The sequence below is a fragment of the Strix uralensis genome, chromosome 3 (genome assembly GCF_047716275.1).
Source record: "Strix uralensis isolate ZFMK-TIS-50842 chromosome 3, bStrUra1, whole genome shotgun sequence".
Lineage (NCBI taxonomy): Eukaryota > Metazoa > Chordata > Aves > Strigiformes > Strigidae > Strix > Strix uralensis.
This window is the reverse complement of record NC_133974.1, coordinates 104,341,243-104,574,903: the sequence shown is the minus strand read 5'-3', so window position 1 is coordinate 104,574,903 and position 233,661 is coordinate 104,341,243. Positions and strand designations below refer to the sequence as shown.

General features: G+C 40.8%; 2 protein-coding genes across 8 annotated transcripts; one reads left to right on the top strand and one right to left on the bottom strand.

Moving 5' to 3' along the window:
• Positions 1 to 10,390: 10,390 nt before the first annotated feature.
• PTPN14 (protein tyrosine phosphatase non-receptor type 14) lies at positions 10,391 to 132,561 on the top strand. Of its 5 annotated transcripts, XM_074863701.1 has the most exons (20): positions 11,610 to 11,634; positions 15,677 to 15,730; positions 54,422 to 54,747; positions 62,531 to 62,700; positions 89,184 to 89,281; positions 91,422 to 91,489; positions 94,349 to 94,419; positions 96,161 to 96,248; positions 97,973 to 98,061; positions 99,672 to 99,759; positions 100,510 to 100,592; positions 102,897 to 102,954; positions 106,272 to 106,350; positions 107,957 to 109,446; positions 112,186 to 112,329; positions 113,351 to 113,569; positions 117,191 to 117,319; positions 118,253 to 118,487; positions 120,634 to 120,797; positions 125,649 to 132,561. In XM_074863701.1, exons 3-20 carry the CDS (start codon positions 54,574 to 54,576, stop codon positions 125,775 to 125,777), a joined length of 3,576 nt encoding a protein of 1,191 aa, XP_074719802.1. In that variant the 5' UTR covers positions 11,610 to 11,634; positions 15,677 to 15,730; positions 54,422 to 54,573; the 3' UTR covers positions 125,778 to 132,561. The 5 variants fall into 5 exon arrangements, with proteins under 5 accessions (XP_074719804.1, XP_074719803.1, XP_074719802.1 ...); XM_074863703.1 differs by lacking the exons at positions 11,610 to 11,634; positions 15,677 to 15,730 and adding an exon at positions 10,391 to 10,519; XM_074863702.1 differs by lacking the exon at positions 15,677 to 15,730 and having other exon boundaries at positions 11,534 to 11,634.
• A 1,237-nt stretch (positions 132,562 to 133,798) lies between these two features.
• Positions 133,799 to 164,172, bottom strand: SMYD2 (SET and MYND domain containing 2). Of its 3 annotated transcripts, none has more exons than XM_074863707.1 (12): positions 163,680 to 164,172; positions 160,498 to 160,561; positions 152,915 to 153,025; positions 151,214 to 151,274; positions 148,548 to 148,672; positions 144,930 to 144,997; positions 143,073 to 143,175; positions 140,629 to 140,739; positions 138,742 to 138,862; positions 137,770 to 137,944; positions 136,261 to 136,369; positions 133,799 to 134,213 (listed from the first exon to the last, which is right to left on the bottom strand). In XM_074863707.1, the coding sequence occupies exons 1-12, from the start codon at positions 163,859 to 163,861 to the stop codon at positions 134,133 to 134,135; spliced, it is 1,311 nt and encodes a 436-aa protein (XP_074719808.1). In that variant the 5' UTR covers positions 163,862 to 164,172; the 3' UTR covers positions 133,799 to 134,132. The 3 variants fall into 3 exon arrangements, with proteins under 3 accessions (XP_074719808.1, XP_074719809.1, XP_074719810.1); XM_074863708.1 differs by having other exon boundaries at positions 163,821 to 164,170; XM_074863709.1 differs by having other exon boundaries at positions 152,915 to 153,041; positions 163,680 to 163,816.
• Positions 164,173 to 233,661: the final 69,489 nt, after the last annotated feature.

Below are 233,661 nucleotides of genomic sequence, written 5' to 3'. Positions count from 1 at the left end.
GCCGCCCCGAGCCCCCACCCGCTCACTCTTAAACGCCGACCAGGGTCCAGCGGCAGCCAGTCAGTCAGTCTCAGCTCCAGCAGCCCCTCACAGCCGGTAACGACCAGCGGCGCACGACCGGACGCCCCGCCGCAATTCAAAGCCACCAGTGCCCCGGCGGCCGTTTGTGCACGCCCAGGCGGCGGCGGCGCGCCCGAGCGCCCTGATTGGCCCCGTCACGACGCCGCTCGCCACGCGGACCTCGCCTCAGTAGCAATGAGGGCGCCGCGCCGGGTCGCCGGCCCTTCTGATTGGCTGGTTCGGAAGCATTCAAACTCCATTGGAGGCGGCCGCGCAGGGCAGGGCGGAGGCGGCTCTTGATTGGCCCCGGAGGCCGTTGCCCACAGCCGGGCGGGGCCACCGGCCCTGAGGGAGCCCCGGGCACCGCCCTGGGCACCGCGGCGGGGGGCGAGGATGGGCGGTGGGCGCCCTCCCGCAGAGCCAGCCCACCGGGAGAGACCCGAGGCCCGGCCCAGCTCGGCGGGGCGGGACGAGAAGGAGAGGGCTGTGAGGAAGGCGCAGCCGGAGAGGCAGCAGGTGTCGGGGAGGGGCGTAACGGCAGCGTCCGACCTTTTATCCAAAATCACTGCCCCGATCCCCCAGAGAACCTGTTTTGAAAGCCCTGTCCCGATGCTGCCCTGCTGATAGCGCATTCACTTGAAAAGATCTGCAGAAGAATCACGAAGTAGTTCAGTAGTTAGTTGTACCCAAACTGCTCCTGGGGGTCGAGGCTTTTTTGAGGCTAGGAAGGCAATTCAACCCAACATTGCACATTTTCCACCCTAAAATAGAAACACAAAGTAAAAAAAGAGCATTTCCAAGCATTTGCTAACAGGGATCATAGAATGCAAATGACAACAGCGAGGGTTGAAGGACTCTAAAGCTTCTGTGAACTTCCCTGGGTGCCCATAACTGTTTTCCAAACACTTCCTCCAGTGTTCCCTCTCTCCCTGTCCCCCTCGACCACCACTCTGAGGCGGGGGTCGGGTTTGAAACACAATGATGTTTTCTATCAGAATCTGGGAATTACTGATCTGATTATCATTCCACCTAATTAAATGCCTCTCGTAATCATTCTGAGAATATTTACTCCAGCACTGTTCTTTTAATCATATTTCGGAAATTGAGTTAAACAATTCTTCCTTGGTAAGTTAAACAGCTCACCAATCAGCTCACAAGAGGCCTGAGTACAAATAAATATGGTACAACAAACTCAGTAGCACATTGTTATAAAATCTCTAAACTAGCTCCAGAACAAAACAAGCCTTCGAACTGATGGAACCGATCCATCACAAATACCTCTTCACAAATGACGATTAAATAAAAAAACAAGCTAGAAAATTCCGTGGTGAACTTCATGCACCCTTAGAGATGACTGTGCGGGTGTTACCGAGGGACAGCACAGAACAGAGGAGCAGGAACTAGCAGAAGAGTGGGAAACCCCTAACTTTGTGAAAGCTGAGGACCAGTCTGAACTGAAGGGGATCCCCCACTTGGTGGACAAGGGGCAAATGTTCTGTAAGGAGTAAATACTCATTATATGTTATATTCAGTAAGACTTTTTCATTTGACAGTAACAAATGTTACTTAATCAATTGTAACTTAATCAGTTGTAGAAGTTGAAGAGTTTTCAGTTACTGCAAATGCTATTTTGGTGGGACCACTGCTGGATAGAGAGTGCTAGCATTTAAATTACTGCATCATGATGAATCCCTCAGGGAAGGTTTCAGCGAAATAGCTTTAACTTCCAAGACTGGTGGCATATTTTTCAGAAGGGGAAAAAGTGAGCAGAGACAGCCTTCAGGGTTCTTATAACAAAAATCATCTGGTGTGTGCAGAGCTTTTAGGATGCAGTCTGATGAATATCTGGATAGCTACGGCTAAAAAAAGGAAACTGACCACTGTTGTAAACTTAAACATGAGAGAACACTTGTTCTGAAACCTATTTCTAAGAATGTGGTCAGATTTGTACTGGGTTTCTGTTGATAATGAATGATAATGACCAATGAATTCTTTCATATTTGGCATCCTTTAGTTGACCATTGCAGCTATTAACTCATTTTCATGAAAAATAAAAGGACTCATGAAGAGTACAGAAACTTGTTTTTTCTTTTGCCATATCAACCCTATTTTGCACAGTAGCTTCATAACTATCAGTTATTGGAAGTAAATATACAAAAATGCTAGTAAATGTAAGATTGAAGTCTTAAGATTCAAGAATAAGGTCAAATACTCTGAATAAATAATAGCAAGTTATAAAGGGTGTTAATAGCAACCATCAGTTTGCCTAACACTTGTAATTATTTTTATTATTCTCTGCTGGCTAGAATTCTTGGGGTCTTTCTAAGAGGGTCTCAAAATTCCCTGATTTGGAGCACCCAATGATTTTGAGCACAGAAAACTACCTCAGCCTTGTGAAGTGGCTTTTCTCTGTCCTTGAAATGCCATTCAGTTCTTACCAAATGATAAAAATCAATGGTTACATTTTCTCACCTGCATTCCTTACTATAATTTTTGGTAAAGGGCCAGAACAGTAAGTAGAATACAAAAACCACTAAAGGTTGAACTCGTATTACTGCAGCTTGTATCAGAGCACACGATGGAACAAAACAGGAAGGGAAAGAAAGGGAAAGAGCTTCTGATGAGAAAATCCCACCTTACTTGGACACTACAAGGAACAGAAACCAGTTAAGAGCTTTTCCGCCATATTCTTCCTTGCCAGACTCAGAATCTGTCAGGTGAAGCCTATTTCATATATATATACATGTATACGTATACACACACATGCACACACATCAAAGAGCACCTGAGGAGCTGGAGCAACCCCATTCACCCAGAGAAAGAGAGAAATGGGCCAGGCGCTCTGCGCCTGACGTGCTTTTAGCTTCCCACCTTCCCCGTTGAGGCACTAGAGGCAGACGCTCTGCCAGGTTGGGGGTGAAAGAGAAGAAAGCCGGATCATTTCCCTTAGCCTCACCCAAACCCCACCCTGTACTAAGTGATGCCTCTCGCCTCTGGAAAACAAAATTCTCCATCTCTGCCAACGCGGGTAGGTAACTGAGAAGATGGCAGTTTAGGTGTTAGTACTGGAATTGCAAGGTTTAGTCTGTGTTAATAAAGCCCAGTGAGCTACTGTTGTAAAATACAATGTTTGATTGCTTATATACCCTTAGATTTCCTATCCTTCATACAATTGCATTTCTCCAGGGAACCCATCCCTTGTTTGGTGAACAGAATGAATGTAAAGGAGGGTGCCATTAGGAGGCATAGAGAACCTTACACCTTAGATTTCTTAACTGTCTAGTCTTACGCACTTAAACAAGGTTGAAGTGACCTGCACAATCTTTTTAACAGTTCATTAACAAAATCAGAGACCACAGCATATCACCGATTATAAACTATAACTTTGTTCCCAAAGGAAACGGGATGTTTCATTAGTGAGTATTATAGTATTTCTTACCTACTGATGGAAACTGCTACTGAAGTGCTCATGCTGACACCAGTGCTAGAGTCAACTGGATGAATGTATTAGTGGATAAAATACCTACAGCTGCTCTGTTGTTTGGTGATCACATTGTGTAGTATAGCCTACTAAACACCAGTGGGTAGGTTTCCTGGTACTGAGAAGGTGACTGAGGTTACCTGGCTTGTCTAAGGTGACACAGTGAATCACATGCAGGTGCTGGACAGGAACCCACGGGTGCGGCTCCTGGCAGTTTAAAACACCTCAAGGCAACGTTGCCACATTCCCAGCCTCCCTCCTGTCCCCTGCCTGCATGCTGCCTTATGACAACTTCAGTGCTGATCTGAACTGCCAAGTGAGGTGGTTAAACTTGTAAGGGGTATTATATTAGGCAAAAGACCCTTCTGGTAACATCAGCTTGTATACAGCTTGGGTCTCTCAAACTGCTGCACTGTGGGGTCAGATAAATGCCTGACCCAGCTCAGCAGATGGAACACGGATATACAGGAGACAGTGGACAGGACTGTGGCGACACCAGCTTAGATTGGTTGAAACATTATGTAACAAGACCCTAAATCCCCATGCTATAATCCCTAACACCTATCTGTCATAAATGATAGTAAAAAACCTTTGCACAGTAAATGCAATCTTGTCTTTTATAACTTGTGTGTTTTACAAGGATAAAACTGTCTTACAACTTCTGCTTTCATTTAAGTGTCTCTTACATATTAAGTGCAATAGTCTGAATAATTTTCATCACAGGAAAATATTCTCAGACCTTTGCAAGCAGTGTAGCATTATTGTGATTTTTAATAATCTACAAACTTCTGCAGAAGTGTTAACCTCTGAATTTAATGCTGCTGAGCAGTTACACAGATAGACTCATTACCGCAAACAATAGTAAAATTATTTAACAATATAAAGGATTAAAAACAAGGGGAGGTTGTTAGTTAACACTTGTTAGTATATTGGAAGGGTGGAGGAAGAAAGCAAACATATAAAAAATGTTTGTTATTTAAGTGCACACTTACTGTCTTGACCTGAAGAACTATGAAAGGTTTACAGCTATAGCAATGGTTACAATAGTGAAAAGGTATTTATGTTTTTCCTTCCTGTTCTAAAACCAGTATTTTTAAACCCTGTGAATACAGCCATTAGCATAACACTTAAGCAACTAATGTGCAGTGAAGAAAATGATAAATAATTACAGCAATTACATTATGATATGACACATCAAGTCGATATTGTCTAGGGCTTCAAATTACCAGTTACTGCACTGTAAACAAAACTGGAACTCTTTTTTCTTAATGGTAAATTCCCTCTCTTTATAGTTCTGCTGCCAGCTAAAAACGGCAATACCAAGCAAATCTTTCACACTACAGATATTAACACCAAAAAATACGTTCATGATACTATCTAATACTGCTATATCTTATGGGCAAGGAGTTACCAGGTTTCAGGGAGCATTTGGTAAAATGGGAACCTATTTCCTTTATGGCCCACTCCTCTCCGATTTTCACGGGTCCATTGCATCTCCTTTGGCCTCCATTTTTGTTAGGATTCTACTCTTAACCATACACAGGTACATCTACTCTGAGTATCATTCTGTTCAAGTGAGAGAGAAGAGTGGTTAAGACATAAGTGCATTACATAAAAAGTGAAAAGCATAAACCTTCCATAGCCATCTCTGCCTCTTTCCATCTTTACCAACAACTTTTTTTCAAATGGGGCATGTAAAAAATGCCTGCTGGTAAGTCGTTACATCCTTTTCTTGTTAGGGCTCTCTCGATCTGTTTTTTCTTTGCTTTACATTCAGTCATTTCCTCCCTCTATCACCTTTAGCTCTTTTATTAACTTTTTTTAAAGTACTTTTAAATTTCTCTTTTCCTCAAAGGCCAACTCTCACAGTGGTATGTGGCCATCATCTGCATGATTGCCTTCAAAAGTCAGAGTTTTGCTTCTCTGTTGACGTCTCTATTCTAAACTCTTGATCATTTACAATGGCTGCCCTTGCTGTGCCTAATCTCCATTTAACATCCCATTGCTATGAACTACTTAAATTAAAGCCTTGAGTTCATACTTTGTTTCATTTTTGTTATGGCCTACATATATATTTATTTATTATACACATATATTTTATATATATATTTATATATATAAAGTTATGTATATCACTTTTAGGTAGCTATTATCTGTGAATCTATACTTGCTTCTTATTGTGTTCACCTATGTCAAATCTTTTATCAGTCGGTGAAATAATTAAGAACATCACCTACACCATTCATAACAAACTAATCAAATGACTTATTAGCCTCTACCTATCTTAATGCTGTCTTTAAAATCTTCCTGTGTTTCTCTGTTAAAAGGTCGAATAGATAAGACAAAAGTATGCCTCCTTATCTTACACACATTGTAACCACCTCAACATTACTTCTGTCGTTTTTACAGGCAAGTTCAAGAGTGAGTTTTCAGTCACCCAAGTAATTGCAGTGGGAACCCATCTCAGGCAGCCATAGTTTATGAACCACTAACTGAAATGATCCAATTGAATACATAAATATGCAAGGATAAAACAACTGCATTCTACATCTTAATGACTTTGGTTATCACTTGATCTCCTCACCTCTTCCAAGTCTAAATTCCAACAGTTTTATTGGTATTTCTTATGCCATTTTTGCATTAATGTTTTCCAGGAAAATGTTTGTGTGTGTTTTAAATCTTTCCAGGGTATCTAGTGTATCATGCAAATGATAGTCAGCATAGAAAATAATATTTATATATACCTCTCAGTATTCACAAATTGCTCTAACTCGGAGCAAGTTTCCTGTTCATTTTGACCAAAAGTGAGAGTGAGAATCAGGGCTCTTTTAGAAACAATGTACAGACTTCGAAAAGCTAAGGCACACCTAGCTGAGGGTTTATTTTTTTACAGTGCACTTCACTGTTAACTTCAGACAGTCTTCAAATTCGGAGTTTCACAGTGCTCTCATATCCAGGTATGGACTTACACCCATTTCAGAGAGATATGCAAACATTAATGGCTCAATTGAAGTTACACAAGTTTGTGACGGTCCCCAAACCACATTTTAAATTAGAACATTAGCTCTTTGCTTTCTCAAGAAACCATTTATCTCTAAGTGGCAACAAAATATTTTCAACTGGGTGCCCACAGTCAGACACTTAAATGCACGCTGAGACACATAAAGATTATGATTATCAGAAATGAGCAGCCACTAAAATACCTACAAACCAGTGGTGTATGCTGACTTCTAGGCATGCTGCTAATTTAATACTTCTGTTAAAAGCTAGTGATTTTTTTTTTTTTGCTCAGGAGACCCCTATTTTCAGGAATCTGAAGACCTAATGACCATGCTAAATGATACATTTAAAAGTACCCAAATTGATAATCCATGAAAACTGGAAAAATGTTTTTCATTCTGCCATTAGACTATTCTAGCTTGGACAGTAGTAACACTTGCATAGAAAGGTATATTCCTCGTCTAAATCCCATTCGGAGTACTTACAGCCGTGGAATCAAAAGTTCATTACTTTACTCACAAATGCTAAAAAGTTTTTCATTTTACAACTCTTGCTGAAGAGCTGAAAAGAGGCACAGGTATTAAGTAAGTCCTCAGGCAGAATACAACCCTAAGCAAACTAGAATATTCAACACAGCATAGTTTATTTGCGCGGATAATCAACCAAGAGTTTTTCTGGTCTACAAAACTGGGTGCTGCCTTTCTTGTGATAAGCCGTAGAGTACTATAACATGTTAGTTCATGCTTGGTGGCAACAGGTTTGTTTTCCAAGATTGTGTAATCCAAATTCCTTTTCTAAGAGATGATTTTGAGAAGCACTATTAAATGGAATAATTAATGAGAGCACAGGATACTAGAGAAGTAAACCTTTTTTTTTTTTTTTTTGTGGTAAGCTTCAAACATTAAAAGTATCAATTTATGAAGACCGAGTATGATTTCAGGAATGGGAATTTCTGCTAGTGCGCTAAGTTTCTGCTTATGTTACAATCAGGTCAGTGTACCCAGCTGTAGCACATGACAGAGATTTTAGGAACACAGTTAGGGTCACATTTACAATACAAATTGGGAATGTGTTGCAACTGCATTCTTTGATTTGATTGTAATGTAGATGACTGTAAGGCTAATTAAACATCATCTACTGTTCACAGGAGAAACCACCAGCTGTTGCTTAAGCACAGTTTAAAGACAGTTTTATATGAAACAGGTTATGACATGGTTTCACCAACCAACAAGGACTGAGATTTTTCCATGTTATAACAAGACTCTGGAATTACTTTAACCTCGGTTTAAACACATTCAAAATATGTTTAATACAGGTCTTGCTAGCAAGGTGCTAAGACACTTCAAAATTCATTGCACATAGCTTCAGCTAACACTGACACAATAATGTCTCCTGTATTTTGACCCAGATAAAATCAATTTTCCTCTGCTGATAGTTAACCATTTGGTCAAGTGTAATGGTGTTGGTCTTTAATTTCACAAGGGTTTTGACACAACATTCAGGCCTGTCAAATTCACAATTTGGGGAAAAAAAAAAAAAGTTTCTCTCCTATACAGTGCTTTCATCTGCAAATCAAAAAGCACCTACTTAAGATCACTATCATTATGTCAATTTTCAGAGAAGAAAATTAAGACACAGGGATGTGCTGCTACATGTCCAAGATCAGTCCGAAGACTGGTAGCTAAGGTAACTGAGGTACAATCCTATGTCACTAAGTTATTTTGCATCTACTCTACTGTTTTGTACAGCATCTTAATATAATAATCCTGATGAAACTGAAGAAGGAACTGATATAAAAATTAATTTATACCAGAGCAGAGGGAATATTTTGGAGGTAAATTCCATAAATCATTACAAGTCAATAAAGTCTCTAAATATAATTTAGAATTGTCACCTTTTCAGAAAAAAAAAATGCTGTAACATGATTCCCTAGCAGTATAGAAAGATAATACATAATCCAGCCTATATATAATTGATAGGAGATTAACCATCACAGTTTTCTGGACAAACTCGAACCAGCACAGGGGTTTGGAACCGAATCTATGATTTGTATCATTTTAACATCCCATTTTTGAAACAGCATGAGGAACATCTAATCTAGTTTTAGTATTTTATGAAACCACTCCCAAGTAGCAGGTAGGAACTATTGGTTTTAATCCCAGGGTCATATACTCGTGACAGCTTTTGGGAATCAAAGGTGTTTGTAAAGATTCCAGGTTTCAGTGGTCCTAGAAAGCGGTAGTAGCACCAAACACAACAGATTTCCATATCGAGGACTCTTTGCAGTAACTGGCTATAATCTCTGGGAAGCTTGGTTTTTCTAAAGCACCTACTGCTGCAATCTCTGAGAGTCTAATACACACATTAAGCACCTCATTGAGTGATTTCATGAAAAAGTAATGATCTTCACCCTTCCTAGTTTCAAGAGCTTCTCTTGGTTGGATAAGTTTGAAGCACATTTCATTTTGCAGAGTTTGTTGAGCTGACCTTTTAGTAAAAGCTCTTGCTGACAAGTAGCCTGATTTTATTTCTTTTAGCTGGTTTTATTTCTTCTAGGGGACCCTGTCCTGCAGGTAACCAATACATAAAATGTCCCCTCCAAATCTTCCCATCTGTCAGCATGTTTATGCTTCTTGCAACATTATTTCATTAGCGGTTCAGGTCATTAAATAAGTTTGCTTCAAATGCAGAGAGACCTATGAAAGTGAAAGTGACCAGCTGTAAACCAGGAATTCGACTAAAAGACTTAAGGTAGCCAGCACACCACCTTGAGGCACAGATGCAAAAGTCAGTATTTGTTAAGAACAACATTCTTACACCTGCCCCAGTGTGGGGAGAACCTGACAGAGAGCACACAGGTTAAAGCCTAGTTTTGATGCACGCTACCGTCTCATGCAACTTTCCACTCAACAGGGGAAAGCCGTTTTCTGGCCTAAAGCTGAACTGTATAAATTCAGAGCACCGCGGCCCTATAATACATCTTATCATCTCATTCTGACACCTGATGTTTCTTCCAGATTGTTACTCGAAGCTCTGTATCTACACGTGGTCAAGCATAACTCAAGTTAAAATCTTAAATGGTGTCGCTTCTTAGTGCCTTGGCATAGCCATATGTAAAATGGGGGTAATTACTTACTTTATTAAGGTGTGGTGTTTATAAAATGTTTGAGACTCTCAGATGAAAAGGACTTTCCTTGCAAAACGTAATTATATTATTATGCCAGAGGTAAGGCATAGGCCCTGTGATTCCACATACAGTATTTAAATACAATTACTTATCTATCAAAATCAAGAATCTGCTATTTCTCCCTCTCTCAGCTCCTGATCCTCTTACCATTAATAATCTGAGTAATCCTGACTCCAACGAATCTGCTGACATACTCCTTCTGTAAGGTGTACAAGTAGCACAAAAAGCACAGCGACTCAAAACCAGTATCAATTCTCATTTATGACCATTTTCCATAATTTCCACTATTTGTAAGAGTCCTTAAGTTCTGGTGTCACAGTTTTAGAGAGGTATCTCCCTTCGACATTTCTGCAGGTGCCCATCGGTATCAAAAGTATTTGTATACACTTTTCGGAAGGTAGATAACTTCAGATAAATGTAGGCTAAGGCCAAAACAATTTTGCAAGCTGTCCATCAGCTGTGACACGCGAGAGCACCTGGGCGTTTCTTATACTCCCACCGTTCTTAAGCCTCCCGGGTCGGGGGCCATCCATCCAACACCGACCCCTGAGGGTGCTCCTGGCTTCCCGCAGCATCGGGAGGGCTTTCCCGCACCTCCCCCGCGCCAGCCGCCGCCTCTCACACCAACTCCCGGTTTTCTCCGGCCGGTTTTCCCGCGAGGCGCGTGCGTGGCGGCGGCACCCGGGTGGGGGGGTTCCCGCTATCCGATCACCGCCCATTCTGGCGGCGGAGGTCACGCCGCCAGCGGCAGAGCCAAAGGGCTCGAGTGGGAACAAGCAGGAGGAGCGAAGGTAGGGAGGGCGGGAGAAGAAACGGTGCCGTAAGGCGAGACGGAGGGAGATGAATGGCGGGTCACGGGGGGGCAGAAGAGGGGCGGCAGGGGGGCACCCTGCCTACCTACTGGGGGGGGGGGGGGGGGGGCTGGAAGGGGGAAGGAACGCAGGGGCTCCAACCCCACGCGTGCCAAGGCTGCCCCAGCGCCGCTCCGCACCCCGAGTCCTTCTGGGGGTGCCCCCCCACCCCGCCCCAGGCCGGGCCACCGCAGCGCGCCCACCCCCCCCCGCTCCCTCCCCGACACGTGCGCGCAGCCCCACGGCGGGTCGCGACCGGCCCGGGCCCCGCGCCGACACGCGCGGCGGGAGGGGCGGGGAAGGGGCCGGTTCGCCCCGGCGGGGGGTGGGAGGAGGCGGAGGGGAGGGGGGTGGAGGGGAGGGCGCCCCGCGCCTGGCAGCTCTGCTCTCCTCGGGAGCGCGGCGGCCGGCACCCGCCCGGATTGGCAGGAGCCTGTGCCCTCCTCTTCCTCCCTCCTTTTCCCTCCTCCGCGGGGTGGGTTTCAGCCCTCCTCCTTCCTTGGGGAGGGGGGGAAGAATAGTTTAAAAAAAAAAAAAAAAGAAAAAAAGAAAAAACAGAGAGAGAAAAGAAATCCCAAGTCGCGTCCCCGACGTCTCCGGGCCCCGCGGCCGCAGCGGCCGCCCCACATTCCTGGCATTCCTGGGCCGTGACTCCCCGCGCCGCCCCGGCCCCAGCCCGGCCCCGGCCCCGCCGCCTCCGGCTCGCCCGCCCGCCGGCCCCGCTCGCCCCCGCGGGACACCAGTCCCCTCCCTCCCGCCCTGCCTCCCTCCTTCCCTGCCTCCCTCCTTCCCGCACCCCACGGGCGGCAGCAGGAGTTCAGGGCGCCCCGGCCCCCCGCGCCGCCGCCGCCGGGCGGCCCCAGCTGCCGGCCGCCCCGCCGAAGTTCCCCGCGGTGGCCGGGCCGGGGCGGCGGGAGCGGGTCTCCCTTCCCCAGCGCCCCCGGGGAGCGGCCCGCCGCCCTCCCCGCCCGCTGCGGGTCCCGCGGGAGCCGCCGCCGCCCGGGCCGGGGCAGCCGCCTCCCGCGGGAGCGCACAAAGCCGGAGCCCAGCAGCAGGTAAGGAGCCGCCGCCGAGTTCGCTCGAGTTGGGGCTGGGGCGCGTCCCCGCGCCCCTCGGCCCCCACCCGCGCTGACTTTGGGACAGCCCGAGTCCGTGGGCGCCACGGGCAGCATTTGCGTCAGGCTCGCTGTGCCCCGCAACGGGCAGTTCCAGTATGCGCTGCGGTTTGGACGTTACGAAAATAGCTAAGCTTGGGTTACAAACGCCAGTCGGTGACCTGCGATAAACAAGCCTCGGACGGTCGGTCCAGCCTGGGAATTTAATCTGCTAGGCACCCAGATAACGTGGCGTTTGGATAATCGAGAGGTATTTGTAAAGAGCCGGGCGCGGGCAGGGCGCTCGGCTGGGCTGCTCGTATTTACACCGCGGCATGCCTGTGTTTGTCTCCCCCCGCCCAGGGGTTTACCTCCTCCTTTGTTAGGTACAGTCAAGCCTAAACCGGCCGGTCGTCTTCAGCAGATATGTTAACGCCGAGCTGTGCAGAAGAGATCGCAGCGAAGCAGGGGAGAATGACATCTGCTCTCATTTCTGATGTGGCAAAGTCAATGAATTCTTAAGATCCCAAACTAACTCTCTTTATTGGAGTGTATTTGGGACGAGCGTTACATAATGCATGTGTGGTATGGGGATATAATGTGCACTGGAACTTTCCTATCGAGAACGTTTTATCTCTAGATTTGCATAAAATAATCATATGTTTCCATTATAAGCAACTCTTTGGCAGTTTGTAACTTTAACAAGGTGGGAACAGACAGTGACCGGTAGAGGCTCAGATTCACTATGTTGTTGCCCAGAATGTTTTCTGGGATTTTTGGCATGTGGCCTGAAACCATAGCTGAAGGACATACTTTTACCAGAAGCCAGTTCTTTTTTGTTAAAACTCTATGAAGATAATCACTACTGGGTTTGGTTATTCTGAAAACCCTGTTATATGCTCAAGCTCTTTAGCGTCTGGAAAAATATGCATGTAAAATGGCTCCCCCCAAATCACAAGTCGCCACCTGCCAACCTCCATATCATGCGAGAAGGTAGTCAGGTCTTTTTGGGGAGAGCTGCGAGGGGAAGCAGTCCCAGCAGGGACTGCTCTCTGGTTATCCACCTGAGAAAGTCCCATCAAATATGAGTGAGAAAATACAGATTATACAGCTTTTGCTCTTGCCCTCTGGGGGGCCTGTAGCTGACATCTAGTACTTGTTACGTGGTGTAAAATAAAGCGTGTGTTGATATTATAGTAATGCAAATAAGCTCTAGGCCCTGTTCTGTTATTGGCAGTACTTTCTTGAACTTTTTTTTGGTTTCTGTAGGAGGCTGTGCCAGAGTTGCTTACAGGCAGAGGGCACTTGTGTGTATCTAATGGTCGTGATACGAAGGTTGGGAGCTTTGCAAACTTACCGTTTGAAGCACAGCCCATCGGCTAACAGGTAGTCCCCAAAATCTGTGGCAGAGCTTGTGGTCATCAGTTCCACACTGCATTTGTATGCGAGAAGCTTGAAAGCACAACTGTCTCTGCAACCTCAGAGGGTCTGGTGGTGCAGATTAAGGCCAGAGCAAGGGCTGTAGGACTGATGTCTGTACTGAGCAAATTGAGCTTTTTATATACATTATACTTACAGTTTTAAATGTGTCTTTTAAATGTTTCTGTAATAGTAGCAGAAGTGGCTTTGGTGCAGTGTTGTTCATGAGGGTTAATTAGCAACCAATGTTAATACTAATGACTGACTTTTCTCCTGGTCTTTCTTGTCCAGCAGAAGCTTGTGAGTCAGTTATCGTAACTTAGGTATAGAATGGCTTTCTGTGAAATACATCTGCTTTTGTACACTTAGCAAATTGCCTTGGCCGCCAGTGGCTCCTTCAATCTTGGAGAAAGTATTTAATATAAAAAAAAGAATTGTCTGCATACTTCTGGTCACTCTATGGTTTCCTTTTTTTTGTGTGTCTTTTGTACCACTACAGCCAGAGGGGCTGCTCTTCATTCTGTTTCTCTTCATAACCAGTGAGGCTGCATTTGGTTAAATGTTACTTCAGTAGCTCATTTGAATCTGGATTTAAGTTTAGTAGAGATATATGCAGTGTGAAAAGTGTACTTGAACTCCAGCTCCTCAGCTGGAAGCAAGTCCTCTGTTGCAAGGGTTAGTCAGCTGAGGGGGTTTTATAAACTGTTGGTAGTATACAAAGGTAAGAAGTTTTTAGCAGGCAGTGCTGCTTGGTAGCGTATGTGTCCTAGTCCTGCAAAGACCCACCCATGTGCTTAAATTCACATTCATGAATAGTGCTTTTGAAATCACGGAATTTCTTTTATATACATAATAATAAACAAGTATACAAGTCTTTGCAGGAGCCAGGCTATAATACTTAGTATGCAATATAGTTGTGCGTGTGCATCCAGCTCAATTACAAGAAGATTTCAATAAAGGCTTAACTTTTATGCTGAGCAGATGCCATAAAATTCTTTTTATGTCTAAGTCCCTTGTGAAGTGCAGTGTGTCTTGGCCTATTAAGCTTTGTGGAGTTCCACTGGAACAGCTCCTGGTCTGTGAAAACAAACCATTACCCTGTAGATGTTCCTCCTGTGAGGAGTATGCCTCTGCATAAGATTCTCTGAAATTTTATGTGAAAAGGTCTGGTTCCATTTTTTTAAATCTACAGGTTCTCTATACTCTGTGGAAGCTGCTGACTCTACCTCTTAGATGGTTTTAAAAAATATATTCAAAAATAAAAAATAAAGACTAGATCCTAAAGGAACTGAGGTAGACCTGAGCTGAAGCCCAAGGTCATGATAAAAGTATGGTTTGGGTTCCACTGCACACCTAGTGCAGGAGACCACAGATCTCAGTGGGCACTCGTAGCTTCCTCTGGTTGTGCTGGATCTGGTCCGTGTCCAGAGCAAGTATAGCCTGTCCTGTGTAGGTGTCCATCTTCTGCCGAAGGCCTTTGGCTTGCCGTGCACTTGGAGCTGAGGAGGTGATCTATAAGGAGACATCTCACACGCTCTGAAGGAATAGGGCTCCTCACAAATGTGGAAATACCCCCGGGAGCAGGAAATGCAGTCCGTGACTCTTCCCTCTTTCCTCTGGCCTGTAGGAGGGAGCGAGGAGAACTCTGGAATGTGAAAAGATCAATGAGTTGAATGTCCAAGTGTCCAAAAGCTGACAGTTAGGTGCTTTATCAATTTCTGGAGGTTTTGCAGACTTGTTCTTCATCTCTTTTGTGAAATAGTGTGATTTTGAGGCAGTAACACTATATCTTTATTTTTGGGTTGAGTGCGTTATTGGGATGGCTATTTTCTTTTTTTCTGTCTCTTGGTAGTATTTGGCTTGACTATCCAGTTTCGGGGGATAGTATTTTGTTTTGGTTTGTTTTTGTGGCTGTAAAGCCACCTGACACAATGGATCTTATGATTGAAATGTCTGGTTTTGTAATGATAAGCAACCAGAACACAAAATTGGAGCATGCTGAAAATTTTTAAACTGAAAGATAGAACAAGGTACAGCTTATCTTAAATATGTGGGGAATCAAAATTGTTATTGATGTTATTTTTTTAGATGAAAATCAGATTTGGATTTCCTTGTTAAATGCATACATACTATCTTTTTCTTCTGCTTGCACCTCTTCTGTTCAAATAAACCTTTAGGTAATTTTAATCTGTTTATTCACAGCTGGTCCTTTGTTAGTCAAGAAAGCTTAGTATGGGTTTTACTGATTTCTTTAAGATAGCACAGTTGAGCTATTTTTCTTTTGAATTAATGAGAATGATTTTCACTAGCTAAATCTGTTGTTTTTTACTTGTTACCATATAATGAAATACATTGTTAAAGCAAACTTATGGAATTCAAGGATGATTTTGTGTGAAGGTTTGAAGCATTAAGAGCATTTTAATTTCACTGTCTTCAGCTTTCAGTGTCCATGCATAATATAATGAAATTTGGCCTAGTTTTAGTGAATTTGCAAGATTAGATTGTGGTCAAATAAAGGTAATGTAACAATGCAAATGCAATGCCTTGCCATCTGAATGATGTTGATTGGTATTTTTGCCTTTAGATGCAGAGGAAAGTAAAGAAGGCTTTAAGATTGCTCTTTAAAGTGCTTCTCAAGGTCAGTAAATCAGTGCTAAAAGTGCCATCTGGAATTAAGGACGTGAGACTATGATGCAGCACAAAGCATGTAAAAGGAATGTGTGTATTTGTTTTAAAATATATTTCCCCCCCATCATTGCTGCCCTAATAAGCAGTTGTGCATATTATAGTCAACTATATATGAGCCACTTCTGAAAATACCTAAGGCACTATAGACTTAGCACTAATTAACCATAAATTTAGGTAACATTACGAAGGATTTCTAACCAAAGGATTTTTCTGGAGGGAGTCAGGTATGTTGCATGTTGGATGGGTGATGTCCTGGGAAGAAGAAAACAAGGACCTACAGCCCACCTCTGGTGTCCTGTAGACATGGTGGCTTCTTGCATTCTGCTCATGTGAAGAGTTTAGATACTGAGCTTTGCTTAAAACCAAGTAAGTCTTTTGGAAACTGCAGCTCTGCTTTCTAGTTCTCAAAGAGTGTACTTTTTCTTATGACTAAGACTACTTTATTTTTTTGTCAGTAACAATGTAAACCTTAAATTACCATGTGATGTAGAAACAACTCTGAAAAGAGGGTGGTGAACGTGTATGTTGGTGATCTAATAAACTAGATGAATGATGGTGTGCCAAAACTTGCTAATAATGCAAAAGTATTTGGATTAGGCAAGACTGAAGAAGACTGAGAAATTGTAAAGGGTATCCAAGAAAGCTGGGTAAAAGGGAAGCATAGCAGATGATGTTGATAAATTCAAGAATATGCACGGGTAAAAGGAAAGCATAGCAGATGATGTTGATAAATTCAAGAATATGCACGTTAGAGGGAATAATCAAATTACTCGTTCATGTTACTGGATTGTAAATTACCTATATTTATTAAGGTGGGGAGGAAGATTTCAAAAATTTTTTATTTGAACTTGTGCACCCTCCTTATGCTTAGCATTGGGCAGAAAAAAATGCCACAGTCATTGTTCAATGCTGTGTTAATAACACAGAGGATATTATTAAACTAGTGCTCAGATTCACCTGGAATAATCAATTTGCGATCTCCTATCAAAGAGGAGAGATTGGAAGATATTCATATGAAGTTGAACTGAAAAGATTAGTGTAGCTTTGTTTCAAAGAGGTCAGTTAGAGGAGGTAGGATACATATGTGCAAAGTAATGTTTGGCCATTAATTAGTAATAATTTCATTACTTTTTGATACAATGACTAGTTATAGGAAGTAGTTTGAAAGAAAATGTATATACTAGCCCTAAATCACCATTTTAAAAAAAACAAACAAGTAATTGCCATACTTCCAGCTGAAGGAAAGCATACAGACCAAGAGCCTGGTAGGATGAAAAAGAAAAGTGAACTGTTCCTAGGGATGGGAGGAACTGTCACAACTACAGCCAAAGTGTATGTTAAATGTGATGCTCTAGGGATAAATCAACAGTATCTGACGGGGATTAAGAAGTTTACCTTAGGACAGATCATGCTGTTAGTGTCTGCTGTGATATTTCACATGTTTTCTTCTGGAGGACATAGGGTAAGCTGCTGTTAGAAACAGGTTATCAGGCTGATGATTTGACCCAAAATAGCAATTTAATTTCTGTGTTGTACCGTGAATGATGGTGGCTTTAATTAAATACTAATGCAGGTGGAATTGAAAGATTTTTTTTTTTAATATATGTTCAGGCTTCATAGAAAGTATGTATTGGACTTCAACACAATAAAGTAAGATGGTTTAATTTACTGAGGCATGGTCTGCTGCGGCCTGGGCTGGTGTAGAGAACAGAATTGATGGTTAGGCTTCATTTAAAAGGCAGTTAGCATTGGTATCTATTATTAATAAATTGGTTATGATGATCAAGGATTTCTAGTAAGTCTTTCAATGGACAAGGAATATTTTGTAATTTGTGTAGTTAATCCAAATATTTTTTTAACTCTTTAACAGAATGATAGTTGTATGTCTGACTGTGACAAATAGGTGGACCAGTTTCTGGAGGTAACTAGATCTTCTGTGACTTAGAGGGTGTTTCAAAGAAAATATTGTCAAAGCAATAGTGTACCAACACCATGGAATTTTTGCACATCTATAGACTGCAAATGTTAATCTGTTGCAGAAGAGAAAGTGGGGAAAAAAATTGATTTAGTAGCAGGCACTGTGACTGATCTAATAATCAACACCTCATGTTAACAGATTAGTGTATGTAGGGTATAACACAGTCAAGCTTTGTCTGTAGAAGTTTCAGAAAGCTATACTATAACCCAAAGTATAAAAAGCAAAGTCTTTTGTAACTTTTAGGTGGTCTGACCAACCAGAATGAGCTGTCTAACAGGCTGCCTGGCAGCTCTCTACAAAGTAAAATGTGTACTGATTTTCAGATGTCCCTGTTGAAAAGGCTGAAGCTGTTTTGAAGGTAGCCTTGCACTGCTTTTGTGAACTCGGAAAATCAGGTTAATGGGAAGGCCCACATTTGTGAAGATGCATAAAAGTAATGCCCTTTTTGGGACTTCATCGTCTGAACATTGGGCTTGTTCAAAGCATAGCTACCCGAAGGACACTGGGTAGGGCCTTAGCCCAGAATTTGGTGGTGTAGGAGAAGCGCAAGGTTACCGGTAGTTGTTTTAACTTGTGTTTGTGCAATTCTTTCTTGTTTTTACAACTGAGAAAATAGTTTGCATTCCTTAGGTTTTTTAGATTAGCTCTTATCATGGAACTCCCTCTTTTGAGAAGAGGCATTCACTACCTTGTAGATAAAATGCCTTTAGCTTTTTATTGATGATGATAATTAAGCTAGGTTTTTTGACAAGCCTGGGCAAAATCAGGGGTCTTTGCCAATCAGAGATTCACCTAATAGAAGCCAGATCCCATTTTTGATGTCTACAGCTACGTGCCATTTTTATTTCGACCCCTTCCCTCAACACTTTCGTTCTTTCAGTGCAAAACTGAATCCCGTTGATAGTGGAAACCCTCCATTTTCCGCATATGTGATATGCAGTGCTTATCTGAGGTGCTTTAAAAGTGAGACAATGTATAAAGGGATTTCTACACAAAACTTTGTGCCTGTTGTTTACCAGGACAGAGGGAGAGGAGAGGGAAAAGCAATATATCCAGTGGCCTGTTTTATCTTGTGCTGAGGTAGAGTAAAACTTCTGATGCCTTCAGTGTGAGCAGGCCTTGAAAGTCCTACCCCAAATACAGAAAAGAGAGATTTCTGAGAAAATATGACTTCTCCCTTAAGAGTTTTCTGACACGCTCAATGTGAAGAGACCTGCCTCAGGAGGAAGAACCCTGATGAGCTTTGGGGGTAATGGGAATTTATTTCAAAGGTCTTGGAAAACAGGCATCTGAAATGATCGTTTGTTGATGTGTTTTTTTTCCTTTGGTTGGCATACTTTAAGAGCTACTCAGTAGGATTGGTGTCTATTTACATTCTTCATAGTGTTGTGAAGATTCAGTCTGTTTAGGAAAATGCTTTGGTCAGCTTACCAGATAAAGAACTTGGCTGCTATCTTAAGGGGATGGCTGATGCAGTCTTTTGCTGGTAGACACAAATATTAACAGAGATTCAGAGTTCTCGTAGCTTCAGAACAGAGGGTGGACAGGGCAAGTTTGTGAATAAAACAGCTCATGTAGATATATTTGAGTAAAGGTCCTGTGATTCCTTGCACCTTTGCCAAGACTGTGTTTTGGAATCTGTGATAGCAGAGGAAGCTAAATCACAGTATTGATACTTAGGTGCTGTTGCTTCCCACTTTGTTGTGGTTCTTTCTGAGAACAGAGAAAGGCAATGACATGGCTTTCTTGCAAGTTTTCTTCCATGTGTCTGTGTCCCTTTTGGTAGCTTGGTGCCCCAAAATGTGTTTGTGCATAGTTGGAAATTTCCTTCATAAAATAGAACTAAAATATATGCAGGAGAGGATTATTGAGGCAGGTTAGTATTTAGCATCCAAACATTAAGTATGTTCCTTGCTAGTAGATTTCACTTCCATTTTTTTTTAAATTAACTTTCTTTCTGAAAAGTTGGAAATAAAAGATGAAAGTTATTTCTGCTTGTTACATATTTTAGGGTTTTTGGTACACAGTTTAATGTTTCATAGTACTTAATGTTATGTAGAGAAAAGTGTTTAAATAAATAAAATTCTGCATATGAAGAGTTAGATTTCATTTAATTTTTTTAATTCCTTTCTGCATTGCAGAATGTGCTGGGTGCTTTACAAATAGCAAAAGACACAATACATGTCTTGAATTACAGTCTAAGGAAGAGGAGAAGAAATGGTTTGGTGCAATAGGCAAATGGTATGTTGAGGAGAGCTGGCATATATCTGAAGATTTTGGTTTCTTTGGTCATAGCCTGCCCTCTGTAGCTGGTTCATTTCTCAGAAGTTTTTCTGGTTTTTGTATTTAATTGCTAAATTGTCATAAACATATGTATTTAAATATGCAAATTCAGGAAGGCACACTTCCTGCAAATTTACAGTTCAGTAATTGAGAGACAGTTGTTTCGGAAGGGAATTACTGATACCACCTCAGGATCTGACCTTATGAAGTGCTGAGCATTTTCCTGGAGCTGGAATGGAGGGAGGCACATTCAAGGAGAATACAGCAGCTTGGATTATGAGCTCTCTAGTTGCTATATGTTAGTTTTGCTCTAGCTCCTCTTCTTGTTCTTTGTTGCTGGTGTAGTGACCTGAAACAGTTGCTCACAGAACAGCTCTTGAGTTTTTGTAGTATACATTTGCATGTATAACTTTTCACTGATGAAAGGGTGAATGATTAATGTGAGTAGGATGTGCTTTCAAAAAACATTAAACCTTGTCTAATGATGGCCCGGTTGTTTCTTCTGATGTACAAATGGGTTTATCCAGAGAGACTGATATATTCTTACACTTTTCCTAGAACCTGACTTAGGTATGAAGATTGTCACCCATGCACTAATTAATCTGTCAAAACATCTGACAAGTGGTGAGTGCATGGGAGACAATTAGTCATTTTGTTCTATTAGTCAGTAATGTCAACTTCTGTTGATGTTACATAAGGTTTCTTTCCTACATTTGTATTTTCAGCTTGCGTTATAAGAGAAGTTTGTTAACATGTAGCTTAATTTTCGTGTTAGCTTTATGTGTTCAGTGTCCTTGACAAGTACCACTAACTCTCTGCATACAGCTGTGAGATTTGGCACTTCCTTCCCCCCTGCCCCGAGCAATAGTCTGAAATAGTCATGAGTGGCAGGACTGTGAGCTTGCAAGAATACAGTAACTTCCAAGCAAATAAATCTGTTAACTGAATGGGGTATTCAGATAACTTCAGATTAAATAACAACTGTTAAACACCACTTCATTTTGATTCTCTGTTCTCCTTAGTTGTGTGGATTTATAATGTAATTTAATTTATTTTTTACTTGGAATCAGAGAAAATGCATTTCTCTGTTTCTTCATGTTGTATGTTGCAATCAAACAGAGCAACAGAGGATATGACAATGACAGGGAAGGATATCCTCAATTATTCTGATATTTTCTTAGGATGAAAAAAACAAACTTGTGCATGTTTATCTTAAAAAGGCTTTTTGCCATAGCCTGAGAGCGCTGTGGCCATAGTTTGGAAAGCAGAATGTGTTAGTTTTGTTGAGTGCCTTTTACAAAAGTTAAAATATGGGAATGAAAATAAAATAACATTTGAAACTTACATGTTGAAAAAGACCCTTTCATAATACAATGCATAAAATAATTTTATAAGATTAAGGCAGAATCTAGTTTGTTTATCAGGAAAAACTTCCCAATAATGAGCTCTGTGACTTATTGTATTAGTCCTCAGGAATAGTAGCTCTGTTGTGGGGACCATGTTAAAATAACACTAGAGAGTCCACTAGAGCATTCAGTGAAGGGTCTAAGTCTCCATCAGAAAAACAGACAAGTTTCTGGTTTTGTAATCAGATGGGTCTCTTCCTTCATAGTGGTTTGAAATAATAAAATTTTAAAAATTAAAACCGTGTGATATTAGCTCCAGTAATTGTTATTTTTCTGCAGCTCTATTAAGGGTGAAGATGAGCTGGGTTACTCAACTTTAGGAAAGTTGGGGTTTTTCCTTTTTTTGGCTTGCTTATTATGCACATTTTTAAACAAAGAATCTGGTAAAACAGTAGTATAAAACCAATCCAGAGACCTTTAAGTAAATAGTTTTGGCAGTATAGTGTTTTGGGGCCTTCATGAACAAAGTGATCTCCTTTGCAATATTTCAAACCTTTGTACCTGTACTTTGATATGTGCTTCATTTGCTTTATCCTGAGGCATTTGACAGGCCATATATTCAGTCACCCGTGTATATTCCTGCCCCAACTATGGCTGTCTTGAGGTGTGATGTCCACTGTAGTTTCCCATGCTGAGTGCTTTGTATGCCAGGTTTCATCAGACATCGTTAGACCTGCTCTCCACAACATGCTTTAAGCAAGGTGCTAAATTAATCTCATGGAGAACCAGTGTGGATAGGAACTGCTTGTGTGATGACTTAGATTTCCTTCACGGCTGTCTCGGCGAGGATATTTTATTGGCGTGTGTGCTGATCTTTGTGTACAGGGGTCAAACCTAAAAGAATTTGATCAGTGTAACAAACTGATAGTGCTGGGTATCAAGTGCTGATTGCAGCGGAAGGGAATATGCACGAAGCAGTGCAGAACCTGTTCTGGATGATGTTGTCAATGTTGAGTGTTCTATTAAGTCTTTATGCAGTGAATCCTCTGCCTCTTAGGAAAAGAGATTGAGGAGAACTTAAAATGTTTGGGTTCTGGGTTTTTTTTTGGCTTTTTTTTTTTTTAAACATAATGAATCCCTCATCTCTATGATGGCAGAGAAATATAGGAAAGGCAAACTAAGTTTAAAAAATATCGAAGGTATGTGACTTAAGAATAGTTCCATCAACTGATGAAAACCATTAATCTGCAGTCTCCCAAATGTGATGTGTTTTACTGCAGGCTATGTACAATTTCATCGTGTCTTGCGTATCACCACAACCGTTGTGGCATTTTGCATTGGAAAGGTATGTCTAGACAGGGCCATAAGCTTTACCTCTGCAGTTTATATCTCTCAGGAGTTAGAAAAGTGTCAGACAATGAAAAGTTCCCTTTGTATTTAGGAGACTTTGAAATACTAGAATCAATTACATTATTTTATTGCAGTATTTGTCTGTATGTGCCTTTGAAGACTATGTGTCAAATCTTTCGTATTATATTTTCAGTGATCTGTATATTTTCAGTGATTTGTATACTTTCAGCTCTTCTTGACTTAAACATGGCAATGAATGGTGGTTCTGATGATCTGGTGAAAGTGTAAGCAGAAGACATTATCAAGTATGTGGAAGCAGTTTGTGTACTGAATCTGTTTAAACACAGATGTGTTAGCTTATGAACAGCAAGAACTTTACAAGGACAAACTGTGAGGTCAAAAGAAATTAAAAACAAAAGAATGCCAAATTGCCACGTCTAGTAAGACTGAGCATGGATTACTCTATTCTTGTCCTGCTAGGATCATGATGATGACAGCTGTGTTTTATGTCCTCTGAGCAAGTAGTCTATAAGGCATAGGTAGTTGAGTCTTTGTTAGGTTAAATTCAGACCTGTTCATGGAGGTAGTTATGGAGCAGCATAATTAGACAAAAGGGGCTCAGTCTTACACAAGAGAAGCCGATACAATCCTCATGGATTCTCAGATATGAAAGTCTTAAGTGTTGCAGTTGGGTACATGCTGGCATTGTAACACACCTCGCATCGTTACGTTACGTGCTAGGAGAGCGGAAAATTACAACTCAGTTATTCAAGACTGTAGTAAATCTAGTTAATACCTCATACTTCTGACACATCTGCCAATGTGGTATCGTAATTATTTACCTTGGCACTGTAAGCTCCGGGCAGGAAGTCCAGTTGGTGAGCACTGCATCCCAAAGCCTCCGGCGTATGCTTACTGGCCCCACTGCTGCCAGCGTAACTTGCAGCCCTGCTTACCAAACCAGAGCATTCATGTGAGTAGAGGTTTGCAGGATCAGGACATCAGTTTGTAACAGGAAATTGCATTTCCAAAGGTGAGTGTGTGAAAGGGGTCAGTAACTCTTGACATCTTGTTGCAAAGTAAATTCTGTTGGAGAATTATTACTTGCAAAGTCAATTGCTATGTATTTATTTTAAAACAAAAAGCTGTAGCGGGAAGACTGATGTGCTTAACCTAAGTTCTTTTAGCACACTTTTTAGCTAGGTCTGGGAATAAGTAAACACCTAAAATAATCTCTGGTTTTGTCATCTCTTTGGTAGCGTGCTTGCTTCCTGTGTTACGAAAGTCATCATTAGATTAGCTGTGTTTAAGCTTCCTGTCTCACCAGGGTTTTTTCCATTATTTTTACAATCTCTTTCAGAAGGTACCAATATCATGTTTCTGTAATAAAGGTTTCACTTAAATTATGGGGTGGGTTTTTTTCCTGTTGAGATTTTTCATTTTTTTTTTCTCCACTTTCTTTACTTTGTCTAAAAAAGCTTTCTAACTCTGATACTTCTCAGATGAATTTTTTTTTAATGACAGATGCTATTGTAATAACATGCAGGCTAAGAAGGTGTAATCCTACTTCTGTCTGCTATTGGTGCTCTTTAATAATTTGTACAAAAAGCTGAACCTGTTTAGCTGTACCACTTCTTATTCTTGCTCTGTGATGTACCCCAGGCTTTTAAATGAACTTCTAAATGTGGAGTATGTGCTGTAGGAACGCTGTCCTTCACAGGGCCAGAGATTGATGACTCCAGTTTGCATGAGTCAAAAGAGGTCCTTCGCATATGGCATCATGGTGTGGGTATTCTGGTTGCTTGCTTTCAGTTTGTTAGACATCTGTGTCTCAGGAAGAAGGGTAAACTCACCTGTGTGGTATCTCAGGTTGGACAATAAAAACGGCATGAACTGTGTTGTTTACCTGCTCTAGCTAACTGTTATGCTACTTTTCTTGCCTCTTGTGGGGAAAATGCTGTTTAATAGATGACCCTTCATCTGTGAACTCTGGCCGAGAAAGTAAGTAACTGAGATGCCCAGTATCATGTTTGGCTCATCTAGGGTAGAAATACTGAATACAAAATTCTTGAAATATAGACCTTTTAGCATATTCTCTTACCTTTAAGCATGAAAACTCTGGGCACTGAAAATAATTGATGTGCTGTATTTCACATGTGCTCATTTACTTACCAAAGCAGAAGTTAAAAGCAGACAGGAGGTTTTAAAGCAAAAAGTGGAGCTGAATTTTCAGAACAGTGCGGTAGAAGTCTTCCAGGACAGTCCTGCCTTAGTTAGAACATGGACAAACATTTTGCTGTTGCTGTGTACCCTACTCGAACTTCTGCATGTCCCTTATGTTTAACTCTCATTTTCCATTAATAGTCACTTGCTTGCCAGGGTGTGTGTTTGCCTATAATGTTGGTGAGATGGCAACCTTTAGTGTAAGTGAAGACTGGATTAACACTTGATTGTGAAGGTCTTCAGGCTTGTCTTTAGGTTTTACCCCTCTGATTAAACTTTTTTGTCTTCATAAATGCAGCTGCTGCCTTGCCCTTTAATGTTTCTTTGTGGATTTCGTATCAACTCTTGTGTTATAGCCATAGAGCAATATTAGCTCTGTTTGTGTTCTTTTGCCTTCAAATGTAGTACTGAATTTGGGAGTTTTCAGGATAATATTTGGATTTTTTTTTTCATATTTTATTTTTTAGGTTACTAAGTAGTTTCTTGATTCATTGCATGCTAGATTGTTTCCATGACAGTTTCTTTCTGTGTTCATTGATTCATTCATTGTATCATCTAGGCTCCTTCTAAATATGCACCTGTGGTAGAGTTGAATGGGAGAGTTTGCCCCAGTTTGACACCACCATTCATGTTAATCCACTAACTCAATTCTATGTTTTCCTAAGCTATGGCAGTGGCGCTGTGGTATAAAAATGTGATCTTACTTCATAGCGATGCTCCTCCTTTGTAGTTACTGTCATTTAATTTATTTGCTTCTAAAAAACTACGTACTATTTTAGTGACAGGTTTACATTTTGCATTTTTAGCCTATGACCGCAGTAAGAAGTAGCCCCTTCCTTTCCCTTAAAAGACAGTTTCAGGGTCAACCTAATTGATTGCTTTCGCTCACTTGTGTATGTTGCACTCTTCATTTGAGCGTCATTGTCTTGATGGTAATTAAACAAAAGCCCAATTAAGTCTCACGCTATACTGGAAAGCAGCTTGCCAGAATTTGACAGTAGAACAAAGGACGTTTCATTGACAAATTTCTTCAGAGGAAAATGTTTTAGTGGAGGTCTGTAAAGCAGCACATGTGATTTTTAGGCACTTACCAGCTATCACTTTTAAATTATTTTAAATCTGTGGCTGAGCCTTCTGCTCTGCTCCGAAGATGTGGCTCAGAACACTACTTGTGTTGGAGAGCTAATTTCCATCCACCAACAATGTGAAAGCCCCCTTGAAGCATCCTCTTCCCAAAGTAGGCGAGATGAGAGTAAACGACCTCTTTGCTGCTTGGAATATTTCAATGCAGGGCTGTACGATAAAAAGATAGGATTAAAAATTTTCTTTTTTATCCAAAATATAAATCTGTAAATCCCACGTAACTGATGTCATCATAGTCATTACTCTTAATATTTTTCTTTTTAAAAGCTATAAATCTGAAGAGTCGCTTTAGGAGTGGAAAGAGAAGAATGAATTAGAGCAATGTTTTGTCAAAATTGTGCCTTGCATGGCTGTTGGCATTCATCCTGATGAGTAAAGTGGTTTGAGAAAGGGGAGGGAGCACACAAGATGAAGAGGAAAAAGGCCCAGAAGAGCCTGTTTCAACAGGGCTCTTTAGAATAGTTACAGGACCACTGCCTTATTGCATGAAAATTTGTACAATGTACTTGTACAAAGAGAATTTCCGCTGGGTCCCCAGCTTTCTCTCTCTTCTACCGTTAACTTTTTTATTTGTGTGCCATAGCTCTGTATCACTGTATATCAAACCCAAGACAATAATTGTCAACAGTTCCAAGTACGTGTGTACATTATTATGTTTGATTTCCACCGAGCCATAAACACTCTTTGTCCTTTGCCTTTTACTAGCTTTTGGCTTGGCTATTCCTCGTGGACAGGAAAGCTGTGTTTAATGCTTTGTAAAGTGGCCATCAGTTCCTTGCTTTTATCTCTATTCAGCATAAATTATTTTCGGCAAGGCCACAGAACTGTTTTGGCCAAGATTTGCAGGTGTCCCTTGTGGAGAGCTATTTCAGGATAAAGGCTTGATCTTACTGTTTCTTTCCTCCCCTTCTCTCTATTTCATCTCTCCTTGAAGAACACTAATCCTGAATGATAGGAGCCCATGGCTGGTCTCCTCCCTCCTCCATGGCTCACTTCTGTTGGTTTTTTTGTTATTTTCAGAATTAACCCTCAACTGGATAGGCTGAATCATGTTCTTTTTACCCTTAAGCTTGGAAACTTGATGTGCGCTGCCATTGCAATATTTCTAAGGGGAAATTCAGCCCCTAATTATCAAATTAGATGCACATTCTGGTTCTTTGGCATGACTTTACTTCTGCCCATCTGTTAGGTTGGCACTCTGCCCTCTCAGAAAGTAGCTGACCAGTTTCAGCTGAGCAGAGGAGCCAACCAAAGATGGGTTAAGAGAGGCAGCCCGCAGAACACTTTATGTTCTATTTCTCTTGCCAAAAGCTCTTCCTGTTTGCAAACAATGTCAGCTTAAGCCCATATGCTTCATTACATGGGATGACATCTGTGGAGACAGATGCAGGGATGGCAATACAAATGACATTTGATAAGGAAGGGCATATGTTATGAAACCAGACACTGCTATGAGTTTAAGACCCTGTCTGTGCTGCACGTGTGTACACAGAAATGTAGATTGCTTGTATATTTTGTTGTGTGAGTGCATTCATGGGCCAGCGTTGGGCCTTTGAATTGCATCAGTGTTCAAGGTTTGTGTTAGGTGTAACTGCAGCGGTATGATTCCGTTGTTGCTAATTATTTAGAGTAGATCAGTATTTTGCTTCAGTACACTTCGAATGGTAATGTGCATTAAAGGTCCAGTAGTTCGCACCATGTAAGGCAACACATTTGGATAATGCCAGTGAAAGAGGAGTCTGTTGTAGACATCACATTTAAAAAACAAAGTTAATTTTAGTTATTGGAGACTTTAAAGAGATACCATTAAAGAAAGATCTAGTTAACTCTCTTAAACTGACTTTCACATTCTAAGCCTGTCTGAGGCAGACTCATTTATTTTTATACTTCAAAAAAGTTTTCAGTTGCTGCTATGTGTATGGTACAGCAACATATGTGGAAACAATAAGGGACTTGTGGTTGTTCTTGGAGCCTTCCAGACCAGCCATGTCAAAGAAGTGATGCAATGTTACAGGAGAGGAGAAGGGAGAGCGAGCAGTGGCCCTAGCACAGTGACCGGGGGTGGGGGGCAATCATCTGTCCTGAAGGTGGGAGAACTATCAAAGAGAAGTGATTTCAGAGAGACCCCAGTGAACAGGAGAGGAATGAAGGGAGTTCTCCAGTACAGTGGTTTCGGTTGCCTGTGCCACCGCCTCCAGAAATTCCTGGATTACATTTAGCAGAAGAGTAATTTTGCAGTGGCAATAAGGAAGCAGAACAGTTACTAGTAGATGCAGAGAGAGTTGGTCTCAATCACAGCAGCACCAAGTAGGAAGGGGAAACAGCAAGTGAGGGTTCCCATTGGTTAGTGGCAAGATAGAGAGAACCTTAGTGTATGTGGAAAAAGTGCCCTTCTCTGACCTTGATGCATCCTCATGTCAAGGGTATCAGAAAGTCAATTATTAGATTCAGATCTTGAAAGAGAATTAGCACCCTTCTTATGTTCTCCAAATTGCTAAGGCTGATGGAAAACATAGCAAGTTTTCATTAAACTTTGCATATAATCCATTTTAACAAGCTGAAGAAAAGATATTTTTAAACATTTTCACGTTGATTTCTACAGTCAGCAAAGTGTTAATCACAACAATTCCAAGCAAAGTGTTTTGATGCTGAGGTGCAACAAAGCGATATTTGTGACGTTCACAGGGGAGTTAATTTCTATCAGATTTTAGTGTGAAATCGTATTAACTTGGTATTTAGTTTAAAAATTTTACATTGAGTAAATATATTCTGTTGGTTTAGAGCACAAGCAAAAAAAAAAAAAAAAAAAAGGCAGTATTTGGAATATAGGCCTTATCGTCCGTACTTGAAAACTATATTTTTAGTGTTTGAGTGAATGAAAAGCACACCTTTCAAAGAAGATGAAAAGGTACTGACAAAGTGAATCCTTCCATTAAAAACCAAAAATATCTTGCACATGGATATGTTTTCCATATCCCTTTAACGGAGTTAAAATTTGGTGTTCACAAAACTGAGAATGTGTTTTGACATTTTGTCTAGCTTTTTATTGAAAAACATTTGTCCAAGTGAAACAATGTATTTATATATTTAGATATGTAGGACTGTAACAAATAGTTGCAGAAATTGACCTAATTTCTCTAACAAGCTGTTTTGATAGTTCTTACACATTAACATCTTTTTGCCTTATTTGAGGAACTTGCTGTATTTTCCAAATCAAGTCTTGTAATTTTGGAGAGTAGATGATTTCTAATTTTTCATTTATTGGGATTTATTTTTGGAGCACTTCTTGGAACGATGACACTCTTTCCTTGGTAGCTTAAGGACAATGTTATATTTGCTAACTAAAAGAGCTCCTGAAGTATATATAGCTGTTAGATGCTTAGACTGAATGTGGTTTGTTGAATTTGCAGTGTTGTTGTGGGGAAACCAATCTGGAGGAAGAGGATTTCCTTAATCATACTGGTACAATCACTTTCTCTACACAGCTTTTTTTTCTACACTTGCAGAAGGAAAATTTCACTTCCAGTTTGGATTGGACAAAAGAATTCTCCAAAGCATTGAGGAGTCTCAGCTTCTCTGGTTGGTTGGGGTTATTAAGAAACCTTGTGTACTTTGTTTCCACCTGTTCTACATCTTGGTTGTTTTACCTGTAATAAAGGGTTAATAATAATAATGATATCTGATAATATAATACCAAAATATTATACATTGAGCTGTATTGATATATAATATGATATACTGATGTATATGGTGATATTGATATATATTGATATTATATCTTGATATCAATATATAAAATATTAATAATAGAATATGTGCATATTTATATTAAATTGTCTGGGTTTTGCAGAAATACAGTGCTTCTGGTGCATTTAATGTCACTGGTTTTTATACAGTTTGCAGATAAGTTGTCCTTATTTTGCAAGACGTTGAGAATATCCTTATAATCCACTTGTAAATTTTTTTGGCACATAAAGCCTGGCTTAAATCTGCAGTGCTTTCAGTTATCAGTGCATCTCTCTGCATGTACATCTACATGTACTTTTTCCTACTGAAGGATCAGAAAAGCAGTTTATTTATTTGGTTACATGATGAATTGCATTTTGTTACTGCTTAGACAAAGTAGCCAGAGGAAAGGCTTTGTCTTTGCTTGGCCTGCACAGTATTTTAATGGCAGCATTGCTGGAGACAACAGACACTACTAAAATGAAAGAAACTTGCTTGACTTTCCCCTTGTTTTTTCCTTTGTGCAGTGATTGTCAGTGTTGCTGTGCCTCCTGTATTGAAATGTTGCTACAGAGAGATATTCTGGGTTTTCTTTTTTCTTTTTTTTTTGTGACTTTTGAGGTTGGCTTGAGTTGGTGGGACAGGAATAGGACTGCTAGGCACAAGGCATTGCATGAGGTGCTTTAGTAATGGGGATTGTCTTCAGTATTTGCTTTTAGAGAATTGCTGCTCTTGCCTTCTCGTGTTGCTGTTAAGTGTTTTCAGCGCGTGGATTCTTCCATGCAGGCTCTGACATTCTGCCAGCCATGGGATCAGGCTCTCAGGTCCAAGCCAACCATATAGGCTATTGCAGTTTTAGGATCAGCACTCCCAGAGTTTTCAAGAAATCCATTGCCTGGTGCTACCAGCCCAGCAGCAGCATGAGACTTCAAATCTCTAGTCTGACACGCTGGAGAAATAGTTTTTGTTTACAAAAACTCTCATGTCAGTGCTTATTAGAGAATTTAGATGTTATGAACTTCCTTAGATCATCTCCAGTAGCGATGTCTTGCTTTGAACAGCCTGTCTGCTGGCCCCTCTGGTACAATAGTGGCAGCTATCTCAGAAGGAGGAGTCAGACAACTCTGAGATACCATCTGGACCAACTTGGGGATCAAAACAATTCTCTTTTAGGGAAGCACTGAAAGGAATTCCAAAATTGAAGGCTGCCACATCTTGCTAACCAGATGCTCTATGAGTGCTGAATACACTGACACCTGCCAGTAATGGGGAAAACAATGAGATTTATGACTTGCTACTTTTTTGAAATGTGCTAAATTAAAATGACATCTACTTCACATAGGTAGCACCACTGAATTTATATTTAAAAAAAAAAAAAAGTCTCCATTGTAGTGACTGAAGAATAGAGCATGAAGAACATTACTGGAAAAGAGGGATTTCCAAATCATCTTGGAAATTCCATTCCCTTAATTATTTTTTTTTTTTACAGAGACAACTTGCAGCTTAGCTCATGTTTGTTAAAAGATTCAGAGTGGTTATGGCACTGCAGATCTCTCCTAATGATATTAATCCTCTGATGCAAATTTTCCGCTACTGTGATCATTTGTGCACAGTGCTTTGGAAATGGGGAGAAAAAATGTCAGCAGCTAGATGGTTACTTGAGGAGCATGGAAGTTAAACACCTGATGTCTGATGAGTCACCCTCCAAGTATGTGTGATTGAATGATGGTTAACTGATTGCTGCAGTTGATTAAGACCAAATGTATCTGAGATGTGAAACACTTTTTGAAGGTAAGAAGTGCACTGTAAACACCCAGTTTGCAGACCTTGCTACAATATAACTGTCTGCAAAAACCCCCACAATTGTCCTCAGGAATAGGTTTTTGCATTAAGTAAGCGTTTGTTGTTGTCAAGCAAGTATTTCTAACATTTTTAACACACTTTTAAAACGTTGTTCATTGTTTTCTAATGATAATGAGTCTCGATGAGAATTGCTATACCTGGTTGTCTTATGGTTGATTCCCTTTTAATGAAGTGACTTGCCTGTTTGCACACTATCTTAACTTAAAAGTGTATCTGTGCTCTGACTGTAAGAGCAAAATGCAAATGTTGTACCAACATTTTTTTTATGGTCCACATGTTCAGCAAGACAAAGAAAAGTTAGGTCTTCTGGCACGGATACCAAGCAGGTAAGATAGTAGCATAAAGCATAGTGAGATACATTCTGTAATGTACGTGTGTTGGGAACACGCAGAGTAGGGATTGGAAAAATTTTGACCTATCTGATGCAATAGCTAAAGGCAGAGGTTGTTGTTCATCACAAAGTTTCATTTAGCTATATCAGCTTTTAAGAGAGGACAGAATATCATCTAGTAAGCCTCAAACAACTGTTGTAAATAATGAATCATTTCAAAATGTGATTATGTTTGTAATCCTGCAGGATGCAAGCTGGGCCTGGACATTGACAAACAGGCCTGTTGGAGAGGCAGAATGCCATTTTGCCTCCTGCAGCTGTGTTATCACTGACCATTAGTTGTACAAGCAGCTGGTTATTCAAGTGCTTAAATATAGATTGCGGAGCTTAATAGTAAATAGCTATTTAAATGATCGGTGTTTCTAGTACAATACTTAAGCCAAGATTTACTGTTGCAAAAGATGTCTGAGCAAACAGTAATGATACTACAGATTAAAAAAAAAATCAATGCAAATAGTGAAATTTTGTGCTGGATTCACTAGCAGTAACTCGTTGCTGGAATGTGAAACAGTAGTCCAAAATTAGTTAAATTGTTTATAGATGGATTAGTGAAATGATGAAGCTGTTTGGAATGTGGGGTTTTGAAACAACTAATCCAGAGCAGTGCTTATGTTTTGGTAGTTTTGTAGATGCTTTTGTATCTTTGGAAGGAGTTATGTCCATTGTTTCTGGTATTGTACATACTTAGTGCACAAGCTTTTAGTAAATTACCATTGTTAGACTTGCATCTTGTTAAACAAACATAGATTGAAACAGATTCCATGCTGTAAAAACAACCGCATGCGAGCCAACTTTTTTGTGCGTGTGGGTTATGTATCATTTCCCCTCAGGAGTTAACAACGTACCTTGAACTCCACTTTTTAATTTGATTGAAAGAGAGCGCCTTGCACACAGAAGAATAAAAACTCTTGGACTCTAATCTCTTAATCTCCATAAAATGCTTGAATGTTTGGCTTTGATAATATATATATGAAACAAATCTGGTGGTCCGTAACATTTCTGATGTTCATTCCCTTTTTTTGCAGCAAAAAGAAATCAAAGCAGACATAAAACAATGTGTGACAGATGGGTTGGTGTTGGTGAGAGTTAACCCTCAAGCATGAAGAAATTCTATAGCTCTAACTCTCCCTTCTAATATGCTAGTGGAAGTCATTCTGGTGGCCCAATGACGATTCCTTTGCTGATGTGACATAGTTTTCCTGCCGTTGGGATCACCATGCAATTTGTGGACCTTTGTATTAGGCCTTTCGATGCTAGAGAAGAGACTATCCAGAAGTAATGTTAAGAAGTGGAAAGCTTTCGCGCTTGGAGGCAGATCTGAAAAATATGTGGAGTCCTCCTCATGCTTGGGGTCAGGAATTGGTTGAGATTCAAAATCGGGTGACTGAAATGGGAAGATGCACATAGCACTCCCAGCTCTAGCATAGCTTTTGCAGTCAGAGAAATAGCTTTACAAAAATAACCTAGGCAAGGGAGAGAAAGATCTTTCAACTCTGTTTCCTACATGTATTTCCAAAGGGAGATAGTTCTTGGGATCCTGCAGGATCCAAAATGGAACTTACTTCCCTCCTGCCCTCCTCCAGGGTAGCAGGAGAGAACTGAGCCCTGTTTTTGGCACATACTCATAGGTGAGGTGATCTCCAAACATGTTGTAACTACTCTGCTATAATTAGTCCTAGTGCAGGGAGGTTCAGCTTCTGGTTTTTAAGTCTCTAGGGATGGAAGAGTGTTTTTTTGTTGTTGGTTGAGGTTTTTTTAGTAGGTGCAGTGGTTTGATCTTTCCATTGTAAATATCTCATACAACTAGCATGTCCTTGTTGTCTAAATGTAGGCAAAGTATATATGTTTTAGAAGCACTTTTAGCTCTTAAAGTAGATAACTGCCCTTTGTATTGAACCACTTGCCACTGGTATTTTTCCAACCTCTGGGATCTTACACTGGGGTTAAAAAAAAAAAAAATAAAATGGCTTCGGAGGAGGATTGCCTGCCTGAAAAGTCTGCTCCAGAAATGCTTGTAGGACCTAATCAGAATGGGAAACAAAGAAAATACTGATGTTACATGATGTGTGGATTAGACTGGCAGGAAACTGGACCATGGTTAACTTCACTCGTGTGTACTGAAAACAAACGAACCCCACACCCACACTGTTGGTCTTAGTCTTTAAAGTTTTGTTGGCAAAGCTCTGCCTTTTAGGAGTCGGAAAACAAGTCATACCCACAATAGACACAGTTACGCTGGCAAAAAACTCAGTGTATTCTCTGCCAGTTGAATGAAATCCCTTGGCATATGTATTTTATTCCATTCAAGGAAGAGCCATGGCTACCTCTTCCCTGCCCCCCATCCCTTTTTCTCCAGCCCAGCAGAAACTGTGTCTCCACTAGTGGGATTCACAGAGATAACACTGACGGTGCAGTCCCTTTTAAGTGTTGGTAAGCCATTAGAAGAAGCTGCTGTCATCTCAGATCTTGATTTGTTTCAGTAGATAAAGAGAAAAATGCTATCAGAGGAGATAGAGAGATCACTTGGGTGCAGAAATTGCATGCAAAGAGTAATGCAAGTCCTGTCAGAAGTGCCAAAGACTCTGATGAGATTCCTTGGGACTTGTCAGTCTTAGTGCACTGACTTAACTTTCTCAGTGACATGGTTTTGCCTGGAGGCAGCAGTAAACCATCAAAATATAACAGGATATCCTGGCATGACAGGGAGAAGATGATCTCGGGGCTCTAGGTCTCCCAAGACTGTGACTGGCTGATGTAACTTATTACCAAGTAGAAGCTCCAGTTTTGGAGTGACTTTTAATTGTTTGTTTGTCTTCTTTTTTAAAAAGAAAAAGCTGCATGTTTTTTGCATACCAACTGCTTGTGGAAGATAAGAAATTGCAGCAGCCAAAGCTTTAGATTTATTGCTGTGGTCAATTTCCTGTTATTTTTAATAGGATACGGCCCCTCCACTTCTAAACTAGTGAGCTGTATCAAAGAGACTGTATCGTGTTTCAAACCACTCTGGCTGTCGGGTCTTGAACACATGCTCATGGCTGGGGTTTGGGCTTCCTAAGCAATATTTTATATCTGGTTTTAAAGTTGTATTGTTTGAAAAGAAGAATTTGTGTTGAGGTTTGCTTAGCACAGACAGTGGAAAACAAGGACTACCTGATTGTCAGGGCACCTCTGGCCCAGCGCTCCAGCCTGGGTCACTGCATGGGTCGGAAATTAGGGAATTCTTGGCTGGCTGCTGGGAAAGAGATTCAGCCACTTTGCAGTGCCTGAGTGGCTGGAGCAGGGGGAGGAAATCTGGCTGGTAAACTTTTAGCAGATAAAATTTGGGTTAAAAAGCAAGATTTTAACAGGGAAATGAGTGTCATGTATCATTATTTTCTCTTGATTAATTTTATTTGTATTCTTTTGGCTATTCAAAAACATTTTGAACACTATAAGTAGTCAAAATATCCCAATGTTCTCATGTGTGATAAAAATAAAGAAACAGAAAATCAAGCCAGGCACTAACAAAGAACTGCAGAGAGAGGAGGGAGATCAGCTGGTCTGTAATTTATAAGGTCTTGGTAAGACTTTGAGATGGCAGTGTTAGTGCCCTGCATGGGATCTAGCGTAACTTGATGAAATTATGCAATGCAGTTGTAATTTGGCAAGCTAAATTAATAATTGTAATTGTTCAGTGGCTATTTCTAGACTTTATAGTAAATTTCAAAACTGCCCTTTAAAAAATGCTTTGTTATTTTGTTTTTCAGTTGGACTTTCTACAGACCTTTTGTTTTTTGCTGGGCTTGGGTGGTTTCTTGTCCTCAGACCATCTGTTTAAATTCTACTAGTATTAATGAGCAATGAAGTTAATTTTAGTTGTGTATATGTTAACGTTTTTATTAGCCAAGATAATTAAACTGCAAATCAGATTGAACAAGAGGTGCATTTCTGACCAATATTTTACTAGACTTAAGGCCAGGGAGACATACCTCTTGGGATTTAGCATTAGCAACTTCTTGGTTTGGACAATGTTGGGGTTGTTTTTGTGTCCATCCTTAGAAAGTCATGAGCCCTGTCATACTTTTGACATCATGATAATCCAGTTACTTTTCCAGTCTCTGTCCTTCTGGGTAAGATTCTTTTTCTTCTGTTAATGGTATTGTCAACAAAGAAAAACAGGCATTTAAGATCATCCCAAGATTGCTAATTTGATTTCTTATGATATTTGTGATTGGTACAGTCCTGTAGGGAGTTTCTATAAGCAAGAGCTGGTGAAGCAAAATAAACATAATTTTCAAATCCAGGTGACCTGGAAAGTTTAAATAGGATTCAGCATGCCTTGAGGACTAGTAAACTTGTGTCTGTTGATTCTGGACAAGAGATCAGAAATGCAAGTCAGGTTTCAATTCTAAAGATGAAGTGACAATTCTTGTTTTCAGGTATTTAGTTAACAGTATACTTAAAGAATGAAACTGTTTTATAAATTGTGTAATACAACCTGAAGGTATATCTGAATTATAAAGATTGTTCATGATTGAAACTAGCTAGCTAACTCAGTTGCTAATTAAACAGTTTGTAATTCTGAGGAAACATATTCTGTTGACAGGAATAAATTTTGCTGTAGTGGAGACTAGTGACTTGTAAGGAGAGCACTGCTACCTTTAACAGCTGCATAAGGTAAATGTAAGGGCCTTTCCATATCTTTTCATGTCATTTGTTCCAGAACCTGTAACAGGGTTTTTATCCATTTTCTCTTTTTAGATGCTTGCCTTTGTTTACTGGGACCTTTTCATACAGGAGCAACGTGTGCTCTAGTGAACATAAATATTTTCCTCTAAAGGTTTGAATATGTTTGTGAAGTTGCCTAAACCTCAGGTAGAAAGTAAACTTTAAAATTCAAGCATGCATGATTTGTTTTTATAGTTAGAATGGGAAAGAATTTATACTTAGCATTCAAAGTATTTTAAAACAGAAAACCTTTGGAGATGCACGGTAGCTTTATGTCAACAGAAAATGCATTTGCCACAGAAACTTTTGTGTTGCCACTTCTTATTTTAAAAAAAAAAAGTTACTTTTTTGTTTCAGAAAACTCTTTACTAGTAGTGTCCTGTGTTTCCTGGCTAGATCACCTGCTCAAGCAGGTCTGTGGGCTGCTTATAGCGTTCCAGAGCATCTACATTTATGTACAGGTATTTGTTTTGAGAACTGTGACTTTCTTTTTTCCTAGGGGAAAAAACAAACCAAAACAAAATTCAGCTGTGTCTTGAACTTTTTTGTTTTTAAGTCCATATTCCTTTGGGATGTTCATAGTACATTCCACATGCTGGATTTTACTCCTTTTTGGTTGCAAGAACTGTAATATGTGATGAAGGTGTACTTGCATGCAATAAAACTATCTAGCTCTGCTTCAGATGCTAGATATGAAAATTTCCCAGTTAAGTTTCTGAAGACTTCTGGCCAAATTCTGTAAGCCAAAACCACAATGACTTTGGGAAAAAAATGCATATAAATTACATGCAGACATTACAGTTCCTTACATGGAGTTGTAATAATGCCAATCTCAGTGCTTACTAACATGATGTAGGGCTTGAAAATGGCTGCAAGGGCTCTAAAGGCATTATCCTTCTCAAAGCTTTTCCATTGTAGAAAAATTAGCTTATCAAGCTGGCAATAAGACACGATGACTTTGACTGTAGTCAGTCTGTTTCAGATGCAGAGCCCACAGAAGCTTTGTTTTCCTCGTGCGCACTTGCCCAGCTGAGTCCTTACTAACTTCTGTGCACGTCATGAACTGTCATAGTTCCTTTCCATACGATTTGTAATAACTGTTTGTTTCTTACCATCTTTTTCCCTGCTGCTGAAGCAGGAGAACTGTTTGTCTTTCTAAAATTAGATATCCATGGATACATATAATATTTTTCTCTGTTTAAACTTGGCAGTTTAAATTGCGTATGGAAAAGAAAAGTACGTTCCACTACAGGAAGTCTGCATGCTGTATTCTTCATTTACAGGAGAATAAAATGTTACATGGAATATTTCACTCTTTCTTCTGTAGAAGGAAAACAATACTTATAAAAGCAGATTTATACTAATGTCTGTAGCCAGGCTCTTCCTCTGTTTTCACTGTGCAGTGTTCAGGGTACCACCCTATGAAGGGAAGCTAACTATGTATGGCATACAGTTAAAGCACATAATTTTGATACCACTTGAGAGTTTTTGTCATTCTTGTCTTGTTTCTCCTGCTGAAAGACAGTGTTCAAACCTCAACTGTGTGGATCATTCTTTAATGTAGGTCTTCCTGCCTGAAGAACTCCCTTCAGTTCTCAAGATCCCAGACAATCTTGTCTTGTTGGTAATTTCTTAAGACTCCACAGGTAGTGGAAGGAAATTACGTAGCATATTATTACTTTTATTTGCTATAAAATTAGCTAATTTTGTTTTCTATAACTCCTTAAGATTCATAAAGACTGATCCAAGGAAAAGCAAAGTGAGAAATCGGGAGGCTATTTGATGTCTAGGGTGTCAGGCAGTCTTGATTCCAGAATGGGCTACTTCACCCGTTAACTTAACTTTTTGGAACTACTGTAATATTTTTCTTATCTGAACACAAATATATCATTCTCGCTTCTGTGAGGTACTAGAGCATAGCAATATGCTAATATGAAGTTACTTTCATGGAATGGTATAATTACTTTCTTCTGTTCTCTGAATAATAAGCCACATAAATGGCTTATCCTGACTCTTGTAAATGGGTAATGAGTAGTTATGTTGGACTAGGGTTGTATTAGGGTTGAGGTGGTTTCTAGCCTTGTTTTTGATCAGTTGTTTGAGTCCCTGATTTTTATGCATTTTTTGTGTAGAACACAAGTTAGAATTGCTCTTCACTAGCTCTCTACGAAAAATAGATGAGCTTTGGTTGCAATGGAAAAAAAGTACAGCCTGAACAGGCAAAGGAGTTTAGGAGAAGAATCTGATCTTAGAACTTCTGTATGTTGCATGGGATTCGTGCCACCCGCTGTTTTACTTCTTCAGAACACTTTTGAAACTTGTACAAATCAGCCAACAGCTGTAAAGTTTTTTTGCCCTTTCCTATCTGTACAGAAGAAATGTTTTCTCTGTGTTCTTTGTTCATCTTTGACAACCTTTTTTCTTTTCTTCTGCACTTTCTCGCCACTTTATACCAGACAAAGTAATGGGTTTTTTTCCTCTCTTCAAACTAAATACTTGCTCTAACTTAAAAAAAAAAAAAAAAAAAAAGTGTGGGATTTTTCTCCTGTAAGGCTGAATACTTTCATACGTCATGGTAAGGAGAGGGTGCTATCTGAGTCTTACTAAGCAGGCAAAATTTTGTTTAGCCCAGTGACCTGAAGAAGGGTCCTGCAATATGAACCTGGTCTTGTGGCTATACTAATTTATTTATTTAAATTTCCATTGTGAAAGCATGGTAGAAGATTTTGTGCTGTCACTGTCTAAAGATGTGTATCTGCCAGTGCATAGATCCTACTGCCAGTTAAAGTGGTTTACTTGAGTGTTTAGAGATAGTAATGAAGGATTTTGAAATTTGTCTGTCATGAGTAGCTGGTGTCAGGATGCTACATCTCCCAAGCTGGCACACACTTTCTCCAGTAAGAACTGAAGATACCTGTCACTTTTAAGAGTTTAATTCACTGCAGGTTATTTATGGCACAGCTGGGTTACTGCTTTCAATAGCCGTGACCAGCTAACGCTGTGTCCTGCAGGAGCTCGTTGCCCAGATGGGATAACGTGGTTAGAAAGAGAAACAAATCTTTTCATAGCATGGTGTTTAATGGTCCCCAGTGATGCTTTATTTGGAAATTAATGATGATTGATTTCCTCTTCCAGAATACCTGATGGAATAGGAGGATCACAACATGAAACAGGTTCTTGGACTGTTTTTTCGATTTTCTTTCTGTGACTTTTTGGGATTCCGTGTCAGTCCTCTATCTGTGAGGGTTTGTTGTTTGTTTTGGTTTGGGTTTTTTGTTTGTTTTTTATCTATTAGCTTTTCTTCAAAACACCACTTTTTTTCCCCTTATTCTTTGTTGGTATAACTGTAATGCTTCTGCTTGGATATTTTGCAGTATTCATTTTCCAATTGAATTCTAGGCTTTGTGATTGAAATAGCTCCATATTATTTTTGGCATAAACTGTAGTATTAAGGGCCAGCTATATTTTACTCTGACAAGTTTATATATCAAAGTTTAGAAAAAAGACTGAAAAAATGTAGCAGCTTGATTTGGGGGTATGTACTTAATGGTTGCCAATGAAAATTGATGTTATGAAATCCCATAGACCATATTCTGTCAAATCTTCTTGGCTTGTGACTCAAGAGGAACATGAAGGTATATGAGTAGTTGTTTAAGCACATTTCATGTTTCTTGTTTCCAGAAACTTTATAGAAATAAACGGGTACAATAACAATAAATTAATTATTCTTACAAGGATATCCTGAATTTGACATGACAGTATATGACTATGAACTTCAGTCTTACTTAGAAATGGAGGTTGTTTTGAAGATAGCCCTTCAGAAGGATTCTCCTATTTATGCTATGTGAATGCCTGCGTTATATTTAGGCACTGAAAATACTTTTGGACTGAGTGTCCTGTATTCTGCAGTGGGGGGGAGTGGCTGGAGAAGATATGAGCTGTGCTTTCTTTCACGAGGATACTAAAAACTCTTTTCCAGCGATCATGTTCCCTCTTAGAGAATTAAGGCTGAACTCTGCTGCCTCCAGTCTCCCTCCCACAAAAGCAGGTTATAAACCCTCCTGACGCTGAGGTGCGGGACAGTGGTTTGTACTGCAAATGTAGCTTTTATTTAGCTGAAAGAGAATACTTAAATTCTGTCATAATTGAGCTGGATACCTTTGCAAACCAAAGCAAGGCAACGTCATGTCTTCATAATGTCTACTGTGTGGTAGGCTTGATTTCTTCTTTTTTTTTCTTCTTAAGTAGATCCAGTGTGAACTTGGAAATGGAGAACTGAAGGTCTTGAGTGAAATTTTGCATTTTTATTATAGTCTGTCAGTATGAAGGGGGAAGAGCAGAGGTGGTGCTATCTCTGAGCTGAATCGCACTTCACAGCGTTTGTCAACAATTTGCAAGAGTTCCTTACTCTGCATGGTCTTTGTAATGGCTTTATCTGTCACTTCATCCCTGGCATCAGTTCTGTAAATAATTATCCTGTGGCCCTTTGGTCCTTAGTAACTCTTTCTAAAGCACAGCTAATCATTTTATATAAAAGGCAGACCAGTTAATTCCTGGCAAGTTTGTCTTGGAGCCTTGTCTCTGCAAATGGTAATGATGAACTTTAGCAGTAATAAACAGCTCGGGTGGAATTGCAGTGCACTGGCCACTTGGTGGGGAGTGCTTTTCTTTCCCTTCCACTGACACTGTTGCCTCGTTTGCAGTAGGTGTTGCTGTAAGACAGCATCATGCGTGGTTTTGTCTGCTCTGTTTTTTCATCACATACAGCAATTTACTATTCCATGATAATAGGAATTTGTATTATTGCAGGCTTGTCTTTGTGATAAATTGTTGTATAAAATGCACACCCGTGTCACATCTTGGTCTGCAGTTTGATTTCTGTCCAACCTGTTGCCATTGTGCACTGGTTCTAGAAAATCTGTAGTTGGAGCCATGGCTCGCTCCCATGCTGCATAGTTACAGGTTAATTGATTTCACAGGAGTGGTGGCCACACTTAACAGAGCTTCGGTAGCCATGAATGTCTTCACAACTGCCAAGGGCAGATTTTACTTTTTGTTTAATGTGACCAGGACATCCGTATGGCATTACCTACTTCTGCAGTAGGACTGGGGATTATGAAATTTAATTTCCTTTTTCTTCAAAGTGGATGTAAACATAAGGCTTCTTGCTATCCATCTCGTAGCTTGTGGGCTTGCCATGCTAAATCATTTAGCTCCTTTAAGACACGAGTGTGATCTGTTGTCCATGTCCACATTAAGCTGCAGAGGAATGTGAATGTCAGGCTTCAAGTTAAAGAAATGAAATGCTTCCAACTTGCTAACCAGAGACAGAATTACAGGAAGGGCTGTACCACACAGGCTTTCTCCACTCATTTTATTTTTGTTCCTTGTTTCTTCTCTTGCTTGTCCTTGCATTGCAGTTAATGCTGAGTGTAAATGTTAGGGATACCTAACATTTATATAACAGTTATATAATACCAAACAAGAGAACATGATACATACAGAGACATGGTTTAACCATTTTTTATTTTACTCCACCTTCTGTTCTGGTGTTTAGGTTTTGTACTTACAAGAAAATGAATTTACATAATCTATATATAATATGTTTCTTTGCCTTCACTGAGTGCACTTCAGTGGCCACTACAGTGGGTCAAAAGCCTATTTATGCCACTTTGATATGCGTGTACAATAAATACACCTACCTGTGGTCATAGAGAAGATGTTTTGATTTTGTGCAAGTTGTATTTCTAGGTTTCTATAAATTGTGCAATTTAAATTTGGAGTAACGTTACTGTTTTTCATATGAGAACTTAAAGTCAGACTAACTTCTGTGTTTTAAATCTGAATTGCTTGTAAAGAACAGTAAAACAAGAAAACATTAATGTTAGATGTTAATGTTTGTCTCCATTTTAATATAGAAGTCTATTTTGTGAGCTAGGGAGGGTCACAAGTTTACAAGTCAAGCTTTTGTTACGCCAGTAATACGCTAGAATGTTAACATAATGGGTTAATCTGAGCAAGGAGTAAAGCTGTTTTATTTTAAAGAATAATTTCTTTTCAGCTCATGACCAAGTAGGATTTTCTGCAAGGCATTTTTTTCCCTCTGAAGTGTTACAAAGCAACTACCTTCTCTAATAGGGTCAGTTAACAAGAATTAGGCTGTAATCTCATTAAAAGCTGATAACCTCAAGTATGATTCTAAATAAAGCTATCATCATATGTAGAGGGTACGTATTTTGCCCAGACTTATGGGGAAAGGTAGTAAAGCATTTATTGAAGCCCTATTATGAAAACTGAGCGAAGAATGCAATGCCACAGTTTTTAGAATTTATTACAGTGGTTTTGTGTATAAAGCTGCAACTTATATTTCACACTCTAATATAGTTTTACTAGTCTTCAGTGCAAAACTGTTCTCTGAAGTAGAATTAATGACAAATAATATGTTGGAAGAAACAAGCAGCCAATCTAAATTTCCTTTTTTTTAGTTATAATTGTACTATAACAGATAAAATTACACTTTTGTACAATGAAACAATATGGGATTACAATCTATACAGTTCCTTCCTCTGTTGATGCAGTTAGCCCCACTTACTGGAATGCTTTGGAAGTAAATTAATAATTTTTCTTCCAAGCTCTTTTGAAAAGCATACCAGTGCTGGAAGATTCATATTGCTGGGTTGGATGGTATTTGAGGTGTAAGAGTTTCCCTGTTAAAAATTATTAGAAAAAAAACATGACATCTGTTGTTAATAATATCTCAGTTCCTATGTGCTATCCAACTCCGTGATACCCAGGTAATTGTTTTCAAATCTTGTTTATCAATACAATCTGCAACAGAGATGAAGGAAGAATGCAGAAAGCTGCTCACAGAGGGGTCCTTTTGTAGCCTTGTAATTCTGAGACATGGGTCAAAGAAGTCAGTCGCTTCAAAGAAGGCCCTCCCTACCCCCCCCCCCCCCCCCCCCCCCCCCCCCGCCTTTAGCCATAAATCTTTCTTCTAAGTATTTTGACTGTTTCAGGCTAGTGATTAAGCCCACACAGTGGGCACTGGAAAATAATCCTTTAATACAGAAAGAAAAGTACCATTAGCTCATTTCCATCAGCTATTCTGTATTTCAGATGAGGTGTTTTGCTGTTGAAACAAATGCAGTTATTCATAGACTGTGGCTGCATGATTTACATCAAGGCCTATATTCAGTAAAGATAACAGATTTACTTTCTTCATGCATGTGCCCACAATATAATCCTCCTTTGATAGAACTTGAAGGGATTTTTTCAGTGTTTTGTAGCATCGATGTGTTAATGCATTGAGTAGTGGAGAGGCTTTTTTCCATGCAAGTTCAAAAGTTCATGTTATGATCTTCTATGAAATATCTACTTATGTAACTAAATGTGCCTGGTTGTGGGTTAGGATGTACATTATGCATGCTTTTTTAATTTTATTTTTTCTCTCTCCCTCTCCTCCCTTTCTCCTCTACCCCATCACACTTGGCTCTCATTGCTTATCTGCAGCCCCATTTCCTCCATTGCATTGTCCTGGTTCGTTATCTAATAATACCTGAATGGGATTAATTGAGCCTCTCTTGGGAAGTAGACCATTGCTCCAAACCTCAGGAAACTGGATAAAGTTTTATTCTTACTGTAAGCCTGCAGGTATGGGTCCTGCTTCACCTGGTGCCAGTCTGGTTACTGACATCAGTGGAGGCAGCCCTGGATCTCATTCCCATAAGGAAAAGGGCAGATCTGTGGTTTGGAGGGGCCACCACACTGTTTACATTTGGTTTGTTGGAAGTTGAGTGCTTCTTGCTAATCTTTCCCTCTTCCCCAGTTGTACATGTGATTCTTTGGGTTTTACAAGACAGATTTTTTTTAAGAAAACATTGTCTTTCCTGGTGGACCAAGAAATCCCAGTATGTTGGAACCTCTTTACATTAAATGGGTACCTTTTTGACTTTTGCAGTCTTCAGAGTTAGAGGTAATGTGATGCATTTTGGAAATCTTTAGTTAAAACCCAAGTTTTCCCAGTTTCTGCTCATTTGAAACACTATAATCTTCCAAATATATATATATTTTTAAAGGAAGTGAAGGAGAATGAGAGGTACACAAACATGACCATGGTTTGAGTAGAAATTGTAACAACTCAGTTGTGTAAACCGTATTAAAACCAGAAGAAAGGCCATAGCAGAAATATCACACCTTTATTAAGTGCATAGGACCGTATTTTGTCAGGGTAACATAGCTTCCTGGCAGGGTCTCAGCTAAGAAGCAGCATTGTGTGAAGGCAGGTAGGCAGCTTCCAGTCCTCATCTGGCCACCAGAGCTGTGGTACCCGTGTAACAAGCTTCAGGCAGATCTTGCAGTCCCACAAGCGTTGTGGCTATTTGCTTCTTAATCTCCAAGTGCTGCCCTGTTGTCACTGTCCCATTGCAAAATCCCAGTACAGAAGTGAAACTGCAACCAGATCTTGAGAATAGATATTTTTTCATTAAAACAGGATAGGTGATGTTTGAACATTTTTGTCTTTATTTTTAACAAACTTTTTATTGCATCATTTGAAATTATAGAACAACAGGCACCAGTTTGTGTTAGTGGATGCTTAACCAGTATGAATGCACTGGGGTGTATAATTTTACTCTGTATCTTGCCTCTGTTAGAGCTACTGCTTCTGTTCTTCATGTTATCCTGTGTTTAGAACTTTTATTTTACTTTTACTCGTGTCTTTGTAACATGAGAGAATAATGAAAACACGCTGTAAGAAGTTTTTCTGTGGTTTTTACTAAGCATATCCTTCACTGTTTTTATAGTGGTTTTGCATGCCTATCAATCAATCATATTTAACAGGAAATGTGATCTCTTAAAATCACTATAGCTCCAGCAAGTCTGAAGGAGTTGAAAACCTTTCAAGAAGGTGACTAACTGAAAAGTAAATGATGCCGATATTATGTTGCCACTGATTGTATCCAGTGGGGTAAAATAGGTACAAAAAGTGAAGAATCCTGTCAAATCTTCTGAAAGGTTTTAAGTCACTTGAATGTAATTGATTTTGAATAGTTGATTGACTCTTACAATAATGGTTAGGTTTTCCTGATCTTTGATTGCTAGGAAGTGTTTAGTGAAAACTTATGATGCAGGACCTTGTGCCTTTGGTGCTTTTTCTGAAGGGTGGCACTTAGAGAACAGATGTAGTACCAGGTCTGAAAGAAGGATATGTCTAAATACCAGAATGCTGGTCTTGTTTCTCTTCTTCTGAATGGTTTGTCCATGTAGAAAACATAACTCATCAATATTTTGCAGTATTAACTCCTCTTATGTCATTCAGTTACAGAATAAATGGCTTTATTTTGAAAAAAAAAAAATTAGTGCCATTTGAATCAACTGGCTATTTCAGAGAAAGTAACTTATTCTAACGTACCTTTGCCATACAGGAAGAATGGGAATGTGCTCTGGGGAGTTCCTGTGCCTGCTGAGACCAGGAGTCTTCCTTGGGCTGTGATTTCACAAACTGCTCAGCCAGCCTGACTGACTGCTGTCAATTAAGGCAGAATCACTCTTATTCTTCCTTCTCTGAGCTGTGTGGTTCTGCTTTCTTCCCTGTGCCAGGTGAGCCACTCATGCTGGGCTCCACCATGAGCTATTTAAACTAACCAAGCTGAAAAGGATCCTATTCTTTTAGTAAGTTAGGGAGGTGAAGTGGCTCAGCCAGGAGGAGGTCCCAGCAGATTTCCAGAGCTGGCATAAGACAAGCTGTGCTCTGGAATTAAGGAGGGGGGAGAAGGGGGTGGAGAGCAGGGCCTCCCTCCCTTTCCTGGCAGTAGTGAGCCCTTAGATGAGACTGCCTGAGGTACAAAACTGCATCCTTGGACAGGTGCCATCCAGGCACCAATTGCTCTTGGCTGTGTCTAATTTGAGGTCTTGCAATAACATAGCCAAGGTGTGAGAAGGTTGTAAATGGTTAACTGCTGTACCCTGAGGACCTAAACCTTGCCATGGCGGAGAGGTGGAGCTGCTGCAGATACCTGGCATGGACCCCCAGCCAGCATTTCCTGCTCAGGAAGGAAAACTACTGGGGTCTGGCATTTTGTTTTGTTTTCTTAACTTTAGAACACAAAGTTCTACAAAGTGTACAGGTGAGTGGTGAAAACTTCCCATTCATTACTGATATTCTTGTGGATCTAAACTGATCACAGTGGCAACCCAAGTGCCACTTGGATATGTTACTTTATGCAGATGTTACTCCTAACTTCAATGCTTACACTAACTCAAAAAGAGTCCTTCATCAGTAGTTGCATTAGAAAGACCTGTTGGATTGTTGAGGGTATTCTGGAGCGATGAGTAAGGAAGTAACGGGTAAGGCACTACTTTGCAATGTGGGAAGTTCACATATTTTCTGTGGTAGAGACTGATGGACATTGACTTAGTGAAATCCACAAAAATACTTGGTACTTGTGCACCTTGATGCAGAAGAGTAATTAGGTGTCTGCCTGATAGATTTGTATCCCCAAAACTGTAGTTCTGTGGATGGACAAGAAAGGCCTTTTTACACAGAGTGGTGCTTTAGCAGGGGAGGAGAGCATAACAAAGGGTGCGCCTACTAACATTTATGCACTTCAGAGTCAGTGAGTACATGTAGGTATTGCAGCAAAAGAGAAGAAAGAAAGGGTAGAATTTTAACTGGTCTGAATTAGAGTGATTATTCCGACTTTATTTAAACCAATCTGGACATTTGATTAGGACTACTGAAAGCAGAATCTGACCCAAGTGAGATACAATGAAAACACACAACTACTCAGATAAAAAAAATCTGTTACAGTAAAGATGGATCTGGTGGAAGATGGAAATTTTCCTGGGAAGGGAAAGCTGTGATGGGATTGGGAACGTAGAAATGCTAACTGAGATGAATTTTGGTCTTTGGCCGCTGTGTATGGTGTCTAATGATGCACCATAGTAGTAACAGTAGCAGTTGTCTGCTTTGAATGTCTAGAGAGTCCTTGGCATCTGTTCATGCACACAGGTATGGGCTCTCTAGATGCTTAGAGACTTTAGAAGTTCTGCATAGGTTATTGTAATAGCTATAAAAATGAAATGAAAGTATAATTTGACTCTCTTTTCCAGAATGTAGAGGTGAGAATGTTATCAGTTTTATTACTATTTGGATTAGGGTAATACTTAAATGCCCCCAAGAATTTTTAAAGATTTAAGTGCCTGAGGATGAGGTCCATGTCTTGCCGGGGACTGTATAAACAAGTAGTTGAAAACAGTGACCTTGCAGCAGAAGGGGCTTGTATTATGTAAGAGTGTAAGACCCCCTTTCATCTGTCCACAGATGAATTTGTCTCCTGAGAGTTTATCAGGCTTTATGGGAATTCCACCCATAACTGGGTGGGATACAGACACCTTGTTAGGCACAGAAATACAGGAATACTCCTTGCCATGCTCTACCTGCATGAAACTCTCACATGAGAGCCATCAAGTGAGAGAAAGCTGTTTGAGACAGAGAGATTTCCTCTAGACAGAACTCAACTAGATGGAGATGGATTGTGCCAGACATCCTGTCTCCCGTACACTGTTATTTTTATTCTTCCCTAAAACTGTAGGCTAGCACACCACTTGCAGCTTACATCAAATGCTGTGGTCTTGCGCCCAGCCCAGGGTTACATACTTCTGTTAGGTGTGCTGCTGCTCCTGCAGCGCTAGGAATGCTGGAGGGATGCCACACGCTGTTGGTAAATACAGGCTGCAGTTTGACAGTAATTGCTTTCTTCCTGGAGTTTCAGAAATTATGTACAAAAGCAAATGAAGTGAAAGAAATCATTCTGCTTTAAGTGCATTTCATATCAGATGCTATTTATTTTTTTATGCTCCTTTGAACGTGGTACAGTTAAATATATGAAGTCTGTAATAGAGGAGCAAGTCATGTACTTGGAAATGTCCTGGGAGTTGTCTTGGCCTTAATTATTTATAAGCCTTTTTTCTCTCCTGGCCTTTAAATAAATTTAAGGAAGCAGGAGAATGCCCTGTGACTGGAGCAGTGCCCTTCACCACACAAAGCAGCTTCTTGCTGTATGGCCTCTTCCTCATGAAACACCTAGCAGCTTCCCTTGCTCCTTTCAGTCTGTCTTTTAAAACTACTAACAAAAAAATCTGACCAGCCCCAGATGACTTTCAGGGAACAAAGGAATAATTTTTCCTATTTCTGTGTTCTTTTGGTTTTAGGTTTGGAACAAGTGTAAAATATTGATTTATTTGCTTTTTGTGTACTAGTGGTTTGACCTGGTTTCACTGTAATGTCTCATAAAGAAAAAAAAAAACTGTTTTTTTAATCTGTATCGGGTAATTTAAACCCATAGGGAATTTTATATTTTATACAGAAACTAATCAAGTTTTCTTAATCAGGAACAATTCCATGTTACATATCACAGTGTGAATCTGACCTAGTTCTTCATGAAGGACTGGCCAGTGAAGAAGGTTGGTTGCTAATAGGTAGTGCTCCTGCTCCAGGTCATAATTAGCATTTTCCTCCCTAAACCATTACAGCTGTGCTGTCTGCGGCTTGAAGGTGTTCTAGTTTGGTGCCCAGCATTGTGCTCAGAAGATATTCTTGGTTATATGAGATACATGTTTTTTCCTACCTCTGTGTATGTCAATAACAGTATTCTGTTGCTGAACAATGGGGGAGTGGTACCTCTTGAAACCTCTTTTGTACAGGGAAGGACTTCTTGTAAGAGTGTTGAATGATTTCTCCTCTCTCCCCATGCAAGATGCAGCAGTGTTGTGGGGGAATCAAATACCATTGGAGAGCTCATACATCCGTATGTGCTGCCTTTGCACACAGGCAGTATGCTGATGAGGCTTCCACGCGAAGTAGAGAGAGAGATATGTTAGCATGTCTTGAGCTGAGACATAGATGGTTTATATCAGGCTCCATCTTAAAGCTGCTTTCTAGTGAAAGCTGTTAAGAGAACTTATGTTGTGCTTGGAATGAGATTGTGGGTTAAAGGTTTAGTTTTATTTTGTGTCAAATCTGTCTTCATTCTTTATTCTCTTTTGCCACCTTTGGTCTTCTCCATTCCACAGCCATTGACTCTATCCATACAGCTTTTTCAAGTAAATGACATAAGTAGTAGGATTCCAACGTCTATGATAACAAAGGGGCTGGCTTGTTGTTCAGTGTTTTCTTGGTCTGCTGAAAAAGGGGAATATTAAACTTTACCAAGAATCCACTCAGATATTGTATCTCTTCTTCTTTGTACTGATGAAACTGCATTTAGGATAGATGTTTTTTCAAAAAGCTGTTTTGATTTTACATTTTGTACACAGTGTTTGTCATCAAACTGTTTCAGAAGAAATATATTTTGCAGAATGGAGTTTGTCTCAGATGAGCATGGACTGAAAGTAGTTAAGATTTAAAATGCAGAGTACTCTACTGGCCTGGTCTTGCACCTGGATACGATGTGGCCTTTTTTGGCCCTGAGTGTATCCGTATTTCTTAATGGCCCTGACCAGCCTCACCTGGGGTTACCACCCCACCCTCTGCCCACAGGTCTGGGACATCCATTTCAGATCAGCCTGGGGCTGTCAGTCTCTGCCTGAGCTATGTGGTTGGTGGTCTCCAGCCCTGTCGCCTGCCTCTGGAGCTCCCAGCCAGGGCTCCCTGGGTGGCTTCTGGACCTGGTTCAATGCCAGCTGTGCCTGGGGCTGCCGATGGAGCACCCAGCTCTGCTCATCCCCTATGGGACTGTGCTATGGTGGGTGAGGACACTGTCCTGCCAGGGTCACCTGTGGCTCCCAGCTCGTCCCCCCTTGCGGGACAGCCCTGCTGGAGTTCCCTGGCAGCGCCTGTGCTTCTGTACCTCACTGTCATCAGCATGCTCCTGTTTAAGCATTACAAAAGTCTTAGTCTCCAAGACTGCTACTTTCTGAGATACTTGAGAGTTTTAGTGTCCTGTTTTTGTTTTTCAGAGGGACCTTATTTCAACTTCTGATTTTGTGATTTCACTTTTGAATTGATATTCATATTAGATATTAGTGATAGCTCACAGATGAGTGGTTAGACAGGCAGGTAAATTGCTTGTGCTTCTGCAAAGCTTTTGTTTTGTTTTTTGGGTTTTTTTTTGTAACTTTGGTTTTTGGGAAGTGGTTTAGGGACATTAGGTTTTTCTGTTTTATATGCCTACAAAGTATGTACTTTAAAAAAAGGGAATTTCTATTTAGCAGAATGTTTAAATTCCTAAGCTTATGCTCTAAAAACCTTTTTTAATTTGGAATGCTTCTTAGAGTAAGCTCAATTCCCAGAGAGCAGTTGATATCCAAATCTGAAGTATGGTGGGGGGAGAGGAAGAAAGATTCCAAAATAATCAAAATGTGGATCAAAAAGAAAAAAGGAAAAATACGCAAAGATTGTAAAGAACTGTCTAGTTTCTTTTTAGAAAAATAAATCCTTAAATAGAAGATGTCAGTTTAAAAGTTGTCGTGCCTCTTTCACATCTGAAATATTCTTAAAACAAATCCTGTTTTAAAACCAGAATAAGTTCATGGTTATCTGATGAGCTGCTTATAGGCTTGCTTTGGTTTCACTGGTTTTATTTTGTTTGAAGTGAAAGTGTGAGTTTGAGGAGGGGAGTGTTGTGAATGCCTGCATAGTTGGGTTAACTTAGTTAGGGACGTTGCTGCTCCTTGGCAACCCTTTAACTAGGAAAAGAGATCCTGTCATGGAATAATCTTCCATTTGGAAGACCAAAACCCTTCTGTCTCTTGTCATCTTTTTTTCAGTCATCTGCAACATAACTGTGAGTAAAAATCGATGCTCCTGATGCTTTTAAGATTATACAAACATAAACAACCTTGTTTGGTTTAGGAACCTGTAAGTGATGGTAAGATCTTATTTAGAAAGCTTACCCAGAAGCTTTCTAAGTGTAAGCTTAACAGAAAACCCAAGTGGAAAGTTGGTCAAACATCCAGAAGATGTGTAAACAGAAAAGTTAGACATGTGCATTGAATTGAGAATTAACAGTTGTTACAGGCTGTGCCAATCGGAGCTGTTTTAAGTGGTCCCAGCCTTGCCATCCCAATTCATTCTTTAACTGGAAACTAATTTAAGTGTGACATTTTGTGTGAAAGAGCTGTCATCGGGCATTTATGTATATTTTTAAGTGAAATGAAAAAGTAACCCAAACACAAAGTGCATCCATCAACCTGTTTGTATGCCTGCACCTTTAGAAAATGGTGCAGGCTGATTGCCTTTGGCAGAATTGAGGGAAAACTCTTGTTACTTTACTGCTTTTTGAAAAGTGGGGGAAATACTGGCCTTGTTTACCTGAGCATATGATATAACTTAGAGTAATTCATTTGCAATTCGTGTCGACATTTCCATTATGCAGGACTTGGTGGGTTTATTCCAGGATAGAATGTTTGCACACATGACTTCTGGTTGGCTTATCCTAAGATAGCTGTGGTGTTCAATGTGCCTGATCAGCAAGGCAAATGACTTTTTTTTACTAACACTGATTTCATCTTTAGGCTGCTAACTATACAATTACTGTGCAGGGGATGGCTAGTGTTCTGCAAGGAAATGTGTGCAACTAGCAGTAATGAAAGATAAGGGGTGTTTTAAAAAAATTGAATTGGCTAGCTAAAACTCTGTATGTGTCCAATTTAGAATAATCTGCAAAGGCAGAGACTGAATAAAAATGCTGTTCTTGATAAGACAGTCATCCACACCCTTCCTTCTCTGTAATTTCCTTCCATTCTTCCCACTTTTCAACTTCATGCTGTAGTTTCAGATAGGTTGGTCAACAAATTAATTGCCAAATAGTTGGCTAGGGATTAAAGCAGTAGCCTGGCCTGTCTGTTTTAGTCCATGGATCTGCTGCCATTCTTCTGAGTGATGTTGGACAAGCTGGCCAGTGTTTGTGTCAGTTCCTCTTTTGTGAGTCATGGGTAATGTGTCCCTGCCTCATTAGATTGTTGTGAGGATATATTCATGTGTCTTTGGTGCTTCTGATGTTACAGTCATACAAGGTATAACAGTGCTCTCGTGCAATCATGTGAAAATAATACATTATGTACGTACCCATGAAAGTAAGAAATCGGAGATTAAAATACAGTAGGTAATTTGATAGGTTTGTTTGCACTTCAGTCAAACAGCACATGCCGCTTCTCAAAGTCTCTAGGCTTTTCTCTGATGAAACTAGTAGACTACCAGGGTAGTCACAGACCGAACCAGCGAGAGGTTGCTTGTGGTTTTCTGTTTGTGGGGTTTTTTTCTTTTTTGTTGGTTTAACCCCCTAATAAATGCCAAGATAATCAAATATGTGGTAGTCATGTTTCTAGTGTAGTGATAATCAGTGTAGTCAATCAGGCTTCTTTTAATAATCTCTATAGCAACTACACTCAGTAAAAAGTGAAAATAACTGATTCATGTGGTTTTAGGCCAAATGATACATGTGAGCAATGTCCTATCTGTTTGAAATGTCATATTCAGCTAAATGATGCATACTCTGCTGGCAATGCTTTCCATTGCTTCTCTTAAAAAGCAAGGAAATGGGAGCTAGTTTTTGTTTGCAGTATAATTTGTTAAGAGAAATGGACTTTTAAATACTAGCGTTAGTGTCCCTCCATCCGTTTCTCCAGAATATTCAATCAAAAGCAGGAAGTCTTGGTAGCAAATATTTTGCTTTTTATTTCATTCCTTTCTGCACGTGGAAAGTGATATTTTAAAGCTGGTTATACCGATGCAAATACTTTGTTTTGGTTTAGCTAGAACCTGCTCCTAACTAAACTTTTTTTTAAAAAAAGAAGTGGATCTCACAGATGAGGTTCATCGCTTCATAACTGTCATTATTTCTGTATCTCTAGTTCTCCTGTCTACTTTGTATTTTGCCTTAACGGTTGCATGTGTCCCTGATATATTTTAGGAGTAGTAATTAGAAGCAATACCTAAAATATGTGTTCTTTTCCTCCCACTCGGTGTTATCCTGGTCTCTCACAGCTGTGTTCCTGCAGTTACTCATTCCACCTGAAAGGGTGACATGTGGAATTGCTTTGGATCTGGAAGTGAGCAAAATGTCAGGGATTGCCTCAGAGGAGCCTTCTCTGAAATGGCTCAGATGCTTCTTGCCTTTCACATGCATACTTTAGGTTTGATTTTTTCAGAGGTGCTGAGCGCCTGCATTTCCTGCTGACTGCACCCAGCCTTTCTTCTTTCAAAATCGCACCTCTTTTAAATGCCTCTATTCCGTAGCTTTTTAAGCTAGCTTTCAAAGCTGGCCTGAGGGCACCAAAACTTAACTTGAAGATTATGTTATAGACCCCTGTGGTGGGGGTAATGGTGGGAGAGTTAGCACCTCTGGAAGTGTGCCCTGTAGAGTTGCTGTTTGTACTGAGCTTCTCAAAGAATGGCTTTGCAATTAAATCCGTGCTTTAAATTCAGCGCCAAAATAGAATTTTGAAAGATCTGTTATATAAAGTGTTCTTTTGGGAGAAGTAGTAAGTGTCTGGCAATCCTGTGTGTGGAGGTGTTTATTTTATGATTTTAAATGTGACTCTCTTCCTTTTAAGCTTTTTTCTTTTCCACCGATCTTTAGGAACATTTTGTTTTTCACTTAACTCTACTTATTTATATGTGTCTTGCAGGAATCCCTTGAAGCTTGCCCTGGGAATGGACAGCTACCTCCATCTCTGGAGGAGAGTAGTGCCAATTGAAGAAGCCTTCAAGGCAAGTCAACAAGTGCGCTGATAACTCTTGGAAGAATACAGGGAAGGGGTGACCTTCCAGGCCAACAGCCATGCCTTTTGGGCTGAAACTGCGACGGACCAGACGCTACAACGTCTTGAGCAAGAACTGCTTTGTGACAAGGATCCGTCTGCTGGACAGCAATGTGATCGAGTGCACCCTCTCCGTGGAGAGCACGGGGCAGGAGTGCTTGGAGGCTGTCGCTCAGAGGCTGGAATTACGTGAGGTAAGTGTAACCCGGGAATGACCACCTGTCACTGTATAATTTGACACATTTTTAGCTCAGGCAGTCTGTTCATATGAATCATGTTCTTCTCAGGGCTGGCCAGATAGGATCAGCAGCTTGGAGCTTGGACAAACATATTCTGGTTGCATGAAAACTGAAGGCAGAACGACACTCAGGGTTTTGTGCTGTTGCTCGTTCATCTTGGCTTTGAGAGCTCTTTGTAATACAGAGATGGGGTTTCTTCTTTTCTTGGAAAGCAATGTGTGATACTTTCTGAACTGGCATGCCAAGGGCCAAGTTACAGTAACTTTTATCTGAATGTAACCCTGGTTTCACCAGCACTGCTGGTTGAATTATGCCAGTGGGAAGGAGACCATTGGCTTTTAAATATCCAACTTTGTATAAATATATTCTTGATACTAACATACTGAAAGAGGCAACAGTTGTATTACTAGCAGGAGCAACTAGTAACAGTTTGAGGATGGTGAATTTTTTCTCTTCCTTTTGTTTAACTAAAATATTTCACATCTGAAACTCTAAAAGGCTTCTGAAAAGGCTGAAGAAACGCAGTCTTTATTAAAGACTGAAATCCTTTATTTTCTACTTCTTGCTGTAGAGTTCAGTGTTTATTTTAAGTGTGAGGCCTTTTTAAAAATATCTCTCCAGCATGCATGGCACAAATGAACTGTCTTTTCTTACTTCTGTGGACTCCTTATGTGTACCCTGCATGCTTCTAGGCTTTTGCGAATCCAAAGTTGAAAACCATTGCCTGGGAATTGCTGTGTTATCATCTGACTGTCCTGGCTGATGCTTTCTGTAAGCACAGCTGGGAAATCTAATAGATCTTGCAGTGTCTTACTTTTGTAGGTCTACAGCCCTTGGTAATGGTGGCAGCTGGAAGGTATCATACAAATAACTAGTGCAGATGAAAACTAAACAAAAACTCTTTTTTGTACATCAATAATTATAAAGAATGAGAGAAGAATCTCACTCTGTGTGTGCAGAATAGGCAGGAGAATCTGCAGGCAGGAATAAGGCAGAGAGACAGAATATTGCATAGTGATTTTTCATATTTGAGGGTTTTTTATGTGGATTTTAGTAGAATCATCTTCACCCTCCCTTTCTAGAGATGAAGATTTCCCAGTAATTTTTTTTTTTTAACCTTTCTGTTGGTGATGCTTTAGGGTGTCCTTACAGAGATGTTAGGTCTTTCCCTTTCCTTCCAGTGCAGAAAGGAGTGAAATGACTGAAGTCATTCTCCTTGTATTCCTTGTGGGCTTATCTAGTTGGTACAGCAAAAGTCTGGGGCCCAATGATTCTCTGGAGTTCCACCTGCGTTTGTGAACAATAGCTCTGTCAGTGGGTTAGCATTCTTTTCCACAAAGCATTTTGTGATTTCAGAACGTGTTTTGTTCCACTTTGGAACAAAGCCTGAAGTTTCAAAATTTTCCAAAGAAAAGAGATTGGACAGGAGTGTAGCAAAGGAAGCTGTTTTGGTCAGTGTCCAATTTCATGGGGATTTTCTATTGCTTTGGTTTTTTTCATTTCAAAATCATTTGTGTCATGCAAAAAGAAATATGTCAGCACAAAAAGTTTGTGTTTCAAGATAAAAAATATTTTAACAACACAGAAGAGAGTGCTTTGATGTTGTTGGAACACTTTCCCCCTCTTTCATCACCCTCCCCGCTTTTTTTCTAAACAAAGTTTTGGCAATGATCAACCAATTTTGTAAAGTTCAGGTTTCAACAGTGCAGCATTTTTTGACAGAAGTTGGGGTTTTTGGTTTTTTTTTTTTAGTTTTGTTTTTTGTTTTAATCTCTTTTTCTGTTTGATTCTGGTAGCATCCATTGCTGCTTTAAATGTTTAGGAGAGAAGAGAATTACTGACCTCTTTTAACTCTGAGAGGGTCTCCATGTATCCTTTTCTGCTCCTTTCATGAGGAATAATTGGAGCCAGCAAACTTAGAGGTGCCTGGTGCTGGGTGCTGTCCTTTCACTCAGACTCAAAATACAGTTGTTCTTCTGCCCTTCCAGTCTTCCTGAAATAGTTTGTAGTGAAACAAGGCTAATGCAGTCATTTGATGACTGTCCCCTTCCCTCTCTAGGCTTACCATCATTTTGCAGAATTCTGAAAAATGAAAAAAGAATTCAGAATTTTGAACTTGCTGGCTAATCAAATTATACAGAAGGATCAAAAATACTTTGACAAAGCTCAGATTTCTACAAGATTTGTACAACTGGATAGCTGAGTAGAGGATGGAAGCCCATTAAGTATACTGAGGAGAAAATTCTTGCAGGTGTCCAGATTGGAGAGAGACTTTTTAAATTCCCCAAATGCAGCAAAAACTTCAGTGGAATATGCCTTTTCTTAGATATCTTTATCAGCAGACTATGATGCCCTAGTAAGGAAGAAATTGAGCTTCATTAAATCCCATGCTCACAAAACAGTACTCAAATCCTGTTTGTCTCCTCCATGCAGTCTTAGGTAAGAATATATGTTCTCTTAAAAGTAAAGCTCAATTTTCATTTGATACTTTAGTTTGGTCTTATGTTTAAATAAATTCCAGGTGTACTCCAACTTTTACCTTGGTGTTAGGATGTTTCACTCAAGCCAATTTCTTAGAAATAAACAAAAAACTGTCCAAACCCCACCTACTAAAAAGCAAAACTGAGATTACTGTATGTATTGTTGTGACAGTCTGTCGATCATTATACCACACATGACTGAAAAACAGTATCTGATGGATTATGCATATTTCTATTTGATCTCTGTGGAATGCAGCTCCCTCCCTGACTGAGTCAGGGTTCAGGGATAGGTCAGTAGAAAGTGTAGCCATGTAACTACTGTAAAATCTAGTTTTATCCTTTTCAGCAAAGCTCTTGACAAAGCATCGGGTCTTCTAATTGAATAGTTAACCAGTTCGAATAAAATGAGCTCTTATGCCAGTATTATGTAAAAAAGTAAAGACGAGGAGAGGAAAGGAGAGAGTGGAAAGACAAGGTCAGAAACATCATTTTATAATCTTGTATTTATGTGCACAGATTATAAAAAGGATTTTTTTTTTCCCAATATGATGGAATTTTTCCCTTCAAGTAAGACTAAGTGAACTTGCTTGAAATAGCACAGTAATCTGTGCAAATCTGTTGTGAGACTTCATGTCTCTCTCTCCTTTTTGTTCTCCTTAAATCACTTTATAAAATGATAAAAAGTTTAAAGATGGAACGTTCTGACGAATTGCAAGGTTGAGGGAGGGGGTGGGGTGCCAAGAAGGTCCTTTCCAGCCAAAATTATTCTTTTGAGCTGAATCTCACAATGGTACTTCCAGCACTACAAGGCTGCAAAACCCAAAAAAAAGCAGGAGGATGGCAGGCCTAGCGCCACAGGTGGACGATAACCACTGTGCAGGGGTGGCCGTTTGCTGCTATTCTGACCTTTTTTTTGTGCCCTATAAGGTGTCCCCTCCTTGCAGGGCACAACTTGAAAACCTGTGTTCGGCAGTCAGGTTGCCTCGAAGTTTGGCTTGGTTAGACTTGTTTTGCCAGTGATGCTGAGATGGGGTTCCGTCTCTAGGAATAATTGGCTGCTGTAAATGATGCCTTCCTCTCTGTGCGAGTGCCCCAGGATAGCAGGGTTTAATGCTTTTTGCCCGGAGGAGCTGGAATTCTGCCTCTTCCTCAAGGATAAATATTTAGTTGGCTGCTTAACCAGATGCTTTAATAAACACTGAGCCAGTCTCGTTAGCTGCTTTTGAGTGAGATTAGCTAGTTTAGTATGTGTCTGTCATCTTCTGTTGTTGACAATTCTACTCTTTTTGACTGACATAAAGGCAGGGGTAGTTCTGAACTTAGGAGTATAGCTAAGTCCAAAATGAGTATGTTGCCTTCTGAACTGGCAGCTATAATGTTTTCTGTTTTAAGACTTCTCAGTACAGGTTTTGTGTATCCAGTTCTCTTTTCTGGCTCGCCACATTTCGAGGATCACCTTTTCATGTAGTGTCATTGGGACGTGCAGGTGCTCTGGTTCTTGTCCACTGCTTTAGCAGAGGACTGCAGTTCCTGGAAAAATGTAAGCCAGTTTCCTTGTATCCTTGTACCATGTATGAAGTCATGTGTGGTAGGTAAGACAAATTTTAAAACCTTGAGAGAAAATTAATGTAAACTGTTTTCTAACAGAGCTTTTAGTGTATTTGCAGATTAGACAGACCAAACAGCACTAGCAACTGAACCTCTTTGCAGAACGGATGTGTGTGCGTACATTTAGTGTTATGGAAAGCTTTCCTTTTGTGTGTATCACCAGTCTACCAACTGTGGCTGGAAGAAGGATTTTTTTTTTTTTAAGTGAAAGCATCATTCATCTCCTTTGCCACTTTGACTGCTGATATGCCTGATAGAGCAGCCTGTGTTACTTCAGAGCCTGCCAGGTATAGGCATAGATATTTATTCCATGAAAACTTGAGTGAAGACAGTGGTTCACTTTGTACAGATGGACAAACAGATCAGTTATGGAATCAACCTAGTTTTCAATCAACTGCTTATGGAGAAAAAGATCCCATTTTTATATCCCCTCATCTAATTGGTGGTATGTCTGTACTGTAAAAATGTTTTGTGGGCTGGAATGTATGGCAACAAATGACTCAGATTCTGTAAGGCCTTCTGGACAGTCATATGCCTGGTCATAGCATAGTGAACATGATGGTCCAGCCATTTCCAGTCCCACATTCCTCCGTTCCTGTTTGGGAATTACTGATGTTCCTAGGGGAGACAGTCTCTTCAGTCATTTGTGGTAGTGACTACAGAAGTCCTTCCCCACTGTGGGTTGTTGAAAAATGCTAACATTTTTAAGAAGTAACATTCCTGGTGACAGGGAGCTCATACTCGCATAACTGTGTTGGTTGTCTCTCCAAAGTGCATGCATTTGTGTCTTGAGCTCTGCTCTGCGGTCCCTCTGCTTCATCTGCAATTGCTTGATCCTCTCTAGTCTGCTTTCCAGGAAAACAGTCAGCTTTTAGTTGTTTGAAATGTGCGCTGCCGTGGTTGGTCCACTGTATCTGCTGTAGTCTAGAAACTTAAACACTGCATTCCCTTCACTTCTTACTCCTTGGAAGTGATTCAGAATTCTGGATTTGGTACTTGAAGAGCCTACTACTGTAGCAAATCTAAATTTTTGTTGTCCCCCTGCCCCCACTCAAAGGGGAGAGACTGTGCTCATTTGAGCTGTTCAGTTACAATACCCTTAATCCCTCTGATAACTCTTTTAGACTTCAGACTCCAAATCATCTTAGTTGCTCGATGTTTTAGAAATACTTGACACTGCAAAGTTGGGTCCTCGGTGATGTGAATGTTTACTTTTTAAGGTAATATGGAAGATCTGTTTTCACAGCTCTGCGTTGTTTCTTGCTGAGGATGAGCTGCCATGCAGTGATTTTTCAAGAGTTTGGATTTCCTTATGAGGTGGTAAAATCATTGTGTTTTTTTCTACCTTCAAATGAATTCCTTTCCTTTGCTGTCTCCACTGTCCCTCCCACCTTCATTTTGATTTAATTACTATCATGGTGAGCTCGTCAGAAAGAACTTTATCCAGTGATGACTACATAGGGAGAATAGACATCTATCAGTGAATTGGTTAGTTTTGGTTTAAGTTTGTCCTATGGGAGATGCTGACTTATTGATATTTTGTGCCCTGGATTGAAGATATATAAAGTTATTAAGATAGATTTTAAAGATACCTTTAAATTCTGGAAAATACTACATTTATTCTCTTCAAAAGAGAACTAGGTTTCTTCACTGTATCAAACTGAGCTTAAAGAGAAAGGACTGAGCCGTGTTCGAGCTATACTGCATGTTTGTGGAGCCTAATTGAGGAATTAAGTTGAATTAGTTATCACCTTAGTTAAATGCTAGTCTGGATGTTCTCCCAAGTTGAGAATATGCACGTAATGAGACCCTAAAGTAAATACACTTGCACTGCAATTCAGAGTTTTTGCATATGATTCTCTCTTGCATGCCCTCAGCTACAAAATAGTTTGAACAGCGTGGCCCCGCTGGCTTGTTGTCATTTCTAAGCATTTTAACTTTTCAGTATTGCATTATTTGCTCTTCTGTTGTGTGCTAAGTCATGGTACATGCAATGGTTTTTAGAGAAGTATCCTTATCAAAGTGAAACTTTTGCAAAGTGTAATGGTTGCAATTTGTCTGCTACTTCTAAAGACTTTTTATTTAAAGGTGTGCACATCTGGGAAATCCAGTTGTTGAAATCTTGATGGTTGATTCATAGGCCAACCTTTTTGAATGTATTAAAAATAATTTCAAATGAAAGCTTTATAAAACAGCAAATACGGATTTTTCTATTCTTTGTGTCAAGTATCTTTACTTAAAATGTGGTGTTATGCATAAAGGATTATGACTGCCTGTGGAATGATCGTTGTCCAGGGAAGTTGAGCTATAACAACAAAATAAGTATGTTATTTGTTTTAGGGTTAGTCTAACCTAATGGAAACTACTAGAAAGTTTTAATTGAAGAGTCAGTTGTTTTAAATGTTTTAAATTAAAAGTTTTAATTGGGAGTCAGTTGGATTAAACACCAAGAAAGTTTATTGAAATAAAATGAGAGAAATATGTAGAAATAGTAATGATCCCACTTTCAGATCCTAAATCTGCTGGTGTCTATGAAAGTTCCTCTCACAATTTCTGTTTCATACATTCCAGTGTTAGTACAGGGTGGTATTTTATTTTGAAGGCATTGCTGGCAATTTCCAGATGCTGTCAGCTGAAATACTGAAGAAAAAGGTGTTGATACAAACTTCACAGTTAGGGCTACAGTCAGAATTCCAAGCAACTGATGGGTTAGTTCCTTTGCTAAACACGAACACTCTTTTCACCTTTTCTTCAGATCTATAGTCATAGTGCTCGCTGTTAATTATAGTATGCATTTGCCTGTGGTAGTAGATCAGTGTCTTTAATACAGTGGTTTAAGAGCTTTTCGATAGAATCCTTCATGGTGGATTGGCTATTCCATCAGCTGCTTATGACCAATTTGGAGTGTTTGAAGCTCTAGTTCTGAACACTGTTCCTTGTTAATTACTCTCCATCAGCAACAGTCCCATGTGGCTTACACAGGAGGTACTACAGCCATTGAGATTTACACAGGATAGGAGATAGCTGAGATTTTCAACCTGGTATTTCTGGAAGAGCCTAGAACAAACAACTTGTATGTGTGATGAACATTTTAACTGTAATACTTGTCCATCATAAAACTTTGTGAGTGCATTAAAAGGAAAAGTAAACATGTTCTGTATTGGGTAAGCAGTTCTAGCATTGGTAGATATATTTTCAACATATATGTATGGGTTTTGTTTCTTTTTTATTGTTGCAAGAGCCCTTGTCCTTTGCCTGCAGTGGGCCTGATCCAGTCTCACGAAGCCCTTTGTGCTTTGCTTCAGACTTGGTGGTTGCTGCCTGTTTGCAAGGCATGGGTGTAAAAGAAAACACTCAGACACTTTCTGTAAATCATTTATGTCACCTGTGCCATAATGTCAGCTAGAGCTCTTTAATATGCATTTGGGAGAGATGGTAAGGGGCAGATAGTACTCCAAGAAGTATATTATATTGCAATATTAATTTGTCATTGTCTTCAGGATTGTTCTAAAAATAAAAAAGGACAGTAAAAAAGATTTTGCATATGGAAAAATTTACACAGTGCCATCTGTTCTTATTTGCATTTGTGTCATTGTCTGTGTGATCTAGCTGAAAAATGTAAACTGACACTGTTTTGTTTCTTTATCTAGACACACTACTTTGGCCTTTCGTTTCTCAGCAAGAGCCAGCAAGCCCGCTGGGTTGAACTGGAAAAGCCTCTGAAGAAGCAGCTGGACAAATTTGCCAATGAGCCTTTGCTTTTCTTTGGGGTAATGTTCTATGTGCCCAGTGTTTCCCGACTGCAGCAGGAGGTAACAAGGTATGTGGTTTCCCTCTGTTCACACTATTGTGGTATAGCTGGGACGGAACGCACAATTGCTCTTTTTCTGACATTCAATATTTGCTCAGGTATCATCTGGTTCTTTCCTTTCCTGATCATTGCCCAAATGGGAGAAGGTGAGAGAAGTCACCACTTGATTATATCTGTTAGGGGAGGAAAAAAAAGAGTAGTATTGGCGAATGATTATATATAACCAACTGCAGAAACAAAAAGGAAATAATAGATATATGTTTAAAAACCTGACAAATTTTAAAAGGGACCATGGTGACCATACTCTTTTTGTGTAACCTTCTACTAAAGGAAGCCATAGTCAAAGGACCTCTATATACAGTTTGAGTTTATTCTTCTTGTGTCTACCTGTACTTTGCTGAAAGTGAACTTTGGCATCTTTTCTGGGTTTTGCCCATCCCACTCTTGATTTTTCCCCTTATGCTTCACAAAAGGATTAAAACTGTTAGAGATTATTAGTCCTTTAATTATGGTCAGGGTGCACCTTTGCAAACAACTTCAGTGGGAATTACTCTTTTATTCAGAGCCCTGTGCTGCAGCTGTAACAATGCAACTGTTTTGAGGGGCTATTCTTGTAAACCACATCACTCTGTGGTTTTTGCACATCTGTGCTGTATTTAAATTTTTAAAAAAAAGGAAACAAAAGCCCACCTCACCCAAAAAGGGGGTGTTTTCTTTTTAACCAAAATTATTTCATTTATCTGGTCTACAGCAAAGTTGCATCAGCACAACTAGAGGTAAAGCCTGGAATAAGTGGGTGAGGGCTACAGGGTAGCAGAAGCCTCCCCACTGAAAAAAATGTTCTGTTGCTGCAAACCTGAAATTCACAATGTGGTCATCATGCCTAAAAGAGATGTATAAATAGTGGAGAAAGAGTGGCTTTAATTCTATGTGAGCAAGATATGAAGGTTTTTTTATATTGTAGTTTGTGTATTTTAGAGGATTTTTTTTCTGAACTGGGGAATTGACTTTGGTAGGATGCGAAAGACTGGATTCTTAAAATGACGTCTGTCAAGCAGTCCCTTGACTACTGTATATGCAGAATTCTTGCCAAACAGTGGTCTGAAAGTATCACAAAACTTAAATTTCCCTGGGAACAGACTGAACATCGATGCATGTCTGTATGTCTCTGTTCCTGCTTTGTACGTGTTGGGAGAGGGAAGCCTCATACCTTTCTCTTCAGAATTATTTAACATGCAGTCAGAATGTCTGAAACGTTCTGTTGCTCACTTGTCAGCCCAGTCCTGGCCTGGTTGTGTGCAAGGAAGCATTGTTGCTACTTGGATGCTATCATCTCTTCAAGCTGCAGCCTGCAGTGTTGATTGCTCATTCATAGCTCACCTGCAGAGGTGTATTTGCTCATTTTGCCCAGGTTGGTAATAACAAAACATTTCAGTGACAATTGAACTTCACAGCACTCTCAACTGGAGTGGCTGCTGAATTGTTTTTCTTGCTGAAGTGATTGATAACATAGGGTCCAGAGACTTACAAGTGCCTCTTACATTTCTTTAAATGTCTGTAGCAAAACCAGCAGCTTACTAATGGACCTCAAATACAGAATAGACTGTTAACATTACTTTTTGTTTTGTTTCCTGAAATGGAATTGCTTCACTGTAGGTGATGTGATGGCAGCAAACCTTCAACTGTGCCATTCTAGGTAGATGCAGTAAATCTCATGTTTGAAACAACGAGTGGTGTGGGGACATGGAGGACTCTTCTGAAACAAATGGTGGAGAAAGGCTTGGTCTAGAGTGTAATTAGATGGACAGATGGGGGCAGTTTGTAGGGGGGTTTTGGCTTTGTTTGCCCTTGGTAAACTGATTAAACATTTGTTTTGAAATTGAGACTGCCTGCTTTTAGGATTAGGTTTGATCATAATACCATTACCTGTGAGGTAGGCACTAGACTTGCCCACTCAGTGCTTATGCATTTGACTTATATTTATGTACAAATGACAAATCTGTCTTAAAAGCAAAACTTACGATCAGACACTTCATATGCTTCTGGGAGGCTGCAGAACCATGACAAACAAACCTACCTTCAAAACAAAACCACCACCAAAGGATGAAGCTGCTAGCAGTCACTGAATCTAGTGAATCACTGAAACTAGTGACAGCACTGCTAGCAGTGAACCTGTTACCTTTATAACCTTCTCTTGGTAGAAACATCTCCAGCCCTGAGCTTGACTGGCTATGTTTGGAGCTTGAGATGAAATCCATCTCTCAGTCCAGGCTTTTAATTAATTGTAAGTTCCAGAATTTCCAGGGTTGATCAATATTCCTTAAAGATGACGAAAAGTCTGAGAATACTTCAGCAACCGCTTACATAATCCACAAGTATTCAAAAACTACGGTTTACTGAGATGGTTTACTCTGCCTCTGATCTGTAGAATTATAGACTTTGGCTTGATAGCTGGTTTTGAGAGATTTGTCCTGAATTGAATATTCCTCTTTGCTTCCAGGGACTGCAGCCCCCTGCACCTCATGTGCTGTCATCATGAAGAGGTTTTAGGTTTTGTTGGTTGAGAGGAACATTACTTGTGAGGTTGGTCAGTGGCTCTGAGGTGGTGTTCCTTAATCCTATTTATTTGAAAGACCATCTGACTCTTCAAAACTCTGCACCACTTCGTGTTCTGCTGTTGCTTGGTGATTGGGACCAACAGAAGGAATCTTTGTGTAAATAAGACAATTCATATTTAGGTGAAGCCATAATAATTTATTTATAAAATGATAACTTCTTTACATTTTATCATTACTGTTGGAAGTCTAAAATGCTAATTATGCCTGCAGGCTCCTGGATTTTAGCTGTCTGCAGGTGTTGGTAGTGGTCAGGAGCTCTTTGTGGTTTTGCTGGTAACTTCCTGTATTGCACAAGCCAAATGTGGATGCAGAAATAAGGGTGAGTAACACTGCTCCAAGTGCTGTGTCCCCCAGTGGTGAACAGCCTCTATGGAAACTTGTCTGTATGTGACATGCTGGGCAAGGAGTAGGATAGTAATCTAGTTAGAAGTCAGTGCTGTCCTTCAGAGGTACAATGTGAGAGTGTCAGTTGACTTGCTAAAGCTAAACACAAGTAGCAGTGCTAACCACAGAGTTGCAAAATGGTTGAGGTTGGAAGGTACTTCTGGAGATTGTCTGCTCAGAGCAGAGTCAACTAGAGGAGATTGCTCCGGGACTGTCTGCCATTGGGTTTTGAATATCTCCATGGATGGAGAGTCACCACACTTCTGGGAAACCTGTTCCAGTGTTCAATCACCCTTGCAATAAAGAAGGGGGTTTTCTGTTTGGAAGGAATTTCTTGTATTTCAGTTTGTGCCCAAATGACCTCACCATTTCAAAGGTGTGGATGGCTATTGGGTGACTGAGTGGGTGAATGGGTTACCTGGGTTGACGATGTAACTGGTTGTTGAGGACCTGTAGAGCTGCAGGTACCTGTCATATAAACACAACCACAGCCATGACTTAACGTGGGATACCTGTATAATTTGTGAGAGGTATTTCTGATAATATGAGAAAGAAGGGCATGTAGGATCCTTGGGAAAGGAGATGAAAAGACAAGATTGCCAGAGCAGTGTATTCAGCTAACAGCTCTTTGAAGTCAGCCCCTGAGGCCAGCAAGAAAAGATGAGGCAAAGAGTACTCTGGGGGACATATTCATCGTTTTAATAGGTCAGATCTGACTCTGTGGCTTTCAGTTCTTCTTTTTTACAAAATTGACACTTGCTTAAAGGTGCAAACATTAGTGGTGTGGGGGTTTTTGCCTCCTCAGACAACATTAAGTGGAGCATTGGGACAGGGTAAGAAGTTCCAGCAGGACATCGTCAGTCATGTTCAGTTAATGATTTTGAGTGTGAACAGTGAGACTTCTCAGGACAGCCATGTTTCTTGACCTGTGATGGAAGCTTCCTGCGGATGTCCTGGGGAAATGTATAGAAAGCAGCTGCCAGTTGCAGAGTACCTGTCTCCTCTTTCTGGTAATGGCAATGAAATAAATGTTATTGTTATGCCTTCCCTTCAACATAATAGCATTGTACTCTTGGCATTGGGCCTTCTCTTCGGAGAGCTGTTTCCCTACCCTTTTTACTCTGTTTCTTTTGTCTTGGGTTGAGGCTCCCATCTGTACGTATTCCTTGATCTTAATCCTGTCTCCTCCAAGATATCAGTGACTCCAGCATCTCCCCCACCTCTAGTCCTGGCATTCTACCTGCACCCAGTCCCACAGACATCTTCCAGGGGGAATTATGAATTAAAGCCCCATGATAATTTCTTAAGGTGTCAGTAGGAGTTTAACCATGTTGTAGGAGTTTCACCATAATTGCTATAATTTGAAAATTTCTAGAATAATTTGCGATAAACCAAACGAAAAAAACCAACCAAACAAAAAAAGCCCTCTCCGGGCTTGATGGCAGCTACAGCAGGAGCCATTTGGGTAGGAGTATGGGGGTTGGCACATTAGCAAAAGGCATTTTTCATGGAAGGCTACTTAAGCAACCTCTTTTTAGTTATCCAGCTGTTCTCAGATTGAGCAGCCATCGCAGGTGGAGATGCAGCACATGCTTTTGGCATATTTAAAGCACCTGGGATCTTCATACTGTCTGATATAAAGCAGTGATGCCCTTTAGAGTAGATATTTGCATAGATTAGAAATATAAATCTGCCTTTTATTTTCTGCTAACTCCTAGGAGGGGAGGCATCCTTTCAACCATTTATTTTTAAAAAGTAAGTCTTTGTACAGTGTCTAAAGTAAACAAGCTTGCTTTCACTGTGCTCTTGTTCCAAAAACAGAGAACCCACACACTCTTGTGGCTTTCTGAAAATGTGGGTGCGATGCTGCTTTCTGTACAAGTAACAGACAATCCATGGCCTTTCTTTTTTTCCTCACAGTTCTAAGGGAAAACTGAAGTTACATTTTTCTCCCCACAGTATCTCTATCTTCACACGTGATACTGCTGTGCCTCCTGTGAAGGAATGAAGGTGTGCTTTGGTCTGATTTTCTTTCTTGAAAGAAGCTTTCAGTATCTTAGTATGTGCTCTGTACCCAATAATATTTGATGGTGTTTGTGCTGTTGCAGATTGGAGCATAATTGTGCGAAATGAGAGCGGTTCCTAATCTGGGTGCCACCAGGGGGGCTGGGTCCCCATGGTCCTGTTCACGGTAGGTCTGGTATGCACGACTGTGTAGGGAGGGACATAGTCCAGCAACTGCACTGTGCTGCATTGGGCTTTTGCCCCAAGTTCAGCTGTCAGCTCTGCATTTTCCCTGAAGAACGTCCTGTACAGTTTTTCTGTGAAAGAAAACACGGTGTTTGCGATGGGAAGGCCGCACGTGCGAAGTCTGTGAATGAACATGTTTGCAGGTAGAAAATTGGAGCTTGTGGCTGCCAGGCCTCTTTTCTGGAGAGCCTGTGAAAAATCGGCCTCACACTTATCCTCCTTTGACGAAGTGGATATTTATTTCCTCTGATGTGTTGCCTCCTTACCCTTTCTTCCCACCAATTCTTGTAGCTGTTTTTTTCAGTTTGTCTTTTAAGGAAATATTTCTTCTTCACAATTCCCTGCCTTTCCCTTTCTTTATTTTTCTTCAAGCGTTAGGTGAAGAATTTTTAAACAGACAGCTCTAAAACATACAGAGCTACAGACTCTTAGGACTGTATGCATTTTTAAATCACGTGAGGATAAAATAGAGGGGGAAAAATTAGCGTGTTTGCTTCATATTTACAGGGGAAAATGTTCTGGCAAACCTAGTTTTTTGTTTTTAAAATAAACTCTGGACTTTTCCTTTCCCACAAAAAAGTCCTTCTTAAATGTCTCACCTACTTCAGCTTATCTTTGCTTTTAGTCTGATTTGCTTTACTTTTTTTGAACAAGCTAAAGTTTCACATCCTCCCGTGTTGCTGGCTTTTAAAACAAGTACAATCAGCTGGAGTATTGTACCAGTCACTGCTGTCTTTACATCGTGCTTTTAATTGCTGTGTTAAGGCTGGATATCACATATCCTCCTGTGCTAGCCTGGTTTTGTGGTAAGCTCGGTGATGTGGAACTCTTTTGGCTGTTAAGGTTGTAAGGTACAGGAGGCTGCTTTGCTTTTCATGCTTGGTCACACCTGCAGCTGGTGGCTGTCTGAGAAGTCTCTGTGTGTACCTTTCAGTTCATGGTAGTCGATTTGAGCACTGTGGTGACTTCATTGTCCAAAATGATTATTTTGTATATCACAACGTGTCAGAAAAATACAGCATGATGTGTACCATCAGATTTGTTCAGAACAGCCTTGACTGTGCTTGCCTGAACTGATGGACTGTGACAGGTTGCGTGGCCATGCTTGTTAATACACCTCTGGTAGACCCATAGGATTTTTTTAATGCCAGTGATTCTGAAAAACTCAGCAAAACTTTTTTTTTTTTCTGTGAAAGGACAGAGAAATATCATGCAGAATGGGAGGAGAGATGTGTGGTTTAAGTTGGATGGGTCAGCATATGAGCAAGAACTGAGTGATATGCAGCAGGTGGGAAGGTGGAGTATTTAAAAAACAAAAGGCCAGAGTTTGGTGTCTCACATGTGGAGATTTAAGTCAGGATTTAACCATTCAATATTACTGGTGTAACTGAGCAGAAAAATGTTTGATTTTCAGGCAGTGGAAACCTTACTGCCTTGTCCAAATTTGTCTCCTCCCAAGAACCTTCATCATTTCGTGTTTACGGTGTACTTCCCAGCACATGTTTTAAGAGCATGCCTTCTCGCTTGGAAAGGTGGTATCTGGGACCAGGCTATGTAGCTTCCAGAGAAATTAGTGCATTCAGTTTCTCATTGCCCTCTTTTCTGGGAAATGTCATAACTACTGTGCATGTGCTGACCAGCTGTGCTATGCTTACGGAGCAGCTCTGCTCACACTATGCAGGAAAGGCCATGACACATAGCCCTCTCTTGGCACTAGAAAGAGCTTGCCCAACTGGAAAGATGATGCATCTCTTCACTAAGACAAAGACTGTTCTCTTCAACACAAATATGATATTAATGATTAGAACAGTCCCATGTTTTTAACTGTTTCCAGTTTAAAAGTGTCTGTTGGTTCTCTTTGTTTCTTATATTGGGCTGGATCCTTGTGTAGCATAAACCAGTGTAGCTCCTTTCTTCTAACAAAATATTTCCAACTTTATAATTATATGTATTTTATATATATCATATTTCTGGTTTATAGAGCGCTATAGGTCAGTGGACTGTAATTTTAAATGATTCACATGAATTAAGACAATCACTGCTGTGCATGGAAGTCATATCAAATGAACAGAAAAGGACAGGATGTTCTGTCACAATGGCAGACCTTAGAAATTGAAGACATTTTCATCCCATGAATACCTTCAAACCTCTTATTCTCAACTAAATGATTTGGAGAGCCAAACTACTGGATAATTTTTACAGGGGAATGGTGGGGAACAACTGTGAAGTGGCATGGGGTGCCAATTGACCTGTATGTGGTGGTACTAATTCTGTCTTTTTCTAACTGAAGAACTAATATACAGTGCTGTAGGTAGGTGTTGTGTCATGAAACACAGTGAAAGAAGAATTAGGACAAGTACCAACGTAAATGTTTTATTTATGAGACATTGTGGTGGGGTCTCTCAGAGGAAGCAGCAGGAACTCTGGAGCTGAAATTTTATAAATCAGTGTGAGGCAAAAATTTCTGCTGGAACAGAATCCTATATTGGTTTAAACTGTGGTTGCCAGCTGCCTGATCCTACAGGTCCCAGTTGTGATCATGGTCTCAGTGCTGATTGTCTCAGACTGGAACCACACCGTATCTCCCAGGGCTGGGAGAAAGGCAGGCTCTGGGATTCACTGCTAGGCGGAGATAGTTGTGAACCCCCAGGGATCCCAGTTCTCTTTATGTGGGACAAGACTGTGGATGGGTCCTGATGTAACTTGGTAATGTTGACTTTCTTTTTTTCTTCTAGTTGCAAGAATTTGGGACTAAACAGCAATGCTGTCAGCCAGCCCTGCTACTGTCTAGGTGCTCATGTAACCCAGGCAGTGGAGCAGCTCTGGAACTGCTTGCAAGCTGGATGAGTCTTAAGAGCCCTGGGTGGCCACCCAGGCTTAGACAGTCTGGGGTATTTGCATTTTGGTGCTCCTTTGATGGTTTTATTGTTTTGTTTTAATTATTAGACATTTTTAATATTAGTGGCTACTGCAGCATAAAAACCACACATCAGGCTTGTAGCCTGCCTTGTAAACAAGCTGATACTTAATTAGCTTTAATGTTATTTTTAGAGGACAGCAACAACAAATAATGTGCCATGTTTGCTTGGGTCTTCTTGTGTTCATATTATTGCAGCATATGCGTTGTTTTGCTTTTCAGTAGTATTCTTGAGTTGGTTCTTTTTGGATGTGTATTTTAGTGGATGTTTAAACTTTGACTTAAAAATAAGAATTCCTTCAAGGCAGACCTAAGATTCAACATTAATTCCCTGTTTATAAAATAATTTGCTGAGGAGGGCAAACCCTTCTCCCAGCTGACTTTCTTCAGTGAATGGGGAGCTTGTTCTCTGTGTGTTGGTTATTGAAAGCTGAGCTCTTTGTGCCAGATATTTTAAGAAACTGTTGACACTTAGATCTAATCTATTACATTATACTGTGCTTTTAGACCAGAAAGTGAATGTGTTTTCATGTGTGTGGTTGGGCAGTACATATGTAGCAATTATAAAAAATAGTATTGCATAACTATAAATACAGTGTTGGATACTTCAGCCTGCATTCTTGCTTTAGTGTGTTTTGAAGGCAGTGGCTGTGATGGTTAGAAATGTTGTAACAGGAATGTCTCGGCATTAGGTAGTACCATATTTACATCTGATCATGAGGAAATAATACTTATTTTATGTTCTGGGACTTAGTCACATGTTCTTGCATATCACTCTCCTGATGGAAACTATTTGTGTGTTCAATTTTAGTAGAACAGATACTTTGGGAGTACTCTAGACTTTTTATTGGGCCCTTTTAAATGGCAGTAAAGTTTACATTTGAGTTTCTACTCTTCTCATGATACACACCATTTACACACAGTGCCAGAGCTTCCTCTCTGGTCTTAGGTAGACCAGCTTGAATCCTTCCATGGCAGTCATGCTGGTGGAAGCATTTGCACTTGGGAAAGAGCACTTCGTATGTTCCTTTCCTGTCTACCTGGACACATGTGCTGTTGGAGATACTTGCTGAACCTGTATGTTGGTTGAGTGGCCTGAGCTTGCATTGAATGCTGAGCAGCTCATGCTGACTCCTGCAGAGGGGTGAGAAATCTGGATGGCTTTTACCATAGTTGGGAACCAGAAATGATTTAGATTTTTTTTGAAAGATTCTGCACCTGGGTAGAATGATGTAACCATTTTATTGCTATGCTTGTGACTTTTATTGAGTATGTTAGGATTTTCCTTAAACTTTGCAGCTCCTGAAATGAGGTAATATGAATTTCAGTTTGAGATTTTTTTAGATACTTGAAACAAAACTCAAACTGGATTGGTAACACAACAAGGAAATAAAGGCTTGAGAGGTATAACTCTACAGCTTTCAAAAGCCAGAAGAAAAAAGAGCACCTAGCTTTACCAAATAAAGAAGTATCATTCTTCAGTAATAGCATGGCTTTGAGAAGGATTGATTCATGGCCCGTGAAACTTCAGAGATGACTACATTAATTGTGCGTCCATTTCAGAAGTGCACAGGGAGCCAAGTGGATAGAAAATGTAGGTATGTGCAGCAGGACAGAGGAGGAATCATGGAATTGCAGAATATCTCAAGTCGGAAGGGACCTGTAAGCATCATTGAGTCCAACTCCCTGCTCCATGCAGAACTACCTGAAGCTCAATAATAGTACTGAGAGCATCAGCCAGACACTTCTTGAACTCTGACTGGCTTGGTGCCATGACCACTTCCCTGGGGAGCCTGTTCCAGTGACCGACCACATTCTCAGTGAAGAACCTAATGTCCAATCTGAACTTATAGAATAGTTTGGGTTAGAACGGACCTTTAAAGGTCATCTAGTCCAATCCCCTGTAATGCACAGGGACATCTTCAACTAAATCAGGTTGTTCAGAGCCCTGTCCAACCTGACCTTGAATGTTTCTAGGGATGAGGCATCTACCACCTCTCTGGGCAACCTGTTTCAGAGTTTCACCACCCTCACTGTAAAAAATTTCTTCCTTATATCTAGTCTAAATCTACCCTCTTTTAGTTTAAAACCATTACCCCTTGTCCTTTCACAACAGGCCCTGCTAAAAAGTTTGTCCCCATCTTTCTTATAAGCCCCCTTTAAGTACTTCATCTGGTGCAGCTTCATTCCATTTCCTCATGTCTTATTCCTGGTCACCAGAGGAAGCAACTGTTTGTGACTAGGACACAGCTGCAAACCACCACATTAAAAATGTGTCTTGAATTGCATAGGACAGTCAGGATTGAACCTTAATGCCAGAAAGAAGGGCTGAAGGTCCATCAGACTGTTTGAACCTGTTACTTAGGACATCCTTAAAGAGAAGGAAACAAATGAAGCATTTTGAGACTTGCTTTGGAGGTCTAACCACCTTCTGATGCAGGAGAGAGTCTCCTGCCTTCCTGCAAGGAAACAAAAACTTTTAGAGTGGCCTATATATTTATTCTGTGATATCTGACAGTTGAAATGGTGCTGAGGCTAGAAATCTGGCCTTCTGGTTTTATCAGTGAAGAACTTGCTTTGTGTACAGACCTGCGTGTTTGGATGAGTCACACCTACTGCTTTTTATTTCTCAGCCTGTGAGGAAGCTGTCCTCACCGCTGTTGGCAATAAACACTTGTGTTATGTGAATCACTGAAATAACCTGAAGCATCAGTTCTCTTGTATTTAAATCCTGTCCTTCTTGGCCCTTGGCTTTCTCCTGTTAGATTTCCCAGTGCCACACACACATATGGTTGCATATTCTTAGCTGTATTGTTAACTGTACCCATTCTGAGTGTGTGTGTTTATGGTAATCCGGTTGAAAGTCTGCTTGTATGATCTGAACATGTTCCCCTGTTCTTGTTTTGTGTTTGTAGCAGGTTATCTTAAATAGTGCTGAAAAGCAATTTTAAATCTTGCTGTAATTGGCAGTAGAACAACCTTATGAAAACTGCAACTTACTTTTTGGAATGCAGTGGAAAGTTGCTTCCTGGTTGCTTTGAACTGCAGACTCTCTTAAGGTGAGGTGATGAGTATATGGATAGTAAGCTTCTGCTTACACAGCTGGAGGATTTGTCGGAAGAAGTTGTATTTAACAACATGGCCCAACTAGGCCTACTCACACTTGAAGGGTCTACAAGAAACTTTCAGCTAGGTATTTATGCTCCAGGACTGTCAGACTTAAGAAATGATGTAGAGATACAAAATGACAAAAAATGGACTTCGTTTTATTATAGTTGCATTTCTAAACAGAAATAATATTCTGTAGACTTGAAATTTAAGTCTAATGTTTCCTGACAGATGGAAGCATGCTGCCATCACCATGATGGACGGGGGCAGTTCCCTGCCGCTTTCGTTCCCTTCTCTCTGAAGCAAAGACTGAGCTTCGGTCAGGACATTTCTGTCAATTTAGTGAAGAAGCTTCTGCTGTGGTGGCTGTGGGAATGACTCCCAATAGGATTAGTTTTGATGGATTTTGTTCCCTGAAGGTTGTCTTCTTAAACCAGACAGACACAACTGAAAGCAAGTAGAGGGATTTTTCCCCTTTCCTGTAGGGCAGAATTGCTCCTTTCATTTAGACTTCATGACATTCTGCACTACATAAAAGAAAAGACAGTCTGAACTAAATTAACTGTCACTAAATTTGGAGGTGAAGTAGCTCTTTATTTCTTGGTGCACACATAGCAAGAGTAAACTTCTTTAAAGCTAAGATCCCTCTTTAAAAAATCTCTTTTTGTTCCATTTACTTCTGGCATCAGGAAGAGCACTGAGAAGAGATTACAGTAATTGATGAAGTTTTCCTGTACCATAAAAAATGTGAAACAGCAGCAGAGGAGGAATGTAGTTCCTTGGCTTTGCTATGCAGTGGTTACAACATTTAAAAAATTTGTGAGGACAATATTGTTTTCAAATGGGAATGCTACCATGTGCTGGAAAACCGGCAGTGTTTCAGGGCATCTGTTAGATTGTGTTTTCAATGTTTCCAGTGCTCTCAAAGTGCATCAAAGAGCTTGATTCTGAGCTGCTAAGTGCTGTTAGTCATGTCTCCCATGGGGTTTGGTGCAGGTAAGAATAGGGTCTGGAAGCACTTGGTAAGTGTGGTAGTGGATGCAGTTCAGTTTTGTGTGCGTGTTGTAACATCACATCAGTATAAATGTTGTATATACAGGCATCTCTCAGAACTGGTGGGTTGCACAGAGCAGAGGACTCGGTTTGTGGCAGCATGTAAGAGATGCAAGAAGTAATTTGCTAGTCTAAAAATAGCCCATATTTTAATACAATTTTATGAAAATAAACAAGCCTATGGAGTTCTGGTATCAAACAAGTGACATGCTGGTACTAGAACTGTTTCCTTTTGCTTCCTTAATTGAGGAGAAGAAAGAGAAAAACAAAATAAACTCTTGTTGCCCATTAACTAGAAAGAACATTTGCATAAAATGAGGCAGTTTCAAAGTAAAGGCCAAATGATGCTTAGTTACTTGTGAAAGCAGAACAGCTTATCATCCACTTCACTTGCGATTGCCCTATAAAGGCCCTGCCCAGCTCTTCAGAGCTTGGTTCTGACCTGTTACATTAGGGTCTTATTAAGCAAAACTTTTTTGGGAGGAGGCATTGTGCATGTTTATGAATTTTTCAAATTTTTAAGCAGAAGAAGGGACCGAATTATTTCACCAAATATCTATTTCTAATTTTTTCAGTTGTGGCTAACAGTGAGGAGTTTGAGAGTTATTCTGAAAATTACTGAATACATAATATCTGTTCTCTTCCTCTTCTGTGAAATTTTAGTATAATAGCTATGGAGACAGTAACTGTCATGGAGCGATTTTGCTTTCCCTAGAAGATGAGATGTTCTCTTCAATTTTTAAGTTTACAGAAGAAAGGATAAGAAATGTGGAAAAAGGGAAAACACTTGTCATCCCTAGCTGCTTAAGTCATAGAATTGCCCATCAGCCTTTATACATCTCCTCAAATGAAAATGAAAAGGATCATTCCTTTTAATCTATGAACTGTGCTCCTCTCTGCCTTTGTCATTTAGACTATTGCGAAGTGCTTGACTGCCCTTTTTTCCCCTTAAGGTGTAGTAGCAATGTATATCATTGCAGAATGAGGTTGCCCATTCATTAAAGAGAACTGTGTACACAGTGAATATTATGGTGTACCTCATAGATTGGTATGCTGCTTCTGACTTGCCTCCTAGTGTAGTTTAAGGCACTGTTTTTGACAGATGAATATATTACCTAAGTTGGGGCTAGTATACTCCTGTTTATCTTCCTGCATGATGCAGTAGCAGTGACTAGCAGTTTCTACGTAGGGCAGTGCAGACTGCTACTGGATATACTAAAAGTCTTCATGACACAGACCGATCGTACCTCAGTCATGTAGTTTCTCCTGATGAAGCCTCAAGAATGAGGGTTGCTCTAGACTTCCTGTGTAATCGGTGAGAAGAAATGGGCATTTCCACAGCATGATTCAGGATTCCTCTGCTATGCATCACTTTCTACAGGCGATTCATTCTCTCTTTTCTACTGCATGTTTTAAAAAGGGAACTCCAGCTCACTGATCATCTATTTAGAAGTCCCAGATAGATGTCTGAAATTTGGTTACAGTGTCAGAAAGAGGGTCAAGCCAGAAGCAGCAATCTGTGATTTTTGATTGGTGTTTCAAACTGTTTTTTAAATTTTGAGAATTCAGTAGGCAGTGGAGATCTTGCTTACAGTAGCACTGCCAGTGTTCAGTTAAATTTACTGAATTTTGATGGTTGTACTGCAGGCTGGAGGAAACTTTTTCCCTTCTCTTATAGCTGAGACACAAGCCATAAAAACTAGTTCTAAACATGCCCTTTCTCAGGGAGTTGAATACCTTTAATATTTTTTTGCCTTGCTGGCAGGATATAAAGCTAAAGGAGCTGCAGTTGGATGTCAATACAATCCTGAAGTCTCTGAATATGTTTAAAAGAAGCATTTGTGTGGAGGCCCTTATGCACTTGAAAATCTCAAAAAGAATTTGGCAGAAATCTCAGTGTTGGAAGATGGCAGATTCCTGTGCAGTGAGATGTTTACTGGTTCACTGTTTTATCTTTGGCAGCTGCTTTTGCACTTGATATCTTCAGCTGTTTTTGAAGCCTTTACAAAGAATAATTATTCATTTCATGAAATGGATCTACTTTACCCACCCAGCAGGGCACCGATTCACATATTTCTCTGGCAACATCCCGTTGTTATCAGAGCTGTGTTCACTTTTGTAGGGTTGCGTTCACTGGGACGCTAGAACTTCCTGGGCTATGGTTTTATTGCATGATTTATTGATGCGTGGGGTGACTGTTTTCAACAATTCCTCTGAAAACACTAGGGTCACCAAGCTCTTTGGGATGTGGAAACAACCTGTGTTTTCCTGTTTTCTGCTGGCAGTGAGCACTAATGTAGGGTGCTTCAACAGTCTTTTCACAGGAATATGAGCTATTGGTCTGATGGCCTGTAGATAGGCTGCACCTTCATTCTGTCACATTTCAAGCAGTTTTCTTATTACCAGGGCAGATTACTGTAAAAGGCAGTAGTGAATGGACTGGATTTTAGCTCCCTACAAGGTAGAATTCCACTAAATCAATAGAGATTTCTTGGACATTGATTATGTGAGGCTGAGATACTACCTAAAGGTTTTACTGGTAGGGTTTTTTTAATGAGTTCCGTAAATTTGTGAACAGGGTTTCACTGCAGACTACTGGAGCATTTATTTTGTTTAAAGTTCAGGTTAAGCACACATTCTGTAAGTTTGAATGTGTTTGCTTGCTCTTTGAATAAAGTAACACCTGAATACACTGCTGCTCTGCACCCTCAAACCAATCATTTTGTGACAGGTTTCTGAATGCTTAGATATACATACCAGTCATTCACTGGTATATGTGTTCACTCTGTTCAACTTTTGCGTCAGTGCACAGCAGTACATTTAACCAGAAAAGGCTGGTGGACTTACATCATTCCAGAGTTTAGAGTCCTACTGGAGGAGAATATTTTAAATATATATTGAAAAATGGGACAGGGTTTATGGGGTGCATACAGTAAGTTTTATTACTCCAACTGACGTAATGGGGAGGGGGGAGCGTGGGACAATTTGAATTCTTCATGTTTGTTTTGTGTGCAGAGAATAATCCAGAGTTATGCCTGTACTTTGATTTAAAAAAAAGTTATGTATTTATTTTCGGTGTTGCAGAGTATGAGCTAGAGTATACATATGTTCTGGTTAACTCACCGCATTTTTTTAGCATGATATTCTAACCTGCTTGGCTATTAACCTGGCTGGCTACCAGGAGAATTTTCAAACTGTTGACTCATATTGCTTCTATAAGTAACTTAAACCACCTTTTCCCACAGTGGAGACAGCTTGAAGGTTAGCTGCATTTTCTTTTCAGGGCAGGGAACAGCATATTTTGAACTGAGTCAACACATATGAGTAAAGAAAGTAAACCTAAGCTATTATTAACTTTTTGGGGTCTAATCTCATTTTTGCTGAAATCCTTTCCTGGTTCCAAATCAGGAGAGACCAACGGGGGCTTTTGTGCTCCTCTTCCCCATGAGGTTCAGTAGTCTTTAGCATACATAGCCATGGCTCATGTTTTCATTTTTGCATCTTTGTGAGGATGGATCTTCACAGCTGCCATTACAGTTATGCAGTCTAAGGACTGAGGGCATGAGTTGCACTCTGTGCGTAGGACCCGGTGTTTTGAGGATGTGACTAAGTGGGAAGTGACACGTAGGCTGCATGCTATGTCATATTATTGAGCGCCCATATATAGGTGGAGCCTATATGTGGTTGGAGCTCCTGTTCATAGTCAGAGTCCATGTTCCATGTCATGAAGCAAAGGAGGGGTGATGGATAGTAGAACTGCTCTGCAAAATGATACAGAGTGGTACTTTGCAGTGTTGTTCCTCTGATTTTGCTGTCAAGCCAGATGGTGGATTTGCACACAAAAGCCCTGGCAACTCACTGAGTTCTGCAGCAGAGCAATAGCTGCCTCTGGGACACACAGCCCAGGGTGAGGAGAAGGAGCCCTGGGACCCTGTATGGGAATAGGGGAGACTGTTTTAGTAGGAAGGTGAAGTTGGAGGCAGCAGTTATGTGAGACCTTGTGGGTCTGCACTCAAAATACCCTCTGTTGAGGACTGATACTTTATTCTTGCAGACTGCATAAAAAAGCTGAAGGAAGTTTTAGCAAGGGATTTTTCTCAGGCTTTGATATCCATTTGACCTGTGGACCCTACTGATGAAGAGGCAATCTGGTTTTAGTTCTAGTGTTATCACTATTATGGGAAGTTGCATCCTTCCTCAGGCCTGTTTTCTCACTGTGATATATTTTTTTTTTTTGGCAATAGGGTGGGAGAATGAGAGTACTTATCTTCCTCTACAGCATTTAAGATCTGTGTATGAAAAGCAATACGTGGCAGTGCTGCAATTCACCTACCTGACTCAGTTCTGCTTTTTTTTTTGTGATCAAAAAAGCAAATGAAGCTGATAAGAAAAAAATAGTCTCCTCTATTGTATTGTTTGCATCTCTGTAGCCAAATGCAATTGTTTTGCTCAGTTCAGGAGACATGAGGGCGTAGTTGAGAGTGTATTTAAGCTTAACTATGTGAGTAGTCTGAAATCAATAGGACTGCCATGTTGAACAGTAAGACTTCTAGCATGTGCTTAAAACCCAAACCAGATGTATACATGACTTTTTTTCAAAGACGTGTGGCTAACAAATTCTTCACTCCCAAATGTTTTATTGTAGTATTTCTGCATAATATTTGTGCTCGCATTGAATGTTATTTTTCAGCTGAAAACACTAAAATACAGATTTCTTCACATTGTAAGATTTTGATTATTTTGCTTTACTTCTGCAATCCCACTCCAGCCTTTATAAGGATGAATGATAGGATGGTATCACCAGGGCCTGGCTTTGCTGGACTCCAGCTTGCAGAGGGACAAGGCTCGGAAGAGAAGAAAATATGACTTCCTCCGTTTTTTTACTCTAAAATGCATGTTGGAGTTTTGTGCTGTATCATTCTTTAGGTATTTGGATTAACTCTGATAAAATTATAGGTGGTTGTAAGGGAGTTTATTGTGCTTATAAATTGTAGTGGGGCTCCCTGTAATTTGTTATAATTAATTCAAGAGTTCAAGGGCAGAAAATCAGGATCAGGTTGTGGCATGCCTTCCTTTCTTGCTAAAGCATGCCATTACTGGCCTTTTTATTTAAGGTTTAACTTTGCGGGTTTATTTGAACTTGGAGTATCCAAAAAATATAATATACTCTTAAAAAAAAAGTACAAGTACAGAGGATGGACCTGTTGGGGTTGAGGGGTTCCTTTTTAAATATAGAAAAATTGGTGGATACTGTAAATCTGCATCTGCTGGCTAAGCCTTTTGCGGAAGGAGTGCGTGTTTTGGAAGACTTGTGTCGTGTCTGCAGGCCGCAACAAGGCCTGGGTGCATGTCTGTGCTTGTGGCCTATCAGAAATAGCAGGAAAAGAAAAACACTCTCAAAGCACTTCTTTACAATCCAACCTCAGCCTTTTGCTGGCAAGGATGCCCAGTGTGATGCTGCTACTTTGTGTCTAACTGCTAAGGGTTTCACTAGCCAGCCTTTAACGCTGGACACCAAAGAGCCACGGCACTTCAATACTAGGCTATACTGGAAGCAGCTGCTTGTATGTGAGAGGTTATAAAGTGTGTGTTGCCTTCTGAAACAGTCCCATGTCCGTTTGCAATACATATATTTTTTTCTTTGATTGCTCAGTTTTGCTGCAGAAATTTGACTTGACAGATTCATACCAGAAAAAAAACCTTACTCTTCCTAAACCGCTCATGCTTTGCATTTACATTTGAAATCCTCTGCCAGCTGTGTAAAGAATTGGTGGAGGTGGAGATCTGAAATTTTAACAGACTTTCTTTTGGGGAATGCATGCAAAAGAACACCCTTTCAGTAGTAAACTGATGAAATAGAGTTGGTAAACAACAACTAAGCAGTGCAAAACTCTGATCAGACTGCTCTTAGGTGAGCAAATATTTTCCTGTTCTAGTATCCTTAACCAGGAGTTGACTCTGTAGCTGGACCTTAACCTTTGGAAGACATTGGCCTTTTGGTAGGAACTTCACTGGTCAGATATGGTAATTTACCTTTCCTTGTGTGCCTCATTGCAGCTCATAGAGCAAGACAGCCATCAAGGCTGTGTATTATTTGTCCTTATGCTCACAAGTTGCATATCAAAACAAATGGAAAGTGACTGTCATTGTGAAATTAGCATGTTTTAGCCAAAGCCCTTCCTCCCCTTCAGCTATAAACTGTTGCTTTTTAAGAGATTGAGCGATGTGGAAGTAGGTGATATGAACTGTGTTTTGATTTGTTCTCCTTTTTCAGTCCTGTGTGTGAAAATGATGCTAACCCAGCATTGTTCTGTCTCATTATGAGGGGGAAAAGGAATGACACAAATGTTTCCATGTATATCATTTATTTTATTTTTAGTTTCAGTCATGTTTTCCATCTAGCTGCTGGAGGAAACTGGGATGTAGACACTCGGATGCCGCTTTTGAACAACCTCATTTCTCAGTTACCTGAAGCTAACCTTGACCTACCTTATAAGGTTGTTATGATCAAGGAGTTCCTACCCTGGAAACTGTTATGACTGTGTTTTTACTATTGGCATTGACAGTTTGAGCTTCTGAAGGAATTTCTTCCTGCATGTGTGACAAAGGCTCTTTTGTCTCCTTCTCTTTTTTTTTTTTTTTTCTGGCAAGTCTGCTGATCTTTCTGAAGGTCTGTGACAGGGTGTGGTAGACTTGTTCTCCATAATACCCTTCCAAAAATATTACCCTTTCGTAGTGGAAGCACGGCCGTTGCTTTTTATATTCTACCACAAATCCCAGATAAATCGCTATTGTCTAGTACTGCGAAACATCAGACTTTTTCTGGGAGAGAAGCTGATGAAATTCCAGAGGAGCAAGCTGGAGATGTTCTGTTTATCAACACCATCTAAGTTTTTCACAATGGCAAAGACAAGGCCTTAGCACTGAGTGTTACTGACAATGACATCATCAATGTATAAACCTTTTTTTTAAAGTACCTTTGGATTAAGATGTGCTGACTGAATCCTTGCATCTAAAATGTGTTTCAGCATGCTCGAGCCCAGAAATCATAACACCATCTTTGCCAATATACTGAATGTTGTATCTGAAAAGACCAGTCTTGTCTGCCTGCCTGCCTTTCCTGCCATATAAAATCCAGTCCTTGCAGTCAGTTTTGTTGCAGTATATTGAGTGACCCACATGAAATAAGTAGCATCCAGTAAGTAGTACTTTGGATTAAGACTTGGGAACAAAACCTATATCTCCCAAATCTGCCTTGGTTTCCTGCCCAAGTTTACACTAACTTCACCAGCCATGTGCCTCAGATACTCTATTTATAAAGTTAGACTAATAATCATTAATACTATTTAAAGCATTTTTTTCTCAGAAAAGCAACCAGTAAGAGTTAAGTAGTATTATGATTGTCCCAAATAGATAATAAATAAATAAAAATAAGCTTTTGGTCATTATCAATTAGTTCCTTTGCCCATTGAATAGCAAAGTCATTGGCTCATCTAACTCAAAGGCTGAGAAAATATGAAATATCCTGTGTTTAAAATAAAAAATGGGTTTCTCTTTAAAACATAGCATATAGGTATCTGTGGAATCCTGTTGCTAAACAGTATCAAAGACAAGATCATGGCAGATTTTAAGGTGTGAGATTAACAATAGACACATCAATATCAAAGCTAATGCTTAAAATAATTTTTAGTAAATGATAAAAGGGCTCTGTTCTGGAGAAACTGCTTCCCCTGTGGGCAGATTATTGCATAAGTGTACACTGCAGTGTCTGTACTCAGAAGTGTGTTACCATACTAAGATAAACCCAAATGAGCTGAGTTGGACTGTTGTTGTGATTCAACGAGGCTTTTATTGTGTTCCTAATTTTAGAAGATCGTATTGTATTCTAATTGCAATTTTTTTTTTAAGTTGGAAAGGAGCTGAAGGTCTTGAGCTAAACCACTTGTGGGCCAATCTGTTTCTCCTTTGAGTCTTAAAGACTTCTTATTTTGGAGATGTGAAATGCTAAAGTTCTCTTTTCCTCCAAAGAAGTTAAACTGCATAGCTATGCAGTTATCCAATAGATAGGCTTGATGCCAAAAAGGCACCTAATGAGTTATAAAAAGTTAGTCATGCCAGTAATTGCATCATTAGAAACGATTTTAAAGGAATTGTACTTCTTGGGTAACTAATACATGTTTTGTAGTGCTTGTGTATTTTCAGATACATGGAAGGTAAATATTTATTGGTATTGAAACTGTAATATATTTTTTCATACTAGCTTGAAATTTCCAGAAAAACACACTGATTTAATTTTTTTTAAGTGTTTCCTCCTGCACTAGAGATAAAGTGTATATTCCAAACCCTTCCTGTCTCTGATGTACAGAGAAGAAAAGTAAAACCAGGGGAAAATAACAAAAATCCAGACTGATCACAGTACAGCATTCAAACAGTATTAATCCTTATTATCTTGATCCTGTCACCTTTTTGTATAAACATATAGATCTATGCATGTGTATGAAATATATACTTAGATTGTAAATCCCTGGGGCAATAAGTATTTTTTCTTCTGTTCTTGTTCATTTCCTAGCAGAGTTGGATGCTGCTTGATTACTAAGGCTACGGGGTCTGATGATAAAATTGAGTAATTATTACTGAAGTATTTGCCTTGTGGTTCTTTGTGGAAGTCACTAGTAGGAAAATTGTGAAGATGCAGTGCACCAGTGTAATCACTCTGCAAAACTAACCCACATTCTTACTTTTGTCAAACATCCTTTAGTTTCTCTACAAAGATCTCCCTTCCAATATCGAACAGGCCAGGTTCTGCGTGGCTTGTGATACCTGAAACATTGGTTGTTGAAGAGAACAGAAATCAGCAAGATTGAATTATTTTCTGCATATATATCAGATATAACAGTGGTGATAGAAGGGTACAATGAATTCAATGATACTATACAAACACCCATGTTCTTTTTTGAAGTGACAGGAGAACAAACATGAATCCTGATCTTGGGAGGTCTATGCAGAATTGTATGGGCAAATGGAGTTTCTCTACATTTACACAGCTGTAGCCGAGCTGAATTCTGGGTGTTGCAATTAAATTTTAAACCAGTACCCTTATCTCCTGCTTACGGAAACTATTTGTTTGGTTTTTTTCCTCTGATGTAGTATGGACGGCTAAAATGCAGATGTTGATTCTGGTGTTCAGATGTTGTCTCATAGTTGTCCCGTTGCAACTTACTTACTTTATAGAAAGTGTGTTTTTGATGCAATAGATGCAAATATACTTTTAATGTTTTCTGTGTTGGCTAAATAGAGTTGTGGGAAATGATATCCTTATAATTATGGCTTTGTTCAGACTTGTTGTCCACTCCCATTCCCCTTGGAATTAGCTACAGGCTGGCAAACTGTAGTAGCCTTTATTATATTGAATACAAAATGGCTCTGCTAAAAATATTTAACCCAAAATGAGCAACAAAGGTGAGAGATTTCAGTGCTCAGCCACTTGGCTATGGTGTTGTCTCTTCTGCCCTGGACTCCCCTAGTATGCCAGAATGGCTCTGTGATTAAAGCTTTGTAAGTCTTAATTTTGAATTTCTTGCCTTTTATTATTTGGGGGATCAGATTGCAGACTTCTCTTTTGTTCAGTTTCCATATGCTTTCTCAACTAAACCACCTAATAGGAGGCTTATGAAATGCATGTTTTTATCTGCTGTTCTGGAACAACTTTCCTCAGTGAATCTATAGCTGAATCATTTTTAAAATGTTTGATTTCCCTCAAATTATAGATCCACTTTTGTAATCCAAGTGAACAAAGAGCAGTCTCAGTTAGCATAGTGACATAATAACAGCATTTAACATAATTTCAGATGGAGGAGCCTCAAATACTTGACAGAATATGGGCCAATTTCTCTTCTCCATTGGCTGGGCAGAGAGCCTGACCACAGTTTTGCAGCATGGCTGAGCCATGGTTCTGTGGCTCGAAGAGCTATTAGAGCCTTCTAGCAGAGTTTCCTCCAGGGTGTGCTCCTCCCCTCCCTTGACAGTGGAATTAGCCACTCCAGTTCGTGCCTTGTGAAAAGAGATGTCCCAGTTTGGGCTTTATGTGGCCACAGTGAAAGGAGATACCAGGGAACACCTTAGCGGGGTGACCCTTGTCACTGTCAGTCCAGGGGTAAAGATTAAGCTGGTACAGACCATATGTTTCTGCCTCAATCTTCTTCAGTTTGTCTTGGCACTTCCATTGAAAAAAGTGTCAGAGCCATAGCGGCTGATTGCTTTCCAGTGGGTTTGTCTGGGAAAGGTGACAACTTTCTCCATGAGGTTTTTCCTGATTGATACACTAGTTAATGTCAGAGAGCTAATTATATATGTCATTTAAAGTCTTACTGCATGTCAATCTACAATATATATAATAAATTCTAAACTTTTATTCTGCTGCAGTGTTAGTAAACACAGTGCTGTACCATAATATTGTAGATTATTCCTATTAAGATTTTTAAATGTGACCCATTTCTGACAGTCGGGGTGAAACACCTGTAAATGGGCATCTTTTTCTTAAAGTGGGTGCTGGCTGCTGTGGTAAAACAATTTTTCTAGAATATTGGCAACTAAAGTTGCAACCAAACCCCCATATCACTGTTTCTATTGAAAGTCTTGATTGTGCTATTTGATACTACAGTATCGATTGCATTGACATTATATTTTTGATGATGCTTACCTAAATAATCCTTTCTATGGTTTGTCTGTAGTTTTGTGGGCACTGTGGTTGAAATCATGGCTCCACTAAAGCTGGTGACACTCTTGACTTCTATAGAGCTCGGATGTCACTGTAAGTGGCATTCCTCAGGGGTCGGTGTTGGGACCAGCACTGTTTAACATCTTTGTTGGAGACATGGACAGCGGGATTGAGCGCACCCTCAGCAAATTTGCCAACAACACCAAGCTGTGTGGTGCGGTCGACAGGCTGGAGGGAAGGGATGTGCCATCCAGAGGGACCTGGACAGGCTGGAGAGGTGGGACCCTGCAAACCTCATGAAGGCCAAGTGCGAGGCCCTGCACATGGGTCAGGGCGATCCCATGCACAAATACAGGCTGGGCAATGAATGGATTGAGAGCAGCCCTGCAGAGAAGGACGTGGGGTATTGGTTGATGAGAAACTCAACATGACTCAGCAATGTGTGCTCGCAGCCCAGAAAGCCAACTGTATCCAGGGCTGCATCAAGAGAAGTGTGGCCAGCAGGGCGAGGGAGGGGATTCCCCCCCCTCTGCTCTGGTGAGACCCCCCCCTGCAGTGCTGTGTCCAGCTCTGGGGCCGCAACATGAGAAGGCCATAGACCTGCCTGAGCGGGTCCAGAGGAGGGACATGATGATGATCAGGGGGCTGGAGCACCTCCCTTATGAGGACAGGCTGAGAGAGTTGGGGTTGTTCAACCTGGAGAAGAAAAGGCTCTGGGGAGAACTTTCAGTGGCCTTCCAATACTTAAAGGGGGCCTACAGGAAAGATGGGGAGGGACTCTTGGGGGTGTAGTGATAGGACAAGGGGTAACAGTTTTAAACTGAAAGAGGGCAGATTTAGATTAAATGTAAGGAAGAAATTCTTTGCTGTGAGGGTGGTGGAACAGGTTGCCCAGAGAGCTTGTGGATGGCCTTTCCCTGGAAGCGTTCAAGGCCAGGTTGGACGGGGCTTTGAGCAACCTGATCTAGTGGAAGGTGTCCCTGCCCATGGCAGGGGGGTTGGGATTAGATGATATTTACGGTCCCTTCCAACCCAAACCATTCTATGATTCCATTTTATGATAAGATTTTTACATTGTTTCGACCTTCATGTAACAGCTTAACTCTGTGTTTAACAGTGGCTCTAACTTTATGGCATGTGTGGATTTTATTTTTGTTCTGTTAGACTAGAATATGTAACTCATGCATGTATATGTAGCATTGACATAAATAGCCTGCTTTAGGATTACAGGTCTTGAAGACTAGATTCAGCAAACACTTGCTCACCTTCATACTTGATAAAGCAGCTTATGTCAAGCTTTTATGAGAGCATGTGTATTTTCAGAATTGGGATTTAGTCATTGCGAAGAAGTGGAAACAAGCTAATTTGTCTCCTGGACCGAGCAAGTATGAAACCTGGGACTGAAGCACAGGGCTCAAGCTGAGAAGCTGTATGCTTTTTACCCTGCCCCTTTCAATCAAATTTCAAAATCCCCTGAAGTTTTAATCTTCATTAGGCTGTGCAAAAGCCAGATCTAAACATTTTAAATGAGATTATGTTTTTCCTGTTTGAAAATGTTCTTCTGCTGTTGGTGGGGGGAGAGAGGGGAAGAGGAAGCCTAAAACCAGTAACCCAACAATTACCTTTTAAGCACACGTAAAAATTGCGAACTCTGAAGGGAACTTCTCAGAGTATGTGCACAGGCCTTCCCTGAGAGGATTTCTCTCCCCTGCAGTGCTTGTAGCCTGTAAACACCCTGCTGCCTTGAGAGTATGGGTCTGGTCAGAGCATTGGTGCTGTCTAGTGGCAAGTTACTGCATCTCGCATCGCTCATGGAAGAGTTAACTGAAGAAAAATGTAAAATGCTGCATTTGATTAATAGCCCTGAAATCATGGCTTGGGTTATGCTGGTTTTGAAGCACATGGGTATTTTCTAACGCCTCCACACAGAATTAAACGGTAACATTTGCGAGTATAGTTAAGGCAGTGCAGTCCCTGTAACATGGGTGATGTTACAGTGGTTCTCCTTTCCTGTTGGGACTGGGAAGGTGACTTACGCTCTAAAACAAGACCAGAACAGTTTCTTTGCTATTCCCAAAGGTTCAAAGGTAAGGTCAGATGTGCTGTGCTGCTTGCAGCTGAGTCCAGTGAGTTTACTGCCCCCAGTCTTTCTCTTTGCTGTTTTCCTTGCAAAGGTTGCAGTCTGAGACTGGCTGGCATGCCTGCGTACCATTCTTTCTAACCCAGTTTATCTCAAGCAATTATTCTTTAAATCCATGCCATTTTAAGCAGATGCCTGTTGTGGTAGGGGAGTGAACAGGAGTGCAGCTGAAGGGAGCAGTAACCTCATAATCTGGTTCAGCTGCAGCCAGACTGACATGTCTCGTCATGGCCTAAGAAACCCCTTTGTTGGCTTTTGGGATTTCCTACCTCGGATCACCCGGGCACATCAGTTGCTATCAGCAGGTCTGGGGATTGGGTACATGAGGCTGAGTGCACACATGGACTGTGGCTACACTGGTACAGTACCTCTGCCTTTGGGCTCAGACCTGATGAGGAGTTGCATGAGAAGGAATTCTCTTTCATCTCAGTTACGACAGGTTACATATGTCTGCACCAAAAATTTAAGCTGATGGACATGAGATCATTGTATCGCTGTAACTCAACTGCCTAACAAAGCCATCTCCACTGGACTTTAACCTGATATGCTGGAGGGACAGGTACATATCCCTGCTGCTTTGGCCAACTCCTGTGGGTCTGGTCCAGATCAGCGGATGGGAGGGATGCACAGATGAGGACAGTAACTTATTAAGCTTTTTGTGGAAAGCTTCTTGTTTGTCTTAATCTACTTTATTGCAAATGTAAGGTGAAATGTGTGAGTTCCGTTGCTGAGGTTAAAACTAACATAGTTTGTCTTGTGATTAGTTACTGCAGATCAGCAAGTGCATGATATTAGAAGCTGGTTTTGCTTGATTTGTGTGTCTAAGTCATCCTAACAGATGAGAGATGCCAATTAAAAAAACCTTTATATGGGCCATGTTAAAGTCATGTCAGTAGGCCAAAGTATATTGCTAAAATTGTTTCTTCTATCAAAATGGTGACACTGGAGCAAAAACAATAGAAGAAATATGAAACAGCTTCTTTTTGTATTGGTAATTGCACGGTCTTCAGTAACTTCTACAAAATTTATGGAGGAGGTAATCCTAGCAGATGTCCCTCTTCTGTGTGGTCTAGGGAACACAAATTAGAACTCTTTATTTTCCTTTTCATCCACCTGGAAGCATTCCACATGTAGGGATTGTATTGATTTGTTTTGGTAATGTGGAACTTCTGAAGCCAGGTACAGACGGCTGTTTTAACAGCCTGACCTGTTTGTGGTGAGCTTTTCTTGCTTTCAGCTGTCTTTTGTTCTATAGAAAATGTACAAACATATAGATGTTCTAATTTGTGCTCTTTTTGTTTGTAGATATCAGTATTACCTACAAGTGAAAAAAGATGTTCTTGATGGCCAATTACTTTCTTCATTGGAGCAGGGAATTCGACTAGCTGGTTTGGCAGTGCAAGGTAAGATGGTGTGACCTGGTAGCCCTTTTCCAATGTTGGCTTTTTTGGTTTGTTCTGTATGTTGACTGGGCACTAATTAAGGCCTTGTATGACTCCTACTCAAAACAGCTGGGTTCTCTATTGATTTAAAAGTGCATAGGTGGACTCCTGTTAATGAAACAGTCATACCCTCAGGGAGGGAATGATGGACCACATCAGAGTGTTCAGCTTTCCTATTTCTAAAATCCGTGTAAGTTAATCTGAACAAAACTCCACTTCTTCCAACCCCAACCACGGAGTACTTTGCAGTAATGAATTTGCTTCACGTTCTCTGGTTTGAAATGCAATTACATCAAAGAGCATAGCAGCAGCTTTAATTTTGTCTTTAATTAAAAACTCGTTTTGCTACATAGTGCTATCTGAAGTATGAAAGAACACATGACCATAATTATGTGAGTTATAAATTAAAAGTAAACTGCTTCTTACAATGTGATTTTTATTCTGAGCCTCCTAAGGACATCAATAACAGTAGGATCATATAATGTATACGGGCGGAGGAAGAAGCCCTGTATTTGGAGAAGGTATGTTTCAGTCTATCCACGACTGACTGTGAGAACCTAAGGTAGAATTTCAGCAATCATGTCTTGTGCATGTCCTCTGATGAGGGGGAAGGGTGAAATATATACATAAATAGCAAATGTGAAGATCTGATTCTTGAAAATTAAATGAGAGTAATGCTAATAGGATCTTTCTTGGGGCAGTAGAAATTCTGGTTTAGAATCTTATTTCTTGCTTAAAAGTTGAAGAAAACATGTTTCCTGTCAAATCTTGAAATAGAGCAAAACATACGTATAAGATTCCATACTGAATCTTGCAACTTAAGTAAATGAAGTTTTTCCAGTGTGAAATTCTGTATTCAGTTTCACATAATCGTTTTTATTAGGAATTTTCTACATAATCTATTATATTTCAAAGACCATTGCATCAGCATGCTACACCTAATCTTATTTGCTTTATTCCTGACCTTGTATTACTCCCTTTGGCCTTTGCATGTGATGCAACTGAAGATATTTGAAATATTTATTTCTTTTAAACTTACAGACTCTGTTTCATGTCCATTTTGATTTCTTTCTGTTTATGTTAAAACATAACTCTGAGGTGAAAACAAAATGAAACTGCATTTTTGGCATCCTGCAATATGTGAAGTTGTCTAGAAGCTTTGAAAGAATGTTTAGATAATGTGATTTATGGTGGGGATTTCCAGCTTCTATAATATGAGAATCTTGTAGATGGCGTTTGATCCAGTTCAATTAATATAAAATAAAAACCTCCTGGCAAGATATTCTTTTGATATAAGCTGTTGTGTATTTAACAGATAGATAAATATAGGCTTTGTTTTATTTTTTTTCAGCATAATTTAGCCTTTAGGAAGCATTTTGAAAACTCCACAGTTTCAAGGACATTTAGACAAGAATCCTCAGCCCAACATATGAGTGAATGAGCATGGAGATGAGTGCCTCTCTTTAAGAGATGTGTAAAAAGTAGAAAAGCAAGTAGAAAGGTGTGGGCCAGTCAGTTAAACTGACACAGTGCCCGTACTGGTACATTGGCTGCAGAAGGATAAGACCTTTCCCCCCACCTCCCCCTGCCCTGGTTGCTGTTGACAATTTTTAATAGAATTGGCTAGTGGATTTTAACCTCCTAGGCTGTAAAATTAAGCATCTTTTGTACAATTGTGTAGAACTGTAGCAGAAGTAGGTTAAATTTTTTTTCCCTGATCAGGGTTGGAAACATCGCAGAAGCAAAAGTTTTCTTTTCAAGAGGCTGAGCAATGCCAGCCCTGTTAGACAGTGATATTAGTTCATGAAAGCTACAGAAAAAGAAACTCTTGCACTCCTGATGGTTAAGCATGGCAAATGGTCATAATATTAGGGATCAAAAGAGAGAGATTACTTGTTGGCTGTTATTTGATCTCTGGTAATAACATTATTATTTTCAGACCTCCATGTTAAAAGCTAAAGTACAAGCAGAAATCTTTGTGCTGGGTTGTGGCTTCAGAGAGAGCTCGCCCACTTGAAATTAAGTATCTGTGCAAAGGTTGAATGTGGTCTTAACATGTGTGGAAAGTGCTAAAATGAGTAATTGTGTTGTTTTTTTCCAGCGGATTTTGGAGACTACGATCAGTTTGAATCTCATGACTTCCTCCGAGAATATGTCTTATTTCCCATGGTGAGTTCCTTATCCCCCTTTTTTTGTGGTCTTTTATGAATAATTTCCCCATGCCTCAGAGATGGCTTTGTTGATAACAGACTAAAAGCACCAGCGCTGAACTATTAATAGGTGAAATAAACTTTGCTCCCCAAAACCTGCAATATACTTGATTGTATCTGAAGGAATATATGCTATGGAAATTTAGCCCTTTTTCAGTTCCTGTTAAGCTTCCACTAGAAACAGGTGTCAACAAAAGAAATGTACTACTTTGAATCAAAAAAGAATTTGCAGCTATTTAAAAAGGTGTGTATTAACACTACTGCAGTATTAGTAACGTGGCATAACAAGGGGATATGAGGGCTGCTGATGTCGTACATATTGTGTCACAGGACAAATCATGCAGCCTTTCCTCAAGAGAATGTGAATTTCCATCAAGTGACTATCAGACAGAAGTGAAGCATGAATCAGGTCTTCTCAAAATGTTCTCCAGGGATTGTGCTATAAATTTGTTTTAAATTTACATTGGAAACTAGCAAATAACTTGAATGCTGAGGGGAGTGCTTTAGGTCACTAGTGATGTTAGAAACTGGTGACAAATGCAATGGTGACACTTGCAATCCATGACATTGAGCCTCTCTGGGTAGATGGATTAAAAAAAAGCCTGCTGAGGTTAAGGCTGGCTTTATCTTAGATGAACAAGTCCATCAGCATGAGTCTTGAGTGTAAGCTTCATCAAATGTAAAATATCACGGAATTCTTTCTAACTGGAAAAAATTTTGGAAGTGGGTTGGGGTTCCCATGCCCTGAGTGTAGCTGCCTAGAAGTTAAAGCATCTGGTTTCCCTCTGCAATTAGTGGAGCGGTAGAGGGAGAATGATTCATCTCAGTATAATTTGAAAGCTTGATAAAGGCACTTCCAGAAGCGTTTAATCCCATTTACCAGCACTCCTTGTACAGGAACAGCAGCAGATAGTCCATTCTCAAGTCCAGAGAAGTGACAGCTGCACAGTGTTTTGAAGTGAAAGTGCAATTTTGAGCTAGTAGACAGAGTTCAATACCACCTGAAAAAGAATGTCATCAGGAAGCAGGGGAATTAATGAATACATAGAGATCTGAATATGCCTTGTATAGCTAGAGTGTGGCTTCAGTAAGAAGATGTTTCACTAAGAAACTTCTGTTAGCCTGACTAGCGGAGCAGGATTTCCTTGGTAGGCTGCCTTTATCTATTGATAAGTAATTGATGATCTTGTGTATGGTTGATGGCTTATGAAGTTGTGTACAATAGCCTAAGTAGGAAAGAACATGGCTGCAAATATTGACAGAGAAACATGTTGTCAAGCTGTCATGCTGTAAATTACTGAGCTTCTGCAAAGGTCTTTCAATATCCTGATATTTTTCTAATCAGAAAATCATCAGGGGAGGGTTTATGGCTCTAGATGAGCTTTCAGGTGGTTAATTTCTAGGTGGTTCAGCAGCTTACTCTTTGGGCCCATCTCCTAGAATAAGAACTTCCATTTTTGAGTCAGCTGCCTACATGGTGTTGTGGTCAGCTGTCTTCTGTTTTGCATGTGCTTGCTTTGTGGTATCTTGCCTTTCATCCATGCTACTATTGCTGAATTTAACAAGATCAGCAAAGTGTCTGCTTCCTACAGTCTTCAGAAACCTTCTCTTAAATCAACTGTTTTTCTAGACATTTCTTTAACTAATTGTCTTTGCTCTTCTGGGGAGGAGTGGGTAACATAATAGTAAATATTTCACTGGAAGTTCAGTGACAGTTGCTAAGTGCTGCAGCTATAAACTAGTCCTGAAGCAAGTGGGAGGATTTGAGTGAATCTCGGCATAGAAAGAGCCTCCAACGAGAATGTAGCTATAAATTCATTAGTGAAATGAGCTGGTGGATGAGGGAGGGGCAGCTACATTTGTACTGTTTGATCTTGTGAGGCTACAATGTATGTCAAATGGCATTTCTTCAGCAGTGAAAAGAACAAAGTTATGTACACAGTACACCCCACAGGTGTGTGGCTGTGCATAGGCATGTACTATGCCATTTTTCATTAGCACGCTACCACTTTCACATTTTTTTGTGGCAGAAGCAAATATCAGAGGGAGGGCCCCATTGAGCAAGAAACAGGCAGTGTATTTAAGTATATTACATGCAGCCTTAAGGCTCTTTTAAATAAAATAAGAACTTTGAGGTTTTGCAAGAAAGTTTTTCAGCTTCCTTTTTTTTTTTTTTTTTTGCATTGAATTTATGAGCAGGCTTCCTTTTATTAAAACTATTTCAGAGTTGTTTCTACCACACATTATTAAATTTGCAAAAGATAAAAATTTCTGTTCAGAAATGTGTTGCAAGCACAAAGTATATTTTATTACATATTTGAAGAGGCAGCAAAACTTTCAATCCCTTTTAACATGGGGGAGTACCTGTAGGTTGCAGGACAGAAGATACCCATGACTTCATTTTTCATGGTCTATGCATTATTTTGGGTGGTTTTTAAAAGGTATATATTAATCTATAGATTAAAGTGTTTTTAAAGACTTATTTGGTCCTTATCCAGGAAAAGATCCCTTATCCATGCCTGTACTCTGTTCTCTATTTTGAAATAATAAGCACCTTACCCCTATTTTTAACAGTATCTTTTCACTCTCCACAGAAAATATGTAAAAAAGAAAATCAGATGCTCATGTTCTCCTTGCACATTTTCAGCATTCCATGCTCTGAATTTTCAGTGTAGTTAGTGATGTTATCTCTCTAACTACCTGGAAGACCGTGAACAGGAAACAGTCCCAAAACATCTGCCGCCATGATTCGTGTCTTGTATTTTGTCCTTTCTCTCTTTGGATGACTAGTTTTCAATGCTACTTCATATTCTTACAGGATTGGACCCAGGATGAAGCTGTCTTGGAGGAGCTGACTCAAAAGGTTGCTCAGGAGCACCGAACTCACAGGTGAGCTTGACATATTAAGGTTCGGATTTTTTTTTTTTTTTTTTTTTGGTCATCATCCTCCTAGTACTTTCCTTCCTCCCCATGCTTTTCTGGCAAGGGTAAACTAGCCTATCTTCATGTTACTATTATGCTATGTCTCACTGGGTTTTTAATTAGCCTTTTACAAAAGATTATCTGCCTCTTGTGAACACAAAATGGCCAGAGAACTTAATCCCAAATAAATGAGCATTTGTACCATAAGATTTAATAAGCATGTGTAACAGTACTTGTGCTATGTTGTAGACTCCTTTCTCTTCTTGGTCTCATTTAAATCCTGATGATGAAAGACCCTGTGATTTGATCAAGGGTGGTCTGAGGGTCTGTCTGAGGGTTTTTTCTCATTCGAGAGAGAGGGGGATACACATGCTCTCAATGTAGTGGAAATGAAAATAACAGGAGTTGAGTGTTAAGTCTCCTTGTGAAAAAGTTACAATATGGTGTTACTCGCTAAGGAGCCATGAGTGTATGTATTAGTGCCTCAGTACACATACCTTCTTTGTAAGCAGGCCTCTTTTGTGTTATCTAGGTGTTTTGTTCATGGAAGTATTAAAACCTCTAGAGTGCTGTTCTCAGAAAAATGGCAGTGCCTACACATCATTGGAAATAATCTTTTTTGTTATATTAGGAATTTGCATTTAAAGCTTTATTACATGAAATGCAATAGGAATATTATGTGAAGGGTGCAGCACTCCTTGTTATATGACAGAAAATGGTTGTAAAGGGACGAATACAAATCTCAGAGTCTAAGGTCATTCTCAGTCTCAGTTTCAATGCAAGCTTGGGCCTTTGATGCAACCAAAGGTTAGCTTCCAAGCTGACCATGAACAGGCCTCGTTCTGTTCTCTCTCTGCCGTGGGCTGCTTGCGTGTTCTTGGTTAACTCAGACTTGATTGGTTAACTAGGACTCTTTAGTACTATTTCTGCAACACAAAGAACAAATATTTATCCTCACTTCAGCAGGTAGATTACAGTCTACCTCCTTTCTCTCCCTCTTTCTCCCAAGTATTTGTATGATTCCTATATTTCTGTTTGTAAGTTGTGGTAAGGAGGAGCAAAGAGCAGAAATACTAATAGTGGCCTTCTTTTGGAACAACCTGCAGTCTATTCTAACCTGCTTTTGAGAACTGAAATCTGTCTGAATTCCTGAGCTATGTGACAGGAGCATGTGTAGACATGTGTGTAAAAGTTTTCAGCTGGTTGCTCTCTTATGAAAGAGAATCTGCTCAACATTTGGATTTAGCGCCTGTGTTTTTGAACAGCCAACTTGAGAATGTAGGTCTTCCCTTTTAAGTCATTTTAAGAAACTTCAATGGATTTGTATACTACTTATGTAAATCAGGACCCATATGGCTCAAATTGGCTATCCAAAACTAGACACAACCTGATGCAATGGTCTGATGATTTAATAAAGCCTGGAAAACATTTGATGTGTGCAGAAGAAACTGAGTAATATGATCAGTTCAATTTGTTCCTCCTGTAATTTGAACTGTGCTTTGTACCCTACCTTAGCTACATTTAGTAAAATTCCTCCCCTTGCTGATTATGATCCTAATGTTGAAAGTTAGTTTTGTGTTGTGCATTTCTAGGCAGCATCTCCAAAGAGTCTTCTAAAGTGGTTTGTTAATCTCCCATTTCTTCCCTGGTATTTTCTGTGTGTGTATAATATTGAACCATTTGCTGCCTTTTGTTACTCTAATTGCAGTGGCATTACAGCAGCAGAGGCTGAGCTAATGTACATCAATGAAGTGGAACGCCTTGATGGGTTTGGACAGGAAACTTTCCCTGTGAAGGTATGTTAGTGTATATTATAAAGGAACCACTGAATCAAATGATGCAGAAGTCTGCAGAGATCTTTGGAACACATGAAAGTCATGTTTGTCCGAAAGAGGCAAGACTTGTTTCACTGTTCTGGAGGGTGAAATGACTGCTGTTAGTTTGAATGGATGTTGCAGCATGAGGGTATCTTAGACCTGTAGTGTTACTTTTCTTCCACCAAAATCCTTTTCACAGAAGAGGTTGCTATGTGCTAAGGCCTGCTCACTTTGGAAGCAGAGATGCTCCTTGGTTTTCTTTGAGTACTGCCTGAGAAAGAGTGGCTGTAGACAAATAGAACTGCATTCAAAGGGAAAAATGAAAGATTTCTCTTTTGTTCCTGTTAGAAAATGCTATTCGAAATATGTTTTTCTTTTTATATAGATATTTGTATGTATAGACATGCACATGTGTATATTTATACATGTACAAATACATACAGTTTCCCAATATCTTTGCCTTCTAAAGCTACCTCTGGGACAAGTCACAGGAATGTGTAATCCTCTAATCACAGTAAATTGAAGACTGTCAGCTGTAGGACCTCTGCTGACTTGTAGTATATGTGGAAGAATGCTGGCATATAGCAGCACTGAGAATCAGTGCATAGGCTGGGGCTTGAAAATTGGCATCCATCATTTGTTTGTAAAAGGCCTAGCACTTACTAGTTAGAAACAGGTGCAGATACTCCATTGTTGCCTTTTGGGGATCAAGTACAGCAAGGCCATGAGAACAGTTCTAATCTGATCTATTAAAATGCAGGGGCACCTGATGGTTTCTAGAATTTGCTCACACGTAGTGCATTAACTTCTCTCATATCCTTTCTTCTAGCAATTCTTTTTAACAGCACTCTTTGTTTTAGCATGATTTTTATTTACCACTTCAAAGTGTGAATCAATTACTGTATATGCAGCTGAGGGGGAGTTGTTTTTGTTGATAAATGTAGAAAAACCTCCTTGTCAATAGCATTAAGGTTTTGTAGCAGAAAAGAAAAAGTATTTTTAAGAAAATAATTGATTCCAAAATGGAACAGGAGCACATGGTTTTCAAACAGGAGCCTGGAAGGACACATGGGTAGGCACAAAACCAGTAGAACTTCTGACAAACAGTGTAAAAACAGTGGACGTGTGGGGCATGCAGATGAATATTTAACCCAATAATTGAAAAACAATGGAGGATATATCTACATAGAGATAAAAGTACTTTTTAGGGTGACATGCTGTGAACTTCTACACGGAGTACTGGAAGGAGGAAGCATGAAAGGTATAGCTTTTGAGAGGGATTCCATCTCCAGGTGTGGTTTTCTGAAATCTCTGCGTGTTTTAACAGATGGCTGGAGAAATACTGAGTGAGAAAGAGGACTGTTGCTTTTGGTAGTCATACGTGCTCTAGATAGCTATGATCACAATGATAGGGAATGTGGGGTATTATGCAGTTTGTGGTGTGCGTGTTTGTTTAATAGAGGAGAACTTTGGGCTTGTTTAGCCTTCATCTGTTCTCACTAATCAACAGAATGAATCCAGTTATGTGTTAACTGCTTTGAAAGAATGAAAATCAGAGTCCAATCAAGCAGCAAAATACAGGTTAGTCAAGGGTTAGTCCTACATTCATCCTGAAGAAGCGCTTCTGTTTGGTAGTTCAGCATGCATTCACATGCGTGTATTGGCCACTTTATTAAAGTAAATGTATTTTCCTTTCTCTGCAGGATAATCACGGAAATGACATACACCTTGGAATTTTCTTCATGGGAATCTTCATAAAAAACAGAATTGGAAGGACAACTGTGATCTATAGGTAAATACTAGGGTCTTCTGTACTTAAAGCGAGTCTCTTTTCAGAACTCCATGTGTGGGGTTTTTTCCTTACATATGTGACTTCAACAGTGCCGATCTAACAAAGTAGTAGTCACCTTGCAGTTTTCAGGATTGGCCTCTTGGCTGTAAGAGATGTGATAAAGAATATTTTCTGATGACTGTGAATGGGTTTGATGGCAAGAAAGACGTAGTTGTTTGTCATGTATCTTGTTCTGCTACAAGGCTTTGATCCCTTTTCTTGCCTTTATGTCTGATTCTTTGATGCTTCTGAATGCAAATGTCTTAAACCCCACAGTTGGCAGCCTAGGCACTCAACATTTCTGAAAAACTGGTTGCCATATTTAGGTGCCCCACTAAAAGAAAGCTGAATTTTCTCATTCTGTAATTTTGAAAATCCTGGCTGTGTCACTTTTTTGTTGTTCTGCTTGTTTATTTTGGTTATTAAGAATCACTTAAGCCTTTCCATTAACTTTCTTTCATGGGTTTTGTTACTTATAAAAGTTTGTTCTACATGAAAATGTTGCTAGAAATCCACATGATTCTAGGAAGGCTAGGGTTTCACTCATTCTTCTTTGCTGCTGTTCTGGTGGGTATTTCTGTTAATGTTGGTGTTAACTTGAAGTGGATTTTTACTAGTCCCTGTTATTAGAATATGAACATTTGTGCAGCCAAAAAATTGTGTTTTATGAGGTGCACTAATTTTTAGTCAGTAGCTAAGACTTGTATCAGACTTAGGCTGGAATGTTGGGGTTTTTTGCCTTAAAAGGACTTTTAGTGGTCATCTTCAAAAATGTTAGGGCTCCCTTTTCCATATAGCTGATGTTTTGCATATTTAATGTTGAGAAGAAATTAGATAATGCTTTAACTGCACCAGATGACAAAAGCAAGAAGTTTCTTTACATGTAGAAATTATAGTTGGTGCTGGGATCCTTACTCTTTGGAAATACGCACTTCAAGCATCCTGCCATGACATGAAGAGGAATGCATGCTGCAAACAGAACAAACAAGTCCTTTCCATCCTCATGGATTGCATGCAATGTACGCAAATGTCTGTCAGCTATTTGTAAGAAGATTATAACTCTGATCTTGGGTAACCTGACAATTACTTGAAAAAAAAAGATGGCAAACATAAAACCAGAGTATTAACATGGTATGCATAGCCTACATAACAATGTTGTCAACTTAACCTTCTTTAGGAAAGAATCGTCTCTGGAGGAAAGTTGGAACCAGCATTTAGAGAGGAATGGCACTACTAAAAATTTTTTTAAAATTTCAGTTCAAAGTTGCCGCAGTTCAGTAAAATGTTTATCATTAATGTATTTTCAATGTATCTTCTATTATGAGTCTTCAAATTGCTGTTTTTAAAGAGAGCTTTTAACTCTGCTGCTTTGGGTTAAGAGCTGAATATCTGTTTCTCCTTTAATCAGAGCATGACTTCCTTATTTTCCTGACCATGTTTCTTCACCAAACAGCTACTGAAAAGCTTTCACATAAAACAAGACTCATGTTGACTAAGGGATTCTTAATGTGTTTGTGAAATGTTTGAATGTATGTGTTGGCAAACTCTACCGCATTTTTTTTACTCTACAGGTGGAATGACATTGGGAATATAGCACATAACAAGTCTTCGATTGTTCTAGAGTTGATCAACAAAGAAGAGAATGTGCTCTTTCACACAGTAAGAAAAAGATCTAATCACTGTCATCAAGAAAGCTGCTTATATAGAAAATAAACCTTTCAAATTCCACTTTCCCAAAAGGGCTCACTCACCATAAGTCCTGCCCACCCCCTCCCCCCACCCCCGTTCACTTTTTACTTTATGCAGAGAGTGAAATTAACTTCATTTAGCTACCAATATTTGTATTCTCTTTGCCAAGCATCCCAAAGTATACTATGTTGGGAAGTCTGCAAAAAACTGAAGTGCTTGTTTGATGAAACGTCCACAGTGCCACCGCTGTCTTTCATGCTGTCATAAATATAGCAGCATAAGCAGTTGTAGAAACTGGGCATAAGCTACCATGTGTGCACATATGGGAACTCAGAGGGCTGCAGTGCTGTTCCGTGCTATTTAAAATCACTTCACATCTCCCTGAACCAAGGCCAGTATAGAAACTGGACCAGCAAGCGTGAGCCATTTTATTTTTTTTGTTGTCCCTCCTCCCCTCCTACTGTGACTTAGCAGTGAAGTGACAGCATGTAAAGGCATGCCACTGTATTTCAGTAATTCAACGTCTTGAATGCTCTTGAGGGCACTAGACATGTTCTTGGCAGCCAGATTCTGTACATGACGGACCTTACCAAGCATTACTGCAATTGGATTTTTAAAACTATTCTTTGTTACTTTTTGGTAAGAATAACAAAATGAATCATGAGATATACATATATATATATATATGTATGTTTTCCTATTTTTTTATTGCGTTTATAGGATGATCTTGAAAATGCCAAATATATTTCACGGCTGTTTGCAGCAAGACACAAGTTTTACAAACAGAACAAAATCTGCACAGAGTGAGTACTGTTTCTTCAGAGTTGTTTTCTGACACCCTGCTTTGGAATTGATCCGAGTTTTGGCATGTCTGGTTTTGTTTGTTTTTTCTAGTCACTTGTGTCAGTTATACTTTCCCTTTCCCCTTTTTTTCTTGTTTTGTTTTAACCACCAGCAAAAACAGACAGTTGAGATTGAAATTTCATTCTGAGCCTTGTGAGGCTTGATGCTCCCCAAGCAACCAAATCTGACAGTCTTGAATTGAAGCCCTTAGTCTCTGCCGTTCATAACCCAGAGCATTAGTATAAACTGGAGTGAAAGGTGACATACGTTAACATGCCAAAATGTGAATTACAGTAGCGTTTTGAAGATGCACTACCCATCTAGCAGCTAAGGTCGGTGGAAAACACAGGTTGTCATCTTCTAATTTGGGCAGTATAATTTATCCGCTTCTTATGTGCGCCAGACAAGGGAGGACACCTGGGAACATTAGTCTGCATAGCCATACTAGCACAATGCAGCAGAGACTGTAAATCTGAACTTGAAGTCTCCTTTAGGCGCTACTTTGAGCACTTACTAAGGAGCTGGCCTTGAGCTAGTCCTCTCACAGGTGGATTCATCTGAACTGAAGTAAAAATTAATGAGCCTTTAGTTATAAGTCAAAAGTCTGTTTGTTAGCTGAGGATGTTTCACTTATACAAGCATGCAGCAATTTTAGTTTGAGATAAATTTAGCCTTCAAAAGTTTAGAGTTTTGAGAAATTTTCTTGATGTGCTGTGTTTGTGTAGCAATGAGAACATCAATTCCTTGCAAAACTTATCAGCTTAGTTGGAAAGATATGAAGAAGTCACATCTCTATCAACAGCTCTAGTTAGAGCTGGACATCCCATCTGTTTGGCTGGGTAATGCCATCTGTTCGAAAATAAAGCCAAAATGATGAAGGAAAGATTGGAAGGTCTAGCTTTCTAATATTACGTATGCACACATTATATTAACATACGGTGAGTTAGAGTATTGGAGAGACCAATGAGGTGAACTGCATAGTGTGATCCTTTCACTTACAGAAAAAGAGATGTTGATTAGATTTCAGATGGTGCTTACAGTTCTTGGGAGGTGAGTGGAAGATCAGAAAAAACCTTTCTTAGCAGCATATAATTCATTTCAGTAGTCCAATACTAAATTTAATTTTAATGGTCTCAGAGGAATTGAGTTCAAAGGAAGCTCCTGATTGTCTCCCCTGTGACAGTCAAGAAATAAAACAAAATATCATAGTCTGTCATCTTGGAATATTGAAGCTGTATATTGGGGTCAACAGAGAGGACTGTTCTGTTACCGTTCATAATCCAGACTGCAGAAGCAATAGCTTTTGATCATGTTGATTTCTAAACACTGAGCCATAAGTATGTGGGTACCATGAACTGGGTGTGTAGCAGCTTCATATACAACTTACAGATATTTGGACTAATGAAGGTAGGGAATGTCATGAGATTGCTGAGAGAAATAATTGGAGTTTAAATGGTTTTTTACCATTAGATCTGCTCTCCTTACCACAGTTTCGTGTAGTATCAGCTTCTGTGTTAGAGCCACAGATACTGACGACAGCATATGCCAATGTGTGTTTTCTAGCCAAATAATTTTCCTGCTCTCTGTGTTAAAATGATAGTTGTTTGTTTTCCTGTGTGCATTTCCTCTAATCGCACATAACATCATTCACCAGATCAGAAACTGTAAGAGGACAAATTCTACCTTTCCTCTCTTCACGTAAGCACTATATTTCTGCTTCCTTCAACTTGTTTCTTTCCCTTCCTCATTTTTTTTTTCTTCCTATGCTCCTTGTTCCTTCCACTGCACCTGCCTACTCTAACACTGTATGTGGCTCTGCTAGTATTATCTAACCAGTTGCCTTTTTTTTTTTTCCTCCAGATCTGTGCACATTGCTTTGGAGTGATTGCTCTGAATTTCATAAAGTTGTCGTTGTTTTAATGTTCACCTTAAGTCACCTGAGACTGTGCCTGTGCGCTATGTTCAGTTTTTATTGCTTAAGAGACTTGTTTGTTTGATTCATTTTTTTTAAACCAGAGCTTTTCTTTCTTGTGTTTCCAAGTAAGCCAAATAGGATAATGAACAGAAGGCATGTATATTTTGGAACTGGAATACTTCCTGTCTTTAGAGAAGAACCTGAATTATTTTCATTTATTCATATTTTTTAAAATCTCATTAATGAGCAATACTTACAGATTCTTCATCTCTTGTTTTTCCCATTCATTCTTGAATCGGAATTTAAATATTGTAGTTTCTAGTATTTCTCTTTACTTTTTCTTCCACAGACAGTCAAGTTCTCCTCCCCCTATCCGACGACGGCCCACTTGGAGTAGGTCATCCTTGGTATGTGCCACGGTGGGGTCTTTAAGAATGTCTGTACCATTTCTGAAGGGATGGGGCATTGTGTAAGGTGGAATACTTTCTAAATTTCAAATAAGCGCATTAACTCATTTCTTGTAGGCAATATGATTGGAATGAGTTTCAAGGGTGTGGCTGCCCAGGTTGATTAATTTAACTGGATAATATCACCACTGAGTATTAAAAATTACAGTCTTCAAGGCATTATATTTTTATTTGCCCTGCAGAAACTGAGCATCTTTTCTACTGGATTGAGGTTATTTCCATACGTAGAGAAAATAATCCTCTAGAAAGAATTTGAAGTGTCTTTTGCTGTATACATCAAAAACTAGTCATTACATAATTTTACAGCTTCGCATTTCACATTTCTTCCATTCGTTGTGTTTTTGTATAAAGTCTACTTTCAATTTAACAGCTTCTTCGGTTGGGAGCCTATTTTCTGTGTGAAGTTACTGTGATTTTAAGTAAAACTATTATAATCAGTATAGGATTGTGATTCAGAGTTTTTCTTAAATTCTATTTATTTCCATTTAACTAATCTCCATAAATACTATAAATCTGACAAAACTGGGCAACTTTTTCCTGAAGTCTGTGGGAGTCTTTTTTTCCCTGGTCACTTCTAAGGATGCTTTTTTGCATCCAATTTTAACATCTAGTATGTCACTATTTCTTACAGTAATTCAGAATCTGTTAAATAAGAGTAGCAACAGCCCTGCTCATTCCTTAGACAGAGGGCAATATTACCTGTGTGCAGGTTGCCGGTTTTCATGTGTGATGTAGGTTATAACTGCTTTGTAGACCTTCCCAGAGTGACAACTCCATTAGCCTGTCGCTTCATGGCAGAAAGCCAATGTGTCCAGGAGTGTTTTCTTGACATATCCCCATGGTGTGGTTATAGCTTGTGAAAGTGTTCCAAAATTAAGCTTAAGCAGGTACTGATATTAGGATAACTTGTATCTTTGCAGATTTCAGCACAGGCTATTTTTCTGTGTGCTTATATATGGTTTATTAGATCTAAAAGTTGCATTCTGTGTTACCCAGCCATTGGCAGGAAAGCTGTTGTAGCTGACTCTGGATTTCTTTATCCTTTCATTCTTAGCATGTTTCTAAGGTGTCACAATGCAACACACAGGCTGTGTATTATGTTCTTTGAGGCATATTTACAGTATTTTTGGTATCTGCTAGTTTGATCCCTGGAGATGACTATGAAAAACTGAAGATAAAGGAATGAAATCTGCTTTGCATTCTTATGCTATGGCCTCAGATATATCACAAGGAGAAAAAGAGAGCTACCTTCTATATTAGATATGAAAAACGGAAGTCTACTTTTTCAAAGGAAAAACAAATCCTGCTGCTTCTGTTTTGAACAGAAGCATGCAACAAGTTTAAAAAAAAAACCCCAAAGTCTGAGGAAGATCAAGAGGAGGAATGCGTGCTCATCAATTAAAAAGTGAACTGGGCTGCTAACCATTCACCTTGAACTTTCAACTGCTTTTTTCATAATTGTTTTGTTAACTTGTTGGAACAGTTCTCTTTGGGGAGAAGAAAAAAAAAAAAAGCCCTCCTGACTGTTGTCTGCACTGTACATACCTTTATACACCTACCTATTCATTTGTCTTGTATGGTAATAAATCAGCAGGCATAAATGGGAAGTGGAATCTTTGGGGTGAGGCTCTGCCACTTCACTAAGGATCATGTTCATTACTTTCAGATTAAGACCTTTTATATGGTTTTGGCGTTGTGGTGAACCTGTATTTTATTAACTATTACTTTAAAGCCATTTTATGCTATTTCTTTTTCCTGTCAGGCCACCCAATGATGCTGGTTTTCCAGCAAAACCTCCTCAGTGTAGGAGATCTTAATATGATGATATGTTTAGATGATTTTTAAAAAAAAAAATCCAAGTGATCCTTTAATTTGGATGTTGATGTTCTGCAGAGCTCAAGCTTCTACTGTTTCATCAGAAGAGGCAGATGGGCCTTCAAAAAAAAAAAAAATCAATTTCTTTTAGATACCTTCCATAACATCTATCACAAAGAAAACTGTCTGCTCCAGTTCTATACATTCCCAGCAGAAGTCATTTCTTCCTTGTGCTTTTCCTCCACCCCCCACTTGTTAGGCTTTCCAACATCTTGGTTTGTTCCAGACTAAGCTCTGCTACTCAGGTTGCCAGCAGCAGGCTCCTGTGCCCAGATTGTTTGGTGAGAGTAGGGTTTTATACCCATGGAAGTTGTAGCAGAAGTATTTCCTGTCATCTTCCAGCTATGGCTTAACACAGCAGTTTTGTATGCAAGAATTCATGTGTGTGCTCAGTTTCTTTGATTCTCATTCCTTCTCCCCATTTACACAGAAAATGTGAATTTAACCCCTTTCCTAACCCCCCTCTTCAGTAGCTAACTTGTGGTGCTCATTTTGTGCATGTGCATGCAGAGGTAAATTATTTGGTGTTTCTTTTTCTTTTTTGCCTTGGGCATCCACAATATTCTTTAATAGTTTGAACTACTTGAATCAGCCTAGATGAAAAGCCCTTATTCTGGTTTAAGGAAGACATATTTGTGAGACAGGAGTGCCTTACTTCTCTTTCTGCTTACTTTGTATATCAAAGTATGTTTTCATAAACTTTGCTCAGTGACACCAGACAGGACATTACAGTGCAGGTGGTAAAATGTGATTGCAAAACGCATCCATTTACCAATGGACAAAGCTGATGAATATGGCATCAGCTGTGATTTATTTTGCTGCAAATGATCCTGCTGATTTAATGCTGATTTGCCCCCTGTGATACTTGTGTTAAAAAGCTTGTTGCAGTGCAGATTGTTGGAGGAGGGCTTCAATTCATTATCTAGGGAATCCAATATTTATGTAATTTGCAGAGTTATTTTAAGTCCATATGTGCTCGTATTGCTTGTTTTATTGCAGTTCTAGGTCCTTGAATTTGTTCTGTCTCCTGCTTTTGTCCTGATTAGGTGTTTGTTTTGTATTAATTCTTCAAGGGCAAGAGCTTTTAATAAATGTTTGAAAAGTTCTAAGTGAGCTGGGAGTCTGGATAGTGTTTTCTGAAGTGGTTGAGCTTAAAGGAGTGTAAACTGGTCAGCTTTGGGCTCTGTAACAAAATTTAGCGAACAATTTACGAAATGTTATTCTCTGTTCTATAAAGAAATGCCAAGCCATGTGTCTTTGGCTGGGTAATAAAGAGCAGAATTCAGTGGAAAGGGCATAGAACCATTTTTCCTGCTTCAGCTGCAAAAATTGTGGCAAACAGAGTTCCTAATGCTTTTTTTTATCTTGTGCTTTTATTTCAGCCAAGACAACATCCATTTATACTGCCTCCTATGCATGTCCAGTGCGGAGAACACTACACTGAAACACATAATTCACAAGGTACTTAGAGCATATACTTTTCCTTTAATGGATTTCCATTTTATGTGTATGCAAAGAAGCTCCTAACCCGTATGTCTAGATTTCTAAAGTCGTCATGGTCAAACGGGAGCTGCTAGTGGAGGAGAGATAACAGTTTTATAGTTAATGTTGCAGTAAGTCTTCTGTTTAAAGTCCAATTTCAGTTTTCAAATTTCTCCAAAATGTCTGCGCATGATTATATGGACCTTAAACTTGGTATTGCAGTTCAGTGAGCTGAAAAAATAATTTCTAAAGGAAGTATGATGGCTGTACTCAAAGGCAGTGCCAGCTGGGGCCAGTGAGGGAAAAAGAGACAGCAAATATCTTTTACTGTAGGAGAAATCATAGTGTTCTGGTCACAAAACTGTATATTTAGATAATCTTTTCTGCCGATTTTTTATCAGCATCTGCCAGCAGTGTTAGCCTTACGGACATGAGGAAGATTAACTAATTTTACCCCTGTGTTTGACGAATAAATTCTCTAAGAGGTTGTACCAGGTTACTTTGATCAAGGCTGGGAATGGAGCCCAGCTTGAAACACCTTGAGTCTCACACCTTTAACCACACCACCTTTTGGAATACACATAGCCAGGTGTTAGGCTACGTTCTTTGCAGTTCCTAAGAGGTACAGTTGAAGTGCTCTCACCAGCAGAGGAGCTCTTAGTCATACCTGATAGTGTTTTAGAGTTGTGTTGGTCTGACTAATTTTAAGGTAGAATTTGGTGAGTTTTGAAAGGAGCCATTCAGTATAGTTCCTTGCATACAGTAGATTTGACTCAGTGGCTAATATCGTTTTACTGTGAAGCTGAGGCTCTGAAGGGGGGGATATTCTCAATTTTCAAAGAATTGTAAAGTTCCATTAGTTTTACCTCAGACTTCTCTATATTGTTGAAAAACTATATGATTTCAGAATTTTAGGAGCTGCTACTCTACTTACACAGACAGTCTTGCAGTGAAGTTGTGGTCCAGGACGTCATCTTTACCAACTTGATTCCCTCTTAAATATACTTTGCTTGAAGTATTTAATATTCTTTAGTGCATCTGTAGAGTGGGGTTTTTTTTCCTGAGTCTTGGTCATCCTGCTGTGTTATACTTCAGATCCTCAAAACTGTTGATTGGTCTGCAGTAGGATTTCCAATTTCACAGTCCTCTGCTACTTCAAATCACAGACAGCAATGCATCAACAGAAAAGGCAAGAGAACTTTTAGGATTACCATAGGCTAGCAGCACTGGATTTTTAAGGTGGCAGCAGCAGTGTATCCTTCCAGGATGCTGAGGGAGGAGATGCCCCTTTATTCTTCCTTGCTACCTCAGGCAAAAACACTTCCTCTTTTTTCCCCTTTCATGTTTCCCACAAGGATCTGAACTACCATATTTTGCTAACTGTTGGGAGTGTTTATGTGAGTAGCTTTGTTTTAGTTCTATTTCAGTGACTCAAGGATGCTCTCAAGACCACACGTTCCCTGCAGTTGTTGTACACTAAGCTGTCTCTATATTCGTTGGTGCAGACTGCATTTGAAGTTTTGTTAACATTGAATGAGTCCTTGTATGTTGAAATTGTCAATGTCTTTATCTCTGCTCTACACAGATAGCATTTTCCATGGAAATGAAGAAACTTTCTACTGTAGGTCTCAGTCCAGTCTGGATAGGTGTCCAGTGGACTTCAGCTACTTGAATGGTAATGGACCCAATGGGAGTGTATGCAGTGCCCACAGCATGAACTCCCTCAATCGCTCACAGAACTTCATCCAGGCATCTCCCATGTCTTCAAATCTGAGCATCCCTGGAAGTGACATCATGAGAGCAGATTACATCCCCAGCCACAGACATAGTGCAATTATAGTACCATCCTACCGGCCAACTCCAGATTATGAAACTGTCATGAGGCAAATGAAGAGAGGGGTGATCCAGATGGATAGCCAAAGTCAGTCTTTGAGGAATCTCAATATTGGAAACACACATGCTTATAACCAGCCGGAAGACCTAGTTTACAGTCAGCCTGAGATGCGAGACAGACATCCTTACACGATTACATACGGGCCCCAGGGCAGCGGCTATAACAAGCCTGTCTCCCCGTCTGACCAAATGAACCCTAATAACGCTGCTCAAAATAAGACAGCAGCCAGTGCTATATCCCACACTGTCAGCACACCAGAACTGGCTAACATGCAGCTGCAGAGCAGCCAGAGTTACAACACTGCTCACATGTTAAAGAATTATCTCTTCAGACCCCCACCTCCGTATCCACGCCCACGTCCTGCCACTAGCACGCCGGACCTGGCAAGTCACCGGCACAAGTATGTCAGTGGGAGCAGTCCTGACCTGGTCACTCGTAAAGTCCAGCTCTCAGTAAAGACCTTCCAAGAGGACAGCTCGCCGGTTGTCCGTCAGTCGCTGCAGGAGGTCAGCGAGCCCCTTATGGCAGTGAAGCATCATGCAGCTGTGAACAAGCGCCATAGTTTAGAGGTCATCAGCAATATGGTACGTGGTATAGAAGCCATGGCATTAAAAACTTTAAATGCCCCTCTGCCGCGCAGGAACACTTTGCGGGAGCAGGTGCAGCCAGAGGAGTCAGTTCAGATGGGGCACGAAGTTCAGCAAGTTCCTCATTATCATCACAAAAAGACATTCTCTGATGCCACGATGCTGATACACAGCAGTGAAAGTGAAGAAGAAGAAGAAACCCCAGAATCTGTGTCACGGATAACAGCCCTCCATGAGAACATGGAGTACAGTGCTCAGCTGCAAGCTGCCTTGGCTAGAATACCAAATAAACCTCCTCCAGAGTATCCTGGGCCTCGTAAAAGTGTCAGCAATGGAGCCCTGAGGCAGGACCATGTTAGCATTTCTGTGGCTGTAGCCAGGGCCAAGGCCATGAGGCCAGGACCTTCCAAAGCCATTAGTGTCTCTCGAACTGATCAAATGGCAATAAATGGGTCTTCGCTGGGGCCCTCCATCTCAGAGCCTGACCTCACGAGTGTGAAGGAGCGGGTCAAGAAAGAACCTGTCAAGGAAAGGCCTGTGTCTGAAATGTTTTCTATTGAGGACAGCATTATAGAAAGAGAAATCATGATGAGGGTAAGTGCCTTCCTCTGTTGCAGTGGCTTCTTGGAAATTAGTAGTCATACAGGTCAGTTTCCATACCAGAAAACTGTTGGATCAGTAAACTGTGAGGAACACGTGGGCAGGAAGATGTGGATTTGCTTAAAGTTAGGAAATGTGATATTAAGTGCCACATACAATTTGGTTTTGTGGGTCTGTATGGCAGCCAAAGGGGCCGATCATGTGCACTGCTATTGGCCTTGTCTGCTTCCTCTGCTGTGGTGGTTTGGCTGCTGGCCAGATCCGCATCTGACCCAGCCGACGACGATGCCACCACCTGGGCAGCAATGCCAGCCCGGGGTGGGGGGCAGAGCACGCAGCCGGGGGACGAGGAGGCTGATTGCAAAGCCCCCTTCAACGCCTGTTCCCCTTCTGCCTGCGCAGTGCTCTAGCCCCCACGGATTTGAGGGCAGCATGAGTCTGAAATGTGTTTGCCGAGATGGGTGGGAGACTGTGTTTCGGCGCTAGCATTTTATTCCTTCTTTGCAGGGGCGTCGAGTTAAGTACCAACTAATATATGACATAATGGAATCCCTTGAATTTTTCAAACGATCTCTTTGATTTCCCTTCCCGCCACTTTATAAAGCATAGTTATCTGAATAAAACACTGTAGCTGTAGAATATGGATTGCCAGTTTTGCCAATAACCTAAATGAGTGACCAGATATCTAATTATGGAAACAGCAGATGTAGCTGTGTGGTTGAGGATCTGAATTGTTTATTTTTAAAAAAAATGTACTCAAGGATGAGAAATAGGGTCCTTTTAAACTTGCAATGAATTTAGAATTAAAAGTATTTAAAGGCTTCAGTGCGACTTCACGCAATGGCAGAAAAATGAGGGGCGCTTACCATTTAGTGACTTATGTATGTGCTTGATGTAACGCTGTGGGGATTGCAACTGCAGTCACAGAAAGCAAAGTGCGTGCCATAGTTATCTTCTTCAGAACTGAGGGCTGAAACAAAAACAATTTCTGAAACAAATTAATGAAGCATCTAAACAGTCCAGAGCAGAAGGGGAGTTTGTAATGTACTAGATCAGTAACTAGTTAGGTTTAAATACTGCTGTATATTCAAAGAAGTTTTCTAAACATATGTATAGTGCTTCTCATTCATTGGTGATCCTTACACTGATGTAATGGTTAGGAATCAAACTTGGGCCGCTAAATTGTATCATGGAGGCTGAATTTACTCCTGCAGAATCTTAAACTTTAAATGTAAAATAGATACTTGACTATAAACATAATCTTTCATGAATGAATACTGTAGACACTGGTGTAACAGCAAGCATATATGTGCTCTTTTGATCTTCTGAGGAAAGAAAACATTGAGAAGCAGGAACCCAAAGGATTTTAGGAGGAAATGAAGGTGAGAAAAGAGCTTAGAGATGTGTTTGAGTACTCTTCCTCTGAATAATAATTCAGATCAGCCTTTGGTCAAAAAGTTCTTTGTTGTTGTTTTGTTGTTTGTTTCTGAAAGTAAAGGGGTGGTCTTAGCATTAAGCTTTTAAGGTGGTTTCAGCCCAGATCAGCAGTCTTAACACATGGAGGCCTTCCTTTTGTCATAGGAATCACATGTTATAGTAATGGTAATTTGATGACCTTGATCTTTTAAACACAGACTTTTCTATTTTACCTCGCAAGTAGTAGTAATAATAAAATCCCCAAACAAAGAAAAAATACTTGCATTTTCCTGCTTTCTGAAAGTGTGAAAAGAAAGAGTGGGTTTTATTTTTGTTTCACTTTTTTGTTTGTTTTTCACTTAGTGCTCTGGAGAAATCCAGTGATGAAGAAAAAGCTCACAGGCTTTTCAAAAATCAAGCCATTTACTTATGTCTGAGGCATTCAGGTTCAGTAGTGTTGTTTCTAGGAGCCAAGCTTGGCCTGTGTGGTGACCACAGCTGCCATATGCATGCTAAGAACTAGGCTTCCCTTGTGCTCATTTCTCCTTCCAAATCCAGCAGAAAGAACTGTTAAGGAAATGGAATAAAATATTCCTAATTTGTGTACTTCTGGAGATGGTCTGTCTTCTTGTTTTTTGATGTTTCAGCTCTCAGTGGCATAAGGAGGGCAGCAGGACAAATTTAAAATTCATACTCTGGTTCTCCATGTCACAGCATAATATGATGCATGAATACAATAAATGATATCCTTCCCTGACTGCTGTTACGTTCAGTTTCTGGGATATGTGAGCTCAGATTTTAGTGCAAAATATATCATGGGTGCTATCTGAATCGCTAGCTGAGTGCATCAGAAGACTTCTCATTTTAAGTATTAACCATCACAGAAGAGAAACAATGTGTTTTACTGTTTGTTGTAATAGATTGAAATTATTGCTTTTTAAAAGATGCCCCAGGTATCTTGGCTATGGTAGTGCTACTTTAACATAACAGGGTGATGCTTTGTGTGTCCTACATTCAGAATAATGTTTGCAGAAAAATGCTTGAGATTGTATTTGTGTGTCTTTTGGTGGCATGTAAACCGTATTATACACTGGGATTGCTTCTTTGAAATTAAAATTCTGTGCTCATGTAGGAGCAGGCCTTTGAGGAATAACAGGAAGAATAGAGGTTGTATTTGAATTTACGATGCTAATGGTGATCATCTGCATTCCTTGGCCAGAGAGTTGCAGATTTTGGAGATTAAAAAAACATTCCAGCATTTTACTGGCATTATAAATAATCACACAGAGATGAAAACGTGCCTTTTCTTGCCAAAAGAATCTAGAAAAGCAGAAGATGGCAGGCCTGGAGGCCCAGAAGAGGCCCTTGATGTTGGCAGCACTGAACGGACTCTCAGTTGCTAGGGTTCCGGTGCCGGAGGACAGCCAGGATGAAGTCGCCAAGGTGCCAATGGATGAGAGGGTAAGATGGAGGTTCATGAAATGTTGCTCATTGCCTTTGTTCCCAGCAGCGTGAAGTTTCTAAAATATTAAAATTTGATTTAAAATGTGAAAAAATTTATCTTGAAAGTTTTCAGAGCCATTCATGGAAAAGGCCTTTACCATACACTGGTATGTCTTTGGATGCTGGCAAAGAGTTAGATGTCTTGAATGTTTACTGAAGTCGGTGAAAATTGAGGTCGTTCAGTGTTTCACGTGACCATACAATGTCATACAAGATCAAGCTGTAAATCTAATATTTTGTACATTTTTCACTCGATTAGGCAGTCTTTCTATGGCGATCATCCATAGATATCGTCTTGCATGTTCTGATATAACTACAGAGTTCAGTTAATGTCTCTAACAGGGTTAAAAAAAAAAAGTTGTTTGCCTCCTGATGTTTGCACATGTGGGTGTGTGCACATATATAGAACTTTGGAAATTAAAAACAGTTGCTGCCATTAAGATTTGAGAGACATATTTGCAAAGAATCTTTCTGGATAGAAGTTTGCAGTCTTGTGTTGTCTGGTACGCAGACGACAGAACTTAACCTCTGCCTGTGTATGTGGGGTTGTGTTCAACCACAGAAATTACATACTTGCAAGTTAGGGAGTATTTTGACAATGTGGACCGCATCACACTTCTCTCACTATGGTGTTCTTCCTAAAAAGATACACTTAAAATATTTTTACAAGTATCTATTGTGGTGAAATCACATACAAATTCAGACTGAACCAGGATTGTATTTAGCATGGTTTTGCTTTTTATGGTATCAGTCTTAAAAAATGTGGAGGTGGAATGTAAAAATGTAAAATTTGCTTGTGGTTTCATTCAGTAGAAAGACTGTGTTGTGTTTCCTCAGATAACTGCAACTGAAAAAAAAAAAAGCGAGTGAGAATGCTATGGCTGTATATTGAAATTCAAAGAACAGATGGAGGGGTCTAGTGGTATACGTTCTTCCAGGAAGAGTTAATAGATTGGTGTTCCTTCCTGTTAAATCTTAGTGCAAAATCTTGAAGAGGAAGCTGGAAGAGGGCATGGTGTTTACAGAATATGAGCAGATTCCAAAGAAAAAGGCAGACGGGATCTTCACCACTGCTGCCTTGCCTGAAAACACTGAGCGCAACCGTATCAGGGAGGTCGTTCCTTATGAGGAGAACCGAGTAGAGCTGGTGCCGACCAAAGAAAATAATACAGGCTACATCAATGCGTCACATATAAAGGTAAAAGCTTTCCTGAACTTTGCTTTGCAAATGAAGGTATGCTAAAGCTTTGTTTGCGTTTCTGAATGCACAGCAGCATTTTCTGTAACTCGAGCTTCGGAAAAGGTAACTCAGTCAGAATGCATTACTGTACCTGCGTGTCAGCATGGGCATCTTTAAAGTCCCCTATCAACTAACATGCGTGAGTTGATTTAATTGCTAGAGACTGGGAAGTAGTTTGAGGGGCATCCTTACTTTTTTATGCCCACCTTTGCCAGCTGGTTGTGGAATACATCTGCTGGTTAATGTAGAAAGAGTTGGTCATGTTTCTTAAACCTCATGAAAATGTGTTAGATCAGCCCCAATACCTGCCATGTAATATGGTTGTCATGACCCTGTACCTGAAAGAATGAGCAGTCAGTATGTGTTCTGATTTATCAGTCCCAATTTTTTAAGTATGCCTTGATAAAGACAACACCTTGCTAATGAGATCCCTGTGTCTCTGATTAGATACTGCATTGAACTTCTCTGTGTCAAAATAAGTTTTTTATCAAGAAACTTCAGATTTCTTGTTAATTCAATGTAGAAATAATTTAAGATATGATCTGACTGTTACTTACAAACGTGACTGGTTTTAACAGTGAACTGTACTGCAGTGGCTGCAGACACTTGGTTTTCTTCAAACTTCCAGTACTATTTGCAGAGTCCTTTGTTGGTTTTTGCTCTACCCTGAGAGAAGTAACTCCTCTCCCTCAGATGACAGATTCTCTTGTTGTCAGAGAGAGCTGTCTGCTTTTTCTCATTGTCAAAATCCAAATTCAAAAGAAGTGATTCAAAAATAATAAACAAAGTATCCTGATAAATTAATTTTTTCCTGGAGTAAAAGCCTTTTAAAAGTTTAAAGAGACTTGCTGGCCAACAGTGTTATATCCTGTTGATTCAAAACAATTTGTGAACCAGGATCCTGGCAGTTTATCCCTTTTCTACATGGCCTGGTAGGTAGCAGATACTGAGTTTTTGCATAATCAGATGTTGCTATGATGATGGATTTCTGAGCCCAGAATTTTTCATCTACTTTGTAGGAGGCCAAAAAAAAAGAGATTCATAACATAAATTATGCCCACAAAGCAGTACTAGCCAGAAAAAGAATTTTCCTTGGCTAGTTTTGAGTCCACATTTTACCTTGTGTGTCAGTGTTGGACACGCAGGCATCTCACGTTGATAGAGCACCCAGGAACACGCACAAATGTTTTAGCGCATGACATTGGTCCTTGCCAGTATTTTCCTCTCGCACTCGTAGTGGTGCATCAGAAGCCAAGCAGATGTGCTTTTGCTTAGAAGGTGAAATTGCATCTGCGAAATTTACCTCAGTAGCACAGTGTGTGTGTTTGCAGCCCAATATTCAATTTTTAATATCCTGCAGTTAGGGCATTAAAATGCAGTAAACATTCCAGGCATCCCATTCCCTCCAGACTATTTATGGTCCTTTCGTATCATGTGCCAGGAGGCTGGATATTTGGACCAGAAGTCAGTAGACAAAGAAAACTCCTATATCATCCTGATAAGGTCCATGCCTGAAGGATTCCAGCTCCCACTGCTCTGCTTGCAAGCCCCACAGTTTTACAGCATTTCTCTGCTTATTTACCATTGACCTTCGCTGCTAAGATACAAAGATCGTTGTTTATACCAGAGAGAAAACGCATAATTAAAATTACAGATTAAGCAAAAAAGTTCTTAAGATCACCTCATCTGACTGCTTGGGTCAGGTCAGCATTAACTTAAAAAGCTCGGTAATACCATACCAGCACTCACGACTGCAGATGAGCGTGCAAGCGCAAGACCAGTCCGAGTCCAAGATGCTGGTTAGTGCTGTGCAGTTTATATTCATTCCCACCTAGTACAAAAACCTGAGGATTCTCCCTGCTGATGCACATTTTAAGTCTTGCAGGTTTTAACCATTATTCAAAGAGGAGAATGCTGCATAGTATGAAATAAGAAAATGAGCTGATGTACAGGGTTGAAAACAGTTTTCAATGCAGTGAAAAATTTGTTATCATATAAACGCTATGCTAGTTACAGGTGTGAAAACCCAAGCATCTCAGCTTCATGAACAGCTATTTGAATAACAAATAAATTGATTCTATTTCTGAAAATGTATTCAAAGACCTCTACCTCAAACATAGTATATGATTAAACCTGTCAGAGATATTGATTGCTTCTTGTAGCATTCTCCGCCAGCACCTTGATATTTATGGATGTGTCAGTATTTCTGTTGTAAATCATCTTCTCTGGTATTTACAACTTTGTTGTGAGAAGTGGCTCTGGGCTAAGAGGTAGAATTAGGTCTTAGCCTGAGAAGGGTAAACATTTTAACTTTCCAAAATAATTAGTTCATCTGGTTTTCCCTTTTTGCTGGTAAGCATATTTTCAAACAATATCTAGTAGCTCTAAAGGTGGTTTGGCTTTTTACCTAAAATGTTGAAAAAATTTTTTTTTCTATAAACCTTTCCTGATGTATAGTAAATAATCTGTCATAAAATAATATTTGTTTTATAGACAAGAGTTTTGTTTTTTTAATGGCCTAAGTATGAATATCTGCCTCAATCAGGTAAATTGAGCAGTGTTTTACACTGCTTAATTCCAAGGTAATGCTGAGTCTGTACAGGGCACTACATAATATATAGTGTGTAAATCTGTGTGTTAGTGCTCTAAAAATAATTTCATTTTGTGTTGTCATGCAAATACACAAATATTTCTATAAGATGTGGATGGTAATCCAGTTATCTATTGGGAAATAGATTTACATGACTACGGCTTTAGATAATTTTAAATTTCACATGGCATTCAAAAGCCATTTAATATGCTGGATTTACTTTATAGTAGTTTGCAGCTTCTGAACTGAAAAACCCAAGATGAGTGAGGAAAAGTAACTTGAAATGAAGCCTGTCTGGATTTTATCACTCGCTGGCAATGGGTCTATCTGAACTCTGTTATGTACAGCGTGTGGGCATAACTGCATCCTCTGGGAACAGCTTGGCTACATCTTCAACAGAGATCAGAGTAGTAAGAGCCTGTTTAAGAAATTTATTTTTTGCCTGAGTGGAAGATAATTGAGGGAGATCCTAAACAGCAGAAGCCTTTAGGTTTTGTTGTGCAAAATGACATTTACATTCAGGCTTTCTACACTTACTGTGTGTTCATTTGCAGCAATGCAATGCCTTTTTAATGCACATAGACACTTCCTCTGGTGCTTAGTTTTTCTTTCATCGTGGGTCTGCCACCAAGCCCAGGGAAGTCAGTCAGCTGCTTATTTGTACTTAAGCGCTATCAGAAACACGGCCTCAAGAAAAATTTTTTTTTCATCTGTATGATCCAGATGCAGTGGCAAGAAAATATAGATGACTTTTTGGTCAAAGCTTTATGTTTATGGGCATCAAAAGACTTGGAAGCACCAAAGTTTGTGTTTTGTCAGATTTGTTCTTAGCAAAAGGGTGATTCTTGTTCAAAATTTTGAACAAGAATCATAAGAACAAAGACTTAAAGGTTTCATTATGGTTCCTTTTGTTTAAAGGGCAGTTCTGGCACAGATGCTGCTGAGAAATTGGGCATTGACTATTTTTTTTTTTTTTTCTTTACTCCCAGGTTACTGTAGGTGGAGAGGAGTGGCACTACATTGCTACCCAAGGGCCTCTGCCGCACACGTGCCATGACTTCTGGCAGATGGTGTGGGAACAGGGGGTGAATGTTATAGCCATGGTCACAGCTGAAGAGGTACGTAAAATCACAGAACACAGTTCTTTCTGATGTGAGCAAATCTGTTATCATCACTTCCCACTGCAGTAACCTGCTTTTTCTATCAGCAACCCTTTTTCCTCTTACTCTGTTTGAACATACCCATGTACTGCTATAATGTTATACTTTGTAACTTTCTGATACTCAGTTTGGCAAGTACTACAGTGAAACAAGCAGAACCCCCCTTCCCCCTGCCTCACTTCAGTTTGGCCAAACCAAACAAAGATGTTTCCATTGGAATGTGAGAGCACTGAGCTGCTCCTGGTTAAAATGACACAGACTTCCACCCCGTCTAAGACCAGTTCTGCACACCGTCACTCTTATCAGCTGAAAAGAGACCAGAAGCTGTTGTTTCCGTAGAAGTGTCCATGGTTTAAGGAAAAAAAAAAAAAAAATCTTTTTATTCATATGCCAAACAAAACAGTTATTTCAATTGTAATCCAAGAACTATGTGCTATGTTATAAAAACTGGCACACATTGCTAACTAATGCTGCATTCAGCTTTATGCCTGGTTGCTTTTAGCAAACACAGGGAGTGCTGTAGTACATCAAGTCACTGTCCAGTTCTCAAGGCTGTTCAACATCAGATACTTACAAGTTGCAGAAGAGAATCTCCTTCCATTTAAAGGAGAGGCTTTCCCAGGAAGAGAATATTTACCGAGGTGTTGTACGCAGTTGCTGGCTTTCACCACAAGACAGGAGTTAGTTCTTCAAGCATTTTACACTTAAGAAATATTATATGGCTGAGGGTTTTAAGTTTTTATGGCTATTTTCTTTACTTTGTGGGATGCTCCTTCCTCTTCCAGTATTTGTAGATAGGCCAAATATTCTTATTTCAAAGTTTTATGCCCTCTGTTTGTAGAGAATTATAATTGCAGGAACTAATGACTTTTTTTTGTTGTTATTATTAAGGAGGGAGGAAGAAGTAAAAGTCATCGTTATTGGCCTAAACTGGGCTCTAAGCACAGCTCAGCCACTTACGGGAAGTTCAAGGTGACAACTAAGTTCCGCACAGACTCTGGCTGCTATGCTACTACTGGTCTGAAGGTCAAGCATCTTCTTTCTGGACAAGAAAGGACAGTGTGGCATTTGCAGTATACTGACTGGCCAGACCATGGGTGTCCAGACGAAGTCCAAGGCTTTTTATGTAAGATTTCATTAACTTGCATGATAAAATACATGAAGGAAAAGGTTGTTTACATTGAATTCAGTTCACTACACCTAGTTACAGCTGGGATTGATATTAAATGGTTATTGCTGTTGCATACAAAGGCCTCAACTAGGTTGTACTTTGCTGTGTTTTGGAGAAAAAAAGTGGTATTCAAGAGGTAGAAGCTAAGGTGATTGAGGATTTTGGTCCAGAAAGACCTGACATAACAGGAGGAAAAATCAGAGGCAGCAGCAGTGCTAAAGACTCAAGGAATTTTAAATAATAGGATATCTCTGCTGGCTCATCTGTCAGTGTAAGTTATTGCCACTTCCCAGCTACCTAATGAGTGTAGGAGATATTAGGCTGCCCACAAATGTGATTAGAGAGGTCTGGGTGAGAGAGGTTCAGATGTTAGTGAAATATGGCACAACTCCTCCAGTTTCATAGGAGGCCCTTATTGCTGACAGCCAGCTAGGATTTAGTAGTCCAGAGGCACTGGATTTGTTGCAAAAGAGCAGAGGGCTCCATCACATATGCAACAAGTCTGAACTCACTGCCGCTCTTCTAACCACATGTACCCAGGCAGTGCTAAGGGCCTTCCCAATTAAATATGGTCCTGGTTCATGCATTCCAGAAAAAAACAGCCATTATTTTCATCTGTAATGAGTTAATAAAGCTTCCTATTCTTACCAAGTAATAAACACTACCATATTAGGTAATAGAGATTCAACCATTATTTAACTAAAGCCATATCTCTGGCACTACAGTAGAGTGTGATGTAGAGATCTTTAAGTTACTACTGAAGGAGTCTGTATGTGGTGTCCTGATGCATTGGAGATGCCTGCCCTCTTAGTTTCTGAAAGCTTTGCAGCTGCAGCAGCATAGCTCTGTTGCAGCTAAGTTTTCTATCAACAACTTCAGCCTTGACACAGCTACTGTCCTTTAGTGATCCACTCTCCTTTGCATGGTGTAAGCTTGATGTAAATAACGCGTCATTCTTTTCCCACTTCTGCCACCAGGGCAGAAAATAAAAATGACATTTCAGCTTTGGCAAAGGAGTGCCATGGGATCTGTCTTTAAGGCAAAGCTATTGCCCAACTCCTAGTTTGTTTCATACTTTGTTTCTCCTTCCAATCCCTGTAGCTGTGGTTGGGCATGGCAGTAATTGGAACCTCATTGTCCCCTTTTCCTCTGTCCCATTGTTTGCCACCACGTACAGTCCCATTTCACTGTGTGCATTAAAATGTAGCTTTTCTGATGTTGGTACGCCTCCAGCCACAGCCTGCCTGTGTCAGAAGGACTGCTCAGGCCGCAGTGCCATGACACAAAGAGTCAGGCTCAGCTGAGTTTGGCTCAGCTCTCACTTTCCACTCTGGGAAGCTAAGTGTCTAAGAGTTATGCATCTCGATGAGATCCATCATCTTTTGTTATCTAGACTATGCTGGAACAATGTTTAGAGGTCAGAGTCGGAGTTGTAGTTTATGGTGTGTTTATCTAACCAGGTAAGCGTCCACTATGTAAGGTTCTCTGTGCGGTTTGACAGTAGAATACATTGAACAACACTAGGACAGCCACACAAGACAATTGTTCTTGAGTTATGCACTTCCTAGAAATGGCTTCGGGGAAAATACAGAGAGTGAGGTTCCAGAAGGGCTCGTAGCTGTTGAGAAACAAACCCTGAGCAGAGAGGTGAGTGAGCTTCTGTCTCCCTCTAGAAGGGAGAGGGAAACAGAGCAGATGGATGCTTGCTTCCCATCTGATATTGGCTTTGACAGGCAGTAGTTTCGATGGGACTTAGCTGTTGTTTTGATCCCAACCTGTTAATAGCAGGAATTGCTGTAAGTAATGTCTAGAATCATCTGCTGAGGGTACCTGGAGATTTGCAGAGGGGAAAACAGAATTTAATTTTTTAAAAGAACCATTTAATTTAAAGGAGCAGACTCCCAAGTAATAATTGACACCCAGCTGGTACCTGCTGGATTCAGTGCTGTTCACTGCACCCTGGCCAAAATGATTAGTATGTTGTAAAAAAAGTAAATTATTGCCACTTTGAGAAAGAATGACTTTTCCATATTCTTTTTTCCCCAGTTTTTACATTTAGACATACAGATGTTTGCAACCTTGCCTGCATTTTATCTTGCAGCTTACCTGGAGGAGATACAGTCCGTGCGTCGCCATACCAACAGCGTGTTGGACAGCAGCAACAACTGCAACCCTCCCATCGTGGTCCACTGCAGCGCGGGGGTGGGAAGGACCGGAGTGGTTATCCTAACAGAACTGATGATTGGATGCTTGGAGCATAATGAAGTAAGTCAGCTTCTTTCTCAAGACAAACCCTGAGCTTGCTTCTTGGCTAACTAGCTACATTTCTGAGGTTAAACTTAAAAGGCATGGAAGTGCTTGCTTTCTATTACCTTTGTGAGACAAGGGCCTTAAATGCAATAGGCAGAGATTTCCCATGACAGGCTACTTGCTGTAGTTTTCTGTTGAGTTGATAGTATGTGGTTTTTATTAGTATTAATACATTCAAAATTGGGGCTTTTTTCTCTCTTTTAAGAATTTAGTCTAATTTACACCTGTATGTAATTAACAGCCTAGAGAGACAGCATGTTTACAAGGACTACCTGAGAGAAGCTAGAGAATAATGTCAGCTTCCTTGCTCTTTTAATGGAAGTTTTATGCTCTCTAAATTCACTCCTTGCACTCCTTCCTCTCTCCTGTGTTGTCTCTAATTTCATCTGGAACAAAACTTAACTGTGTCTTAAGAAAAAGGTGTGTGTTATGTTGGGGAATAGGGCTTTAGGAACTGCAGCCAGTATTACAAGACTGGTAATACAGTCTGGAGTTAAGAATAAGAGAGCACCAGCACAGAAACCATGTGTAGCAACTTGCTTTTCATCTGTCCTGTGTCACTGGGTAACTGTCCAGGAAGAACATCACATCATGAATAACAATGTGCCACACAGTTCCAACATGACAGCTATTGAAACTGGGGATTTCTGTTGCCAAAGAAACTGCTCAAAGACCAAAACCTCTTGTAGAGATAAGAATGCAGCAAGAGTGACAAATAGACATATATCATCTGCCCCTCCCATTAATCATCCACTGTATGAGTTGCTTGAAATTCAGGGAAGACTGGATGTACACACCTGAAATGCTCACCTACTTTCTGTTACCATAGAGGAGTTATAGATTGGAGCCTTTCTGTGCAAGGCACTATGCAAAGTGCAGCCTTCTGGTTGATTCAAAAATGTGAGTCCTAAAGCAGGCAAGTACCAGTGCACTTTTCTCTTAATCACTATTCTTTAAGAAGTTGATGCAACAAGTAATTTTTTTGTTCCCTACTCTGTTATCCCCCTCCAGCAGCTCGTCATTCTGTAGTTACAAGGTGGGCTCAGTTCAGCTGAGATGAACCTCCTCCAACTCTGGTTGGGCCTCAGTAGAGGTGAAGCTGTCCTGTAGATCTGTGACAACTTACACTTTTTTCCTTTCCTTTTTGTTTGGGGGTGGTGTAGGTGGGGGAGGAAAGGGAAGGAGGAGCTGGCTGGGACAGAAGGGACCCACAGGTATGTGTTTTGGGGATGTGCCAACTGCTGTTCAGTAACTGCTCCTGTGTGGGGCAACAGCTCTGACTCTTGACCCTGCTTGACCTCTTTCCTTATGCACTGGCATCTGGAAGTGTCTGCTTCTGTTGTTCGCACAGCAGCCGTGAAATTTCTGCACACCAGAGGAAATCTGAATAGTTACAAGAGCCGTACCTGAATTGCTTGTGAGCATCAGTGTAGCTGTGTTTGCTTTATAGTAACCTCTGTATGCTAATGGTGTGCCAGGAGCAAACGCTAACAGGTGTGCAACACATTCTGGCCACCTCAGTTTGTCTGCGGTTTACAGAAGTCACCTATTTGGCAAAGAGTAGCTGAGTAGCAAGTGAAGATAAAGGCAGTACCTCAACATCTGAGCATGGGGGTGAGCCTTGACATTCAGAAGGATTCTCATCAACCTCACTAGGAGCTGATGGTAGTGCTACATAATATGGAATTTCTCTGATGTCCCTTAATTAAAGCATTCTTTTGTCTTGATTAATGGTGAAAATCATCATTAATATTAAAGACAGTTTTCCTTAAGGGCTTCGTTGCTCTAGATTGTACTAAGTTAATATTTCTGGTTTGTTAAAACCTCATTAAAAAAAAGAATTAAAACCAGTTTGTTTTCAGTTTGTGACAGATACTGTATTCTGCACAGAGAGGGTTCCTTTTCGTGCATCAGTTTTACTGGTTTATTTTGAAGTAGGATTAATTGTTTGGGTTTTTTTCTGAAATAAAATGACTTATTACTTAAAATGCAAATTGGTTGATTTTCTCAGAAGTGTCCTAGTACGTAGATGTATTAATGTTAAAATGTTAGCAGTGAACAAAAAACAAGGGGAGGGAGGTTGAAAATTCAGATACAAACCATCTTGGAAAGTCTGCAGCAATGCTGGAACCAAAACCAGCACTCTTGAGTCTGAGGTTTCAGGTTTAGGTAAAAAGCCATGTTTAATTAACTTCTATACAGCTTCAGTCACTGTGGCTTCTGGGCAATTGCTGGTTGAGTTTAAAGCTGTGTATCTCATTGCAGGGATACAGTTTCAGTAACTTGTTCTAAAGTAATATGTCACATCATTACATCCTTACTGCTGTAGACATGTAGAACAAGTAAGTAATTGAGATCCTGCTCTACCAACTTCTAGTTCAGACTTGGCACTGGGACATTAACTCATGATTGCAGCTGCAGTGTACTTTCATAGGGGAGATCTTTTAGTTTGGGAGTCAGAAATTAGTAGTGGTTTTGTTCTTTTTGCAAATGCTACCTTAGCAAAGCATTCCGTGTCTTTTTTTGACATGTATGTTGTGGTGAAGGGTGAGTTTGAAGATTCTGCTTACCTGGAGTAAAATGCTAAGTTGACTACAAATAGCAAGGCCAAATAGGCAGGCTGGGTTTTTCTTTCATTTCTGAAGTAAGTCAAGGCCTAATCCATTCTGAGGAGGTGCACAGATCACTGTGTGCCGGGTAAAAATCAATGAGCTGTCAAGCACTGAACTGCTGAGAGAGGAACATGGTGTGCAGGTCAAAGCTGGCCTGCATTTTTGTCGCAGTTGCTCAGGTGAGATCAGGTTCTGCATGACTCTGCTCAGCAAGGACTGCGTGGCTTTTGTAAGCATTCGAGTCCATGGGGAGGCTTTCTCTGAGTTATCTGAGTTAACTGGAAAGAGCTTACATTTTCCTTTGCACATGTCTGAAAATAATATGACATTACTCATCACAAATCTTTACGCTTATTGAGTCTCTGGAGATGTCCTTTTATAACACCTTGTTAGCGTATGTGGCAGAATATTTAGCCTTGTTTTCAGAAAGTGATAGCCTATGAGTTAGGGCTTGCTTACATGGGATGGAGATTCTGAGTTTTATATATATGGACAGAAATGGATATGCAGTGTGATTATTTTAAACTTTCCAGAAAACTTCCAGTGTGCATGGAAGCAGACTCCATGCTCAGTTGCACCTCCAAGGGTTAGCAGCAATCTTAATTTGTTTCTCTGTCCATTTGTTGAGGCATCGCGCTTGTAACGTTTCTCATCTCAGCCAAAAGACTTGCGAAGGTCCTTTTTATGTTTCTGGAATGGCAAACTGGCATTACCTGTTGCCTGATAGAGTAACTGTTCTTCAGTTTTATATCCTGAACTCTTTAAGAGCTTCCTCAAAAATAGCATCGATCTTAGTGTTTGCATTTACTGCTGCCATAGAAAATTTGTATCCCTCATCTTGGGTCATATTACACGTTCTTTGAATTTGAGCCTGGCAGGCTGAGCTTCATGGCTCAATGACTTCTGAATAGCTCCTTGTGTACCTGTTGTAACAGATAAAACACAATAACACCCTAGGTTTTTTGCTCCCTAAATGCTGGAGATACAATGGTAACACCTAGTGAAATTTGCAGTGATTTCTAATGCTTTACCTCATGGATCTGTGTTTCACACAACTCATTCGGTTTTTAATTTGGACCATTATAGGGTGCCTGTGCCCCAGTGTGCTCAATGGGGTTAGGGATGTACTTTCACAGTGGATGTCCTTATCCATCCCCACTTACTGGGCTTTAGTTCCTGTTGCAGAGCATTTTCAGGGCACGCAAGAGAATTTCTTTTGGAGGAAACTAAGCTGGAAGATGCCTTCTTGGAGAATACCTAACGTGTCCCAGCTGCTAGTGGGCATTCAGTGAATGGCAACAGACCAATGCTGGCCTGAAGTGTGCAAAACATGTATTGTGGATACTGGGTCCTTCTTTCACTTTACAGATGTATTTCTTCTGGAGCGTTATTTACTGGCACAGACTGGCTGTGGGAGCTCGGGTGTCAGAGATGCTGGATCTTTTGGTGACCAGTGAGTTCCCTTCTCTTTTAGTGGAAGGATCAATATATTTGCCTGCACTTTTGGTTTTGTACAAGGAACCTCTCTTCTTATGATCCTTATGCCTGCTTGCCATTTGAAAAATCTCTCTGATCCTCCCTCTATGAATAAGTTTGACCATGGATCAGAGCGTAGTATGCAAGTGGCCATGGGGCCTGTTGACACACTCAGTGGTAGAGTCTGAACTGAGCAATATAATCTTGGCTGTTAAGTTTTGTATTAGACCTTCCTGATATATCTAGCCTTTAACCTGAGATAATATGATCTATTTGGTTTATTTTACTGAGTTGAAAATAGGTATGTTGAAGCAGAAAAAACTCGAAAGAGAAGCAGCCCTTTATTAATGTGTTCAGTTGATGATCCACTGAGAGGTAAGCAGTGGTACGCAACTGGTAGACAAGTGTTTGGTCATCTGCCCATTTACATCAGTCCAGAAACTCCTGTAAGCTTTAGTGGGGAAAGCACTGGATATGCAGTAACCTGTATATACTACTGTAATGCTCCTTGAAATGAATCCAACCTAAATCATTCTATGATTCTATGAAAGTTGTGTGGAAAAAAAAAAATGTAGTATTTCACTACAGTTGGTTGTAACTCATTACATTGTATAACTGCAATACAGTTCCCTGTGTCAGGTAAGTGATATCCGAGGCAATGATTGCTTGATTTAATGAACCTACATCCTTATGCCTTTTTTTCTCCTTTGCTTTACAGAAAGTGGACGTTCCTGTGATGCTGAGACACCTGCGGGAGCAGAGAATGTTTATGATCCAGACCATAGCCCAGTACAAGTTTGTCTATCAAGTGCTCATCCAGTTCCTGCAAAACTCCAGACTTATTTAATCTTTTCAAGCATCCCAGACCCAGCTTTGTGGATCTGACTGAACCTTACTGATGAACAAGGGGAACTGCCTTGACAACACTGTGTGCATATGTTGCACTTTTTAAAGTTGTCTTGAAAGTAAGGAATGATTGTTCTTTACTAGAGTCTCCCACGGATTATTTTATACAAGATATAATTTATTTTTCTTGGAATAACTTGTGAATTACTTTAATAACTTGTAAAACTTAGTGACCTTCAAATTGAACCACATTTGACATGACTGGTCTGCATTGTAACATATCCAAAAGGAAAGCAATCCTTTGTAAAGGTAGTTTACTGGCTTCTATTTTGCTACACAGCTTCTGAAATGAACAGTTATTTGGCAGTGGGCTTTTTCTCACGTAAGAACATTTTGGACCCAGATATGTGGCTTCTATGGTAAAAACAAAGATCTGCTAGATGTCAGCTCCAGCTCTGTACAAGTGGAAGCTTGAAGGAACACAGCCCTGGAGCAGGGAGACCTGAGCCTCTGCACATGCAGCAGGGCATGTTACAGAGAGCTCACACACAGGCCGTTGTGAGGGCAGAGAGTTTTGGGTGCTAAACTGTTCAAATTCCACAAGAATTACAGTTTTAGATTAGTCCTAGAAAAAAGCAATATTGGATCTTTTAAACGAGGACTTTGCTACTGTCTGCAATCTTTGAAGGGATTTGTAAGAGTTGTTGAAGCAGTACAGGGAGAAGTGCAGTGACCCAGAGCAGACTGGTCAGTGAATGAGTCTTTCCAGTAACTGGTGGACTGTGGGCTGAACAGTGGAGAAATTTCAACTAAATGCAGCTGAAAAAACCTCAAATCAAGCACCATCTCATGAATTACATGGAAAGTTTTACTGCCCTGAGGCTCACCTCCTGTAGAAATGAAGTCTCATTTAGGTTAGGCATCTCCAGTTGCCTTAGTTTCACGTGTGAACTATCATCTTCAGCACTGTAATCCTTTTACTTTCTAGTCATTTGAACTTTGTCACAATGATTGATATGGTCTTTCCTCTGTATCTGAGATCTCCAAACACTGACCCTTGAGAGCTTTAACTCAGTCTGCCTTGATTCTTCCTCCCATCAAAGTCTTGTGGTTTATGAACATATGGAGCAGTCTTCCTTTTGGTATTGGCAAACCTCACTTTGTTAAGGTGTTTTTTGTATTAAGTTGCACAGACCATCTCTTTTCTCTGTCTGGTCACTTTGGATTCTCCCTCCTATTTATTATTACTATTTTATCCTGGTAGTGTTCAGGGATTCCAAGGATTAGGGGGATGTATAAATATATAAAGGAAAAATGGTCCTTGCCTGAAGTTTACAATTAGAACAGAAAAGGGAAACAAACCTCCTCTGCTGCATAACTAGGGCACAGATTCTTAACTGGCTTGCCCTAGGCCAACAGTAAAATATGTGACAGAGCTAAGAAGAAATCCATGTGTCCTCTTAAGTATCTCAGCAGTTAGACCTGTCCTCCTCTCTCTTTCTCACCCTCTGTCCCTCAGTGTTGGCTAGCTGTTTTGCACAACTTAGTCCATATCCCTTTTTCCAAACCGTTTATTTCACTGGAGTAAAGCACGTTAGGAATTGCTTTGCGGTATGTGCATGGTAGCATTTACTTACAGTTATTTAGAAACAATAGTAAGTGTACTTTTTAAAAAATTTTAAAAGGGGGGGGAAAAAAAAAGCGCTTTAGCATATTGTGGTGGGACTCCCACACTGTTATTTCTGGTGTAAGAGATGGAAAGGAAAGTTCCTGCACTGATGTGGCTCCCCTCCTCACACTGACTCCTCTTCCCATGTCTGCACGCTGCCACCCTCCTGTGGGCTGTCCAGCCCTGCTTCGACTTGGCAGTCCTGTCGGGTCGCTAGAGAATGGATCAGGCTGGAGAGGAGCCCTGGAGGCCTCTGGTCCCAGCCCTGCTCACCCCACGGCTTATCCAGGGTCATACCCAGTTTCAAAAATCTCCAAGGGTGGAGATTTCGTGGCCTCCTGGGACACGTGATGCAATGCAGTTACTCTGTCATGGTGAAATTATCTTTCATGGTATCCCTTTCCCAGATAAATGTAATCTTTCAGTCCCATCATTGCTTTTCTGTGGCATCCCCACCTCTGGCCCCCGGTCAGTACACAAAGGCCTATGCCTACAAGCACTCTCAACTTCAGCACTAAAGGAACCTACACATCTACCTTTCCCTAAAATCAGTGGGAGCTTAAGCTAACGCTCTGTACCAGAACATTTCTTAAATGTATTTAAAACTGTGCTGTGTCAATTTGGCGCTCTGCAATGCAGGCCTAACAAGGTGACAAGGAGACTTCTAGCTACCAACTAATGGTGAGGAGTTATTTAGCTGTAATATCTTGACCATCTTTGTTTTAGGGATCATTTGGGTTTTCAGTCAACTTCAGTTTTCCTCTAATTTCTTCTGCCAATGCCAACATATCTCTTGTTAAATTAGCAGCAACCATTTAAAGTCTTTTCAGCAGCATCTGCATGATAATTGCGCAGAGATGCTTTATATCTGGGAAACAAGCCAAGGAATAAACCTTGAAGCAAAGTGTATTAAATTAGTTATCTCGTTATAACTTTTTGAATAATTTCCTAATGATGAATTAAATTTGAACTCAGGGCTGTCAAGTCCCATTGCTCTACTTGGATGTGAGAAGTAGAAAATCAGGAGGGAAAAGAATCTGTTCCTATGTCGTCTTAGTCAGCTCTTCTCAGCTGAAATGTATACTTCTGTTTCTACAATAAGCACAGGAAAGTTATTGCAAAGAGAATGTAAAGAGCTATGTTTGAAAGGAAGAAAATTAAGCAAATGTTTTTTATGTAAAGATGCATCACAGGTGTCTTAGAAAAATATTAATTACAAAATGGCACCAAAAATCCTTTCCACATTAAGTCAGTGCCTACTAATGAGCCAAGTAAGTGGCCATGTAGTAAACAGTCATTTCCAATTAACTCCTAACGTGGCTGGTATGGTAGATAGAGGCCAATGTGACTCACTTTTTCCCTTTCATTGTCAAAGAATGGTAATTTTAAACTTTTCCTTTCATCTGACTTCAATGTATTCTTTCCTACTAGATTTTATCTTGCCTAGATTTGCTAATATCATAAGTGAATTGGGCTGGTGCATGTCTTCAGAGGTTCTTTTCCATCCCAGCTTGCAACCAAACCTCAGCATGCCGATGTTTTATGATTGAAATGTGATACAGTTTTGTAGGGGAAAAACTGAACCTTCTGACTTTGAACCTGTTGTAGTTTTAGCAGACTGAAATTGCTTGGACAGTATTTCCTAACCTTTAGGGAGTGACAGGAAAATGCATTTTGCATCCAATTTTATTAGTCACAGCAGGAATGAATGCATGAGACTTAAAGCAACAGTACTGTTTAGTTTGTCCCACAGACTTTAACAGCAGAATCCTTAAGTAGAGAAGGAGGACAGTTTGAAGTTTCTGTATGTTGTGTTGCTTTTTTTTTTTAACATCAAAGCATGACAGTGCATAGGTTCTAAGAGACCTGTTTCATTCATTTGGACTGAAGTCTGGATTGAAAATCTCACAAAGGTGCATCAATGGTCAATGAACAGAGGTGCACCTTAAGAAGTTTGAGACAAGCAGTCTCCTCCCAAGGTGCCCATGTTGTAGTCTGACATGTTCAGCCAATGCTCACTGACTTTCTAAGAGAGAACTTGGAGTGGATGGGGAAGTCCACCTTGGGAATCCATTGTGTATGTTTTCCTTTTTGTGTAGTCTTCACCTGTATTTTACCCCCTTTTTTTTTTTTTTTCCCCTTTAAACTCATACCAATGATAGAATTGAGGTTGTTGGCATCAAATTTTTGGTTAAAGTTATGGTCTGAGCATTTCATGCCTAACATTGTCCAATCAGGGATGGGAGAGATGACAGCTGAGTTCTGACACTGCTCAGTGCTGTGGGCATCCTGTTTCCTACCCAGGCTGCACTGGGTGATGGTGGCATTCGCTGCTCAGGTCCTACCTGTTCCAGCTTCTCCACAGGCTGCTTTGGCACCTCTTGTCCTTGATTACCTGAGGAAAGGTGAAGCTTGTTCCACAAACTTTCTCCTCTATAGGGACCCTAAATGCTCAGTCCTATTAGAAATACCTTTTCCCTAAACTAGTTTCAGCTGACAGGAGACACATCTGTGAGAACTTATTCAACCTCTTGCTAATGCAGTTCTTTTATAAAAGTACACTGAAGGACATTTCTGTTCCACTTATTTAAATCAGTTGCCTCAGCGACAGATATTATTAAATATTTGCATGATTTCAAGACCTTTTTTAAAAATTTACTTTCTTGTAAACAGAGAAATGCAAGTGGCAAAACATAGGTTGGAAAAGAGTAAGTCTCACTGCTTCAAGAGATGGTCATTTTAAGCTAATACGTTATTTTTTTGATCCAATACCTGTTATGTCTGTGTAGCCCACAAGCGACTCTAAAATAAATGCTGATGGGCAATCTCATACTTCGATACAGCCCACAAATCTGTGGGGAAAATTCAGCAGCTACTGACTGTTGCATTCTCAACAGCTGACTTCTCACCGGTCTCCTGGGCCGAGATGACAACTAAATTAGGTCTTGTCAGTCTCGCTAACACTTCGTGAACTGTGTGCTCAGAAAGTGGAAGCATCAGTATGGCTGATACCTGCTGTAGCAGCTCTCACGCATCATTGAGAGGTCAGAGTTAAATTTTGCTGCTTGTCTGTGTGGAAAATAATGCTTTACATCCAGAGAGCTAGAGTGGCACCCACTGCATGACATAAAAGACATCATATTGAAGGAGCAAATACCAGAATTGACCTTGAAAGGGAAGCACTGCATGAAAACATCATTTGGCCACCCCTCTACAAAACTGGATATAAATCAGCTGATGTATAGTCCAAATCATATGGAATTTGGACATGGGTTTTGATGCTAACAAGAGAAAGGTTGCGAGTTGAAAACCCCGAGGGCATTTGTCCCCAGCTCGTTCTTAGCCTTCTAGAGAGGTTTTCTTGTAGAATCTGGTGCTATGGGAACTACAGCTGCCATCTGAGTCTTTAGAGAGGAGGAGGATGTACATGCGGCTGCATGCAGCCTTGGCTTGCAGGGACTGTGACTTGAGGAAGGGAACAGCTGGCTGCTGAGCAAACAACACAAGATGGAGGTCTTAACCATAGATAAACTATTAGATTGTGAAACAAAACATTTAGTGCATAGTGGTGTGTGTTTACTTTAAATATTTATATAAACTCTGTCAGTGTTTTTAGAGCATCTTAGACTACAATTCTGTTGGTTCCTCTCAGCCATTTTTTGGCTGGTGTTTCTTTGAAGTTTTGTTGCCTGTGCTTTATGTGTACCCTCACTGAGAGCTTCCTACATGCTACAACAGCAGGACTTTGCCTTTGGAAGGTGAACTGGAAGTCAGCTGTAAAATAGCAGCTTTCACTGAGGACTCCCAGCACAATTTAACAGCAAGGGAAAGACGGATCCCTGAAATGAATACAGTGCTTAATAGTTTTAGTCTTCCAAATCACCTGGGTAAGGACTCAGTGTTTTGGATGCTCAGCTCCAGGTATTTCAGGGGCAGTGTTCCCTGATTAGGCAGGCAGGAATAAAAGACAAAGGCTTCCCACAAACTACTTCCATGGCAGGTTGGAGGTCACACCCTGTCTTGGACAGTGGCTGGCAGCTGACACTTAAGAATTATGAATGTGTCTGGAAGAGGGTGCTCAGCCCCTCTAGCCCACCTGGCAACCAGTCCTTTAGGGACTTCTGGAGGCAAAAGTTATATCCTGCTTACTGTGTTTAATAACTACTGGTTCATCTTCCATGAATCACATTACCTTTTCTTTAGAACTCATTTATTCCTTTGGCCTTCACAATGTCCTGTGGTGATGAGTCCTACAATTTAATTATACATTATGTCTGTAAGAACTTCCTTTTTGTGTATGTTAAAAAGAAGTACTTTCTTGCTGCTACTCGGTCTTTAAAAGAAAATAAATCTTTAGTGCCAGAAATGCTGTTAATAGGGTGTTTATCCTGTTGAGATTGCTCCATATGGAAAATGTGTTTTCCTCATTCGTAAAGTACCTTTTTTTTTAGCTCTTTTACAAAGGAAGAAAGTTTACACATGCAGATGACCGTAATATTCCCATGTATAATTGTGTGGGACATGTGTTAAATGAAATAACATGTTTAAGTTTTATGTCACTGGATTTTACTCTCCTGTTTTACTTCAGTATTTTGATGCTTCCTGTTTTATTTGTTCTGTAATTCTGTACACAACAGTTTAGCACAAAACAGTGATCTGACTCTCACAACCTCATTGTATGTACACATTTTGTAGAGACATGAGACATCAGTTGTATGCTCTTCCTGCTCCCTACTCCCTCCTGTTAGGGCTGAATGGCAGAACTATTCTATGCTATTGAAAGCCTTTACAAAAAAAAAAAATCTATGCATGCTATTTTATATTCTAATGTATTATTCATATCAGTACATAAGCTTATGCTTGTCAGTTTTATCTTGTGTATAGAACTGATTACTTTTGACAGTATTTTTGCACTGTTTCTTTTCTTTCTCTTTTTATAAAGTTCTATTCAGCATTAATTGACTGCAATAATTTTTTACCCCTTTCACTGCCTTTGTGTAAATAGTTTCTTATACGCTTTTGCAAATATGAGAATGTCTTCAGTCACTAAGGTTTTTTTGGTAAGGCTGTCCTTCATATTCACAGTATACAATAAACCATTTTTTTTCAAGGAAAATTATGCTTGTGTTCTTGCCTCTACCAGCTTCACGTTTTGTATTTGCACCTACTGTGCTGGTGTTAATGTCCCGTGTTAAACTGACAGGCACAGCCAGGGCCACAGTGATGTAAACAGTAATCCAGGTTCACAGGAACAAGGTTTCTACCACTGCTCAGGCTAGGCTAATCCTGCTCTTCAGTGTTGAAGTAGTCTGGGCTCTGGACAGACTTTCTGAAATGAAGGTGCTGTTTCCCTGGACAAGAGTTTAATGACAAGATAAGGTCAGCTGGTGCCTTCATTCTAGGCTGGGCTGTAGTTAAGGGGCCCTGGCTTTCTGGAATCTTAAGATCTGGTGGAGTTTTATGTACTCTAGCAACAATTGCTGGTTAGAGAGCAATGAAAGCTTTCAGCAAAATGAGCTGACAAACCCTTGTTCTCTAGCAGTTTTATTTTCAGAGCAGGGCTTAAAGAAAGAAAATATGATGAAGTTCTTAATGGTGATGTGTCCTCTCTCCAATCTCATCCTACTTTATAACCAGTGGAAGCAGTAAGGAATGGTCATGTAGTTTTATTGTGCAACATATTTTAACTTCAGTGCTGGAAGTACACAGCCACACTCTCTCCTCCTTTTCCTTCCCCATTCTTAAAAGCGATCTCCTGCCATTGATCTAAATGGAGAAAAAAACCCCTCCAGTCTTATATATGGGCAGAGAAAGCCCAGTCCTGGATTTTTTCCTCAGAAAATGTTCTTGTTCCTCTATTGAAAGCAATTGCTAACATGTTAATAGAATAGTTTCAATCCACAGGAGGGAAAGGTTTGGCTATAAGGAAATATGAGCTCTCCTCTGCAATAAATTCACTTCAACTTGTAAAGGGGATTAAAAAGCCAGAAGTTGCACGGTTCACATCTCGTGCAAGCCTTCGAGCCCTGCGGTAGGTGCCAATGTTCTCTGTACAAGACATGCTGAGCTCAAGGTCCTTACAGCAGTGAATCCCTCCTCAGCCAGGAGATTCACCGGCTGAGGGAACAGTGGTAGCTTTCCTGCACAATGCACTGAATTCATCACCCCCCTTTCCCCTTTCTCTCAGCTAAGCCACTGCAAACAAAAATGATTTGTGAAAAGAGGAATTAGATACTAAACCACCACAAGAAAAAGTACAGCTTTTGCTAATTAATTTGTCAGATTAAAAAAACCAACTTGGGCAAAAGTAGATGTCACAAAACTACTGCACCCATGGAGGTGTACAAGTGGAATCAAGAGGGGTCAAGACCACTTTATTTACTTTACACAAATAAGATACACATTGGAATCCATAAAGAAAAAAGTGACCATTTTTGCACATGAGCTGTCAAAAGGCATAACCTTTAAGAAACCATGAATGTTTCCTTAAAAAAAAAAAAAAGAAAGAAAAAAGGCAATTGTAGATGTGTGGAAACTAGGAACATTTTGCAAGGCCTAAGTGTGTTTGTCATTCCAATTATAGGACAGAACTGTGTTCATACTCTACCGCTTTTCAAAGCGCTCCTGAAGGTTTCCATAACAAGGCTTTTTAAATAAAGGTTTGAAGGATTGCATAGATTCAAAGGCTCAGTGGTCCTCTAATTCCTTTTTGATCTCTGAAATGTATGGATGATCTTTCCCATGTGCTACTTCCATGATAGCAATTGCCTATGAAAAGAAAAAATATTCACACAATTGATTCATATATAACACCAGGCTATAAATACTCTCTTTAGAGGTTTGAAACAGTCTGACACCTCGAGCTACTTTTTGTCCCCTTGTAGTCATAAACCCAGTAGGAAATAAAATGAAATTCAAAACTAAGTAATAAAGGTTTTACATTCAGAGAATACACCTTTCATCTTAAAGGATCCCAAAGCACCTTTCAAAATTATATTCCTGACAAAACTACTTTGAATGCAACCAGCTCCAGGACAGAAAACTGCAAGTGGGGTGGGTAATATTCTGGCAGAGGACTTAACCAGTATCAGACGGAGCTCTGTTCCTACCGATTTATCCTTCAACTGTCTGACGAGCAGGCCTATTGCAGAAGTTAAATTAAGGCACTTCAGACTTGATTTTGTAAACCCTCCACTGGTACCAGAGGCTACCAATGGTTTATGAAGGAAGCAATTGTTTAGGTAACCACTGAGGCAAAAGCAGGATCTTGTCAGATTCGGACAGATGCTGCTGTGCCTGACTGCCTTCTCACCTACAGCCTGCTCTGGCCCTAAGAGTGAACGCATCAGGCAGCCAAACCCACTGACTTGCGGTTTCCTGCCACTATCCCCACGGCATTGCAGAGTGGGTGTCGAGGCAAGATTTCCACTTCAGGAAAGGATAGCAGTGGCCCTGAACATATAATAAAAGGCAGCAGTAGGTAGGGCTGAAAGAAGCAAGTTCATCTAAGTCTGAGAACATTTAAAGACCACAGTGCTGAGACAAAGCAAGGAATTGCAGCATCCTAGCCCTCAGAGCATTTAGTCATTTTCTCCTTGGGAAACTTTTATGGAATCATGCTCTTATGTTTGTTAAGTCAGTACAACAAGAGCCTTTGGTTCCACCTCAGCAGCAGTGCAAAATGACTCCATTCCCCCTCCTGCCCAAAAGAAGAAAGGAGGGCCTTCTGGACAAGCTGCTCGCAAACTGAGAGAGAACAATAGTTTTGTTTTTCCACTAAATCCCAAACATCAGGGGCTGGGATAACTTTGGGCAGTTCCTGTAGGCAGTTTTTGGAAGTGAGTCATTAGAAAATGTTTGTGTTAGGAAGCTAACTACGCCAACAAATCTACCTCCAGTTCCCAACCCCCCATCCCAGGTTCCTACTGGCACAAATCCCAGTTTTAGTCAAAGCTTTAACACCACAGCAAAGGAAACCCTACGCTAATTTTAAATTAGCTAATAGTTAAATTTTAGACCATATATTCTTGTAGTATCTTTCACCATGGCTGGATGGCTCTGTTATTGCTGGCTAAAAACTTGCCAGCATCTAAAAAGGAAGAAAGAAAAAAAAATCATGACATTCCACACCAGGTCATTATATGCTACAGTAGTCACTGATGCTTAAGAAACTAAAATACACTTCTGTCCAACAACAATAGGGGAAGAAAGTCAAGAAACATGGTACAGACTAATAAAAAAAATAGAAGAATAAAAAACGAAATTATAAGGAACACACTAATAAAAAGGGGTGAAGAAAAATGTAAAACCAAATGCTGTATTTGCCAATTTCAGCCTTACCAGATGCACTGAATTCCCTTCAGCTATTTAAAAATCAATTGGTTCCAGAACAAATAACTACCAAAAACATGCCTAGTTTAATTTGGATATAGAAATCACCAACTTCAATGAAACACTATGTGCCTTTTATAAGAGCAAAGCATTTTTCCTGCCCTTAGCTAGCAAGCGAGAAGCTTCATTTACACTAGTTCAGCTCTAGCTCAGTGCAGAATGTATAGCAAATGTTTAAGCATAATGCTCACTCCAGCTGCTGCAGTAAAGTCCACCGTGAAAAGGTAAGACCCCTTGTATGCAAGAACAGACCTATACTCCATCTTTGGAAAAATCAAAACTGAGCCAAAAATCCAGTAACCAAATATATTAACACATGGTGCATTTCCTACCAAGCCAGGCTTACTAACAGAGAAGCACGTAGCATTTCAATGATCCCATGCCTGAATGGGTATTATTAATGAAGAAACCAGGAAATAAATACCCTCTTCAGAGCTTTAACTCCAGCCATTCTGTTCTCCAGTGCCATATACAGTCTCCCTAATTTCAGCCACATGGAGGCAACATTCAGCGAGTAGGAGGGATAATGTTTACTGCAAGAGAGAAAGAAATTCAGCTTTATCAAACCTGGCAGTTTCATAGCATTTTCCCAGCCCCCGTCCCCCTCTCTGGGGGCAAGAAGCTGCCTCTCCTTGCCCCTGCCCATTCACTGCTCATCCCCTCTGCCACGACTGCCAAGACTCAGTGCCAATTGTGTCTGGGATAGGGACGCCTGTCAATTGGGAATTGAACTGAAACTACCATATGCCTCTGAACAGCTGTCAGATGGCAATGACTTTCTGCCACTAGTTTTAATCTAGCCAGCTACAGAAAGAGACTGCATTGTTCTGAGTTTTTGGAGCCACCCTACACTCACAGAAGTAACTCTGCCTATTCCACAATAGTTGGTCTTTAATGGAAAGCGAGGGGCCCTCAGCAGTGCGACAGCACACATGCCATTCTGTACTCGCACACACTGAGCTAGCGGAGTCCGGTTCAGCAGAGCTGACCTGGAATGCCAGGCTCGGAGCCAGAGGAGCTGGGCAAGTCCCAGGGAAGATAAATAGTACTGAGCCCCGGGGGGGGGAATGTTGGCTCCTTCTCTGTATCACTGCTCTCTGCCAAGTGATCTGTGACTTTACGTTGGCATCTGCTCCAAAGGGAGAGCTTTACTTGCGCTTCCCCCAGCTGGCAAGAAAGTCATGTCTCAAGATGAGAATCTGCCTGGGAGATTCATGGCAGGATCAGATACAGCGCGGAACTGGCAGGCTCTAATGAACGAGAGCACTACTGTAAAAGCACAGAAAAATTTATCGGAGAGAGTATTAATTTTTTCCTGCAGAGGCTGCGTGCTGCCTTGCCCCACACGGGGCTTCAGCCTGCACATTCTCCCACGCCTCCAGCTCTAGGGCAGTGGAGATCAGGGCACCCACAGCCTCCGAGTGCAGGAGCTGAGCTCAGCTCCAGCTCCCTCTGCTGCTCAGCCCCAGCCCTGGGACAGGGCTCTGCTCTCCTGCAACCGGGACCACCGTGCTATGGCAGAGAGAAAGGACTGGGAGAGAGCGGGAGGTTGGCGGCAACAGCGGGCTTTGCCTCCATTACCTTACACAAAATATTGACTGCAGATGCAATTCGAAGCTCTGCTTCAGTAAAGTACTAGGATATTCAGAAAGCCAGTATTTATCTAGCTAAGCAGAACTAGCACAGTACCCAAGGTGGTACAAACTTATTTTGAGAAACCAAAGCAAGCACCTTCTGCCATATATTGCAGACCACATTTTGACAATAACAAAATTTGTCCCAGCATTTAAACATTCCTTTTTGAGCACTGATGTCATGGGTAGCGTGTTTATACAATACGTACTGAGAGAACTGATCTCTGCCCAAACTTGTCTTAATTATTCAGATTACAGAATTAGAGCACTAGAACAAAAATAGTGAGTCTCCTATTTACCTGTATGGTCTGATAATTTTTTGCCCATAACGCAGTGCACCTTCCCAGTCCTGCACGTAGAGACAGACACCCATGGCTTGGTACATCATATGTAACATGTAAACATTACTGTCTTCAAACACTGCACCCATCTTGTCCAGGCTGAGTTCACAGATCTCCAGTAATTCACTTGGAGGTATGAAGAAGTCAAGGAACCCAATAAATAGAGGGCCTCTCATCAGACAACTATCGGGTAACGCCAAAGAAGAATCGACTTCAACTTCAGAATGGTTCTGAGAAGCCCTCTTTTCTCTCAAATGGCATCAAAGCATCCATGCTACAACCCCAGAGCTACTCTGAGAGGTATTCTATACTCAGAGCTATTCTGCTCATGAGATTATTCCCCCTCCTACTCAGATATTCTACAAAACTAGCTTTCAGATTTAAAAAGCAACAAAAAAAAGTAGCTTTCCTGAATCACCACCGCACCAGCAATGTGTCAGAAGAAGGCAGAGTGAAATTCCCCATGCAGTGGGTACTGAATCGGCATGAGATAGCCTGGTCTGCTTCTGGCCCAACGGATCTTGCATTCTTGTCCAAATCGCACCACTGTTACAACATGTAGGCTTGTGCCCATCAGCAATAGCTGCAGCCTCACATGCAGTCTTTCAAAACAGGGCAATACTACAGCACACTAACACAAGCATGCACCTATGCTCACTGGCTTGTGTGGAGACAGCCACATGCTGCACTCCATGGAACGGAGAACCACACAGGAAGGCACAAACACAGGGTCTCACAATCCCACACCACCTGCTGTGTTAAACCACCCCTTGTCTCCATGGACAACTCTTCAGAGACAAAGAGGGCAGAGGTAAGTCTAACTTCTAACGGTCATAGCATTTCTCCTGCAGGTACTTCTGAAGCAATCCAGCAGGTAAGACTTTTAGGTCACACACCAAGCCAGCGGAGTCAGGGTGAGACAAAGGATATATTTGTAGTGTTTGGCTCTCCTGAACTCCTCAATCACATTCCTGGCATATTTGATCATGTCCCGTACCGTCTCTGCTGATGGAGGATCATTCAACTTGCGGATTTCCAGTTTCTCTTTATCCTGAAGGAAACACAATGGATGTTATAAATGCAGGTTCCAAGCCCTACAAATAAAGGTGCACCTGCTACACAGAATTACTCTAATAAAAAGACACAGATGGGAACTTAAGCTCTTCAAAGAATGTAAAAACAAAGGTAGAATGTGCACCTGCAGTTTTTCTCTAAAGCCTTGGCTGGGAACCCTAGAATCCTCTGCACCTTCCAGTTCATCTGACATTCTCTACTTCCATGAAGTCTCTTTCTTTTGAAAGATCCAAGAGCTTTTCGATTTTGTGATGAAAGCACTTTTACATAGGAAATTTCACTGCTTCCGAGAGATTAGGGATTAAAACAAATTTAGTTTCAAGGGTAGAAAAGCCCAAATACCTTAGGCCTGCCACCAAGTGATAGCTCAGTGGAAAATGAGATGATATTAAATACAGAAAAGGATCCTTCATATCTACAGACAAAAATATTTCGTTATTTCTGCTGGACAGCTCCACTTACTCTGATCTTTCTATCTAACTTAGTACTTCATGAAGAGTCAGCTGCAATCTGGAGACAATCTTTTGCTGTTTAAGCCTCACATCGTTGCTCGATTTCTTTTTCATTTATTATTTCATCTGCCAGCTGAGAGGACTACAGGGGACTCTTTCCAGAGCTGAAGGAGGCTGAACGACAGGTGATTCCAAGAGTAGCACATTGTTGGAAATCACAGATGAAATCCTGGCTTTGTTAAACTCGGTGACAAAATTATCATGGTAACTGTGGGGAAAAACACAACTACGGTATTAACAGAATGGCCTCAAACAAGAATACTGGGTACTATTTGGAAAAAAAAGTTACAAAAGGTGACACCATTTAGAGGAAGAAGATGGTTGTCTGGTGAGTTTGGCAAGCAGCTCTTAAAAGGACACCTTTATAAAAATGGGGGGAAAAAAATGATCTGGAACTTAAGGATCAGATTATGCCAGCCAGACTGATCTTGGCTGGAATGACAGATGAGCCACACAAAGCTCAGTTCTCCTAGGACCTTCAGTGAAGGAGGTCCAAACGGTTGCACAGGCACAGTTGTTTCAGGATCTGTTGGGGCTGGGTACCTTTTTTTATTCTCCATAAGTGCTCTTCTTCAAAATAACTAACACCTTGTTTTAAGGAACGCTGTCTGGATGTCTGCCTTTGTCCCTTGAAGGGCACCAGGTGATATCTAATGAACATAAATCTGACCTGCACTTCACAAGGGGCTGTGACCCAGGACCGCCCTGTCCGTCAGAAGATCGATACGAGGCCATTGCAGGAAAGCCCATTTCGCAGATTTTGCTGGGTCTCCAAACCATCCAACAGTGTCATACAGTGCCACCTAGAATTGACTGCGATGTCCCAACCAGGAACTGCAGCAGCATTCTATCCCAGAACAGGACCCCAGAAATGCCCCAAGCAAGATTCACTAGCTGAGAGTTGGTAGAAAGTTACAAAAAAAAAAGAGTTCTGAGCTAAATTCTTTTGGCCAGGTAGCATACTCACAGTATAATTACCTATTTTTAACAAAGTTTTCATCTGTGCTTTGTAGTTCAACTTTAAATAGGCCTCCACCAGGAAATTTCCTGATGTGTCATGGTTACAGTGGAAAGAATGAGTATCAGAAAGTCTTCTAAACAGAAAAACAGAACCACCACCCCCCCATTATCCTACTTCTCAAAATGTAATTAAACCAGATAGAATATTACATCTAAGGACCTGGGTAGGTGCTTTCACAGTCAGAAGCACATTTCACACTGAATTTATTACCTTTTCTTTTGTAATGCACTCCCTGCAATCACAATTAAAGAAATAGGAGTCTCTTAACCGGTCATTTCTGTCTTCTGTGGGATACAACAGGTCAATATAGCTGGTAAAAACCTACATGGTAAAAACATAGCAGTCAGTGAAAGCAGTATAACTATACATATTTATCACTACTAGTTCTGGTCACATAGTGTAACATTCATGCAACTTGTGGACCCCTGCAGCCACATCACCTGCCTGTTCCTTCACATTCCAAGCTTCTCGGCAGCATCAGGAGTTGCCATTTGTGAATGCAATCTGAAGAGAAGCGTTTCCTTTGCTATTCATTATGGAATTTCCCTCAAATATTACCCTGGCTTAAACCCAGGACAGCAAGATTCAGGTGTGGATAAGGACACTATCACAGCATAAATCTCAGGCTCCTGTCAGACTACAAAGAGATGCCTACTTTTCAAAAGTAAAATAATGATTTCAGGTATCCAGCCTAGCATAAATTACAGCGGCCTGTTTTTTCGGAGGCTGGAATCTCAAATTTTTCTTTCTGAAAACCTACAAAAATTGAGGCAAGAGCAGTCACTAGTAACTTTAGAAACTTAGGACCAGACCTTTAGATCTCTGAAGAAAGGCCCAGTGCTCCAGTTCTAGGAGAGTTAATACCAGATTTACTTCAGCAATAATATTTTAAAGGAAAGAAAATCTGCTTTTGAACATTTTAAAGGCCCTTCACATGCACTATTCTTAAGTTCTCCTCTACTTGAACAGTCTTCAGAAAAGAACCCCTGCAATTAGATTTAACGCTCTGTTTTTGAGATCTCCCCCAAGAAACATGTCATATGTACAGCGCAGTTTATCATTTTGCAGACCAAGGAACAGCTTTAGTTCCATTTCATCATTTATAGTTATTTGGAACATTCTGCTCAGTCTTTATGCTTAAGGTTTCTTTCTTCTTTAAAGTACAATGTGCAAGTAATTTCATACAGTACAGGTTCTTCTTAGGCTGTGTGATCTCACACTCCTCTCCTCCCTTCCCTGTTTTCAAAGCATGCAAAATGCAGGAACTACATCTACAGCAAAAACTCCAAGAATGTTGCAATGCAGTGGCTGCATCGAACCTGAAGATGGAGACACAGGCCGTAAGACCACAGAGAGCACAAGCGAAATCAAAAGCTCACATTTACAAAATTTTTAAGTGCCAGAAAAGCAAACGCGCAAAAGCCAGGAGGTCCTGGAGAACTGATGCAGCTTCTAAGACACAACTCAATCAAAAGAAGATGCCAAGCAAGGTAAATACTCCACATCTCTACATTTCACAGTAAGCCCTCCCCAAAAATGCTGAAAATGTCCAGGATCCTGCAGTAGAATCCCAAAACCAGGATCAGTCCTTGTCCGTTACCATAATGCATTTGCAGTGACTGCCAACATCACAGACAAATCATCACTAGTAAATGGCATAAAAATAAGTTGCTCACCTGAGTCATTCACCCTTGGCTCCAGCAACTAAATTCACTTTGTTCACAATGGTGAACAGCTATAATCCACAAAAATAACCTCTCTCCCCTTCTTCAAAACTGGTATCATGTACTTCAGAAAGCGATAAGAGTTATCAAAATAAAATCTGAAATTATTTTTATGAGCATTAACCTTGCCCACTAAATTAACATTAGCAAATGAGCCATTGAAACTGCGCAAACTCCATCCCCAGAGAGAATGTTCTGTATCATCATTCCCTGCAGATATTTGAACATCCCCGTCAACTCTGTTTAACACCTTTTTTATTAAAAGCAAAAAGCAGCTCTGTTGCTGAATACTCCCTGCCAAGTTCATTATTTGATTGAGAAAGTTTCAAGGTAAACCCAGAGCCTTCCTCAATTTCACAGAATTTTATCCATCACTATTCAGCTTCACTCCACCTAAAAACACACTGTTGCTGTTCTGTGACATCCCAGCAAACACCACTGAGGTGATATGACCGAGTCCCGTGTTTTGTGGACGTTCTGTCCAAACAGAAGTCAGAGGACTTATCTGTACCCATTTACCTTGTTTATTCTGGCTTCAATTTCAATACATTACTATTCTACTGGGAACTATTATAGCAGTAATAATTTGCTTTGATCTTGGAATTTCAAAGCACCAGCCAAACACCAGTAAACTCAGCCTCATTTTACAGATGGGAAAACTGAGACAGAGGCTGGCAGATACACAGTGACTGCTGCAGGTGCCCTTCCCTTGTTTTAGCACAAAACAGGATACTGCCTCCGAGAATCACTTCAGTCCTCCAGAGCCACCCCAACTTTTCCAAAGCAACATCTTACACTTCTCTGAGAAACAAGAGATCCTTCCTCGCTATTATTAAATTGTCACCTAATTGAAATGAATCCTGAAAAGCAGAATGGATCCTACTTTTAGGATGCATGCGTACAGCGTACATTCAAACACAGTGCATTTACCTCTTCTCCAGGCTCAATCTCTTTAACGGCTCTGACTTCAGCCAAGGTCCCCTTGTAAGTTACAATCACATTTGGACAGCAGCTGTGGTTCATCAATGCAACACTGTAAAAGTAGAAAAGTAAATCTTTTCTGCCCCCTACCACCAAAAGCAACAGGCAAAAAGTTAAGCACCACTTCACAAAACACATCAGCCTGAAAGATAAGAGTCAGGCTCTCTCTGTAAGCTGTTTTATTCTGAGGCTTAACATGAAGGTAACCTTGGGAAAATCTGTTGTACTGTTATTTATTCTAATGATATGGAGAATGGCTGTGCTAATGAATCATTACAATTTTTAAATCCTATTATTGCAGGACTAGGCAACTTATTTTCCATTCTTATAGTGCTATGGGACAGCTGACAGGGTTGTTCACATAGCTTAACTATCAACATCCTATTTAGGTATCTATGACAGACTGTTTTCCTCAGAGAAGAAAGAAACAAACACATTTAACCTACAGGACACAAGCAAATACAGGAAAACAAAAGTAATTTGCTGCATCACAACTTAAGATACACGTTAAAATTTTAGCTGGTTTCTGTGCAAACATAAACAGCCTCCATATTTGAAGTGGGAGGAAAGATATCTCTGTTATACAAGCACACGACTCGCACAAGAACTTGGGACTGCTAGAGAAAAGTACTCCCCCTTACTACCAAGCTTGCAGAAAGCGCAACTTGCTGCTTATTTGAGACAAAATTTATAAAATGTTAATTCTTTCTTTTCCAATACAGCTAAATAATAATTGTCTCTTCAGCTCACAGGCATAACTGTTAAGTAGAAAAGATCTGGCTCTTGCATGCTGAGCACTTACAAAGGATGGTGCTGGACATGTTTCCAGAACATTTAATGCTCTCCTCTCCCCACCATGACCCTGATCCTGGGCATTTCAAGGCCTTAATCAGGGCTAGATCAGGGATATGGACTTCAGACAGACCTGCCTGAAGAAGCAGAATCTGTGAGGCAAGGACTATCTACTACTGTCTGTATGCAGACTTAGCAAAATCAGGTCCTGCTTGAATTGGGCACCTGCAAGTTTCAGATTACTTTGACATAGGTAAGATACTAGTAACCTATGCCTCACAAGGAAGTCAACCTAAGCGGACAGTGATAATACTTTCAGTACAGGGCTTGCAAAGAATAGGGGCAGAAAATATCCTCCTTTGCTACCACATTAAGTGGAAAGGACAGACTTAAAACGAAGAAATGTTCCTCAGCCTTAAAGAGAGCTGTTCTCCCCCATCCACAAACTGCAGTTAACACTTAACATCTGCAGTGATTTGTAAAGCTAAGAAGCTTGTACGTATTTTTTCCACTGTCACAGCAACATAAAGCATTGTAGTTTTTAAAATACCTGAGGAGGCTGAAAGGAATTATGAAAGGGATTTAGTGTTTGCCAAGGAACAAAGGTAGAAGGGATGTTGTTCAGAGAACATCAGGTGAAGGATTATACCCAGCCAAAACAGAAAGTTGTGAATAGAGCAAGTCACCTGCAATCCTTTTCATTTCGCTTTGATCATTACATGATGTCCCTGTCCAGAACCTGCTAGCCAAGTAACTGTTTCCTACCAACGTGCATATAATTCACAATCTAAACTTCAAAACAAATTACAAGTGCAATTTTACCAAAATTACCACATTTTTAAGTAAAACTGCTGTAAATCATTGGCCACATTAGCTAAAGATATTTAAAACAAGACAAATTAAGTGTTCAATTGAATTTCTTTCACTAGAGATCTAATTCCATACATGTGTAAGAACCTTTGTTTGTTTTTAAATAAGTTAATTTTATTTTTTAGAATATCTAAATCAACCTACTCAGGAAATATGGCTGATCCCAAATGAGAGAGTTCTTCGTCTTCAATTGTAAAACCATTACAGTTAACCTAAGGAAAAAGAGAGAGAGAGGTCAGATCAGCTCCTGGTCAGCTAAGTACTCCGCACCCACATGTCACATTCTCATACTTGAAACTCAATTGTAGTAATTTGCTTACAATTTTCTTTCCACCTCACCAGTACTCACAGGGAGCTACATGACGTCTCAAAACGTGAGGTGAGGACAAAGCCCTGACCAAAGGAATGTGCAGGACACTAAAGAACTGACAGTCCTACACTTGCACCTGCTCAGGACACAACCTCTAGTGGATTGCTCCTTGGAAGGGAAATGAGGCTTGAAAAGAGCGATAGAAAATGTCAAGGCAAGATCATTGCAAACACGAAACAAAGCCTGACACTGACCGGGCAAAGAGACTTCAGTTGGCCATGACAAGTAAAGGGCCAAAGCAGAACTACACATGCAAGGAGCAATATGGGGATGAACAGCAGCAAACTCAACTGGGGTGGGGCAGTACAGAGCTTTGATGGAGTGTATGTTACGGAGACTTGCCACAATGACATCTGTCATCAAGGGCTGCATGTATCAGCTACAGCTAAAGCACATATAAAGAACAACAAAGGCAGTGAGAAAGACTTGAACCTAATAAAGATATAGAAGGGGACAGAAAAAGGACAGGGTTTGAGAGGTTGTGCATTCCTAATTTAAACAGACACAAGATCAAAAGAAGCTTGTTCACAAATCCTTCTTACTATTCTCCCTCTTTTATTCTCACTAAGCTCAAGGGAATCTTACAGGAGTTTCAGCTTTGTTTCACATGGTTTGTGTTACTTTAAGTGACCAAAATGCACCTCAGTCGAGTTTCATTCCACTTTCACTGCAAGTCACATACATGCCAATGCGAAGAGAACCCTCTCCACATTCACCAACATCTCCCTACAACCATCAAAATGTTCACAGAAGCACCAGTAAAGCACTAAAACAACTGCTGTCACATGACCAAGGCCAGCTGAAGCTACAATGGGCACAGGAACAGGCAATCGAGTAGAGCATAAGTATTTGTTCTGGAAGGGTAAGAGTTGACAACAAACACCACCAACAATGACATGCCCCACAAGCTAGAATGCAGCTCGGATTGGATTTTAGAAATACACAAGCCACTCCTCAGGTATGAACTGTTCAGGATGAGTTCATGATTAAGGGAAGTGTCCTGTTTCTCTGATTCACTCACCAGTATCTTTGCTTGATCTTTATCCTGCTATTTTTAGCAAGGTAGCATCCAAAGGCTCCCTGTCTCTCAAGATGAGCATGGTACTGCGCTAGCCAATGTATGAGCATACCTGAACCAAAACCAAAATGTAATTGCTGAATACAAAAACAATAGGAGGGAAAGATTATATCCACAGCAAGTAAGAACATAAGGCTACACAGGCTGACATGAACAACAGCTTGATGGTTCTGAATCACAGGGAAATATTTAAAAATATGCAGTGAGTTATCATCAACTCCCCTCCACTAAGCCAGAGACAACTCACTTCTTGAATGCATCATACCAGAAATGACACAAGAGAAAGAATCAGAAGGGATGAGATACCACCGGTTTCACCAGATGAATACATGACTGAAAAAGGCAATGTGGAGGGAGTAAAGAGAGAACAGTGAAAAAACTACAGATCAAGGTTGTTCCCAATGGTGGAAAAGAGAACGTGCAAAGGGAGGCATAAAATTATGCAAGGTCTTCAAGAAAAGGATGAGATGCTGGAACTTGAGACAAGGGAGAAACTGTTTGAAGAGTATGACAAGGTGATACTGGGGAGGAAGAGCACCAGTCTCAAGAGCTATGCTCCACAGGGACAAAAGAGAGCAGAATGATACCAACAGCTGGGGAAGAGAGCAGTGAAAGGCAAGGATGGTTTGGACAAAAGTCTTTGCTCCACCCAAAAGGACCACTTACACCTCAGCCATGTTGAGTAAGAAACGACATCAGACAAAGCCCACAAAAAGCAGTGAGCAAGGAGTAATAAGTATCCTAGTCCAAAACAACTGCCCTGAGCCACAAGGAGAAAGAATGCTGAATGGAGGAGTGAAGTAGACAACATGAAGCCAGAGAAAGTGTTGAAGCAAAACAAAGGAGCAGCAGCATATCCATACTACTGGTTTTAGGTCAAGTTAACTAATTATTAGGAAACATGTTTGTACATATCAAGTACAGACATGTCTTCCCTTTTTCCAGAAAGATTCATGCTGGGGCTAAAACCTCAAAAGGTTGTAACCTGTAAAATACTTCTGAGGAACATCCAGATGACCTTTGGAGATTTTAGTTCCAAAAATGGCGACGTTGACAGTGGCAGACAGTTGCCTGACAGTCAGGATGAGCTTAAGGTGACACCTAAGTGCAACATTATACATTTACAGACAAGACCAGATAAGACTTCAGATCTGGAGTCAGCAGTTCACAGAAGTCCGTTAAAGTACCATGATCTAGTGAGCTGGTTCAGGACAGCACATGAAGCGAAAGTCATTCTAGCCAAAATAATGAAATCTTTGGGGATTCTGGCTACTTTCTAACAGAAACACTCAGAAACACCACAAGAAACTGGATGTACTGATGTCTTTAAAGTATCCCTCTGGCAAATATAAATTGCAAAGTCTTCAAAACACAAAAAACTTTTCACTGAAGGGAAATGTATAATTAGAAGCAACACAATGGATGACGAGTAGATGCTAAACATGCTAAAGAATCATTCCCCTACAGAGTAACAGTATCTCTATATTAAGGAAATAGTAACTGTGCCTCTTTGTTGGTAGAGGCCCAGTTGCCATCTCAGCTTTCATCACAGCAGTTAACATTTGCACCCATCTCAAAAAAATTAAACTTTTTACTCAGACGTTTAAAACTAGCTTATTTTGAAGTACAGGAGGAAAAAGAAGAAAATGGATTTTTCGGTATTCCACTGGTGTTATTCCATCCACTATAATACATTCAATTCAGATGCGTATGAAAAGCAGGTGAGAAAAAAGAGGTGACACATTTCAGAAGTTATCTAACAAGACATCCTGCCTTTCCTTCATCTCTCCAGATGACCAAACTACCTGACTGCATTTAAAAGCCACACACCAGATAAAAGTTTCAGACTGCTCTTTCTACTTCTCTGAAGTTTACTCCCTGTGAAGGTCAAACACAACGACGACCTGACCAGCAAGGATTTCCACAAGTTTGAAGCTGGAACGAAGGATTTTGCCTCTGCAGGATCTCAGACCAGCAGCCTTCCATGTAAGTCAACAGCAGCTGCACTATGCTTGGCCCACAAGAAGCCTAACTTTGACAGGGTCTAATACAGGCTGTTTCCCCTTTTCTCCAGCGTTTGAGAAGCACCTCATAGAAAGTCTGCAGACAAGTCTCTCTTCCCTCACTACTGAAATGGGGCATGTCCAGCCACTTCTGCTCAAGGAAGTAGATCTTCTCCATCAAGCACACCCAGCTCTCCCTAAGATAAGCAAAGAGCTTACCACTTCCATTGCCATTAACAACTTCCTCTTTCACAAAGGCTAAACTCCTACAGCACCATCCACCTAAGCAGGCTGTGTTCTAGCCAACTTACTTGTGCAAAGAGAACTACAAGGGCAGCATTGTCAGGGTACTCCAAGTGCTTTGAGTAAAAGTGATGAAGAGCAGCAATGTCGTTCTGAATCAGCTCTCTCTTTTCATTGTCTAGTTTGTCAAGGTCTGTGGACAAAGAATACATTCCATTTCAGTAACAGGAACACTCCCCCATGAACTGCAGCTAGACTTACGTTAGAACAGGCCTGGACTTAAACAGAAACCCCTCAAGGAACAGCTGCTTGGAAGTACTGCAAGAAGTGTCTGTTCTTCCATAAACGTAATGCTGCTCTGCCAAAGCCACATGTGTGCTCCAAGAACATGCAGGATTAAAAAGCATTTTCTAACATCTTTACATTAGCAGGTAATGGGACACAAATTTCCCTTTCATGGGAGAAGGGTTACAGTATTTAAAGTGCATTTGTTAACCCTAGCAAACAGACCAGCCAGCCCTGGCCCTCTAGAAGCCTATCAGCTGTGGGTAGCTATCATCAGCTGTGTAACACGACCTACGAGCTACTTGGTCCCATCTACTGTGGTATGAAGTCACACTCAACATCACACTTCTTAAAACATGCTTTACATAGTGAAACTTCCTCATATTGTTGGTTGTAATTCTTATCAGTACAAACCAGCCCAGACTCCTGCTAAGGAAGGCTGCTTATTTCTGCTTTTAAAAGAGTGGTCTTTCCCAGCACAGAGGCCCTAACTATTCGTGGCCACATGTGATGGGGACCTAATATTGGTTGACAACAATGCTGGGGTTAGTCACCAGGGGTTCCCTTTGCAGCAAGAGGAGGATAACATGAGGGTACCCAGGACTGTAATCCACCTGACCTACTGCAGGCACCTGCTTCAGGAGGTAACAAACAGTGCTTGAGAATGCCCATGTCTCCATGGGCTGGGGGGTGACCATCAACAGAGGTGTTTTTAACTGGCAGATATCTGAGAACAATAGGAGACAGCACGAACATCAGCAGAAACGTCCTGGCACACCTGCCAAGCGCACTGCCTTATGGGTTTGTTCAGAGATTTACCCTCAGGCCCGTGACAGGTTCTAGCCAAACCTGTGGCCACTGAACCTTTTCCTGCTTGGTCCATGCAGAGCAAGCTAGATATTGACCATATACTCCTGGTCCCTTCTCTCTCCTCAAGAGCAGAGTGTTGGAAACTTTCTTCCTAATACTCTCTCTCACAGTGGCAGTGTCACCAGCTCACTCCTGCTCTAAGAGAGCCAGCAACTCATCAGTTTCCCCTCTCCAACTCAAAATAACAGTGGAGAGGAAAACATGTAGGAAGAGAAAATGCTGCACAACAGTGGAAGAAGAGGGAAATGATTTCTAAGAGCAGATGTGAATGACAGGAGAAACACAAAAAATACTGAGGAAAGTGAAATGGGACAATTTGATGAGAACTAGGACAAATCAGAAATAAGAAATTTTGAGCTTCCAACTGACAACCAGGTGCCTTTGCCACTCCTGTGCAGGGTGTTGCAAAGCGTAAGGCAACTGCTGAACACAGCAAAGTTGTGCTAAGAGATGAGGAGAGTCAACAAGGCAGAAGGAACAGGGGTTCTTACTAACAAAACAAGGGCTCCTAGAGGACAAGGGGGACGTTGCAACAGTAAAAAAAATTCAGCCTTTTAGCTCCCAAATTAATAAATTATTGAAGACAAGCTGTAATGCAGAATATACAGAAATTACTTCAGCACCTACCCATCCTCCTCAAGCTCAATCCTACTAACCTACCTGTAAAAATTATCCTTGCCTTAGGCAAAGTCAAGTATTGGCATTTTTCCCCCTTATTTCCCCAGTTGTCCCAACAGCTGTGACAGAAGCTTTTGTTCAGGAAGCAAGTAAGACTGTGATCTTGCTGTGCTTGTTACTCCGCTACCTCAAGTCCTAGCAATGACTGCATTTATTCAAGCATTTTATAAAGGGTTTTGGAAGCCATCAGAGTGAGAAATGAGAATATACAAACCTATTGTCTCCTTGTATATTACCCCCAGCACCAAGAAAGAGAAACGAGAGACCAGTGAATACTGCCAGGATGGTTACTAGTCCCCTAGTTCCTCACTTTCTAACTCTGTCTCATCGAACATAAACAGTAGCCTTCCAGTTAAAAGCAAGCTATTGCCTCATCTCCTTCCTTGGATTATTTTGGAGCATTTAGGACATGGAATTTCAACACAATCATATATAACATGTCAGATTTGACTGGCAGTGACAGATACTGAAGCACAGTCCAGAGGGTTCTGCAATTAGCCCCTTAGTCACTGTCACCATCAAGCAACTGTGCTGTCTCTGATTTTATGCCTCCTGGTAACAAATACCAGCTATTTTAATTTTACAACATTACGATTCTCAAAAGACACTAGAGTACCAGAAAAGCCATGAGATAGATGTATGCTACATAATTAATTCTGTCTAGATTCTCACCCCTGTTTCACATCCCCGACAAGCGACCAAGGAAAAAAAAAAAAAAAAAGAAAGAAAGAAAGAAGAGCACTGCACTTTCAAAAAATGAGGAACCACAATTCTCTTTGTTTAATCCCTTCCTCCAACAGGAGTGGGATGCTCTGAAAGGTTTTGATGGAGGGGGCCAGGGGGAAGCAAATCATTAATATAAATAACTGCCTCTGTTTACCTGCAAGCCTTTTTTACTTACGCGATTCAAACTCTTTTACAGCAAGCAGCTTCTCCGACTGTGTTCTTTCAGGGTGAGTTTTCTAGCAATAAGGGGGAAAAAAAACGAAGAAAATATTTTAATGTTTTAAGTTGGCGGTTTTGCCTACTCATTCATAAGCTGGGAACTCCTACCTGTAAAACAAACCCAAATCCACACTGTATGGAATTTATAGAAGATGATGAACAGCAATGAGTTAAACTGACTGCCCTTAGTAAAGCCATAGAAATATTCTCTTCACACCAAATTAGGCAGCTGAAGATTAACTCCTATCAAATTTATATACATAAACTGAACAGTATTTTAAATATGTCATTTGCTTTGTTCTAGACACCCAGAAAGCTGCTAACAATAGCAAGCAGGCAGGAGACAGGCTTCGCTTTGAGGAAAGTGAATAAACTGACTGTTGACAGAGTTCAAAAGCAATGCTCCATTGTTGGCCTAAGGCCACTTCTTTGTAATCTTGGCCATTAAATATGGCTTTGCAGGTGGCCCAGCAGCTGAGGTTCAGGGACTATGGTTTGCATATTTAGCTTTTATATGACATGTAGGGTTCTCCCCCCTCCCTGTAAGCGATAAAAGCACAAATTTATTCCAATGACTTTTTGTCATTAAACATTCGATTTTGTTTGTGGATCACCACTAAACCACGCTTTAATTAAGTCACACACACATACATTCACACACACATCTACACACACAGCAAGTATGCAGCTACCTTCCCAGCAGGCCACCAAAATCCTCACTACATACAGTATCCAGGTTGCCCTTGTCACATAAGCAGACCTCAATCACACAAATATGCTTCAAAGAGGATTTGTTTTTGTGGAAAGAGTTTAGAGCGCTACAAAGATACACAGCATAATAACCTTGAAACTCATGAATCCCGTCCCCTCCCTTAAGCACTTGTGTTATCCTCAGTATCCATTTAGTTAGGGAACACTGAAATGGAGGTTGACATTGCAATCTTATTTCCTTACTAATAACATCCTTTTCCTCCAAAGAACAAGATCCAGAGATTTCTCTCTCATTCTCTGTTTTTCACCAGTTAACTCCAGTAATCGTAAACATTTATATCTGAGTATCTCAGAGGTGTTCTGGACTCACAAATGTACTGGGAGTTATATACTACATAATGCTATGCAGATACAGCTGAAAAATAGTACAACAGGCAACTGCTTCATAGAGATGTCAGCGCCTGCAGACAGGTAACACTAGGAACATTCATCAGAATCTAACCACATACACCAAGTCTCAATTCTTCTTTCTTCTTCACCAACGTGGCCTTGGTGCTAGCCCACATATGTAACCAAGAGCTGGACTAATCTACTAGAACGGAGGCTGAAACACCATTCACATTGCAAAACTATCAATAAACTTTTCCAGACCCTGTTCAACAGTACTCTTGGCTGTAAGTTATAGCTACACAGCTTAAAACCTCACTAGCCTTTTGCCATCTTCCCCCAAACGTCTCCAGATGGACTACGGTGGCCCTCACACTGCTGCAGTGGTCTGATGGTCAGTTCGTTCAGCTGCTCATGCTCTGTATTACACCCGCCCGTACACAGGAAGCTAGTATGTACGTGCTTTGCAGGGACAGTTACTGTCGGTCAATTTTTATTTTCCTGCCTTCCCTGGCACCCAGAATAGGAAGATACCTCCCAAGTCTAGCCTCCTGCTCACCTGTTTGGCAAGGATCCTCGCTGTTAGCCTCACAGTCTCCGAGGGATTCCAGTTCTGCCCAAAAGCGCACATGGCAGAACATTCTAGCTTGTGCATTGGCCAGTCTTCCTTCTGAAAACGTAGAAAACTATTAAAAAAAATAAGCCATGAAGATAAAGTGATGAAAAAGAGGATGCAGTAAGTCCTGCCAGATCCTAGAGGTCAAGTGAAATGTGTTTCCTTTAAAAAAATAAGATGACGCTCACTAAACCTGAACAAAAGCTTGAGTCACATTTAAGGGGTACAGCTATCCTGCTTTTTTCAAACAAATTCACAAGGGATGAGTTAAGGTCAGAACATCTTCATTTATTCAACGGAAAAAAAGAATTAAATGATGAAGAAGCAAACAGACAACATGATTTATAAATCACCAGTTCTTGTTGTTCAGATCAAGCACGTGCGGACAGAGTAGCTCTGAGATTGATGGCTTTATTGGGTGCATTTCCATTTAATACCTTGGTCCCTCATTATGAGACAACCCCGGTGTAATCAGGAGTAATGTGTCTGAAGTCAATGGATTCACAATCGCTGTAAGAATCGGTATATGTAAGGTCAAAACCAGACCTACTGAATAGAATTATGAGATTTTTTTACTTAAATGTTGTAGAATAAGAGTACAGCTAGGCAATGAAAACACACTAATAAAGACAAACACATTTTAGTTAAAAATATAGCATATTCCTAGCTCAACATACAATAACACTTGGAGTGATGGCATAAGCCACTGGCTTTTGGCACTCTACCAATTTCCTCCACAGCAACAGAATCTTTCAAAGATGAGCACAGAATCACTGATTAACACTCTGCACTGGCACACAGCCTGGCATGGGCTGTCCTCAGACTACATCAAATTTAGTTTTATTTATTTATTCAAACATGGAAATATTCTTATTTCTGTATTCAAGCAATGCACTATTATTTATTTCTTTATCTTATCCCAGACACACATTTATAGCACTGTGTTAGAACAGACTTAAAGTGTTCTGCCTGTATAGGGAGCATGAAGTTTTGTTTTTAGACCAGATTTAAACCGGTAGAAAACAGTAGCAGAGGAAAGAAATCACAACAAATCCCACAAATTTATAATTGATTGAAAGTGAAAATTTGAAAAACTTTTTGTAGCCTCCAGAAAGTTCTTAATTCCCCTTGCTGTGATTCACCCACTATCACAGACCCTGTATTAGCCCACTCCAAAAAAAAATTAAAAATAATTGTTTTGTTTTGTTTTTTTAAATATAGCCCATGATAGTGACTGAGTGGCAGGAACAAAAGAAACACAGAGTTTCCCTTGGCTGCCTAACCACTGATGGCAAAAGCCATTTGAGACACCACAGGCTATCTAAAACACCTACGTAGGACCAGTAGATATGATACAGGTCTACTGGGAGATGCATTCCTTGTGGGACCTACAGCTGGAGGTCACATCGGACAACGCAAGGCACCTCAAACAGCCAGCCAAATCAGGACCCCCAGCATCTCCTGCCTTGGCTGGTCCACCAATTTACAGGTTTTGCAGATCAAAGCAAAAGCTGAGATCACTAATTTCAGAGTTAGCACACCAAAAATTCTTCCATTGAAAATGGCCATTTTAATTGCCCTAGTCACGGACAGCTTTAGGAATTTATTTTATTAGGAAAAGAAAGATGAACACCTGCCCCAGCCTCACATAGGATTTGAAGCAGTGCAACACTGCAAGGGTATTCAGCCCCTCACAATGTCAACTTCATTGTCCTTGATATCTCAGTATGGTACTTCCAAAAAAACCCACATCCAGGCTGCTTGAAATAAGCTCCAGTGTAAATGTTCTAAGAGGATGCAGCAATACAGACCAGGAGAACCAAAATAGTGTATTACACTGTAACCATGTCACGTGAAATTACACTCTCAACTCTCCTACAGCTGTCACACTACAAAACGCATCTCTGGAGAGGCCCGTTTCCTATGTATGCCCCAAGACCTATTCTGGAAAATTCTCAATAGCCTTTGCTTAGGAATCCACAGGCTAAAGGCTAAGAAGCGAGACAGAGGGAGACCTCACCTCTCAACACCCACAGCACCCACCAACTTCAGCGTGATTGCTGGGTGTGCAAGAAGGGAAGGCACAGAACCTGAAGTTTTGTAGGACCCACACCCATACACACCAGTTAAATAAACAAGAGAGATTACCCGATAACAAAAAAAAAAAATCAAAATGCAAAATCACGTGCCTGTCTCAAACCAGCGTTTTTAAAAATCCGTTTGCTCCCTTTATTCTTTACACATTGTTAATTAAAATCTTTCCCCAGGCAGAATCATACGGAGTTATATGAACTAGTAGGGAGGTTAAAGGGACAAGATATGGCTGAATTGTGCAAAATGAGATAAAAGCCTGAAACACCACAAGAAGAGAGAGTACTGATGACTGAGTAATACCTGGGATGGAAACACTGTGACAGCAGCTTTCCCTGCAATCACAGCAGGGCTGTATTTTGCATTCTTTTCCACATTTTTCTCTACGTAGTTTGAATTATAACAGGTAGCATTGTTCTAGTTGAATCCCTAATGCTACATTAATGATATTTTCTTCCTATTTTCATTACATCCACAGTATTTTTCCCTTCATTTAGGAGTGAGTGACAACATTTTTGGAAGGGAAGTTCTTTAAAGCTTATGCTTTTCACATCAAAGGATGGAAACAATCTTCTCCACCAAGTTCTTCAAAATGATTCCATTGTCCGGGACTACTGGATTAATTCCCAGGACAGTGTCATATAGCTCAGCATAAAAAAAACCACCCAGAAACAACAAAATGTAATACCCCCAAACACATAGCCACAAGTCCAAACAAATGTCCTCGTACCTCCTTCCTCACGTGAACTTTTTCAATAGGATGTAAAATTTCTGTTGTATTTCATTTGATTGAAAAGAAACACACACAAATACCAGGCAGAAATACTGAGCAAGCCAGCATAGAGGTTAAGCCCACTTCTTCAAAAGCTTAATGCCCAATTATGCTCAAATGGCATCCAATTCTTTAACCGAATTTCAGTGAGGCAATTTCTGACGTCTGATATTATTCAGTAGAATTCTCCGATACAGTCCTTCACCAAGCAGTGAAATAAGAGTTTCACACATCTTCACACCCATCCTTCCCTACCATCATTTACTGAATGCCAGATCATAGAGAGTACTTGACTTCCACAGGTTAATGTTCAAAAGGTTCACCGGAGACATTTATCAAAGAAAGTTACATGGAGAAAGTTTTTGGATAGGGGGGCAGACACTTTTCTGAGGCAATCTTAAGCAGAGTCTTGCAGCATCAGGTTCATCCCGGGCAGAATCATTACAGCAAGAATTTTGTATTTTTTCTAAGGCTCACCAAAAACGAGTGGGCAATTTGTACAAGGTCCCGTTTAAAACACATCTGCTTGATGCTAATTCCAGGTCTACAACTACATTTTGAGGCTTATCAGCTGGTTAAAAATATGTTTTCCTTACTCCAGAAATACCAACTACAGGTCTCTTTAACGTGACATGTTCAGAAAAACCTGTAAATATTTTGTTTGAAATATATTTCAGCTATGGAAAGTCATGACAAAAACATCTCCTTCTGCACTTTGGCTAGTTGATCTCCACTCTGTCTGGGATAAATAATAGCTATGTGTAATAACAGAAAGAGGAGCTCCAGTAGCTGGTTCAAGTTCACCAGTTCCACAATTGCAACCACATAACCCTCTTAAAACATTTCTCTTCAGAGTGTTTCAGCAGCTAATTTCGGAGGAGAAAAAATGAGCGCAGGTCTCCTGCTGTTTGACTAAAATTATTATAATTTAAGAAGTCAAGACCCGAACAGCTGCAGATGGGGTCTGAAAGTCACTGTTACAATAACAGCCCTGTGCTTCGAGAAGGCAATAGTGGAGAGCAGAACGGTATGAATAAGCTGGAAATCGCAAACTCTTTTAAAAGGAGAACTGGATTAGAGGCTGGGAAAAGAAAGATACAGCAAACCCAGGCTAGATTCTACCAACCCACAAAACATTCAAGGCAGCAAGGACAGGCAGCGAAGACAACTTCCACTCTCACATGCCCCACATCTGAGACTGAACCTACACCTATGAAAACATCCAGCTTAGTACAGGTCAAACTTCAGGTTATCTATCTTAAAAGCAAAATAATAGACCAAAATAGGCAAAAGACACCTTAGCACTAAGGGAACTGTGCCAGGGTCAGCGTGTGAGTGTATGTGTGAGTAGGGAGAGTGCCCTAAACAAATCAGCCACTGTATCACTGCAAGACTTTGTCTTCCTGAGTTCAGTCCCTCACACTACAGTGTGACACCACCTTTCCCTGCAACCAGGGCAAAGAAATTACACTGCAAAGCAGGACTTGGTCAATGCATCAAACACCTGGCCATACGGCAAGAGATGCACTTTTTTACCACCTGGGGGATCAGCTGTATCTTTTTGTACCTATACCCCATCCGCAAAATCAGAAATGCCACGAAGGCAGCTGTGAGGCTTCATTCATTAAATGCTTGGAAGTATTTTAAGAACCTCAAAACAAGGATACTATATGGCTCAACAGAGTGGGAAATACATGCAGCGTCATTAACTCACTTTCAATAACCACATTATTCTGAAAGAGAAAAAAAAAAATCTCATTTAACAGAAACGCACTAGAGGATGAGGTCTGCAGTTACAAAATCCATAATTCTGAAAAGGACATCCAAAAAAAAATGTTTCCTGCTGCACACTCTGGCACCCTTCTCTTGTCTCCTCCTGATCCATCTCTCCCTACCACTAGAAAGAATTCCTATGAACTGTGGTATAGCAGGTCTTTAAGTAAAAGAGTAAGCTCAGAAAATTTGGTTTTCTATCCCATACAGTATATTTCACATGATGAACAGTTGTCAAACTGAATTATATGGAGTAACAAGGTACTAACCAACACCTGAAATCATACCGTGTCTTTGTTGAGTACATGTAATTTTTAGCTGAACTAAGCAAAGAAAACATGGATTTACAGAGAAAATTAACTTAATAAAATAAAAATCAAATGAACAATGCCATCGCAATTCTCAAGTACAGCCCTGCCCCTTTATCAGCATTGCATGAAGTCTCACATCCATGGAAGCAAAAGGGACACATTTACTGTACATCCCAGTGTTACAAGTTCAGTATCAAGGCACAGATGTCCTTTTTTGCTTTGACAAAGAATTGCTGAACTGCTGAAAAGTGCCTTTGAACAAGACAGGGATGAAGATGCAGTGCAGATTGTCTGTGCAGCACGTACAGTCAGTGGAGACCAGTTACTAGAGAATATTATGCTTGAAGGTAACTTTGAAAGAATGTCAAAGAATTCAATCTCAGCAACATTCATAAATTTCATCAGACTGACTCAGAAAGGCCCAAAACATGGAAGATAATGTTATATTAACTAGGGAGTCAAAAGCCATATGCATAATCACCAGTACGAGTGTAGTGCTAGTACCTGGGCTTGTCATACTATTGTCTAGACATCACAACATCTAAAAAACGTCTTTATATCTAAAGCATCATACTACATACCAACAGGTAAGAAAGATTTTAATTCATTAACTTATCAGACAGACAAGCAGGTTTTTGCTGAGCATCATCTCCTGCAGTCTTAAGGACACTCAGTTTGAGCAGTTCAGTTTTTCATTCTTGGAATACGCCTTACTAGAGAAAGAGTATTCCGAGCACCAAAAAAAAAAAAAAAAAAAAAAAAAATCAAATTAAGAAAGTAACACATATACAAAACTTTACCCAGGGAATAGAGAGGGGAAAACCTCCTTGTTCTTAAATATGAAAGTATAAACTTTGTAAAGGCTAGAAGCCAGGACACTGAGGAAGGAACTGGAGAAGGGACTTGGAGGTACAAGCAAATGACAGTGGATCAACAGAAATAAGTTCTACTACTTCCACCATGATATCTACTTGCTATTTTTCCTGGCACAAATCACTGAGCTTTCCTACTTCAGTAAATCTTGCTTACCTGCTTCATAAGCCATTGTGAATTTTATATGGTAAGAGAAGAAACTCACAATCTCGGATAAAAAGTGATAAACAGCCAATAAATTACTTTGTTCAAGTATTTCCTTCCCTCATCTAATTAAAAGCTTCCTAAGAAATAACGTCAGATGGAAACATTTCTTACAAATAAGCATTTCTCATGAATGAATCATGGGTTTTCTCTACACTGCCTTTAAAACTCATCCAGATTTCTCTCAGCAGCCTTAAGGATGCTCATACAGTAAGTGTTCTCTTTCTTCCCAACAACTGCTGGCTGTCAGTCTTTCAATATTCTGTGAACTATTGCAAATTTTGCAAAAAACTTGTTTCTTTTAAGCATTTTGAGTCCTCCTGGTGCTTCAAAGCCAAAGGCCATTTGATTCACCCACAATTCACTAAGACACTGTGGGAACGCAAGAATCTGGGGAGGCAACAGAAGGAAAACTAAGGGGAGGCCAGGCTCGCTTTGCAAATTGCACAATGGGAGAATAAGATACATCCTTGCAATAAAAGCAGTAGCCATCTCCAAAGCGCTTGGGAACTGAACAGCACAAACTGCAACATCTCTGTCCAGATAATCACAATGGAGAATACTTTGCATGCAACCCACGCACTCAACAGCATGCTACCATGTAGGAGAAGGTTTGGATTATTTATAGCTAACACGTAGTTGCATGCCAGACCTTTGGTGACTCAAATCCTTCACGAGCACTGTTCCATACTCTGTGCCCAGCACCACAGACCTTACATAGCTTACATTATTTAGCTAGCAATCCAGTTGAGTTTTTCACACGTAAACTGGGTAATTCTTCCATACCAAGCTGACAGCCCACAAAGGCTAGATAGAAGTTCTGGCAATTTTATTTTTTTTTTTTTAAAAGGTGCTTATTCTAGTTTGAAGTAAAAATGAAATTAAAACTGCATGCAAATGTTTTGGATGTTTTCATATTGCTCTGCTTTAGTGTACGCTTATATCCTATTTTCGTGGGCTTTTAAAAAACAAAGTATACTAAAAGAATAAAAGTTGACAGAAGGAGTGAGTCAGGGAGAAAGCATGGTAGGTTTCAAACGGTTATGACTACTGTTAGCTGTGGCCACCCAAAATACTTGCAAAGATTCTAAAAAAAAAAACCAACAAAACCCCCTTAAGATAGCTATTTAGTGATTTGATTTTTCCATTAGACACAGACTCTTACCAGCTTAGCGAGCTAATGTTAAAATTATCTGGTTTTTGCTTAAAGAAAGAAGTAATATAGACATAATTAGTGGGCTGACAGGCAGCTCTAATCAAAGTCTCAGTGGTACCAAGCCCTACAGCTACTGATCTTGAAAGACTCATGCAGACCACGTCCAAATCCTGTAACTGTCCAATGCACAACTACATGGTCAGCATCTGTGGGATGCTGAAACCGACTGGACTACTATTAACCATAGCTACAATTAGAGACTATCAATGCCACACAAACAAAAAAATGGAGTTCAGTACCACCCACCCTCCTTCCCTTCGTATCTTCACAAATTGCATTACCATACCTGACATTCCACATTGCAGTAAAAGGCCTGTTTACATCTTCCACACTTCGACAATCCTTCTTTCCTTAAAAAGAAAACAGAAGTTATTCTATTCTATAAATCTGAATGAAATACAAGTGTATCCTGTATCACTTTTTGCACAATGTTTTGCATTTCACAATGAAAACTGTATTTTCTTCAGAACACTACAACTACAGCTTGAACACCATCTTCTGATAGCACACACTATTTTTACTTGTTTAGAGATTCAAAAGCAAGTTTTTCTTAAGAACTGTTATTATGCAAAAGCACTCCGCTGTCCCGATAAATTGCTGGGTTTGGAAACATGTTATTCTGTGCTGTTTGACACACAGCATCATTTTTTGCCACTATATGATGTATACTGATAACTAACTTTTCTTTGTTTTTCCAAACTTCTCAGTTGCTCTGTATGCTTGCTCACCAACATTAACCCTTTGCTTCTGCTCTGCCAATTCCATTGCTTCTCTGTCTGGCTACAGAAAGCATGACCGTTGTTTCATGAGTAACTGCCTCCCAACACCAAGAAAACACATTGCATTAATAAATACACCGTTTGATCTTCTGTCACCATATAGCCTCTTACTGTCCCACTAACATCTATTCCACATCTGCATATTCTAAGGTGACCTAAGGCTCACACTCTCCTTTTTTTATATTTGTATATATCCCAACACAGGCAAGTGCCAAAAGGAAGGTCCTTTTCTGCTTCAAGGTGCATGTGTTGTAGCAGATCCCATCAAAAATAGTGCACCCAACACATGACATTTTGGTGTGACAGCAGTAGGGATCTCTCAGCAGTATTGAATACTTTAAAATGTCTACACACCCTCCCCAGTATAAGCGGCAAAAAACCTGTATTAAACTGAGGTAAGTTCATTGGAGTAAAACAAGGGTGAGTGTCCTTGTACAATCTGATAGCGTGCAACACTTCAGAGGTCACTGGCATTCAGAGTCCATAAAGCGTAGCAAGCCTTGACATCCTCTGATCATTCTTGTAAAGTAGAAGGTGCAACATGAGTCAGGCTAACATCATGACTCTGCTTGCTGATGGTATGTATCTCAAGCACATCTGCATATTTAAAGTAAAAAATACTATCAGATGCAAATACAATGTTCTAGTCTCATTTTGCCCATTTTACCACAACAGTTTTTATGACCACTTAGCAGCTTCTCTTCCCAAGACTAGTGCTGAGCCCACAACATCCCTCCTAACACTCTTTGCAAGTTCAACAAGCAGGTTCAGAATCTAGTATGTGCTAACTCAGCGCTAATGGAACGGGGCACACACACAAAACACATTTCTGAGCGCTGGCAGATCAAGTTACATCACTGAGATGTCTTTCCTCTTAGTGGAACCTCATCACCCTGGTGTGACACAGGTTTCAGGCTACCTCACTGTATCTGCTATGATACTACCTTCAGTGCACTCCTTGATCACTGTGCTCCTCCAGAGTTCCATGGGAGAAGCAAGCACAGAGAACAAGCAGCATTTATACAGGCTGCTCCTGGAGACGATCTTTAAAAGCTATTCCATGAGACAACTATTCTCTCTACAATATTACTTCATATCAATGGAACATGGAAAGTATCCCTTGGTCCTTTTACAGTGAGAAATCTTCTGGATGTGATAAACAAAACCAGCCAGTTTCCTTGGCACAAGGGAATTTGTAGTTAGGCACAAGATAAAAACAAAACAAAAAACTTCAGGGCTAGGAAAAGCTACCAGTGTGAAGAAGGTGAGGAAAATCACCTCAGCTCAACAGTTCTTCAAATTAATGGGACTCACTTCACTGACTTCTCTAGGAACTATATTATGTGCTCATATGCAAAAGAAAGGGGTGAATAAAGTGAATAAATCATATAAGTAGATAATGTAATGAGAAAAGAAAAAGGACAAGGTCAAGAGAAAAGAGAAGAAAATGAAAAGTGTTGAGTTAAAATAACAAGAGATGAAAAGACCTACTAGAGTGCAATAATTATATTCTTCAGTTTACCTCTCAGTCTACATATGCAAGCAATACTTACGTATTGATAAAAATAGCAAAACAGTTGTTTTCCCTTACCAAGGCAAACACTAAAATTTGCTCCAAGTTATAACCAGGTAAACACTGCAATTCTCTGGTAAGCTGCCAGAAGTCTGGAAAGTACTATACCTTTTAAAAATGTGGTGTGATGTGACATGCCACAGTGTCACATCCATGCCTGATTTTCTAACGATAACCTTAAGCTGCATTTTTTTTGTTTGTTTTTTTCTGCTGCAGCAGCTGACATTGAAAGGTTTACGGCAGCCACTAGAATACCCGCAGGAGGCTGAAAACTGCCCCTCCACACAGGCGAGGAGGGCAGCTGCTGAGCCCCCAGAAAACACGAGCACCCTGCAGCTGGCCAGAGCCAGGAGCCACGGAACACGCGGCAGCAGGAGGCCCTCAAGTCCGAACGCTCCCGGCCACGCGGTAACGAACCTCTCACGCCGTCTGTGCTTTGCTCTAGTAACAGTAAATTGCCAGACTAAGGTTTCCGACAGAGAAGCAGAAATACACAGATATTTCTGTATATTTCATTATGGATATAGATATATTCCATCCACACCATGGAAATGCAAAGCGTGAATTGGGCAATTGCAGAGCCTTTCTCCCTTGTCAAAACTTCATTAAAATCTGTGAATATTACAACATTACTACACAACTAGGTGGATCGATGAAACTTGGCGTGAGAGCAAAGTTACACACGTGTCTACGTAACTACCAGAGCACGTGAAGAGCAAAACTTTTTTTTTTTCCCTCTCCCCTGAACTGTTTAGCAAGGAAAACCACTCTGGAGGTAAAAGTTTCGTCACGGCGCTGTCGCCAGAGAACTGCGAGGCGCGGCGGAGGGAAGTTTTGCGGGAAAGGCCGCGGAGCTGCCCGGGAGCCCTCTGCGGGGGGCGGGCTCTGCTGCCGCCCGCGGCCCTGGCGGGGCCGAGGAGCGGGCCCACTCGCGCAGCAGCGGCCTGCACGCCGCCGGCTGAGGCGGCCGGGGGACGCGGGTGGGCCGACCCGCCGCTGGCTTGGGGCGGGCCGCCGCCGGCCGCACCGCGAGCAGCCGCCCCGGGGCCGGCCCCGCCGCCGCCCGCCGAGCCGCCACCGCCCCCCGGGCCCGCCCCAGGCCTCCCCCGGCCCTACCTTGCGAAGCAGCCGTCGCAGTGGCTGCCGCGCTCGCTGACGGTCAGCACGGCGGTGTAGGCCGGGCAGCTGAAGAGCAGCTCCCCCACGGCGTAGCGCCGCCGCGCCCGCAGCCCCCGGCCCTTGCCGGCGCTGACAAACCTCTCCAGGCCGCCCGGCGGCGGCGGCGCCTCCGAGCGCATCCCGCGGCGGGGAAGGGAAGGGACGGGACGGGACGCCGGGGCAGGCCTCCGCCCTGCTCCCCTCCCGGCCCGCGTCCGCCGGCAACGGGCGCCCGGGGAGGCCGCGGCCGGGGCCCGCCGGGTCCTAGCGCGCTGCGGGGCGCCGGAGGGCCGCTGCTGCCTGCCCCTGCCCGCCGTGCGGCGCGGGGAGCGCCTCCTCCGGGCGGCGGGGGATTAGCCGGCGGTGACCGGGGAGGGCGGCCGGCGGCGGCTGCGCACCCGGGCAGTCGGCGTCCCGCTGCGGGCGCGGCCCCGCGGGGCCTGGGGCAGCCTCGGCCCGCTAGGCCCCGAGCCCCTGCCCGGGAGGCGTGCCGGGAGAGCCGCCCGGCCCACGGCCCCTCAGCCCACCCGCCGCGGGCTGGCACCAGGGAGGGGGCTGCGCACACATCCTCCCCTCCCGGGCGCGGTGGCGGGAGCCGGCCTCCCCCCAGACGTCGAGCACTGAGTGCCCCAGGGCTGGGGCTCGCCCCGCCAGCCGCACAGAGCCTGCCGCGAGCAGCAGCAGAGCAGCCCAGGAGGAAGCGCTTCAGTCAGGAGCAGTTCGGCTGTTCAGGTCCCAGGGCCTCCGGGTGTCGTGGCCTGCCTGATAACCAGGACAGGACTCGGCTCATGCAAGCCCGGTGCCATTCAGGTTTCCCCACCGCCTGTCCTGGTTTACAGCACCCGCCGTGGGGCTGTGATGGCAGAGGGACCCCTGCGTGACCCGTTTCTCCAGTGGCACGAGGAAGCAAGGCCACTGAAGATGGTGGGGTAGGCAGGAGGTCACAAAACGTGAGGGGGTGGGGGTGGCCAGCCCACCCCTGCTGCAGCTCGGCCAGCTTGAGAATCAGGCCAGGGCCTTGGCCAGCCCTGCGCTGTCATGCGGGGCTTGTGAAAGCCAGATGTAGGTTATGGCTCAGAGGTGGGAAAGCTGACCATCCTCTCCTAGTATTTTAGGATAATATCCTCTGGTCTGATCTGAAAAAATCCCGTGGAATTAATGTAAAATTGTCATAAGGGATGCACTTCCCTTTATAATAAATCAGTCAATGAGCAAAGAAAGAAACAAGAAGTCTGACTATGACAGCAACAGCTGTGTTGTAAATACAACAAAACCTCCAATGGGAAGAAAATACTGAACTTATGCAAAGTAAGAATTCCTATCTTAAAATTATTAAGAATAAATCTATTACTGAAATCCAAATGCAACCCATGGGAAACCAATAAAGCTCTCTGTACTAAGAGAAGCGCTACAGCTTTGTGCTCACATATTTTGCATATAATTACTGGTTGTACAGCACTAAGAATATTCCTTTCAGAAATACAAGTAAAGTATTGAAGTCAATCAAAATGGTTTTGGTGCCACTTCTAGTTCACAAGAGTGTATATTGATGTAAGCATCCAAAGGTAATCTCTGCTATTAGTATCTGTGTATTTAGTTTTGTGTTAAATTATTTGTACAATAAATCATCGGTAAGCTCCCTTTTGACTAAACACACTGGTTGAGACTTTGAGGCTCAAAATTTTCACAAGGAAGTAAATCAGTAAAGTGGATAGGAAAGAAGTACATTGAAGAAGCAAACTTGAAATAAGAAATGAGCTTGCAAAAGTGCTTTGAGAATGTCACTAAACAAAAATAAAAATTGGTCCAGTAGGATCAAGATGAAAGGACTAGATTTTAATTTATTAATAGTGCAGTATGTCACAGAGCTATTTATTTTGCTAAAGCTACTCTTGTGTCACTGAGCTGAGAATCTAGTCTGAAATTAAAACAGCAGCAGTAGTCTGTAGCTATTCAGTATTAATATTCCCAGTCTGTTTCTCTGGATAATTTCAACTAAGTAGAAGTAGAAACGCTAAAGTAACACTAGAGAAAATAAGCATGCAAAATTAAATTTGCCAAAAAAGTAACACATCCCATACTGCCTTGTTGCAGACATGAGATGACAGACACAATGAGGGTGAGAAGCTGAGGTGCAAGGCACTTTCCCCAGCATCACAGATGTCTGTCAGGCTGGGTGCTCCTGGTCCTCCTCTGCTGTCATCATGCCAACAAGCCACGTCAGAGCTAACTCAGCACACCGCCTGAGCTGCAGCAAAGGTGTGTCTGCATCTGCCCTAACCCATCACATTTTCAGCTGTGAAGCACCTCCCTAGCTGTGTAAGCTCAACTATTTGTGGGGCCACCCTGAGAATCGGAATTTTTAAGTACTCCAGTGTAAGCAAAATGATGCAACCCCCCAAACCCCAACCTCTCCGTTTTGAAGCTGGATCCCTCACCCATCGTGGCACAGTCCCACAAAGGGCTGAGCTGGACAGACAAAGCCATGTGCTGGAAATGGTTCCATCGACAGCCCCTGACACGGCCAGGTGCAGAGGTTGTGGGTGGGGGTCCCCAGGCAGGCTGACCAGGGAAATTAAGGCCTATTTGTGCCCTCAGGGCACTGACAATAAACTATTCCATATAACTAACATATTTTATATCCAGTTGCATATCTTTAACATCTTTGAGGTTCTCATCCATTGTAACATGATGAAACTATTGGAACCACTGCAAAAATAATGTATCTTTCTGGACCAGCATTATTTGAATTAGTTAAAACATCACTTTTTTTACAAGGCAAGAGCAATGAAAATAGATTCAGTCATTGAAAAATATGTTATCACCCTCCAGCACTGAGCTAAATGGTAATCATGACCCACTGTAGCTCTATGGACAGCAGGGATGGAATTAGTGTATCCAGTTAGAATAATAAAAGCAGTATCTAATTGACTAACCGGGCACCGCATCTTGCGCGCGAGGACTGCCATTTACTCTGTATCCCAGTTCAGTGTAAATCATGGATGTCTAGCTCAAAGGTCTGGACTCTTAATTATAGGCATTTCTACAACTAAGTATATTTAAAAATAGTAATTGATAATGTATTCACTTTATGAATGAATTAGCATTAACTGGGAAACTGCCCTTATGTTCAATCCAGTTTGATTAATTGATGGGTCAATTATAGATAGACAAATAGAGTCACAGCTCCTAAAACCATCTACTCTGACTTCCTAAACTGCACAAGCTATTGAATTCCTTGAACTAGTTCCTGCTCAAAGTAGAGCAAAACTTTTAGGAAACAGCCAGGCTTGATTTTAAAATGTCCTTAATAAGTGGCTTTATAAAAGAACCCCTACTAAACACATATGCTTTATTTCTACCCTTAATATGCTCAGTTGTCTTTTCAGCTACTGGATCTTGTTACAACATTATAAACTATTTTGAAAAGTTCTCAGTTGTTTTCTCTCTACATTAGTACTTGTAGACATTGGTAAAATGAAATGATACAGCATTTGCTTCTGAAATCTGAAAACATAGCATTATATACTCCAGTCATGAAATCCTGGTCACACTGAAATCAATGACAAATTCCTACATTCTTTAATGAGTTCAGGAATTTATTTCTGTTTCAAATAACATTGTGTCCAAATAAAAGAGGTTAACAACTCGTATGCATTATCAGATTACTTCTAAACAATATCTTGTGCTGGGTCATAGGCTTCTCTAAGATCACGTAGGTTCACTGATGAGAAGCTTGTGAGGTTTCTTTTTGGGGGAACCAGCTGGGATGATGGCAAACATTATCACACTCCTGTTCCACATTATCACCCTTGTTGAACAGCTGACAATTTGATTATGCCTCAGGTAATGAGGAAAAATTTGAATTTCAGTAGCTCTCTTTTTTAATAAACAGTCATTTAGTTTTAAAAACAAAAATAATAATTTACTAAATAGGCTTTATTCCACCCTGAAAAATGTTGCTTTCCAAGAGATAATGCATGAATTTATTCACAAGAGTGAAATTCAGCACCGTCCTGCAGCCCCATTCAAACCCTCCAGGAGAAATTCAACCAGCTGCCTGTATAGCTTTTAGCTTACTTTGGATGTTTTCAAGAAAGAAAATTGGTTTGATGATAAGTTATTAATGAAAACAGTTTTGTAACTACTTTGTTAGTATATTTATCCTGTCCCCCTTTTTCTATATTTATACAAAACCTGTAAATAAAACATACTCTTTTGAATCTGCCTATTTTATCTGTGTTTTCATACCATGTTCATCAGATAATCTGAACATGGGTTTTTATGAATCAATTTGAATGCCTAAATAAATACTGTTTATAGCAAAACACAGACTTGTTTAGGAAGATTCTCAAGGCTTTTGCCATATAAATATGCATGCAACTGCTGAATAAATAGCCAACACCAGGGAGTTTCAAGCAACCAGAAAAAGACTGGAGTGCTCTCACTCCCCACTGCTCACAAGATGAGCAGCGGAGTCTGTACCCTGCAGGATGTGTTGAGGACCTGGCAGGGTGGGGTGATAAAATGATACTTTGCTAAATTATACCTCATATCTGCAGAGACTTGTACTTCTCATCTCCTTTGTGTTTTTTTAACTTCCGTTACATCTGTTTTAAATATGAAAGATGATGGCTCATGAAAAGATGTGAAGTAGGGTATAGGTTTAAGAAAGCCACAGAACAAAGTGTCGTGCCTGCTCTTTGAATTTCTTAAAATTAAGGAGCCTTTAGAAGCGGAGTTGTTCACCTTCACTCACAACCTTGGAGCCACTCTACAGAAAACTGTGTGTTTGACAGGAAAAGATCCATCCCTGTTAGTCAGTTTTAGTTAGGCTTAGTCACTTAACTTCCAGAAATGGTACCGCCAAACCGCAGACCGTATTCTCCAGGAACAGCTGCACGCCCCATGCTCAAAGCTGTCTTTTTGTGTTACGTGTCACCGCAGACTTTAGCCAAATAGGTTCTAAACTTGGAAGGGGAGCGGGGAGTCACTTGCGAAGACACAGGGCCCGGAGCAAACTGGAGGTTGAGCTAGGAGTAAACAGTAAAATCAGCTGCAGGGTAGGTACAAGAAACAATCATAGGCCAGCAGCCTACGGGGAGAGAAAGGACAAAGGAAACTGTATATAATCTTTTCTATATTTAATGCAATTATTTCCAGAGAGATCTGGTTTACTAACCTTGCCATTTTTTTCTTTTTTTTTTTTTTTTTGTTGCCAAAACTATTGGTACCAGCAGCTGCTTTCAGCTGGCCAGTGCAGGTACTACAGAATAGATGGGGCAGCTGGAAGCTCTCGTCCTGCACTGCGGTCCCAGTAACACAAAACTCAGCATAAACTGGTTTAATAGGCTTTGTGGGTAGATTTCATGGCCCATCCTAAACTCTGTCCTGCTGTAGCTAGGGAGCTGCTTCTGGTATCTTTGCAATTTATGGGTAATTTGGGTTCAGAGATTTGCACCTTTTCAGCAGGTGAGTGCAAGTCTATATTATTCTTTGCAAACCAGAGATTAAGTGTGAAGGTAAAAACTCAGCAGGAGCTGGGAAATGCTGCCTTTCAAAGAGGAAAAGTGCAGTTAATCACTTTTAGGAAATAACTTGCAAGGTGGGAGTTCAGCGATGACAATGAGTTCAGAATTCGGTAGGCGCTGCAAGCACAGCGTGTCACTGGTGCGTCTCTCAGGCTGGTGTGCTCCCAGCTCCCAGCCCTGGAGGGGCCCGGCCTTGACATTCAAAATCTGTCCTCGTGTTATCTTCCACATCTATGCCACGGATTGTTGACATGTTGACAGAATTGACATTGCCCAGTTCTGATACACAAACAAAAATGCTCTAGAGATGCCCTGGCTCTGTCGATAGGCTGTTCCCAACCAAAGAGGACTGTTGGAAAAAGAGAAGCCAGGCAACCCCACAGAGATGTCTGTCTCTTCTCTTTAGAGACATTTGTGATAGTGAAAGACCCAGAGATCTAGAAAGAGGTTCCTCATTTTTTTAATGAAAGGAAGGAAATTCTTTGCCCTCACCCATCAGATACCCCCTACAATTTTATAAATATTAACATCCTTTACCTCCTGCAAGTCTTCACAGGGGAGAGTGCAGACCTAGAAGAAGTAAAGACTCAAGTTTCTGCCTAATATATGGAAGTGATTTGCCTGGGTTAAATATATTTTAATCCACTCATTTGAAGTTTACAAGCATTTTTAGTATGTCATTACAGAAAGCCTGTACACAAATTTCCAAAGACAAAAAGTGACAGCAGCACAAATATGGTTTCAGGAACATATCATGATGACAGAACTGGATGACTGTGGGGAACAGGCAAGGGCAGCTGTTAGGTGTGAATGTGACACTCAACACTCAGATGCTTGCAGTTCACAATTTGCTTTTATCAGAATCAGCAACCTCACAACTGCCATTCTGTGTTAACTCCAGCCTGCCCCTGACAGACCTGCATTAACCTTTGCTTATGGAGCCACGGCAGGACTCAAGCAAATAAAAAAATATAATATGTCAGATTCTCCACTGGTGTAAATCAGCATCTCTCCACTGACTTTGAAGGAATGGCACCTGCTTGCTCAAGCTGAGGATCTTACCTGGTGCTACTGTAGCATCATTAAGTTGTCACATTCTTCCCCTGCCTCTCCTTTTGTCACCTAGCTGCAACTTTTCTGCGTTGAAGACTAGAGAAGGGTCTTTGATCCTCTGATAACTCCTTGAGGCTCCCTAAGATAATTGGCCAGGACATTTCCTGAGTTATCCAGGGTCATTTTATCTGCCCTTTTACTTGGAGAGGGATTACAGGCAAGAGAAAAGTCTTGGAGCCTTCACAGATGCAGACGACCTACATGAGTGTAGCAGGTCAGGCACCCCTCCTGACATGAGGGACACCCCATTGCCACCGGGCCGTGCTTAACCTATCCTGCTACTGATGTGGAAACAGAAACCCTCCAGGGTGACCTGGGCCCTAAGATTGTGTCCCTCTTTTGTCCCAGCTCACTGTGGGTGCTGGAAAAGGAAAGTGGGTGAGCTGCTTTTCTGCTTATGGAGGTATTTCCACATTGTAATCAAGCAATCTCTCCATATTCTCTCAAGTTCTCATGGTACGGCATTTTCTTCAGTTTTAACAATGATTTTTGCTGCTATTTTCCAAATCTCTGGTTTTTTTCAGCTTCATTAAACCTATGCTCACTGAAACTGTGTGGCATTTCAGTACCCACACCAATGCTGTATAAAGATGTAACATCACGTCTATATACATATTGGTTACTTTTCTATTTATATGTGTAAAGATTGCATTAACAGTATAATCAACAGGAATTTATATTTAACTCAGCAACAAAAATGCTCAAGTATCAGGCCTAAGACTGACCACTTTACAGCCTTGCTAAAAATATCTTTATTCAGTGATGACTTCCCAGTGATAACTCATTTTTGAGATTTGCCACTTAATAAGACCACTTTCTGCTAGTGGGTATTTCACTGAGACTGCACAACATTATTTTAATTCAGAATGTTTTGCAAAATTAAATCAAATGCCTTACAAATGTCTCAGTATATCACACTGAAGCAGTTACCTTTTCAGCCAAATTTGTAATCTAATCAGGTTTGTCTGACAAGACCTATTTTCCATAAAACCATGCTGACTGGCATTAATTACTTCCTGTCCTTTCATTCTTTATCAGTTGAATCCCATATTCTATTATTTTGCTCCCCCCTAACCTCCTCTCCAGTTTGATGTTAGGTTAGCTGGCTTACATTTACCAAGGTCATCATGTTCGTCCTTGCTGAATACTGGCAAAACATCAGTCTTGTTCCAGTCTTCTGGAATTTCTGTATTATTTCAAGACCCATTAAAAATTAACGTGTGGAAGGAAGAATCTCCTCTACCAACTATTTGAGGCTCCTCAGGTGCAAGATATCTGGGCCTGATGAATTACAGGTTTTTATCACAAGTAGATGTTTAACATCCTATTTGGTTACTAATGGACTGAAAAAGGCTTTGGCTGCCCGATATGATACTGCTGTCATCCTACTTTTTCCAAATCGAGGAGAGACATGTTTATTGAATATGGCTTTCTTCATTATTAATGATTTTACCGCCTTCATCTGGTAACTGGCTAATTCCATTGCTGGGATTTCTTGTGTGTATAATGTACTTCAAATACTCTTTTTTTTTTTTTTTCCTTTTATTTTGCCTTGCTGGATATGCAGATATCTTAAGCTTCAATTTTCTGTGCGTCAAAATTCTCCTTTTTCTTCCTTTTGCTGCAGGCCACTATTCCTCCTTTTAATCTCTGCCTCCTACAAAATGAAGTGATAGCTCGAAGGAGAGAGAAGGGGAAGGAAAGTGTTCATTATTCTGCTATCTTCAGGGTCTCTTTAATTACAACTAATATTCTTCTTACCTTCTTACCTTAAGTGTGCTTCAGGTAGGAGTGATACCAACTTCCTCTTATTCCCTTTTCTGGTGTTCCCTATCGACGGAGGGGCCCATCTTTCAGCAGGCTCATTCACATCCACGTAGTTCTTGGTTTCTCTGTCAACCACCTCTTCTGCTTCTCCTGTGACTGCTTTTCTACATGAACGGAAACTGAGAATACACAGACTGTTACTGAGAGAAGAGCCACCATCCGTCATCAGATGACAGGCACTTTTACTTCCTGAAAGATGAAATCTGGTCCAACAGAGTACTAAATATCTGTAAGCGACCCACGCTGCACCAGCAACATCTAGAAGCCCTCCAGATGTGTTTATACAGAAATGCCGTGCTCTCCCAGCTTTGCATTTGGTACCAGTGAGAGCTGCGGGTACAGAGTACATTTGAAAATGACGCCAAATGTATTCTTATTACAATCAATAACTTGGGTAATTCTCACTCTTTATAAGAATTTTTCTGGTGGTGGTTTTGCTTGTTTAGGATCCTTTTTCCTTACTGAGGGAGAAAAAAAATATAGTCAAAGCCTGGGAGTTTTGCTTTGAATGAAAGTTGGCTTGTGCCTCTTTCAGGTTAATAGGAAGATAGCTGTCAGGCCACATACTACTATGTTACATTTACACTTAGTAAAATAGTTATTTAAAAAGAAGTTGCACCTCAACCATGTGCTTGGGAGCTAAAATGTGTTTGGGAGCTATTCTGTTAGCTGCTGGCTGAGCCTACACTGCTACTAGGAGAGGACCTGGGGCACAGCCCTGGCCCTGGGGCTAGGGGACTCAGTCCGGCTCCCATCCACGCTGCCCGCACCTTTGCAGCAGGCTGGCTGTGTCTCCTGGGCCATCGCTTGACAGGGGCTCACCTTTGGGCCTGGGGTGGTGAGCCTTTGGCCCAAGGAGAGCACTCTTAACTTGTGGTGTTTGTTCAATGTATATGAAATAACATGGCCCCTAGGCTGCAGCCCCTCTGGTGCTAGTTCCACTGAACCAAATGCTGCCAGCCCAGGGACACAGCACTGGGCAATACTTGGGGGCTCAAACATCATGGGGAAGGGAGCTAACATGATGCAGGATTTTCCGTACTGCCTTTGGGAATGCTTTCTAGAGGAAACCGTCCGCCAAACTGCCAGGGCACTGTTTCGAGGATGTACTTGGAGCAGTCCAGGACAGACCCAGAGACTAATCTATCAATGTGAACTGATCAGGGATTTCAGGTATTTAGCACTGTGGAGATTTACACTGTGAAAGTATTTTAGATTCAGAGTAAGTACATTTTGGATAAATACTTCCTTCTTCCTTGCCTGCTATCAGTGCTTATTAGCTTTCAGAATTAAGAGAATGGCAATGGCAATAATAGTGATAAAACTAGTGGAACTTTTACGTTCCTGTGACTGTCCTGCAGGTTTATGTCACTGAGAAGTCTGTGAATGTGGTGAGAAATGAAGGCTATGCGGGACTGGGAGCTGTCAGACTCCATACGTGTGGTTGGGGCACCTAGATTGCACAGGGTAAAGGGACTGTAGGGCCCAGGTATGTAAAGGGACCAGTATAGCATACATGATTGACCACATAGAAAAGCAAATGTTCTTTAAGACAACAATTTGGAAAATTTCAATATATAAGAGAGAAAATGAGGCTATTCAGCAATAGATGTGGATAATGTAGCTGGATTTAGATCCACCCAAGGATTTGGTGCAAATATTGAAATGAAAGTAAAAACATATTGTTTTAATTTCTCTTAATCTGTTTAATTAAAATAATAAAATTAAAACCAGGAATGCATGAACAAATATATCAGCCATAAACTCTGTCCCAGATAATGACTGTATTAACAGAAAGTCAGGATCTCTCCAAACACTAGAAAACTAGAAACAGAAATCAACATCCCCAAAGATTAATATGGTACTTTTCCTGCAGTGCTTGAAGAGTAGTAGGGCTTGTCTTTACTTCAAGAAATATTTTAAATGATCAATGGAAAGACAGAGAGCAGAAGATGCATTAGGATTACAGTACTGACAATTGAAAACTGTGTTCAGCTGGACCCATAGTACCAACTTCAGCAAACACACTCGTGACATGAATGAGGCTCTACTGCTCAAGTCAGTCTGGGAAACTGTTGAAATCACAGATCATCAATTCCAAACATCTTCAGAGAAAATCCACAGAGATAAAACTTTCTAAAAGAAAGGAAAGAAAGGAGTCAATGCAAAGCTGCATCTCAAAGGAGTTACATAAAAAATGAAAAGTAAATACTCAGATGTGCAGAAACTAGATGAATTGAAACAATTATGAAAGCAGTAAGACCAGATATTGTATTCTCAGGAATGAAATAAAGATTTGATAATAATACTGAGTGGATACATTATCCACATAAACACTTCGGGAGTTTGAATTTATCCCTTTATACGACATCTGATGATGCTTTGAATGGTATTGAATTGTGATTCATGTATTCAGAGATCTTTTTACAACATCAAAGGAATCCTCATGAGCTAAATAAGCTCTTGATGAGTCAAAACTGACACAAAATAGTTGCTTAACAAATCAAGTTGGTCATCTCGAGGAGGATTGCTGTAACTTGTATTTTTTCTGTGAGGCATTTTTAAAGACACTTTGACTTGAGCAAACCTTTCTGAGGCCCCTTCTCTTCAAGCCACAAAACCTGGCATGGGTAATCCTTGTGTCAAGAATCAGTGACTAAAAATATTTGTCTCAAATTTATAAGCTAAAGCCTGCCTCTTTGCTTTATGCTTCCATCTCCTGCCTCTTTAAGATTAAAACATGGTTACTCTATGAAATTCATAGAAGAGAAAAAAAATAATAGACCATAGGACCTTCACTGGTTCAACTACTTTAACTTTTAGTCTTCTATACATTTCTTATTACACCCAGCATTTGCCTTCATGTCAGATTACCTCTTTCGATCACTACCTCTGTAAATGCATAAACTGAGTAATGAAAGCTATTTCTTAGTGATGTCCCTTTAGTCACTGTAATTTGTATTGCTCATCATAAAGTCATATGGAATTTCTTTCAGCCCCCTTCCCTCAGAGACACATATGTGAAGACAATTTCATGTTTGAAGTCATGACCATGACAAACAGGGACTAGTGAGTCCAATGTTGTTATAACATAGCTAACTAGGTGAACTTTAAAATGAAAAAATTATGTTTAAATTGCTGCCACTTCTCCAGTCCATTTTAAATTAATTTGGCCTTTAATTATGAGTTCAAACAATAGTCTGAACTATCTTTCATGGTGGATTACCACCTCCTGGTTATAAAGGTATCAGATCATACTAATCTTCCGTTTCAGCTCTCCCCATCAAGCCCTGGGATGAGGAAAAGGCAGATGAAGGGTTGTGCAGAGTTCTACGCTCTCAGCCTCTGTTGAGATAAATTAGATGTTCCTTTTTAATCTAACCCACTCTGAGTTTGGGTCACTTGTAATCAGGCTGTCACAACCACCTTCCTGACAGCACCACCATCCCACTGGCACAGACACTGGGTCTTGGCAGAGTGTAAGCAGCTTGTCTGTGTCTCCAGTGTCCAAATTTCCACCACAATCTGCTCCTCTCTAGGTGGATCCAGAGTCTGTTCAGGAGATAACGGGTTGGGAACACAGAAACAGTGATTCTAATGGAGCTCACTGGGTGCAGTCATAGAGGGTAAGAGGTGGGTAAGAGCAGATTGTGAAAACTTTGACTGATAGGGGAGGAAAAAAGAAAAGACAACAAAAATACCTTAAAAGCTGGTTAGTCAGCCTTCAAGTACCTGCTGTCTTTGTGTCCATTGACAAATATTGAGCAGCCCATTTTCATGGAACTGCTTGAATCAACACCTAAGACAACAGCTGCCATATTGCAGGACAGATTTGTAAGAATTACATCAGAATTGTAGGACTATGATATGCGAAACACTTCCCGAAGACTTTTTTTCTTTATCTGAGGAGCTAAATTAACCTTTGCACAACTTACTTCATCTTGCAATATATTGTCTTGAGAGGACATTCACAAATAAAGGTTTCTGTAAGTGCTTGTGATTTGGACTTTGCTTCAAAATTATAATAAAAAAGATTGAAAGGTCATTTTTCCCCCACTTCCACACAAGTGTTGTTTCATCGGCCTAATCAAGATGAGAAGGCAGTTGCTATTTATATTTGTCTGGTTTTGACAGTTTGCCTACTAGTTTACTTAGCTTACTAGCCAAAAGACAAATAATGCTTTTGCCACATGTGGTAGTACACCTAAAATCATGGAGCTGTATGAAGTACACATTATAATATATATCTCTATACACAGTTTGTTACACGTAAAGGAAAACGGAGAGAGAGGGAAAGGGCCTGTTATAAACTAGGTCTTTCATGAAAAGTTCTAGATAACATAATTGGAATAGAAACAAGGGGGTCCTATAGAAATGTAACAGAACGCTGCAGAAATTACGGTAAAACCTATGGAGCATTACATCTTTTATATAAACTTTTTTTAGCCATTGTATAGGATTTAATAGCCGAGGTATCTGAGCTATAGGATGGTACAAGAAAAAAAAAAAACTGCAGAAAGCTTATCATTTTGTGTTAAATTCCACAGGAGTTTTCCATAAGGGCTGGGCTGTTTCTGAGGTGTATCCTGTATGTGTTTCTTCTCTACTCCTGTGGCGAGCTGAACTTTGGTTTTAGTCTGCAGCACATTTTGAATGTGTGAGTAGCCTTTTGTGGGTAAAAAAGAAGATAGTTCTCTGTCTCATTAATCTGCAGATTCATGTGGAAGTCTATGCTGTCTTAAACTTCATTGGCAGGTCACCATCCAGCTGCATGAGCCATTGTGTTTGAGTTTTAAATGGGGATGTACAATAGGCACTGTACCTTCTGGTGTAAAACGTACACAGAAAATCACATACCACTTCCATCAGCAACTGAGGTTTTGTGTTATTTCAATGGACTGAGGGCCCTTTTTTAGTGCATTAGGGAGCTAAGAAAGTGTACATAAAGGACTGCATAACAGCATCCTTTCCTGACTTGGTAGAAATGAGAGAAACTACATTTTTTTTGTCGGTGATATCTGAGGCAGGTAGATTATGTATGAACCACAAACACAAGATTAGCTGTACGTTAAAAATACTACTTTTAGAAAGCCAGCCAATTCAGATATTGAAACTTCTCAATTATTCCTACCATAAAATTAAAAGCAGAGTTTGGAAAGATTCCTGCTGAAGCCAATACAACAGAGATTAGAAATAACAAAAGGGTCTAAGGTCCGCCAAATTTAGGAAGGAGAAAAAATGTCAAAACAGTAATAAACCACAACCAGGTCAACAGGTCCATCCACATGAGAAAACCAACATTGAACAGAAGGGCCTCTGAAACTTCTGAAGAACAGAAGATTGGTAGGAAAGCATTTTTATGAGAAATAAAATGTGCCTTCCTGTCAGGGAGGAAGGGAGTTGCAGGGTGCTTGAGAAATGGAAAAAAAATTGCCATTAAACCCCGATATGAATAAAGATCAGGTGAGAGAGGATGTCACCCTGTGGCCTTTGGAACTGTATTTCTGCTGCCTCCTGAAATTATGTTTTCCTGAAACAAAGGAACAGTGTTATGGAAAAGTGGGTGCCAGGTACTTTAGGAAAATGAGACACAGCGAAGCGGATAAAAGAGACAAAGACAATAGCAATCATATGCAATAAAGTGAAGGCAGCTGAGGTCTGAGACAAAGGTGAATATTCTGAGCCAGCAAGATGACTGAAGCAGGGGAAGGAAGGAGGGAAAGGTGATTCACAATAACATTTGAAAGACATTGGCTTGAATATTTATCAATGTCACAGCAAACTTAGCTTGGCAGCCTTGGTGGCTGACTTTGTTCTTTTAGCAATTTCCCACCCTTAAGATGACAAACAGGAATGTGGTTTGAAGTACAGCTCTTAATGTGAGTCAAACAACAGTGCTTAGGCTCACATTACATAGGCATTGTCATGCAATTTTATAGCTTTTCTATAGGCATAGCTGTAGTACTTACTTGTATCAATGTCCAGTGGAGTGTATTCAGTCTAGGCAACATGGACTGTTGCACACTTACAGAGATGTGGAGGCAATATGCCCCCACCACACAACAGGACATGCAGAAAATTCTGTGTAGCTGCATCGAGTACCTCACTTGTTACAAGTCCATTCTAATTACAATGTAGGTCCTATGCCCTGGTCAATGATTCTGCTACATCTTTAGTTTAGAAATGGCTAAAATAACTCTGAAGTGATTAATCCACCTGATTGATGATAGATACAAAAGTACTCAATTTAATTTTTTTTTTGGCTGATAGTGAAGGTCTAATTTATACTGCTTTTGTAAGAGCTATTTCTGCACATACATAATAGTATTCTGAAGTGACTGGTTCCCAAAGGTTAAGATGCAGGTACCATTAAGTATCTTAGAGAAGTGCCCAATCACTAAATTTCAGAGCTATACTCAGTGCTGTATCCCAACTTTTCCAAAGTTAAAACTGCAGCCCAACTCTTACCTATAGGTAAGGACAGAGCGAATGTCATGCTAGAGAAAGACAGAAAAAGGACTGTGTCTGCTCTTGGTGACATTGGTAAAAGTGGAGTTAACTCCAGATGTCATCCTGCTGTAACCAAGAACTGAATTTGGCTATTCGTCTTGAATCAATGCTATCAATAAAAGTCTGCCAAAAATAACCAACTGGTAAATATTAATTTAAACAGAAAAATTGGAAATCAGTTTCACACTGAGTTGCAACATGGGGCCACTGCATGCTGGCAGTAAGAGGATAATGATGCAGGGTGCCAAAAAAATACCTGGAAAGCATTACTTCTGTGTGACATCCAATAAAGATGCCGCACACACCCCTACATTTTTCAGCAATTAAATATCTGCAAATGAAAGTGCTCTCTTTCCCCAATTCCCTGTCTGTAATGGCCAAAATACGGCCCAGCAGTGCTGTAATAGAAGTTTTTCAGGGTGGCCCCTCTGCACAACAGCTGTTTCGCAGTCTGATAGTAGCGTCTCCAACCAGCTGCTTCAGTTTGCTCCTGGCTGTCACTGCTATAGGTTAATAGGAATAGAGGCAAGAGAAGGGCCTAGGCCAGCATAAAGCAGAAATAACAAAATTTTCTGCCAAAAGGGAGTGTGGGATAAGAACTTTAATGGGCAAGCAAACAAAGAATCAGACTGAAGCCTGAGGCGCTTCAGTGTGTTGGCAACAGACAAGCAGTCCTGGAACAAGTGCAGCCCAGAGTCTCAATTTGAAATGACTGTGTGGCCCCCATGCCAAAAAAGTTTGGCTCTGGGTATATATGTGTGCATGTATATCTATATCCCCACACCAAATATGTAGTTGTGATAATCATGTAGTAAATTACAGAGCCATATGATAAACTGCATGTGCCTTTGACCACCTCACCTGCCCCCTGCCAGCTAATCCATCTCCATTTGGATTTACTCTGTCATTCTAAATGGAGGCTTTAATCCTGCAAACACTTACGTGTATGCTTAACTTTAAGCACTTGAACAGTCCAGTTGAAAACAAGTTTGGCTGCATGTAATTCCAGCATCATCTCTAGGTGCAATTGTAGTCCTGCCTTTTACAATCAATGGAAGCAGTTTGGGCTTGTGATTTCTTTTAGCTGATAGGACAACACCTCTAGCACTGGTCCTGGCTGCTGGTTTGGTGTATGCCCTGGATAAATCCGTATTATTCCATTGGTTTCAACAGCATTACAGCAATTTACACCAACTGAGAATCTGCCCTGTTGAGAAAGAAAAGTCAGAAGGATTACTAGACCTAATCTACAAACACGAGGTGAATATCAGTCCAAGCATAAAATGAGGGCAGGGTGCAAGTACTGGATTTCTTATTCCCACAAGATGGGGGTGCAGGCTGATGGTGTTGTTCTACTGTGAGATCTATGCAGCCACCCTCTTTCATGAATGTAAGGAAGGTCTTGCAGAGCTTCCGTCACCTGTTCTCTCGTGGCTTCAGCTCCAGATTTTCTTTCTGTCCCCTCCATAAACTGTGCAGAAAACAAAGAGAAAGGCAGCAGAAGAGAAGTGTAATTGTATACTGCAAAATAACATTCATAAGTCACACAAACACTAAACCCTACGTATAATGAATCTGTCCTTTAGGGACAGTCCTTTCCATGTCATTGTCTGGTACTTATGTTGTTGTTCATCTAGCTAATTACTGCTTTGAAAGGTATAGTCCTGCTGTCATGCCTAGATTAGCAGCAAGTGTTTGGCCAGCTACTTTCTTGTCACAGTTGATAATTATTTAATGAGTTCTGTTCTTCCCTAGGAAAGCAAGATTGGGATAGAATTGGACTTATTTTATCACAGTAGCATTGCTGTGCCTGTTGGCAGGTTTGACAGCGACAGTGCTGGATTTCAGTAAGACAGAAGAAGAAGAATTTCCATAAGTAGTTCCTGAATCAGTTGGAAGCAATGGGGAAATTAATAGTAATGAGTGAATCTCAATAGATACTGACTCATTATTATGTTAGTTGCCAGTCTTTTCCTGCAGCTGTAACCATGCTGGAAACTGGGTGATGCTCTTAGCTAAAAGAAAAGCCATCATAAGTTAGTACAATGTGTTGCTAAAACGGGAAACCTAACTTTAGATCTCCAGATTTCTCCATCCGCAGGGGGCCACTGAAGTCATATTACCATTTTTTTTCAGTAGAAATCTATTGATAAATAAAAGAGCATCATCAACAGGACCATATGGACTCTTCCTTCAGATTACCTGTCTGGAAGAACATTTGGAGCAATGAAGGCTGGTGAAGAAACTTTGTGCTGAGACCAGGTTAGAATGGCACTGGCAAAGGCTTATTGTATGTGTAGCTACCTGCTGCAGTGGGGTATATTTAAAAGCTATGTGGTAACTGTTCACAGTTATTTTCCCTGCTTGTGTGGAAATTTTCAGAAATCAAGAATAAAGATGTTAGATTTTTATTTTCATTTCAAAATGTATTTTAATTCAAATATTTTAAAAATTTCAAAGTCAAAGCAAAGCATTTGGGTACATCTTAAATACTTTTTTTCTGTTAGCATTTTACTTCAAGGAAAACCTGAGAAGAAATTTTATTCTATTTCAGAGTAGGGAAAACCCTTTCAGAATAGGGAAAAGTACACAAAAAGGTAGAATTTCCCACAAAATGGAAACCATACTTCCTGCTTACCTTTACTGTTTCCCCTCACACTGAGTTGTGTTTTTCCTCCTGAAGCTGTACAAACCTTCTAATTCCTCAAGGCCATAAAGCATGAGGATCTTTTTCTTTAAGGTTACAGATTCATTTCGAGCTTGTGTGCAGTCTATTCCTTTATCCCTAACTCTCTCTCCAAAACATGATGCAGCTGGGTATGTATGAGATACACAGGTGGGTTTGTCTGTAGCTTGCTTTTCCTAGAAATGGCACTGAGTCATCAACTGACCACCACCAGGCAATGCCATGTTGTCCTACATTGAAGTGCCTTCTATATGGCCACATCACTCAGGACAGCAGCGGTAGCCAGACGGGAAAAGGTTGGTTTGTCTGAAATACATGACCTGAAAAGCTGGAGGACTGCTGCTCTCAGCAAACTGCTCCTATAAACAGCAGGAGCAAGTGAACTCTGAAAACATAAGAATTTCTTGTTAAGCAAGCATCCCCAGTAATGCTAATAAATAATAATAACTTATTCAAAGTATACAAAATGGATGACATCTGACTTTTTTATTATTATTAAATCTAATATTTTTTCCAAGCAAGACAGTTTCTTGGCTGTCATAATTTCAGAATTTTCCATGTGCCTTTTCCTAATGTCCATGTCTAATCCTAAACTCACCAAAACCAGTCAGGAATTCCTATACTGACTCCAGTGGCTTTTGCGTCAGGTCAGACGTATTGAAGACAGTTGCTTTCTCCTCACAGTCTTCATCATAAGTTCTGTAAAATGTACCCTGACATGGCAAACAAAAGTTTTTTCCAGGAATGCAAATGCAAATGTAATATATTAGAAATATTCAGGTTGAAAGGGGATTAAAATATATGTTTAAGTAATCTGTGGGAGAAATGGTTTAAATTGTGCTCCTGCTAGGAGATGTGGATTTCTTACCGAGAACTGAATGATATTCTGTCTGCGGCACACTGGATCGTTCTCTGAAGAACACCAAGCAGATAGTATGATACATTCATGGCTACAAACACCACCATTGCTGCAGTTTAGTAATCCACACTTTGACTTTTTTCACAACAACTTGTCAACTAGTAGTGTAGAAGTAACGGTCTATTACTACATTTATCTTGGGTCTAATATTTATGTGTATTTTTTTGCTCATGTTACTGGATATGTATCTCCCTTGTCTGAGCGGGACATGACAATATGGCACCCAAATATAGAAAACGCATTGTTATCTGTTAGCAAGCATGTATACCAGTTTTTTTGAAGGTGTTTTCTCTATGCTAGTAGGATAAGTAAGTTATGTTCTGTGTAGAGTTGTATGCAAGAGGTTGTACAAAGCTTCTGAGAAAAGATTCTATGCCAATGAGGTTGTTGCTTTTGGAGTTTAACACTGGAATTTATTTTTTCTACACACATATTTGTATACAGAGCCGTGGCTTCATTCTGGATGCCATTTTCATTGCAGATAACCAGTTACTGACTCCTAAAATGAGGTTTCAAGTGATGTAATTCTTGCTTTACCTCCCTAATTTGATATATTCTGTGTTAAACTCACTGTCATCCCAAATGAGGACCATGTCATCAGGGAAGTGGTTTAGCTGGTTATCTTGACGCATCTTGAGATTATATCAAGGGTTTGGATAACCTGTACTTGCTGAAGTAAGGGAGCAAGAGCATCCCTATCTCCGATATATCCTTTACCCTTCCTTCCTGCCTCACTGGCTGAGCTATGCCGTGATGTTTGCAGAAGGGATACAGACCCAGAGAGGAGCCATTCATGCAAGATAAGGCACCAAACAAAGCCTAAATCCAAATATCCCCCAGTCTGGAGAGACTTTAGGTCTGGATTTGCATCTGATCTTTGCTGCCATTTTCAAATGTATGCATATTTTCACAATAAGCTACTTTTGCCTATTTCTCCTACCAGAAATGTATATATATATATGGCTGCATGCTAAAAGGAATATCAGAACTAGTGTTATAAATGGCTACTAATAATCTATATGTTGAACATATTGTCTTAGTATTTCCATCCAGTCTTTATCTATCTCTACCCATCTCTCTATATACATGTAACCAGAGTGTTTTGGTGATGTTCAAGGTGGCATAAGAGCTTTGGGGTTTTTTTAAATCCAGGGGTTGGTCTGGACCTGGCTCCAGAAAAGGCCCCATCTATGCTCTGCTGGTTCTCCACACACTTTGTGCTATCAGGTTGAAACAAACAGGATTTACTTCTCACTAGTAAGATGCAGAACTCCTGAATGGGGAAGGATACCCCACAGCTGTATGGCCACAAGCATATCACTTTATGTGAGAATGTTCCCATGTGCAGCCAGTGTGAATGTGAGTTCCTCTTGCCTCCGCCAGTAAATCTATCCCCTCATTACTTTCTCTCATTTTTGGCACTATGGCAGAAGAGTTTAAGCCTGCTTGGCGGGTCTTGTCAGGCAAACAATGTCTGAAAGAACTTCACCCACTGTAGATATCATAAAGTTAGATCATAAAGTTAAGGGGCAACTCTATTATTTTTTCTGCAGCTGTCCAGAAAAATGGAAAACAAGAATCACGAGTGGTTAGAGTGAAATCCTCATCTGCTTTGCGTCAGTGCAGTATGACTCCCAACAATACATCTTCTATGTGTGAAAATCAAAAGGAGTTCTGCCTGCAGAAGAAATACGGGAGAAAAGTAAGCAATTGTGATTGCTTTGTGGATAAAGTAATTAGCAGTGCAAAATGCAACTGGCAATAATGCCCTTCCATTCAAGACATTCTCATTTTATTTTGAACTGAGCATGCATGTGGTAATGTTTTAAAGCACTGAACATTTACTCATTTGACAGGGGTGAATGACACAGAAGTCAGTATCTTGTGATCAACAGGAAAAGAAAGGAAAAGAAGAACACTCACTATTCTGATGTCATCTCCCATTGTTATTGTTGTTGTTCCTCCAAATAATGGAATTCTGGAAGCAAGACCATAAATCTCAAAGCTCAGCATTGTCTCATTCGGAGATCAAGGTCCTTGTTGCTGATTGATTCATGCATTTTTCATTTGGCTAGCTAATATCCTTTAAATGGAACAGACACTTAGGCAGTGAAACTGGAGCTATTCTCCCTTCCCCCCCAGAGGATTTAGCATATAAGTTAAGCAATTTCTTGGATGATTTTTGGTAGAAAATATCATTTATGGAAAACAATGAGTATTATTCACCTCAGAAGCCTAACATTAATTTTCTCCTCAACGAGCATGGTGCTATTGTGCATTAAGAGCACTCAGCTTTTAAGGTTAGATGGTGATTCCTTTCTCGAGTTGAATAATACCTAATTCTTTGAGTTACCCCATTGGAATGAAGTATTAAGACATCACTTGACATGGGTTAGAGTATCACAATCTAGCCCTTAATGAAATTTATAGAAGCTGAGAGTGTCCTCTACATGAATGAGTCCGTAATCCTTATTTTTCTATTTTTATGGATATGTTCTACCTTCATTTGTAATCTTTAGACAGCTGCATGGTAATGGCCTGATGTAGCTACTTACATTTCACTACAACTTTGATAATTTTAAAGCTGTCTGAGATTGTACAAACCATACAGTCATAGAAAAGTTGTCTTTTCTTCAAAGTTTGAAATGTTAATTTGTTATATAAACATTATAAAACATAATTTTTTTAAAATGCAAATTCAGGAATCACAGAACTCACTAGGCTTGACATGGGATGAAGAGAGAGTACAGAAAGCTTTGCTCTGAGGAGTTATTTGTTTTTTTCTTCAGACTTTTAGGTAAATTCCAGTTTATCTCAGGCTTATGATATAAACCTCAATGTCTCAAAGAGTGTTGATGTCTTTCCTCTTTGATCCTGCTTCAGTCTGGCCACATTGCCAGTTCTTTAGAAATCTCACCCTCCTGTTAAATACCAGGATTCCTCAAGCATTCCCCTGCAGTGGGATCCCAGTATCACCAAGAATAATTTTTCTTACTCTTTTAGACACAGAAGTATACGTTGAACCTGTACTACCTCCTAAAATATAGCCAGAAAGATATTTGGATTGCTGCTTAGCACAAGCAAAATCTAAGAGGTGTGCACAGGATCAAGATTGAAATAGCAGCTCCAATACCTCCATCCATTTGGTACCAACATATAGTGCCTGATGGAAGACAGGAATGCATCCAAGCTAGCCCCTTGCCATTCATGTTTCTGGAGGATTCCCACTAAAATGTGCTTTCAGTCATAAACTATTTCATGCCTCATGGCACATTGAGTTATTTGCCATCAGCACCCAAACACTGCATTGGGATTCCTGAAGGACCTGTGCTCACCCTTCCTGAACTGGGGTTTGGCCTCAGGATGACTCCAGTGTGGCAAGACAGAGGTGAGAAGGATAGAAGCCATAATGGACTTCTGGGAATCCTTGGAAAAAGTTGAAGAAACCTATGGGTGACTCCGTTTCCATGGGTGAAGGGACACTGCCAAAATGCCTGCTTTCCTGGACATAACGGGCTGCATCAGCAGCTGAGATGTACCTTTGTTTTGTCTGGGAAAAAAAACAGTAGGCAGGAGTGATGAAAAAGAGCTAGAAGAACTTTCCATTAGAGTTAATTCAGTCATCAAAAGATAAATCTGACAACAAAAAGAAAGGAACAGTGAAAGACCTAAATAGTGGGAATAGAGAATAGTAAGTTAGAAAGAACTGTAAAATGCTGAACAGTGCCTTTGGAGAACTGTGCTGCTCTTCCTCCTGGTGTCAAACATCCCACTAAGAAAAATTAAAATATCCAATACATTCTAGACTAGAGAAATAACCCATAGTTTAGGCTTATATCTGTAATTAAAGGAGAAAGAACATGACATTTAAGCCAAAAGACAGGGAGATTGCTAAGAATTAAATGCATAGAAAGAATATAATGGGCATTCTACAGTATCACGCCAGGCATTTGTTGGGCTCAGAGCTTTGCTGGTTGAAGTGGGTCCATCTCCACATGCTGAGAGAAGAAGCAGCCACGGGACAAGGAAGATTTTCACATCTGAGAAGAGTTCTTATTTGGGTTTTATCTTTGCTGGGTTTTCCGAGCAGAGAGGGGCAAGATGATCTGACCTTCTTCCTGCTGGATTGCGAAGGTTGTTTCCTGCTTTGTCAGAACATCGCATCTGACATTGCATCTGTGCTGGTGTTTTGAGAAAGGCTGTTATTCTGGTGGATACTGGAAAAGAGATTAAACTCATCTGGAAACCAGGGACATTTTCTGTAAAAATGAAGTGCTAGAGGAGAGTTTTGGGTTTGCTTTTCTTTTTTTATTTTTTTTTTTTATTTTCCTCTTCTCTGAATTTCCTCTCAGGGAGCAGAAGGTAATTCTCTGAACTCCATGATTAACTTCTCGGGTCATTTGTTGATTCTTCCTTCATGCTGAGGAGAAACTGGGGTGTTTCCAGGCGTCAGTTCGACAAATCACTTAGGAACGCATTTAAATGCCTCTCTGTTCAGCCACGCAATCGAAACACCTGCTTTAATCCTGCAAGTACATGTTTAAGTTTACAGCGAATAAGCTGGACGGGCGAATGAGGACCTAAGAACTGGGTCTGAACCCTATGGAAACCCTATGAAAAAACTCACACTGGCACCACCCTCAAATTACAGCCCCCCTCGCTAAATTTTGTGATAAATAGTCCGACAGCACAGAGGTATTTTCAGAGGAAGGTAAGGGGCAGGGGGTGAGGGGGTCGGATGGCAAGTAGTTGTGTTGCGGCTGTTGGGCCCTGCTGGCCCCCAGCACCTGTATCCACTCCTCCGCGCTGCAGCCCTGGGGAGAAACCCTGCCATAACAAACACGGCTGCACCTGTGCAAACATCCTTGGGTTCATGTTTTCTTGGGGTTACTGTAGCAATAGCAATTTAGCATAAAAGAAAACACCAAGTTATGTAACAGCCACCGTGGGAACCTGCTCTGCCTTGTTTTATTGAGGTAAATATTAATGTTAGTGATGTCTTCTGACTTTGGGTTACTTTTTATTAGTGCACCATGGGCAAGTGGGAGTCTGAAGAATTAGCTACCCCAATTAATAATAAGATGTAAAATACCATGAATTGGTCTTTAAACCTAATTTTATTGATTTCCAACTTTGATTTTATAAATTGTATTTAGCACTGGTTTTATGTCCTTTACTCCCGAAATTATAGATCTTTCTGCAGCTTCTTTAACCCAGCCTGTGTTTTAGACTTTGTTGTCTGTCTGAATGGACTTAAATCCAGTGCAACAGGCATTGGTAGATGATCTCCAACCCCTTCGGCCACATTGCCCGTTTTCCCTGTACTCCTTCCATACAGAGGTTTACAACAGGGAATTTCCTATAACTTCCTGACATAATCTAGAATTTGCACTGATGAATTTCAACATTCTTACTCTCATCCACATTCACTTTTTTCATTGGTATAAGCATAGATGAAGTGCTCCCTGCCTGGACAACTGCCTGAGACGACCAGGGCAGAAGGGTTTGGTCCTACCTCACTTTAGCAGCCTATAAATGTCAAGGAGCAATTCCTTTGGGGCTGGTATTTTCTGTGCTTGGTGACAATTTGGACAGCTGGGGCTGAACTGGCAAAGCCTTTGACATACTTATATGAAAAATACCATTTTTTCTGCATAAGTTCCAATCCATCTTCAGACTCAGATAATGCCAAACCACGTGAAATGAAGAGTTTCAAACCAGGGCCAAAATATCTAAGTTATCCAGCTCACACACCAGTCTCAGTGAAATCAGAGGGTTGAGCTATGTAAGAAAGATTTCTTTGTGGGTCGTTGAGACCTGAGGAGAAAGCCCAATATGAAGAAAACAAGTTAGGCTATTTTAAAGGTGTAAGGCTAGACCCCGACATGATGCCACTTGAACGCCTTTTATTTCTATTAAAAAAATTTCCTTCATTGCTTTTTAATCAAATGCTTCTGCGATCTGGTTGTTTTAATCAGATGCTTCCAGTCCTTCAGTAAAGGCTGGAAATCTGAGTAACAACATTATGTGTGGCCCCAAGTGAGAAAAGTAGGTATTTTTCCAAAGAGCCTCAAAGAAGACTTAAACCCACCACTGTCTCTTGCTATGTGCTGACCTGTCTGCCTTCAGGGTTCAGCGGTTCACTCAAAACTTCAGCTGCAGGCTCCAGGACATTGGATTTCATTCTGCTCTCCTGAAGGCCTGCGGAGCTCGATGCAAACACAGATTACTCCAAGCTTAGTTGTGAGGCTTTACTTCAAAATCCTAGCAAATGTACAGCAATTTTCCACATGCCTTGTCAACACTCATACAACTTCATCTTCCTTGATGAGGGGATGACATGTTCATCCAAAAGTGGAAAAAGAATTAAAATCTGCTACCTCACCCTTATTTCTGTTAGTGAGGCCAGAACAGAGTTAGCAGTTGGCAAATAACTTGCAGGATGTTGGTCTGGGATCCTGCTCACATCTACTATGTGGGGCACTAAAACAACAGTAAGAACTAAACTACTCCTATACTGAGCAGCTGATATAAAGTCCTGACATGAAACTTGCTGCTTATGTTAAGTAGCGTTTCTGAAAAGTATCGGCAGATGTATTTGATGTTTTGCAGAGGATCAGTATGTTATTCAGTGTTGAATGCATGCCCATTTCCACTTCTGGCTGTGGCTATATTAAAATCGAAACCTATATAAAAGGGCTCTACACTGAATTAAGCATTGTTATATGGGGATTACTGCAATGCTATTTTGCCACTTGAGGCGATTCTTAAATCTGTGCAGTAAGAGTTTTGGGATAGAGTCTTACAGTTTGGGGATTTTTTGTTTGTTCCACTTAACACTTGTTCATCAGCAGGTCCAGACATATTGGCTATGCATATACTGCAAAATGAGCAGTGCCAGCAAATGCTCTCAAACACTGGTGCTTTGGGCACATTTCATTTATCAGTGGAGATGTAGCAGCCATGTTATCTTCACCTGGCCAGGCTCACCTGATGCTTCTGTGTCCTGTTGGGCAGTACCCCCCTTCCCCAGGTGGCCCCATGTCTGCATCACAGCATCTCCCCTCATTGCAAGGACGGTGGGAAGTTTTTAGGAGGGGATCAAGCGAACAGGAGGCAGCGGGAAGGTGACTTGCAGGTGGGCACAGCTCCTTCTCTGGATTGCGATGCCACCGGTGGCAGGGCACCCCGCTGCTCGCTCCTCTCAGAGGCTTCGTGTCCCACCCTGCACCCCGCTGCCGCCTGCCCTGCGCCCCTCAGCCCCATGATGCCCCTCAGGCCCTGGGCAGCCCGGGTGCTCCGCGTAGCGCTGGGGCCGCGGGGCCCGGGCGTCGCAGGGGGGATTTTGGGGCGCGGACAGCTTTCCCCGGGCCCGCTCATGTGCGGGCGCACCCCGAGGCCTCTGCGCACGCCGGGTGCGGGCAACCCCAAATTCACACTCTCCTGCGAGGCTCGGCCTGCGTTTTATTATCACTTGCTGACATCTGCTGGCTACGGCACGAATTATTTCGGAGGGCCGCCAAGCAGGGACGAGGAGCCGGCCTGGCCGGGGGAGGCCTTCCTCAGGCAGAGCCGGCGGGAGCCTCCCTGAGGCGCCAGGCCCGACAGTGAACCGCCGGTTGCAGACTTGACCTCGGGGTCGGCATGGCCGTGTGGGCAAGCGGAGCAAGGGGCCCAGCTCCCTCCTTTTGCAATATTCCCCATTTTGTTTGGTTTTTTTTTAAGAAAAGTCCCTTCTTTCAGTGGTACATGCAGGCATATTTACTTAGAGCAGGTGTTGGTGCTTGTGGGGACACCGAGGGAACGTCAGCCAGGCATGGGCTGGTGACCTATCATTTGGAGAAAATTCCTTGTGCTGAAGTGTGTAAGCAGCTTTTCACACTGCCTTGGGAGAGCTGGGAAATGGGGGAATTGCAGGAAGATCATGAGGCTCGCCTGACCGTGCTGTGTCCACCTATGTGCTCCCTTTCTCCATGTTTGCAGAGGGAAACTGTAAATGGAGTGCCCTGCTTTGGAAGAAGTTCATGCTCTCGCATGGTGAAGGTGGTCAGTGCATACCCCAGAAGCCCCTTGTCTCCAACCATTTCACTGAAGATACAAGGAATGTAAATAATATGCTCAAGGCCAAAGGGTGAGTTAATGATAGAACAAAATTCCAGTTCTTCTTCAGCCATATGCTTTTAAGGTACTTCACAGAAACACCAGCAAATGAAGGCTAGGTGATTCCTGGCTGTTGTGGGACTTGTTGTAGCTGCCCCTGTCTTGTCAATGGGTCGACTGACATGAAGAATTGCAAATAACTGACTCTGAGCCACATAAGGAGAAAGGGCCAGGTGTAGGATTTCTACACAGGTGTTCAGTTTATTTTTGAGCAGATCTCTGGTGTTTCAAATTAGTGCTGCCTCAAAGTATTTACCTGGAAATTTTTCAAGCAGTTATTTGTCCTTAACATGCCACTTAGGAACAAAACTGTTTATGGTCAAAGGGAATAGAAGTAAGCAGGCATTACTTTTAATGTGCACTGTGCGTCTGAGTCCTCAGAGCACCGTGTAGCACGGTATGCTTTTATTATGCACTAGAAATCACATGGACACTGGTGGCAGATTGAGTTTTGTGGCCCTCCACTATCTTGGCATATTGGCCATTTTGAGTGGCTCATGTTGTAGAGTTGTCTGGAATTAAGAGCTGCGTTCAAAAAAATTAATCAAAAGCAAAACTGTCCCAGGTGAAAGAAAGATATTGATGCAGGAGAAAATACTCATTGGGAAGCCAGTGCCCCTTTTACCTTACTGTGCTCTTTTTCACTGAGCTGGAAGAAAATAAAATTAATCACCTTGATGTACATTAATACACAGATGGTAATTGTGTCATTTACTGTATCTTAAATGCTGGAACTGATTAGCTTTTATCAATCCTCTCAGCACTTTAAGAGGACAAGACACCTAGTAAACAAAGTATTCTTCTCTGATAGAAGTGATGAAAGGAGAGACTATTTAAAAAAGGTAGGAAGATACTTTTTACTTTACTCAGAGAAAAGCAAGCAGTTAGCTTGCCAGCCATGAGAGTCTGTAAAAGCAACTTGAGTTTACTAGCTAGCTAAAATCTTGTCTCCTCCTATACATTAGCTTGTATATGGATACTAGAAATTATTTCTTTGTTTTTAATATGCTGATGTACAGCTAAAAATAGCTCTGTCATATTCTGAGTTTATCCATTGCCAAGAAAATAGAAGTCAATGTTGCAAATCACAAAAGGAAAAATCCAAAGGTCTGCACCAACGAGAGGTGTGGCCAAAATATTCTCTGAATAGCAGACGGTGTGGATTGATATATAAGCACTTCTGGCCATTCCTATCAGAAATGATGCACTGTGTGGGATTCACTGATCCAAGCCAAATGACAAACACAAAGAAATCACATGAGTTGTGCAAAGGAAGCTTTCAGTGTTCTCAGAGCTCAGGGAGGCATCTTTTCAGCAAGCATATCTGAATTACATTCCCAGAAAGAATACAGTAAGGTGGCAGGTCTCAACCTTTTCTGATTTGTAACCCTTGAAAATTTTTCTAGTGAATGTTTAGATGCTTGCAAAGAAAATATAACTATTTGCAATATACTTGCTTTTCTTAGGCATTCCTTAGAAATAGCTCACAAATCCCCTAGGGTTTACAGCTCACATTCTAGAAACCCTTGCACTGAAGGTCCAATATCAGTAAAAAGAATTAAAACAAAAACTTTCTTATGTACAGAATGTACAGATGATACAGACCTGAAACTCCTGATTTCATGAAGAAATGTTGCAGGAATGGGTTGAAAATGATCTTAAATGCTTAAATAAGGATAAAATCAAGGAGACGAAGAGATTCATAATTAAGGGAAGGAATATCCCACTTACTGGGAGATGACACACGTGTTTTGCGCCAGGTAGAAAAGTGGACAGCACATGTACACAGCAGGGGGAAGTCGTAACACTGTATGCCACAGCTGGGGTCTCTCTGAAAGATAGTAATCCTAGAAATCCTTTGGGCCTGGGATGGTTGTGCCAAGTGGGCTGACTTAGAGCTGCCCTTGCATGCCAAATTTTAAGGATTGTTTCCCAACTGACACAGAATTGAGAAAAGCAAGACATTGTGGGTAGCACCACACAGACCTTTTGGCAGTGATGGTGAAGAGTTGCAGGTTTCTTGGTTTCCACTAAAATTCTGGCTATTCACACTTCTGCTAGCAAGGGCCGTGAAATGGTGAAATGCCAAGTACTAATCCAGAATTTTAAGACATAATTCAGGGATTTCTGTATTAAACGGTCACTGCATAATGAGAATTGCAGTTTTATTGTGTTCCAAAACAATTGTACAATTGCGTGGTTTATTTTCCACATCAGATAACTACATTGTTTGCAAAATCACCACTGTAATGCAAAATGGAGACTTCACTTTCACTAAAATAATCCGGAAATACACAGTTGAAACTCCCACAGCAACTTTACCCTGCCATGTTACGGCTATATACCTGCTGCTAGACTTGCAAATGACCCATTTTCACTAGGGTAGAACACAAAGTGGAAATGATGGAGATTCTAACATCTGCAGTGTTTTATGTCACAGTCAGCAATGCTGGTGTTGGGTTATGCTTCCCCATTCACTTCTGTTTCTCGGTAGAATATTAAATATATTCTTCCCATTTGCTTTAAAAATCAAAGTTCAGTGAAATGCAAAAATAAATGGTGGAGAGACTGCTGAGGGAAGTTAACTCATTGTCTCTGTTAGAGAAATGATTTGTCATGGCTTTTTTGCCTTGGTTGGTCTTTCTTTTCAGGCAACTAGCTATCCAGATAACACAGGAAAAAGCTTCTATAGCAAGAACTGACACTGCTGCACATTACTTTAAATGTGCAGAGAACTCATGCAGAAAGCCCACTTCTCGACCTGCTAGCCATTTAAAATCCATTATTCATTCTTCTAGTACCGTTACATCCTCTCAGTATCTTTCTCAGTCACTTCGCGTATTTTGGACTCGAATGCTTTCCAGGAGTGGTTCTCCCAGCTCGGTGTCACCAGTAACCCTCTCTCAGGCAGTGTTTCAGCTGTGATGAGGAACCCCACAGGCAAGCCAAGAGTTAATGCCCCCCCTCAGACCAGCCAGGGGCCCTACAGCTGCTCCTAGCTGCCAAGCAATTAGGCTTGTCAACATCCCTCAAATAAACTCCGGCAGTATTATCAAACCCCATTGTTACCTGATCCCCCGGAGGCTGGGGAGGCTGTTATATCAGGACTGCAAGCTGCAAAGAGCCGTGTCTGTTTTCTTTTTTTTAATTCTGGATGACCCATCCTTTACTTTACTGGTTGGAACTGAGGCTCAAGAAAGATGGATCTTTTGGGAAAGGATTAAATCTCTACTGTAATACTAGTCTGGTGGGAAATCATGGTGTGTTTTACCCAGGTACCACATAGAGAGCTGGCTTCCTTGTGGTTTTGCCTCAAAGCAATAGCCTGCTTCAGTGGACTACCTTAAAAATAACGGGATGCGAGCTGCCATCTTAAGGAGAAAAATGTTGCCAGGAAAGAGTATTTATTGTTCCATCTAGGGTTGCTACCTTGGAAATACAAAACCCAAGTCACTTCAGACAAAGGGCTGCTGGGCAGGCAGAGATCAGTCTATGTGTGGGCCAAACTGGGCAGTGTGATTGGAAAGCAGGCAGATAACAACCCTACCTGAAGCCAAGGATATGTTTGGAAGACTGAGTTCCAGGTTCAGTAGTGGCACAATAAGCCCATGTATTTACAGAGACATGCAAAGATGGCAAAACCACAGTTTTCCCTTGAATACATTATTTTTAGCTTTCACTTTTGTACAGAGATGCTGAAAATTGGATCTGAACTAAGCAGCGCAATTTTGTCCATCCAAGTCTACAACCCATCTAAAACAACTGCGCTAAACTGACTTTGTGACTATTCCAGTTATTTTGCATTTTGAAGCCTGTTGCTCTAGGGACGACTGCAGCTAGCACCCGTGGGACCGGGAGGTGGGACTGCCATGCCACCACAGTTTTGTTGGAATGGGTAAAGGGCAGGGATGTAGCAAGGACTTCGGAAAAGGCGCAGCAGTCCCAGACATCCCTCAGAGACAGACGGTACCCAGAGACAAAGATTGGCAAACCCTGTGGCTGGATGAGTGCCAGGCATCTCTTCCAGGAAAGCATTTCAATTATGAGCATTTAGGGTGAAATCTTTTTGGTTTTTAGTAAAGCATAGTATGCTTTGCTGAAAATGTTTTGGGTTTGGTGACATTTTTAAGAGCGAGTAACTATACGTTCTTTCTAGAAGGCTGAACAATTGCATGCAAATGTGCACAAGCTGACATCCACACAGAACAGGCTTTCAGCTTCTGGAGTTTCTTTTCTTTCAAAATCCAGAGTTTCTATGTAAATCTTCATTTGGGTTCAAAAGCATAAGATTTTACCAGCTGCAGGCAAAATATAAAGAGAGATGAAAAACACCTGATACAAAGGAAAGAGGATCTTGCAAGATGGAAAATACTCAGGACACAAAACTGTTCTCTTTCAATGCACACACATAGTACACTATGCATTCAGGTGGATAAGCTTTACATTAGCATGAACACTGCTAACCCTTTTACATGGGTATGGAGAAGCTGACCCTTTAATACAGCAGCCATGATTTATTCACTTTCATTGTACCAGGATGACTCTCGGTGTTCAAATATGCTTTTTTCCACATATGAGAAATGATATTGTACCAAGGCCAATGCTGAACTGCAAACTGATTTCCCTTCCCTACCCAAACCAGTTTGTGTTATTTGTAAATCTAACAATAACAAAGATTCAAAGGTCTATTACTCAGCGTCTCTTGATTTCCCTGTTTTATTTTGTGCCCCTTATCGATACTCTTCAGAGCTCAGGGCTGAAGCAACATAATGGGAGCCTGGAGACATTGTCTGCATCTCAACTAGGGTCTTGGCATTTGGTAACAACACCAGGTTGTCTTTTTTTTTCTTTTCAGAGCAAAACAGCTGGTGAGTATTTGAGTGTGTACTGGTGGCAGAGAACTTGTAGTAGAACTGGCCGTGACTCCTGCTGCAGAAGCAGTTACAAGATACTAGCACTGAGCAGGGAGGCATGACAGATGAATAAGACAAAATGCAAAATACGCTTCTTTTCTGTTGGTCAGAAGTTACAGATTTTTCAAAAGGCTCAGGGTCTTTTCAGATGCTTTCTTCCACATTATATACATGTCTTGCATGACTGAACAAAGTCTTCCCCTTAACCTGCAGGCTTTCTTTATTTAAGTTTTCTGAAACACCTTGCTATTGTAGTGATGGAAGTTAGAGATTATTTAATGATGAATTCGCTGACGTGTCGATAATGTTTATCTGATTACTTTGGAGGGTGAAGAGGGACTGTAAGATCTTGAGGGAAAAGCCCTGTTTGTTTCTAATGCCTCAAGAGGTATCATTTCTGAAAAAAGGAGAGTCTCTGTAGAAGAAATTTTTTTACTGGGCTTGGCAGATACATATTCGTAAATGTGCACATCAAATGCACATTAATACATTATTCACTCAGTCATTCAGATGAACTGACACATTTATTTAATCCTCAAAGACATTATAGTCTAGATCAACAGTTCCAATATTAGTGGGAAACTGATAAAAATTGCATATTTGCTTTTCTTACTGTACTTTATATTCCCTTCTAAAGTATTAACTCTTGGCTTTGTTATTCACAAATGCATCCATCTCTTATTCATGCATTACATAACAAACTGTCCATGCTGCAGCTGTAGATGTATCAGATAAATGCAGATCCTGACTTAAAAAAGGTAAACTATAGACAGAACTCTCAAGCCTGTAACTTTGACTCTGAAGTGCATGCACATGCACACCCACATGCAAACCCTAAATATTTAAGTTTCTAAAGGTGCTGCCATTAAATTTCATAAATAGCCTGGGAAGCCCAGTTTGAAAAAATTAAATTCCAGTCTTTATGAAACAAAGAACAATAATTTAAAAGAACTCTAGAGTTAAAAAAGAGGTTTGAATTATACCAAATGACAGTTTCCCCTGCTTGCTATTAATAGGCTTTTTTTCTGAAATCATGCACATTGTCTATAGCTACACTGGGATATTATTTAAAATTATGTCAATCTGGAAAAGCTCAGCAAAAGAGAGTGCAGCGGCTCCAGATGAATGCTAACGTTACCGAGTGCCCAGTCAAGTCTCAACAACTCCCCAACACTGATCATTCCAAGTCAATCCTGGGATGCATAAATTTCTCTGTAGCAGACAACATACTCCAAAGCCTGTGCATAACTACCTGCCCACACATTCATCAAAGTGTACGGTGAACTTTCATAAATCTATTACTTTCCCTCAGCTCTATTTCTCTTGGCTGGTAAGAGTCACAGAGGATTTTTTTTTTCCTTTTAACATTTCAGTATTTGATATTACACCAAGGCAGAATGGTGCCTACATATTGAGTTAGTTTATGCAATACACTATAAAGTACAAAAATGACATGACAGAAAAGAAAAAAAGAATTTTCTAATGTCTGTGACCTGAAAAAGAAAATGTGAGCAGCAAATACCCGATCGCAATTTTTATTAGGCAATTAGCTGATTGCTTTTGTGAAGTAGTGACAAACTTGAGATACCTGCAGTCGGTTGGTGAGCGTAGGGATTTGGATCCCCACCCATCTCAAGTGCAATAGATTCATATAGCTCAGCTTTGATATTTCCCATGGTTCAGGTCAAAAAAACCGTACATGATAAACAACTGTTCTGTCTCAATCGTTTATTCCTCAAACACCATTGTCAAGGGGTTGCTGAGGAAAAGTCTATATAAGAATATTGCCAGATGGATTTGTGCAGAAATGGATAATTAAGTAATGACCAATTAAAATACAATCTGTAAAGCTAGTAACAGGAAAAATAAATTGTTACTATAGTTGTTCTTACTTTTGCATATAAAATTGTTAATTCTTAATAACAAACTAGTATATTTTAATCTCAAATCATAGTTTACTGTTTGTCTTCTTTTTGTCTGTATTAAAAGCTGTATGTCCACTGACATGCATTTGCATATATATTCACATAGCTACTTTCTGAATAACACTGCAAAAAATGGGACTTAGTTTCTGCACAAAAACCTATAGGAATCTGTGCTTTTCAAAAAGGTAAATCTGCAATAGAAAGATACCACTAATATAGAAGAAAATGAGACTTAAACTATCCTCAGCAAACATCACTGGTAAAGCTTCATTAGTATGTATTTTCACATAATTCAATTAGCCAAAATACATACAAATGCTGGCAGTGCTGTTCCCTGCTCAGGGAGCGTCAGTGAAGCTTTAAACAGATCTGAAACAAAATTGCATAAATGGCATGTAAAGCCCTGTGCATACAAAGATACCTTCAGGGTTCTAATAAATTCATGAAACTTTTTAAAGTATGATTTCCTAGCAGGCAATCACTTTTAATTAACAGGATCACCTACAGCAACACATGTCCTTCAAAAACTTACATTATTTTTTCTTTTTGAATTTCAAAGTTTCTGTAGTAAAAGTTGAATAGCTGAGTAGCTTAACCTCAAAAGGATTGCAGGCTTTTATGACAGTTATAAACCACTGTGGTGCCTTCTTTATAAGAAGAAAAGATTCTTAACACAACAGAGAAAGAAGGAAATCTCTTTTTAGTCATAGCTAGAAGCAAGCATTTCCTCCAAAGGTCAGAAAACTTTTCCTCAGTTAAAGAATATTTTTAAGGACATTGCAGGCTACTTGTACAAGTAATCTCTAGCAATTTGCTGTATGAATTAAACATATAATTTCCAATATTTATTATTTTATATACTTCTGCATTTTCTTTTATTTCTCTGAGCTCTCAGTGTACAGTTTTGGTAAACATGGAGGTGAACTGGTGAAACCGGCTTCCATAATGAGCTTTACACGAGAGAGAGCAATGGGAAGCTCATCTCTATTAAAAAAAAAAATGTACTAGTTTACTGAGCACATCTTTCAGGGCTGCATGTTTGAGTTGGTGCTTGCCACTTGCTTAGAAGCACATTTCCATGTTCCAAAGCTGGCTAATCTTCTTACCTGCAGATTTAAAGTGACAAAATATTCCATATTTTGAGTTGGAAAGAAAATAACAGGAAAAACATGGTAAAAATGATAGTGCCAAAGACAAATTTTAAAGTGCCAAAGCCCTCTCCAGCCCTCATTTACATGCATCAAGCCATTGATATTGGTACCTGAGAAACTTGAGCAGGATTTGCATAAATGAATTTAGGAAGAAGGACAATAAACAAGGGTACGTTGTGCCTGATTTGGTCCAGGAGGTTTTACAGGCTGTAATGGCTTGGATGCTGTGTGTCCTCTAACAGTGACCAATGGTAAATATATTTTCTTTGCTTGATTTTGTGGTTTCCTTCCAGGTGACCGTCCATTTGGAACACAGGGGAGGTGGTAGAGGCTGAATTTATGTGTCTTAGCAGAACAGTCAGCCTGACATCAGTGATATGCACGATGTCTTGTGTGAAAGTATTGGCACATTTTCCTTAGGTGCATTTTCTGACTTGGAGAAGAACAGATATGGTAAAGCTGTGGGAGTGGAGAGGAGAACAAGCACCCTTGGAGCATTTGAAAGTCCCACTCAAGAATTAGTTCTGAGGCACAGGTGGGCTTCTAAGAGGAGCAAAAGAGTAAAAAGCGTGTTTATGGATCAAACAGCCTTTCTGGCTAAAAGGAGCACAGCGCTTACAGTGCACCTGTGTTTGAAATGAACATGTGAGGACAAAGTCATATGCCATATAGTACTGGCCATGTACATACTGAGGTGCTCATAATGCGCCCCAGCCAGGGACAGGTTCAGCACATCCTCCTGTCTTGGCGCGGGGCCTGCTGCAACCTGCCACAGGGCGTTTCAGCTCTTTATTGCTCTTCTTCAGATTCTCTCTCTTCAACCAGCCTCTCTCATTGGTAATCATTCCTATAGCTGCTTTCTCACCAACAGCTGTCCCATCTCTTGTCTGGCGTTAGTCTCATCCTGCTTTCAAGCAGAAGCTTACAGGGGCTGAATACCCGCCATGCACCTGGGGTTTGGGGCAAGTTCCCCCTCTGTCTGTTTGCTTTCTACCTGTTGTGATCTCTTTTGTAGGTTAGCCTGCCTTCGGAGCAGTGTTTCATTCTTCTTCCGTTGTTGTACAGCACCCAATAAAGGTTGCTTTTATCTTGGCGGAGGTCTCTAGTTTTTACAGATGGCCAAATACAGAGAGTTACTCCTAAGAATTAAATAACATTTCTGTGTATGGGGAATGCTGATGCTTTGTTGTTTGGAAATGCACGTAAAACTTCAGTCTGCAGTCGTATTATACACAAACAGTTACTCTACTGATGGTATTTCCAATCAGTTCAATAGACTGGATTTTTTTTTATTGTTCTTGAAATTAATGAGGCCTTGTGCACATGCATGCCTGTCTGTCCACCTGTACCACGCAAAGTGTAATCCATGTCCGGTATACAATGTGTGTTTGCAGTTGTGTATCTAGTGTTGACATGGATTACTGTATATTTTACTGTAGCCAGCAGCTGGATTATAAAGGACAACCACTGGACAATTAAAAAGCATTCAGAAGGACACAGCCACAGCACAATCATCAGGATATGCCGAAAGAAATTAGCATCATGCAAAGTTAGGCAATGTTTAATTCATAGACTGTGCCTATATTTAGCCATCTTATTATTTGCAATTTAATCCATTCATTTATTGAAGGTTAATGCCAAGTTTTTCTCCTGGGTATTTAGTAGATGTGTCACAGGGCAGTGTAGCCCTTTTGATTTCCATCTACTAGATGGACTGAATTTGCTATAAAAATATATATGTTTGTGTGTGGATGTGCACATGCAAGCTTGCCTGATGTAAGCACACTCAACAAAAAGAGGGAGAATTCCCTAACCATTGTTGAGACACCTTCTGTCATCCCATTTTTCCTGGGAAAGACCACAGACACAAAAGAAATATTAATAGTGGTTTATGAAAGAACAGTGTCACTGCCTTCATAAAGAGAATGCTGTTGATTTCGCAAATGTACACATAAAGGATAATGACTGAAGAGAAGACAAATCGCCATTCACTTTTGACACACTCCATGAGACAGTGGAGGAAAGTCTCACAGGGCACCATAGAAAGGAATCCTTTGAAAATGATATGAAATGTAGGAAGAGGACTGGGGAACAGAAGAAAAAGCATCAAAACGGCAGAGTTTGAGTGGAGACATTAAAAGGTGAATGTCCTGAGACCGTATCTGGGAAATTATGTTTGTTCTGGTGCTGATGTGATCAAAAATAGAGCTGGCCTAATTGAATGGAGAATATGAATAGCCTAACCAGGTTGAACAGGGTGAATTAAACTGTTCTTCTGCAGAGAAGCTGGACTGGATTATGTAGGAATTTAATATATTTTTGACAGGGTTTTGAAGGAATGTGATTTGGAATTAGTGACAAGATTTTGAAGGAGGAATACTTTTATATAGATCACACTGTCTAGGGATATGCCTGGTGCCAATCATTTTGATAGCTAAGCACAAGAGAGCCTGATTTTCAAAGGTGCTGAGCACACACACAGATCTTGTTCACTTCACAGGGAATTATTTTTTTCATGGTCCTTGACATTTGAAAATTGGGCCTGAGGTTTCTGACCATTAAGGAACTACAATGTTACTGGAAATGAGGAAGGACAAATCATAACATCATATGTATATGGAGAGAAACACTAAGTATTTCTGAACACAAGATGAGATCTTTTATTCAGAAGATAAAACTCAACATTGTAGAATTATCTTGGTAGCCACATAGCTTAAAAATGCAGAAGAGGAAAGGCGCATCTGTAAAGCTGGCAAGGCAGTGTAGGTCTGACCAAAAATCTGTATTTCTGCGTAGTCTGCCAGCATTAGGGAAGGACTCGGAAGCAAAGGCTTCACTGGCACTTCAGACTTTTGACTCTGGAGGAAGTCTCTACCCACCTCTTCTGCATTTCTGATTTCCTCATCTCTCTCGTCTGTGTTGGCCACATCTTCTATCCCATCTAATCTTGCTGGTGCCAGTTAGGTTCCCAGCTCCTAGGTGGGACCTTTCCTCAAGATATTGGAGAATACTGTGTGGTAGGTGACGTTATTGACAGAATCAATGAATCTCTCAGGTAATGATCATAGCAGCAAAAGGATCTCCTGCACAAAGTGATTCTTCTCCACAGCTTCTCCATTTCCCTGGTGATACCCTTCTGCAAGGTAAAGTTTCTGTGGCAGACAGAAGTGTGCAGAACCCAGTGGGAGACAGGCAAGGTTTGGAAGAAGAGTATCTGCTTCTAGGTCAGGATAGAAAATCAGGTGTGGTTTTTGGTATATGAAACTTCCCTCTGGTCTGGAGCAGAAGTGTCAGCAAGCTAAATAAAGGCACTAAATAAAGGCTCTGAGTTGAACTTAACTATGCTGGTCAGTGGGCAGTTGGAAAGAAAAGAATGACTGGTACCTCAGGAGTGGGCAAAGCAGTCGTTTGGTTTCCTTGGACAGAAAGAAAAGTAGGAGGGCTGGGAGACTGGCGGTTGCTGCAGCTGGGCCAGTGAGGACTGGGTATTACCTGACACCAGTCAACACCTACCCAGTGAATCTGATTGCTGGTATCCACTGGAGCGACAAGTGCTTCCCCTCTGCTTCTCAAAGTACATGTTAATACATACATATCAATAGCATTTATTTGTTCATTCCTAGGCTTTCAATCAGCATGACTTTAGCTCTTCCATGAGGTTTTGACAACCAGAGACACCCGTGCCTTCCCTTTCACTGTTAACTGTTGTGTGAAGTGAGTGGGGTGAAGTTCTTCTTTACTGAGAGTCTGAGAAGGCTCGAGGTGTTGCACCTCTGGCTGGCTTCTCCACTGTTAGGAGAGAAAAGGATGGGTAGGCTTCCATGGAAGCTATCACTCTCAGATCATATTTGGTTCTTATTTTCTTTTTGAGTCAAGCAAACAATTCTGACAAAGTGCTTTCTTCACAAACTGTCTGTGGCAGCCTCATAAAAGAGATTATCAACCATGGGTGCCATCTTGTCAGACTGGAAAAGGTCTGGAGAAACGAGCTCAAGCTCACTTGTAGCTGTTTATAATTGTGAACTACTGTGGCAACACTGTGAAGTGCAGTCCAAGGACTTTTTTTTTTTTTTTTCCCACAGAAAGACCAAGTGAAGGCATCCAATCGAAAGTAACAAATACTGGGGGTCTGCCTGGAAACACTGAAGGATATCTATGGCCTTTCTAGTGGGTCCTTAAGAAGGCACGAGTAGAGTTGTATTCTACTCTTAGCTCTGTATGTAACCTTATTAAGTCACTTCACCTCTGTGCTTCTTTCCATTACCACTTTCCCTATGTCTTTTTTATTTTTATTGCTAGTCCTTTGCATGAGAGACCATCTCTTACCTTGAGTTTGTACAGTACCTAGGAGAACTGGGATTTAACCCCACTTGCAGCTTCTTGTGTTACTGAATGTAATAGCCATGCCTAGAAACTTTCATGTCAATTAATTTCTAAAGGTTGGAGAAAATACAGCTTTTCTGACTCAGAGTGGAATTATCATTAAAACTCAGAGAGGCAAAACAAGTTTTGGGTACCTTTTTGCTCATATTTTCAAATAAATTCAGAAAGACTTAGGCTTCCATTGCTCCTGCTGATTTTCATGAAGCTGGAACGGGAGTGGGTCATGTTTCTGCCAATTACACCAGTGCCGTCCTCATTCATTTCACCTTGACTAATTTTGCTTTTTGACTTTGTCTGTAGGTTGCAAGGCATTTATCCTTGAGCTTCATACTTAGACATAGGCAAAGCTGCAGTTGCCTTTCCCTTGGGATTTACTTGCCGAGAAGTAGGTCTGTGTCCATCCACCATGAGACAGAGCCTGACCCAGTGTGTTTAAAGCAAATAGATGAGGCAGGTACTTCTGGGCCACATCCTAGAAAGTACTCACTGCTTTCTGTGGACTAATGACTTGTCCTGCTGTCACAGGTTATGCTGTTTTGAAGTAGCTGCTGGGTTTTGGTTGGCCCCAGGTAGAGAACCTGAAAAAAATGGCTCTAAGAAAAAAAAATTTCTTAGGCTTCACCTTAGCCTGCATTAAGATGGGCTGCATGTTACCTACCTCAGAGCAGGGGTACAGTAATTAGGAAAATAGATTTCAGTCTGATGGCTGATGCAGGTAGAGGAAGGGAATAGAGTGAAGGTGGGAACCGTGTTCCCTCTTAGATTCCAGCACAGAGAAAAAAAATACCAATAGCTGTAGGGCAGGATACATTTCTAATCAGGATTTAAATCCTAAATGAATGAATGCTAATAAATTATTACTCCTTTCCTATTAATTAACAGCGTGTTTCACAGCACCCTCTAGAGAGCCCAGCCAGAACACTGTTGTGCTATACACAGTTTGTGTAGTTCTCCGCTATCTCGATTATCTCACTATTTTGTAGGGACAAGGGCTTTTTGATACTTAGACATCAAAGTGCTTGGAAACAGATGAAATTAGTTGTTACCTCGCTAGACCATCTGGTTCTGAGGACAGTGGTGCCCAGTCTTAACCTACAGCCATCTTTCTTTTTCTGCTCATCTGAAAGTTACTTTAACTTACTGGATTTAATGCTCACAAGAAACAGAGAGTTGGAAAAAATCTGTTAGGACTGAGGAATTGAGGAAAAGTATGATTCAGGAATGTTAGCAAGTAACAGGAGGCTGCCTCTCCTCTAAAAACACCTCACTGCAGCAAGGAGAAATACTAAGAAAAGTATTTTAATTTCTACTTGGTTTTGCATGGCTGAGAGCCTGGATATTTAGCTTCATGTAGGGAAAAAAGGCTGTGGTGTGTGTGCAAGTATCAGCCACGATGTAGCTGAGCAGCGGTAAAGCTAGTGCATGAATTAAAGTAAAGAACATATAAAAGGAAATAAAAGGATCTGCTTAGAGATCAAATGTGGCATTTGTACAGAACCTTATTCAAAATGGATACAAATGCATCAGTTCCTCAGAATTATAGGTGAATCAAAGGAAAATTACATCCAGGAAGATAAAGCAATCGACCAGCAGCCTTACCATGTGAGAGGCAGAGATGCAACTTTGAAGCTTCCCGTATGGCTTGCCAAAGAGCCAGATGTTGCAGGTGGAACAATGTCCTTTCTGGCTTAGCATCTGGTTCCTGTCGTTCTGATCCATAGAAAAAGGAGATGCGGAAGGATGTGGTAAAAATCATTTTATAACTTCATTTAAGAAAAGAGTCTTTTCAGTTGCTTTTGTAATAAAATCATATTTGAAATGAGCATTTTTCTTCAGAGGTGGAGGCTATCACAGACAAATGAATATGGAATCTCCACTTTTTACTGCAGTGTGCCATTCTGGAACCTGTTAATTCGCTTTGAGCTTGCACAACCAATTTCTTGGCCAATAAGAGGTTATGTAGCCCCAAAGGGTAATGTAACCCAGAAGAATAATCCTTCTTCACATTTGAGGAGAAGTGTTAACTATTTGTCTGAGCAAGGATTTGGGATTTATAGCCCCTTGGTTCCATCCTTGGCTCCGTCACCCTCACAGGCATTTTGCAGCCTGAATGTACTCTAGGTTATCCTCACCTCTTAAGGATAGAACAATGATTAGCTTTCTTTAAAATGTGGATAAAATAATACCAATCTATAAAGGGTCTTTTTGTTTGTTAGGTGTGAAAGTAGTTCAAACTCTGGCCTCCCACAATCTTTGTAATTCCTGTCTAGTCTTTACTGGTATTTCAGTTTTCCTTGAACAAGATGTATCACCCAGATATATCAAAATAGAAAGCCAACAACATCAGTTGTTCTTCCTTCCTTCCTCTCTCTCTCATCCTCTCTCTTCCTCTCTGTACATAGTCCATCTCCAACAGGAAGAAAGATGCAGTTGCTATTGTACTAGGGTACCGTAAATTCTACTTTGAAGAATTGATTACAATGATTCTCCTTCAATTTACTGCCTTTATGATGAAGTCTCATTGCCATTAATTAAGTTACTTCAGTTGTGTGCTAATTTATATTGATTGGCTAATCTGTGTCTTTCCCTTACTTGTGTACTTTTCACCACCAACGCTCAGTTTGCAGCATGTGAGAGTAGTAATACTGCTGCAAAAAACAAAGACCTGTAGATTTAGGATGTAATGTCAGGTTCACCAGGAGGACATTGCTAAGCAGATCACAAGGCAAATGACAGGAAAGATGAGTACAAATGAGTTGATCACTCTGCCAGAATCCAATTTTATGTGGCTGCTGGATCCTCGTGATAGTTTACCGTGAAGGACAGCAGGCACATTTCTTGTCCTTTTCATGATGCACCATTTATCAGGCCACCAGCAAAGTCTGTTTGAGGTCAGTTTTATTATTTGAAATCCAAAAATGTTTTGTATTACTCCAGAAGTTGTAAAAAATACTATTTCTCCAAACACCCCCCATGACAACTGGAAAGGGGCTCATGAAACTCCAAATATGCAGCCCTTTAGGCAGTGTCACATAAAATATGATATGACATGGTCACATAACAGACACTGACAGTCTATCCAAGTGCTCCCAGCAAGAAGGCAAGTAACTTAGTACCACTGGCACATCATTATAGAAATTACCAGTGAGCTATTGTCTACTGTAGGTTTCAGAAGGTGCCTCTGGGGAGAGGAGTGGGGTTTCTGAGAGGAGTCAGTTTGTGGGAGCAGATCCCACTGCAACTGGGCCACCAAACAGAGATTAGCAGTCAATTCATGCATAACAGTGAGAAAGCTGGTGGCTGGGAGAATCCACGGCAATGCTTGCACAAAACCTTGAAAGGATTTCCTCTTATTATTTCCACATCATGATCACCAGAATCAGACTCATGTTCTATGAGAAGTACTGCTGAATGCTTGTTATAATTCCTGAAAGCAATTATTGCAGTTTATATCTGACCTTATGGCCCTCACAGCTAAAACCAGGTGATGTCCAAGGCTTCTGGCAGAGTCTGGATGCTTTGATTATGGTAGCTCAATCAACTTCCTTGCTTTCTCTGTGTCTTAAAGGCCAGAGCTTTCTGCTTTACTTTTCCACTAAATAAAAATGTTTGTGACTAGATCCCTCTGTGTTTGTGCCCTACGGTTATAAAAAAATTTTCCTAGACTTGGCTTCAGGTCATGAGACGGGCCTGCCCAAAAATTTCCCATCCAAATTTTCCTCCAAATTGGAGTATTTGTCTCTAAAGTGTAATCTTTTCTCAGGGAGTAAAAACCTAAGTCAAAGGCAATGGAGATACAGTCAGGCCCTATATTTGGACATATTACTCCATTTTAAAATCATACAGAAGATATTTGACACCAATATTACTCATGAATTTTAGCAGTCTGAGAAATTCTATACACATGCCTTTTATTACAGCATTTGCTTCAATTAAGCCTAAATCAACAATCTCATTATAGATGAGTTCTTGTGTGTTTGTGGGTTTTTTTTCCCTGAAAGTGGTTGGTTGATATCATCTTGCCTGATTTTTCAATGTGGCATATAAAGATTAAATTAAAACTTGGTACAGAATTTTCAGGGTAATATGCTTTAGTAAGCCTTATTATGGCTTAGTAAGGCTTATATTTATCAGGAAACTTCTACAAGCGCTCAGATAGAGAGGTGGTTGGAAACTGAAGCTATGTAGTAATGTTTTATAGCAAAAAGAAAAGGGCAGCTCTGCTTTTCTGTTCAGGAAGTCCTTCCAGTTTAGTGTTAAGAGAGTTGCACATTCTGCTGTCTTCTGGCTTCTCATGCTTTCCTTTTCCCACCTGCCAGACACTCACTCTGTGCTTCTCTTACCCCTGTCCTGCATCATCCTGCAGCCCCTTCATGCCTTCCACTGGGTCCAAGCTTCAGCATCTACCTCGTTCCCCAGCTACCCGGGCCTGCCGCTCTGCAACTGTCCCTTATCGCAGGAGCTTATCGCAGTAAATAAAACAGGGCTGGGCATGGGCTTGAGCACTTGTATGTGACTATATTGTTCAACTGTCAATAGGCTTCTTGGCGTGGTTTTAGCTGACAGCCTCTAGCACTTTCCCGGACAGTGCCATAATTCCCCGGCATTAGCCAGGGACCAGTCCCAGCAGGCAATCTGAACACAGCCACCCTGTTTGGGGGGAACGCAAATTGATGTATATGGGCACCAGCCATTTCGTTCCACTTGGCCTCTGAACAGAGAAGCATCTAGGGCCTGTTTTATTTAGTCATACTGATACAATGTGTGTGTCCATTCCCTCTCCCTCCCTTCCCAGCCCTGCTATGCTATTTTGAAGACCTCATGTGCCTCTCCCCTATGCTATTTAGTGCTGTCTTTTCACAAATATCTGTTTTAGGCTGCATTATTAATACTTCTGAGTGCTCAAAAATCGTAAGATGCTGCAGCACAGAGAATTATGTCATTGGCTTAAATATTGGAAGATTAAAAATAATACCTTTTAGGCTCCTTTTATTACCTCTGAGGGATTTTTTGGCAGGAGAGGAGAGGTTTTAGGACATATTCTGGTCATGCTTCCAAGCTTTCCTCTGCATCATTGATGGAAATTACCTTTTTATTATTAAATGAGAGTAGAGATTCTCAGCAAATCATATGATCCCAGGAGTAGGGGCTTTAAGACTGATACAGTTGGCAACAGTAATTCAGAATGGAGGGATATCGTTAGCATTATCTCCAATCTTCCATTTGTCAGAGCTAGATGGAGGGTGTCTTGGCCCTAAAGCTAACTTTACCCAGAACCCCTGGGAATGTACCACCACAAACACAGGTTTAGGCTACGTTTACATGGCACAGTGCAATGCCATGGAGAGAAACCGCATTTTGTCAATTAGAGCTAGTTTGGGTATCTTCGTACGACACTATATTTGTTCACTGTAGATATACTCATTACCTTCTTTCAGCCTCTGCCAGAGTTTTCCTTGTGTGTGATAATGAAGGGGTCCCTTTGTTCCATGTTTGCTGCTGCTGCAGAGGGTAATGGACCGTGTTCAGGCAAGCCTGCTGCACTGACCTCCAGTGCAACTCCCAACATACTTGAAAAATAAATGGCCAAATCCATTTAACCATCAAAGCATTGATTTGGGAGCTTAAACTTTATGCTCCTGTTTTGAAAATTTAAAACTTTTGTACAGCAGTTAGGAAAAAATATGGTTGCATTTGTGCTCTTATTAGTGGACACTGAAATATTTTTCCCATTTGGTTATCGTCAGAGTGAATCCACATAACTGATTTCAAAGCTTAGAGGCACAGTTTCTCACCCACATGAACGGTCTAACCATAAAACTTGATATTGAAAACAGAAAAGAATTACTGGATGTTGATCTTCTCAAATATACTCTAGAAAACAAAGAAAACTGTTCAGATGATAGACTTATGAAGCTTAACACCTGATATCTGGAAAACACCACACATAAACACATATATAGACAAATAAAAGGAAATCAACAGTAAGCAGGGAGTAACACCTTGCTCTCTTCAGATAAATGGTTCCATCTGAGCTACAGCAGCTTACTGAACCATGAAGGTAGTGAAGCAGGGCACATAATTCATGTTTCAGGCCATTAGAATGAACTGAGTCTCCATGACTTTATAGAAACATCATCTCTTTAGCTCCATTTAAGCTATGTGCTCAGCCTGAGTGAATGCAAACAAGATCTCCAGCAAACAGCATTTTTTTTAAAGCAATAAATACTCTCACAGTCTTAATTTTAGCGATAGTTTCTTAAATGATGCTTTCAGGTCTTGGGAAAATATAAATGGCATGAAATGCAGTAAGGACAACTTCAAAAAGTCCATGCAGCAAGTAATGAGAAACAATGACTGCTCCTCCCAGGGAACGGACTAAATCATCAGACCTGCAGAAAAAGTGGACCTTGCACTCCCACCAGTAATTTCCACCTCTCTTCAGAAACAGAAGCATAAATGTATCACAAGTAGCCTAACATAATCATAGTTGCTCAGACTCTGATCTGGACACCTAAATAAATGCATAAGCACCTCCTTGTTCTAGCTCATTTTGGTGAATAAGAGGTCTCCCTGATCTGTGAGCTTGTTTAGATGCTGTGCTTCTTTTCTTCACCCTGACACCAATATTATTCCTTACAGTGTTGGTCGCTTCTGTATATTTACAGACCATAGCCACAGCACTTCCTGATGCACTATAAACAATAATTGGGCTTTCATTTTGCCACATTTTTCACAATGGCTTCTGATTCTTGTGCCAAGATTGTCCTTAAGGCTATCCTTGATAAGACATTTGGTGAGGAACTGTAGTACTGATACTGTTTTTCTTGTTTAAAATATTCCCATGGCTATGGAGTATCCAGGTGGCACTTGTGAGTGTGCAGAGCCCTCCTGGTGTTTGTGGGGTCATGTTAGAGGAGGCAGTCAACACTGGCATAGTGCAGGCTAGTGGCAAGAGCAGCAGAGTGAAACTTTTTAAGGGTCTAATTCTGTTTTCGTAAGGATTTGCTGATGTAGGCAAAAACACTTATCCCCTGTGTCGGTTTGCCTGTGTGCAAAAGGCTTGTCTTGTGGGGTGTTCTGAAAATTAAACCTATTTATACACATTGTGGGATCCTGGAAGGAAGATGCTGGAGAAGTATAAGGAATTAATTGGCTGTGCTCTATAGAAGTAGCATTACCCCATAAGAGTAGATCATGCAAAGTTACCTCAGAATTACTGAACAGCAGGAGGTATTTGCCACACAATTTCATTAAGAACTGCGGGTGTGACTCTGGCGTGTGGGATGATGTAGTGAAAGCTTGCATGGTCCCCCATGGCATGAGAAATAAATGCCTTAGCCTAAAATTGTGACTTCAGATTAAAGTGCCACATGCAGTTATTTGGTTTCAAAAGTTACTCAGAATGAAAACACATTTATTAGAGTAAGTGCAATCTATATCTGATAAATGGGAACACATCTGGTCCATATCCCTGATACAAACCCCTCAGTATTAATTATATTGATGGTTAAAGCTGAGGAGTGAGTTGAACATTATTTATAGTGATCTTTGCTAAGTAAATCATTTTTAAAATGGCTTTCTAAATGTAACATTTCCCTTTTAAGAAGCCCTACAGAATTAAAGAGGCTTTACAATGGAACATGAAACATATTGCAGAGGGAGAGACAGAAGCTTGCTTGATTAATGCGCACGATTATCAGCGATGCAAATCACTTTCACTTATTAAGTCTTGTTTAATATCCTAATGAAGGCTTCCTGAGCAGATTTGATAATTCCAGAGAAAGTGACTGTGAACTAATGCCCTTTCAACATGTTGAGAATGAGCAGTGCTATAAAGAAAACCTCATTTACTATAATTCCCACCAAATGTGGTATCCTTTTCTAGACTCCTACCTCACAGCAGGAGACAATTAACCTTTTCGGTGCCAGAAGTGATTCCCAACATGTTCCAGCTGTGAAGGCCAGCAGGTCAGGCATGAATGAAGTTTACCTTCCGCTTTTGGTCTGAAAAACCATAATTATGCAAACATATCAAGAAAGCCCTGAGCAACTCTGGGCTTTCACGTGGGTTCTGTCAGCACGTGCAAATATGCTTCTTACTTTAGAGAGAAGGGGTCTGCATCAATTCAACAAGGCAGTGTGCCTCTCGCAGGGAATGCTGCGTATCACTCAAATTAATTTAAAGCAGGGCTTTCTGAATGCACTGCAACAACCCAGAAGATTCCCTTGCTGAATAGCTGCGTAATTAAACTCTTGTTGCTTCTAAGCCTGTAACAGTCATATTACTTTAGCTGTGACGGTCTAATGATAGAAGAGAGTCAAGGTGTGTTGTGGGAGGCAATGCCTTTTTCCATAGACCTTACCTCGCTTTTAAATTTGGAAGTGATGGGAAGTGATGGAAAATGGCACATTTTCCCTTTTCCTCCCTTGACCCTGTCCACGCAACATATGACTTAACATCACCGGACTGTTCCAGAGTTAGGGCAGCCACACCTATGCACAGAGAAACGAGCCGTTAATGCCATGGGTTGGAAAGCCCTTAACATGTGGGACGAGCTGGGAGCCTGCGTGTTCAACTCCAAAGCTATAAGCCTTGCCTTAAACCATGGCCTTTCCCAGACAGAGCTGCAATTCAGTTCTTTGCAGTTTCAGAGATTTACAGATTCCCCCTTTAATTTAAAAGAACAAAACCAATGTCAAAGATATAAAGAAATAACTTTGATGAAAAAAAAAAAAATTCAACTTGTGCTTATCTGGAGATTTTCTAGGAAAAACAACACTCATAGATTTGTTTTTAAAACAACCAGTCCCCTGGGAAGGAAGCACCTGAGGGGGAGAAATTGAAAGGCAGCAAACCCTTAAGAATTTTGTGAACATTTTTATTAGATCTGTATTAGGGCAAGGAATATGGATTGGACTGCATTTGTAGACATGTTCAGGAAACACATTTTCTAATCCACATACTCATATAAGACAGGCTTTTAATATAGATTTATAATAAATACAGTTTGGTGGTACACATCTCCCATGTGACTGAGATCTGTCATATAAAATGAGGCTGTAGGACTGGATTTGTATCTTTATTTCTGTGTATAATGAATTGAGAACAGCATTTCAGATAAGTATAGGTGACATGATGGATCTCAAATGGATAATCACATTTCAGCTACTAATATAGTAACAGCAGTAAAAATAAGGATACTTTAAGAGGTTTTTTTGTTAAAAGTAAAAGGTAGCCGAGTTGTATCAGTGTCAAATTGAGAGGAGCTTTTACACACCTACTGAAACTACGTAAAAGCAAAGCACAAGGAAAGCATTTCAGTATATAGCTATAGCGTATGTTTAATTTAATCATAGAAAGTAGTTGTAGCTGAAAAGCCCACGTGGGCTACAAGACTGAAGAAAATGTACATATGTTGTCGACTTTGGGATATCAGCTGAGGTAGACTGAACCACTACTGTCAAAAACCTGTTATACATATGTTTGTTCCTGTACGTGCCAGTGACATCGAAGTCCTGTGTTCACATGAGAGAAAACTTTGTGGAATTCCTCAAGGCTTCAGACAGAACAGATGTCACTTAAAAAAATATCTAATATCAGGTCAAAGGAGAGGGGTTGCTCCAAGTTCCCTTGTCATATAAATGAAAATAGAACATTTAAGTAGAACAAAAAAAGAGAGATATTTTAGTCAGTTTTGCTTCAAAGAGTGTGAAACAGTGGCTTTTTCCTTTTTTTTCTTTGATAAGTGTTTCAAAATAGGAGTTGTCAACATTTTTTTCGTGAGAAATGAAAAAATATGATATCCAATCCATATCCACGTTCTTAGCCCTTGAAAAATGTTACTATAGAAAAAAAAAAAAAAGTTATTTTCACAGCCTACCTCTTGAAAACTTTCCAACAGAGTTGTTGCACATGCACTGGCAGAAAGAGAATAATAGCCATAAAGATACACACAGCATAGAGACTAAAAAGGTGTAACTGGAATAACAGAGGGGAAACTAGAGGGGAAATGAAGCTGAGGGGTGGAAGACTAAGTACGTTTGGGTTCATATACGTACTAGTGTTATTCGGTTCCTAGACAACAGGCATAGGGACATGCATTGCTAATTCTCATTAGCAGTTGGCCCTGAGGCTGTCACTGTCCCTCTCTGTTACTGACATTTTCTTGTCTTTGTAACCTCTATGTTACTGTAGTATAATTGGCTTGAGGAAACCCTTAAAGATCCCTGAAGTAAGTAGTACTGTATATTTGTGTGCCTCTAGGTGGGGTGTCCAAGGCAGGCTGCAGGCTTTATAAAAGATACAGGTGTATCAAAAACATCTTTTCCCCTGCCTTAGGACAGCCTGTCTGCTGGATCCAGCCTCTTTGGAGCTCCTGGGAGCTGAACTCCCTAAAGCTAGTAGCAAGTTTAGTTGAAGTTCTCCATCATACCTGCTCTCACAACTGGTGTGGCCACATCTGAGTGGGTTGTAGTGTGCACTGACAGCTCTACTGTTTTGGTTAAGCTCTGGATTGACTGTGCAGTAACATCTGGAGGATACGGTCAGGTCTACTTTGGGGGAATGTTGGCGTGCTTCAGCTAACTCAATGTTCAACACAGTTTTGTTCTAAGTCTGGACAGTCACATAAGAAATGTGCTAACTTTCAGTGGTTGTTTTATAAATTAACCACACATCTTGAAAGAAATAGAGGCATGAGGCAAATCTTACTACCCGATGAATTGTTTCTCCAGTATCAAAATTTATTAATGTTCATATGCCAACACCTCACTTTTTGGAGGTAGTCCTGTCTAGATAGGCTTTCTCCCTCTTTTCCATGTTCTTTGACTTCTTACTAGAGGCACAAAAGGGCATTTCCCTCTAAGCTGATCTCACTCACATGGCCTGTATAATAAAAAGGGCTGCCTGGGAGAGTGCTCCTAAAAGACGGCTATCTGTTTCCTTGCCCCAGGCATTTAGCATGTCTAAATATCACAGAAAACCTACACCTTTAGCGTGTAAAATCATTTAGTAGCCACTATGAGCAGTCATAAGTAAGCAAGTGAAACACAACACTGAAAAAATCCTAATTTTATGTTCCACAAAGCTACGAAATAATAAACTCCCCTCCCCCTGATTCCAATAAAGCACTTAATCATTAAAGAATAATTTCCTTTGGAGGTAGTAAATTGTTTGCAAGGGTAGCAATAAATATGAACCTCCTGTAGATCACTGTTTCTAGATTGCTGAGTGACTTAAAAGTATTGTTGGAGACCAGTGTACTGTCAAAGTAGGCAAGTGGTCCTGCTGCAGAAATTACTGTCATAACTGACATCCGTCCCAATTATACAAGAAGAGAGGCCTTGAGCTAAGGGGCATGGAGTCCAGATTACCCTTTTAGCTACAGAGGTGTTTGCTGTCTGTCCAGATTAAGGCAGTGTTGGGATGTTGTAGAGAAATCACCATTGGTCCTGTACATAGTGGGTGAATAAAGAAAGGAGTCTCCATGGATACTAATCCACCATCTTTTATAATACTAACCACACTGTTCCTTTCTTTCTTTTTTACCTTTATGAGTATACTGTATTTCTGCATATTTTCAGTTCAGCAACACTTTGTGTTTTAAAGCTCATTGCGCCCAAGCAGATGAACACACTATGTTGTAGAGATTGGCTCTTCTTGTTGATCTTGTCCTCTTTTAGTATGAAATCATATAATCATCTTCCTCTTGGACAGCACCAGCTTTTACTAACTATGAATATTTAGGAAGACTTTGCATGAGTCACTACTATTTGCAAATTAAAATCTCATCTAATTCACTGAAAAACAGAGTGAAACATCAGTTGCTTCAAAGCAAATGTACCCTTGACCTTAGCGTGCCCAAGATTGTCTATAGGCTGTTTATAAATACATGTGTTTGTTATTAATAATCCCAGCCTATTTGCTGCAGAGGCTGAAATAAATGAGTGGCGAGGCACTAGATGATAATGATACGTATACATACAGATAAACTAATTGCCAGAGATTAAAAGAGAGTAAATTTCCTAGATGAACTGTAAATTTCACCACCCACCTGTGGGGTGTGTAAATATAGATATTGGGTGGGAAGCGGGTTTTGTTTTACTACTGACGTGATGCAGTGATGAACTCTGACATGTTGCTGACTGTGGTTACTTGATAAGTGTAAGATGTGAAAAGCCAGCAATAACACTAGATGGTATCAGATCTCTAAAATAATATGTGTTTGAAGGTGTTAGGTATAAATATGGCAGTACAAAAATAAAAACAGACAAAAGTATAGTTCATTCATGGAGGGAAAGAAACATCAGAGGAAACATCTTTCTTTTTCTGTAGACTTTTAACAAGGAAATTGAGCACTCAAAACCAACAACTTTTAAATTATGTTTAATACTCTGGTAAAGCCAAGTGATATGCTGCCAGAATTTTAACAGGAAAAGCTCTGGAGAAGTGCTTATCCTTAGCTGCTGACCCTTATGATGCTGCCTGAGTAAGACCATTCTCTCCTCATATTTGCCTACAGACCAGAAATTACTGTCCTTCTTCCTTACTCCCACTGCCTTCACTGCTACTGCCTGTGCGCAACCTGGCCAGGGCTGTACCGAAACAGAGGGTGATGTTAACCAGGGCTCTCTCACATCTCTTGGTTCCAAAGGCATGTGAAAAGAGCTGTAAAAAATAATTAACAACAAAAAAAAATCCTTATGTTTTACCTTGAATCATCAGACAACATGCAACCATCTTTTACTTGTCCAAATCAGTAAAGCTTTATTTGGGCCAAATCACTCTCGATTACTTGTTCAACCAGTTATCATGTGATTCTAGCCAAGATTCCACCAGGTGCTTATGTGTTCATTTGCCTTCCCCTGTCATCCAGGTGGATGGATCCTCTCGTGAGAAGATTTTCTAGTTCTTTCTGGCTTTGGGTGGACCAGCATGATATACTGTTACTTTTCTGCATTGTGTTCTGGAGCTTCCAACTTCTTTCACTGGAGTAAGTCATCATGTTCAGGATTTATTTACTCAAAAAAATCTGGATTCTTGGATTCTAAAAAATGCGTGCAATGACTTAGAGCTTCAGACCCAGAGCAGAAGGAGTACATCTGTTCCTCCATCAAGAGACCACATTATGCGGAGAAGTGAAACTGGGTCAAATTTCTGGGCACTGTAAGTTAGAGCAGCTACTTTGAAGTAAATGGACTTAGACCAATTAACACCAGCTAAGTATCTGCTTTGCTGAATTCCTGGTGAGTGTGAGAGGGCTGCCTAATGAGACTCAGTGGAGAAGGAAGGGATCTAAATAAGTGATGGCCAACCCATCTACTCTGCTTAAAATTGTTCTAGCTGATAATACAGTTGTTAAGATCAAAGACAAGAAGCAGGATATATCACAAATGCTTCAGGCTTGGGGAATCCTAGGGAAGAACTGTAGGTTTCCCATCTCCACTGTCCCCTGCAGCGGCCTTTGCCCCGGTTATAGTGCTGGAAGTCCCTCTTACTTCTTACAAGCAATGCCTGTGCTTTCTCCTGCCCTCTCTTGCATTGCTTCAGCTAGAAATGGGCATGAGCATTTCCATTTCTCCTCATCTCCACTGATTTTGCTCTCCCTACTGGCAAAGCCACAGGGGTACAAGGAAGCATGGATGATGTGTGGATTCTGCGGGGGGTCAGGCCAAGATGTTTGGTGGTAAACATGGATTACGGAGATCTCAGATTACTATGTTGGACATCTTAAAAATATACTGATTATCAGAAAGTGGTTAGTATTTTCTGGAAGAAGAGTTCCTTTAAAGTGTTTCTGGTTGAGCACCCAAGAGCAGAAGGAATTTTGTAAACGGTTGGCCTCCTTGTCTTGTGCTGGTGTGAACAACTGCTCCTGGAGCTCAGCTGGGGCAGGCGGTGCTGGGAAGTAGCCTTGGGAAGCCCTCCGCACAGGAAGCTCAACATAAAAGCAAAGGCTGAGCAGGTGAGTAATAAAAAACAAGGCAAGCCCATGTGCCTTGCAAATAGCAGTACCAAAAGGTTATGGCCATCACCAGAGCTTTCACGTTAAAGTTACCTTCCCTGAATCAGAGACCTGGTTCAGGATGTCTCTGAACCGTTACCTGGAGTATGGACACGGAAGGGAATAGAAACAGGAAAGTTCCCATATCAAATGCCATCTTGTTGCTTTGACCAGTCACCTTTTAAATATTTATGTTTTATTTTTATCTGCGTATTAGTGAGACATTATTTGTGCACAGGCTGTTAAAAACAGTTCTAAGGGAAACACACTTCCAGCTGGTTTCCTCCTGTTTTCCATCTGCTGTGTGTATGTGTCTTTGGAGGCATTTAACTGTTTCTTGTCATGGTAATTGGTATTTTTTCAGTAGTGAAGGTGGGAGGGGTGGAGGAGAGAAACCCTAAGGCATCTGTGTTTGTGCTCACTTGATCTAAAAGAGATTATCCTGGTTATTTCCTAATAAACATTGTGTGCTTTAAAAAAATGGGGTGGGACAGGGGAAGGGTATCAAACATCAAGAAACATTAAGTTTTTAAGAGTTAACTTCTCTAAATTGTATCTTTGTATTCTTCTATTTATGCATCGCTACTCTTTCCCCATTTAATCTTAAATATGTAAATCCTCAATTTATCTGGAATTACTTAGTGAAAGGCTGATGTGTGAGTGTGGCAGATTATAATATTCCATCGCCACCCCTGATCCTCTTTACCTCTTATTCTTTTCATAGCAGATCAAAAAAAGCTGTATGCGTGCCACAAGAATATATTATTTTAAGAGACTTGGACTTAGAAATTGATTTCCTTGATGAGAAAAGGAAAAGTCTCCTTCTGACCTGAAGGGTCACTTCATAATCCTGTCACTCTACATCAAAAAAGCTTTTTTTTTCTTTTAGTAGAAGATGAGAATATTTCTGAAAAGGAATTAATTTTTCAGATACAGTGAAAACGATGACTTAAAGAGACTTAGCAGATGATAGAGGGCTGTCCTATTCAGAATACATCTCCTGTGATTAGAACAAGCTCTGAATATATTTTAGGGTCAGGCAGTTTTAGATGGAGATTGGGATTTGTACTTTGGGATGAAACCGATCTTATATTTTTATCAAAGTACTTAAGGTTTAAGCTGTAGTCGTCCCTTTTTTTGCAAAGGGATTTCACCATTTTTTATAATGGGGATTGGTGCAAGCAGCCAATAATTTCTATGTATGGATTTTAGTTAATAGGATGTTTGAAATGAAATTACTTTCATCACCAATAATTAGGTTCAGCTACTAATACTTTTTTCATAGTACTTTTCTTACAGAAACCACCTGATACCAATGTAAACTTTCATAATCTATTTTGTTTATGTAATTACTGAATATGTCTTAAGGAAATTCCTTTAAACCATATGCTTAAAAAGCAGCAGTCCCAAATATTGTTATGCATTAATAGCATGCTGCTGACATATGTATGCACGATACACACAGGTGCATATACACACATGTCTGATCATGTGTGGAGACATATGAAATGCTGGGTTTATATATATATTTTAAATAAACATTATGAGATATAGAGTATATGACATCATTTAAGATATATAATACAATGCATAAAACATAATATACAATAATATATAATTTAATATTTCATAAAGATTTTTGTATATATTATTAGTATATACATAAATTATACATTGTATATCTTATATATGTAACTAATAATTATATCATGGGAGTAGTCAAAAGCCATGAACAAGAGGCTCAAAACGTTTTAAATAGCTTAAAAGCTTTTGTGCAGGTGCACTATAAAAATGGAAGACCGCTGCTCTGAAGACATTAGAATTATAATTTGTTTATATAGAGATAATTATTCTATGATACCATATATCATATGTATATCATATATAAAGAGAAATGCAAATTCCCTTTTTGCAGATAAATTGGCTATTGTCTGGACTATCTGTTAGTTGTTCTAATTGCTGGTCTGAAGGCAGCAGCAAAATATTGCCCACTGGTAAAACTGTTCTTGTGATGATGGCATGAGGTCCTGAAGCAAAAGCCATTATTGAATAAGTAAAGAGATTTTTTTAATTTGAGAACTATTCTACCAGAAGAATTTTTCTTCTTTTGCTAGGCTTTTAAAAACTAATAATTTATGAATATTTAGTGAAGGTTGCTAGCTTATATTACTGGCTGCATTTGGAGATCAGCAGAGAGCTGTATCGCGTTTAGGAGCTGCAAAGCCCAAGTAAATCTGTGGCGTGAGCTCTCACTGGTGATTCTTGTACGAGTCTGGCCCCTACATGCTGATGATAGCTTCAAATTGTAACCAGAGGATCCCGACTGCTAACTTGGGTTGAATTGAAAAGCAGGGTTTTAGTCTAATAATCTAGTTTAGATCTGATACTCCCACAGGAATCTGGCGAGAAGAGCTGATACTTTTAATCGTGTTCACTGTGTTCAAGGTAGCAGAGGTCTGTGAGGATTTTGGAAGTGTGGCAAAAGCCCAAATTTGAACGTAAGGACTGCCTCTATATCTAAACCAGATAATATACCCTTTACTAACAGAGAGTATTTGCATGAGTTTAATTTTCTGAACCTTAAAAATATAACTGTAAGTCTTCGAGTAATAAGTAGAGCTAAAATGCAGGGAAGTTGTGAGCTCCTCCAGGGCAAAACAGGAAACAGGAAAAATGATACTTTCACCCAGGGAAACACAAAAGCTGGACGTGCCCAGGTACCTGCTTGGGGAAAGAAGCGTTCAAACCAGGGAGTCCAGAGGCAGTTTCCCACTCTCAGCCATGTCCTACGGAGCTGTTCAAACGGCAGAGCTGTGTCTGCTTAGTGGATGAGAGAAAAGAAAAATCCCAGGGTGAAAACTGTTTGCTCTTCTACCCTGGGATAAATTGAGGGATGCTTACTTCTATGCAATTGCTTGCAGTTCTTTTTAATTTCACAAGTGCTAGTTGCAGTCTGATTTGAAGTACTCGCGTAGGCTGGGATACGGCCCCTTTCCCCCTCGCCGGAGCCCCCCCATCTCGGGGTTCCTTTATTCGGGATGTCAGAGCGCACCCATCACCATGGCACTCACGTGCCCTCCGCCAGCGCGCCGAACAACGCGACTAGCATCTGTCGGGGCCGCGCGTCCTTTCTTCCACAGCCGCCCCTGAACTCGATCCACCCTGCCCTCTGCCTGACCTCTTCCGAAAGCCTCTCGCTCCCCGCTGCCCGGGTGCCCTGGCTCAGCTCTGCTTTTCAAACTATTGCCCTTGGAAGTGCCTCCCCACCCTCCGCATCGGCTGCGAGACAGAGCCGGCAAGGAGCAATCTTGCCACGTGAACTTCCCTTTGTTTTTCTTTGCGCCTAAGACGGACCGTCTCCCTAGTAACTTTTGTGGCACTATATGCGAAGGAGCTCATTATGTAAAACATACATTTTCCTCCCTGCTAAAACTCCGGGGAGTGCTGCTCAGAGCATTTCAGCGGCTGCACGTTATACCGGGATATTAACTCCACCACAGCCCTCTATTTATCAGCTCATACATCACCCCACCGTAGAGCGGCTCTAAAGACTGCTGAAATACAAACTTACTGCATTTGATCCCAGCGGAAGCTGGATGCGGCTGCTCTCCGAGCCAGCTCTCAGAGCCGAGCCTTCAGAGCTTTTGTACCTATATTTGATCAAACGCGTTAAACCCCCAAGTACAATGCATAAATATTGAAATGTATTGTGAAAATAAAACCACCCCACCTCTCAGGACGAGAAGCTTAATGGCTGGAAGTGGTGCGGTGGTGCAGGATTTTCCTATTGTCTCAGCAGAGGGGAAAAAGTTGACTTCGAGAATGATTTGCACATACCAGTTCCCTGAAAAGAAAAATGTGGGGCCAGTTCCATAGTTTCCAAATGAAATCTAACCTTCAGCCAAAAATTGAGCTGTCCAGGTTGACAACATTCAGGAAACTGTGCTTTTCTGGAGGGATGACTGCAGTGGCAAAGATAAACCGGCAGGAAGGTTTCTTTGGAATGATATGAATTTAATGAATCATATCCACATAAAAAAATTCCCAGCTGGTCTTAAATTTCAGGGAGATTTAAGTGATAAAAGATATTTTCCCTGTCCCTTTAGATGTGTATTAGAGATGAGAGGCCTTAGATAAGCCCTCCTGGGAATCAAGCTTTCCTTTTTCTTTAATTTGTTTTAAAGAAAGAAAAGAGCCAGGCATGCTTCCGAGTCTCAGACGGGTATAATTAGTTATTTGCTATTACTGGACTTTTAAAGTTGTCTACTCCCACTCTTTTTATATTAAATAATTTTCTTTTTTTTAAACCCAGGCTAACGACAAACTACGCAGCACACCTCCCCCCCCCCCCCCCCCCCAAAAAAAAAAAAAGAACTGTACTCATTTGCCTTCTTCCTTCCACCATCCTTGTGCAGGGTGCATCCTTTCCCCTATTAACATATTGATTTATTTAAATTAAAAATAATGATCTCCTTTCCCCTCTCCTCCTCCTCCCAGCAGCAGAGTCTGTCTCTGATCCTTATTAACAAATTGATTGCAGTATTGGTGTCAGTATGGCTCATTTAGTAGCTCTTTTGCCTAAGGTCCAGAAGGTTGGAGGAGGGAACAGCTTCCACACGTAGATGCTGGCCTGGCTCCAAGGCTGACACTGCTCGGGCAGAAGGGACAGCTGCTAGAGACGGCACCGAGACACTTAGCGGGGCCCACTTTTGGGTGGTGAGGATCTGTCTGGAAGTTGGAAACTCCACAGCGACTCTTTAAAGTGGGTGTGAGAAGAGCATGGCCACCTTGCCCCGCGTCTCTCCTCCTGACCTCCTGCGCAGGCAAGGAGCCTTGCTGGTCCCAGCCCCTCCAGTCCCCCGGCCCTTGCTGAATACAAGATGGCAGCTGTGGGATGCTTGCCTTGCCAGTACCAAGCACAAAGAACTTGAGGATGTTGCAAGCCCTACAAATCCCATGCAAACCACAGCTGCCTTATGTCTGTTGAAAACAAAGCATCAGAATGTGTTGTGGTCTTCTTTGGCCCCATCCTCATTCCCCAGTTTTAGGGACTGCATCATTCCAAATTCAGGCAAATGTGTGAAGGGCTCCCGGTCAGTTCCTCCTCGTCAGCACGGTGCGGGCATTCGCATTAACAAACAGAAGCTGTGGGGCTGGAAAGGTCAGCAGCTGTGGATAAAGAGCTACAGCAGGATCTGCTTGCCTACCAGCCTTTTTGTCTCGGGCATATAGCTGCTCGCACCATGCTTGCAGCAGATAGTGCTGAAGGGTGAGATGTGCCTGCCCGCACAGCCCTGCCAGGTAGCGTCCAGGAACAACACACTTGCTAATGGGAACTCTGTCTTAATGACTGTGGGAATTTTGTTTGTCATCTTCAACTTCCGTCAACTGCTGGTCTGCTGATTGGCTTTCCTAATTCTCCTTAATGCTTGCAGGCTAATCACAACACACCTTCCCACACGTTGCAGGGTCACAGACCCAGTGCCCGCCTTGCCGTTTCTAAGGGAAAGGAGGTACAGAAATGAGGCTGTGCTGCCCCGTTCTGCAGCTGAGAGGTGAAGGCACAGAAGGGTGGAGGGACTTACTCAAAGTCACAAAACAAGACACTGGTTTCTCTCCTACTTTGGGCCAGAAGAGCGCATTTCCAGTGCTGTGCCACCAGCTTTTGAGCAAATGCGTGATTCCACCCTGGTTTCAGTTAAGCCCTTGGGCTCCTGAAATGGTAGTGAAAACTGTGTTGTGGCCAGAACTTTTTTTGTGGTTTTCCCTTTCTCTGCACCTCTGAAGGGCAGCTGCTCCACAGGAAAAGGCCAAAGGAGCATGGAGGCTTGAGCCCAGAAGGAGGGAGATGGCTATTCTTGACGTGTGCTTAGTCACCTAAAGCAGATGGTGTTGTTTCTGGTTCCTGATGGGATGACTTTCAGCTCCCAAAAACCTTTCAAGTTTGACCACGCAGACATGCTTGGAAGAATGTCAGATGAGCACACATCTGTCCAAGACGTTTTACTAAACAGCAACATGAGTACAATTAAATTAACAAAGGGAGAGTTCACAATTAAAGCTGGAGCAAGCGCATGACTTGCTTTCAAAGAATGGCTTGAAAAGTGTTCTTGTACAAGGCGCCCAAGCCAGTGCAGTTTTCTCCTGTTTCATTCGATGAAGTTTTATATTCTTGTTGCATTTTGAAATACACTGAAATAAGCAGAGCTGTAAACTTTACGAAAACTAGAGTTATTGATCTTCTACATCCTTCACCATCTGCTTAGTTCTAGTGTCTAAAAATATTCAGTCCTTGCTCTTGCTCACATGATTGTTGAGAAAATGCTAGAGCTGGTAAATCAGAAAAGCACATTGTGTATTGGGGGGAGGGGAGTTCCATCAGGAAAATATGCTGTCTGAAGGGAAAAATACAGAAAAAAACAACTCCAGTCCTGTACTTAAACAGGCAAAAATGAAAGAAAAAAAATCAATCAATTTTTCAAACTGTAGGGAGAAAAAATAGAATATATCTGGGGTCTTATTTTCTTTTGAAGACAAGCCACACAAGCTTCACACCTATACCATACTATAAAAATGTGTATTTGTTACATGCTTCAAAGAGTTGGGAAATATGAATTCCCTATTATAGCTTTTTGAAAATTGAATCCAACTGAACAATTTATAGGTTAAAAATATTATAACTGGAGAAATGTCCACCTCCAGGATATAACAGCAAAAGTTCTGTCTAAAAAAGTACGCCTTGGGAAATTGTTGTAGACTCAAAAAGCTGAAAGAGATTATCCTTATATTGGTTGAAAAATAAACATGCAGGATACAGGACTCTGTCTGACTTCTAGGATGACTGAGATTTTGAGGACAAACAGCATCCATTTATTTCAGTAGAAGCTGTAAGAGTAAATTCCCAGCTCAGCTTTAAAAATCTCAGTTTCTCTCAGGGTTTGTGTATGGTGCCCACAACTACAAAACCTAAACATGGCTCAGAATAAATTTCATCACCATATGGAGGTCCCTAGTGAAATCAACTAGATCATTCTGTGTTAGTTTGTGAATTGCTGATTGGAGTTTGAATGTGAACCCTCTGTCATGGGCTTTATGTGAGTCTCAGAGATGAGGAATTCAGTATTGTTAGAACGGATAAAAAGAAAAGCAGGATATGCTAGCACGTACTATTTCATGAATATTATTTACCAATTTATCCAAGTGGCTCTTTTGAGGCCCAGTGACATCTGTCACCCAAGGTGACTTTAAGAGGAGAAAAAGGAAAAAAAAAAAAAAAAAAAAAAAAGAATGGGAATATAAAATGAAGATTTAAAACACAACTTTCTGAAGATGATCTGTGTGGAGGAAGAAATGTGGCTGCGTCCTTCCTTCTCCACTTTGAGAAGCACAGAGGTGACTGCTAAATTCTGTGTGTGTCCAGGATGCTTGACTTCATTTTTGAGTCTAATGAGTATCAAATATGAATTGCCAATACCAAAACAGACAAATAGTTGGTTTATTTAATCCTATGTTCTGCATTTGATGCTGACCAGTGTCAGAGGGGAGAGCACAAAGCCCCCATAATTCACCTATGCAGACCTTCCTCTCCCTGTCCGCAGACCTGGTTATCACGTGTTCTGCCACAAAGATGCTAATTATACATCCAAAAGCCCAAATCTCCCCTCAATTTATCAGAGGTCACCCCTGAAGCTCTGAGGGCACACCAGAGCCAGGCAGGAATTCTCAGATGGAAGAGATCTTTGTTGGAAAATGCCAAATTGTTGGAACCAGAGTGTTTCTTGGAACTAGGCAGGTTTGGGGACCCGCCAGCGAAACACAGGCAAAGGTTTCCCTGGAAGCCTGCCTGCCTGCCAGGAAGGCTTTTGCTTGCTTTACCTGGTGGGCTTCCAGGGTCTGCAGATCCAGGGCTTCTCCATCACTTGGACTGCTTTGGAGTTGGAGCCCTCAGGGCCTACAGGTCCAAGGCAGCCTGCTCCAGGAACAACAATCCTAGGGCTTACGGGCTCCTTGTCGTGGGGCTGGGAGCTGCGAAAGCCCAGTGCTCATGAAACGCCAGGTCCGGGCTGTGCGGCTGGGAACCCCGGCTTTGACAGGGGGTGAGGAGGCTGAGCATCCTGGGGAAGGGGGAAACTCAAAGCTCTCCTGTCAGGTTCATTAAACCAAATGCCATGATTTCCCTCTCCAAACTTCCCTTCCAAGGGAAATTTTGAAATATTTATTCTGAAACAGAAAAAGGGCACCCCCCCAAGTTCCCTAAACTAGTGCTATTCCAACTGTTTTGAACCGATCTGTGATCTTGGGTGTGATTGTGCACAGAAGCTTACAGCAAATCCCAGATTTGGTCCTACTGGGATATGACGTTTGGCTTTTGGCACAAGTAAGGAATTTTGTAAAAAGCAAATAAAATACTGAATATCTAGGCCAGGGCTAGGCTTAATTAGAGATTGCATAGTGTATGCAGGAGCTCAAGTACTTGTACCTCTGAGTGCCCCTTCCCCAAAGACTGCGCAGCAGTGATGGGGTAACTAACCACCCAAGTTTTCTGTCTGGGCAGGTGAAAAAAATGACTCTTAGAAGTTCAGTAGCTGAACTAATTACCCGAAAATGATTGCCTGGGGTTGGACCATTTATTATCTCATCAGCATTCAGTGCCACTTCCATAGGATGAAGGAGAAGGAAGAAGAAAAAAAAAAAAAGCCCAGAAACATGAGAAGGAGAGCAGATAAAAGGACAGCAGTTAGAAGGAAAAAAAAATGCTTCTTAACTCTACTCTGTACTTTTTCTCTCTAATAGATCCCCCTCCCAATCCACCCAAAGTACAGCAACTAGCATGTAATGAGTTCTGCAGGTATGGAGCATCAGCAGCATGCTCTGAGATTTCTCACTTTGTGTTTGACTACCTCCCCAGATTCCCCAAACTTTTGGGAGCAGAGGGAGGGACAAGTGGAGGCAATATATTTTTATTTTTCTATATGTATCTGTATTATACATACATACATATATATATATATACATGCACACACAATGACAACATTCAGCTCATCAGTACTTCTCAGGACTTTGTTCTATCCATTGGCTGGAAGAACGGTTCGGGTTGACATGAAGTTTCCATCTAGACTCTAATGAAGAAGCGCTTTGGACGCTGGTTTTGCTAACAGAGATCTGCTTCCTGGAACTGAAGATGGCTCCTGGAACCAAAGATGCCTCCTGGAACCACACCTGGAACATTTGGAAACTTGGATTTGCCTGAGGGTAGTCACAGCTGAAATCTCAGCTCCGCTAACATATAAGGTATTAAATATCTTCCCTCCTTGCACTCAATCTTTTATCTGGGAGATGGTCTTCCACAGGTACAGACAGGATGCTGACTGATGGGAGAGGGCCTCCAGCCATCAGTGTGCTTGATTTCACTGTGAGACACAGCGCTAACCCTCCTTGTAGCTGCTGTGGGTGTGCTTGCCTGCCCGGTAGCACTTTCCTCAGCTCTCTTTGCAGGCTGTGGCATTCCAGGAACTTCTGCCCTTTCCTTTTGGTGAGGTTTTCTTTCTCTACATGCAGCAAGCCAAGGAAGCGATGGCTTGCAGAGAAGGTACTAGCAAACCTGGCTTTTGCTCCTGGTGCATTTTTAAAAAATGAGAACATCCTTCCAGTAATCCATGTTTGTATTAGATGGAAATGTTTTGGCTTCCCTCCTGTCCTTGAAAGGCCAGTGGTGTAATAGGAATTTGGGAAATGCAGACTCTCAAAAGTAATGTAAAGAACAGATCCACCTATTCAAATGCAAATTGCTGAAGAAGAGAACAAGGGAATTATTTTCTCCACAAAAAAAAAAAAAAAAAGACAAAGTAAGTTATTCTTTTTAACTTAGGGCCACATCCCACATTTTTTAGATTATTTGTCTGTCAAAAGTTCTGGGTTGCACTGTCTCCAGATTCTCTTGTGCTGCTGGACACTCATGTGAAGAAAGACTGAAGCAATTTTCTGCCAAAAGGTTAGTGTCACACATGGGGCTGTCACTCCAGATCTTGTGGGAGGAACACACCTCCTGCCTTTACTATTGCAAAAGTTGACAGTAACATCTGAAGACAAGCCAAAAACCCATGCAAGGAAATCAAATGCACACTGCGAGCAGTGCATGTTTCTGCTGTCTTTTGGGCTGCGTTGGATCAGCCCAGCCCCGTCTCAGACACCTTGCACCACCAGCTGCTAACGGGGAATCTCTGTTTACTCTAAGGACACTCCAGCATGTTCTGCAAAGTGCCCAGCAACTGCTGGGTGCTGTGGACAACTGAAGAGATGTAAATGGCCGCAGACCTGTTGCAAGTCAGGCTCATACAACTGGTTTTCAAACCAGCATCTGACACTGCTAGTGTTTGTCTTGTACACAAAAGCTGCAGGCAAAATGAAAACTGAAATGAAAACTTTTCTATCCAACACTTTCAAGTCTAAAATAAGATAGGAAATTCCTCCTTGAGCTGCTCCAGTAAAAAAATACAGATTGCAAAACTTGGAGGACAGAACTAAGAGTTTGTGTAGAGAAACTAATTTTTCACTATTCCTTTAATGTCTGTAAAGCATTCAGGAGCTGTGGTGCTGAGCACGGCAAGAATGCCGGTATCAAAAGAAGCAAAGCTCTCGCTTACTGCTGCTATGAGCTATATGCACAATGTAAAGACAGGCACAGTTACACCCATCTTCGGATTGGAGCCACCTTTTGTCTTTGCTGGAGACGTACCAGTGTGTGCTTGGTTGGGCATCCAGTCCTGCAGCTCCAGGAGTCTGTTGCCTTTTTTTTTTTTACTAGTGTTGAGACAGACCTTTAATCAGGAGATCCTCAGAGCTTAAGGAAGTTCAGTGGGGCAGCTCAGGTATTTGATACTAAAGGTTAGGGCCAATTTATACGGGCTTCTTTTAAGGCACTGGATACTCAGCTTCTGTAGCTACTTCATCTATCTATCTTCTACATGCAACTATTTTGCCTCATTTTTATAGTAATCAAAGAGATGGAGGTTGAATATTTTAAATATTTAAATTTTTTTTTTCTTCTCTTGGCCTCTGCTTCCTGTGTTTTTCTTACCCCTTCTTCAAATTCCTGTGATTATTTTTTTCTCAGATGATCAGTAGCTGCTTCCCTCAGATACCTGAGCCCTCCTAACCATGGGCACGAACACCTAGGTGATTAGAAGCACAACGTCTCTACAGCTCCAGAGTGTATGTCTCTTGTGCGGCTAACTGGTGGATGTGATTTGCATGCATTAAAAAGGCTACTTCTCTCTGGGGCAGCAAACCCTTTTAAAATAAAGATTTTAGGAAGGAAAATATTGGGTGTGTGTGTGTGTGTGTGTGTATACTTTTGCTTGTTGAGCATGAAAGGCTGGTTAGTTTTTACTGTTGGCCTCTGTGTAAGAAGCTGGTTTTGAAAAGTCCCTGGTCGATTGCCTAGAGAGGGAGGGATGGGTGCTCAGCGCCTTTCAAGAACCGATCCTACTGCAGTAGCATAGCGAGCAATAAGCAAATAGCAGGGGGCCCTGAGATTAAGGAAACCCCCTTTTCCTTGAACCGCGGGGCATCCTTCTTGTCCCCCCGCAGCGATCCGCCTCCTACCGGGCCCCCTCAGCCCTCCTGCCAGCCTGCGGGCGGGGGGACACCTCCTCCAGCCTCTCGGAAACGCGGGAGTCGGGCCGAACAAACCCTCGGCCTCCTGGAGAGCCGCTGTGCCCCTTCCCCCGGCGGCCGGAGCCGGAGCGGGGCCGGGGCCGGGGCCGGGCGGGGGCCGGTCGCGGAGCCGGCGGCGGGCGCTGCGCTCTCCGCGGCAGCCGCTGGGTGTCAGTGAGCCTCTGGTTTCCGTGCCCGGCACCCGGCCGGGAAATGCAAAGCACGGCGGCAGAGCTGCCCGCGGGATCGCTTTCAAAGCTTCCAGCGTGATTTAGAAAGGTTTTTTTTGTTTGGTTTTTTTTTTTCTTTTTTCTTCCCGCTCTTGGAAAATATTTAGATTAGATTTACACTTAAGACGGCAATTTTGCGGTAACGGCAAGGGTTTGAGCTTAAAAGAAAACCAAACAGACCGAAATCCATGCGAACAGGCTCAGAAATGGTGATTGTAGTATTTAAAATGTTGTTTTGAAATGTAATTTAACTCCGGTCTGGTCAGATCCACAGGCTGATACTCTAATCCCAAGTGAAGCTTCTCGTTGATTTAAGAAGCTTCTGTTGGACTGTTTTCTGGACATAGAAGAAAAAAGAGAAAGTGGATAGCTTTTTCTTTCAAGAGTTGAAAGCAGCCCTCGTTTGAGGTTTTAAGAAGATTTGGAGAATGGGGATTGATCTGCTAACATCAGAGAAGAAATCTGGTGGCAAATATCAAAACCTCATAGAATATTTTACCACTCAGAGATATTAGTGACTCTCACCTCTCTGGGCTCACAGACCCACTTATTGCTTATTCACATTTTTTCAGTTGCAAAAAAAGTAACCCCTCAGTTTGACCATGAGAAACATGGGATCAGGAATAAAATTCCACCTGTCTCTTTAAAAATCTTACTTAGAAAAAGCTTAGACAAGTAAGGAGCTGCTTCATCATAACCCCTTGAAATGTGCTGAGCCTCAGCTACCTGTAATATTACCTGATGCAAAGACCTGGGTATCAAACACCTGACACGACCTTGTTGTCACCTGGTAAATGTCAGCACGGAGCAGAATTTCCTTAGAGCAGTGGCAGTGAGTTTTCACCACAAGCCCAGGTAAGGGAAGAGAAGCAGGGGAAAGTATGTAATCACTGTCAGTGAGGGAAAGGGCTTGAGTGTCGCTTCTCTCACTGAAAACTCTTTGAGGGAAAAGACTGAACTCAAAAGCGTTTGGAGGGAAAACCACTTCCAGTTGTCAGATTATATGAAGGTGAAGCCCTGTATCTAGCTCTGCAGATGTGCTCAAGTTGTGGTTTTGCTGGGAAGGGATGAGTGGGACAGAAAAAATTACAAAGTTTTTTCTTTTTGCCATCTTTGCTTCATATAATTATTATCTGAGCTCTAGTAGTCAATTAACAGTAGTGTTTTATGCATATGTCATCTCAAAGGATCCCAAGCAATTTACCCTAAGCTTTACATCTATAGGAAGTGATTTAACCACTGTGAATGCACACTTACCTTGGAGTGAAAGGCAGCAACTCTTTGAGGTCATACAGCCACAGTACCTGATAATGTAGCATTGGACATTTCAGTGTCATGTGGAAATCATAGGGGGGAGTTTAGAGAAGCAGGAAGTCATTTCATAACTGAGGAGGAATGTGACAGGTAACACCCTTGCCCCAAGAAGTGAAAGAGCCTACAAAAGCCATCAGTTACAGCACCCTGCAACCACTTATGTCATTTTCTCCTACTGAATTGCAAAAATCTCTTCTGTAGCATTTATATTTTCCTTAGAGGCTTTTTGTCCAAGTTCTGTCTGGAGTCAATTCTTCTGTAACTTGTGAGAGCTGTCAAGATCAGAGCCCCAGGTGGTACAGCTGCAGGCCATGTTTAATAGTTAATGCTGAACAATGTTATGATATTTGTATCCTATTATTCACATGCTATTTGAAATTTGTGATTTTTTTTTTTTTAAATATACTGTTAAAGATGGGATGAAGCCTCAAGAAAGAGCTTCTGATGCTTACCCTACATTTTGCAGCTCTGGCGAATATTTGGGCATAAACTTGAATTATTGAATGCCTCAAGCAAATGTTCTTCGGTTATTCAACTCTACTTCATGGGATTATAATTTGAAAGTCTGCTGTAACTTTTATCTTGCTCAGAAATATATATCTTGGATGCAATGCAGAGTGCACACTATGGATGCAAGACTGACTTTTCATTTAGGTTTGCATGCATGATTCCTCTTGATTCAGCTGAAGCTGATTGTGCATCTGAGACCGCTGCAGCTGAGAACCTCAGCTGTGGTGCCAGTGACCACAAAATGCTTCTTTCTCTGTCAGCCCTCCGTTCTGTCTTCCAACTTCAGTTTAAACTTCTGCTTTTGGAGCAGCTCGTTCTTGCTGGGCTGATAATGCCATGAAGGGTGTTTGAAAAGCTTCCTTTTCTGTTCTTCCTATTGTGTCAATAAAGATTAGAGATAGGTAGTTGATCAATGGACATGCTCTGTAAGCCTTGCTATGGTAAGCAAGAAATGGGCAATCCCCTCACTGAAGCAAAGGACTGCTGGAAAAACAAAACTCTTAGTAGAGTAGTGGGTGGTGTCTAATGTCTGATGCCTATGCTGGTGGATCTGAGAAAGTGTCAGTACTGAGGCAATGCAGAGGGTCAAACTTTGACAGTGCTAAAAGTCTGCAGAGAGCACGAGCACAGACAGAGGCAATGTGCTTAGAAGGAGACATGCCACAGTACACACTGAAACCTGCTTTGGGCTAAGAATGAACATTTTCTGCTGACGGAATTGCAGCATCTGAGAAGAAGGGTGACGGGAAGGTACTCTTCCTTTCACGTACATCAGTTAAATTGGCCACTTTGCAATTTATAGGCTCTATTGCAATATCCATTTTCCCCCTCTCCTTTCTAGAAGCCAGGGCCTGCTTTCCAAGAAGTGGTTCAGCACTGGAAAATGTGGATGGTCCAGGTGCTATGCTAATCAGATAGATGTTATTTTGGGGTGGGTGAGTGGGTAGGTACAAGCTGCCATTCAAAGGAACATGTGTATATGGATGGCAGGAACTGGCTGGCCGTGAGTAGTTGCACCTGCATGTCTGGGAGATCAATATGATTGTAAATGCTTCTCTAGTCCCATGTAACAAGAGTCCCTGTCTCTCTCCCTTAATAACCACAGGAGTGCACATCCACAGTAAGAGATATCCCATACTTAGAGAAACAGAACCGATAACTTGGAGGAAAAAGGAGGTGCCGTTACCTTTATTTTACAAATAATGAGCAGAAGACTGGAAAAATAGCCAGCCTTGGAGAGCCAAGACCAAATTGCAAGTCTTTTAGTTATGAGATTCCCTTCTTCTCTGAACTGTATTCATGTTTTGCTACAGACTCTGGTATCTCTGATTTGTCATGAACCCTAGCCTTAATTCTTATTGTTTTTTCACAGTATTTTTTTCTTTTTTTTTTTTTTTTCCCCACTTTTCCTTTCTTTTTCTCCTCACAGCTATTTCTTTGAAGTAGCCCCAGGGAGGTTCATGTCAGTAGCAGACTTGGAAATCAATTTTAAACATGACTTCCCATTCATACCTCACATCAGTTTATTTATTTATTCATTTTTGTAGATCTAATTTTTTCCAGTTAAGAACTGTGTAAATAGTCCTAATGAGCCTTGAGGGCTCTCATTTGCTTAGAGAGATTAAAACAAGCTGGTTAGTCTCCAAGCACATGGGGCAGAAGGTACAAAACATACCTCACCTAGAGCTGGTCAAATAATTCATCTCAAATCCTTTAGCTGATGTAACAAGACCTTTCGTGCTTTTTTGCTGTTCTTTGGCTTTTATGATTGTATTTAAGTATTATTTTTTGTAAGCAAAGTTGGGTCTACAACTTGTTCAAAAGCTGGTCATTTTTGAGTATTCACAATTTATAAGCTCTTTTATGTAATTGATCATCTAAGTCATACTATGTTGCCTTTTTTCACTGAATGGTATTTTGCTTATCTGCATATAACCCATGAATATTCTTAGATATGACAAATACATTTTGTTTCAGTGTGAATGATAACAAAATGCCTCTCTGTTATTAGGATTTCCACAAAAATTCACCTACGCTGGCATTCATGGTGTTTTTTACTGCTTGCACAAAAAAGCTTACAAGTCTTGTCCACCTGAATGTTTACTGCTGAGGAAAGAGAGAGGCTGTATCTGTCAGGAAAGCAAATTCATGAATGTGGCGGCACACAGCACATGTTTTGGAAGCTCTTTTGTTTTGCATGAAACTAATTTCTTTTTTCTCTTGCTGGCCTGTTTGCTGTGCAGTGGACATTGCACGCTGATTCTTTCTAATGACATCCTGATCTGCTAGTCCATACAGTTGCCCCATGGATCAAATGCTTTCTGAGGAGGTGGGATTATTCAGTATAAAAGCATATAGGGAATACATCCTTGAGCCGCGTTTTCCAAACAAGATCTCTGTCTCTCTTGAGCAGAGAATGACTCTCTGTTTCACTTCCCCTGGTATTATCTTACCTACAGAGCTCCTTGGGAACTGCATGGCTGAGCAAGGATGCTTTGCTGCTCAAACAAAGCCTGGCATTGTCCAGGGGGCAGGCGCACAAATCTAGACCTCGCCCCTGGAAGAGAGCAGGGTGACCCTGAACCCGAGCTCCCCCAAAAGCAAAATGCAGCAACCGCTTCTTTGACCTGGGGTTTGTTCAACAGCACCTTTTGAAAGATGTTAACCTCCAGCCACTGTTAGCACTATTACATGTGAAAACAGAGACCGAACAAAAATGTCAGAGCAGAGCTCCTGTTGGCTGCATGGAAAAAATGGGAATGAAATTGGTTTGTACATTTTAACTTTTGGAAGGCCTCAGCCCGTGGATGCTGGAGCAATTCTTTCTGTGTAGCCCTGGCTGGCTACGCTCAGCATAACCCTGAGATCTTAACAAATGCTGACCTTGCCCGTAAAAGCAATACATTGTTTTTAAACATTAGTTTCCTATTCCTGACAGATAAGATGAAAAGTTAACAATGTGTTAAGGCTGTAAAATGTTGGCCAGAGTTTAGATTTCACCTCTGTTTAACTTTTTGTCAACAGATTGGCATTTTCCTCCCCATTCAAAACAGTTGGGTTTTGCTTTCAGCACTGAGTAATAGCTCTTAGATGCTCTCTCACGCAGA

Bases quoted from the DNA above. Each gene is read 5' to 3' on its own strand.
- SMYD2 (XM_074863707.1), bottom strand. From the start codon at position 163,861: ATGCGCTCGGAGGCGCCGCCGCCGCCGGGCGGCCTGGAGAGGTTTGTC. The intron at 151,275-152,914 runs GTGAGCAGGAGG...CCTTATTGCTAG, and splicing joins CGAGGATCCTTGCCAAACAG to AAAACTCACCCTGAAAGAAC. The intron at 134,214-136,260 runs GTATTTATTTCC...TTCTTTTCATAG, and splicing joins GAGTTAAAGCTCTGAAGAGG to GCAATTGCTATCATGGAAGT.
- PTPN14 (XM_074863703.1), top strand. From the start codon at position 54,574: ATGCCTTTTGGGCTGAAACTGCGACGGACCAGACGCTACAACGTCTTG. The intron at 106,351-107,956 runs GTACTTAGAGCA...TGCTCTACACAG, and splicing joins TGAAACACATAATTCACAAG to ATAGCATTTTCCATGGAAAT. The intron at 113,570-117,190 runs GTAAAAGCTTTC...CTTTACTCCCAG, and splicing joins TCAATGCGTCACATATAAAG to GTTACTGTAGGTGGAGAGGA.